The sequence below is a fragment of the Bos mutus genome, chromosome 10 (genome assembly GCF_027580195.1).
Source record: "Bos mutus isolate GX-2022 chromosome 10, NWIPB_WYAK_1.1, whole genome shotgun sequence".
In the NCBI taxonomy this organism is placed as follows: Eukaryota; Metazoa; Chordata; class Mammalia; order Artiodactyla; family Bovidae; genus Bos; species Bos mutus.
Genome location: NC_091626.1, coordinates 72,471,134 through 72,722,458, shown reverse-complemented (window position 1 = coordinate 72,722,458; position 251,325 = coordinate 72,471,134). Strand labels below are relative to the sequence as shown.

General features: G+C 40.9%; 3 protein-coding genes and 1 non-coding gene across 7 annotated transcripts; 1 reads left to right on the top strand and 3 right to left on the bottom strand.

Annotated features, from left to right (window-relative positions):
- Positions 1-8,587: 8,587 nt before the first annotated feature.
- On the bottom strand, positions 8,588-131,681 carry GPR176 (G protein-coupled receptor 176). 3 transcript variants are annotated; one of them, XM_070378247.1, is made up of 5 exons: positions 130,608-130,722; positions 128,818-128,852; positions 127,637-127,686; positions 16,179-16,431; positions 8,588-11,454 (listed from the first exon to the last, which is right to left on the bottom strand). In XM_070378247.1, the coding sequence occupies exons 4-5, from the start codon at positions 16,421-16,423 to the stop codon at positions 10,332-10,334; spliced, it is 1,368 nt and encodes a 455-aa protein (XP_070234348.1). In that variant the 5' UTR covers positions 16,424-16,431; positions 127,637-127,686; positions 128,818-128,852; positions 130,608-130,722; the 3' UTR covers positions 8,588-10,331. The 3 variants fall into 3 exon arrangements, with proteins under 3 accessions (XP_070234348.1, XP_005888993.1, XP_070234349.1); XM_005888931.2 differs by lacking the exons at positions 127,637-127,686; positions 128,818-128,852 and having other exon boundaries at positions 130,608-131,681; XM_070378248.1 differs by lacking the exons at positions 127,637-127,686; positions 128,818-128,852; positions 130,608-130,722 and adding an exon at positions 93,243-93,362.
- Positions 131,682-142,479: 10,798 nt separating this feature from the next.
- On the top strand, positions 142,480-240,382 carry EIF2AK4 (eukaryotic translation initiation factor 2 alpha kinase 4). 2 transcript variants are annotated; one of them, XM_005888933.2, is made up of 39 exons: positions 142,480-142,688; positions 155,954-156,066; positions 159,118-159,220; positions 163,133-163,285; positions 165,328-165,408; positions 166,877-167,025; positions 172,704-172,819; positions 176,058-176,215; positions 177,099-177,634; positions 182,790-182,896; positions 183,486-183,643; positions 188,046-188,473; positions 189,152-189,221; positions 191,324-191,407; positions 193,443-193,565; positions 195,089-195,193; positions 197,303-197,360; positions 198,102-198,181; positions 201,938-202,039; positions 203,393-203,446; positions 206,185-206,421; positions 208,264-208,339; positions 208,889-209,010; positions 212,731-212,780; positions 213,703-213,871; positions 215,163-215,279; positions 216,985-217,050; positions 220,104-220,274; positions 220,701-220,835; positions 223,913-224,020; positions 224,593-224,721; positions 226,250-226,336; positions 232,140-232,252; positions 235,172-235,230; positions 236,119-236,216; positions 237,440-237,508; positions 238,191-238,235; positions 239,544-239,662; positions 240,146-240,382. In XM_005888933.2, the coding sequence occupies exons 1-39, from the start codon at positions 142,545-142,547 to the stop codon at positions 240,201-240,203; spliced, it is 4,950 nt and encodes a 1,649-aa protein (XP_005888995.1). In that variant the 5' UTR covers positions 142,480-142,544; the 3' UTR covers positions 240,204-240,382. The 2 variants fall into 2 exon arrangements, with proteins under 2 accessions (XP_005888995.1, XP_070234347.1); XM_070378246.1 differs by having other exon boundaries at positions 226,217-226,336.
- LOC138989669 (U6 spliceosomal RNA) lies at positions 161,705-161,809 on the bottom strand. Its single transcript, XR_011465915.1, has one exon. It is a non-coding gene; the product is annotated as a U6 spliceosomal RNA (small nuclear RNA).
- Positions 240,383-240,674: 292 nt separating the features above from the next.
- Positions 240,675-243,966, bottom strand: SRP14 (signal recognition particle 14). The gene is made up of 5 exons (XM_005888932.3): positions 243,834-243,966; positions 243,613-243,685; positions 242,976-243,088; positions 241,720-241,752; positions 240,675-241,221 (listed from the first exon to the last, which is right to left on the bottom strand). Exons 1-5 carry the CDS (start codon positions 243,855-243,857, stop codon positions 241,132-241,134), a joined length of 333 nt encoding a protein of 110 aa, XP_005888994.1. The 5' UTR covers positions 243,858-243,966; the 3' UTR covers positions 240,675-241,131.
- Positions 243,967-251,325: the final 7,359 nt, after the last annotated feature.

Sequence of the window (251,325 nt, the reverse complement as noted above, 5' to 3'; positions counted from 1 at the left end):
GTGTGTTAAATGCAACAACAGTTACTGTTATGAATGAAAGAATCTTGTTAACATTTTATATGCCTGCATGGAAGAGTATGGTTGAGCATTGGGTGAGAGTGATGTGAAGGCAATGACTCTCAAATTAAACTAAGGGTAGAGACTAAAGGTAGAGTCAGAGCTTCCCTGATAGCTCAGTTGGTAAAGAATCCACCTGTAATGCAGAAGACCCCTGTTCAATCCCTGGGTTGGGAAGAGCCCCCTGAAGAAGGGAACAGCTACCCACTCCAGTATTCTGGCCTGGAGAATTCCGTGGACTGTAGAGCCCATGGAGCCTCAGAGTCAGACACAACTGAATGACTTTCACTTTCACTTCTTTCAGACTCAAAATTAACAAGGAGGACCTGAGGCAGAAGACGACAACTCTGAGTACTCTCAGCTGAGTGATCTCAGTTTTGGCATTCCAGTAAGTTTCTTAACATTTATTTGAACTGAATGACTCTATCACGAAACAGGAAATCATGAAGCGGAAGGAACTTTGGGAAATAACATTGAGAAAAACAGCTGTCAGGCATTAAGACTTTTAATACAGTCTCCAGCATAGTTTAATAATATGTGCCAAGTGGGTATTCAAAAAATAGTCATAATAATGAGAAATGATAACGATCATCCGTGCTTTGGAGGATGCAGTGGAAGAGCTGGTTCTTAATACCTTCTGTACTGTTTTTAGCTCTGTCTCTAATTTGCTTCATCTCTTAGGGCCATCTGTGCATCTAGTTTTCCCATCTGCAAAATAGAGATCATATCATTTCCTACAGAAGTCTGTGGACTGTGCTTTAATATCCTACAGTGAATCATATATAAATACAAACCAGGCAAAGAGAAGCCAAATGCTACCACAGGAATAAACTTTGAGGCAGAGAGAATTATAAATTAAAATTAATTAAGATCTTCTAATACTCTAATGATCTGAAGTAGTTATTGCAAAGAAATTTATATTACCTTCACTTTAGCTTCTTAAAGTATATGGTTAATGATAAATAAATACAATTCTAGAATAGTTTAATCTATTACATTTTATATTTTATACATATTTATCTATAATATGATGGGGGTTTTTAATTAATTTCTGAAGCAAACTAGATTATTCTGAAGCAAACTTACTCTTAAAAAGCAGTAATTCTTAAAAGTGCTTTAATAAATACACCTTCAACTATACTCCAATAAAAACTAAAAGCTAGGGAAAGTGAAAGTGTCACTTAGTCATGTCCAGCTCTTTGCAATCCTATGGACCGTAGTCCGCCAGGCTCCTCTGTCCATGGGATTTTCCCGACAAGAATATTGGAGTGGGTTGCCATTTCCTACTCCAGGGGATCTTCCCAACCCAGGGATCAAACCGGTGTCTCCTGCATTGCAGGCATATTCTTTACTGTCTGAGCCACCAGGGAAGCCCCTAAAAGCCAGGGAACTCTTCTCAGTACTTTGTAATGACCCATACAGGAAAAGAATCTTAGAAAGAGTGGATATATGTATAAGTAATTCTCTTCGATGTACAGCAGAACCTAACACAACATTGTAAATCAACTATACTCCAATAAAAATTGTTTTGAAAAAGAAATATTTCTTCTTTGTTATTGAGAAGATATGGGGGGGCAGGGAATGTAATTCAGAACAGCCTACAATTGCCTAGCTTTTACAGCCAAACCAAAGGAATTAACTGAGTAAATTGACATCATTTGACATATCAGCAAAAAGCCATGGGTCACTCTCACCCTGAAGGCCTAAATGTCCTTGTTTTCTCAATTCTCCTTAAGGATACATATGGTTTCTTGTTTCCTTGTTCAGTCTGATGGTGCATGGCAAAATTCAGAAGCTTTTTAAATAGACTTTTGTAGGTCTCACTTTGTAAAGTTAATTTGTATTTTTATATTTATACATGGATTAGTCTTAAATATAGCAAGAAGTCTCCTCTAATCATAATCTCCCCTGGAGATGGGATAGGGTAGACATTATGAAGAAGGAAGGAAAGTGGATGTTTAGGAAATGGATGAAGGCATCTGCTCCAACTTATGATGTGTTCACATAAATGCACTCTTATATGTTCAAACAGTCTTCACAAGGACAGAATGTATTAGTCTTTCTCAAAGTCAACTTCCAGTTAACCATTGAAAAACTTGAACAAAGTTTTAGGTACATTTTCTTTTTCAATGCAGTTCCAATTTTCTCATTTCTCTAGACCTGTAGTCATTATTTCATCTATATTTAAAATCAGGTAAAGTCCTAGAATTATCTTTCAAAAGCTGGGTTTGAGAAGAAAATTATCCCTTGTATCATTTGCCTTTTAAATGATCATGAACTTAGATTAACTGTTTCTCACAGAGAAACAGCCCAGAGGCAGGTTTGAGTCCAATTCTTCATGGACTTTAGGGTAGTAGTATATAAATAAAACCTGTTTACACCAAATTTCCTCCATAAAAACCACAACGAAGAAAATGCAAACAAGAATGAGAATTTTGATAGAGGGAAGTCAAAATAAACTAGAAAAGATTTTTATAATCATGTATTTCTGCCGGGAGCCATCTCCCGGCATATTGCATATTGAGTGCAGCACTTTCACAGCATCATCTTTCAGGATCTGGAATAGCTCAGTTGGAAGTCTATCACTGCCAGGAGCCAGCGTGAGGAACTCCGCCCGTGGCAAAGGTCATGAGGAAGGAGGCTCGGCATACGCAAACGCGGGATCGAGCCTCAGGAGTCCCCCTGGAAATTCTCGAGCATCTACCCCCAAAACCAGAGTCTGCCTACTTTCCGCTTTGTGCTCTCACCTACACCTCTGACTTTACAGGGGGCTGTCCCCCACTACCTCTCTCTGAAAAAAAGAGTTAACTTACAGCTCCAGTTAATGCAGTTCCTGGGTGTGATAGTGTTTCAACCTACAAACTCCTTTGGAAGTCCTCTAGCCTGCCTAAATAGGTTTTTCCGGCCACATGTGATTGCTCAGAGCCTCCCAACTGTGAGAGGCATGAGATGTTCTAAACTGTCTAAATACAGATTCCTTTGAGCAGTTAAAAGATTGATTAGAAATTGTATTGGTGAAGGGTTTTTCACTTGTTTGGCCAATGTTTGCTGCTAAGTCTCCATATCCCTTACCTGCTGTGTCCCTGGCAGTGTATTGATTAATATGATTGGTGTAAATAGTAGCTTTAATGTTTGTAACCTGGGACCCTTGAGTTAATTCTTTTTCTTGTTATAGCCCACTACATCTTTGCCCTATAGGAATGCAACTTTAATGCTTTTGGAGGGTGGCGCTTGACTAATCACCTTTAGAGAAAAATAAGTTTTCTGAAGAAAGGATCTTAAAATGTTAGCAGGCCTCTGGGCCAGAAGATGATGCAAATCACCTAAACTTTTGCATATGCTAAGTTTGCAGGAAGAAAGCCTGGCTTGCTGCATGACTCTACCCCTTCCCCCATTATCCTCTATGCATAATTTAAGGTATAAAAACTACTTTGGAAAATAAAGTGCGGGCCTTGTTCACGGAAACTTGGTCTCATGTCGTTCTTTCTCTCACCTTCTGGCTGAATTATTCAGCCTCTTTTCTCCCCTGAATTTCCTCACTGAGCTATCCTTATTTAACCACTCTTTATATCCTTAATTAATGTTTAATTAAGCAGTTGTTTCCTGATCCTCACCGAAGCCGTCCCCGCTTCGAATTCCCTGGATCCACCAGGGCTGGACCCCGGCATATTTCTATGTCAAATAATATACTCAGATCAGATCAGATCAGTCGCTCAGTCGTGTCGGACTCTTTGCGACCCCATGAATCGCAGCACACCAGGCCTCCCTGTCCATCACCAACCCCCAGAGTTCACTAAGACTCACGTCCATTGAGTCGGTGATGCCATCCAACCATCTCACCCTCTGTCATCCCCTTCTCCTCCTGCCTCCAATCCCTCCCAGCATCAGAGTCTTTTCCAATGAGTCAACTCTTCACATGAGGTGGCCAAAGTACTGGAGTTTCAGCTTTAGCATCAGTCCTTCCAAAGAAATCCCAGGGCTGATCTCCTTCAAAATGGACTGGTTGGATCTCCTTGCAGTCCAAGGGACTCTCAAGAGTCTTCTCCAACACCACAGTTCAAAAGTATCAATTCTTCGGCACTCAGCCTTCTTCACAGTCCAACTCTCACATCCATACATGACCACTCGAAAAACCATAGCCTTGACTAGACGAACTTTGTTGGCAAAGTAATGTCTCTGCTTTTGAGTATGCTATCTAGGTTGGTCATAACTTTCCTTCCAAGGAGTAAGCGTCTTTTAATTCCATGGCTGCAGTCACCATCTGCAGTGATTTTGGAGCCCAGAAAAATAAAGTCTGACACTGTTTCCACTGTTTCCCCATCTATTTCTCATGAAGTGGTGGGACCAGATGCCATGATCTTCGTTTTCTGAATGTTGAGCTTTAAGCCAACTTTTTCACTCTCCACTTTCACTTTCATCAAGAGGCTTTTGAGTTCCTCTTCACTTTTTGCCATAGGGTGGTGTCATCTGCATATCTGAGGTTATTGATATTTCTCCTGGCAATCTTGATTCCAGTTTGTGTTTCTTCCAGTCCAGCGTTTCTCATGATGTACTCTGCATATAAGTTAAATAAACAGGGTGACAATATACAGCCTTGACGAACTCCTTTTCCTATTTGGAACCAGTCTGTTGTTCCATGTCCAGTTCTAACTGTTGCTTCCTGACCTGCATACAAATTTCTCAAGAGGCAGGTCAGGTGGTCTGGTATTCCCATCTCTTTCAGAATTTTCCACAGTTTATTGTGATGCACACAGTCAAAGGCTTTGCCATAGTCAATAAAGCAGAAATAGATGTTTTTCTGGAACTCTCTTGCTTTTTCCATGATCCAGCGGATGTTGGCAATTTGATCTCTGGTTCCTCTGCCTTTTCTAAAACCAGCTTGAACCTCAGGAAGTTCACGGTTCACATATTGCTGAAGCCTGGCTTGGAGAATATTGAGCATTACTTTACTAGGGTGTGAGATGAGTGCAATTGTGCAGTAGTTTGAGCATTCTTTGGCATTGCCTTTCTTTGGGATTGGAATGAAAACTGACCTTTTCCAGTTCTGTGGCCACTGCTGAGTTTTCCAAATTTGCTGGCATATTGAGTGCAGCACTTTCACAGCATCATCTTTCAGGATTTGGAATAGCTCAACTGGAATTCCATCACCTCCACTAGCTTTGTTCGTAATGATGCTTTCTAAGGCCCACTTGATTTCACATTCCAGGATATCTGACTCTAGGTCAGTGATCACACCATCGTGATTATCTGGGTCGTGATCTTTTTTGTACCGTTCTGTGTATTCTTGCCATCTCTTCTTAATATCTTCTGCTTCTGTTAGGTCCATACCATTTCTGTCCTTTATCGAGCTCATCTTTGCATGAAATGTTCCTTTGGTATCTCTGATTTTCTTGAAGAGATCTCTAGTCTTTCCCATTCTGTTGTTTTCCTCTATTTCTTTGCATTGATCGCTGAAGAAGGCTTTCTTATCTCTTCTTGCTATTCTTTGGAACTCTGCATTCAGATGTTTATATCTTTCCTTTTCTCCTTTGCTTTTTGCTTCTCTTCTTTTCACAGCTATTTGTAATATACTACAGAAGCATAAAATCTCAGAGTTGAAAAGAAACTTAAAACCTCATTCTCTCTTCAGGATTTAAATACAAATTGTTTCAGTCCCCCACCCCAGCCCCCAAAGTGTGAGAAAATATATAATCTTATTATTTTGCTACAGCTTACTTTTCCTCTTGAGACCCTGGGATAATAGACTCCGACATGCAAGGTTTCCTTCCCTCTCACATGACACCGTGGGTGCCGTGGAGCATGCGAGTGGAGACAACCCCTGTCCTCTTTGCCATTGCCTGCGTGGTCATTCCTTGCCCCATTTGATGCAGCAGTCCATCGCTTCCATCCCTCTGCACCTTTGGGCTTCCAGCTTTCTCGTTCAGACTTGTATGTAAATACCTGAGTGAAGCCCTGGCTCCTGGACTCACTACCACTCTGCACAGGGATGCAGGACCTGGAGAGCAAGGCACACACAGGTCCCCTTGCAACTGCGCAAATCTTTCTTTGTTTTGCTATATTCTTGGGGTGTTGTCTGGGAGGCAGCAAAAGGACCCCTTTATCCAGAAGGAACAGATGTCTGTATCTTATCACTTACCACTGACTTCTCTTCTCTACTATCCTTAATTCCAGGGAAGCTTTTTTTTCTACTGAGGGGAGATGGTTTTCCCTCCTCAAACTGTCTCAAACCTTTGGCTAATCCAAGCTTTCCTGATGTTTGGCTCATTCAAGGCTTCTCAGTGTTTGGCTAACCGAAAGTTCCTCAATCACAGTGTTATTGATATTTTGGACGAGATAAGTCTTTGGAGTGGTGGGCTGTCCTGTGCATGACAGGGTGTTTAGCAGCATCCCTGGCCTTTACTCACTAAATGCCAGGAGCACCCACCAACTTTTGAAAATCATGACCAAATATCCATTAGGCTAATCCCAAGAGTTCCCTCTGCTTTTCTAAGACCTTGGCTTCGATACACAAAAACTGGAAAGGGGCTCACGGGCTATTTCCTTTACTTTGAGGTAATGAATGCCTTCACCCCACCTTCCCTGAGACAATACATGTGAAGGAGCTGAGCAAGGGAAGAAGGGAAGAGGAATTAGATGCACTCTGTGATATGGTTAATATCCCATCTGTGATCTTCTTTCTCACCTGTTGCCTTAAAAGGTACACCACTGGTCATTCTAGCACCTCCTTTGTGTGCATATTACCTTCCTTCTGTATGTGGGTTGAAGTGAATACATGTATAGAAAGAAATTTAAAAGGGAGCAAAAAGGGATTTAACCACTAAGTTCTGATCAATACAGAGGACAAAAGGATTACTGTTTATGCCCAACACACGTGCCTAGAGCTGTATTTCTCAATATTGAACTTCCTTCCAAATTTAGAATTTACACTCACTCTAGTGAATATACAGAGAGGCTTAGGTGTTGAAGAGACAAATAGATCAAAAACCTTGCATTCAACGCCTTTAACCCTTGTATGAGTCATTTCAAGGAAATCGATGAGAACCAGCAATAACTCTGACAGAAAATCTTACTTCAGCTCATTGCCCAGAGAAATTTAGCTACTTCTCCAAGTGCTGTATCTCTTATTTATCCATTTATTATATCATTCACTGATTTAAGTTTGGAATTAAGTGGCTCCTACAAACTCAGGAGATAATTAGCCATTACAGATTCACATAACACCATGCTGGAGATTACAGTTTGAGTTCTATGAAGGCCAGTAGGCCTTTATTCTGCCTATTAACTAACTTATTGCCTTGGCATAAATGGGGATAAACACTAGTTAAGCCAGAAGCTAACTGGGAAGATATTTTAGCTTCTAAAACCTCATGCAGGCTACAGTCCAGGGCGCTGCAAAGAGTTGGACATGACTGAGTGACTAAGCACAACCGCCTCAAAGTATCATCATTATGAATACAAATAATTGTTGGGGTAACTGGTGAAAACATGAGTTTAGTATTATTTTCTGAATAACACTGCATAAAAACCTCAACCACTGTTTTTAATGTAGCAGGTAAGCACTACTATTGATACAGTTTTACTCTGTTTCAGGCTCTGTGTTGAACAGACCATGCCGTTTAATCCTCAGGACTACCCCATGAGGTATACTATTGGATTCCCCTGAAAACAGAGCTTGAGATAAGGGATTTGGGTGGTTGGTTTTGGGGAGGTAATCCTTGAAGGCATGAATGAGGATAGAGAAAGCCACACAGAGAAAGAAGAGGAGTCAATAAAAGGCTGCATTAATCAGACACCATGGTGGACAATATGGACTCAAGCTGCTTGACCTCTTGAGAAGTAGAAAGATGCCTCCCACAGTTGTCCAGCAGAAAGACAGGAAGCAGGGGCATTTATCCACTGACGCCCATGACCCCCTGGTCAAGGGTTAAGCCCCAGAGCTAGGGAGCTCTCCCAGGGCAGAAAGGAGAGGAGCAAGGCCTTATTGGCTCTCAGGGAGGTAAACAGATGCAGCCAACAATGGCCCACTGCAGACATGGCTAAAATTAGAGGTGAAATATGTGAGTCAGGGCAACAGCAGCTTCTGACACAGTTATTACCTCCCCATTTTACAGAGGGGAAACCAAGATACACGGAGATTACCTTACCTGCTGAAGATCACAAGGTGGGTCAATGGTAGAGTCAGGATTCAAGTACTGACCATCAGACTTCAAGGCCATGGTCTCAACCATAGGGGGTAATGACAGCTGCACTATACTCTTCCCAGTGTAGCTCCACCTACAGGTTTAAGTAGTCCACCCACCAATTCTATTTGGAAACCAGGTTGGGGACATTATTCAAACACTGCACTTTCTTCTTTGGGAATTCATTTTTCAAGTTGCAACACCATACAAAAATGCTACTAGAATGCTGTATCTACATTTTGGGAAGAAAATAAATACCTTTCACTTGAGATCATGCAGAAAGAGAGAGGTTCAGATAGTACACCACTTGAAAGGGGGAAAAAATCACTCATACAACTTTTTTTGAGTTTAGAAACTGTTTTTTTATTTTTTTATTAAAACATAATTCTTCAAAGAGTATAGAAATACACCTGGCCACGATCTGTTAGATGTCAACCAACCACTTCAAACATATATAAGAAATATCTACCAAATTCTGGCTCACCAGAACTTATTAAGTTGTACATATACATTATCAGAACATCAATGTGGCTACATTTGACAGATTCTTCTCAAGTGGACACAATTTTCTGACAGATTATGTTCCTTCTTGATGAAAGCTGTTACAGTTGTGAATGTCTGAAAGATAAGCTTGAAGGGCCACAAGGTGAAGCATCAGGACGTGAGGAGTTACAGAGGGCATGCAGGGCCCTGAGAGAGCGGGTGGCAGGCAGGCCCCTGCTTCCACTGTGAGCACACGATGTACAGAAGAGACAAACACAAAGAGGAAGGCGCTCCCTCCTGGGGAGAAGGGGCTTTGGGCTCACAGTCAGGAATCACAAGACAGCACGCCCAGGAAAGGACAGGAAAAGAAATCCCTGCACACAGTCTGACCTTCCTCCAAGGGACAAGAGCCAGTGCGGTTCAGGGAGATCTGCGAGGACCACTGCCTTTGGGATGCGCTGCTTGCCACTGAGTATGCCCCCTCCCTTCAAGCTTGCTCAAGGCACTGGATTGGCCCCTTTAGGTACAATGAACAAGAACAAAACACCCATCAGAAAAGAGCAGAGCTGGTGCTTGATTTGCTCTCATTAAGAGTGAAATGTCACCTGTACTTTGAATTCAGTGGTCTCGAATCACTTGTGAGAGCCCCCAGGCCACTGGTCAGTTGAGGACATTGTCCCCCCTCTCCTATCCTGTCTGGTTCCTGCTATAACTTCGTTGGGAAACAGGAAGCCAAGAGCTTACCTGGGCTAGGTGTTGCCTTGGCATTTTACGATGATGAATTCCTTCTGTTTTGTTCCTTCTTTATGCCCAAAATGAAGGGAGTCATACAGACTGAAAATAAAACTGGCAACACCTGGGGTCTGGAGTCTTCCTTGAAAGAGAACCAAACTATTCCCACTCTTTTGGGCAGAATCACCTCTCCTAATCAAGTATTTTTAGCTTGACATTTCCAGAGGCCCCCATGTATACTAACTTTGCCTTTTGAAATGATTTTTAATTCCAGAAGTTGGCACAAGGCCATCATTTTCAATATCCTTTACCCCTGCTGATTGCTGCATAGGATCTTTCTCATGAGATCATCTGGGAAGATTAAAGACTAACAGAGTGTGGGTATTTCTCAGTCTTTCTTCTCCACTTCTTTCACATTTTAAAATCAATCTAATAGGCATTTTCTGTATGGTCACATGGCTCCATGATTATCTTGGGCTTCTCCTAGAGTCCTTGCTCCCTTTGGCACTCCATAGACACTCTCCTCTTTGTGTACTCTCTGCAGGGTCCCAAAACTGAGATATCCTCAGAAAATGCACACGAAGTTCCCACCTAAGACCCATTCCCCACTACCCAGCTTTCGTTTCCACAGTGAGGAACATGGACTTTACTAAGGACTTGGATCACTGAGATAAACATATATATATAGATAGATAAATATACACATCCTCAATAAAGAGGACATTCAATTTTATATATAGATTTCCCTCTCATTCATAAGCACTTGGCCCACAGTGGAGGAGTCAACCCATGCTGAGTTGCAATGAGATCATACAAATCACAGGCCCAGTGAAAGAAGATCAGGAAAGGCCTGTGGCTTCCAAGCATTCACAAGCCATGCTAGGAATCCACCTTTGGGAAGATGCTCACTTTATTGTTTCTGCTCATCTTCCGCTCTACCCTGCCTACCTTGGGCATCTTTGTCTGGATCAGCTCTTCTGGGGTGTTACCCAAGGGAGGAAGCAGCCTCTTCTTGCTGTTTCGGGTCTCTGAGAGCCACTGGGGAGGCAACTCAAAAGGCCCAAAGCCAAACTGCAGGGAATACTTGTCGGGAAATGTCTCAGATTCCACAGACACTGCTGGTGCTACCTGGGAGATAGAGTCCACGGTGCCTGGGGGTGGTGTGGGAGTTGCAAACTGTGGTCGCAGCTCTGCCTCCAGGCAGGTGGGAAGTAGCTCCTTGGCCTGGAGAGCCCCTGAGCCTGGGTACTTGGCTTCGCTCTCTTCCTCATCCTCCGTGGGCTTGAAGATCTGCTGCTGCCCAATGTGGAACATCTCCAGGAGTTGGCTGCCTGAGCGCATGCTGGGCTCCAGGCTGGCATCAGCCATCCCACTCCCTGTGCCCACCACGTTTCGGCGGCTGTAGCGGTGGTGCAGTTGGACCAAGGTCCCTACCAAGCACTTGCGGACAGATTTGTTCACAGTAAGAAAAAGCACAGGGTTCGCCAGCAGAGACACTTTGGGCAGCCAAATGGCCGTAAGCAGCAAGAAGATGGAAGTGTTGGGGACATTAAGCACTGTCTGGTAGATGACCAGTGTGGCATAGGGCACGCTGCATAAGATGAAGACCATCACCATGGACAGCAGCATGGCATGCAGCTCAGCCTCCCGCTGGGAGGCATAGGGGATAGAGATGGTGTTCTGTGGGGTCCGCAGTGCTGCTATGATGACCTTCTTCTTCTGGCTGGCACTCAGGGCCCGGCGTATCAGTATTAAAAAGAAGAACACCACAGCCACAGGCACGATGACTGTGGTGATGTTGTAGACCAGAACGTAAACCAGGTGGCCCAAAGAGTTGCTCCAGACTTCCGTGCAGGTTGACATGGCGTAGATGTCGGCCACATTGGTCACTGCAAACACAGGGACACTGGCCACCACTGCATGGGCCCAGATGTATATCACTAGTTCTCGGGACTTGGCGTCAGATATTTTTCTCTCCAGTGGATAGAGGACTGAGTAGTACCTGCCAAATGCACAAGCAAAATTCATTTCACAGAAGAAGATACACTTTAAATTAGGGGAGTTTATATTACTAAAAGTAGGAGAGAGGAAAGAAAGGGTCGAGTTCTTTCATTCTGCCTAAGACAGAGGAGATCACTAGGGGAATTTGGAAGCTAGACCCTAAGTTTTGAGGACTTTGCCATGCAATTCATTGTTAGCTTTATAATTATTGCCACCAGCACTAAATCCCAAAGAGTGCCCTCGATATAAAGGATATCTCCATCTGCTGTGAAGACACTCTTTTTCAATTTAAGGGTAAAGGGTTATTTGTAAATAATTTTACATGGGCTAGAGGAGCTTAAGGGCAATTTTCAAAGCCATGGAGAGAGAGAAATTTGCACACAAATCCAAAGCAAACTCATGCTGCAGTATATATGCATGGGTATCATTAGCATTTACAGCTGCTGGGGCAGAAAAACCCAGTGTGAGGGATAGACTTTGACAAAGTCCTTCAAAATCAATTCCACTGAAAAAATTTTGTGGGCTCAGTAGCCATTTTTTACATGATAATCGCTCAGGATCCCTAAGAGCAATCAGTAGGTTTAAAACACCTGCACAGTTATATCTTTGTTAAAATCAGAGATTTTTTTCCTTCAAGCTTGACTTGATTATTCTACAACCACCGAATCAGAATTCCCAAAGCACCTTATTTCAATATCACCTATGACTTGGGGAAACTGAGTAATTTGTTTGTTTGGTTGGTTTGTTTGTTTGTTTTTTTTTGAGTAATTTGTTAAACCCCTAGAATCACATCTGTCTTGAATGGGCAGTCAGTAGCCTCAGAGATACAGCAAGCTTCTTCACCCTTAGCTCACCCCACGTCTGCGCAGTGAGCTAATGCTGGAGTCGACCTTCCAACCCTGTTAACATGTATTCCCTCACGGGCCACCTGAGCACGTGTGCTTTCCCGTCACAAGGATTTCTGAGCACCATCCGTGTGCTACATATTGTGCCTGGCACTGGGCTGCAAAGATGAAAGGATACACGAGAATGTTTCTAAACTACATGGGGAAGAAATGGCATGTAAGCAAACAATTATAACTGAGGAGAAGATGGCTCTACTGGAGGCATGCATAGAGGAGGCAGGGGAAGGGGAGCACCTGGGAAAATGTCAAGAGAAAGTGGTGCTGTGGTGGAGTCTGTCAGGGGACAAGCTGGGGGAGAGACGATGCAAACACACATGACCATGGAAGACCAGAGGTGGGTGGAGCACGGTAAAAGGTATTCTAGATCGCTTTCTGGGAGGGGAAAAAAAGAGAAAGAAACGTGTAAGTTATGCACACTCTCAATTTTTTCTCTCTGAATATAGATAAACTTTTCTATTCATCATTTAACAAATCCAATATGATGGTCCCATACCCACATATGAATATATGTCCACTATCTCTGATTCCCATTTGCTAAAAGACATGTAACGAACCCCAGTTTCCCATCATTTCTGATTCCATTATATGTCGGGAAATAGATGCACCACGAGTGCACAGGTTCACTATACATCATTTTGTTGGAGTGTACATGTCTAGAGGATGATGCAGAAGTGCACGTGGCCTCCCAATTAACTTGCTGACTTGGTGCCATGAAACAAATATCTGAGAAAGAAGTGAGAGAAAGGACAGTTCTCCCTTTGTCTTCATGTACACCACACTTGTGCTTTTGAGTAATCACTAAACAATAAAATAGGGATCTACCAACCTTGCTTTTATACTAAAGGAACTTGCCTAACTTTTTTTAAAAATAGGAATTTGATATTAACAGATGTGCTAAGCCGTTTCAGTCATGTCTAATATTTTGCTACCCTATGGACTGTAGCCTGCCAGGCTCCTCTGTCCATGGGATTCTCCAGGCAAGAATATTAGAGTTGGTTGCCATTTCAGGGGATCTTCCTGACCCAGGGATCAAACCCAAGTCTCTTATGTCCCCTGCATTGGCAGGCAGGTTCTTTACTACTAGCACCACCCAGGGAACCCATCAATAGATGCACAATACTATATATAAAATAGATAAACAGTACAAATAAAGACCTACTATACAGCACAGGGAACTATATTCAATATCTTGTAATAACCTATAATGGAAAAGAATCTGGCAAGATTTTATATATATATATATATATATATAACTGAATCACTTTGTTATACACCTGAAACATTGTAAATCAACTATACTTCAATTAAAAAATAAAGTAAAAGATACACTGGAAAAAAACTTTAAAATGATGGCAAAAATATAGTAGATTTTCTGCTGGAAAGATAATACGGATTTCTTATTATTTATGTATTTTCTTGCCTAAAACCAGAGGCTCAAAAATAACCCACAGAGATTATTTCACTGTTCTAGGTGAAACAGCAATCTGTCCTGAATGTTTCCACTCTTGTTGCATCCTATTCTTAAAAAACCTTCAGGATTCATAGCAGCATTATTCAAAAGATCCAAAAATTGGCAACAACCCAAATGTCCCTTAACTAGTAAACAGATAAATAAACTGTGGTATATGCATCCAATGGAAAATTATTCAGCAATAAAAAGGAATGAAGTAAGTTGCTAAAAGAGTAGGTCAAGGGGCTTCCCTCGTTGCTCAGTGGTAAAAATCTGCCTGCCAGTGCAGAAGGCATGGGTTCAATCCCTGATCCGGAAAGATCCCACATGCCGTGGAGCAACCAAGCGTGTGTGCCACAACTATTGAGCCTATGCTCTGGAGACCAGGAACTGCAACAAGAGAAGCCACAGCCGTGAGAAGCCCACACACTGCACCTGGAGAGTAGTCTCTGCTCTCTGCAGCTGGAGAAAAGCCTGCACAGCAATGAAGACCCAACATAGCCAAAAATAAATAAAACTATTTTTAAAAGATAAAAGAGTAGATTGTAACAGTTCTCATCATAAGGTAAATGACATGTTTCTATATGAGATGATGGATGTTATCTCATTTTTTTAGAATTTTTTTTATGTGGACCATTTTTAAAGTCTTTATTGAATTTGTTACAGTATCACCTCTGTTTTATGTTTTGACTTTTCAACCATGAGGCATGTGGGATCTTAGCTCCCTGATTAGGGATCAGAACCCACACCCCCTGCATTGGAAGGTAAAGTCTTAACCACTTGACTGCCAGAGAAGTCTCTGGCTAAATTTCTAGTGAGCCATTTCACAATATGTGTAAGAAAATCCATTATGCCATATACCCTAAATTTATACAGTGCTGTAGTAAAGGGCCTATTGAGTGATGCTGCTGCTGCCGCTAAGTCGCTTCAGCCGTGTCCGACTCTATGCGACCCCAGAGACGGACCCCCATGTAAAAGAAGGCAGACACACAACTCCAAACTGGTCCGTGTCACTTGGTTTTGTCACCTGCCTCGTCTGCTCCTGTGGATGGTGAGTTTCTAAGGAGAAACTGTCAAAGAGCTGCAGCTCTCTAGTGGTAAAAGGACTGCAGACAATTTATCTGAGAAAGAATGTGCAAAACAGAAGAGAAAACTAGGGAAAAAAAAAATATATATATATATATCGGTGCAGCCTATCTAAACACGGGCCTCAAATAGTTCATTTAGTTCTTTTTACCCTTGAGGAAACTGAGGCTCAGAGAGGTTTGCCCAAAGCCACCAGCAAGGAAACAGCACAGGTAAGGCTTAAAATCAGACTTCTGGCTCCAAGATCCCTCTTTTAAGTACAAAGTCAATGATTTCTGCCAGTATGCAGAAGGCTTTGTATGACTTTGTGTCCTGTCATGCAGCTGACACTGGCCAGCTAATGAAATCTGGGTTCCAAGTCAGATAGGGTGAAGTCACTCCAGAGATGGATTTTGCAGTCTATACCCTCAATAGGTCATTAAGGTTTAAGCATGTTTTAAATAGACAAAGAGTATTAAAATTCTAAATTCACCTAAAACATAGTTAAATTTATCACAGGATATAAAGTCAGAAGAATCAGCACATTTTGCATCAGCAACTTCTCCTTTTTGTAAATCTTGAAATCAAAAATTCTTGTGGACACAAAATATTTTTTAATTATTGTGTGCTTATTTAATTCTGTTCTCTAAAATGTATTATTATCTCAACTGTATTCATGAAGTGCTAGCAACAACAAAAAAAAGGCAGGAAGTTGATTACTGAGATCTTTAAACTTCACTATGATAAATCTGATCAAATTATGTATGATAGCAAAACTAGGATGTAAGATTTATTTCAAATGACATCCATTAAAAAGTGATGGGAAGAGAAAGCAATCACCATCACAGTATAAAACCTTGGAAATAAATCCTCCAAAGGAATTTCTGGTGCTATCTGGCCAGGTCCAACTGGACTGTCTAATCACTTGTTAAATAACTACTGAATTGTTTGTTCTCTTGTTCTTCCAGAAATGTTTTCATCCATCATCAAAAGGCCCTAATTGCAGAGTTAGCAATCTGATGAGCAATCTACTGCAAATTGCAAAGCAAATATGGCCAATTCCAACCAGACTGAAACTATATCATGCCCCAGCTCTGCCCTGGCATCCTCATGATGTAGCCTCCTCAACACCACATCTTTTCTCAACAGCCCCGTTTTCCGGGGCTGCTGGCTTTGCTGAGGCATCTGTTTCAGCAATTGATTCTCCACAAGCAATATTTGGAACATCAGCTATTCACTATTTGCTTCACAATGCTAATTTTTCAGTACTTAAAAAAAGTTACGCCGCTGGCTACCTAATCTTACCTGTCCAAGGCAATGGCAGGGAAGCTGAGGATAGTCACAGAGCAGAAGACTTTGTGCAAAAACTTGACGACCCTGCAGAAGAGCATGGTGTAGATCCACCAGCAACAGTGAGGACTGGTGCTGAGGATGATGTCGAAGGGCACGCAGACCAGGCTGGCACAAATCCCCGAGCAGGCCAGGTTTTTAATGAACCTGTTGGTGACAGATTTGAACACGGTTGTGCGGCAAGTCGACCATAACACCATGAAGTTTCCTGGCCAGATAGGCAAAAATAAGAACAAAAGAATATTTAGATAAAAAGAAAGAAGACAGAAAGGAAAGAAGGAAAATGCAGGTTAAAAAAAAAAAGATTGAAAACCACATTTGAGAGTTCATTTCAAAGAACTTAAAGGCCATATTATATTATCAATTTATGTGAAATTATTAAATCACTTTCATACATATCAAAAAGTCTAGAAGAATTTTTAGTAGTGAGTTTTGTTATTTAATTTCAGGCATAATAAGTATTATCATGATGATCCTGTCTCACCTGAGTATAAACAATTGGCTAGGTATTACTAAATCTCAGCCAGTCTACTCTGTTAAAGCTTGCAAATGACCTCCAGTTACCAAACTCTGCCACAGAAACAGGACAAAAGACACACATGTGGCTTACAATTTTCTATTAGCCATATTTTTTAAAATTAAAAAGCAGGTGAAATTCTAGTAGCATATTTTATTGACCCCAATCTATGCTAAACAATATCATTTCAACATGTCATTACTACTTTAAAAAGTACTAATGAAATATTTCCATTCTTATTTTTGTACCAGATCTTTGAAATTTGGCATGCATTTTTAAATTGAAATATAATTAATACATAACATTATATTCATTTTAGGTGTGCATGGTGTACATTTTATTTTACACTTAAACATATTTCAGTTCACATTAGTCACATTGCAAGTGCTCCATAGCCACATGCAGCTGGTGGTCACTGAAGAGGCCTGCACTGTTCTAGATCTTTAGCATCTATAACACACTTGCCTCTCTCTAAGCGTTCTCCTCCTGTGGCTTCCACAGGCCCACAGTCTCCTGGTGTTTCTCCCACCTCCCATCTCTCCCACCTCTCCCAGGTCCTAGAGGCTCCTAGTCTTCACCAGGCCCTTTCCCATCTTCTTTCTGCAGCCTCTTACTAGGTTAAATTATCCATTGAGATGGCTTGCTTTTGAAACACTGACCCTCCCATTCACACCCCAGACTAGGCCTCTCCTCCTAATTCCAGCTCCTGTTTGCCACTAAATGTTGGATTCTCCATTCCCTCGCAGTCTGTTCTGCCTATCTACTGTCCTCCAGAGCCTACACAATCTGGGACCAACCTGCCTAATCTCACACCATGCTGCCCCTGGCTTGCTGGGCACAGTCACACTGCTCTTTTTTTCTGTCTTTGAAGCACATCGAGGCTGACTCGGTCTAAGTACCTGGGTACAAGCTTTTATACTGCCCAGAAAGGTTCTTGTATGTCTGACTGATTCCTTTTAATCCAGGTCTTAGTATAATTGCTGCCTCCTCAGAGAGGCCTTCTCTAACCATATTTTTATTTTAAACATTCACTGTTCCTTCCTCCACTATACTCTGTTATAATACTGTGGCCTTCTTAGCTTTCATAATTATTCATCTGTTTATTCATTTTCCCTTCATTTCATGAGGACAAAAAAAATGTCAATCTTGTTTACTATTATAATTCCACTGCCTAGTTCAGTACCTAGCACAGAATAGGTACTCAACAAGTATTTAGATGAATGAATTTGCAAAAGGACAAATAACAACTGAAAGTCCCTGCAATAAAATAACCCTTTTGTATTTGGAATATCACAAGAGGCTGTTCTAAGTCAGTAGTTCCCAGACCTTACTATGCATCAGGATTACTGTATCAGACATCCTGACTCACAGTTACAGGTATAGAATTGGAAACTTGCATTTGTAACAAGCTGGCCCCAGACTGAAGTTTCAGAACTAACTGCCATGTCTAGCCCTTATCCCCAGGGTCTCACAGGGCCCAAATGCTCAGGAATACCAGCAGCCTATTCTACTAGGGAGGCTTTCACCTGGTGAGAGACCCTGGTCCACATGGCCGATCAGTCATGACCCAAGAATACTGCTGCCTCTTGAGTACGGGCACAGAGAATGCCTTCTAATGAACTGAGCTGGCAGCTCAGCCTCACACAGATGGAGAGCCATGGTGCCAGGGGAGGGGGTAGCAGAGTTCAGGGCTGCAGCCAAAGTCACCCCAGGAGCTGCCTCAGTGCCTCAGATGTTGACATAACTTTCTGTCAAGAGTCTCTCTTCAAACACAATATTCTACAGCTACTTCTTATTTTCCAGGAAAAAAAAAAAAGGCACTGTCTCTAGGTAAGTAGGCCAGCTGCTTCCAGGAAATTCTCTAACAAACTTTGCTTACATAAGTTTGCTGCCTCAGTGAGATTAAATTTGCAGTGGGAATATATACACATGTGTTCAATACAAGAGCCGTTTATACTAATACCATTACCTCAGGCCCATCAAGCTCTCCTGTCACCAAGGTTATAAGCTGAGCAATAATGATGTATTTGAAGCTTCATCTACATGGGGAATTTTTTTTCCTGGCCTTTTCCCACTGAAACACAGAATAGGATCTTGCTGAAGCATCTTTCCTCACTTAAGTTTTACAGATAGGACTTAAAATCTGGTAACCATCTAATAACAAAACTGCCCACTTAAAGAAATCTGCCATGAAGAGAGTGTCACAATATCATCAGTTGTTAATACTGAGGCTGTCTCCAGTCCACTGGGGGACTTTCTATAAAGACATAAATGAAGACCCTTAGCATTCTCTTTTTCTCTATCACTATTAATCTTTGTCACTTTGTAGATTACGCTGGAAAGCCTTTTCATAGGAAAAGGTCAGTTTTCATTCCAATCCCAAAGAAAGGCAATGCCAAAGAATACTCAAACTACCGCACAATTGCACTCATCTCACACGCTAGTAAAGTAATGCTCAAAATTCTCCAAGCCAGGCTTCAGCAATATGTGAACCGTGAACTTCCAGATAGATGTTCAAGCTGGATTTAGAAAAGGCAAAGGAACCAGAGGTCAAATTGCCAACATCCATTGGACCATAGAAAAAGCCAGAGAGTTCCAGAAAAACATCTACTTCTGCTTTATTAACTACACCAAAGCCTTTGACTGTGTGGATCACAACAAACTATGGAAAATTCTGAAAGAGATGGGAATACCAGACCACCTTACCTGCCTCCTGAGAAATCTGTATGCAGGTCAAGAAGCAACTGTTAGAATGGGACATGGAACTATGGACTGGTCCCAAATTGGGAAAGGAGTACATCAAGGCTGTATATTGTCACCCTGCTTATTTAACTTATATGCAGAGTACATCATGAGAAACACTGGGCTGGCTGAAGCACAAGCTGAAATCAAGATTGCTGGGAGAAATATCAATAAGCTCAGATATGCAGATGACACCACCCTTATGGCAGAAAGCAAAGAAGAACTAAAGATCCTCTTGATGAAAGTGAAAGAGGAGATTGAAAAAGTTGGCTTAAAACTCAACATTCAGAAAACTAAGATCATGGCAGCTGGTCCCATCACTTCATGGCCAATAGATGGGGAAACAATGGAAACAGTGAGAGACTTCATTTTCTTGGGCTCCAAAATCACTGCAGATGGTGACTACAGCCATGAAATTATAAGACGCTTACTCCTTGGAAGAAAAGATATGACCAACCTAGACAACATATTTAAACTTAAAAGCTTCTGCACAACAAAGGAAACTATTAGCAAGGTGAAAAGACAGCCTTCAGAATGGGAGAAAATAATAGCCAATGAAGCAACTGACAAACAACTAATCTCAAAAATATACAAGCAACTACTACAGCTCAACTCCAGAAAAATAAATGACCCAATCAAAAAATGGGCCAAAGAACTAAATAGACATTTCTCCAAAGAAGACATACAGATGGCTAACAAACACAAGAAAAGATGCTCAACATCACTCATTATCAGAGAAATGCAAATCAAAACCACTATGAGGTACCATTTCACGCCAGTCAGAATGGCTGCGATCCAAAAGTCTACAAGCAATAAATGCTGGAGAGGGTGTGGAGAAAAGCGAACCCTCTTACACTGTTGGTGGGAATGCAAACTAGTACAGCCACTATGGAGAACAGTGTGGAGATTCCTTAAAAAACTGGAAATAGAACTGCCTTATGATCCAGCAATCCCACTGCTGGGCATACACACTGAGGAAACCAGAAGGGAAAGAGACACGTGTACCCCAATGTTCATCACAGCACTGTTTATAATAGCCAGGACATGGAAGCAACCTAGATGTCCATCAGCAGATGAATGGATAAGAAAGCAGTGGTACATATACACAGTGGAGTATTACTCAGCCATTAAAAAGAATACATTTGAATCAGTTCTACTGAGGTGGATGAAACTGGAACCTATTATACAGAGTGAAGTAAGCCAGAAAGAAAAACACCAATACAGTATACTAACGCATATATATGGAATTTAGAAAGATGGTAACACTAACCCTGTGTACGAGACAGCAAAAGAGACACTGATGTATGGAACAGTCTTATGGACTCTGTGGGAGAGGGAGAGGGTGGGGAGATTTGGGAGAATGGCATTGAAACATGTATAATATCATGTATGACACGAGTCGCCAGTCCAGGTTCGATGCATGATACTGGATGCTTGGGGCTGGTGCACTGGGACGACCCAGAGGGAGGGTATGGGGAGTGAGGAGGGAGGAGGGTTCAGGATGGGGAACACATGTATACCTGTGGTGGATTCATTTCGATATTTGGCAAAACTAATACAACATTGTAAAGTTTAAAAATAAAATAAAAATTTTTAAAAATAAATAAATAAATAAAAGCAGAAACATTACTTTGCTAGCAAACGTCTGTCTAGTCAAAGCTATGGTTTTTCCAGTAGTCATGTATGGATGTGAGAGTTGGACCATAAAGAAAGCTGAAAGCCAAAGAATTGATGCTTTTGAACTGTGGTGTTGGAGAAGACTCTTGAGAGTCCCTTGGACTGTAAGGAGATCCAACCAGTTCATCCTAAAGGAAATCAGTCCTGAATATTCACTGGAAGGACTGATGCTAAAGCTGAAATTCCAATACTTTGGCCACCTGATGCAAAGAATTGACTTTTTGAAAAAGCCCCTGATGCCGGGAAAGACTGAAGGCAGGAAGAGAAGGGGACAACAGATGATGAGATGGTTGGATGGCATCACTGACTCAATGGACATGAGTTTGAGCAAGCTCTGGGAATTGGTGATGGACAGGGAAGCCTAGCATACTGCAGTCTACGGGGTCGCAAAGAGTCGGACATGCCTGAGTGACTGAACTGAACTGAGGCTACGCTGAATAAAATATTTTATGTAACAAGAAAATTCATTGCAAAGGAGAGGAGAGGGTGTGTGTAAACGTCTCTCATGTACACAGTAAATTGTTTACTTAAAAATTGCAACTTAACTGAAACTAATCTCAGATATCATTTCCTTCATATTCTAACTCTCTTATCTTTCTCTCTCCCAATTATGAAGGGCACACTTTTTATTGTTTTTTTAATCACACATCTTAGTATGTCTACACTTATGAATGAGAAAACTTGTTTTCATCGAGTTACTATTGAAAAATCTGAGATGGCTGTAGTCACATTTTATCTTCACTTATTTACAAAACTCTAGGTGGCATCTGAAGCCTAACCCCTTTTCCTATTAAGAACTACAGCTAAGCCTCTATGTTTTGTTCCTTCTCTAAACTACTTCTCTCTCTCCTCACTTAAAAACTGATGCATTTGGCTCCAAGAACCTGAATTAGAAGAAAGTATCAGGTGAGGGGCACCCATATTCAAGTTTGATCGGCCACACATTTTATAAAAAAGTGTGTGTGTGTGCACATGAGTACACACACACACGTATATGCACACAAATACATACACACAACAAAGCAAGAAAATTACATATTTCATCATTTAATCTCATGAGCACTTCAGATTCTTCTTAGCTTTACAAGGTACACCAAGGGATAATTCAGTATATATTTTAAACAGAGTATTCAACCTTGAGATACTTTTTATTTTAGACATCTTGTGTTTTAAATCACCCAATCCCTTTTAGAGATGATTCAAGTTTCTGTATCCATTCTTTCTCCCTACACATTCACATTATATTTTCTAATGCTGGAGTCCATGACAACATTCAGTGTCAGGGTTGTGGGCACATTACCAGTTAGTACACACTCATAACACACACAACCAAAAGGGAAATGAGAGGTAGAACATGATGGCATTGGTTTAAATCTACTCTCCCTGGGACTGCTATTACTCTATGATTTCCCTTTACAAAGTGTAACTTGATATCAGACAATGCGTAAAATGACAAAAAAAGAAAGTAAAAATTATCAATGCAGTGATAACTATCTGTAAACTTTAAAGTATTTATCTTTCTAAACTCCTGTTTAGATATACAGATATTTTTATTATGCCAATTGGACCAACTATTCACATGGTTTTTTAGATCTTTTTCCATATCAACCATCTTTCTATGACAATAAATAAAAATAGATGGATATCATCATTTTAACAACTCCATAAAAGCAACAATGCTTCTGTGGTTATACACTAGTGTATTTTGTCTATTGCATATTGATGAGCTTTTTAAAGCTGCTTTCAATACATCTCTAGTATACAATGTTGAGTTCAACATCCTTATATATTTAAATTTGGAGGAATTCGACTGATTAATTACTGAAGATAAATTTCTAGAAACAGTTTCTGGGTCCAAGAATTTACACATTATATATATATATGTATACACATACATACATATATATACACACACACTGCAAAATGACCCTCCACAAAAGGCATATGAGAGCATTGTTTTTCCCACATGCTCATAAAAATTCTGTAGTCTCACTGAAATATTTGGAATTTTGCATGCTTCCTCAATCCTAGGATTCATGTTTTCCTTACTTCTAGAAAATTTTCATCCATGAAAATTTGAATTTTTGAATTTTTTGAATTCTCTCTTTGAATTTTTGCCCTACCCTTTTTCTCCCTATTATCTTCTTCTGAAATTCTTAACAGACTTACATTAAACTTCATTCTAGTCTCTTAACCTCTCTTTCATGTTCTCTACTTTCCATCCATTTATTGTGTTCTGCAAACTGAAAGCTATTTCTCAGGTTTTCCTTCCATTTTATTAATTCTCAATTCATCTAGAAGTAGTAATACTATCTTTCTTGTAGCTTATTGGGCATTAAACTTTTTGAAATTTATATTTGGGTCTACTGCAAACTGCCTACTCTTTATTTCTAGTGTCTAGTCATCTTCCTATGGCTCTGTTCCTTCTTTAATCTATAACCATGCTTTTAAAGTGCTTATAATTTTCTTTTAGATTATTCTATTGTTTTCAGTTCTCAACATGTTCACTTTGCCATTTGTTTGCTATCTTGGCTCTCTTTTTATGGTTTTCCTCACATGGTTTTTAATGTTCAGCTATGAGCTCATAGTACATGGGGGCTGCTTTTCTGGGGCAGGCTATAGACCTGGTCATGGAAACGTTTCAAGTGGCTAGCCAAGCACACGTTAGTACGTTGTCGCACTTTCATGTACAAATCAAAGAAAAGGCAGTTGAAGGACCATTCTGAGAAAAGTTTAATGTGTGGGGAAATTTTTCCCTAGGGAGATGCAGGATACTTTAAGAACACAAACCCTGAAGGCTTCCTCTCGTATTCACATCCCAGTTCTACCATTTACTATGTGATCACGGGTAAGTTAACTTCCCTGTGCCTCAATTTCACTGTCTGTAAAGTGGACATGATAACAATGCCTATGTCTCAGAGCCATTACAAGGATTAAATGAGCCCATACAAGTAACACACATATAGCACTTAGAACAGCTTCTTATGCCTAATAAGGTGCTATGTAAGGAGATATGTCACACATATCTCCTTAGTTGCACAGCGGTTCCCAAGAAAGGTCTGACAGAGAGAGAAAGAGAGGCTGGGCCAGAGGAAAAGAAACCTGGAGCGGTATACAGAGACAATACAAGAGGACAGCACCCTGGAGGGACTAATAAGCAATCAGAAATGGGAGACAAGATAGGACAGACTGGCCTGCAGATTTCAAACGGAACACTAGGGTCCACCAAGGAAAAAAAATCCTTGGATGGTGCTGGTAAAATCACAGCAGACATCTCGTGGGTTCACAATACTTCCTGGGACTACGTGTTTGGGTATTTGTGACAACTGCTGAGTTCTGTTCTCAGGTGTGTGGGACACACACAGCCTGTCTCTCCTCTTTACTGTCTTCTGGATTCAGTGACTTCACTAAGGCCTTGTTTCCCTGGCAGGGAGGGCAGGGGCCACTGCAAGACCTGCTCCCTCCTAGGCTGTCCAGCCTCCATTTGAATCACAAATGACAGGTCTCAGATCAAGGACATCTCTTCTCCAGATGCAGTCCTGCTCCTAGAATCCATCAAGTCTATTATAAGACATTTCAAACAGCCTACAGAAATCTTGCAGGAGCACACAGACATGATATATCTTAATAAAGCCCCACAATGAATTAAAAATCATAAGGAGTCAAGGAAACTGAAAACAGAATCAATGATCTTGACATGGTTTCATAAATGAAAAATCTCAACATAATGATGACTTCCTCATCATGCTTTCAATTCAACTATGTAAACAGTGGAAAACCATCAAGAGAGTATTTGTATCATTATGGGGAAAGTTTTTTAAATGCTATCTGGCCAATAATAATGGTGCAAGTAATAAAACAATGGTTATAACTATACTTCATTATTTGCTTAAAAACTTTTAAAAACAGTAATTACCTACCATCTTCCCAATTAAGTGGACACTACTCTTGTGCATTTAGACACACAGGTTGAGCAATTAAGAATTTTAATCAGAATTTAAATTTTGAAAAAATTTTATTCAAAATTATTTGGGAAAAAAAAAAACTACAGTTGATAAGGCAGAGGTTGACCTGCATGTTAACTTATAGTCAGCCCTCCACACCCACAGTTCCTCCACATCCGTGGATTCAACCAACTGCAGATTATGTAGCACTCTAATAATTACCATTGAAAAATACCCACAATATTGTAAAGTTTAAAAAAATGAATTAAAAAAAAAAAAAATACCCACATTTAAGTGGGCCCATGCAGTTCAAACCCATGTTGTTCAAGGGTCAATTGTATTCAGTTTCTTACCACTTTATTAGAAAGTAAGACGCTTACTCCTTGGAAGAAAAGTTATGACCAACCTAGATAGCATTTGAAAAGCAGAGACATTACTTTGCCAACAAAGGTCCATCTAGTCAAGGCCATGGTTTTTCCAGTGGTCATGTATGGATGTGAGAGTTGGACTGTGAAGAAGGCTGAGCGCCGAAGAATTGATACTTTTGAACTGTGGTGTTGGAGAAGACTCTTGAGAGTCCCTTAGACTGCAAGGAGATCCAACCAGTCCATTCTGAAGGAGATCAGCCCTGGGATTTCTTTGGAAGGAATGATGCTAAAGCTGAAACTCCAGTACTTTGGCCACCTCATGCAAAGAGTTGACTCATTGGAAAAGACTCTGATGCTGGGAGGGATTGGGGGCAGGAGGAGAAGGGGACGACAGAGGATGAGATGGCTGGATGGCATCACTGACTCGATGGACGTGAGTCTGAGTGAACTCTGGGAGTTGGCGATGGACAGGGAGGCCTGGCGTGCTGCAATTCATGGGGTTGCAAAGAGTCGGACACAACTGAGCGACTGAACTGAACTGAACTGAACTAAAGGTGTCTCTGAATATCTAAGGGCATTGCTACATTTTATTTAGGTATGATTCAGATGTAGTTTCATTATGAAACTGATTTTTGCAATGAGTTAGTTTTAAAAGAATGCAGGGTGTGATGAGGGGAGGGATGCAAACTTCTTAACATCATATAACCCTTTAAGACCCCTGGCTGCTCCCAGAATTACTATTCAAAGCTGCAGCATCATGATAGAATGAAATTAGCCTAGATATCTAAAGGGCAAATCCATGTTTTTCTCTGAACCCTTTAACCTGCTGCCCAAGCAAAACCCTCAAAGGGACCTCTTTTTCATTAGAAAGAGTGAGAGAGAGCGACGGTAAGACAAGATAGAAATAAAGAATTCCTCAGAATAAAGAAGGCAAATGGTACCTGGAAAGTTGAAAAAAAAAAAAAGACACTGTTCAGCTCTGTGGACCTGGAAACACAAACATTAAAACTGAGTTACAAAGTTCACACTTCCAAAGGAAAGCTTAAATAGTTCACAAAAAGGATTCTAATTTATTCTGATTTTTAAAATATTTCTCCATTTAACATACATGGGTAAATTTTCCCAGCACTGGCAAGCTGATAAGTAGCTACTGATATTTTTAAGAATTATGGCTGCAGCAAGAATGTGGTAGAAACAAGCTTGTAGCCAGAGCTCTGTACCTGATGGTTTTCAATACAATTTGTTCTTCTTCTGAGTCTAAAAGTTTGAGCCTCTCCCTCAGTAATGAAGTGTCAATTTGCTATAACTTGTGATTAAACTCTCTGATATCTGCCCAACTCTTTAAACTGCTCATTATTAGCATGAGAAAACTGTTACTTTAATTATCATTAATTTGATTTCAGAAGTTGTTCTAAAATTATACAGAAGGTTCAAATTAAGCAGAAATTGGATTAGCAGGAAGAAGCTATGAAATTAGTTTATTAAAATTCATGGTGAATTTTAAATAATTGCTTTGAATGAAAAGGCTCTTCAGTTCAGTTCAGTACAGTCCCTCAGTCATGTCTGACTCTTTGCGACCCCATGGACTGCAGCACGCCAGGCTTCCCTGTACATCACCAACTTCCAGAGTTTACACAAACTCATGTCCATTAGATGTCCATTAGAATTAGATGTTTTTCTGGAACTCTCTTGCTTTTTCTATGATCCAGGGGATGTTGGCAATTTGATCACTGGTTCCTCTGCCTTTTCTAAATCCAGCTTGAATATCTGGAAGTTCATGGTTCATGTACTGTTGAAGCCTGGCTTGGAGAATTTTGAGCATTACTTTGCTAGAGTGTGAGATGAGTGCAATTGTGCAATAGTTTGAATATTCTTTGGCATTGCCTTTGTTTGGGATTGGAATGAAAACTGACCTTTTCCAGTTCTGTGGCCACTGCTGAGTTTTCCAGATTTGCTGGCATATTGAGTGCAGCACTTTTACAGCATCATCGTTTAGGATTTGAAATAGCTCAACTGGAATTCCATCACCTCCAATAGCTTTGTTTGTAGTGATGCTTCCTAGAAGCTCTATACAGTCAGCAAAAACAAGACCAGGATCTGACTGTGGCCCAGATCATTAACTCCTTATTGCCAAATTCAGACTTAAATTGAAGAAAGTAGGGAAAACCACTAGATCATTCAGGTATGACCTAAATCAAATCCCTCGTGATTATACAGTGGAAGTGAGAAATAGATTCAAGGGATTAGATCTGATAGACAGAGTGCCTGAGGAACTATGGACAGAGGTTTGTGACATTGTATAGGAGATAGGGATCAAGACCGTCTCCAAGAAAAAGAAATGCAAAAAGGCAAAATGGTCCTGACGAGGCCTTACAAATAGTTGAGAAAAGAAGAGAAGCAAAAGGCAAAGGAAAAAAGGAAAGATATACCCATTTGAATGCAGAACTCCAAAGAATAGCAAGGAGAGATAAGAAATTCTTCCTCAGTGATCAATGGAAAGAAATAGAGGAAAACTATAGAATGGGAGAGACTAGAGATCTCTTCAAGAAAATTAGAGATACCAAGGGAACATTTCATGCAAAGATGGGCACAATAAAGGACAGAAATGGTATGGACCTAAAAGAAGCAAAGATATTAAGAAGAGATGGTAAGAATACACAGAAGAACTATACAAAAAGGATCTTCATGACTCGGATAACCACGATGTTGTGATCACTCACCTAGAGTCAGATGTCCTGGAATGAGAAGTCAAGTGGGCCTTAGGAAACATTAGCCTAGAGGGATTATTTCTCCAATAAAACGATGTAAGATTATGAAGCCTGAGAGGAACCTTATCTGGAAATTTTATTGACCCTCATGAGCACCAACAATGGTTTTATACCTAGATAAATACCCAGATAAATGAATGAATAAAAGCTTGAAGTTCTATATGTCTCTATCAGAATTTTTTTCTGTGTACTCAGCTTTGTAGGTACATCTATTGATGGCAACTGCCTTTAATCAACAAGCTGAATGCTTACTATCTCCCCAAAACCAGCACACAGTGTCAGAGCAGTTTGAGGGAGATGCATTCAAGGATACATCACGCAATACTGTAATTAGTCTAGCATATATACACAGAATATTCATGCATTCTATTCTCCTACTCCCTCTCTTCCAGTAACTACAATTGTGCGATCTGAAAGGGAAAATTATGTTGGAAATATTTCCAAAGGACACAAGAGTAAAATAATTAGAGGGCTAAGAAAGGAAAGTGAGCCCAATACTGCTTTAGTCCATGGGGACACAGCATGACTAATAAGAACTACAGGAGTGAGATTCTGGAAATGAGTCTCTTACTCCTCATGAACTGGCACAATCTGACTATGACACTAATGCAGAGTTGAAAATTCCATCCTTTTTTCTTTAGCTAAGTTTGGAAGGAGAAGCAGGAGAAGGGGAAAGCGTGGAAGATGAGGAGCAAGAAATGACATTCTAAAATTCTCATAACAGATTTCAGACCACTTCCTCACTGCTGAGGAGGTTCCATTTGTTCTAGAGTAGACTCTCCTTCATCACTTTCTCCAGTTCCTTCAGGAAATGAGGAGGCCAGCAGCAGAGCGGTGTTTGTAGAGTGAGGAGCTGGGACTGGGAGAGCCAGAGCAGCAGATGGTACAAAAGGTGGAGGCAGCCAGATCCAGTCCAGGGCCAGAGAAACATGGTCAAGGCAGGGAAGGTTCTGGAAGGAAGTGATGGATCTGAAAGTCAGAGGAAGGTGGAGAATAGAACATACACAAGAGATAATGAAAAGGTGAGTTACAGCACACAGCCCATCAAGGCCAACCAACGTGAGAAAATGGGATAAACTGTCAGATAAAATACCAGGAATCAAGAGCTCTGTAGGAAGCGGGGAAGTGGCATGTGGGTAACAAGGAAGGAACTTAATAGTTGAGACAGCCTCAATCTGGACTCTGAACTTGGATACCACTCCTTGTGAGACAAGAACTGAACGAACAAGATGTATTTAGGTGCAGTGCAGGTGTAATATGATTTTGGGAAATACTTCTAATGAATATGCAGGAATAAAACCTTTCAGAAAGCATATTCTTAACACTTCTCTTTGTCTTTTTTCCTCTTTTGTCTCCTTCAAGTAGTGTCAGGATGGAGAAAGAGAAGAGGACAAAAACTGAGAGCAAAATAATGAGAACAATTTCAATTCTATTTATCTCCATGCCAAGTCCTGTTTTTATATGTGCGTTTCCCAGTAACTATTTAAAGCAACCTAGGCCTTTTCTTCAGAGAAGGCGATGGCACCCCACTCCAGTACTCTTGCCTGGAAAATCCCATGGATGGAGGAGACTGGTAGGCTGCAGTCCATGGGGTCTCGAAGAGTTGGACACGACTGAGCGACTTCCCTTTCACTTTTCACTTTCATGCATTGGAGAAGGAAATGGTAACCTACTCCAGTGTTCTTGCCTGGAGAATCCCAGGGACGGGGGAGCCTGGTAGGCTGCCGTCTCTGGGGTCACACAGAGTCGGACACGACTGAAGCGACTTAGCAGCAGCAGCAGGCCTTCTCTTCCTGAATCTTCATTAGTCTCATTGCTGAAAACCGGCAAAAGGATTCTTTTCTTTGTATCATGTTCTAAGAATCCAGGATTCATGATTATGGTAATCACAGTGGTACAGATAAACAGAGAAGGAGAATTCTAACATTTTAGCATTTCATGAATAATCAGCTAGCTTCCAATTCCTGTTTTTTCCTCTAATATTAGTTGATTTGAATAATACTGAGTTATTTACCATGTAATTTTTGTGCTGGTTCAAAATAAAATCAGCGTGAAATACCACTACCTTGTTTAAAGTACTAAAATCAATGAAGAGATGTGACCTCTTATTTTCCCACTCTAAAACAAAAGGCAGGGGGAAGAATTTTTTATCTTGTGAGACATTGATTTTCCACTTTCTGGGTTAGTAAATTACTGGCTTTCAGAGTGCAGTCAGTGTCACCAATTCAATGTGATTGAAGAAAATAAGATAAAATATAAAATCTGTTCACTTTCAATAAGCCCCACTTTCTATTAGTCTTGCTCCTAACATTTTTCTTATAAACGTTTAAGCATGCAAACACCATGGATGAAGGCAGAACATTGGCTAATAAGTATTAGCCAACAAAATTTAATATTACCCCAAGTAAGGAAATAAAAGTGAGCATATATACAATGTTCAGGGAAACAGTGACATGCTACATTTATTTATTTAATTTTTTTTTACCTCACCGCATAGCATGCAGGATCTTAGTTCCTCTACTAGGGATCAAACCCATGCCGCCTGCACTGGGAGCGCAGACTCTTAACCACTGGACTGCCAGGGAAGTTTCTACACTTTTAAATTGTCATTTTTCCAATTAGAAACTCTATAATTCTTTAGCAGGAATAAGAAGGTAATCCACAACACTAAATTGACTTTATATACTCACATGAATGGAAGGAACCTGGAAAAGTCATCTATACCTCTTTGCTTCCACACAAGACTATTTAAGTCTTATGCAGAGAAAAGCTATTTTTGCTAACTGTTAAGACTGCTGGAAAAAGCAATACCTTCAGGCTCCCTATGGTAATCAGCTTCCAAGATGGCCAGAGATCCCTCTGGCCTACAGCCCTCTGTAGGCTTCTCCTACAACTGAATAGGTAAATAATGGGATACAGCAAAATGACAGTGAGACTCCCAAGGTTAGGTCATAAAAGACATCACCACTCCTGTCTTAAGCTCTTGAATCATGTGCCTTGGGAAAAACCAGAAGAGTCTGGCCACTCTTCACAAGTCTGGCATTTCTTTCCTCTGCTGCTGCTGCTGCTAAGTCGCTTCAGTTGTGTCCGACTCTGTGCGACCCCATAGACAGCAGCCCACTAGGCTCCTCTGTCCCTGGGATTCTCCAGGCAAGAATATTGGAGTGGGTTGCCATTTCCTTCCCCAATGAATGAAAGTGAAAAGTGAAAGGAAAGTCGCTCAGTCGTGTCCGACTCTTAGTGACCCCAAGGACTGCAGCCTACCAGGCTCCTCCGTCCATGGGATTTTCCAGGCAAGAGTACTGGAGTGGGGTTGCCATTGCCTTCTCCGTTCCTTCCTCTACCCCTCAGCTTTTTCACAATGAAAACAGCTTCAGTTTATTTCTGAGTGTTTTTTTTTTTAATTAATACATGTTCACTATTATAAATTCAAATAGTTCAGAAAAGTATAAGAAATAAAAATTACCTGGAATCCCACCACCTTATAAACATGATTAATATTCTGGTCATCATCTCTTAATATCTCTCTTTATGTGTATAAACATAGTTTTAAGTAAATGGTATATTACTTGTACATGCTGTCCTTCTTTGTGGATACCAGCATGATTTTCTCACTATATAATCATAAATAAATATATACACTGTATTTACAGACTTATATGACTATATCACAATTTATAATTCACCCTTTGTGCTCCAAATGGGAATTCACTTGATTTATAGGTCTTGGCCATTATAAATAATATTACAATAAATATTGAACATAAATGCTATTTTCTGGTGTTTTTTTTTTCTGTGACTTTGATTTCTCATTTCCACCAGCAATGTGTATAGAAACTTTTCCTCCAAAATTTTTGCCTGTGGCAGGTACCATCACTTTTCATTGATCCTTGCTAATCAGTGGCCGAGAAGTTATATAAAGACCCAGAAGGGGTAGTCCCTAAGAGCAGTGCCCTAGGCTTTGTGGACAAGACATCTTTGTAGGGCATATACTTTTCACAATGGATCACTGTAACATTTATGGAAACCCATCCAGCCAGTTTGGGACACTGCTGGAATCCACCATAAACTGTGCACCGTAACACTGCTCTGATGCTGCTAAGTCGCTTCAGTCGTGTCCGACTCTGTGCGACCCCATAGACGGAAGCCCACCAGGCTCCCCCGTTCCTGGGATTCTCCAGGCAAGAACACTGGAGTGGGTTGCCATTTCCTTCTCCAATGCATGAAAGTGAAAAGTGAAAGGGAAGTCGCTCAGTTGTGTCCGACTCTTCGAGACCCCATGGACTAAAGCCTACCAGGCTCCTCCATCCATGGGATTTCCCAGGCAAGAGTATTGGAGTGGGGTGCCATTGCTCTAATCCACTGTAAGCTCAGTAACAGATCTACTTGAGTCAAGCAGGCCCTCCTATATCATCCTCTGTCTCCCAGATCATATACACTGCTTCTGTGGGGGTTAGCACCCACAAGAATGTTAGCATGCATTACACTTGGGTGCCTATTCCACTGCATGCCAGATGAGGAAGACAGAGTGTCAGGAGAGGAAAAAAGAAAGAAATAGAGGAAAACTACAATCCACAACAAGCCAGTCCCCAGAACTGTAGTGTGACTCCAATCCAAGAAACATTCATTCTGAGAAAGTCAGAGTGGGATGAGAAATGAGGGAATTGGAGGTGCCAGCTAGAAGCAGAAATGAAAAATCACTCCTACAAAATTTTACTGGGAGGTGGGGGCGGGGACAGGTGCACCTGAAGAAGTCATGGAAATCCTGTTTCCATTCCCCGGGCCTTTTCCTCAGCTTCCCTTTCATCTGGCTGTGCCTGAGTTATATCATTTTATGATCAACTGAGGATCTTCGACTCCAGTAAGCATCCTCTGAGCTTGAAGACTGATCCAGAGGCAGAAGAGCCCATGACTGAGCCACCAGGAGCACCATTCCAGATGGACTTGGTGGGCAGACCAGGAAGCTAGCTCAGTTGCCATCATAAAGGCTTTCCTTCCAGCCAGTCAGTGTGTTCAAGAAGTCCTGGCACCTCGAACTAACCCTAGGGAGTATCAAATATTGAGAACTCACACAAAGGAATCACTTGAATATAAGACCCAGCATCACCAAACCACCAGTAAGCACCCTTAGATGAGTGCAAGACACCTCATCTAAACAACAAACAAAACAAAAATACAAACCCAGTCATTAGCAGGCAGGATTACCACCTCACTCAGCCCTGCCCATCAGAGGAAAAACAAACAAACAAAAACTCAGCACAAATCTCACCTTATATGAAGTTTACACAAACCACTGGACCAACCTTAGGAGGGCAGAAACCAAAAGGAAGAAAGAATTCAACCTTGAAGTCTGGGAAAAGGAGACCTCAAACACAATAAGCTAAAAAATAATAATAATAATGAAAAGGCAGAGAAATACTACACAAATGAAGAAACAAATTAGAAACACAGAAGTCCAAATAAATGAAGAGGAAATAGGCAAACTAACTGAAAATGAATTCAGAATAATGATAGTAAAGGTGATCAAAAACCTTGAAAAATTTACTATTCAGCAAAGGACATTGAGAGGGCATACACTTCTGAAAAGTACATACAGCTGGAGTAAAGACAGGACCCAGGGATGCTTGAGAGTTAAAAAAAATTTCCGGAAAGGGGGACCACACAGGAAGATGGTCCTAGATTCCATTCAGCAGGGAATGTGGGAGAAAGGCTCAGAAGCTGATGGGCTCTGGGAGTCCTTACCTCTTCATGTTCTCCTCTCTCTAAGCCCAACATGCTAGCCACTGGAAGGTCCTCCCATAGTGCTGGGGGCTCCTCCAGGTTCTGCAGAGAGCAGAGTAGAGCAAGGCATGAGCACTGCAGAGCTGGGGCAAAGCCAGAATACCCATAACATCTGTTATGGCCTGTTTCCTTCTTGTTCCTGTAACCTTTCCAAATGGCATTTACACGAAATTCATCTTGTCAATGGTTTTTAAATTATACAGAACACATCAGCATCTATGATCAAAATCCATCATTCTCATCAAAGCTGCTTCTTCAAAGCTCTTGCCTGGAGAAACTGAAGCCAATGAAGGCATTAAAGCAGCTGCAAATGTGCCAGAAAGGTCATCTCCAAGAAAGAACCTTGATTTACTGATACAGTGTATCCCCAGGGAATAGCAAAAGTGAGAATTCAAATAAAAAGGAGAAAACATTTCTCACCATTAATTAGCAAAAATATAAATTTATAAGAGCAAGTATAAAAGAGTATGGGGATATGAATATCTTTATATGTTTTTGGCGGATAAGTAGATTGCTATAGTGATGGAGAGTAACCTAGCAGTATCTACTAAGTGCGTGTATCTTCAGCAGTCCTACTTTTGTGAAACTATCCTACAAACAAAAGAATCAATATTTATTGATTCTTTCAGCTATATTTCATTCAGCTATATTTGTTGAAGGATTGTTAACCATGATCCCCAAATTTGAAAACAATCTGAATGCCCATCATTAGGATAAACTGTGGCATGTCCCTATAGGAAGATACAGAAATATATAGAAAGATACGTCTCAGGCTGTCAACAGTGATTACTTCAAGCAAAGTGGGATGGGGGGGATGACATAATAAAAAAAAAACTGGTAAAGAAACTGCCTGCCAACGCAGAGATGCAAGAGACACGAGTTTGATCCCTGTGTTGGGAAGACCCCCTGGAGAAGGGGATGGCAACCCACTCCAATATTTTTGCCTGGAGAATCGCATGAAAAGATGAGCCTGGCAGGCTGCAGTCCATAGGATTACAAAGAGTTGGACACAACTGAAGTGACTTAGCAAGCATGCACACATAATACATGTGTGTAACAATTTGTTTCTAAACTAAAAAACAAAAAGTGAAATACATTTAAAAACACACACACAACTTTTATTTCTAGCCAGCTTTAGTATGATGCTGAAAAATGTCAGCTTTAGAGGTTAATTTTTTTATTTCCAAAAGTCCACTGTTGAAATAGATATTTCTTAAGTTGTTTGTTGGCCCTTACCACCTGGAAAGATGATGTTTTGCTCACTTTTCAGCAGTGACAGCAGGCTGGGGGAACTTCCTTACCTAGGACAGGTAGGAGCCTGCATGGGGAATAAAGGGGCAAAGGTGCCCCCCAGCTCCTGGCTGACAGACCCACATCTTGCTGACCCTAAGGGAGAGACATTGAATGGAGAGGTTGATAAGTCTGGTGTTTCCCATTTTTGCTTGAGGCCAGTATGATGCTGCTCAGGCTCCCTTGGTTCACTGGGGGTGAGCATCAGCACGGAGTTGGCCCTCTGCCAGCTAAATGGGCAGCCCACAGGGACTTCAAGGGAGCCACAGACTTAGCACAGTCTGAGACAATAGCAGTGATCAAAGGTGCCAGACGTGGTTTCTTGCAATCAACTTGGGAAATAGGACAAGTAATCACAAAGGTGTGATTTTCCTCAGCTCCAATAAAATGAAAATGCCTGTCCTTGTTATAGAGAATCAGAAGAATCAATAAGGAGTTTGAGGAGACATCGACATGTCCTATGGGCATATTGTGAAACCACTGCTTTCACGCTGATGTGAACCTGAGGGCTGAGGCTCTTCAGCCTGGACAAGTACAGACAAAACTGCCCTCCTCCCACATCGCCTGTGGGCCTGTTGCTTCAGGCTGGAGTAACTAGAATGGAAGCAGAAGTGCAAACGTTGGAAAGAATGACTGCTCACCAACTTCAGCAAGCACTTACTGCCTAAGGCTTTACACACGTCATGTGCACTTTATAAGGACCCTTTGAGATAGGTTCTATTTAACCCACTCCAGTATTCTTGGGCTTGCTTGGTGGCTCAGAGGGTAAAGAATCCACCTGCAATGCAGGAGACCTGGGTTCGATTCCTGGGTTGGGAAGATCCCCTGAAGAAGGGAACAGCTACCCACTCCAGTATTCTGGCGCGGAAAATCCCATGGACAAAGGAGCCTGGCAGGCTACAGTCCATGGGGTCACAAAGATTCGGACACATCTGAGCGACCTTCACTTTCATTTTCACAGATGAAGAAACTAAGGCACTAGCAGTTTATAGAAAATGGTTCAAGTTTATAGAAATAGGAAGTAGGGGAGCTTGAATTCAGTCCCAAGCAGTCAGATTGCAAAGTCTAAGATAAAACCACTGCATCACATTGCCTCTGTAGGATGAGACAACACCTGAATGCAACCCTGGATACTGAGAACAAGGACCAAAGATGTGTTCTGGAAATGATCTTAACTCTGGTGGGATGGATCTTTGAAAAACCTTGGCTTAAATATGGAAGCCATGAGATGAGAAACAATGCCAAAGTTCCAGGTAAGGTGTGCATATAAGAAACAAGAAGTTTACAGGCATAACCAATACTCTGGGGCAGAATCTAGCAAAGCCCTGTAGAGTGAGGTTGCAGGTGCCTGCAGGGAAAGGTAACTCACCCTGGGATGGCAGGGCTTAGGACACACCCAGAGGACTTGAGAATATAACTGCTTGACAGACTCTGGTCAAAAATTAAAATAAGAATAGTTACTTAAGCCAAACCTATATAGTGGAATTTGTTAGACTACTCTCCCTGTTATATGTATTCACTTATTGCTTTGACTGTATCAGCACTGTTCCCACCTCACCTGAAAACTTGGAAAGTTGGCACAGAGAGAAGTCTCCCTCTCTTCTCTTTGAGCAGGAACCACTCTGCTGCCCACTATATTGAACTACTCTACTCCTAAGCATATATTTCATTTCAAGAGAAATGAAAACACAGGTCCACAGAAGAACCTGTAAACAAGTATTCATAGCAGCACCATTCATAATAGCCAAAAAGTTTAAACAACCCGAATATTAATCAACTGATAAAGATAATGTATTATATCCACACATGAGTATTATTCAGTCATAAATAGGAATGAAATTCTGATACATGCTATAACATGCATGAACTCAAAAACATATACTAAGTGAAAAAGCCAGTCACAAAATATGACATATTATATGAGTCCATTTGTATGATATACCCAGAATAGGCAAATTCTTAAGGACAGAGAGTAGATTAGCAGTTGCCTAGGGCTGGGGGGCCTGGAGGAGGACATGGGAACCCACTCCTGTATTCTTGCCCGGAGAATCCCATGGATAGAGGAGCCTGGCCGGCTACAGTTCATAGAGTCACACAGAGTCAGACACGACTGAAGCGACTTAGCACACACGCACACACAGGGCTGAGGGGTAAGGAGGGAATGGGGACTGACTGCTAATGGGTGTGGGGTTCATTTTTGGAGTGAAGAAAATGTTCAAAAACTGATTGTGGTGCTGGTCGTACAACTCTGTGAATATGCTAAAAAACCATTGACTTGTACACTCTAAAAAGGTGAATTATCCGGTTAAGTGAAGTTTATCTCAATAAGGCTGTTATTGAAAAAGAGGAAAAAAAAAAAAAGTTTCAGTGAGTGCCTGAAGGTTTGGGGCACAGAAAGAGAGAAGTCTTAATATGTATTTAATTACATTTCCTCTCTTAGACGTTGCTTTTAGTGACTATTGCAAGGAATGTGGTCTCCTGAATCAGACAGAATATAAAGACAGCTGATACAGAAGCATGTCTAGCATCTCACACAGGGTCCCCCATTTCATGCACCAGAGGAATTTGGCATTGCTCCCCCAATGGGGTGAGCCTCCTGCTCCCCAGGAAGCCACAGAACAGGGCAGCAAATAGATATACAACGTTTTGCTTTGAAGACATTCTCTCTCTTTTTCTCTGACCCACCCACTCACATGCACACACCAAAAACCCATTTTCTAATACTTCTCCCCAATGTTACAGTACCTCCTCTGTCTCTGTTTCCTCCTTTCATAGTTCAGCAAACAGCTTACTCATTTCATAAGAGCAAGTTTGTTGCAACCCACTAATAATAAATCACAGGCATAATTAGAACCACAAGCCTAGCATAGCTAATTCTCCTACTAAAAAAAGTCTGGTTATGAATATTTTTCATAAAATTAAAGAATAACTGCTTAAAAGTTCTAAATCCACTGATGGGCAAAAAGCTATACAATTAAGGTAAAAACAAAAATCTTACATTCCACAAAGATTTATTACAAGAAAGAAGTCAATCATTCTCCTTTTTTAGAGATTTGAACAAGAGAAAACAGGAATTGATTGTATCAAAGAAACTTTTTTAAAAATAAAAAAGGAATATTTTGTCCTTAAGGATAATTAAGCCCTTTAATAAACTTCCTGGAAAGGCTATGAAATCTCCTTCCCTTAAGGGTAGTATCATTGTTATCACTTGAGATCAGATTTGGCCTAACATGAAATAGTAGCTTAAGCAAGGCAAAAAAAAAAAAGTGTTTGTCTCATCTAAGAATCTGGCGACTGTTCAGGGCTGCTTACAGTGGCTCTGCCCAACAAAATTCTCAACATCTTTCCAGCTCACCATCCCATCATCCCAAATAGGGAACCCCCATCCTCATAGTACAAGGTGACAACTAAAGCTCCATGAAACACAGCAGTATTTCAGGCAGCAGGGTGAGAGAAGGGATGAGCTGGGGAAGGGCAGCATGTGTCAACTGTCCTTAAGGAAAATTCCCAGAATCTATCATGTGATGTTTTGCATTGGTTACAGGACCACACTGGTTGCCATGGAGCCTGTCTTTATCTAAGCAGCCATGTGTCCATGCTCACTGGCTTCAGTCATGTCCGACTCTTTGTGACCTGATAGGCTATAACCCACCAGACTCCTCTGTCCATGGGATTCTCTAGGCAAGAATACTGGAGTGGGTTGCCATTCCCTCCTCCAAGGGATCTTCCTGACCCCAGGATCGAACCTACTTCTCCTGTATTACAGGTGAATTCTTTACCCACTGAGCCACCTGGGAAGCCCCTAAGCAGCCATGTACCAATCTAAAAATCAGGGTTTCTATTGTGATGGAAAGAGCAGGAAAAGCTACTGGAGACCATCCCACAGTCTCTGCCACTGTCTTCAATATTCATTTCTTTTACTTGGACAGACACTTCAAAAGGCGTTTCTTTTTACAAAAAGTGCACAGAAGCTGAGAGAGAAAGAGAAAGGAATTTTTCACACTTTGGGTACTCAGAGATATTTGAGTACCTCCCTATTATCCACAATCTGGGACAAATTTTTACCTTTGTTCTGCTTTAGGTTTGAGAAAGGATGCAATTATCCTAACCCCCAAATAGCCAGAATATTATCAAGTACAGGGTAAATAATCAATAAATAAAACTATAAAATTAAATAAATAAGCAAAAAGATGAATAAGCCAAAAAAAAAAATCCTTATTGTCAAGCTCTTGCACTTAATGCATCACCTGAGACAGTCCACATGTGACATCAAACAATCACTTAAATGGGCTACACTGCTGAATCTGGTAGAGTCCGCCTAAACTCCTATAGCAGAACCAGCTCTTGGAGAGGATATTTTTACCTGCAGTAACTCAAATAGTCTTAACTATCAGACTCCAGTACAGTGGAGAACACTGGACAGTTCATGACCTCCATAGATTTCAGATGAATAAACTCTGGTTTAAATTATGCTGCTTTAAATAATGTATAAAGTGCTTTTTATATATAATAAATAATCATAAATACAGATATATAATTATTTTTCAGATTTTATTAATAAAATTATTAATAACAATAATAAGGATGTAATAAATACTTGACCCTAGAGACAAATACAGATTTTCTTTTTAGAAACTGAGAATTGGAATATTTCTTGCCGTATAAATAAACAAGGATGACATAGTCATCCAGGATTCCAGCCCTCCAATGTGAGTTCCTGAGCCAAAGGGCACTCAATGGGCTTCCCAGGTGGCTCAGTGGGTAAAGAATCTGCCTACAATGCAGGAAACAGGCAGAGGCTGCTTCGATCTGGGTCAGGAAGATCCCCTGTAGGAGGGCACGGCAACCCACTCCAATATTCTTGTCTGAAGACTCCCAGGGACAGAGAGGCCTGGAGGGCTACAGTCCAGAGGGTTACAAAGTGTCAGACACTACTGAAGTGGCTGAGCATGCACTCAAGGGCATTTAGGCCTTCCTAAGGTCAAAAACCTGTTATCTAACAGACATCAGGACTGCAGCTACTCCCTATCGTAAGCCCCAGGGGAGCTCAGGACGTGAAAAAATACAGTATGCTGACTTAGGATAGCTGAGATGCATATGCAAGGAATGATTTCAGTGAGCCCAGACTATTGCATCCTTCTGTATATAAAAAAGCACTAAATACCTTAGCTTGAGATATCTGGTTCTCTTTAATTAACAATCATCTTTTGATGTCCAGACTACCTGCCCTTATTGCAAAACTTCTTTATTACCTGGCTCCTCCCATTACCTACTTACAGCAGTTCTCTCGCGGTTACTTGACATGCTGTCTCCAGGGCTTGAAGTCCTAAAAATTCCCACTGAATAAACATAATTCTCAACTTTCAAGTTGTGACTATTTTATAAGAGAAAGACAGGTGAAGGACAGGGAAACCTGTGTGCTCCAGTTCACGGGGTTGCAGAGTGAGACACAACTGAGCACCTGAATAACAACATATTTTAAGTTGACAAAAGTACACAATTTTTTTCGTGTGTGTGTACAATTTTTTGTACACACACACAAAAAAAGTATATACATAAATGATTTATGTATACAAAAAATCATATACATAAAAAAAGTATACAATGACAAAAGTATACAATTAAGTTGGCAAAAGTAATTTAAAAATTACTTTAAACAATGATATACCATCTAGTCAAGGCTATGATTTTTCCAGTAGTCATGTATGGATGTGAGAGTTGGACTATAAAGAAAGCTGAGCGCCAAAGAATTGATGCTTTTGAACTGTGGTGTTGGAGAAGACTCTTGAGAGTCCCTTGGACTGCAAGGAGATCCAACCAGTCCATCCTGAAGGAGATCAGCCCTGGGTGTTCATTGGAAGGATTGATGCTGAAGCTGAATCTCTAATACTTTGGCCACCTCATGTGAAGAGCTAACTCATTTGAAAAGACCCTGATGCTGGGAAAGATTGAGGGCAGGAGGCGAAGGGGACGACAGAGGATGAGATGGTTGGATAGCCAACTCGATGGACATGGATTTGGGTGAACTCTGGGAGTTGGTGATGGACAAGGAGGCCTGGCGTGCTGCAGTTCATGGGGTTGCAAAGAGTCAGACACGACTGAGCGACTGAACTGAACTGAACATGATACCTAGACAGTCATTGTGGAATTATTTTTATATAAGAAGACTGTCATTTCATTTCCTACTAAAGTCAATTAAAACAAATATCTGTGAAGTTATCCTAATTGCCTAGGCTAACTATGACAATGTATGCATGTGTGCATACTCAGCCACTTTAGTCGTGTGTGACTCTTTGCGACCCTATAGACTGGGCCCACCAGGCTCCTCTGTCCATGGGATTCTCCAGGCAAGAATACTGGAGTGGGTTGCCATGCCCTCCTCCAGGGGATCTTCCTGACCCTAGGATCAATCCGGCAGGCATCTGCCTGCGTCTCCTCGGTCTCCTGAACTGCAGGTGGATCCTTTACCCACTGAGCCACCTGGGAAGCCCATGACAATGTATACATGTCTGTCACTCTGTGCTGAAAGGGTGTCCCCACAGATTACAATGCCTCCACAACATTTTAACCTCTCCATGGTTAAAATGTTAACTCTCCCTTTGCTATGTGTAAATCTGCACTGTCATCTGAATGAAATGTGGTATTCCGGACTCACCATGTAATATAGGATCTTGAACCACTCTGTTTCAGGAGACTCTAGTCCCATAGCCCTTTCCCAACCCTCTTTGTATAAGAAAGAGAAATTCAGAGACTTTATAAGAAACTTTAGCCAGTGCTTTGAACACAGGGAGATAAAAAGAGACAACTTTCTGGGAGTTTGGGAGAAGGAGATAATCTCAGCTTAGCACAAAGTATAGAGAAGATGCAATTTAAATGAAGAAGACACAAGAAGACAATGTAGAATCAGAACCTGATGGTTGAAATGGAAAAGGAAATAAGTGTGACTGATACCCTGATGTCACAGGGCATCCAGACTTTGAAGAACATGTGTGAAATGTACCATTTGAATCTGAAGAGGGTTGGTGCCCTGTAAGTAGCACAAACCAGCACAAAAAGGCCTCACTTTTATGTATGTATAAAGGAAATTATAAAAAAAAAAAATTATACTTCTAAATCGTTATTTTTATTATCCTTAGTTTAGTCCATCATTAGAATAACCTAGGCATTAAATGCAAATCAAAACTACAGTGAGATACTACTTCACACCAGCCAGAATGTCCATCTTCAAAAAATCTACAAACAATAAATGCTAGAGAGGGTGTAGAGAAAAGGGAACCCTCTTACTCTGTTGGTGGGAATGTAAATTGATACAGCCACAATGGAGAACAATAGGAGGTTGCTTAAAAAAAAACTAACAATAGAACTACCATGTGACCCAACAATCCCACTCCTGGGCATTTACCCAGTTCAGTTCAGTTCAGTCGCTCAGCCATGTCTGACTTTGCGACCCCATGGACTGCAGCACGCCAGGCTTCCCTGTCCTTCACCAACTCCCGGAGTTTACTCAAACTCATGTCCGTTTAGTCGGTGTGCTGCAGCCGCACGTTCCGGGAAACAAACTCACTCAGAAGGACAATGCAGATAATGGAGTGCAGTTTATTACACTAGCAGGGCCAAGGCAGAGTCTCCTCTTAGCCAAGGACCCCGACCAGTTTTTGTGGAAACCTTATATATCATAAGTGTACGTGCCCAAACCCACCTCCCCAAATTCCCTGAAACTAGTCTGAACAAAGGAAAAGAAAGATACAATCAAAGTTAATCCGTGATTCATATGCCTTAAGCCTAGGTAGTTAACAGTGGACAATTATTAATAGGCCTGTGGTCATACCCCAATAAGCATAATAGAATATATGATTCTATTTGGTTACACAGATAATTAGGGTATTCTTTTAGGCAATGGAGGGGCTCTTCCTTCCAGGGGCCTGGTTTTCCAATTGGTATGTCGTTTCCATAGATACTGGGCATATAGCTCAAAGTCCACAGTCCGGCCCAAGATGGAATCCTGCTTTCAAGATAAAGCCTGTTCTGTTTTCTCCTTCAGATGATGCCATCCAACCATCTCATCCTCTGTCGTCCCCTTCTCCTCCTGCCTTCAATCTTTCCCAGCATCAGGGACTTTTCCAATGAGTCAGCTTTTTGCATCAGGTGGCCAAACTATTGGAGTTTCAGCTTCAACATCAGTCCTTCCAATGAATATTCAGGACTGATTTCCTTTAGGATGGACTGGTTGGATCTCCTTGCAGTCCATGGACTCTCAAGGGTCTTCTCCAACACCACAGTTCAAAAGCATCAATTCTTTGGCACTCAGCTTTCTTTATAGTCCAGCTCTCAAATCCATACACGACTACTGTATGGATTTGACTATGGTCTAGTCAAACCATAGCCTTGACTAGACAGACCTTTGTTGGCAAAGTAATGTCTCTGCTTTTTAAAACGCTAAGTTGGTCATAACTTTCCTTTCAGGGAGTAAGCGTCTTTTAATTTCATGGCTACAGTTACAATCTGCAGTGATGCTGGAGCCCCAAAAAATAAAGTCTGCCACTGTTTCCACTGTTTTCCCATCTATTTGCCCAGAGAAAAACATAATTCCAAAAGATACATGCACTCCAATGTTCATTTCAGCATTATTTACAATATCCAAGACATGGAAACAACCTAAAGGTCCATCAACAGAGGAATGGATAAAGAAGATGTGGTACGTATATGCAACGGAATATTGTGTGTATTCAGTTGCTCAGTTGTGTCTGACTCTTTGCTACCCTATGGACTATAGCCCACCAGGCTCCTCTGCTCATGGTATTTACCAGGAAAGAACACTAGAGTGTATTGCCATTTCCTACTCCAGGGGACCTTCCCAACTCAGGAACTGAACCCATGTCTCTTGTGTCTCCTGCATTGGCAGGCAGATTCTTTACTACTAGTGCCACCTGGGAAGCCCAGGTGGAATATTACTCAACCATAAAAATGGACAAAATTGTGCCATCTGCAGAGATACACCTGGACCTGGAGACTTTCATACAGAGTGAAGTAAGTCAGAAAGAGAAAAATAAATTTCGTATATTAACACATATATGTAGAATCTAGAAAATGGTACAGATGAACCTATTTGCAAAGCATAAACGGAGACACAGACATAGAGAACACATGTATGGACACCAAGAGGGGAAGAGGGTTGGGATAAATTGGGAGATTGGGATTGACATTGTATGTGCATGCATGTAGGCCTAGGTCGCTTCAGCCGTATCTGACTCTTTAAACCCTCTGGACTATAGCCCGCCAGACTCCTCTGTTCATGGAATTCTCCGAGCAAGAATACTGGAGTGGGTTGTCATGCCCTCCTCCAGGGGATCTTCCCAACCCAAGGACTGAACTCACATCTCCTATGGCTCCTGCACTGCAGGCAGATTCTTTACGGCTGAGCCACCAGGTAAGCCCTGACACATATATACTACTTACATATAAGGTGGATAACTAACAAGAACCTACTATATAGCACAGGAGGAGAAAAAAGAAGATACAATCTGTTTGTAGGACATATATAAGTTAACCTTAAAAGCAGATTACAATATATATTAGGTGCAGACAAATACTGCTTGATTCCACTTATACGAGGTACCTAGAATAGTCAAATTCATATAGTCAGAAAGTACATTGGTAGATGTCAGGGGCCAAGGGGTGGTGGTGGAGGGGAATAAAGAGTTAGTGTTTAATGGGGACAGAGTTTCAGTTTAGGAAGGTAAAAAATTGGGGAGATGGATGATAGTGAGAGTCATACAACAATGTGAATGTATTTAGTGTCACTGAACTGTATAGTTAAATATGGTTAAAATAGTATGTTCTATATTATGTGACTTTTACCACAATAAAAAAAAATTTTTTTATACCTGTGGCAGATTCATTTTGATATATGGCAAAACCAATACAATATTGTAAAGTTAAAAATAAAATAAAATTTAAAAAAAAATAAATAAAGATAAAAAATAAAAGAGGTTTACTATCTAGCCACTCCCACCCCACATACCACCACCACCATGAAAGCTACCATCAACTGAAGCAGAACTCCAGATCAGCCCCAGTGACAGTGAATCAAACAGCCACTCTCAAAAATATATTTTGCAAGTTAGCTTACATCTGGTGTTTGAACTTACCAGTTGATTGACAAAGCAATAACACACTCTGCTTGTGCAAAAGATTATTATATAAGCATAGCTCTGCTGGAGGAGGGGAAAAAAGCCAAATTCCCAGCTAAGATGTCATCGGGATTTAAAATGCAATAAATCTCTTTCTAGAGTATGTATGATTTTTAAAATACCAGACATCCGATGGCAGCAGATGCAGTTAAAAAGGAAGAAAATGCTGACTTCAACAACAACAAAAAATAGTTTAAAGATCTGGGAATTTAGCCCAGTTTCAGAATATAGGGTAGCAAGTACTCTTTTCTATGTGATTTTGACTCACTTCTCTCATTTAATTTTCCCTTCAGTTCTAGGGGAGGCCTGTAAAGCTGAGAGAAAAAGCTATTAAACTGCTATGAAGATATTACTCTGTCACTTTCCACTCAAGTTCTCTTTCCACTGCTGAAAGTAGAAAGAATAGTTAATAAAGTGTCAGAGGGATTACTACCATTGCTCATCAAGTTTTACCCAAACCTTAATGCCACACAATTAACAGAATGATAATATATAATAAAGCCCTTCAAAATCCCCAGTATTTTTTTCATGGCCCTTCCAACAAGGAGTAAAATCAGGGGCAGATTTCCCCAATATCCTCTGGACATAATCTAAATAGTATAGAACAACAGAAAAGTGGTCCTCTAATGTCAGGACTTGTGAATACGACATGAGGTGCTTATAAAAATGTAGTTTTCTGCTCCTTTCCCCAAACCTGCTGATTCATAGTCTATGGCACTGGGTCAAGGAATCTGTATTTAATAAGCCCCTAGGTGATCTTGAAAAGGTAATTTCACATCACACTTTGGGAAACACTGCTATAGAAAGTGTATTTCACCTCAACCCACATTATATGCCTGGCAATTTAGCTTTTCACCTATCCCAGTATCCAAATCACAACCAGACAGTGTTAATGGCTCTACCAGAGACACAGGTCAGATGGAAGTGGGGGGAGGGGGAATGGTGAGCAATGAACAGAGATCAAGAAATCTTCTTTGAAACTGATCCTAGTCACCCAATGGGAGCCCCTCCACATCACCAACCTCTGACTGAAGAAAAATAAAAGATTAGGTGAGAATTTGGAGCAAGAACCAGTAGGACACATAGATCTTGGCCCAGGAAGTACCCATCTTTTCCCATGGTTTGCTGCCTTAAGGAGAACATACATTAGCTAGCCCTTAACTGTATACAAGGTTTTGAAAAATCGAACTGGACAGCACAGCAATGATCTCAAACCACTCCAGTGCCCTCTCAACCTCTTCCCTCCCCAGATCCAACCAGAAAACATGCTGAGATAACCCTCAGACTCTCCTAGGGTGACCGCCCATCCTAGTGTTCTCAGAACAAAGGGATTTTGTGAGATGCAGGACTTGCACTGATGAAACTAAGAGAATTCAGGGCAAACTGAGATGAGCTATCTGACTTCAGTAATAAACCGGGGTCACAACTTGTCACCAGTCATGGTGACTGGCTCCTACTAGACACAGATAACCTCTCCATCCTCACCTGGTTTGGAACTAGTTTAAACATTCCCCAAGGTCTAGTCCTCACACCACGTGAGTCACCAGCACCAGGGAGCAACTCCACCAGGATCTCAGACAGAGGGAGGCAGGGTCAGGTAGAATTCTACTTGAGAGGCCATTTCTAGACCAGGCCTATGATTTTTCCAGTAGTCATGTACAGATGTGAGAGTTGGACCATAAAGAAGGCTGAGCACCAAAGAACTGATACTTTCAAACTGTGGTGCTGGTGAAGACTGTTGAGAGTCCCTTGGATAACAAGGCAATCAAACCAGTCAATCCTAAAGAAAACCAACCCTGAATATTCACTGGAAGGACTGATGCTGAAGATGAAGCTCCAATAACTTGGCCACCTGATGCAAAGAGCCAACTCATTAGAAAAGGCCCTGATGCTGGGAAAAATTGAGGGCAGAAGAAGAGGGTATCAGAAGATGAGATGGCTGGATGGCATCACTGACTCAATGGATATGAGTTTCAGCAAGCTCCAGGAAATAGTGTAGGACAGGGAAGTCTGGCATGCTGCAGTTCATGGGGTCACAAAGAGTTCGATATGACTGAGGAACTAAACAACAACACCCAAAATTTCTGGTTCAAAGGTAGAAACTTCATAACTCTGAAGTCTAACCAGAGCACTCAGAGAGATCAAGTCACATCTAGTCCTTGCTCTCATATCCAGAATCTGCATGGAGTCTCAGCATCCAGAATCTTCAGCAGAAACCCAATAATTACAAGTAAGAAAGTTTCCCATTCACCAGACTTTAAATTTACTTTTCCTACTAGGTAAGACCTAAGTTAGAGAAAAACTAACAAATTAACAAAAGATAAATTTCTGACAGTACCTAGTAGTGATAAAGAAGTGAGGTACTTACTAGATAATCTTAAGTGACTTCAACCTTGGCTACAACCAGGACCCCCCTGAATGCTCTGGAAACTGATACCTGGGCCACTCTCAGAGGTCTGGATTTAGTCTGTGATGAATTCACCTGGGCTTAAAGATTTTATTTAACATTACCTTGCTGTTTCCAACATGCAGCCAAAATAGAAAACCCCTGCTTAAAGTAGAAATGGAGGGTCTCTCTGAGAAAGAGACCTGTGAATGGAGACCTTAATGAACAGGAGGGAGCTGAGGAAAGAACACTTGAGAAAGTGCAAGCCTTTTGAGCAGGAATGATAGAAACAATGTTAGCCCTAGGAGGCAGGAGCTTTGTGCCTAGACACTATGCCCACCCAGTGTCTGGAATATAAAAGAGGCTTCACGTATATTTGTTGAGAAAGTTAATTTTAAAAACGCCAAGATCCCTGGAGTGAAGTGACCAAAGAGGAGGGAGGCATATGGCGGACGAAGGAAAAGCAGGCACGGCAGGATTGTGTCCTTCTGAAGGTCATGCTGGAGCTGTTATTTTGTGTACAGTGGAAAACATTGGAGGATTTAAACAGGAAAGTGATGTGGATTACTTTTTTTTTAAAGATTATTCTGGACTTCTACTTCTGGGAAGATGAAACAGATGTACTTTTCCTTATTCTTCCCACCAAGTACAATTTAAAACCTTGAACATGATATGAAAAAAAAAAAGAAGAAAAAGACTATGGGAGAGAAGTCAGAAGCTTGGGACCCAGGAACCATTATGGTGATGAATTCTCTGAGTTTTCATTGGGCCTTCTGTTTCTCAGAGCTGAACATGTCAGTAAACTGGAAACACCAATGATCAAGATAAAAACAAAACAATCAAAAAGCCCGCTCCATTCTAGCAAAAGACTAGAAAAGGGGCAGCCTAACAAGATGGAAAACTTTTAGACAATTACTATCCTGGTGGCTCAGAAGGTAAACAATCTGCCTACAATGTGGGAGATCCAGGTTCAATCCCTGGGTTGGGAAGATCCTCTGGAGGAGGCCATGGCAACCCACTCCAGTATTCCTGCTTGGTGAATTCTATGGACCGAGGAGCCTAGTGGGCTCCAGTCCATGGGGTCACAGAGAGTCGGACACGATTGAGTGACTAACACTTTCACTTTCCAGCCAAATAGCACAGAAAACACTGTGACTCCAGCCACACGTGCCAAGAGAGGCCAAATGAGGAGCCCAGACTTCCAGCCTTGCCAGGTTGTAAGGGTACCCCATCACACCCACTAGAATGGTGTCAGAGAAGGCAGAGGAGAGAATGGGAACTTTCACCACTGACCAGTGGTGATGAGGCCAATAAGGTCTGTGAAGGCCATAAGGAGGACATGACATGATGCTTCTGCCCCTCACACCCAGGAAGGAGTTGGCGGGCACCCAGTAGGGAGCCAGAGCTACTGTTGTGCATCAGTGGGACCGAAGGGGGAACCTGGGCCTCTATCCTCATTTTACACTAACAAAGCAGTACTCTCACTTCCCCCATTATAGTGGAATCAGTGAAGTCGCTCAGTCGTGTCCGACTCTTTTCGACCCCATGGACTGTAGCCTATCAGGCTCCTCCGTCCATGGGATTTTCCAGGCAAGAGTGCTGGAGTGGATTGCCATTTCCTTCTCCAGGGGATCTTCCCAACCCAGGAATCGAATCCGGGTCTCCTGCATTGCAGGCAGACGCTTTACCATCTGAGCCACCAGGAAAGCCCCATAGTGGAATCAGAGAGCACCAACTAAAATAACAGGATAAATAAGATCCTCAGCCTCATAACATAATTCCCAAAATGCCCAGGTTTCAACTGAAAAATCAATCATCATATCAAGAACCATGAAAATCTCAAACTAAATGAAAAAAGATAATCAACATATGCTAATACCAAGATGACATATGTTACAATTATTTAACAAGTATTTTAAAGCAAACATCGTGAAAAATGCCAGTAAGCAACTGTGAACATTCTTGAAACAAACAGTAATGTAGAAAGTGTCAGAAAACAGGTAAAAACATAAAGAAGAACCAAACAGAAATTTTAGAACTGAAAAATACAATAACCAAAATTTTTAAAAATTTAATGAATTCAAGACTCAATAGCATAACAGGGCAGGGACAGAGGGGAGAAACAGTGAACTGGACTATAGAACAATAAAAATTACTTAATCTGAACATAAGACAGAAAGTAGATTGAAAAAAAAAAAAATGATCCAAGGCTCAGGGATCAGTGAAGCTATAACAAAAGATCTAACATTTATGTCACTGGGATTCTGGAAGCAAAAGAGAAAGATGGTGAGGCTGAGAAACATGGTGAGACTGATAAAGAACTCAAAAGAATAATGGCTAAATTAAATTTCCCAGATTTTTAAAAGACATAAATGTAAAGGTTCAAGTACAGTGAATCCCAAAAGAAGATAATCTCAAGGAAGTCCACACCAAGAAACAAAAAATAAGAGAAAAATGAAACTTCATTACCTATAGTGAAAAAACAATTTAAATGATGGTGGATTTTTTTCACCAGAAATCACAGAGGCCCGAAACAAGTGGTATGACACTTTCCAAGTGCTAAAAGCAAAGAATTGTCAAAACAGGATCATTTGTCTAGCAAAAATATCCTTCAAGAATGAAGGGCAGGGCTTCCCTGATGGCTCAGTGGTAAAGAATCTGCTTGCCAATGCAGGAGACATGGGTTGGATCTCTGATCTGGGGAAGATCCCACATGCCTTGGAGCAACTAAGTCTGCGGACCACAGCTACTGAGCCCATGCTCTAGAGCCCAGGAGCTGCAACTACTTAGCCCACAGGCCACAACTAGTGAAGCCCACAGGCCCTAGAGCCCATGGTCAGCAACAAGAGAAGCTACCACGATGAGAAGCCTGTGGACCCCATTTAGAGAGTAGCTCCCACCTGCCACAATGAGAGAAAAGCTCACATAGCAATGAAGACCCAGCACAGCCATAAGTAAATAAGTTAATTAATTTTTTTAAAAAGAATGAAGGGCAGGCAGACCTACCCCAAAAGAATAATTAAAGAAATTTCTCTTAAAAAAGAAAGAAAGAAAGAAAGAAATTTCTCTTAAATGTAAAAGAAACGATAAAGTGGAATCTTGGATTTTCAGGAAGAAAGAAAAAAAAGCAGCAAAAATATAGGAAAATACAACATATTTTTTTCTCCTCTTAAGATTTCTAAATTATGTTTGATGATTGAAATAAAAATTATAACACTGATGTGGTTTTAAATGTATATAGAGGAAATATTTATAAGGATTATACTATAAATGGGAAGGGCCAAAGGATATAAAATTTATATAGCATGAACAGGTAAAATGATGGCACCAGTAGACAGTAATAAGTTATATGTATATAATGTAACACCTAGAGCAACCACTAAAAAACTATCCAAAGAGATACAGTCAAAAATATTATAGATAAATATAAATGGAACTCTAAAAAGTGACCAAGAAATGCACAGAAAACCAGGAGAAATAAAGAAACAAAAAACTGAGAGAACAAAAAGAAAACAACAACAACAACAAAAAAGTCAGACTTAAGCTCTGACATATCAGTAATTACATTAAATGCAAACGGTCCACATAAACCAATTAAAGACAGAAACTGGCAAACGGGATTAAAAAATTATGATCCAGCTATATACTGTCTTCAAGAAATTAATTTCACATATAACGATATACATGGGTTAAAAGTAAAAGGATGGGAAAATATGTACCATGCAAACATCAAAGAAAACACAAATGGCTATATCAATATCATATAGACTTCAGAACTACAACAACAAAAATCACCAGAGACGAGAGGAATGTCAACCATATAAGGATGAAAATGTAAATCCAACAAGAAGACATAGTAACCTTAAATGAATGTGAATCAAAGAACAAAAGACATGAATCAAAAACTTCTAGATCTGAAAGCAGAAATAGACAAATCCACAGTTAGAGCTGGAGACTTCAATACCTCTCTTTCAAGCAACTGACAGAACAACTAGCAGAAAAATCTTGGATAATATAGAAAAACTTAATACTACCATCAATCAACAGGATCTAATCAACATTTATAGAATACTCTGTCCAACAATAGCAGAATACATATTCTTTTCAAGTGTACATGGAACATAAATACCATATATATGCCACAGCCATAGTCATTTAAAAAAAAAAACCTTCAAAAAGTTTTTAAAATTTCAAATTATAGAATATGTTCTCTGACCACAATGGAATCAAACTAGAAATTGATAAGAAAAATAAAATTAAAATCTCCAAATACTTGCGAACTAAATAATACATTTCTAAATAATCCCTGGGTCAAAGAGAGAGCCTCAAAGTAAATCAAAGGATATGTTGAACTAAGTGAAAACAAAAAACACAACATAGTTTAAAAATGAAAATACAACATAACAAAAGTTGTAGGACACAGCTAAAGTAGTGCTGAGAAAGAAACTTACAGCACTAAGTGCTTACATTAGAAAACAGGAAACATCTCAGGTTGGTAATCCTAGCTCTCAACTCAAGAATCTATAAAAAGAGAAGCAAAATAAACACAAAACAAGAAGAAGAAAGGACATAAAAATGAGTAGAAATCAATGACATTTAAAAGAGAAAAACAGCACAGAAAATCAATGAAATGAAGAGCTGGTTCTTTGAAAAAAAAAATCAATAAAATTGACAAATCTCTAACAAAAATAACAAAGGAAACAGAGAAGATACACATTACCAATATCAGGTATTATCAATACAGGCAATAACAATACATTCTAAGGGAGATCAGTCCTGGGTGTTCATTGGAAGGACTGATGCTAAAGCTGAAACTCCAGTATTCTGGCCACCTCATGTGAAGAGTTGACTCATTGGAAAAGACCCTGATTCTGGGAGGGATTGGGGGCAGGAGGAGAAGGGGATGACAGAGGATGAGATGGTTGGATGGCATCACCGACTCGATGGACATGAGTTTGGGTAAACTCCGAGAGTTGGTGATGGACAGGGAGGCCTGGCATGCTGCGATTCATGGGGTCGCAGAGAGTCGGACATGACTGAGTGACTGAACTGAACTGAACTGAATATCAATACAGACTGTGCAGACATCAAATACATAACAAGCATAATAAATAAGGAAATTACTCCATACACATAAAATTGACAACTTAAATGGAATGGGCTAACTCCTCAAGAAACAAAAACACAGTAGTTCAAACAGACCATTTGAACAGTCATATAACTAATAAGGGGCTTACCAGGTGGCACTAGTGGTAAAGAACCCGCCTGCCAATGTAGAAGATGTAAGAGACACAGGTTCAATTGCTGGGTTGGGAAGATCCCCTGGAAGAGGGCATGGCCCATTCCAGTATTCTTGCATGAAGAATCCCATGGACCTAGGAGCCTGGCGGGCTATGGGCCACAGGGCCGCTTAGCACGCTTGCACACAAGCACATAACTAATGAAGAAATTTAGTTTGTACTTTAAAAACTTCTCCAAAAATAAACTTTCAAGCTCAGTAAGTGTCACTGTAGAATTTTACCAAATGTTTAAAATTTAACATCAATTCTATATAATCTCTTACAGAATTTTCAATAGAAGAGGAAAGAACACTTCCCACTTCATTTCATGAAGCTAGTATTATCTTGATATCAAAAAACCAAAAAGGTACAAAAAGAAAGAAAGGAAGAGAGGGAGGAAAGGGGAGAGAGAGAATTATAAAACAATATCCCTTGTGAATATATATGCAAAAATCCTTAACAAATACTAGTAAACAGAATTTAGCAATACATAAAAATAAATATGCATCATTCCCAAGACCACTTGAACATTTGAAAATCAATCAATGTAATCTGCTATATTACCACACTAAAGAAGAAAGATGATTATATCAATCTAGGAAGAAAAGAACCCAATTAAAAATAATTTAGATGGAATGGGCTAACTCCTCCCTTAAGTTAGCCCATTCCATCTTTCAACACCCAATTAAAAATAATAAGTCTCAGAAAAATAAGAATAGAGAGGAACTTCCCCAACTTGATAAAGAACACATACCAAAAATCTACAGCTAACATTACAGATAATGGTGAAAGACTGAATGCTTTCCTCTTAAGACCAGAAGCAATTAAGGCACGTTCACTATCACCACTCTCCAAAATAATGCTGAAAGTTCTAGACATGCATACTAGTGTGATTCCACCTATACATCTCTGAAAAGATAAAAACTAAGGAAATGAAGATTAGATTAGTGGTTGCTAGGGGTTACGGTGAGGCTGGTGGTGAAAGGGAAGTAGTTGTCATTATAAAAGCCCTTGTGGTGATGAAAATGTTCTGTATCTTGATGGAGAGATGTCAATTTCTGAATTGTGATATTATACTATAATCATGCAAGATGTTACCATTTGGGAAAACTGGTACATGGAATCTCTGTATTATTTCTTACAGCTACATGCCAAACAACAACAATCTCAAAATAAGATGTTTAACTTCAAATATATATATATATGATAATATATAAGGATATATTAATATACATGTATTATTTTCTTGGGCTCCAAAATCACTGCAGATGGTGACTGCAGCCATGAAATTAAAAGATGCTTGTTCCTTGGGAGAAAAGCTATGACAAACCTAAACAGCATACTAAAAACCTGAGACGTTACCTTGCCAACAAAGGTCCGTCTAGTTAAAGCTATGGTTTTTCCAGCAGTCATGTATGGATATGAGAGTTGGACCATAAAGAAAGCTGAGCACCAAAGAACTGATGCTTTTGAATTGTGGTGCTAGAGAAGACTCTTGAGACTTGGACTTCAAGGAGATCCAACCAGTCCATCCTAAAGGAAATCAGTCCTGAATATTCATTGGAAGGACTTCTACTGAAGCTGAAACTCCAATACTTTGGCCACATGATGCGAAAAACTGACTCACTGGAAAAGACCCTGATGCTGGGAAAGACTGAAGGCAGGAGGAGAAGGGGACAACAGAGGACGAGATGGTTGGATGGCATCACCAACTCAATGGACATGAGTTTGAGCAAACTCTGGGAGCTTTTGATGGACAGGGAGGCCTGGCGTGCCTCTGGCGTCCATGAGGTCGCAAAGAGTCGAACACAACCGAGCGACTGAACTGAATTGATGATATATATGTATATAAAATCATCCTGTCAGCTGTGGGGAGGATGAACAGTAAAAAACAGGGATAGTGAGGGAGAAACCAGTTAGGAGAACATCAAGTCATCCAGGTAAGAGATGACTGTCCTACAACTACCACAGTGGGAAGTGAAGCAAAGAAGTGGGTAGATTGGGGATGCATTGTGCAGGTATAAGCAACAGTATTTGCTGATGGGTTATCTGCAGAGAGTGAAAGAAAGAGAAAAGTGAAAAGTGACTCTGAGGTTTCTTACCTGAACAACTAACTAGATAATGATGCCATTAACTGAAGTGAGGAACAGTCTGTTCTCCACAAATATTTGGGATTTGAGGTTATTGTTCAGTTAGCTTATCCTCTTCTTGAACAACATTCACAATTTGGATGTCAGTTGTTGCCCTGCACATTTAGAGCCGCCAAAGTTCTACACAGGTGACGTTACTTTCAAGAAAAGCAATAAAGAAAACATAAGCCTGAAACGACCAGAAGCAAGGAAGTACTGCTGAGTCAGAAACCCTTGCTTCCATCGTTTCTTCAAGAATTGGAATATCAAGAGTAAGAGAAAGCAGGACTTTGTTGCTTACTCTGAATTTGTAAATCAACTATTTCAGGTGAGTTGTCTACTGAAAAAAATTTTCCCACTCAAACTGATGTTCTAGTTGAGGGGTTTTCTTCCCAATGCTTCATACAATTAAAGATAATTGGAGGGCCTAACCCAAAAAAACAGATGACCATACAGCATCACAGAACTTATCTCCTCTGAGGTACAAGTTGAGGGCCCAGCACTTTAACAAATGCCAGGTTCACTCTTCCTCTAAGGCAGTGCTGGATTCTCAACCATAAACATCAACTCTTATTTTCCTTAGGAACACAAGTCAGTGGGCTGCAGCCTCTGGTTGTCATAGCAACTGAAATTTCACACATGAAATGTTTTGCTCAGAACATAGACTTAGCGTAGCACTTTTTTTTGAGCATATATTTTATTTTAGCACATGGAGGATTTTGTGCCATTTTCAGTCATTTCTTCCATCTCAAATATATTATTTTCTAAAATGCCACAGTGACTAAAGACTAAGACCAAAAAAGGATTGCCAGATTTCTCTCTTAATTAGACTTTTGATTGTAATTGCTCCCTTGGTTGCTATCTACCCTTGAACAATCTCCTTTGGTATTGTGGTTCCAAGGTAACGTAAGGCCACATAATCAGATTCAGCCCACCAGGCCACCATAATCTACCGATATATTCTGAAAGAAAGGACCTACTTATTCCTTTTATATCATGCTGTCCTTACTCTTTTGGTCTATTATTTCCTGCTAACCCAAAAAAGAAAAAAGAATGATGCACTGGCTCAACTTTAATATTACGGGAAACAGGGAAAAGAATCCTGAAGGCAACGGTTTCTTGTTCAAGAACAGTTTCCAATGGCCCCAGAGCACATATAAAGCACATGTATTAATACTACCACTCCCAACTAGAGAAGGAAATGGCAACCTACTCCAGTTTTCTTGCCTGGGGAATCCCATGGACAGAGGAGCCTTCGGGCTACAGTCCACAGGGTTGCAAAGAGTCACACAAGACTTAGCAACTAAACAACCCCAACTTTCAACATAGCAAACACTGAAAAACTGCCACAGTTCTCTTTGCCTCAGAGCCCAGTACAAGACCTCAGAATCTTTCTCAACACTGCACTACATGCAGCTGCTACCAATCAACTGGAGATGTAGGAACGCTGAAACCTATTTGCTATCTGGGATTAGAATCTTACCCAATGTTTCAAAAATCAAGTAGAGCACACTGTTTGACTATAGCAGTCAAAAAATAATCCTAAGATTTTGTAAAACAAGCTTAAAACTAGTCTGTTACTTGCTGGGTCACTCACTTGCAAAGTTAGCCAGTTATCAACTATCAAACATAGTCTTTGATTTACCTTGAGACTCCCATCTTTGCCCTATGGGTTATTTAGAAATGTGTTAGCTAATGCAAACAAGGTCATAGGGGAATCCCAGACAGCCTGTTAGCTTTTCCTGTTGCCCAGAGATTATGTCCTTAACTCTAAATAGCTATGCTACACGAACATAACAGGAGAGTTAGATGGCCTCTTTGAAACACACACACAGGGTCAAGTACTCCCAATGTGGTGTGTTTTCCTACAGATTTCATCCTCTTTGTGATCTGTAATTTTGGAATGTCTGTTAGGAAATGACTTAATCTGCCATCATTTTCTAGTCATTGGCTACACCTCCTGTAGCTGGTTAAAGCTGGGCAATAAAGAAGATCATAAAGATCTGAGGGCTCAGAATGCAGGCTGGCCCTAGCATGGATGAGAGAAGCTAATTTCAACCTGCTTGCTCACAGGGATTTTAGGATGATGGTCCACAGTATCAGGAGAACCCTCACTGACTCTGCTGTTTTGTATATATCTACATTGCATGCATGCATGCTAAGTTGCTTCAGTCGTAGCCAACTCTGCAATCCTATGGACTATAGCCTGCCAGGCTCCTCTGTCCATGGGATTCTCCAGGCAAGAACACCTGGAGTGGGTTGCCATGCCCTCCTCATGTATTTACATTACCCAATAAATCACTGCAGATGGTGACTGCAGCCATGAAATTAAAAGACGCTTACTCCTTGGAAGGAAAGTTATGACCAACCTAGATAGCATATTCAAAAGCAGAGACATTACTTTGCCAAAAAAGGTCCGTCTAATCAAGGCTATGGTTTTTCCAGTGGTCATGTATGGATGTGAGAGTTGGACTGTGAAGAAAGCTGAGCACCAAAGAATAGATGCTTTTAAACTGTGGTGTTGGAGAAGACTCTTGAGAGTCCCTTGGACTGCAAGGAGATCCAACCAGTCCATTCTAAAGGAGATCAGCCCTGGGTGTTCTTTGGAAGGAATGATGCTAAAGCTGAAACTCCAGTACTTTGGCCATCTCATGGGAAGAGTTGACTCATTGGAAAAGACTCGGATGCTGGGAGGGATTGGGGGCAGGAGGAAAAGGGGACGACAGAGGATGAGATGGCTGGATGGCATCACTGACTCAATGGACGTGGGTTTGGGTGAACTCCGAGAGTTGGTGATGGACAGGGAGGCTTGGCGTGCTGCAATTCATGGGGTCGCAAAGTGTCGAACAAGACTGAGCCACTGAACTGAACTGAAAGGCCCCAGAGAAGGCAATGGCAACCCACTCCAGTACTGTTGCCTGGAAAAATCCCATGGACAGAGGAGCCTGGTAGGCTGCAGTCCATGAGGTCGCTAAGAGTTGGACACGACTGAGTGACTTCACTTTCACTTTTCACTTTCATGCATTGGAGAAGGAAATGGCAACCCACTCCAGTGTTCTTGCCTGGAGAATCCCAGGGATGGGGGAGCCTGGTGGGCTGACGTCTATGGGGTCGCACAGAGTTGGACATGACTGAAGAGACTTAGCAGCAGCAGCAGCAATGCTAAAGGCCCACCTGAAAATGAAACATAAATTCTGTTCTTAATTATTACAATGCTTTGGAATATCCAGAAACTGGCTCCATTTAGAAAGCAGGAACCAGGTGGACCAACTAAGGAATTAGGACCAGTTAATTAACTAAAGAAGAGAACCTCTGAGATAGTCCTGATTGTGAACATTCTGTTCATCACGGCCTCAATAAATCTCTGAAATGTCCCAGAATTTCAATGTTTTAGTGAGCTATGACAGAATGAAGTCAATAATCTCTAGGTGGAAAGCCTCCAAACATTCTCCTTATGTAAGAAAAAAAATTCACACAATTGTAAGAGCTTGCAAAGCTTATCAACTATGATGTGATGTAGTTCACTTCAATTGCTCAGTCATGTCCAACTCATTTCAACCCCATGGACTGCAAGGCTTCCCTGTCCTTCACTGTCTCCTGGAGCTTGCTGAAACTCATGTCCATCGAGTCGGTGATGCCATCCAACCACCTCATCCTCTGTCGTCCCCTTCTCCTCCTGCCTTCAATCTTTCCCAGCATCAGGCTCTTTTCCAATGAGTCGGCTCTTCTCATCAGGTGGCCAAAGTATTGGAGTTTCAGCTTCAGAAGCAGTCCTTCCAATGAATAATCAGCGTTGATTTCCTTTAGGATTGATATATTACAGTCATGGCAGCAAATATTTTCAGGAATTATTAATATATAGTATAAGTTATTTTACCTATAGTATGAAAAGTGTTTGAATAATTATAAAACTATATTTCAGTATCAACATGACTAAGAAACTGTACCTTTATCATGGCTTTGAAAAGCAAATCATTTTTTAAAGATGTGACAATTCCCATTTAACATTCTACGCCCTTTATGAGTGGGATAAACCATGCCACAGCAGGAAACCTGACATCAGTTCACATCACAGAAACATCAGTTAGCAGTCAGCTGGAGAGCTTTTAGTATTTCAATTCAAATTATTTTCATAAAAAATGTTGAGTCGTGTTTCACAAAAGAAGCAGTGACTTGATGTCAAATCTTAACAAGATGACTGTTTCAGACCTTCATACTCAGTGTTGAACTATCAACCCAAACCCTGTGCATTTTACCGTGTTTACTCAAGTACCCTTGGGGGTTTGAGATGGGGCCCTTGGGCATGCTCCCTCTGTTCCAAGCAATTGTTTAGGATTCTTTTCTCCCTTGGGGCCCTTTATGAACTTCCATTCCAGTGGCAGTTCTATGGAATGAATGTTTGTGACCCCACCAAAATTCACATGTTGAAACCTAATCCCTACTGTGATGGTAACTGAAGGTGGGGCAGTTTGGAGGATGATTAGGTTAGTAGGATGAAGTGAAGTGAAAGTCACTCCATTGTGTCCGACTCTTGGCAACCTTGGACTGTAGCCTTCCAGGCTCCTCTGTCCATGGAATTCTCCAGGCAAGCATACTGGAGTGGGTAGCCGTTCCCTTCTCCAGGGGATCTTCCCAACCCAGGGATCAAACCCAGGTCTCCCGAATTGCAAGTGGATTTTTACCATCTGAGTCACCAGGGAGGCCCACATGAACGGGATTAGGGCCCTTATAGAAGAGACTAGGAGAGTTACCTGGGCCCTTCAACCCTGTGTGAACACAGGAAGAAGATGCCCATCTGTGAACCAGGAAGTGGGCTCTGAGCGGACACCACATCTGCCAGTCCATCCTAGCCTCCAGAACTGTAAGAAATACATTTCTGTCGTTTAGAAGTTCAGTGGTAAAGAATCTGCCTGCAATGCAGGAGACCTGGCTTTGATCCCTGGGTCAGGAAGATACCCTGGAGAAAGGAATGGCAACCCCCTCCAGTATCCTTGCCTGGAGAATTCCATGGACAGAGGAGCCTGGCAGGCTATAGTCCATGGGGTCACAGAGAATCGAACATGATTGAGCAACTAACACTTTTACTTTTTTCACATCTATGGTATTCTGTTATAGTGGCCTAAATAGACTAAAACAGGTTATTTGCTTGACTTCTGATCCTTTTGGTTAGTCTGCCCTTGGAGTGAGAATTTACTTCTCCTGGTTTAACTTTCAGTGTTTGCACTGTCCTTGTCCCTTGGCTCCAGCATGCGTTGTCCCTAGTTCTTTGGCTAACACATCTCCATTCTCAGAAGTAGAGTACCTAACCTACTCCAGACACACATACAATTTGAAACTAAACTGATTTCCAAATTTCCATACTGTTTTTTGTGTTTGGTTAGGAAGTTTTATTTCATATTGTTTGAACATAAATTTTCACTAGCACAATCTAAAACCAGAGCTCAAAATACTAAAAATAAAAAATTCAGAAATAGTCAAAATGTCATGTTTTATGAGTCATTTCACTAAAATGTAAAAAGCTGTCCTATAGAAACAAAAGGTAAGAACTTTTAAACACGATATTCTACCTGATGAAATAAGAAAAGCAAGCTCACTGATGAGTTTGCTGGCATGTGATCTGGTTCATATAAATTTTTAAAAAACAGAGCTGAAATTCATACACATTCTAAGATTCTTTCCAAAAGTCAGTGGCTCACTACAATTAGTTGCAAGTCACATATCTGCAACAATTCTATAAATAACATATCTGATCCTCAACTAGATGTAGCAGCTCATGTTAGAAAATCATTCACACTTGTTTATGTTTATTCAGTTCAAATGAAGGCTTTGAAATCATTTAGTGATCATCAAATGAGAAACGATGTCTTGCCATATTTTAATAAGATTTTTGATATCTACGTCTGCTCTTGAAATAATATGAATAAAGTCTCAACTGCCAAAATGTATTTTTAACCATTGAAAATGTTGCCACTATGTTTAAATTTCCAAAGATTCCTGAAAATTTTAAGCCAAAACTTGAGCAAATGAAGAGATACTACTTGATCTTACCTAAGCCTGTTCAAAAATTATAAAGATGTCAACTTTCTCAAGTTAACATATAATTTTAACATGAATCCAGTTACTCTGGAATTTGATACATCAATTTTAAATTTCATATAAAAAAATGATCAATCCAAAAAAATTAGGAAAACTGAAAAAGAAGATAAATGTGGAGGAAATAGTTCTATTGCTATTAAAAACAACCCAAGAAGCTTCTTTGATTAACGTAGAACAGATGGGGGAAAAAACAGAACAGTATAGAAAAAATACACAAATTACATTTGGAAATTTAGATTATGATAAAGATGGCATCACAACTCACTGAGCAAAAAAAGAGAGTTTATAATAATAGGCCTGTGTCAATTAGATAACATTTAGAAAAAATCATTTTAGTTCCACACTTCGTAACATATACTAGAATAATTCTAAACAGATCAGATTTAAATGGAAAAAGTGAAAGCATGCAAGTACTAGAAGAAAAGACAGTGAGTTCTTTCATAAAATAGAAGTAGGAAAAAAGGCAGCAGGCTCAAGCTGGGGTTCAGGCTCCAGATTTTGAGGATGAGAATGAGGCAGAGAAAGATGCCTCAAAGACAGCATGTGCCCAGACATGAAGGTCTAGAAATGCATGACTTTTCAGGAAACTGCTGATAATGAGGGTGGCAAGGGAGTGGGCCAGATGTGAAAGGAGCTGAGGAGTTTGAACCTCACTCTGAGGCTATGGAAGGCCATGGAAATATTTCATACAGCTAAGTGAAATAAGCAGATATAGATTTTAGAACAACCAGAGGAGAGTGAGACAGACAGAGGCACAGAAACATAGTTCTCAGCAGAGGGAGATAAGATTATAGAGAAGTAAGCATGAGTCAGACAGACAGAGGCTCAGGATAGAGAGTGGAAGCAGGGCTGAGGCGGAGGGAGGAGCCTGAAGTGTCCTGACCACCCTGACCTCCCATCTCATGAGTGATAAGAACTGTAGCATCTTTGCTCAAGTAGTTCTGGAATAAGAGACAACCTGGGTACCTGGGAAGCAAGATTTTATATAAGCTTTGAAGTCTCTTCCAGTCTTAACTGGATTCTAGCTATTTGCTCAGGCTGATCCAACCAAGACAGAGGTCACAATGCCACCCTCAGCGTCAATAAATGACATCCTACTAGAAAACTGGGTTGGGGCTGTAAGGACCTTTCACCATCACCTAGAAACTGCTAGGTGAGAAGGGAAGCAAAAATGAATTAATTAAGGTTTATGCTGGCCCAAGAAGAAAGCAGAAGACAGAAGATACAAACAGTAAATAAGTCTAGGAACATCAACAGCCATCCACCAACTGATTTCTTCAGACTCTTGGAGCCTTATTACTTTTTTGACAAACCTGGTAGTTGGTTCAGGTAAGTGATCAGTGAGGTGATCAGAACAAGTCTTCAGGAAAACACAGGCTTTACTCACCAAAACCAATCTGTAAATCTGGCTAAGAATAGGCCCCAGTGCCAACTGTGGGTTTAGAGGAGCTCCTAAATGAAAGCAATGCAGCAGGCAGAGTCAGAGGATTTTAGCAAAACATACAGTGAGACACAACATAGGAACTAACAACTTGAGCACTTCTTCACCAGGACATGCACATTTAAGTATCACCTAAATCAAATCCCTTACGATTATACAGTGGAAGTGACAAATAGATTCAAGGGATAGATCTGATAGAGTGCCTGACAGATGTTCGTGACATTGTACAGAAAGAGGGATCAAGACCATCCCCAAGAAAAAGAAATGCAAAAAGGCAAAATGGTTGTCTGAGGAGGGCTTACAAATAACCGAAAAGAAGAGAAGTGAAAGGCAAAGGAGAAAAGGAAAGATATACCCATTTGAATGCAGAGTTCCAAAGAATAGCAAGGAGAGATAAGAAAGCTTTCCTCAGTGATCAATGCAAAGAAATAGAGGAAAACAATAGAATGGGAAAGGCTAGAAATCTCTTCAAGAAAATCAGAGATACCAAGGGAACATTTCATGCAGACAGGCACAATAAAGGACAGAAATGGTATGGACCTAACAAGAAGAAGAAGATATTAAGAAGAGGTGGCAAGAATACACAGAAGAACTGTACAAAAAAGATCTTCATGACCCAGATAATCACAATGGTGTGATCACTGACCTAGAGCCAGATATCCTGGAATGCGAAGTCAAGTGGGCCTTAGGAAGCATCACTACGAACAAAGCTAGAGGAGGTGATAGAATTCCAGTTGAGCTATTTCAAATCCTAAAAGATGATGCTGTGAAAGTGCTGCACTCAATATGCCAGCAAATTTGGAAAACTCAGCAATAGTCACAGGACTGGAAAAGATCAGTTTTCATCATAGTACTGTTAATAATAGCCAGGACATGGAAGCAACCTAGATGTCCATCAGCAGTTGAATGGACAAGAAAGCTGTGGTACATATACACAATGGAGTATTACTCAGCCATTAAAAAGAATACATTTGAATCAGTTCTAATGAGGTGGATGAAACTGGAGCCTATTATACAGAGTGAAGTAAGCCAGAAAGAAAAACACCAATACAGTATACTAATGCATATATATGGAATTTAGAAAGATGGTAACAATAAGCCTGTAAGTGAGACAGCAAAAGAGACACAGATGTACAGAACAGTCTTTTGGACTCTGTGGGAGAGGGAGAGGGTGGGATGATTTGGGAGAATGGCATTGAAACATGTATAATATCATATATGAAACGAATAGCCAGTCCAGGTTCGATGCATGATACTGGATGCTTGGGGCTGGTGCACTGGGATGACCCAGAGGAATGGTACAGGGAGGGAGGAGGGAGGGGGGGTTCAGGCTGGGGAACACGTGTATACCTGTGGCAGATTGATGTTGATGTATGGCAAAACCAATACAATATTGTAAAGTAATTAGCCTCCAATTAAAATAAAAAATTTATATTAAAAAAAAACATCAGTTTTCATTCCAATCCCAAAGAAAGGCAACGCCAAAGAATGCTCAAACAACTATGCATTGCACTCATCTCCCACACTAGCTAAGTAATGCTCAAAATTCTTCAAGCCAGGCTTCAACAGTACATGAACCATGAACTTCCAGATGTTCAAGCTGGATTTAGAAAAGGCAGAGGAACCAGAGATCAAACTGCCAACATCCCCTGGATCATCAAAAAAGCAAGAGAGTTCGAGAAAAACATCTACTTCTGCTTTATTGACTATGCCAAAGCCTTTGACTATGTGGATCACAATAAACTGTGAAAAATTCTTAAAGAGATGGGAATACCAGACCACCTTACCTCCCTCCTGAGAAATCCGTATGCAGGTCAAGAAGCAATAGTTAGAATTGGACATGGAACAACAGATTGGTTCCAAACCAGGAAAGGATTACGTCAAGGCTGTATATTGTCACCCTGCTTATTTAACTTATATGCAGAGTTCACCATGAGAAATGCTGGACTGGATGAAGCACAAGCTGGAATAAAGACTGCCAGGAGAAATATCAATAACCTTAGATATGCAGATGACACCACACTTATGGCAGAAAGTGAAGAAGAACTAAAGAGCCTCGTGATGAAAGTGAAAGAGGAGAGTGAAAAAGTTGGCTTAAAACTCAACACTCAGAAAACTAAGATCATGGCATCTGGTCCCATCTCTTCATGGGAAATAGATGGAGAAACAATAGAAACATTGACAGACTTTATTTTGGGGTGCTCCAAAATCACTGCAGATGGTGATTGCAGCTATGAAATTAAAAGATGCTTGCTCCTTGGAAGAAAAGTTATGACTAATCCAGACAGCATATTAAAAAGCAGAAATGTTACTTTGCAGACAAAGGTCCATCTAGTCAAAGCTATGGTTTTTCCAGTAGTCACGTATGGATGTGAGAGTTGGACTATAAAAAAAGCTGAGCGCCAAAGAATTGATGCTTTTGAACTGTGGTGTTCGAGAAGACTCTTGGGAGTCCCTTGGACTGCAAGGAGATCCAACCAGTCCATCCTAAAGGAAATCAGTCCTGAATATTCATTGGAAGGACTGCTGCTGAAGCTGAAACTCCAATACTTTGGCTACCTGATGCAAAGAATTGACTCATTGGAAAAGCCCCTGATGCTGGGGAAATTTGAAGGCGTACGGAGAAGGGGATGACAGAGGATGAGATGGTTGGATAGCGTCACCGACTCAATGTACATGGGTTTGAGTAAGCTTCAGGAGTTGGTGATGGACAGGGAAGCCTGGCGTGCTGCAGTCCATGGGGTCACAGAGAGCTGGACATGCCTGAGTGACTGAACTGAACTGAAAGTGCCATGGACTGAATGTTTGTGTCCCCCCCAAATTCATGTGTTTAAGTTCTAACAGCTATGTGGTGCTATTAAGAGGTGGGGCCTTTGGGAGAAATTAGGTTTAGATCAGATCATGAGGGTGGCTTCCCAGGCGGTGCAGTGCTTAAGAATCCACCTGCCAATACAAGAGACACAGGAGACATGGGTTCGATCCCCGGGTTGAGAAAATCCCCTGAAGAAAGAAATGGCAACCCACTGCAGTATTGTTCATGGAAAATACCATGGACAGAGGAGCCTGGAGGGCTACAGTCCATAGGATCTCAAAAAGTTGAACACTACTCAGCACATACACACACGCACACACGTAAGGGTAGGACCCTCATGATGGGATTAGTGCCCTTATAAGAAGAAGAAGAGAAAGAGGTCTGTTTGCATGTGAACACACTGAGGAAAAGCCATGTGAGCACACAGCAGAAAAGTGGCCATCTGCAAGCCAGGAAGAAGGTCTTCACAGAGAGCTGCTGGCAGGCACCTTGATCTTGGAATTCTCAGTCTCCATAACTGTAAAGTATTTGTTGTTTAAGACACCCAGTATGTGGCATTTTGTTATTACAAATAAAAGCTGACAAAGTAAGCATCTTATGTAGAGCAGTCAAAGAGGTCACCCCAAGACAGAGTAATGCTTTATGTTTACAGCCAATTTTGAAAACTACTTTTCCAAAATGCTTGCTGTGCTTATATGGGCTCTCAAGACAGAGGCTTTATTAGGACACATATCTTTAATTAAGTGCTAGTATGAGTCCATTAATCATGTGATTACAATTAAATGTGGGACTAGACCAAAACTTGGGTAACAAGTTTGATCATTCACTGCCTGAACAATGTTTGTGCCTACAGGAAGGAGCAAAGGGGCCAGCCCAGAGTCTCTCCCTTTGGACACTTGACCTTCACCTGAGTGACCTGTCTTCAGCAAGGTAGCAGGTTCAGTTTCATAACAGGGTCTGACTATAGAGAAGAAGGAATGAGCTTGCTACTGAAACAAGTGTTCCTCAAGTCAGCACCTTAGCCCTATAGAATGTTCTCTGAGACATTTAAGGTTCCAAAAACACTGTTCATACACTCCCCTCTTCATTTCATTCAAGTAGCAGCACTCCCCTTCACCTCATACATCTGTTTGTTTTTGCAAGTTAAAGGGCAGAGAACCCTTTGGTGAGCTTTCTGTTATGCATTTTTAAGGCCTATAATTTTAATTTACTTAGGATTCTGTTATGGGTATTTCAAAAATTCTTAGGCTTGGTGAAATTAAATAAAAGTACTCAATACCTTTTCCTCCATAAATCTGTTTAAAGGGAAAGTAGAGATTCTTAGATCTGGAGCCCCAGACACTCAGCAGGAGAAGCCATGGGAGGCTGAAGCAAGCTGCTCCTGTGACATCCCCTCTAAGCTGTGGAGAAGCAAGGGCTCTGTTGTGCTCACCTCTGGCAGGTCTCTGGGCTCCCAGAGGTCCAACCTTGAGCCACCAACCCTCCAGATGGAGGCTACTTGTCACAAGCTATTTACAGAGCGAGTCTGTACAGCCAAACTGTACTTTTCAGTCGCTTCTTTCCTCTTTTCTCTCTTCCCCTATAAGCCCTTCTTGCTTTCATTTTCTTTTTAAAAAATATTTATTTGTTTGTTTATTTGGCTGTGCTAGGTCTTAGTTGCAGCATGCAGGATCTCTTAGTTGCAGATGTAAGATCTAGTTCCCTGACCTAGGGAAAAAATTAAATTTTTTAATTTATTTATTTTTAATTGAAGGATAATTGCTTTACAGTACTGTGTTGATTTCTGTCAAACATCAACATGAATCAGTCATAGGTATACATATGTCCCCTCCCTCCTGAACCTCCCTCTCACCTCCTACCCCACTCCACCCCTCTAGGTTGTTACAGAACCCAGGTTTGAGTTCCCTGAGTCATACAGCAAATTCCCATTGGCTATGGTAATGCACGTTTCCATGTTACTCTCTCGACGAGTTCTTATTCAAAGGCTATCTGCCTCCCTGCAATAGCACAATATTAATCCTTCACCCCAATCACATTTTATTCTTAGAGATATCCCCCATCAACTCTTCCAACTTTGTCTCCAAATAATCTCAGTACATTCAGTGAAAAAGAAATGTAGACATCATAGCTGTCTCATTAACAAATATGTGGGGTGTTGACATATCTAGAATTTTATGGAGTTAATAGGGGGTGTGTTAGTATCTTAGGACTGCTATAACAAATCACCACAAATTGAATGGCTTACAACAATATGAATTATTTTCTCACAGTTTGGAGGTCAGAGGTCCAAAATCAGTTTCTCTGGGCTAGAGTTAAGGGGATGGGTCCTTCAGAAACTTGAGGGGAGGATCTGGGGACCTGCCTTTCCAGCTTCTGGAGGCTGCCTGTGTTCTATGGCTCATGACCTGTACCTCTAATCCCTCCAACCTCCTGCTTGTCACATCTCCTACGTAGTTAAACCTCCCTCTGCCTTAGAACTGGACATGGAACAACAGACTGGTTCCAAATAGGAAAAGGAGTATGTCAAGGCTGTATATTGTCACCCAGCTTATTTAACATAAGCAGAGTACATCATGAGAAACACTGGGCTGGAAGAAGCACAAGCTGGAATCAAGATTGCCAGGAGAAATATCAATAACCTCAGATATGCAGATGACACCACCCTTATGGCAGAAAGTGAAGAGGAACTAAAAAGCCTCTTGATGAAAGTGAAAGAGGAGAGTCAAAAAGTTGGCTTAAAGCTCAATGTTCAGAAAACGAAGATCATGGCATCTGTTCCCATCACTTCATGGGAAATAGATGGGGAAACAGTGGAAACAGTGTCAGACTTTATTTTTGGGGGCTCCAAAATCACTGCAGATGGTGACTGCAGCCATGAAATTAAAAGACGCTTACTCCTTGGAAGGAAAGTTATGACCAACCTAGATAGCATATTCAAAAGCAGAGACATTACTTTGCCAAAAAAGGTCCGTCTAATCAAGGCTATGGTTTTTCCAGTGGTCATGTATGGATGTGAGAGTTGGACTGTGAAGAAAGCTGAGCACTGAAGAATTGATGCTTTTGAACTGTGGTGTTGGAGAAGACTCTTGGGAGTCCCTTGGATTGCAAGGAGATCCAACCAGTCCATTCTAAAGGAGATAAGTCCTGGGTGTTCTTTGGAAGAACTGATGCTGAGGCTGAAACTCCAATACTTTGGCCACCTCATGCAAGGAGTTGACTCACTGGAAAAGACCCTGATGCTGGGAGGGATTGGGGGCAGGAGGAGAAGGGGACGACAGAGGATGAGATGGCTGGATGGCATCACTGACTCAATGGACGTGAGTTTGAGTGAACTCCGGGAGTTGATGATGGACACGGAGGCCTGGCGTGCTGCAATCATGGGGTCGCAAAGAGTCGGACATGACTGAGCAACTGAACTGAACTGAACTGCCTTCCTACATTGTGATTACAAACTTAAATCCCACTCATGTGATCTCAAATAATCTCATCCTAAAATCCTAAACTTAATCACATCTGCCTAACACAACACTATAAAGCAACTATGTCTTCTCAGTTGCTCATTAATGTCTAACTCTTTTCAACCCCATGGACTATAGCCCACCAGGCTGCTCTTTCCACAGGATTTTCCAGGCAAGAGTACCAGAGTGGCTTGCCATTTCCTCCTCCAGGGGATCTTCAACTATACTCCCTCCAAAAAATAATTTAAAAAGAAAAAAATTCACATCTGGAAAATCCCTTCTATTATATTAGGCAGTAGTCATAGGCTCCAAGGATTAGGAGGTGGATATTTTGAGAGGTCATTATTCAGCCTAACACAGAGGACTTAAGAATCTCCATCCATTTTTGTTCCTTACAGGTGAGCCAGTGAAAGGGAGTGACCTCATTCAGGGATAACCATGAGTCTGCTCTCTTTAGGAGAAAATGGTAAATTCTAGTACTTTATTAATAGCGTACAATCTGTAACATCTTACAACTTATCATGTGTCCTAACACCATCATTAGAAAACTAATAAAATGGAGAATTGATGTGGTAGGCAGAATTCTAAAATGACCCCCACTCCCCACCTTGGTATATGCACCCTATATTATCTTCTGCCCTTGAGTACGGGTGGCACCTGTGAAAGATGAAATGTCAGTCCCTTGATTGCATTTTATGATACATGAGACTTCATCACAGCTAACTAGATTGAGATTCTCCTGACAACCTTGAAGAAGCAACTTGCCGTTTTGAAAGGGCCAAGTCATTATGACCTGAGAGTGACTCCCAGCAATACCAACAAGAAAATGGCTCTGAGCACTGTCCTAGAACTGCAAGAAAATAAAAATTTCCAACAACCTGAATGGGTTTGGATGAGGACTCCCACTTCAGAGGAGATCACAGCTGCAGTTGAACATCTTGATTTCAGCCTGGTGAGAGGACCCTAATAACCTGTGCCCAGACTCCTGACTCACAGAAAAACTGAGATTAAAAAAATGTGCTGTTTTAAAAAAATAAATAAATTTTAAAATGTGCTGTTTTAAGCCACTATTTGCCTGCCAATGCAGGAGATGCAGGTTCAATCTTTGGGTCAGGAAGATCCTCTGGAGGAGGAAACAGCAACTCACCCCAGTATTCTTGCCTAGAAAATCCCATGGACAGAGGTGCCTGGCAGGCTGCAGTCCATGGGGTCACAAAGAGTTGGACACGACTGAGTGATTGAACATATACACAAGCCACTAAGTTTGTGGCTATCTGTTATGTAGTAATGGAAAGTTAATACAGTTGGCAAATATGAAATTTGAACAGGGAGTTACATGGATAGACTTTGGGCAGGTCAGTGAACTATCTGAAATCACATTAAAATTTTAGAGGATTCAAACACATGTGTATTTAACTAAGGAATGGATCCACAACTTCCATCAGATTCTCAACAAACCAGTGACCCATACACATGGAGAACACTAAATTAGGGGTCTAGTGGAGCAGTCAAAAAATACTTTTTTGAGATATTTCTTTTGAGATCTCCATCTGGCATGTATCAGAGAGTAGAGATATTCTATAAAGAACCATTCTTTGTTAATATCCTTCCATCTCTTACCACACAAAATGAAAGTGGAGAGTGGAGACACTGGAGTATATTTCACTGCAAAGTATTTCTGTAGAAAGAAATGTATAACCTCCCTCCCTCAAGGCAGGTCTCATGGGCTTTAAAGTACCTAGCAGTACCCAGTAGAGTGAAAAAGTTGGCTTAAAACTCAACATTCAGAAAACTAAGATCATGGCATCTGGTCCCATCACTTCATGACAAATAGATGGGGAAACAGTGGAAATAGTGGCTGACTTTATTTTTCTGGGCTCAAAAATCAATGCAGATGGTGATTGCAGCCATGAAATTAAAAGATGCTTACTCCTTGGAAGGAAAGTTCTGACCAAACTAGACAGCATATTAAAAAGCAGAGACATAACTTTGTCCACAAAGGTCTGTCTAGTCAAGGCTATGGTTTTTCCAGTGGTCATGTATGGATGTGAGAGTTGGACTGTGAAGAAAGCTGAACATTGAAGAATTGATGCTTTTGAACTGTGGTGTTGGAGAAGACTCTTGAGAGTCCCTTGAACTGCAAGGAGATCCAACCAGTCCATCCTAAAGGAGATCAGTCCTGGGTGTTTTTTGGAAGGACTGATGCTAAAGCTGAAACTCCAATACTTTGGCCACTTTGTGCGAAGAGTTGACTCATTGGAAAAGACTCTGATGCTGGGAGGGATTGGGGGCAGGAGGAGAAGGGGACAACAGAGGATGAGATGGCTGGATGGCATCAGTGACTCAATGGACGTGAGTCTGAGTGAACTCCGGGAGTTGGTGATGGACAGGGAGGCCTGGCGTGCTGTGGTTCATGGGGTCGCAAAGAGTTGGACATGAATGACCGACTGAACTGAACTGAACCCAGTACACGCTGAAGTTGCTGTTGCTGTTGCTGTTCGGTTGCTCAGTTGTGTCTGACTCTTTCCAACCCCAGGGACTGCAGCACGCCAGGCTTCCCTGTCCTTCACTATCTCCCGGAGTTTGTTCAAACTCATGTCCATTAAGTCAGTGATGCCATCCAACCATGTCATCCACTGTCTAGGTTTGTCATAGCTTTTCTTCCAAGTCTATTCATTAAGCATATCTTTATCACCAAGCAGAAATGTGCAAAGCCAGATAGTGAAATTCCAAGTGATACAATTTACCCACGTTAATGGTTCTGATTAAAGATTTTCCAGGCTAGATGTTAAAATTTCTGGGTAAAAAGAAATTTGTGAAATCAACCAGCCATTTTTTTTTACTAAAACATAACATGAAAAACTCAAAATGTATTATATAAAAATTGGTGTCTATTTTTAATACTGACCAATCCCTTCTTAAATAACAAACATCAAAGTTTTTCCACATCAATTGCTTTTTTTCCATTCCTGTTGTGTATTGTTAATTGCATAGGGATGGTAGTTTGCATATAAGCCCCAAGATAGTACAGAGCGTTAGAAAGATCACTAGATTGATAGCCAAGAACCAGACACCCATCCAATCTGCCACTGTAAGAGCTTGGTCAAATCTATGAGATTGGTTTTAGGGGCTTGCTCAAATCCTCTTTTTCTTCACGTATAAAATGGGTATTATAATGCCAATCCTCTTTACCTAATGGGTCTGTCAAAAAAATGAAATAAAATATGTGAAAATGTTTTGAAAACTGCAAAATATGATAAACATTTAAAATAGCCTCATTATCATTTTGCTTAACTAAAAGAAGTTTCTCATATATACACATACGCTCATCAACTGTCATCAACTGATTTATCTGGTGTGTACTTTTTGCAGATTTATGAATATATTCTAAATTCATCCCCAAATTTACTGTTTTTAAAAGAAGAATAATATTGGGCAGTATTATTTTAAAAACTGCTTCAGCATTCATACACCTGTAACCCCTTTCAAGGTCCTAGTAACATGCATTTAAAATTGATGTTAAACAAATAAAATAAGTAACAGATGCAATACTCCATTAAGGGGAAATTTCAGGAATCTCTTTTCCTTTGCACTTGGGAAATCTCATTGCTAGCATCCAAGTGTACACAGGGAATTCAGGCCCAATAAGACTGGATTTCCCACACCTTCTCTCTCATCCTCTAGAATCCTAGATCTGTATGGGCTGCAGTTCTCAAACTGGTCTCCTACCAGTTGGCATATTCCAATACAAGACATATAATATTAACAGTTTTTGTTGTTGTTGTTGTTGTTTAGTTGCTAAGTTGTGTCAGACTCTTTTGCAACCCCACGCACTGTAGCCAGTCAGGCTCCTCTGTCCATGGGATTTCCCAGGCAAGAATACTGAGTGCATTGCCATTTCCTTCTCCAGGGGAGCTTCTCAACCCAGGGATTGAACCCATGTCTCCTGAATTGGGAGGATTCTTTATCACTGAGCCACCGGGGAAGCTTGTTAATAATTTTGTTTATATTAAAGATTTTTATACTTTAATTACTATTGCTGTTATTAGGGGATGCCCTATTCAATATCTCATGAAAACTAACATTTTTCTTAGCTTATATTCTGGTGGGAAATTTTCACAAAGGCGAAGTAGGTGATCCAAGAATGCATGGTCTACAATATCTTTTGTTCCTTCAAAGTGGTCTTGGAATCAAGGGGGAAAATATGGTTGCTTATTCAACTTACAAATAGTGTCACCTCTCCATTTCCAGAGCTTGGCTGCTTTATCTATTTTATTCTATTTTCCTTAATAATTCAATTTAAAGTCTCTCTCTCTCACACACACACACACACACAAAACCCAACCAATTATTGAGTCTAGCAGCTCTGAAAACACCTAACAGAAATCCATGTTGGTCCCCAGTGTTTTTTATATTCTCTCTTCTTTCAATCTTTGGTTTGTTGTCTCATTAGCCTTGGAGAGATCTCTTTTAACAAAGTTACTGTTGCCAGGAAACATAAGAACAAGACGGAGAACAAAAGCTAAGAGCAGAATAGGTTCATCTTTCCCCCTCAGAATCCACACAGATATGTTCAAGTAAACATCCCTGAACACATAACCATTTATAATCATATTCACTCAGACCCATCCACATCCAAAGGTAGGCTGTAAACACAGCAGATGCCTCATCAAATTCAAGCAAATGCTGTTCTAAATATCACTGCCCTTTATCCAACTAACATCCACCTCTAGGACTTCCCTGGCCGCTCAGGGGTTAAGACTTCAAGCTTCCACTGCAGGGGTCACAGGAACTAAGGTCGCACATGCTGTGTAGCCAAAAATAAACAGCATCCACCTCTGAACTAGGTAACAGGTATATTAAACCCAGGTCTCCTGGGTCCTGACTCCATGCTCTTTTTACTATACATGCAGTATTTCCTGATAGGAGTGTTCTAAAAACTGAGGCACATGCCTGTGACATTCAGGAAGGACTGGGCATTTTCCTTCACTACAAATATTTCTTGCCATTAGTTATGAAACTAATTTAAAGCTCTTTGGAAAATAAAGCTCATCGTTATACCAAAGAAGAAAAAGAGACCAAAAAAATGAACAGAATGACAGTGAGAGAGGGCTGGCTGGCTGAAGGTCTATCCTTTGCAGTCAGGTGAATGGAACACTCAAGAAACCCCTATGTGTTTAGGCTCTGAGGACACAGTCCTTCCTGAATGTCACAGGCGAAGTAAAATGAGAGTAGGCAGTACCTGACTTGCATGTGTGTGTCTATGTCTGGAAGGTGGCCCATCCTGGTGGAGATTACAATGAAAGGTCAATGAGTGCTATAATGGTATCACAATGGTATCAAAAGCACCACACCTAGTAGAAGAATACCAGAGGACAAATGGGATCAACATATCATTTCACAGACTATCTGGTTTACCCCTTCACTTTAAATATGAAGACACTAAAAGGGTAAGTAATTTGCCCAAGACCATAAATGAGGTCAGAGGAAGAGCTCGGACTAAATCCCAATTTTTATCTTTCTGTCCAGTGCTGAATGTTGAGCAAGTATGGGGTTGCTCCATGGAAAAGCCCAGCTAACCTCATTCTGTGATGTTGGAAGAATGTGGTAATGGGAGCTACACATTCCTGACTAGAACTAGACAGTGGTCATCAGTTGATTTTTAGATGCCTGTGGAACACCTAAAGCAACTTTATCCCAAAGATCTACTGAAATGTTAAGGCCAGTGAATTCTACCACACTTCACATCCTTGTCATATATCCAAAATTGTACTCTTTTGTACTCTCATCACCACATTGCTCAGGGATGCCTCTCTCTGCCCTAGCTCTCTTCTCCTTCTTCTCTTACCTCTCACTGTACCTTCTGGAACTTTTATTCCCAGATTAAGACCAACACTTGACACTATCAAGTGCCTGCTTCACAGACTATTTCTTCTAGCCTTGGGCCTTAACTGAAATCCAAGAACCCTGCTTCCCCACTGGGCACTACTATTGACTCTACTATGCACAGGGCTGGGCATTGGATCATCAGATTCCTCACTCCCCATTCCACATCTAGAGCACTGTCCTTCCATATGCTTGTAAACCATGGGTCCTTTATGGCTCATGTCCTCTGACTATATTTTCTTCTGCTTCCTCTTCATTTCTGTAATCTGCAAAATTCTAGGTTGTTCATTATTTGCTAAAGATTTTAGTGCCTAACTCATAGCCTCTGTCCTCTCCAGGCCTTACCATTATCTAGAATAATTTCAAAGTCCCATGTAAGTGACCAGACCCACAATTTCTGTACCTGTCAACTCAAGTGAACTTGACCTTCTCTTTCCTTCACTCACTCACATAGTGAATACCCTCAAAACCTTGTTATTGCTGAACTTCTCTGGCTAGGAAAACTAATATTGACCACAATGGGTTAAAGTGAAAGTGAAGTCGCTCAGTCGTGTCCGACTCTTTGCAACCCCATGGACTGTAGCCTACCAGGCTCCTCCATCCATGGAATTTTCCAGGCAAGAGTCCTGGAGTGGGTTGCCATTTCCTTCTCCAGTGGATCTTCCTGATCCAGGGATAGAACCCAGGTCCCCTCATTGCAGGCAGACATTTTACCATCTGAGCCCAGGTGGCTTAAGGGAGAAGCTTACTCTCCCTCCACTTTTCCTGCTTTCACTTATTCCTTAAACCACAGTAATCTTCGCCCACCACTCTTTTGAAACTATTCTCTCAAGGTCATCATGCATTCCTCCTTGTCAACCAAATGGACATCACCTAGTCTTTCTCAACTGGGTTTGATGCCATTTGTCATTCTCTTCTGGAAACTCTCTGCTCCCTTCGTTTCTGGGACACTTCACAACCATGGTCCTCCTCCCACCTCTGTGACCATCCCTTCACTGTCTCCTTCACAGGATTCCTTTTAACTTGCTTTTTAAAATGCCTCCTCAACATCCTCTCATTAGATGAACTCATCCACACTCTCGTGGTTTGATCATCTACTATGACGACTTCTACATTTTTACCCTCAAGCTTTAGATTCTTATAACTCACTAGGTATTCCACAGGGACCTCAAACTCAACTTGTACCAAACTTAAAACCTTGTCCCTTCACACACTACTTTATCCCACCTGCTTCTCCCCTTGAACTCAGTCTCTCTCTTTATTAATGACACCACCACAAATATCCTATCCAGAAAATTAATCAACACCTTCAACTCTGCCTTAACCCAACCTTCACCCCCACATCTGCTCAATCATCAAGCCCTGACAATCTTATCTCCTATATTTTTTTTATTGAAGGATAATTGCTTTACAGAATTTTGTTGTTTTCTGTCAACCTGAATCAGTCATAGGTATACATATATTCCCTCTTTTTTGAACTTCCCTCCCAGTTCCCTCCCCATCCCACCCCTTTAGGTTTATACAGAACCCCTGTTTGACTTTCTTAGCCACATAGCAAATTCCCATTGGCTATCTATTTTACATATGGTAATGTAAGTTTCCATGTCACTCTTTCCATACATTGCACCCTCTCCTCCCCTCTCCCCATGGCCACAAATCTATTCTCTATGTCTTTTTCTCCACTGCTGCCCTGGAAGTAAATTCTTCAGTATCATTTTTCTAGAGTCCATATACATGAGTTAGAATACGATATTTATCTTTCTCTTTCTGACTCACTTCAGTCTGTATAATAGATTATAGGTTCATCCACCTCATTAGAACTGACTCAAAGGCATTCCTTTTATGGCTGAGTAATATTCCATCATTTATATGTACCACAACTTCTTTATCCTTTCATCTGTCAATGGACATCTAGGTTGCTTCCATGTTCTAGCTATTGTAAATAGTGCTGCAATGAATAATGGGATACATGTGTCTTTTTCAATTTTCCTCAGGTTATATGCCTATGAGTGGGATTTCTGGGTCATATGCTAGTTTTATTACTAGTTTTTTAAGGAATCTCCATACCATCTTCCATAGTGGCTGTATCAATTTACATTCCCACCAACAGCGCAAGAGCGTTCCCTTTTTTCCACACCCTCTCCAGCATTTATTGTTTGTAGACTTTTTGATGATGGCCATTCTGACAGTGTGAGGTAGTATCTCATTGTCATTTTGATTTGCATTTCTCTAATAATAAGTGATGCTGAGCAGCTTTTCAAGTGTTTGTTAGCCATCTGTAGGTCTTCTTTGGAGAAATGTCTGTTTAGGTCTTTTTCCCACTTTTTGATTGGGTTACTTGTTTTTCTGGTATTGAGTTGTATGAACTGCTTGTATATTTTGGAAATTAATCCTTTGTCAGTTGTTTCATTTGCTATTATTTTCTCCCTTTCTGAAGGCTGCCTTTTCACCTTGCTTATAGTTTCCTTTGCTGTGCAGAAGCTTTTAAGTTTAATCAGGTCCCACTTGTTTACTTCTGTTTTTATTTCCATTACTCTAGGAGATGGGTCATAGAGGATCTTGCTTTGATTTATGTCACTGAGTGTTCTGCCTATGTTTTCCTCTAAGAGTTTTATAGTTTCTGGTCTTACAGTTAGGTCTTCAATCCATTTTGAGTTTATCTTTGTGTATGGTGTTAGGAAGTGTTCTAATTTCATTCTTTTATATGTAGCTGTCCAGCTTCCCCAGCACCATCTATTGAAAAGGCTGTGTTTGCCCCATTGTATATTCTCGCCTCCTTTGTCAAATATAAGGTACCCATGGGTGCATGGGTTTATTTCTGGTCTTTCTAACTTTTTCCATTGGTTTATGTTTCTGTTTTTGTGCCAGTACCATAGTGTCTTGAGGACTGTAGCTTTGTAGTATAATCTGAAGTCAGGAAGGTTGATTCCTCCAGCTCCATTCTTCTTTCTCAAGACTGCTTTGGCTATTTAGGGTCTTTTATATTTCCATATGAATTATGAAATTTTTTGTTCTAGTTCTGTGAAAAATGTCACTGGTAATTGGATAGGGATCACATTGAATCTGTAGATTACATTTGGTAGTATAGTTATTTTCACAATATTGATTCTTCCTACCCAGGAACGTGGAATATCTCTCCATCTGTTTATGTCATCTTTGATTTCTTTCATTAGTGTTTTATAATTTTCTCTGTACAGTTCTTTTGTCTCCTTAGGTAAGTTTATTCCTAGATATTTAATTGTTTTGTTGCAATGGTGAATGGGATTGATTCCTTAATTTCTCTTTCTGATTTTTCATTGTTACTATATAGAAATGCAAGTGATTTCTGTGTATTGTTTTGTATCCTGCTGCTAAGTCACTGCAGTCGTGTCCGACTCTGTGCAACCCCATAGACAGAAGCCCACCGGGCTCCCCCATCTCTGGGATTCTCCAGGCAAGAACACTGGAGTGGGTTGCCATTTCCTTCTCCAATGCATGAAAGTGAAAAGTGAAAATGAAGTTGCTCAGTGGTGTCCGACTCTTAGCGACCCCATGGACTGCAGCCTACCAGGCTGCTCCATCCATGGGATTCTCCAGGCAAGAGTACTGGAGTGGGGTGCCATTGCCTTCTCCTGAAACTTTGCTAAATTCACTGATTCAGTTCAGTTCAGTTCAGTCAGTCAGTCATGTCCAACTCTTTGTGACCCTATGAACCGCAGCACACCAGGCCACCCTGTCCATCACCAACTCCCAGAGTCCACCCAAACCCATGTCCATTGAGTCGGTGATGCCATCCAACCATTTCATCTTCTGTCGTCCCCTTCTCTTCCTGCCCTCAATCTTTCCCAGCATCAGGGTCTTTTCAAATGAGTCAGCTCTTCCCATTAGGTGGCCAAAGTATTGGAGTTTTAGCTTTGACATCAGTCCATCCAATGAATACCTAGGACTGATCTTCTTTAGGATGGACTGGTTGGATCTCCCTGCAGTCCAAGGGACTCTCAAGAGTCTTCTCCAACACCACAGTTCAAAAGCATCAATTCTTTGATGCTCAGCTTTCTTTTTAGTCGAACGCTCACATCCATACATGACCACTGGAAAAACCATAGCCTTGACTAGATGGACCTTTGTTGTCAAAGTAATGTCTCTGCTTTTTAATATGCTGTCTAAGTTGGTCATAACTTTCCTTCCAAGGAGTAAGCGTCTTTTAATTTCATGGCTGCAATCACTATCTGCAGTGATTTTGGGCCCAGAAAAATAAAGTCAGCCACTATTTCCACTGTTTCCCCATCTATTTTCCATGAAGTGATGGGACCGGATGCCATAATCTTAGTTTTCTGAATGTTGAGCTTTAAGCCAACTTTTTCACTCTCCTCTTTCACTTTCATCAATAAGTTCTTTAGTTCTTCTTTACTTATCAAGAGAAGACTCTACACATGGACATCACCAGATGGTCGACACCGAAATCAGACTGATTATATTCTTTACAGCCAAAGATGGAGAAGCTCTATACAGTCAGCAAAAACAAGACTGGGGCCTGACTGTGGCTCGGATCATGAATTCCTTATTGCCAAATTCAGACTGAAATTGAAGAAAATGGAGAAAACCACTAGACCATTCAGGTGTGATCTAAATCAAATCCCTTATGACTATACAGTGGAAGTGAGAAATAGATTTAAGGGACTAGATAGATCTGATAGACAGAGTGCCTGATGAATTATGGATGGAGGTTCATGACATTGTACAGGAGACAGGAACCAAGACCATCCCCAAGAAAAAGAAATGCAAAAAAGCAAAATGGCTGTCTCAGGAGGCCTTACAAATAGCTGTGAAAAGAAGGGAAGTGAAAAGCAAAGGAGAAAAGGAAAGATATACCCATTTGAATGCAGAGTTCCAAAGAATAGCAAGGAGAGATAAGAAAGCCTTCCTCAATGATCAATGCAAAGAAATAGAGGAAAACAATAGAATGGGAAAGACTAGAGATCTCTTCAAGAAAATTAGAAATACCAAGGGAACATTTCATGCAAAGATTCACTGATTAGCTCTAGCAATTTTCTGATACTATCTTTTGGGTTTTCTATGTACCGTATGATGTCATCTGCAAACAGTGAGAGCTTTACTTCTTCTTTTCTGATCTGGATTCCTTTTCTTTCTTTTTCTTCTCTGATTGCTGTAGCTAAGACTTCCAGAATTATGTTGAATAATAGTGGGGACTTTGGCCAGACTTATCAAGAAAAAAAGAGAGAAGAATCAAATCAACAAAATTAGAAATGAAAAAGGAGAGGTTACAACAGACAATGAAGAAATACAAAGACTATTATGAACAACTACATGGCAATAAAATGGATAACCTGGAAGAAATGGACAGATTCTTAGAAAAGTTCAATCTTCCAAGACTGAACCAGGAAGAAATAGAAATTATGAATAACCCAATTACAAGAACTGAAATTGAAGCTGTCATCAAAAATCTCCTAAAAAACAAAAATACAGGACCAGATGGCTTCACAGGAGACTTGTATCAAACATTTAGAGAAGAGCTAATGCCTCTCCTTCTAAAACTCTTTCAAAAAATTGCAGAGGAAGGAACACTTCCAAACTCATTCTATGAGGCCACCATCACCCGGATACCAAAACCAGACAAAGACAACACACAAAAAAGAAAACTACAGGCCAATATCACTGATGAGCATAGATGCAAAAATCCTCAACAAAATTTTAGCAAACAGAATTCAGCAACCCATCAAAGAGCTCAGACACCATGATCAAGTTGGGTTTATTCCAGGGATGCAAGGATTCTTCAATATATGCAAATCAATCAATGTGATATACCATATTAACAAATTGAAAGATAAAAACCATATTATAATCTCAACAGATGCAGAAAAAGCCTGACAAAATTCAGCACCCATTTATGATTAAAACTTTTCACATATAAGGAACCTGCCTCAACATAGTAAAGACCATATATGATAAGCCTACAATAAACATTATTCTCACTGGTGAAAAACTGAAAGCATTCCCCCTAAGATCAGAAATAAGACAAGGGTGTTCTGTGTTTCTTAATATGTCACCAGTTCTTCATCCCTATTGCCATGCCATGGTCTAAGTCCTCATCATATCTTACCTAGAATTCAACAACATCCTCCTAATTGGTTTACTGCTTCTAAACTTGTTTCCATCAAATCTATCCTTAACACAGCTAACAGAATAATCTGACTAAAATATAAACCTGACCTTGTCCTGCCCTATTTAAAACCACACTGTGGCTCCCTGGAAAATACCCTGATGCTGGGAAAGACTGAAGGCAGGAGGAGAAGGGGATGACAGAATATGAGATGGTTGGATGGCATCACTGACTCGATGGACATGAGTTTGAGCAAGCTCTGGGAGTTGGGGATGGACAAGGAAGTCTGGCGTGCTGCAGTCCATGGCGTCACAAAGAGTTGGACATGACTAAGCAACTGAACTCAGGTTTCCTGAGGCTCAAAGAATAATTTCTAAGCTTCCTCACAGTCAGGTTCAGCCTTGTGAGATCCAGTTGCTGCTCACTCATGAGTAGAACAGTAGAGACCTAGTAGACACTGAAGAAATCAAGAGGAAATGGAAATAATACATGGAAGAAATATACAAAAAAAGATCTTAATTAACTGGATTGCTGTGATGGTATAGTCAGTTACTCAGAGCCAGATATTCTGGAGTGTGAAGTCAAGTGGCCCTTAGGAAGCACTGCTGTTAACAAAGCTAGTGGGTGTGATGGAATTCCAGTAGAGCTTTTCAAAACCCTAAAGGATAATGCCATCAAGGTGTTCCATTCAACATATCAGCATATCTAGAAGACCCAGCAGTGGACACAGGACTGAAAAAGGTCAATCCTCATTCCAATTCCGAAGAAGGGTAGTACTAAAGAATGTTTTAAACATCAGACAATTGCACTCATCTCCCATGCTAGTAAGGTCATGCTTAAAATCTTGCATGGTAGGCTTCAACATTATGCAAACCAAGAACTTCCAGATGTCCAAGCTGGGTTTAGAAAAAGGAAGAGGAACCAGAGATAATTGCCAACATTCACTGGATCATAGAGAAATCAAGGTAATTCTAGAAAAACATGTACCTCTGTTTCATCAACTACGCTAAAGCCTTTGACTGTGTGAATCATAAAAAACTGTGGAAAGCTCTTAAAGAGATGGAAATACCAACCCATCTTACCTGTCTCCTGAGAAACCTATATGCAGGTCAAGAAGCAAAAGTTAGAACTCAGAATGGAAAAACTGATTGGTTCAAGATTGAGAAAGGAGTATAACCTGGCTGTCTGCTGTCATCCTGTTTGTTTAACCTATATGCTGAGCACATAATGAGAAATGACAGGCTGGATGAGTAACAAGCTGGAATCAAGATAGGCAAGAGAAACATCAACAACATCAGATATGCAGATGGTACTCTAATGGCAGAACGGGAAGAACTAAAGAACCTCTTGATGAGGGTGAAAGAGGAGAGTGAAGGAGCCAACTTAAAACTGAATATTAAAAAAATTAAGATCATGGCATCAAGCCCCATTCAGTTCAAGTCAGTTCAGTCACTCAGTCGTGTCTGACTCTTTGAGACCCCATGGACTGCAGCACGCCAGGCCTCACTGTCCATCACCAACTCCCAGAGTTTACTCAAACTCATGTCCATTGAGTCGGTGATACCATCTCATCCTCTGTCGTCCCCTTTTCCTCCTGCCTTCAATTGTTCCTAGCATCAGGGTCTTTTCAAATGAGTAAGTTCTTTACATCAGGTGGCCAAAGTATTAGAGTTTCAGTATCAGTCTTTCCAATGAATATTCAGGACTGATTTCCTTTAGGATGGACTGGTTGGATCTCCCTGCAGTCCAAGGGACTCTCAAGAGTCTTCTCCAGCACCACAGTTCAAAAGCATAATTCTTTGGTGCTCAACTTTCTTTATAGTCAAACTCTCACATCCATACATGACCACTGGAAAAACCATAGCTTTGACTAGACAGACCTTTGTTGACAAGGTTATATCTCTGCTTTTTAATATGCTGTCTAGGTTCATCATAACTTTTCTTCCAAGGAGCAAGCATCTTTTAATTTCATGGCTGCAGTCACCATCTGCAATGATTTTGGAGTCCCAAAAAATAAAGTTTGTCACTGTTTCCACTGTTTCCCCATCTATTTGCCATGATCTTAGTTTTCTGAATGTTGAGTTTTAAGCCAACTTTTTCACTCTCCTCTTTCACTTTCATCAAGAGGCTCTTTAGTTCTTCATTTTTGCCATAAGGGTGGTGTCATCTACATATCTGAGGTTATTGATATTTCTCCCAGCAATCTTGATATGGAGAACAGTGTGGAGATTCCTTTAAAAACTGGAAATAGAACTGCCATATGATCCAGCAATCCCACTGCTGGGCATACACACTGAGGAATTGAAAGAGACATGGGGTTGCTGGGTCATATGGCAGTTCTATTTCCAATTTTTTAAGGAATCTCCACACTGTTCTCCATAGTGGCTGTACTAGTTTTCATTCCCACCAACAGTGTAACAGGGTTCCCTTTTCTCCACATCCTCTCCAGCATTTGTTGTTTGTAGACTTTTTGATGGCAGCCATCAAAAATGTGAGATGGGATTTGCATCTCTCTGATAATGAGTGATGTTGAGCATCTTTTCATGTGTTTATTAGCCATCTGTATGTTTTCTTTGGAGAAACGTCTGTTTAGTTCTTTGGCCCACTTTTTTATTGTGTTGGTTATTTTTCTGGTATGGAACTGCATGAGCTGCTTTTATATTTTGGAGATTAATTGTCAGTTGTTTCATTTGCTATTATTTTCTCCCATTCTGAAGGCTGCCTTTTCACCTTGCTTATAGTGTCCTTTGTTGTGCAAAAGCTTTTAAGCTTAATTAGGTCCCATTTGTTTATTTTTGTTTTTATTTCCATTACTCTGGGAGGTGGGTCATAGAGGATCTTGCTGTGATTTATGTCAGAGAGTGTCCTGTTTATGTTTTCCTCTAAGAGTTTAATAGTATCTGGTCTTATATTTAGATCTTTAATCTATTTTGAGTTTATTTTTGTGTATGGTGTTAGAAAGCATTCTAGTTTCATTCTTTGACAGGTGGTTGACTAGTTTTCCCAGCACCACTTGTTAAAAATATTGTCTTTTCTCCATTGTATATTTTTGCCTCCTTTGTCAAAGAAAAGGTGTTCATAGGTATGTGGATTTACCTCTGGGCTTTCTATTTTGTTCTATTAATCTATATTTCTGTCTTTGTGCCAGTACCATACTGATGCTGGGAAAGATTGAGGGAAGAAGGAGAAGAGGGAGTCAGAAGATGAGATGGCTGGATGGCATCACCGATGCAATGGACATGAACTTGGGCAAACTTTGGGAGATGGTTAGGGACAGGGAGGCCTGGTGTGCTGCAGTCCATGGGGTCACAAAGAGTCTGACACAACTGGGCGACTGAACAACAACAGTACATATTTGAGGGAGAAGTACTTTAAAACTCTTGCTTCTGTCTCTCACCAAAAAACTCATCAATAAAAGACATTTTTCATTGGAAAAGGTCCCTTAGGATCAATAATGATAGAATAACCAGCTATGTTTCCAGGGAAGGAGAAGCTGCTAAGTCGCTTCAGTCGTATCCAACTCTGTGCGACCCCACAGACGGCAGCCCACTAGGCTCTCCGTCCCTGGGATTCTCCAGGCAAGAACACTGGAGTGGGTTGCCATTTCCTTCTCCAATGCATGAAAGTGAAAAGTGAAAGTGAAGTCACTCAGTCGTGTCCGACTCCTAGCGACCCCATGGACTGCAGCCTACCAGGCCCCTCCATCCATGGGATTTTCCAGGCAAGAGGACTGGAGTGGGTTGCCATTGCCTTCTCCAGGAGGGAGGAGACAGAGAAGAGTGCTACACAAATAAAAGAAGCTTTATTTTTATGCAAAACACCCACAGCTTTATTCACTACAATGGATAACACACAACAATATGCCTCCTGATCTTAAACTGGGGGTGTAGGAAATAGTTTAAAACTTGAGTATAATCAAATGACAGCCACTGTGCATTTGTCTTCTCAGCATGCTCTGCAACAAAACAGACAGAGTCCTAGACTGGTTGTTCCCACCAGAAGTGCTCTGTCAAGGGCACTGATGCCACCTTTTGAACCAAGGGATGAGGCTAAAGCATTCCTGTTCTACACAGATAGCATCAGGAAGAAGCAGCTCCATGGTTTCAGGTGGCAAATGTCAGCAGTCCAGTTGGTCATTTGATTTTCCTGATCCTCTTATTCAGGAATACAACATGTTTATTCTGAATATTGAGAATAAACTATAGAGGTTCTTTGAGAAGACTGAAGGGCAAGTTTGAGGAAGATGTTCTTGCAGACTTACAGATTTATCATCTGATGAAACACTGACTACTCTTCATGTGAAAAATCACACTATCATTTCTGGACACAAGTTCAATTTGAATCATCCAATTTCTTAAACTGACAGAGTTATCATACGCTTGCTGCCACTCCTGACAAAAATTATGAAGTATTTTCTATTTTAGTAAAATAAGGAGAAAGAAAAAATCACTGGGTATGAAATTGATCATCTTGCTAAACATTAGGTATTAAATTGCAAATAATAGCTTTCACTTGTATAAGGGAAGCATTTACTATTAATTTTTCAAGCATTTTTGCCAGCATTTATTACCAATCTGCTGATAAACATGGGATTTTTTAATTGTTGCTCTTTTTTCTTTTTTTTTATTTGAAAGGAATTTCTTTTTTTAATTGAAATATAGTTGATGTACAATATTATATGTTATAGGTGTATAAAATAGTGATTCAGAATTTTAAAAGATTATACTGTTTATAGTTATTATAAAATATTGTTTATATTCCCTATGTTGTACAATATACCCCCATGGCATATCTATTTTTTACATAACAGTTTGTACTTTTGAATCCCCTCCTCTGCCTTGCCCCTCCTACCTTTGCTCTCCCCACTGGCAACCTCTAGTTTGTTCTTTAAATCTGTGAGCCTGTTTATCTTTTGTTATGTACCTGTTGGTCATCTGAATGTCCTCTTTGGAAAATGTCTCTTCAGGTCTTCAGATCATTTTTTAATGGTCAAGGGGTGGCCATTATATGCTAGGCAGAAAACAGAAAAGGCCTAGGCTAAAACAAAGGCATGTCCCAGCTTGACCTGATCCTTATCATCAGAAAGAAAAAAAAAAAAGATATTTCCAGAGCCCCATCCAGTAAACTTCCACTTACTACTAACTGGCCAGATGCACCCCTATCTCCAAAGGAATCTGGAAGGTACTTCTATCTAGGCACTCTGTTACCCTAAACAAAATCAGAATCTTTTAAGAAAGGAATAAATAATAAGAGGATAGACACTGAATGGGGAACAAGCTGTGACAGCCACATGATAAAGAACACTGGGTTTTGCAAGTTTAACAGGTCAAAAGTCATTGACTCAGACCTTTACTAACTACAGGTTTTTTCCCCCCAAGAAATAGTTCTTGATCATTTTCTATCAAACTTACCATGCATGACTGATTTACCTTACCCTGCTCCCGCAAAAAGATTGACCAGACTCTAGAAAACATCATGTTAGTAACCAAGATTCACTGGCTCATCAGCACTATCTGAGGGAACTAAGCCAAACTCTCTAGCTTTGCTCTGCTTGTTGAATGTTTATTCTTGCTGATTCCACCTTCAGATGTGTCTGTGCCCCCCTGTAAAGCCAGAATGGTCTCCAAAGTAAGTCAGGTAAAGAAGGAGGAATGTGAAATGCAAAACAAAAGAAAGCTTCCCCCACCTTCTTGCTCCAAGCAGCCTCTCCTGCCCATTTTCCGAATCACCTATCAGTCTCCAAAGTAAATTAGAGACAAGGTTTCTGATTCATTAACTATGGCACAACTATCAGCGGACTTGGTAATCACAGCATACTTGCCCTGCTAGGCACTGAAGACAGTCCCCTGGCCCATATAATCAGCCAAGCACTGCTCCTCCCTTCCAGAAAGCCAGTGCTCAGTGATGCGGAGCAAGACGCAGAGAGAAAGACACAATTTCTCCAAATCTTAGACTAAATCTATAATTCAACACAGTGTCCCTGCTTTCACAGGGGAATGCTAAATAATATGTCTTTAGAAATGGGAATCTTGGATTTGTCTGCCAAGAACTGTGAGACTCAGCATAGAACTTGTCAGGAACACTTCCCTCTTGCTGGGAAGCAGCCCAGGGAAGGAAAGAACGCTCACCTAGAAGAGGCGAGACCTGGGGCCTGCTGCACCCCCGCACACCCAGATAAGTCGCCTCCTCTCCCCCAACTTTGATTTTAACATCTATAAAATGATGGCGTTGGACACAACTAAAGATATCTATGCTGTTTCGCCTCAGCAGCAGGCCATGGGGTCAGAAGCATCAAAGTGTGGGACTGAATGATTTTTAAGATTTGAAAGATTTTAAGATTTTTACTGATTTGAAAGAAGCAACACTTGGTACACAAATACTAGAATGTCAGACAACAAGTAAAGGGCACAAAATGTATTTACTTACACTGATTTCTTTTTTGTCAACCATCATGCAAATGTCTATAACATGATAATAGCAGAATTAAATTTTAGCAGCTAAAAACAAAATAATTGATTATGTTTACCTTCAGCTGTAATGGTTAATTGACCTGGGCCTGTTAGCATCAGTGTGTCACATAATAGTGATCTTTGGGAAGGGGACTTGACCCTACTGGCCTAACAAATCGTGTGGGTATCCTAATTTAAACAGAAAATAAGGCTCCAACCCTTTCCCAGGCTTACCTGCAGGGACAGGTAGGCAGCTTTTGTTCCTTTTGTTCAGGTTGGGCCCCAGGGAAACTCTGAGGCTATTTCCTAACAGTCTCTGAGTCTAAACCAGTGGTTATCAAACTTTAGTGCACCCATGAATCACCTGAGAAACTTATTAAAAATGCAAATTCCTAAACCCCACTCTAGAGACTCTGGTTCAATAGTTTGGGGGCACATCATCACAGGAATGGGTATTTTAGAGATGTGCCAGAAGGCAACTGTGATATAGGTAATCCAAAACCCATAGCTGAAGACACACACTCTACATGGGTACTCAGTCAAGTCCAACTTTGCGATCCCACGCACTGTATCCCACCAGGCTCCTCTGTCCATGGGATTTCCCAGGTAAGAATACTGGAGTGGGTTGCCATTTCCTCCTCCAGGGGATATTCCCAACCCAGGGATCGAACCCTCGTCTCCTGCATCTCCTGCTTTCCAGGCAGATTCTTTTACTGCTGAATCATCCAGGAAGACACATTGGTCATTCCAAAATAGTTGAAAGGGGCCCTTGTACTAGAAAAGGGACTGGGTTTCCTTCGTTTGGCTAAAAATCTCATAGTCAAGGATTAAATTCCAAGCCAGCATGAAGAACCTTGCTTCTAAGGAAGATGGAGATGGCCTGGGCATGAAAGAGCAATGCATATTCCAGATAAACAGACATGAATGGTCTACAATCTACATTCGCTGGAATGATGACACTGAGTAAGGCAGCAGTATCATTAGACACTATGTATGAATGAATCATTCATTTGACATTTGACAGGTGAAAAGCAGCATGGGCAGAGGTCCTAGAGAGCCCTGCAACCCAAGCAGGACTTACAAAGCATCAAACAGTTAATTTCCAACAAAGTTTGTTGTTGGAAATTAACTGTTTCTGCTTCTGCTTATCTAAAGCTTTTGAGTTTCCTAACGACCTACCTTCCTAGACAAAAATTTCACTTGATTTGATGTTCTTCACCAAGAATCCTAACTTCTCTTCCAAAGGAGCATGTATTGTTATCCTTCTCCCTGAGCTCTGACAGTAGCTTCTCCAATGCCTTTCTTACCCTTCTTGAAGATGTAGACCTTTGCAATTCTTTGATAAGATTTCAGTTGCCAGAATCTTGCCCACTTTATAAACTTCCAGCTCATTAACTTTTAATGAGGAAGACTAATGACTTGCAATTAAGTCACCTCCCCTGGATTAGTTAGAGAACTAAAACTCCAAGCAAGCAAGCAAGACCCTTATCTTCTCTGCCATTGTAATTCCCACCCCTTGTGGCAACTGCTAATGCTCCTGGTGTTGCAAGGTTTGGGGTCTCTGCCACTTCAAGGTAGGGACAATTCAGAGAGCAATGCTACCTTCTCCCTCACAATCCCTGCTTTAAGCCCAGGAAAAATTAAATGAGCCCATTGTATTTTCCTTACTGAATAAAGTGTTATGGGACCTTGGCTCAAATTGTCCTCAAATACGAGAATGTTAGCATCTCAAAAACTTGAAACTGCAAAATTTCTGAAACCTCTTGCTGGGATATAAATGCCACACAGGCAGTGACTTCAGTTTGCTCATTCTTACACCCCCAGTACCTAGAGCAGTGCACGACATACAGCAGGTGGACAAATAACACTAGGAAGAGCCACACTCAGCATCGCCACAGACCTTCCATGGCTGGACCAAAGGCACATCCCCTCAGTCCTGTATTTAAAGTGGCAAGCAGGAACCTGCTCCCAGCTCAGGAGAGCTGAACGTACATATCTCTTCCCAGCTCCACTTCAGTGAGGTCACATCGGTAGCTTTAAATTCATGGTGGGAATATCTATACCATCAAAATTGGCAAACACATCAAATTAAAGCTTTTTTCCAAGAGAGAGCTGGTCATTAAACATTTACCAACATACCATTTACCAACATACCACTGCCCTTAAGACCTACAACATCTCTTTTCGGTGAATACAAAGGCTGGAAAAATGAAGTTCAGTTTTTGGCAGCTCCAGTCTAGAAAACAAAGCAGTATTATTTAAAAGAATCTCTTATTTACTTTTTAAAAGAATCAATTCACCCCAGTCCCTGATTTGGGTTCCCTGCACAACTCTATACAAGAAACTGCAATGAAATCTGAATGGGCTCCACTGTGAGGATGTTTCCCATCTGCAGAAGGTTGCAGTTATTAAGAGGTAACTGAGCAAAGACAAAAACCTGATAACAAGGATGGAGAGCCTGAGGAGATGAGCCTCAGACCCAGGCCACTAAGAGCCTAGGGAGCCGCCAAATGTAAAGCTCTTCTGAGCTGCGCAGTATGGAATCATAGACAATGATTTTAACTATAAATCACACTTTCTATTGTATTTTCAAACATGTTTACAGTATTTACTATGTGACAAGCAATAGTCAATTTGCTTAGCAAATGTTTACTCGTTATTTTAGCTGCAAGTACCATGTAAGTGTCTAGTATTACCCAAACTAAAGAAACCTTTTTGAGTTTTACCCTTTGGCTCACGAAAAAGCAGAAACACAAATCTGCTCATCACCCACTTAATGACTCTAGACTTGGTGTGAAAACTGAAGCTGAGGTCCACCTGACCATGGATGAGCTGGACTTGACTAGATCTCCTTAGGAGCCACAGACTAAATTTAGCACCATGGTATATGTCTTCTGTGGAGTTTAATGGAAAAAGACAGAAGCCATGGAGAAGGAAGCAGTCAGTGTTGCAGAGGCCTTCTCCTTTTTGAAAAGGTAGAAGACTAGATTAGGAAGCCTCTTAAATCTTTTCCAGCTATGTAACAATGATGATAATAAAGACAAAACAGCTATAAAGCTGGTTCTATTTATCTGTTCACATATTATACCCCAATATGAAATCATCTCTCAGACCCAGAACAGTATTGACAATAAATAACAAAATCTCCTTAAAGAATAAATGATATGCCAGGAGAATCTGCTTATGCTATTTTTGAGCCTAAATAGACTAGAACCCCAGAATGAGATGAAAATACAATACTGATACTCTCAATATAAATTTTAAATCAAAGAGAAAACAATAGTCTACCTGAATAATTTAAGGTATCAAGATGGACCCATTCTCAAACAACTACAATTTTGGAAATCAGATATGAGGATTCATTATTTCCTGATTTATTTATTTTCAGTTCAGTTCAGTTGCTCAGTCACGTCCGACTCTTTGCAACCCCATGAACCTCAGCACGCCAGGCCTCCCTGTCCATCACCAACTCCCAGAGTCCACCCAAACCCATGTCCATCGAGTCGGTGATGCCATCCAACCATCTCATCCTCTGTCATCCCCTTCTCCTGCCCTCAATCTTTCCCAGCATCAGAGTCTTTTCAAATGAGTCAGCTCTTCACATCAGGTGGCCAAAGTATTGGAGTTTTAGTTTCAACATCAGTCCATCCAATGAACACCCAGGACTGATTTCCTTTAGGATGGACTTGTTGGATCTCCTTGCTGTCCAAGGGACTCTCGAGGGTCTTCTTCAACACCACAGTTCAAAAGCATCAATTCTTATGTGCTCAGCTTTCTTTATAATCCAACTCTCACATCGATACATGACCACTGGAAAAACCATAGCCCTGACTAGATAGACATTTTTTGGCAAAGTAATGTCTCTGCTTTTCAATATGCTGTCTAAGTTGGTCATAACTTTCCTTCCAAGGAGCAGGCGTCTTTTAATTTCATGGCTGCAATCACCATCTGCAGTGATTTTCAAGCCCCCCAAAATAAAGTCAGCCACCATTTCCACTGTTTCCCTATCTATTTGCCATGACATGATGGGACCAGATGCCATGATCTTCGTTTTCTGAATGTTGAGCTTTAAGCCAACTTTTTCACTCTCCACTTTCACTTTCATCAAGAGGCTTTTTAGTTCCTCTTCACTTTCTGCCATAAGGGTGGTGTCATCTGCTTATCTAAGGTTATTGATATTTCTCCCGGCAATCTTGATTCCAGCTTGTACTTCTTCCAGCCCAGCGTTTCTCATGCTGTACTCTGCATATAAGTTAAATAAGCTGGGTGACGATATACAGCCTTGACATACTCCTTTTCCTATTTGGAACCAGTCTGTTATGCCATGTCCAGTTCTAACTGTTGCTTCCTGACCTGCATACAGGTTTCTCAAGAGGCAGGTCAGGCGGTCTGGTATTCCCATCTCTTTCAGAATTTTCCACAGTTTATTGTGATCCACACAGTCAAAGGCTTTGGCATAGTCGATAAAGCAGAAATAGAGTTCCTGTTTTTCTGGAACTCTCTTGCTTTTTCGATGATCCAGGGGATGTTGGCAATTTGATCTCTGGTTCCTCTGCCTTTTCTAAAACCAGCTTGAACATCTGGAAGTTCACAGTTCACGTATTGCTGAAGCCTGGCTTGGAGAATTTTAAGCATTACTTTACTAGCATGTGAGATGAGTGCAATTGTATGGTTGTTTGAGCATTCTTTGACATTGCCTTTCTTTGGGATTGGGACTGATCTTTTCCAGTCCTGTGACCACTGCTGAGTTTTCCAAATTTGCTGGCTATTGAATGCAGCACTTTCAGAGCATCATCTTTCAGGATTTGAAATAGCTCAACTGGAATTCCATCACCTCCACTAACTTTGTTCATAGTGATGCTTCCTAAGGCCCATTTGACTTCACATTCCAGGATGTCTGGCTCTAGGTGAGTGATCAGACCATTGTGATTATCTTGGTCGTGAAGATCTTTTTTGTACAGTTCTTCTGTGTATTCTTGCCACCTCTTCTTAGTATCTTCTGCTTCTGTTGCTGCTGCTAAGTCGCTTCAGTCGTGTCCGACTCTATGCGACCCCATAGACAGCAGCCCACCAGGCTCCACCATCCCTGGGATTCTCTAGGCAAGAACACTGGAGTGGGTTGCCATTTCCTTCTCCAGTGCATAAAAGTGAGAAGTGAAAGTGAAGTCGATCAGTCGTGTCCGACTCCTAGTGACCCCATGGACTCAAGCCCACCAGGCTCCTCCGTCCACGGGATTTGCCAGGCAAGAGTACTAGAGTGGGTTGCCATTGCAGGTCCCTACCATTTCTGTCCTTTATTGAGCCCATCTTTGCATGAAATGTTCCCTTGGTATCTCTAATTTTCTTGACGAGATCTCTAGTCTTTCCCATTCTATTGTTTTCTTCTATTTCTTTGCATTGATTGCTGAGGAAGGCTTTCTTATCTCTCCTTGCTATTCTTTGGAACTCTGCATTCAAATGGGTATATCGTTCCTTTTCTCCTTTGCTTTTCACTTCCCTTCTTTTCACAGCTATTTGTAAGGCCTCCTCAGACAACCATTTTGCTTTTTTGCATTTCTTTTTCTTGGGGATGGTCTTGATTCCTGTCTCCTGTACAATGTCACGAACCTCCATCCATAGTTCATCAGGCACTCTATCAGATCTAGTCCCTTAAATCTATTTCTCACTTCCACTGTATAATCATAAGGTATTTGATTTAGGTCATACCTGAATGGTCTAGTGGTTTTCTCCACTTTCTTCAATTTCAGTCTGAATTTGGCAATAAGGAGTTCATGATCTGAGCCACAGTCAGGTCCCGGTCTTGTTTTTGCTGACTGTATAGAGCTTCTCCATCTTTGGCTGCAAAGAATATAATCAATCTGATTTTGGTGTTGACCATCATTTATTATAATTACCATTTTATAACATCTTTTGAAGTGACTCAAGGCTCTCAAATTATATTAATTTACACTGGCAACTTGGGGTCTCAAGAACATTGATTCCCCTCTCTTGCTTTTCCCACTAGCCAACACACAAAACTGAAATGCACATTAAATTCACACAGTTGTGAACTACCAGCCTTGACATTATATTAAAACCAAGATAGATATAGAAGCAAGTTGTGCCAATATTTCAATGGATTGCAACAATTTTCTGTTTGTTTTTTAACTCAAAAGAAATACTTTAAATAAACCCAACACTGTGTTTCCCCTCAACCTTCCACCTTCACACACATTTTTAAAGGCAGTTTCCAAAAAAGAGCACTGGGATAGATAGTCACACAGACAAATTCTATATCACAACAAGACATACAATTCAGTTAGAGTTTATTTTCTTTTTTAAACAACAGATAACTGTGGTGGTTGAGCACTTACTGATTTGGTAGGGTGGAATTAAAGAAATCTCAATTAAAACTGGAGTGAGGATAGGCCTGTAGGGGGAGCTCTCATACCTCACGGAGATAGTCAATTATTTGGAAAAGGAGATGTACACCTACATCTGTAACAGAAAGGTGATGCCTACTTTACTATCCAGGCTTCCCTACTACCCTATTTCCTTTCCCAGATGGCTCAGCGGCTAAAAAAAAAAAAAAAAAAAAACCTGCCAAATGCAGGAGACACAGGTTCAATCCCTGGGTCAGGAAGATCCCCTGGAGAAAGAAACTGGCAACCCACTCCAATATTCCTGCCTGGGAAATCCCATTGGCAGAGAAGCCAAGTGGGCTTCAGTATATGGGGTTGAAAAGAATCCAACTCAACTTAAGAGTCTAAACAACAATAACTTTACTATCCAGCAGGAAGAAGAAAATCCTCCCTCCCACCTCCCACACACATACATACACTCTGATCAGAGACGGTAGCAATCCAACCAATGAACTGGTTGATTCTTCTATGGGGAGACCCTCCATACTTTGGACTCACAGCTTCCTTCAATGGATTCTTTGGTTATTACAGCCCTGCCCTGTTCCCTCCTCTTCCCTATAATAGCAAGTTCCCCTGCCTTGTCTCTGGATTTGCCTATAGTCTTCCATAGTTCATGTACCCTAAGTTGCAATTCCTCCAGCTATTCTTAAATAAGCTTTCTTTTACTGGTAAAATATCTGGCTGTTATATTACAGAAACTGACAGTATGGACAATAATGATATTAAAGCAAAGACGAGAAACACTGACAATATTTGAGTATTTGCCAGTCATCTTGCTAGTGCTCTGCAGATATTAGCATATAGCCTCCCAGCATTATGATACAGATAAATAAGAAAACTGGTGCTCAGCATAATTGTTTATCCTTTACTCTGCTTTCAGTTATCAAGAACTTCAAAAGAAAATATTAAAAATGTACAAATAAAACTCCATAACACCCTTTCTAGGAAATCACCCCATTGAGAAAAAAACTTGGACAAATACCTTTTTTTAATTAAAAGATACTCATCACAGCACTACTTTTCATGGTTTAAAAAAAGAAACATCTTCCATGTCCAAAAATATAAGAATGGTTAAATGATTAAATACCTGAATACCACACAAATGTATGAAATGGTGCTTTTAACAAATGTTTACTGATATAAGAAAATGTTCATGAATATTTACTCTTCTCTTCTTCACAACTTTCTGTGTTTTCTAAATTCTCTACTATTTTACAAGGAGACAAACATTACCTTAAAAATAATAACAGTTAGCACAAGGACAAAATGCTAACAAGTGCCAGAACCAGAACACCCAGAACTATCTAATTCTAGAGCCCTCTGGCCCATTACCCAACACTGATCCCATCTAAAGTGTTAGTCACTCAGTCATGTCTGACTCTTTGCAGACCCATGGACTGTAACCTGCCAGGTTCCTCTGTCCATGGAATTCTCCAGGCAAAAGTACTGGAGTCGGTTGCCATTTCCTTCAGGGGATCTTCCCAACCCAGGAATTGAACCTTGGTCTCCTGCACTGCAGGCAGATTCTTTACCATATGAGCCACCAGAGAAGCAAAACACACTACCATGAACAGTTCCTTAATAAAAACCCTTCATTTAATTTCAAATAGTTCACACATTTTATATTCACTCCACAACATTTATACAATACCTATTGTGTACAAAGAATTAATATTTATCTCTGAAACACACACATTAAGACCATTTTGCAAATAAGGTTTTAAGTCTATTAGCCCTTCAACTTCCACCTTTTCCAATCCCTTCTCACATCTGCAAGTGCCATGGCAATAATGCATCTGATAGCAAACTGCATTTGTTGCCTGCGAGATCATGACCATAGCTGTGGAAAACATTTTAAAATTTTATTTAAAAATTTTATCTGGTCATAGCCTTGTTTGCTTTGGACTTAATTTATTTCAAGTTCAGAGCATCTAGAGCTTGAATAATCAGCTAGTGACATTCATGACATTGTACAGGAGACAGGGATCAAGACCATCCCCATGGAAAAGAAATGCAAAAAAGCAAAATGGCTGTCTGCGGAGGCCTTACAAATAGCTGTGAAAAGAAGAGAAGTGAAAAGCAAAGGAGAAAAGGAAAGATATAAACATCTGAATGCAGAGTTCCAAAGAATAGCAAGAAGAGATAAGAAAGCCTTCTTCAGCGATCCATGCAAAGAAATAGAGTAAAACAACAGAATGGGAAAGACTAGAGATCTCTTCAAGAAAATCAGAGATACCAAAGGAACATTTCATGCAAAGATGGGCTCGATAAAGATGGTATGGACCTAACAGAAGCAGAAGATATTAAGAAGAGGTGGCAAGAATACACACAACTGTACAAAAAAGATCTTCACGACCCAGATAATCACGATGGTGTGATCACTGACCTAGAGCCAGACATCCTGGAATGTGAAGTCAAGTGGGCCTTAGAAAGCATCACAAAGCTAGTGGAGGTGATAGAATTCCAGTTGAGCTATTCCAAATCCTGAAAGATGATGCTGTGAAAGTGCTGCACTCAATATGCCAGCAAATTTGGAAAACTCAGCAGTGGCCACAGGACTGGAAAAGGTCAGTTTTCATTCCAATCCCAAAGAAAGGCAATGCCAAAGAATGCTCAAACTACCACACAATTGCACTCATCTCACACCCTAGTAAAGTAATGCTCAAAATTCTCCAAGCCAGGCTTCAGCAATATGTGAACCGTGAACTTCCTGAGGTTCAAGCTGGTTTTAGAAAAGGCAAAGGAACCAGAGATCAAATTGCCAACATCCCCTGGATCATCAAAAAAGCAAGAGAGTTCCAGAAAAACATCTATTTCTGCTTTATTGACTATGCCAAAGCCTTTGACTGTGTGGATCACAATAAACTGTGGAAAATTCTGAAAGAGATGGGAATACCAGACCACCTGATCTGCCTCTTGAGAAATGTGTATGCAGGTCAGGAAGCAGCAGTTAGAACTGGACAGGGAACAACAGACTGGTTCCAAATAGGAAAAGGAATACATCAAGGCTGTATATTGTCACCCAGTTTATTTAACTTATATGCAGAGTACACCATGAGAAACGCTGGACTGGAAGAAACAAAAGCTGGAATCAAGATTGCCGGGAGAAACATCTATAACCTCAGATATGCAGATGACACCACCCTTATGGCAGAAAGTGAAGAGGAACTTAAAAGCCTCTTGATGAAAGTGAAAGTGGAGAGTGAAAAAGTTGGCTTAAAGCTCAACATTCAGAAAATGAAGATCATGGCATCCGGTCCCATCACTTCATGGGAAATAGATGGGGAAACAGTGGAAACAGGTCAGACTTTGTTTTTCTGGGCTCCAAAATCACTGCAGATGGTGACTGCAGCCTTGAAATTAAAAGATGCTTACTCCTTGGAAGGAAAGTTATTACCAACCTAGATAGCATATTCAAAAGCAGAGATATTACTTTGCCAACAAAGGTTCGTCTAGTCAAGGATATGGTTTTTCCTGTGGTCTTGTATGGATGTGAGAGTTGGACTGTGAAGAAGGCTGAGTGCCGAAGAATTGATGCTTTTGAACTGTGGTGTTGGAGAAGACTCTTGAGAGTCCCTTGGACTGCAAGGAGATCCAACCAGTCCATTCTGAAGGAGATCAGCCCTGGGATTTCTTTGGAAGGAATGATGTTAAAGCTGAAACTCCAGTACTTTGGCCCCCTCATGCGAAGAGTTGACTCATTGGAAAAGACTCTGATGCTGGGAGGGATTGGGGGCAGGAGGAGAAGGGGACGACAGAGGATGAGATGGCTGGATGGCATCACTGACTCGATGGACGTGAGTCTGAGTGAACTCCGGGAGTTGGTGATGGACAGGGAGGCCTGGCGTGCTGCAATTTATGGGGTCGCAAAGAGTCGGACATGACTGAGCGACTGATCTGATCTAAATCAGCTAATAATCCATCCTCAGTGTCTGCATCTTTTCAGGCAGCTTTCCATCTCTATTCCCTGTTACTGTCAAGAAACCCCAATTCATCCTGTGATTTGCATAAGGCCACTCTAAGCCAGCAAGAGACTCTGTTACTCTGCTCCCAAGGGTGGCCAATGTAAGATGTTGTCAAAGTTCTGAATTATCATCTGAAAACCTTACCATTCATCACTGTCTCTGTGGACCACATTAGTGACAATATTTTAATCTGATAAAATATTTTTATTTTATTGCTTCATTCCTATGAAGTTATAATGTCAATATGGTCTTAATGGTCTTAACGTCAATGGTCTTAATGTGTGTGTTTCAGAGATAAATCTTAATCCTTTGTACACAATAGGTATTCTGTAAATGTGTGTGGAGTGAATATAAAATATGTGAACTATTTGACATTATAACGTCAATAAATATTACATAGGTCAGGTAGACTAATTCACACAATGAAAACTAATTTAAAATATTCTTTTTCCTCTTCATTTATAGTTAAGTCTTCCCTTTTTAAAAAGATTATGGTGATTTTACCAAGTGACTTGCTATCCTTAAAATCTTTCAGTAAGAATGATCACCAACATGGCAATATAACACCTCCTTACACCAGTTCCACAGTTACAGGTCCAGGTCAGAATGGAAACGTACAAGTACCTCTCTTTTCAATCATTCTTGAATTATGTAAACAATAACTATAAGCAGAGATGAGAGCTTATGTTTCTAAGAGGAGACAGAGAGTGAAAGGAATATCTGAAGAATGAGAGCAGTTAGCCAAGGAAGAGCTTTTATAGATAAAGGAACAATAGAAGACAAGGCAAAGAGACTAGGAAGAAAATAAAGTGCCCTGGGAACCATGGGTGGTTTGGAATTCCTGGAGTGGAAGAGGTGAGCTGGAGAGGGAAACAGGGGCCAAGTTGCAGAATGTCACTATAAGGAAACAGAGAGAATAGGAGGTCAGGGAAAGGTTCCAGATAGGACAGTGACATGATCAGAGTCATTAACTGAAGGATAATCAGGACAGGTGAAAATGGAAGTGTAAAACATGTTCTCCCAAGAAGCCTAACTGTGAACAGAAGAAGAAAGACACTAAAGGGGGAGAAATGCAAAAGGGATTGGCAAAAGAGCCAGGTAAAGTAAGAGACATTAAAGGTAAAGGCATGAGATAGATGACTGTTGGAGGATATGGATACTAATGAGTTTGTAAGTATTGAAATAAGAACTTGAAAGCTTTACTCACCAGAGACCTCCTTCCTGTTCTAAGTGAAAGTGAAAATGAAGTCACTCAGTCCTGTCCGACTCCTAGCGACCCCATGGACTACAGCCCACCAGGCCCTCCGTCCATGGAATTTTCCAGGCAAGAGTACTGGAGTGGGGTGCCATTGCCTTCTCCCGTTAACAGTGGCTAGGCATATTATACTTACTTGGAATATTATATTTCCTGTTCTAAAGGAACATTCAAATCTAGATTTCTCATCCAGAATGCCAAGTCTTCTGGTTTCGAGCTACACAGAGTGTAGTCTGAGGACCAATAGCATCAACAGTATCTAGAAGCTTGTTAGAAATGCAGAATCTCAGGCTCCACCCCAGACCTCCAGAATCAGAACCTTTATTGTAACCAGATCTCTGGCACATTCACTTACACACTGAAGTTTGAGAAGCACAACTACAGACTAACTCTGGAGACCTTTAAGGAATTATGAAGAATAGGAAAGGAACCAGAAGACTAGAGACAGGAAAAAGAGGAGAAAAAAATACAGCAAAATTTATACTGGTCAACCTGACACTAGTATGAATTAGTGACAGGATGACCAGAAGTAATCACTAGGGGCCAGCATGGATGCACTAACTATGAATCATGCCCCAGAGAACAGATTTACGGTTGCCAAAAGGGAGTGGGTTGGGGGAGTGATAGAGTGGAAGGTTGGGATTAGCAGATGTAAGCTATTATATATGGAATGGTCAAACAACAAGGTCCTACTGTGTATCACAGGGAACTATACTCAATATCCTGTGATAAACTACCATGATGGAAAAAAAATACCAAAAAAGAATATATAAAACTGAGTCACTGCTATACAGCAGATATTAACACAGAATTGTAAATCAACTATTACTTCAATTTGAAAAAAGAATAAATCATGCCAGATTCTCTTTATTTTCTATCAGCAAGCCCAGGAAATACAATAGACATATCTGGTTTTCAACAAAGCATCTGATAAAATGTCTCAAAATACTTTGGTAAGTAAGATATGTATGGACTGGGTAATAGTTCTATTCAATCCATTCATAATTGGTTTAATAATTATTTCAAAAGGGTTTTAACTAGTAAATTAAAAGTAGCCTAGATTTTACCAGATCTCTAATGACAAGACTTCCAACTTTCTTTCCCTAGATCATTCAACACTTTTTTTAAAAATTTCGATAATTTAGGAGACACCAAAGATACACTTCCCTGGTAGCTCAGTGGTAAAGAATCCACCTGCAATGCAGGAGATGCAGGATTGATCCCTAGGTCAGGAAGATCCCCTGGAGAAGGAAATGGCAACCCATTGCAGCATTCTTTCCTGGGAAATCCCAAGGACAGAGGGGTTTGGCAGGCTACAGTCCATGGGCTCATGAAGAGTCAAACACAACTTAGCAACTCAACAACAACAACCAAAGATACACAGCTGGTTATCACTGAAAGCAAAATGTTACTTGGCATCATCAAGATCCACTCCCCTCCCCCACAAAATTAACAGGTTGATATAAAGAATTAAAACATCTTAGTTATATTTAAATGAATTTAAATGATGATGAAACTAACCTGGGCTCCTAAACAATAAAGACAGGATAATGAAAAAGAAGCATAACAGCAGTGAAATAAAGGCTTGGGAGTTTGAGAGATGCTAAATTCAATATGAGACATTAACATGAAGTGAACAGGATGTGAGTTCAGTTCAACACACCTGCCAAACTCCCTAATACAAGACTTATATAAGATTAAAAGAGGGCAGCAAAAAAATAAATAAATAAAAATAAAAGAGGGCAGCAGAATTAAATTAGCTTTTGCATTCTGTAACTTGAGATAGTACACAAAGATCTCATAATAAAAATTAAAGATGCCTGATATTAACAATAAGAAGTCCTAATAAGCAGACCAAATTGAAGTGTACTTTAGAGATACCCACATACTCCCTTGTTGTTCATATTGTAACAAGAGATTTGCATGCTAAATCAGTCATAATTCTCTCCAAACTCAAATAGCCCTTAATGGTCCTTCTGATCACCTACTTACCCTCTCTGTTCTCCTTTGTGCCAAACTTAACATGACCCTTGTGTGTTCCCATAACTACACTGCTTGTGGCTTTTTTTTATAAAGACTTACTTTCCCAGTCTGGGATCATTGCTGCATACATATTGGATATTTAGAGGGCACATTTAGGCTTAAAGCATCTTAGGGATACTGTTGGCCTGGGAAATCCAGACTGGTGACAGATGGGTGGAACTTCAGGGCTTTAGTTACTAAAGTATTAAGAAGCCCCAGAAGAAGGTGGAGCTCAGCATGAATGAAAGGAATGAAGGCAAAAGAAGCCCAAAATCCTAGGGATGGCATATGACATGTACCATAAGATGATGGGTATTGTCTAAAATTTTATTTCAATCTCAAAGTTTTGTGAGTAAAAAATAAATTCTGCATAGTACAAATGGAAGGATGATTTTGTGTTTTCCGATTTAAGTAACTTCAGACAGTTCTATCATGTTTCTGACTGCTAACTATTCCAGCTGAAATTCCATATGGAGATATGAGGTTGCGAGACAGAGAAGGAGCACCTGAAAATAAGATGAAGTACTCACATTACCCCACCACTACTTCTATAAAGGATATACCTCAAAAGGCAACCAACCTCCTGTCTTTTGAATAAATAATTTAGTTATAACTTATAGGATATGGGCTGAGATGGAGATGGTTAGCAGAAGCAGAATTAGGAAATTAATCTCACTCATAAAATTTTGAGGTAAATTTCATTATCTAAGTCAGATTTGAGGAGGGGTCCTGCTTATTGAAATACTGAGTATCTATCTTTTCCATATTACCTTCAGATATTAAGTAACACTGGCTATTAAAAGAGGGGTAGAACTGGTGCCAATAACCCCAAACTTAAATTCCTACTTCTTCCCCATTCCAATTACTCTTTGCAAGAATGAGTTGACTAAAAGCAATTTCCCAGGTGGCTCAGACAGTAAAGCATCTGCCTACAATGCGGGAGACCTGGGTTCAATCCCTGGGTTGGGAAGATCTCCGGGAGAAGGAAATGGCAACCCACTCCAGTATGCTTGCCTGGAAAATCCCATGGATAGAGGAGCCCGGTAGGACAGTCCATGGGGTCGCAAAGAGTCGGACATAACTGAGCAATTTCACTTTCTTTAACTTAATGCTACTACTCCCGTAGGAGGAAAAAAACACATCTTCTAATGACCCAGACACTTAAGTAATCAGTCTTTCCTTTCACTCACCTAACATCTACCCTCACTGCTTGGCTCCTGGGGCTATAACTTGGGAGTTAACCTGCATGATGCCCACCTAAGAAGACACTAAGAAGGTGGCTGGGCATCCCTAGATGAATGTTAAAGTGTGAAGCACCTGCATCAAAATCACATAGAGCATTCATTAAAGATATGGGCTGCAAGATCCTAGGCCAGGGGTCTTGGAGCCTATGGTAGCTCAGTAGTAAAGAACCTGCCTGCCAATGGTCTGCCTACCAATACAGGAGACAGGGGTTTGATCCCAGGTCCAGGAAGATCCCACATGCCATGTGGCAACTAAGCCCACGCACCACAACTACTGAGCCTATGCCACAACTACCGAAGCCCGCATGCTCTAGAGCCTGTGCTCTGCAACAAGAGAAGCCACCACAATGAGAAGCCCACCTACCCCAAGAGTATCCTCTGCTTGCCACTAGAGAAAGCTCATGTGAAGCAACAAAGACCCACCACAGTCAAAAATAAATAAATAAATAAAATTATATTTTAAAAAAGACCCCAGGCCAAACCCATGAAACAGAATTTCTGATGGTGTAACTCAGGAACCTGCACTTTTTAACGAGTGATTTTTATGCACACTACATTTAAGAATCTCTGCCTTTCAATGACAATTACAAAGAGAGACAAAGTGATTTACCACATCAACCCATCACTCAACAGTAGGGCCAGGCTAGAATCCACCATTCCTCAGCACCTGGTGTGAACTTCACCAACTAGAGCCCAAGGGCTCGGTACCAAATAGAAAAAATGATTTGGCGCTCTACAGAGAAAAGTCCCACCCAATCTTAACAATAATGGCATCCCACAGAGAAATAGCCGTCTAGTCCTTAATCCTGCCTTTCACGTGGCAGAGGCAGAAAGCTTCATTTTAGGGCTTCTGAAAATTTGTAGAATTGCCACTGCTAAAGATTCACAGCCTTGGGAGAAGGCCGTGGAAACAACAGGACAAACACAAAAGGTGCTATTTTCATCAATCAGTGAGAGGGTCTGGAAACCGCAATTTGATTATTTTGTCTCAGCTTGAGACTCGCTTGAACTTTATGTTCCTGGAAATTACATTCACACTCAGGTTGACTTCAGAGAGTTATTCTTTCTTTTCCATTTAGCAGCATTTGGAAGTGCTTTTTGTCCTAAGACACTGCACAGGAAGCCCCCACAAAAAGAAGCTGTAATTAAAGGTGTAAATGAGCACACACAGGGATGCTGAGGGAGCCAGGGAATAAACATCACAAACCCTCTAACATGAGGCAGAGGTATCCTCAAACATTCTTACTCAGAAAATACAAAGTCATTCTTAATACAAGACGCTCTCAACTACTTTATTCAGAACAAGTAATAAATTACTTAATTTGGAATTTTGTCTGTAGAAGGCATAATGACCTAAAATTATCACATTCAACAATATTTTAGCCTTCTTCTAAAGGTCATCTGATGAAATATCAGTAATTTTAATAGGAGGTAACAGTATCATTCATGTTTCATGGGCATGTGAACTCACAACTACAAGTTTTACCAGCTCTCATTAAAAGCCATACATGATAATGTCATAGTTTGTGAATGGCAACCAGACAAATATGGAGACCAAAAAATGTCCTAAAGGAATCAGAATACTTACTTGTGGCTCAGGTTGAAATTTCAGTGTAAGTTTTAAAAAAATAAAATAAAAGCAGTGTCTCTCTTACCCACCTTGGAAGTGATGATGGGCGCTAAAAACTGTATAAAATGTGAAAGTGTAGTCACGCGGTCTTGTCCAACTCTTTGAAACCCCATGAACTGTAGCCTGCCAGGCTCCTTTATCCACAGACTTCTCCAGGCAAGAATACTGGAGTGGATTTCCATTCCCTTCTCCAGAGGATCTTCCCAACCCAGGGACTGAATCCGGGTCTCCCACACTGCAGGCAGATTCTTTACTGTCTGAGCCACCAGGGAAACCAAAGAAAAACTCTATAAAAGTGGCTCTAAAATGCTTTCTCCAAAAGCAGTTGCTGATATGAAAGAGATATGTATAAAATTTGAACAAAATCGCTTCATCAATTTTAAATAGGAAAAAAAGGCTGGATGAAGCACAAGCAGGAATCAAGATTTCTGGGAGAAATATCAATAACCTCAGATATGCAGATGATACCACCCAAATGGCAGAAAGCAGGGAGGAACTAAAGAACCTCTTGATGAAAGTGAAAGGGGAGAGTGAAAAAGCTAGCTTAAAACTCAACATTCGAAAAATGAAGATCATGGCACCTGGTCCCATAGGTTCAGTTCAGTTCAGTTGCTGAGTCATGTCCGACACTTTGTGACCCCATGGAAAGCAGCACACCAGGCCTCACGGTCCATCACCAACTCCCGGAGTTTGCTCAAACTCATGTCCATTGAGTCGGTGATGCCACCCAACCATCTCATCCAATGCCATCCCCTTCTGCTCCCACCCTCAATAGTTTCCAGGATCAGGGTCTTTTCAAATGAGTCAGTACTTCACATCAAGTGGCCAAAGTATTGGAGCTTCAGCTTCAGCATCAGTCCTTCCAATGAATATTCAGGACTGATTTCCTTTAGGATGGACTGGTCTTCTCCAGCATCACAGCTCAAAAGCATTAATTCTTCAGCACTCATCTTTCTTTATAGGCCAGCTCTCACACCCATACATGACTACTGGAAAAACCATAGCTTTGACTAGATGGATTTTGTTGGCAAAGTAATGTATCTGCTTTTTAATATGCTGTCCAGGTTGGTCATAACTTTTCATCCAAGGAGTAAAAGTCTTTTAATTTCATGGCCACAGGCACCATCAGCAGTGATTTTGGAGCCCCCCCAAAAAAGGTCTGTCACTGTTTCCATTGTTTTCTCATCTATTCCCATGAAGTGATGGGACCAGATGCCATGATCTTAGTTTTCTGAATGTTGAACTTTAAGCCAATATTTTTACTCTCCTCTTTCACTTTCATCAAGAAGCTCTTTAGTTCTTCTTCACTTTCTGCCATAAGGGTGGTGTCATCTGCATATCTGAGGTTATTGATATTTCTCCCGGCAATCTTGATTCCAGCTTGTGCTTCATCCAGCCCAGTATTTCACATGATGTACTCTGCATATAAGTTAAATAAGCAGGATGACCATATACAGCCTTGACGTACTCCTGTCCCTATTTGGAACCAGTCTGTTTTTCCATGGCCAGTTCTAACTGCTGCTTCTTGACCTGCATACAGATTTCTCAGGAGGCAGGTCAGGTGGTCTGGTATGCCCATCTCTTTCAGAATTTTCCACAGTTTATTGTGATCCACACAGTCAAAGGCTTTGGCATAGTCAATAAAGCAGAAATAGATATTTTTCTGGAACTCTCTTGCTTTTTCAATGATCCAGCAGATGTTGGCAATTTGATCTCTGGTTCCTCTGCCTTTTCCTAATTCAGCTTGAACATCTGGAAGTTCATGGTTCATGTACTGCTGAAGGCTGGCTTAAAGAATTTTGAGCATTACTTTACTAGGGTGTGAGATGAGTGCAATTGTGCGGTAGTTTGAGCATTCTTTGGCATTGTCTTTCTTTGGGATCGGAATGAAAACTGACCTTTTCCAGTCCTGTGGCCACTGCTGAGTTTTCCAAATTTGCTGGCATATTGAGTGCAGCACTTTCACAGCATCATCTTGCAGGATTTCAAATAGCTCAACTGGAATTCCATCACCTCCACTAGCTTTGTTCATAGTGGTGCTTTCTAAGACCCACTTGACTTTGCATTCCAGGATGTCTGGCCCTAGGTGAGTGATCATACCATCGTGATTATTTGGGTCATGAAGATCTTTTTTTATAGTTCTTCTGTGTATTCTTGCCATCTCTTCTTAATATCTTCTGCTTTTGTTAGGTCCATACCATTTCTGTCCTTTATTGTGCCTATCTTTGCATGAAATGTTCCCTTGGGATCTCTAATTTTCTTGAAGAGATCTCTAGTCTACCCCACTCTGTTGTTTTCCTCTATTTCTTTGCACTGATCACTGAGGAAGGCCTTCTTATCTTTCCTTGCTATTCTTTGGAACTCTGCATTCAGATGCTTATATCTTTCCTTCTCTCCTTTGCTTTTTGCTTCTCTTCTTAGTTATTTGTAAGGCCTCCTCAGACAGCCATTTTTCTTTTTTGCATTTCTTTTTCTTTGGGATGGTCTTGATCCCTGTCTCCTATGCAATGTCACGAACCTCCATCCATAGTTCTTCAGGCACTCTATCAGATCTAATCCCTTGAATCTATTTCTCACTTCCACCGTATAATCATAAGGGATTTGATTTAGGTCATACCTGAATGGTCTAGTGGTTTTCCCTACTTTCTTCAATTTAAGTCTGAATTTGGCAATAAGGAGTTCATGATCTGAGCCACAGTCAGCTCCCGGTCTTGTTTTTACTGACTGTATAGAGCTTCTCCATCTTTGGCTGCAAAGAATATAATCAATCTGGCTTCCCTGGTGGCTCATAGGATAAAGCATCTGCCTGCAATGCAGGAGACCCGGATTCGATCCCTGGGTTGGGAAGATCCCCTGGAGAAGGAAATGGCAACCCACTCCAGTATTCTTGCCTGGAGAACCCCATGGACAGAGGAGCTTGGCAGGCTACAGTCCACGGGGTCACAAAGAGTCGGACACAACTAAGCGACTTCACTTTTCTTTCTATCTGGTGATGTCCATGTGTAGAGTCATCTCTTGTGTTGTTGGAAGACTGTGTTTGCTATGACCAGTGCATTCTCTTGGCAAAACTCTATTCGCCTTTGCCAACTGCTTCATTCTGTATTCCAAGGCCAAATTTGCCTGCCCCATCACTTCGTGGCAAATAGATGGGGAAACAATGGAAACAGTGACAGACTTTATTTTGGGGGCTCCAAAATCACTGCAGATGGTGACTGCAGCCATGATATTAAAAGACGCTTGCTCCTTGGAAGAAAAGCTATGACCAACCTAGTGAAAGTGAAAGCACTTGGTCGTGTCGGACTCTTAGTGACCCCATAGACTGTATCCCACCAGGCTCCTCCATCCATGGGATTTTTCAGGCAAGAGTACTGGAGTGGGTTGCCATTCCCTTCTCCAGGGGATCTTCCCAACCCAGGGATCAAACCCAGGTCTCCTACATTGCAGACAGACACTTTACCATCTGAGCCACCAGGAGAGCATATTAAAAACCTGAGACATTACCGACAAAGGTCCGTCTAGTGAATGCTATGGTTTTTCCAGTAGTCATGTATGGATGGGAGAGTTGGACCACAAAGAAAGATGAGTGCCAGAGAATTGATGCTTTTGAACTGTGGTATTGGACAAGACTCTTGAGAATCCCATGGACTGCAAGGAGATCAAACCAGTCAATCCTAAAGGAAATCAATCCTCGATATTCATTGGAAGGACTGATGCTGAAGCTGAAGCTCCAATACTTTGGCCACCTGATGCAAAAAACTGACTCATTTGAAAAGACCCTGATGCTGGGAAAGATTGAAGGCAGGAGGAGAAGGGAACTACAGAAGATGAGATGGTTGGATGGCATCACTGACTCAGTGCACATGAGTTTGAGCAAGTTCAGGAGTTGATGATGGGCAGGGAAGCCTAGCATGCTGCAGTCCATGGGGTCACAAAGAGTCAGACACAACTGAACTGACTGACTGACCAAGGCATCAAGACACATTAAAGTATATCAAAGTAAGGAAGTCAGATCAAGAAACACATTTTTCAAAGTCATGTCCAAATGGTCTTAACACTTGATTCCTCACCCACCTGGAAGAATGGATGGAGAGCTATGCCCACGAGTGAGTCCCACCCACCCAGTTGAAAAGGGAGGGGCTGCCCATCTCTCCCCTCAAGCCTAGAAAGAAGCTTCAACAAGCCCATGCAGACAGCTTGGTGTGTGAAACGTTACAACTGAAGTTCACAGTGAATAGTGACTGGTTCCCATCTAAGAAACCTACAGGGCAAGAGATGGGTTGACAGGCTGCTTAAAGAAGAGAATAAAGTGGGCAGGCTGCACCCCCAGAATTTTGGGGGCCAAGGATTCATGTGTGTTCCCTTGGATCAGATGTGGGCTATGGTTTAAAAGCAATTGCATGGGGTCAGGTCATGACTTCTCCAAGAGGGTCACCTGCAGGGATAACCAGTCCTCAGCAGAAAGAAGCTGGAGACCCAGTAGCATTCACAGAAGCTGAGGACACAGTGGGCTACCAAACGAGAATATGAGAAGACATCACCACCATCAAGGGATAGGTGATAGTCCAGAAAGCATGACGCCAATTACAACAGGATGAGTCTTTCTGGTCTTTTCTGTCCCTCCCACATTTCCCCCCTCCACCTCTATAATATCAGGCACAACTTCAGCTTCAGTCCAAAAAGTCAAGAAAGGTTGGCCAGAGCTCAAGATAGGGAAGGAAGCCAACCAGACACCTTTACCCAACTTCAAGCTTCTCCCAGGAAACAGACCTGGACTGGGGGTTGTGGGGAAGGGAGAAGTTTTCATTTTCAATTAAGTTTGGTGTTTTGCCTCTTTCATCAGACTTGCACACACTATGTACTAAATTGGGAGTGTTTTAAGACTTAAGAATAACCAGAAAAGTTGCAGAGTTGCTCATCCTTTCATTTAAGAAGTCATACAAATGGAATTGAAATTAAAAGTAACAAAACACTGAAACACACAATTAGGATGAATCTTCAGGGAATTATATTGAGTGAAGAAACCAATCCCAAAAGGTTCCACACAATGTTATCCTATTTCTATAATCATCTTGAAATGACAAAATTATAGGAACTGAGGTCAAATTAGTGGTTGCAGAGTAAGAAAGGATAGGAGCAAGAGGAAAGTGGATGTGGTTACAAAGGGGCAACAAGAGGCTTAAAACAACAGAAATTTATTGTCTCACAGTATGGAAGCTAGAAGTCTGATATCAAGGTGTTGGCAGGGCCATGTTCCCTCTGAAACCTGTAGGGGAATCCTTCCTTGTCTATTCCTAGCTTCTGGTGGCTTGCCAGAAATCTTTGGTGTTCCTTGGCTTACAGTTGCATAACTCAATCTCTGTCTTTACTTCTTTCTGTTTCCCTGGGTTCTGTCTTTACTTAGACTTCTTATAAGGACATGTCCTTATGAGGATGTGTACTTTAATGTTGGATTAAAGGCCCACCCTACTCCAGTATGACCTCACTGAAAGTAATTACATCTACAATAACCTTACTGCCACATAAGGCCACATCCTGAGGTACTAGGAGTCAGGACTTCTACATATCTTTGGGGGGAGTAGGGATACACAACCTATAATACTTGGCTAGGGTAAAAATATTGTTGTTGTTGTTTTTCATATCTTATTCATATCCCCATTCCCACCACAGAGCTTCCCAGATAAGACAGGTAGAAGGATGAACAGATAGTGGTTCCCTAACAAGTGACAGAAACTTCAGGGCACCACTCTGATCTCACATAGCTAGGAGCCACCTGTCTCAGTATAGACAGTCAAATGCCACCTGTAGCTCCATGATGACAACACTGCCTCTTAGCCACTCTCCCACAGGGAGCATCCTGTCCCTAGGCTGTTTCAGCAATCACTTTTATTTTGTCTAGGATCCAAAAGCCTGTAAAAGCTATAGTGACATCCTCATACACATTATGCTGCCAGGTTCAAAATGCTGCCTGTCTTATTTCTCAGGCTCCCTCTAAATTAAATCAGGCTATAACTTCTCTCCTTGTGGATCTCCTATCAAGGGACCTGTTGTCCCTCATGATATCTGGCTTTTATGAGCACCACTCCAGGCTACTGTATGACTGTATCTGAGTCTTGGCTGTGGGCAAAATTCACGGTCACAATGCTCCTACTGCTGCTGTTAAGTCGCTTCAGTCATGTCCAACTCTGTGCGACCCCACAGACGGCAGCCCACCAGGCTCCCCTGTCCCTGGGATTCTCCAGAAAAGAATACTGGAGTGGGTTGCCATTTCCTTCTCCAATGCATGAAGGTGAAAAGTGAAAGTGAAGTCACTCAGTCCCGTCTGACTTTGAGCGACTCCATGTACTGCAGCCTACCGGGCTCCTCCGTCCATGGGATTTTCCAGGCAAGAGTACTGGAGTGGGGTGCCATCGCCTTCTCCGAGAACGCTCCTAAGCCTCATGCAAATCAGAATAGTGGCTATTTAATTAATTGTTCTGTTTAGTTTCCCCCAAGCATCTCATTCAATAAATACATACTGAGCATCAACTATATACCAGACACTGTTCCAGATGCTGGGGACACAGTGGTACATTAAACAAACTTTCTGTCCGTGTGGTTCTGCATCCCAGTGGAGAGAGACAGAATGCTAAACAAACAAGACCATTTCGGGGATTGTAACTGCTATAGAGGAAATAAACAGGATGATGTGATAGAAGTGGAGAGGGGACATTTGAGCTGCAATTTAAAGGAGGAACACAAGTCAGCCACAGGATGTGTCTAGGGAAGAACATTCCAAAGCAAAGGAACAGCAAGGACAATGGCCTTTACAAGCATTAAACTTGACATGTTAAACTGAAAGGTGGTTCAGAAACTTACGTGGGACATCTCTGCTTTGCTCCTTTTGACTTTCTGCCACTTGCTGCATACCTTCTGCCTCTGTATGGCCTTTTTAAAATTTTTTATTTTATATTGAAGCAAAACAATCATGTGTTAGTTTCAGCAAAGTGATTCAGTTATACATATACATGTATATATTCTTTTTCAAATTCTTTTCCCATTTAGCTTATTAGAGAATATTGAGTGGAGTTCCTTGTAATATACAGTAGGTCCTTGTTAGTTATGTATTTTAAATATAGTAGTGTGTATATGTCAATCTCAAATTCCCAGTGTATATCTCCCACATCCTTCCCCTTCAACTATGAAAAGATACTCAACATCACTATTAGAAAAATGCAAACCAAAACTACAAAGTGATATCGCCTCACATATGTCAGAATGGCCATCATCAAAAAATCTGCAAACAATAAGTGCTGGAAAGAGTATGGACAAAAGAAAACCCTCCTACACTGTTGACAGGAATGTAAATTGGTACAGCTACTACAGAGAACAGGATGGAGTTCCTTAAAAAACTAAAAATAGAGCTACTATATGATCCTGTGATCCCAGTCCTGGGCATATATCTGGAGAAAAACATAGTTTGAAAGGATGCATGCACCCCAACGTTCACTGCAGCTCTATTTACAGCAGCTAAGACATAGAAGCAACCTAAATGTCCATCGACAGGTGAATGGATACAGAAGATGTGGTACATATAAGCAAAGGAGTATTCAGTTCAGTTCAGTCGCTCAGTCATGTCCAACTCTTTGCAGCCCCATGAACTGCAGCACGCCAGGCCTCCCTGTCCATCACCAACTCCCGGAGTTCACCCAAACCCATGTCCATTGAGTCAGTGATACCATCCAACCATCTCATCCTCTGTCTTCCCCTTCTCCTCCTGCCCTCAATCTTTCCCAGCATCAGAGTCTTTTCAAATGACTCAGCTCTTCCCATCAGGTGACCAAACTATTGGAGTTTCAGCTTCAACATCAGTCCTTCCAATAAACACCCAGGACTGATCTCCTTTAGGACAGACTGGTTGGATCTCCTTGCAGTCCAAGGGACTCTCAAGGGTCTTCTCCAACACCCAGTTCAAAAGCATCAATTCTTCAGCGCTCAGCTTTCTTCACAGTCCAACTCTCATATCCATACATGACCACTAGAAAAACCAAAGCCTTGACTAGATGGACCTTTGTTGGCAAAGTAATGTCTCTGCTTTTTAAAATGCTGTCTAAGTTGGTCATAACTTTCCTTTCAAGGAGTAAGCATCTTTTAATTTCATGGCTGCAATCACCATCTGCAGTGATTTTGGAGCCCCCCCAAAATAAAGTCTGATACTGTTTCCACTGTTTCCCCATCTGTTTCCCATGAAGTGATGGGACCAGATACCATGATCTTAGCTTTCTGAATGTTAAGCTTTAAGCCAACTTTTTCACTCTCCTCTTTCACTTTCATCAAGAGGCTCTTTAGTTCTTCTTCACTTTCTGCCATAAGGTGGTGTCATCTGCATATCTGAGGTTATTGATATTTCTCCCAGCAATCTTGATTCCAGCTTGTGCTTCATCCAGCCCAGCGTTTCTCATGGTGTATTCTGCATATAAGTTAAATAAACAGGGTGACAATATACAACCTTGACGTACTCCTTTTCCTATTTGGAACCAGTCTGTTGTTTCATATCCAGTTCTAACTGTTGCTTCCTGACCTGCATACAGGTATCTCAACAGGCAGGTCAGGTGTTCTGGTATTCCCATCTCTTTCAGAATTTTCCACAGTTTATTGTGATCCACACAGTCAAAGGCTTTGGCATAGTCAATAAAGCAGAAATGGATGTTTTTCTGGAACTCTCTTGCTTTTTTGATGATCCAGGGGATGTTGGCAATTTGATCTCTGGTTCCTCTGCCTTTTCTAAAACCAGCTTGAACATCTGGAAGTTCACAGTTCACGTATTGCTAAAGCCTGGCTTGGAGAATTTTAAGCATTACTTTACTAGCGTGTGAGATGAGTGCAATTGTGCAGTAGTTTGAGCATTCTTTGGCATTGCCTTTCCTTGGGATTGGAATGAAAACTGCTATTTTCCAGTCCTGTGGCCACTACTGAGTTTTCCAAATTTGCTGGCATATTGAGTGCAGCACTTTCAGAGCATCATCTTTTAGGATTTGAAACAGCTCAACTGGAATTCCATCACCTCCACTAGCTTTGTTCGTAGTGATGCTTCCTAAGGCCCATTTGACTTCACATTCCAGGATGTCTGGCTCTAGGTGAGTGTGAGTGATCACACCATCATGATTATCTGGGTCATGAAGATCTTTTTTGTACAGTTCTGTGTATTCTTGCCACCTCTTCTTAATATCTTCTGCTTCTGTTAGGTCCCTACCATTTCTGTCCTTTATTGAGCCCATCTTTGCATGAAATATTCCCTTGGTATCTCTAATTTTCTTGAAGAGATCTCTAGTCTTCCCCATTCTATTGTTTTCCTCTATTTCTTTGCATTGATTGCTGAGGAAGGCTTTCTTATCTCTCCTTGCTATTCTTTGGAACTCTGCATTCAAATGGGTACATCTTTCCTTTTCTCTTTTGCTTTTCGCTTCTGTTCTTTTCACAGCTATTTGTAAGGCCTCCTCAGACAGCCATTTTGCTTTTTTGGATTTCTTTTACTCAACCATTAAAAAGAATGAAATAATGCCATTTGTGGAAACATGGGTGGACCTGGCAATTATCATACTAAGTGAAGTAAGTCAGACAGAGAAAGGCAAATATATGATATAGTTTATATACAGTCTTAAAAATGATACAAATGAGTTTATTCACAAAACAGAAACAGACTCACAGACTCAGAAAATGAACTTATGTATTATCTGTTTAGCTTGACAATGCCCACATGGATCTGGCCCAGGTTCTTCCCTGCACTTGAATGCCTGGACTTTGTGCTGACAAACCTCCCACTGTCCCACCCATGTCCTGGGCTTGGATCAATGGAGGACATTCATTTCACCCCTTACAGAAGTGATCTGCTGCAACAGTCATGAGAGCAGGACACTGGCCATGTGAAATTTAAAGCAGAAAACATGGAGCAGCTCATTTCCCCAACCATATACCTGTCAAGTGTCCAGGACCCCAACTACACGCCACAGCTAACTGTGGTGAGGGTGTTGTTTCCTGGGACTCAGCCATAGCCTTGCCCTCTGACCTCCCCAGAAGCTCTGTAAACACTCAGGAAGCAGAAGCCAGTTTATGACCCAGAACCTGGTGAGCTCATCATCTCCTGGGAGGCTCCATCTACCAATGGTAATTTTTCCTTCTTCTAACACAGATTTTTTTTTTCCTAGCTTCTAAATTTTTATATTAGGAATTAAATTTTTATGTTAACTAACTACTAACAGTTATTTATGTATAAGCAACTTGATTTTTAAAGCAATGTTTAACTGAGAGAGAAAAAGCAACAGAAGCTCTGTGCTGATTCAGAACCAATGTCACTGTATTTCCTGGTCCAATAGAATCTCCTCTGGGCTTCTGCCCCTGTACACGCACAGGCAGCTTTCAGCCTCTTTTACATTCCTGGGCTTATTTTCCACTCCTGACCTCTGGCACTGCTAGACTTAGAGTCACTCTCAATGTACGTGAGCATCTCTCCAGCTGCCAGCCTGTCTCTGGCTCTTATGCAACTCAGGGCTCTGGGTCTCAGCTGCTCTTCTTTCCTGGACTTCAGACATTCATGGCGTTAGGCCCTACCTGGTTGTGAGAACATGCTCACACGCATGTCACTCCCCTCCGAACTTGTTTACACAAATGCAGGATATGAATGGTGATGGCAATACTACATGAATCAAGCAGGATGTTTCTGTCGTGCATGACAAGAAGCCAACTCACAGACGTTGATGCAAAATGGGAGATGCTGGGTGTTTTGGGTTCATGTAGTTGGAGAACACAATTTCTGAACCTCCAGAGACTCACACAGTATCACCAGGATAGCTTTTATGTCACCCTCCTCCTTCCTTTCACCCTTACCTCTACCCTCATTCTCTACAGATAAGTTTGCTTTATCTCTGCTCAGCAGTCCCTTTGGAAAAGAGGGGTTCTCTACACCAATGACATTGACCAAGCTTAGATCCCATGACCCATTCCTGGACTAATCACTGAAGACAGGGAAATAGGATCCCGGGACCAGCAAGGCCTGGGTCATGTGCCCTTCACTGTCTCCCAGATTGCATGGAGTCAAGCAGAGTACTGTTAGGGGCTATCATATAAGGAACCGCACAAAGTAGAAAGTGGTAGATACTACAGTTTGGTTCACTAAATATTCATTTCATAATCTTCCAACCATCTGCTACCCTCTGCAACAAAGGCTGGAAAGCTAAAAATACTTTTTCAGACAGGCTTGCAGTTAGAGCACAGGCTTATATCCAAGTTCTGGCCAGCAGATGTTCCCAAGAAAAGCAGACATGATTAAAGTGAGGTGGTGGCTGGTGCAGTCATCAGATTTTCTCATAAGTACAGGAGAATGACAGATGCCTTTGGTCCTTCACGGCCAGCTATGTCGTAGGGTTCTAGAGTCTAATCTCTACATCACTAATGGTATACAACAACAGCTTCATTTCTGCTAGAATTAGTGGTATGCTTTGCATATTTCCTGATAAGGTCCCAGCCCTGTAGCATTCAGGCTTGGTTCCCTGAATCCCATAAATTTTGTAAGCAGCTTAATATCCTGAAGGAAATTTCTTTCCTCATCATCAATAATAGGCTAGTTTCATGTAGAAGAAAAACTAACACCTTGCACTGTTGCATTATGCAAGAATGTGCATATTATATCACCTGGTCAGGAGTAAACAAACATACGTCTGCTCTCTGAGTCCCACCACTCCCCCAAAATAAAGACAATAAAAAGATCCAGGATCACACTGTCTAGCTCTGGTCCCCAAAATAACTGAAACTGTGAATCTTTCCTGTAAATTACCAACTCAGCAACAATAACTTTATTGTTTTGCAATTTTATTGACTTTTACAGTCACCTCTTTTACTTTCACCCTCACCTCTACCCTCATTCTCTACGGATCAGCTTCCTCTATCTCTGCTCAGCAGTCCCTTTGGAAAAGAGGGGTTCTCTACACCAGTGGCATTGACCAAGCTTAGATCCCATGACCCATTCTTTGACTAATCACTGAAGACAGGGAAATAGGATCCCAGGAAGATATGACACACATATGACATATCTGAAGATATGACATAATCTTTGAGGTTACAACACTCACGTGAGTTAACTGTGAGCAGAGTAACTGTAAACATGGTAATCTTGTGGTGGTTGTTTAGTCGCTAAGTCGTGTCTGACTGACTCTCCTGCGACCCCATGGACTGTACCTCACCAGGCTCCTCTCTCCATGGGATTTCCCAGGCAAGAATACTGGAGTGGGTTGCCATTTCCTTCTCCGGGGGATCTCCCCACCCAGGGAGAACCTGCATCTCCTGCATTGGCAGGTAGATTCTTTACCACTGAGTCGCCAGGGAAGCCCAATCTTGTGGTTGCTTTTTTAAAAATAACTGTTTGCTGTGTATTTCATTTGGGAAGCCAGTCCTTCAAAAACCTGAACTCCCTTGCAATCCACCTTTGTAAACAAAATGTTTTTCTTTCTAGAATACCTTTATGGCTGTGTCTTCTTTTGACAATAAACTCTGTTATTTGCAGTTAAGAGCCCCTCATAAATACTAGAAGGAAAGTTCACCAGTGGGTGCGCATGCATTGTTAAGGGAGAGCAGTACTGTTAGAGGGAGAGGATGAGTTGAGAAAGTGAAAACAGAAAATTGTCCCTACACTGTTTCATAATTCATATTATGATTGGAATAATGTGGTATTGTTGTAAACTACAAAATCCAGTGTACATATAAGGCTAAAGCAGTATTCTTGATTGGCAGTTACGATTTGGCAGGTAAGTCAAGGGCACCTATATTGTATGGGTAGCATCCATCTCCCATTAGCTAAACCCTGCTTGTCTTTTGAAGACCCTTTAAGAATTTTCTAAACTGCCCATGTATATTGTCTTCCTAGATAATGTGACCATCCTATGGCAATTAACATTGCACACGGAGTCATCTATCCATGTAATAGCTATCGACTAAGCGTCAACTGACAAAAACATGATCACAGGCCAGCATCAAGCAGTACCACCAGGACATAGAGAGGAAGATTATTCTGGACACCTGATTCAATGTAGCCGTCAGCGCTAAAAAGATGGGGAAGCAGGGGTAGTGGGCTAAGAAGAGGCACAAGGGGAGATTCATGTTATCTGTGACATTTTAATCAACAAAAAACAAGTATGACAAAATGTTACCATTTATTATTTCTGAATAGTGGGCTTATAATTTGTTAATATTTTTCTGTATTTTTAAAACTTCTCAAAGGAGAAAAAAGTGAGGCAGCCAGAAAGAGAAAGTGTATATACGTTTCATGCTTTGCCTCTATCTCTGTAATTTTGCTCCTCAAGAGAAACTTTCATCAGAAAAAATATTAATTAAAAAAAAAACTGAATTCTACAATTGAAGTTAAACCATTGTTAGAAATTTATTTTAAGTGGGAAGGTGCCTAGACATCAGTGGTTAAGATTAAACTGAAAGTTTTTCAGAGTGTCTCAGATTTGGTGAAGCAAATATACAGTGCAGGCCAAAAAAAAAGTTTCCCAACATTCTTCAGAATCAAGTGTGGCCACCAACTGAAATATTGCTTAAGACCATTTGAAGGCATTTCCCTGGGAATTGCTTATAAATGCAAAAGCAAAAGAAAACAACAAAATTCCTGAGTGTTTTTGTTTCTAGAAGCCTCCTGAAAGAAATCCTTTGTGTTGTGTGTGTGTGTGTGTGTGTGTGTGTGTGTGTGCGTGTGTGTGAGTGTGTGTACATACTGTGGGGAAGGAGATGTTAATTGACAGGGTTCAGGGCTACACTTTTGGCTTACTGAATCTTGGTCATGCCTTACAGTGTGTTAAAGGAAGCTTTATTTACACTTATTTTCCTTTTGTCAGTAATGCTTTATAATACCCTAGCTTTGTGGTAGAATTTGAGGAGAATTAAACGTGTTAACACAAATCAAGACCACATAATTAATTCCTGTAATATATTAATTGACCTAAGTCTAGGAAAAGGAGTTGGCTAGGAGATAGTCAGTTATACAATACGTATAGCACTGGTGGTGGTGGTTTAGTCACTAAGCCGTGTCCAACTTTTGTGACCCCATGGACTATAACCCACCAGGCTCCTCTGTCCAAGGGGTTTTCCAGGCAAGAATACTGGAATGAGTTGCCATTTCCTTCTCCAGAGGATCTTCCTGACCCAGGGATTGAACCCTGGTCTCCTGCACTGCAAGCAGTTTCTTTACCAACTGAGCAACCAGAGAAGCTATACTAGGTATAGCACTAGTTACAGTATAATAGCTAAAGTTGGGTTTAAAGCTATTTTGGCTAAAAATCCCAAGTGTGCCCCCAACCTCCATCCTATCAACCCCCAAAGTTGTAGGTTCTGCATCTGACCTAGGAGCTACATTCTCAGATACCCAGGAACTATGGGATTAGAAGGAAAAAGAAATTTTTATGTTTTATGAGTGTAAAGTAACTAGCATACAACTTTTACTCATTCATCTATTCAATAAAAACTTACTTGAAGTCCCAATGGCTCAGTGGCAAATAATCTGCTTGCAATGCAAGAGACACAAGTTCCATCCCCAGGTCTAGAAGATCCCCTGTAGAAGGAAATGGTAATCCACTCCAGTACTCTTGCCTGGGAAATCCCATGGACAGAGGAACCTGGTGACTACAGTCCATGGGGTCACAGAGGAGTCAGACATGACTTAGCAACTAAACACACAACATATATACTCTTAATGTTCTTTAGACTAGATTCCTAAACCTTCTTAAGCTCTATTTCCTCATCCACTTTTTTATTTTCCCTATTCTGAGCTAATGCCATTTTATGGTAGCATGGGAAATAGATGGGGAAACAGTGGAAACAGTGTCAGACTTTATTTTTCTGGGCTCCAAAATCACTGCAGATGGTGACTGCAGCCAGGAAATTAAAAGACACTTACTCCTTGGAAGGAAAGTTATGACCAACCTAGATAGCATATTCAAAAGCAGAGACATTATTTTGCCAACAAAGGTCCGTCTAATCAAGGCTATGGTTTTTCCTGTGGTCATGTATGGATGTGAGAGTTGGACTATGAAGAAGGCTGAGCACTAAAGAATTGATGCTTTTGAACTGTGGTGTTGGAGAAGACTCTTGAGAGTCCCTTGGACTGCAAGGAGATTCAACCAGTCCATTCTGAAGGAGATCAGCCCTGGGATTTCTTTGGAAGGAATGATACTAAAGCTGAAACTCCACTACTTTGGCCACCTCATGCAAAGAGTTGACTCATTGGAAAAGACTCTGATGCTGGGAGGGATTGGGGGCAGGAGGAGAAGAGGACGACAGAAGATGATATGGCTGGATGGCATCGCTGACTCGACGGACGTGAGTCTGAGTGAACTCCGGGAGTTGGTGATGGACAGGGAGGCCTGGCATGCTGCAATTCATGGGGTCGCAAAGAGTCGGACACGACTGAGCGACCGATCTGATCTGATCTCCTAAAATCAAATCTAGCAATCATTCCACCTTCTATTTTAATATGTTTTGCTTATTCTCCAACTAAGACACTTTCTTCTTGGAAGAAAAGCTATGACAAACGTATACAGCATATTAAAAAGCAGAGACATTACTTTGCCAACAAAGATCTCTACGGATTTTTCAGCAGTCATGTATGGATGTGAGAGGTAGACCATAAAGAACACTGAGTGCTGAAGAATTGATGCTTTTGAACTATGGTGTTAGAGAAGACTCTTGAGAGTCCCTTGGACTGCAAGATCAAACCAGTCAATCCTAAAGGAAATCAATCCTGAACATTCATTGCAGGGACTGATGCTGAGGCTGAAGCTCCAATATTTTGGCCACCTAATCCGAAGAGCTGACTCATTGGAAAAGACCCTGAGACTGCGAAAGATTGGAGGGAGGAAGAAAAGGGGACAACAGAGGATGAGATGGTTGGATAGCATCACTGACTCAATGGATATGAGTTTGAGCAAGCTCTGGAGATGGTGAAGGACAGGGAAGCCTGGCGTGCTGCAGTCCATGGGTTCACAAAGAGTCAGACATGACTTGAGTTACTGAACAATACAACAATTCTCCAACTTCCAATTCTGGCTCCATGACAGAACTTAGAACACTGCTACAAACACCTAGAAGTATTGGATAAAACAAAAGAGATCTTTAAATTCATTGCAAACCTTATAAGAAATAAAGGGGAAATCTCCAGTTGCCTAAAAGAAAGACAGAAGAGCTTGCACTGAGGGGCGATTTTCAGATCAGGAAATAGGCTCTAACAGTTAACTTTGGGTTTCTACAGCTACACACAAACTGAATGAGGCTGGACACTCCTTGAAGCAGGTAGTTGGAATGAAATCCTTGCATGAAGCCAGAATCCTTCAAGAGTGGCCACCTCAGTGAAAGAGAGGGTGAAAAACTGCATCCTCTACCTCAAAGAGATGACAAAGAAATGAACCTTTTCCTGCAGTTGAGGTCTTGGGCTAGTGATGGCCCTATGATATCTGGCAGAAACAAATGTGAAACTGAAGGTCACTTGTACAGCCAAGACCTCACAGAATCCTTCAGAAAAAGGAGATGGACTCACAATTAAAAACTTACAAGCATTCAAGGAAATGATCCACCACAAGAAAGAATCAGCAGACACAATAAGACATCCCAAGATAACAATCTGAAACAATACGTCTGAAATTATACAAGAGGGAAGTAAAACCATGAAAAAGAGAGCAAGACACTAGTATAAACTGATACCCTCCTGCCCCTTTACATGCCAGGTGTGTGCTTATACCCTCAACTTTTCTAAATGCCCTACATGCAGTCACAGTCTTGCCTATATGATGATGTCCCTAGAAGTTCCAAAAAGATCCACTCCATCCATTTCTTCTCAACACATGTCAATACATGAAATGCTCAATGTAGTCACACTTTTTGCTTAAGATAGTGATTTTTTTTAATAGTACTCTTAAGGTCAATATATTAATGCAATAATATCTGTAAACATCGATGTCTGAAGTGGTTTATTTATTTAGCACACCACCATGAGGGAATGGAATTCAGTTCCCTTTAAGTTTGAAAGAGGGAAGACAAGTAAGCAATTCAGACCAAGGTCACTGGGCATCCAAAAGGACAAGAAGAAAACAAGAGGTGTCTGAAAGAGATGGAGTGAATATGAGAACAGAAAAACTCTGAAAACAGGTGTTGATTTTTCAAAGACAGTTTTCTTACTCTTCAGTTTTGCCTAGGGTAAATCCTTACTTTTTAGGTTTCACCTAGAGTTACTCATGCCTTTCAGCCTAGTCAAAAACTCCTCTCAGATTTTATACTTTATTGCTAACAAAGATTTTCCATCCAGCCAATCTGGAAGTTCCTTGACAATAAAACGGTTTTCACAACAGCTTCCAGTCACAACCAATCTAAATGACTTATTCAGAATAATGACATGTAGAGAAACTCTTGAGCAAACTCGATGGAAGAGATAATTTCAGAGACTTGGACACCCCAGAGAAAAACAAAGCCATATCTGTTTGTTCTCATTTTGAGACAAATTTCCTCCCTTTCTACAAAATTCCAATAAAGTAAAAGGATATTTCTTGCAGAACCATGACTATTTGGAGTTGAGACTCTGGGATCAAAAATAATAATAATTAAAGGTGAAATTTTCAGACAATAAATTAGTTAGTTGCTTTGTCTACCAGCATTAAAACGTTCTGTGCTGGGCTGTGCTAAGTCACTTAAGTCATGTCCCACTCTGTGCAACCCTATGAACTGTGGCCCGCCAGTCTTCTCTGTCCATGGGATTTTTCCAGGCAAGAATACTGGTGTGGGTTGTCATGCCCTTCTCCAGGGGATCTTCCAAACCCAGGGATCAAACCCTCTTATGTCTCCTGCATTGACAGGCAGGTTCTTTTACAACTAGCACCACCTAAGAAGCCCTACTATACCTTAACTCTCAACATATGCAGGCATACCCCCAAAATACTGTGGGTTCAGTTCTAGACCAATGCAAACAAGGGAATACTGCAGTAAAGCGAGTCACATGAATTTTTAGTTTCCTAGTGGATATGAAAGTTATGTTTATACTATATTGTAAGTCTATTAAATGTGCAATAGCATGTCTAAAAGCACAATGTACATACCTCAATTAAAAAATACTTTATTGCCATATTTCAAACTTTTTAATCTATATAATTTACTCCAAACTTTTTTTTAATGTCTACAAACTTCATAGGTCACACTACTTTAATACTACTACTTATACCTATTGTTATTTATAAAATAAAGTGTCTACAAGAGAAAACCTATTTAATAATGTTCAAATACACCAAAAAAAAAAACTTTATTGCTAAAAAATGCTAACCATCATCTGAATCTTCAACAAGCCATAATATTTTTGCCGATGAGGGATCTTGCCTCCATGTAGATGGCTGCCGACTGATCAGGGTGGTGGCTGCTGAAGGTTGAGGTGGCTTTGGCAATTTCTAAAAATAAGACAATGAAGTTTGCCTCATTGATTGACTTTTCATTTCACAAATGACTTCTCTGTAGCATGCAATACTGTTTGATAGGATTTTACCCACAGTAGAACTTCTTTCGAAGTTGTAGTCAATCCTCTCAAACCCTGCCACTGCTTTATCAACTATATTTATGTCATATTCTAAATCCTTTACTATCATTTCAGCAGTCTTCACAGCATCTTTAACAGGAATAGATTTCATCTCAAGAAAACTACTTTCCCTGCTCATTCATAAGATGTAAGTTCTCATCTGTTCAAGTTTTATCATAAGATAGCCGCAATTTAGTCACATCTTCAGGCTCCATTTCTAATTCTTAGCTCTCTAGCTGTTTCTACCACATCTGCAATTACTTCCTCCACTGAAGTCTTGAACCCTTCAAAGTCATCCATGAGGCTTGCAATCAACTCCTTCTAAACCTCTGTTGTTGATATTTTGACCTCTTCTCATGAATCACAAGTGTTCTTAATGGCGTCTAGAATGGTGTATCCTTTCCAGAAGGTTTTCAATTTATTTCACCCAGATCTATCAAAGGAATCATTATCCTGGCAGCTATAGCCTTACAAAATATATTTCTTAAAGAATAAGACCTGAAAGTCTAAAGTACATCTTGATATACGGGCTGCAGAATGGGTATTGTGTTAGCAAGCATGAAACCAACATGAATCTCATTGCACATCTTCATCAGAGCTCTTGGGTGACTAGGTGCCCAAGAGCTCATTGTTAATGACCAGTAATATTTTAAAAGGAATCTTTTCCTCTGAGCAGTAGGTCTCAACAGTAAGCTTAAAGTATTCAGTAAACCATGTAAATAGATGTGCAGTGATTTCGGCTTTGGGTTCCATTTACAGAGCACAGGCAGAGTACATCTGGAATAATTCTTAAGGGCTCTAGGATTTTCAGAATGGTGAGTATCAGCTTCAACTTCAAGTCACCAGCTACATTAAACCCTAATAAGTGTCAGCCTATTTGAAGCTTGAAGCCCAGCTCTGACTTCTCCTTTCTAGTTATGAAAGTCCTAGATGGCATCTTCTTCCAATACAAAGTTGTTTTGTCTACACTGAAAGTCTATAGGTTAGTGGCCACTTTTATTCATTATCTTAGCCAGATCTTCTGGATAACTTACTGCAGTTTCTATATTAGCACTTGTTGGTACACCTTGCACTTTTAATGTTATGAAGATGGCTTCTTTCCTTAAACCTTATCAATCAACCTCTGCTAACTTCAAACTTTTCTTCTGAAGCTACCTTACCTCTCTCAGCCTTTACAAAATTGAATAAAGTTAGGGCTTTGCTCTGGATTAGGCTTTGGCTTAAGAGAATGTAGTGGCTGGTTTGATCTTCTACCCAAACCACTAAACTTTCTCCATATCAGCAATAAGGCTGTTTTACTTTCTATTTATGTATTCACTGGAGTAGCATTTTTAATTTCCTTGAAAAATTTTTCTTGCATTTACAACTTGGCTAACTGTTTAGCACAAGAAGCCTTACTTTCACCCTATTTTAGTTTTCAGCATGCCTTTCTCACTAACCTTAATCATTCTAGCTTTTGATGTAAAGTGAGATACATGCAATTCTTCCTTTCACTTGAACACTTAGAGGCCAGTGCAGGATTATTAACTGGCTTAATTTCAATACTGTTGTGTCTCAGAGAATACAGAGATGCAAGGAGAAGGAAACAGATAGGAATGGCTGTGCAGTACAGTGCATAGCTAGGGCTCAGGATATTTGGAGGAAATGAGAAGCAACTACTACGGATATGTGATTTCTTTGGGGGGCAGGTATTAAAAAGTTTCCTGAAATTAAATAGTGGTGATGGCTGCATAATTCCATGAATATACTAAAAACCATTGAACCGTATACTATAATTGGGTGAAATGTGTAATACATAAATTTTAATTTTAATAGTTTTTTTTTATATTTTCACAGTAGAATTTCCAGAAGAATTGGTAAATTCAAGGCCTAGAAAGGAAAAACAAAGGATTATCAAAAGCATTTCATTCAGATGGAAGTCAGACTGCTTTCCTGCATATTACAGATAACATTATAAAAGAATGGGGTGGTGAAATGCATATAGCACATGGAAATCAAAGGCAACATGAGGCAGCTTGAGTCAGTATATTAGGAGTTCATCTACCCAGACTGATAACTATTGACCTCACCACTTTAAACTCCTTAGGTCAATTCAGGACACCATATTCTTGAAGTAGTCTACTAGGCTTCTAGACATACCAAAAACAGAAAAAAACAGGTATAATAAGGCTGATGATATCACATTATTACTGGCTATAATTATGGTAAAGATATTTATCATGATATATATATTTATATCATGCAAAGAACATTTTATGCAAAGATGAGCAGAATAAAGGACAGAAACAGTATAGACCTAACAGAAGCAGAAGATATTAAGAAGAGGTGGCAAGAATAGGCAGAACTATACAGAAAAGATCTTAATGAGTCAGATAACCACGACGGTGTGGTCACTTACCTAGAGTAAGACATCTTGGAGTGCGAAGTCAAATGGGCCTTAGGGAGCATCACTACAAACAAAGCTAGTAGAAGTGATGGAATTCCAGCTGAGCTATTTCAAATACTAAAAAATGATGCTGTCAAAGTGCTGCACTCAATATGCTATCAAATCTGGAAATCTCAGCAGTAGCCACAGGACTGGAAAAGGTCAGTTTTCATTCCAATCCCAAAGAAAGGCAATGGCAAAGAATGTTCAAACTACCACGCAATTGGCACTCATTTCACGCACTAGCAAAGTAATGCTCAAAATTCTCCAAACAAGGCTTCAACAGTATGTGAATCAAGAACTTCCAGATGTTCAAGATGGATTCAGAAAAAGCAGAACCAGAGATCAAACTGCTAACATCCACTGGATCATAGAAAAAGCAAGAGAGTTTCAGAAAAACATCTACTTCTGCTTTATTGACTATGCCAAAGACTTTGACAGCGTGGATCACAACAAACTGCGGAAAATTCTTCAAGAGATGGGAATTCCAGACCACTTTACCTGCCTCCTGAGAAATCTGTATGCAGGTCAAGAAGCAACAGTTAGAACCAGACATAAAATAATGGACTGGTTCCAAATCGCGAGAGGAGTACATCAAGGATGTATACTGTCACCCTGCTTATTTAACTTACATGCTGTACATGTAAGTATATCATGAGAAATGCTGGGCTGGATGAAGCTCAGAATGGAATCAAGACTGCTGGGAGAAATATCAATAACCTCAGATATACAGATGATACCACCTTAAAAGCAGAAAATGAAGAGTAACTAAAGAGCCTCTTGATGAAAGTGAAAGAGGAGAGTGGAAAAGTTGGCTTAAAACTCAATATTCAAGTAACTATAAATCATGGCACCCAATCCCATCACTCCATGGAAAATAGATGGGGAAACAATGAAAACACTGACAAACTTTATTTTTCTGGGCTCCGAAACCACTTCAGACAGTGACTACAGCCATGAAATTAAAAAATGTTTGCTCTTTGGAAAAAAAGATATGACCAACCTAGACAGCATATTTAAAAGCAGAGACATTACTTTGCCAACAAAGGTCCATCTAGTCAAAGCTATGGCTTTTTCAGCAGTCATGTATGGATGTGAGAGTTGGACCATAAAGAAAGCTAAGTGCTTAAGGACTGATGCTTTTGAACTGTGGGGTTGGAGAAGACTTTTGAGAGTCCCTTGGACTGCAAGGAAATCAAACCAGTCAATCCTAAAGGAAATCAGTCCTGAATATTCATTGGAAGGACTGATGCTGAAGCTGAAGCTCCAATACTTTGGCCACCTGATGCAAAAAACTGACTCATTAGAAAATACCCTGATGCTGGCAAAGATTGAAGGCAGGAAGAGAAGGGGATGACAGAAAACAAGATGATTGGATGGCACACCAACTCAATGGAAATGAGTTTGAGCAAGCTCTGGAGATGGTGAAGGACAGGGAAGTTTGGCATGCTGCAGTTCATGGAGTTGCCAAGAGTTGGACACTACTGAGCAACTGAACAACAACAACAATATATTTATTATATTATAGTATCATATATATTATCATATTTACTATCATATATAGTGTGTGTGTGTGTGTGTGTGTGTGTGTGTGTGTGTGTGTATGCATGCTCAGTTGTGTCTGACTCTTGGTGGCCTCATGGACTGTGGATTGCCAGGCTTCTCCATCCAGGGAACTTTCCAGGCAAGGATACTGAAGTAGGTTGCCATTTCCTACTCCAAGAGATCTTCCTGACCTAGGGATTAAACCCATGTCTCTTGCATCTCCTGCACTGGCAAGCGAATTCTTTACCACTGAGTCACCAGGGAAGCCACATATATATATACATATATATGTATGTATGTATGTATACAGACTTAATATTACATTGTTATTGGCTATAATTATGGCCAACATACTATATTGTATATAATTATGAAAAATCATCCTTGTATGAATGAACACATCCTTGCCTTATGAACACAAACCAGCAGTAACATTGTTTCTCTCAAAAATTTAACTAAGGAGCTCCAAGAACTATCCAGCTATTAACTGGTTAATTTCAACTAGTATCAAAAGCACAAATATATTTCTCTGTCAAATAAGTGCCATGAACACTGCTGGTACTCCATATAATTTTGCTGAATGATTACAGACAATCATGAATAAAAATAGTGTTCTCCATATCATTGGTCAAATCAATTCAACATATAATTTCCCTCCCTCTTTCCTTTGAAATTATTACTTCCATGACCATCTCAAGAAATCACACAACAGACAACTTGAACCTTTATTTGAGGTCATCAACTTCACATAGGTATAGTCTGTTTACAGTAGACTATTGCTAAAGAAAAGGGAGATAGGTTAAAATTAAGAACAGCACATATGGTGGTTTGGCAAGAGGACGGCAGGCTGATTTTTCTATTTTAAAATAAATTTCAGGGTAGGATACACACTTGTTGGCTATTGTCTACAGTGCTAATTTTCTTTAAATAAGAGCAAATTCATTTATAAAAATCTAAATGCCTCCAATGATGATAATAACAGGTAAGAGGCAATCTGTCCAGAAGCAGCTGAGAGGCAATACACTAGGTCACAGCCACTGACCTTTTTCAAGTCAAAGCACCAGAATGGGTCCAGCTCTCCAGGTCCTTGGACTGTGAATCCAAAGAGAATAAGGGAAAAGAAAAAGATCAACTCTGAGGAGTTAGATCCAAGACATTTATTGGAAATGATGGTTCCAATTCTTTTTTTGTCTTTGATTTCACATTGCTCACTACTAATGCTATATATTTATCAAAGGGCAAACTAAACTATTTGATTCTCTTTCAACATCTACAGTATATCTGAAGACATCCCAAGATGTTGCACAAAAAGGCTGAGAGACACTCACATAAACCTTCAAAAGGCATTATTTGAATAATATTATATACAATTCTCGAGTTCATTTTCAACACAGCAAATAATGTTCTCTAGAGTTGAAATATTATAGCTATTCCTTGACGTTATTTTTTCTCATACAAGGCACTAAAACAGTTTTCAAAAGAAGCTGTAAGATGTCAACAGTACAAAGAAATTTTCACATATAGCAGGTTTCTGGAAATCCCAACAAAAAAATCTATGTTGACAATATGGGAAGTATATTTGAATTTACTTAAAGGGAAAAATTCATTCTCCCATGTTTAGAGGCAAGGGAAACAAGCAGATTAAATCAGTGTCATATGCTATTCCAAATACTGTTCACTCTTCTGTTTACTTTTTATCCTAGATTCTTCTGGGATAATTTTTCTCTGTTTTGGGGCTTCATGAAACTAGGCTTCCCAAGTTTACTTGCCATGCAACTGACTACACGTGGCTCTGGAACTTAAGCTCTGAGAGCCTCAACTGGCATTTACCAGGATTTAATGACATAGACATGTCTGTATGGGTCAAATCCTCAGAGAACAATGAACCAATAATACCAGTAACAAGTGCACAGGGCAATGCTACGTAGCTAAGCTTTTATGAAAACCAGAAATGCCTTTCACGTTTGCACAAGTTCTCTGACTTTCAATTTCTACAAATTTAACCATATTTATACTTCTTATAAAAAATAAAAAGGAGCAAATGGAATTCTCTCTCAGAAGGGCTTAAGTCATGTGTAAGGGAGAATCCTGACTAGGTCAAGTCAAGTATAAACCAAAGATCAGGAGCAAAATCAGTCTTCTCTTTGAAGATATCCATAAAAGCAGTTTTTGCATGTCAATTAAAGTGCTATGTGGAAAAAGTTCAATTAAGGGCATATTTACCTAGGAATTCTTGAATCCAATGCAAGTTACCAGAACTGAAAGTACATGGGAAGCAAAGCATTAGTTAACTGTGCATTGTTGGTTCTGTCCTTTATATACATGCTGTTTTCTATTTCAACAGTACTAAAGTTTTTAGATTCAACCTCTGAGAAAATTTCTCTAGGCACCATCTTTCTTCAGGGTTAAAGCTACCAATGAAAAAAACAAAACATTCTCTATATATATTCTCTGCATATATATATATATGCAGAATAAATGCAGAAATAAAAATGCAGCCACTTCTACTGCCTCCCCAATAATAATCTACTCTTTAAGTAAATGTGGCAATACTAGAATTTAACTCTCAAAAATCTGTAGTGCATTGTGCCTGATACCCAGTTGGCGTTCAGTGTTTACTGTTTGTTAAGTGAATATTGAAAATATTTGGGACACAAGCTTTTGCTTTGTTATTGTGCATATGTATTCCACTCATAAAAACACACAACATACACACATAAATCTATATATAGCCCATTAGTGTCACCTCCTGAAAACGTCCTCATGACAAAAAGTGAAAGATAAATGGGACAGGATGATGACAATTACAGAAGTTACATAAGGAAATTAAAAACAATTCTTTCATAGTCTGTTTTTTTATTTACTACGGTGTGTTATTCTTTCTTTTTCTTTTAAATTGGGGTATAGTTGATGTTTCATGGTCTTTTTGATGTCAATGATCTTGGTTTCCATGGAAATTCACAGGTGTCTACAAAAAAGTAATCCATTCCTACTTTGAAACTTTAAGACTGCTCTTGGCCATAATATCACACATAATTACAATCTTTTCACAACCTTTAAATGCCATTATCAGAGAATTTATATTTGAAAGGAAGCCACATATTTACAAGTAATATGCAACATGAACAACAAAATGGAAGAAAAGCTTTGACAAACGTAGACAGCATATTAAAAAGCAGAGACAAAAATGAATATTCATTTATCATTTATCATTGAAAGAGTAGCTACCATAAGTTCAGGTAATTCTCACATTAGTGCACTAATATTTTTACTAACCACTCATTTCATTTCGTTGGTCTTTTCCTCCCCCAACAAGTATTCCTAAATTTGTTGTGTGTAGTGTTTTGTGTTTTTTCTCCTGCCTTTATCCTGTACTTTAAAAAAAAAAAAAACCTAGGGAGAAAAGTATATTGGGATTTTTTTCGTTTCGGGGTTTAAAAATATCTGAAGGCAACACAGAGCTTAACTCCACAAGGTTGTTTACCAGGAGGTTGGTGTTCCGAAGAAGTAAGCCATTTTTTTTTAAAGCGTGCAAAATAAGGTTCGGGGGGGACAAAAATGTATACAAAGAATAGATAGGAGCGCAAAACACATCAGTCATCAGCAACAAAACTGAAGCTTTGTGGCTCTGTATTTGTAAACAAGAGGTCGGGGCCAGCGCCCCGCCATGGTACCCAGGATGTTAAGTATGATGGGCACAACCCCGTGCCCATCCCAAAGCGGTCCTCAAAAAGCCGCCTGGAGAGGTTGACCTCGGCCGGGACCAGGCAACTGGTCCTCCACTCTGGACCAAACCCTACCGGAACTCTTGTTTCCAGCTTGGGCGCTGCAGTCGACCATCCCTGCTTAACTTCCCTTCAGTTACCCTGGCATTCTTAAACTGCCTTCAACTATTTGCACTTTTTCCAGGCATCCCGAAACCCAAGGAGGCTCCAGCGACCCCCCGATCCCGGCTCTCCCAGCCTGAGCTCTCGGGGAAGCCCACCCGGGAGGCGCCCCGGCGGGCGGCTTACCGAGCAGCGAGCCTATGAAGATGACGACTTGCACGGTGGTGGTGAACTGGCGGTACAGCTGCGCCTCGCCCAACTCCCCGAGCGCGCTGCGGTTGGCGCCCGCCACCTCGGCGCTGGACGCGTTGCGTGGCTCGCTGGCATTTCTGGAAATCCAGCTACCGTTATGGCCCATGGCGAGGCTGGGGCTCCCGCTCAGTCGTCGCCCGCCCGTGCGCTCGCCTGGGACCCCGGCGCCACCTTCTCCAGCCCCGGGCGTGGAGGAACGCTCGGGTGCCTGGTGGAGTCCTGGAGAACCCCGGGCAGCCGCGGGTCCCCTCAGGTCTCCACATCGCCAGCCCCGACTCCTGGGAGGCGGGGAGCTGAGAGGGCGAGGCTTCGCCCCATGCCCGCTCCCTCCCGGGTCCCCGTCAGCAGCCACATGAAGGCGGCACGGTCAGAGCCCGCCAAGCGTCGTCCGTCCCTCCTGGGTGGTCAGCTCCGCCAAGACCACTTAGCAGAGAGGGAAACACAGGTTTCTGATAGTCAAGGAGGGCGCTCTTTGCTCCCGCCGCCCTCTTCAACCTCAGCTCCTACCACCGAAGGTCCTCTCGAGTCTCAGACTGACATACTCAGGCCCTCTCCTCAGAGGGAAGAAAACATTTGGCTGAAGCCCTTTTTCAGTTCTGCTGGCTTCGAGGCTAGATGGCCATGGGAAACCCGGAAAATGGCCAAGTCAAACGCTTGGAGTCCCGAGAGGACCCTGGAGCCCCTCACAGCGCTCATGGTCAGGGTGAAAAGCTCTGAACCTCTCCAACAGCCTCGCCCTCAACGCCCGGCCCAGTTGTCCCTCAGAATGCCCGCGAGGTCTCCTGCCCAGCCCCTCGCTGAGTGCTCAGACCTCCTGCCTCAGAGCGAGCTGCAGGGATCTTGTTCTGCAGCCCTTTTGCTTCTGCACGGCCCAGTGCCCCGTTTCCTGGACCCGCTCCGGCTCTCAGCTGCAGCGAGAGAGACTCCAGACTTTGCGGGGACACGAGAAGACACCCCTAGAAGTGCAGAGCCACCGTTTGCGAAGGCACCGGACTCCTGCCGTGCGCCTGGGGCAATGGGGAGCGCGCCGCTCGCGAGCGCGGTCACGTGACGCGCGCGGCCCCGCCCTCACGCTCAGCCTAGGAGAGGGGAAGGACGGCGCCATCTTGCCCCCCCTCCCACCAACCATCCTGATAGCCTAGGCGGGGAATGGCAGGCACTGAGGAGCCGGGTCTGGCTTCGGTGGACAAGCCCGGTTCTCCTCCGGGGCTTCGCATGTTTTAATGCTGTCGTTAACTACTCTTTATCTCTTCAGCTGGGGCTGCCTGAGGCTGATAATTCCATGTCGTCGTTGCCACCTGGGCACGGAGCCCAGTCTCGTCCATCAGGCCTTGGGTGTAGCTGAAGTTATTTAAGAAAGATGGGATTTAGAAATCCAGTGCACTAGTTTCCTGGGCCTTTTAATTTAGTCCCATTTCGTGGTGCAGTGGTAAAGAATCCGTTTGCCAATGCAAGAGGCATAAGAGACTAGAGTTCCATCTCTGGGTGGGGAAGATTCTGTGTAGTTGGAAATGGCAACCCGCTCCAGTATTCTTGCCTGGAAAATTACATGGGCAGAGGAGCCTGGAGGTCTACAGTCCACGGGTCACACACGTATAGGGTACAACCCATAGGGACACACACACACACACACACACACATAGGATGCAGTCCCTAGGGACACACACACACACACACACACACACACACACACACACACACGATGCAGTCCCTAGGGACACACACACACACACACACACACACACACACACACACACCCATAGGGACTCACACACACACTCACACATAGGATGCAGTCCATAGGGACACACACACACACACATTCACACATAGGATGCAGTCCGTAGGGACACACACACACACACCCCCAACCCCAACAGGGTGGATTCTGGGATTGAGGAGTGAGCAAGGTGGGATGACCAAGTAAACGAGAAAAAAATGGCACAGAGAAGCCTAATGGGAAAAGGAACAGGTATGGCATCCAAGCAGATGATGGGAGAAAAGAGAAAAGGAGAAATGAGATGAAAAGACAACTAAAAATTTGCCTGTTTGACCTTATTTTTTTTGTTTTTAATAAGTGAAGGACACAGTAGAGGGCTTTGACATAGTGCTGGGTAGGACTAGGTCCCAGGACAATAACTTACGAATTGATTAAAATTACAGTTATTTCTTGGTTGTCTCAAGACTAATCATGCCACCATAGGGCTACTTCTCTTTCCCTGGTAACCCTAATTACTTTTCTTTTTTTTCTTATTTAAATCAGAGGATAATTACTTTACAATATTGTGATGGGTTTTGCCATACATCAACATGAATCAGCCTCAGGCATACATGTGTCTGCTCCCTCTTGAACCCCCCTCCCACCTCCCTCTGCACCTAATTACTTTTCTTGAAAGGGCTCTCAGAAGACCTACCTTCTTCAGTCTTCCCAGTGTTAGCATATGGGTGCTGATAAGTATTTCCATACCTATAGAAAGATATAGGATCCATTTATGTTCAAAAGAATTCCTGGATTCCAACTTTCTTGGCTATGTATCAAAGAGCAGGAAGAGACTTGGGTAAGGGAAAGAAGAGATGGAATAGGACTGGAGATAACTGCAAAGACCAAGGGGAAGGTTGGGGGGAAGTAAGGAGGAGCCTATGAGTTTTATTGCCCCCTTCCTTCTTCCCTTTCATCATTGATTGTCTCTTCCTCCTCCCTCGTGTCCCCAACACTGCACTGTCACATGTCCCTGCATGGCCTTGCACTAAAGGTGGAAAGAAGAAAAAAGCTGGGAGTGTTTTGCATTAGTAAACCCAAGCAGCAGTGTGCTAAGAAAAGAGGTATCCTTATGGCTGCTGGCTACTCATCTGGACTAAGTAGTTCTATTTCCAAATGGCTATTACTATACTTATACAACAGACATAGACAATTCAGGTTATTATGCAAACATCACTAGTGTTCAGTGGTATCTCATTCTCCTTCTTTTCGGCATTTGTAGTTATTGTTTAGTCACTAAGTCATGTCCAACTCTTTTGTGACCCCGTGGACTGCAGCCCACCAGGTTCCTCTGTACATGGAATTTCCCAGGCAAGAATACTGGAGCAGGTTGCCATTTCCTTCTCCAGGGGATCTTCCTGACTCAGGCATAGAACCCAGGTCTCCTGCATTGCAAGCAGATTCTAGACTGTCTAAGCCTTATCGGCATACAGAAAACTGTTTTTATCTGCCCCTGCAGATGGGCAAGGTCATGTGACAACAATAACTAATGATATGTAAGCAGAAGTGACAAATCATTTCTGGGCAGTGGTAGTGAAAAGCTGGTTGTGATTCTCAAGTCTCTCTGCTGCCTTCCATTGTGATTGTGGAAGGGGACTTGTGTTGAACTGGAAGAGCTGAAATACTGAAGCAGCCTGTGCTTCTGAGTCACCATATTGGGAGGGTGGGTATTGCAGATGCCCTCAAGATCCACCCAGACATAACAAAAATTTTATATAAGCAAGAAATAAATATTTATTATACTAAACAACCAAGATTTTTGGAGCTGCTCATTATCAGGGCATAAACCAGGCTATCCTGGCAGATAGAATCCTGAAAACTGGGGCCTGCATATTTAAGAGAGCATAGACTTTATTTCTGGAGAATAGAAGGTGAGTCAGGACTTTAAAAAAAAAATCTGTGTATATTGGTAGCAATAAGGATATCCTAGGTGCTTGTAAAATGAAAGTGGTAGCTCATAATAAAGCCCCTGGGCATCTCTGAATTAAATTATTGGATTTTTCATGTCCAAAAACCTACCGGTCTCCAATAAATTTGTCATTTAAATAGCTTCTTTGGGGAGTATTTAAGCTTAGCATACTCAGATTGTCTCTTTACACAGACAAACCTACCAACTCCCTCAAGGGAAAGAGTATAATATGGGGGAGGGGGCAAGGAGGAGAGACATGATGGTGTCAGTTGGACCTGGGTTTTAATGACTATCGCCCCATTTCTACTTGTGACACTGGGCAGTTACATGACCTCTCTAAGCACAGTTTCCTCCTCCATCAAATAGGGATAAAGAATGCCTATTTTGCAAGGCTGTTTAGAGGACAATAAAATACTAGTTCAGTTCAGTTCAGTTCAGTCGCTCAGTCATGTGCGACTCTTTGCGACCCCATGAATTGCAGCACGCCAGGCCTCCCTGTCCATCACCAACTCCTGGAGTTCACCCAAACTCTTGTCCATCGAGTCGGTGATGCCATCCAGCCATCTCATCCTCTGTCATCCCCTTCTCCTCCTGCCCCCAGTCCCTCCCAGCATCAGAGTCTTTTCCAATGAGTCAACTCTTCGCATGAGGTGGCCAAAGTACTGGAGTTTCAGCTTTAGCATCATTCCTTCCAAAGAACAATAAAATACTAAATTAATGAAAATCTCTAACAGTACCTGGCACATCATAGGAAATCAATAAAGCATAACTATGTAAGATTGAATCCTGTTTACTGATGTTTAAAGATGACAAATATTAAAAAAAAGCATTATCTGTCAACATTTTAAACAATTCTATCTTTGTAGACATGAATAAAATACTGCTGAACAAGTCCTGTATTTTTAAAAAATGGAAGAACCACTTATTTTGCTACTAACAAAGGACACAATTGGCTTTCAGAGAAACTTTGTTTGAAGATTTAGAAGTTCAGGATTTAGCTTTTACACTATTGGGTTAAATACATTTACTTTATAGTTTTTAGTCTGGTGTAAGTTAAATTATCATTAAAGCAATTATTTGTTTAAAAGATCCTAAGACAGTCCTTTTCATATTCCAAATTATCTCAATATGTGGACTAGGAAATGGTTTTCTACTGATACGCATCTATAATTCTTAATGCAGTTTCTCAATCTGTAATAGTCATTGTACCTATAGATTGCCATTAAATTCATCCAGAATACCTAGAAAGTGAAAGACTGAATACCTCTTCCCCCAGAAAGCCTCAGTAATTTCACACACACATATACACTTAGTGATTATAAAGCAACCTGATTAATTTTTAATAGCAAGTATGCCAAAAATAAAATATCCATAACAAGGAGATCCAACCAGTCCATTCTGAAGGAGATCAGCCCTGGGATTTCTTTGGAAGGAATGATGCTAAAGCTGAAACTCCAATATTTTGGCCACCTCATGCGAAGAGTTGACTCATTAGAAAAGACTCTGATGCTGGGAGGGATTGGAGGCAGGAGGAGAAGGGGACGACAGAGGATGAGTTGGCTGGATGGCATCACTGACTCGATGGACGTGAGTCTCAGTGAACTCCGGGAGTTGGTGACGGACAGGGAGGCCTGGCGTGCTGCAGTTCATGGGGTCACAAAGAGTCAGACACGACTGAGCGACTGATCTGATCTGATCTGATTATCACCTTTAAAAAAGTCACCTTGGGAAATTGTTTAACTGTTGAAGAACAGTATGATTTCTCAATACTTTGAGGGGGACTCTCTTTTATACTTTATTTTTATAATTACCATCACTTCATGGCAAGTAGATGGGGAAACAGTGGAAACAGTGGCTGACTTTATTTTTCTGGGCTCCAAAATCACTGCAGATGGTGATTGCAGCCATGAAATTAAAAGACACTTGCTCCTTGGAAGGAAAGTCATGACCAACCTAGACAGCATATTAAAAAGCAGAGACATTACTTTGCCAACAAAGGTCCATCTGGTCAAGGCTATGGTTTTTCCAGTGGTCATGTATAGATGTGAGAGTTGGACTATAAAGAAAGCTGAACACAGAAGAATTGATGTTTTTGAACTGTGGTGTTGGAGAAGACCCTTGAGAGTCCCTTGGACTGCAAGGAGATCCAACCAGTCCATCCTAAAGGAGATCAGTCCTGGGTGTTCATTGAAAGGACTGATGTTGAAGCTGAAACTCCAATAGTTTGGCCACCTGATGCAAAGAGCCGACTCATTTGAAAAGACCCTGATGCTGGGAAAGATTGAAAGCAGGAGGAGAAGGGGACGACAGAGGATGAGATGGTTGGATGGTATCACTGATTCAATGGACATGGGTTTGGGTGGACTCCGGGAGTTGGTGATGGACAGGGAGGCCCAGCATGCTGCAGTTCATGGGGTGGCAAAGAGTCGGACACGACTGAGTGACTGAACTGAACTGAATTGTACTGACTGAACTTATATAATTAACTTCAGAAGCTGGACTATTCTTTTCTGTATCATAAAAGGAAACATTGTTTCACTGATGGTGACAAATATGTTCTTTAAGAATAAATTTGAAATTTTTTGAAAGAGCCAAAAGTTATCAAAGATCAATTCTGGTGAATTAAGAGAGCAAGACAGTATCTTCTTTGCTAAAAGAGAAGATACAGTATGACTGGGAAGTAGTGGCACAGTTTTGGATTAAAAATACATACTTATTCCATAATTTAAAGGACAAGATTCATTTGGGTATATAAATATGTAGCTACATACAAATACCCACAAAGTGATGCCAAAAAAGGGCAGTTTTTATTTCACACTTTCTTGAGCAGCAGGAGCCACATTGCCTTTCCTACTCCTGCCAGGCCAGAGAGAGCTATAACAACAAGTAAATGCTTTTACTTCCTATAAGGAGAACCTAAACAGAGCAGGGCAGAAAAAGTATTCAAAGAGGTGATTTGAATATGAAGATTTCCCATATTTGGAAAAAATCATATGCCTACAGATTCAAGAAGCTAAGTGAGCTCTAAGCAGGATAAACTCAAAGAAATCTATACCAAGACACATTATAATCAAACTTCTGGACATTAAAACAAAGAAAAAAATCTTTAAAAGTAGCCATAGTGAAATGCCACTTTATCTATAGAGAAAAACAATGTGAATGATGGTAGAGATGCTGACTTTATTTTTCTGGGCTCCAAAATCACTGCAGATGGTGACTGCAGCCATGAAATTAAAAGATGCTCACTCTTTGGAAGAAAGGTTATGACCAACCTAGACAGCATACTAAAAAGCAGAGACATTACTTTGTCAACAAAGGTCCATCTGGTCAAGGCTATGGTTTTTCCAGTGGTCATCTACGGATGTGAGAGTTGGACTATAAAGAAAGCTGAACACAGAAGAATTGATGTTTTTGAACTGTGGTGTTGGAGAAGACTCTTGAGAGTCCCTTGGACTGCAAGGAGCTCCAACCAGTCTATCCTAAAGGAAATCAGTCCTGAATATTCATTGAAAGGACTGATGTTGAAGCTAAAACTCCAATACTTTGGCCACCTGATGCGAAGAGCTGACTCATTTGAAAAGACCCTGATGCTGGGAAAGATTGAAAGCAGGAGAAGAAGGGGATGACAGAGGATGAGATGGTTGGATGGCATTACCGACTCAATGGACATTGGTTTGGGTGGATTCAGGGAGTTGGTACTGAGCGACGGAACTGAACTGAATTCAAACTACATAGGCCAGAAAGAAGTGGCATAACATTTTCAAGGGCTGAAACAAAAGAACCACTGACCCCAAATTCTATATATTTCCAGTGAAAATATCCTTTAGGAATGAATGAGATTATAATTTTAAAATTTGGGGACAATGACCAACAATCTGGGAGTTTTCCCTTGGAAAATTGAGGGTAAACAGCAAGTCCAGGAGATGTACTGATACTTTGGAAAAACAAGGAGGGCACAGGTAAATAGAGACTCTTCCTTGGAGAACTGATTTAAGGATTTAAGGAAGGGTTAGAGAATAAGGAAATCTTGGGTATCCCGAAAATTGTACGTGAAGCCCATTTATAAACACACTTAGCAGTCTCAGTGCTCCAAGAGTTTAGAGGTTATTTGCTGGAAGCCAGGCAAAGGGGCAGTCTTTACTTTCGAATGATCCGAAGCCTACTGTTATTTCACGCAAGGCAAGCAAATACAACGTGTGGACCTTGTTTGGATCCTAATACAAAGCACTATAAAACAAAACAAAACAAATCTCTTCCTTTTAACAGACTATTAGGGTATAACTGACATACAATAGTATTAGTTGCTCAGTTGTGTCTGACTCTTTGTGACCCCATGGACTGTACCCCATCAGGTTCCTCTGTCCATGGGAATCTCCAGGCATGAATACTGGAGTGGTTTGCCATTTCTTTCTTCAGGGGATCTTCCCAACCCAGGGATTGAACCCAAGTCTCTTGCATCTCCTGAACTGGCAGGTGGGTTCTTTACCACTAACACTCCTGGGAAGGGTATAACTGACATAACAATAAATTGCATATATTGTACAGTTTGATCGGTTTTGATATATGCAAACACCTGTGAAGCTATCATCATAATTAAGATAATGAATACATCCATCACTCCATTCTTCTGGAATCCCTTCTTATGGCTCACTTCTGTCATCTAACCCCGGGCAATCACTTACCTTCTTTCTATCACTAAGTTTGTTTGTTCTTAGAGTTTTTTATAAGTGGAATCATACAGTATGTACTCTTTTGTCTGGATTCTCTCAGAAAAATTATTTTGAGATTCATCCATGTTATTACTATACATAGCATATTTCTTTTTATTGCTGAATAGTGTTCTGTTGATTTTATTGATACATCTCAGTTTGTTTTTACCTCAATTTGTCCATCACTTTTTGTTTTCAGTTTGGTGATTAAGGGTTATGAACATTCAATTGCAAGTCTTTATATGGACATATGCTCTCATTTCTCTTTGATAAATAAATACCTAGTCATATGGTTGGTATATGTTTAACACTTTAACTAAAACTCATGATAGGCCTAAATGTAAAACCAAAAACAACAAAAGTTCTAGATGAATACATGGAGGAAAATCTTTGTGACTTTGAGTTAGGCAAAAATGTCTTGGATAGGACAATAAAACATTATTCATAAACAATAAAAACTGATAAACTGAACTCCCTTAAAAGTAAGAACTATTCTCTTTGTAAAACATTGTTCATATAATAAAAAGGCAAGCCACAGACTAAGAGAAAATCTTCGCAAGTTACATATCTGATAATGGACTTACTTCAGAATATATAAAGGATTCTCAAAACTGAGTAATAAGAAAACAAAAAACCTCATTCGTAAAATGAGCAAAAGGTGTCAACAAACAAGATATATGAATGACAAATAAGCACATGAAAAGCTGACAAACATCATCAGGAAAATGTAAATTAAGGCACAATGAGATACTACTACACACCAATTACAATTTTTTTAATTTAACAATTATTGGCAAAGATGTTGACTAACAAGAATTCTCATAAACTGGTGGGAATGCCCACTTTGGAAAACAGCTTGCCAAGTTTTTTTTTGTTACTGTTGTTGTGAAATTTTGACTTTGAAATAATTTCAAACTTACATAAAAGATAAGGCTTATTCAAAGAATTCTCATATATCCTCCACCTAAATCCCCCAGTGGTCGACATCTACGCTTGATTTATCATGCCTCTATTTTCTATCACTTGGGAGATAATAACCTATTACCCCTTAAGGTTTGAGTGTAAATTTCCTAAAAACAAGGACATCTTATATTTGATCACAGGACAACCATTCAAGTCAGGAAATTAACACTGATATAACACTGCTGTCTAATCCGCAAGACCCTCTTCAAATTTTGCTGATTGTTCTGATAATATCTTTATAGGTCCAGCATCCAGTACAGATTCTAATTTTAGACAGATGGAGAATTTTAAACATAAATTGGATATTAAATTATGCTAAACAATTTTTATTTTTTAGGGTATAAGGATAGTATTATGTTATTTTTATAAAATATCCTTATCTGTTAGCAATATGTACCTAAAGTGTTTATAGAAAGAATGATATGATATCTGAAATTTTCTTTGAGATTCATTCCTAGGGAGGTGTGTGTGTGTGTGTGTATTGGGGGCTGAGGCGAGGGGAGAAATTAAATAAGATTGGCAAGATATCTAAATTTGTTGAAACTGGGTGATGAGTATGGGCAGGTGATAATATTTCCTCTGCTTTTAATGTATGTGTGAAAATTTCCATAATTAGAGTATTGTAATTTTTTTAAGTGGAGAAAATGGAAGGATTTTAGGGATTGGAGTGATATGACCATATTTTTTACTTAGAAACAGTACTTTGGCTGCAATAGGAAGAATGGCTTAAAGTGGGGCAAGAATGAAAGCACTGACTAGTTTCCCAACTGCTGAAGTCATCCAGGGAAGAGATTATGGTGACTGAACCAAGTTAGTGTCATTGGGATAGAGTGAAGTGGATGAATGAAAAAAATGGTAACTCTCTCGATGTGCAGGATTACTCTTACTCGGGTTGGGTTGAGGAGGCGATGGTGCTATTTACCTAGACAGGCATCAATGGAAGAAAAACAAACAGGTCCCCCAGGGAGGGAAGATTTGAAGGGGCCTTTGGTCAGACTAGTGAGTACATAGATGACAACAAGAAAATTAAATAATGATTATTTAGCAAACAGTATATGGAGAAAGAAATGGCAACCCACTCCAGTATCCTTGCTTGGAAAATCCATCGACAGAGGAGCCTGGTGGGCTTCAGTCCATGGGGTCGCAAAGGGTCAGCACAACTGAGTGACTTAACAACAACAGCAACATAGGGGTAAGCCCAGATAGTGCTATCGTTAAAAAACCTGCCTGCCAATGCAAGAGACATAAAAGACATGGGTTCAATCCCTGGGTAGGGAAGATTCCCTGGAGGAGTAAATGGCCACCCACTTCAATATTCTTGCCTGGAGATTCCCATGGACAGAGGAGTCTGGTGGGCTATAGGGTCACAAAGACTCGGACACTACCGAAGCGACTTAACACAACACACATATGGGTAAGCAAGGTAGACAGAAGGAAATGTCACTTAAATCTAACTTGAGGTAATATGATATGATTATTCTAAATCAGCATGCAGCATCAGTAGCCAACTGAAGATGAAATGCAATGACAAGGTCCAGGTTGACAGGTTATTTTATAAACTTGAAAAAATATGATTGGAGACAGGACACAACAGAGAGACCTCTTAAATTTACATCAAGCAAACTGGGCAAGCAATATAATTCTCTTCCTGGGAACGTTGCTCATAAGATGTCTGGGTAGAACAGTATTTTTCAGTTGAAACTGCATGGTGGTACAGGGTGGGCAGATAGGGACTAATAACATGCACTACGATGTTGAATCTATGATTAAGGGGACGAGTGTGAGGGTATAAAACAGGGGCGAAGGAGTATTGGTCACAATTTTTACTCCTGGTCGTATTCTGGGAAGGCTTAAGGTGAGTCAAAGCGGCTGGAAAATCCATCAAAGTCTGACTCTTGTTTCGTCTCTTACCCTTGCAAGGGTAAAGGAGTTCCAACAGCCACTTCTGTTAGAGACTTATTTCGTGAAAACCATACCCTTTGGCATTATCATTCCATTCTGATTAATCTGATCTCTTGTTCCTGCAAGTTCCTCCGCTCAGGTTCTCCCGGGAAAATGTAGGCCAAACTCCCGCAGGTTCGCTCACACACCACAGCTGTTAGCACGCTAACAGTACTAGCTTGGAGAAGGAAATGGCAACCCACTCCAGTATTTTTGTCTGGAGAATCCCACGGACAGAGGAGCCTGGTGGGCTACTACAGTCCATGGGGTCGCAAAGAGTCGGACACGACTGTGAGCACACAGCACACAGCAGTACTAGATTAGTCTTCCTGCCAGAGGGACTCACCCCAACTCTGACCGAGCCCCCGACTCAGCGCCCGGCCCACATGCCCACTCCGGGCGTGGAGCTCCTGCTCCGATCTTTCTCGCTAGCGTAGAGCCCCTAACCTCATCCCTGACCCCGCCTCCGGTTCGGAGCCTCGCCCCAGGCCCGCCCCGGCTAGAAGCCCCGCCCACGATCCCGCCCCCGGAGTGGAGCCTGGGGCCCACCCGCTACCGCAAGGCCGTTCTTCCTGGCTCACCGCACTGCTATGGCCGGGGGCCGCGGGGCCCCCGGACGTGGCCGGGACGAGCCACCGGAGAGCTACCCGCAACGACAAGACCACGAGCTGCAGGCCCTGGAGGCCATCTATGGCGCCGACTTCCAGGACCTGCGGCCGGACGCGCGCGGACGGGTAGGAACTTGGCATGTCTGGTCGGGGCTGGCGTGCTGCGGCCCAGCCTCCCTTGGCGCGGCCTTGCCGGAAGCGAACACCAGACCCCAACTTCGGGTTCTGGAGTCCTTTCATCCCTCACAGTCCACCCGCGCTCACTTTTTGTCCTTGCACCCGCAGCCGCAAGGCGGGTCTTCAGAACCCCTGCCTGGGACAAGTTCTCTTACAGCCTTTCCCCTAAATCGGCTCTGGTCTTACCTGGCCTTGCTTCTTATTCCCCCTGACGTTCCATAACATACCTGCCTCCTTACTGTCTTGTCTCCTTGGGTTTGATACAACAGCGCATTCATGCGGACCCATTGCAACTTTGGGAACGCTTTGAGGGCTCTTGCACAGATCTTATTGCTGTCCTTACTCAGAAGTCTCACCCTCCGGTATGTCTTCAGAACTGTTAGCCGTGTAATTACCCTGTACTCCTCTGGCATCCTCACTGTGTTGTGCGGTGTGGAGGAACTTTCCTCTGTGCCTTTCCTTCAAGAGTATGGAATATATTCTTCTTAGCTGTAATGAAGAGGGAGTGTGCTGAGTCCAAACCTTTTAAAATGGCATTCGGCTAAAATGCCAAAGGCATTTGGCTTCTTTTCTTTCTTTCTTTTTCTTTTGTCTGGAAATAAGTTAAGGAACATTTCAAGCTGCTGATACAGTTTTTTCCCTCATCCTTGAAGCATTATCTACCAAACTATTGTTATCTATAGTATTTTTTAAAAAGTAGTACCTTTCTTCATCTGCCTTTGAGTCTTGGCATTTTACAACATGCACTTTATCAGCACATGCAGGATTTGCTCAAGATCTAGGATCTTCGGGAGCTGTCAGGGCAAAACATTCCCCCTCTCACCCAATGTGTTCCTTCCAGGTGTTCAGAGTACAGTCCAGCACAAACCAAACCAAACCCTCATCCTTCAGGGAGCTTACTTTCCTAGTACTTAATTTCAAGAATTAAGACTGAAAGAGTAGAAATGTTAATATTCCCCTTATATATACTTAAAATAATAAGGTAACTTTCTGGTGATCTGGTAACTTCTCAGTTCCCTTGAGAACCAGGAAGTGTAACTAAAATATATATCACAAAGTATACATTGGGACTCAATACAAAGCTCCTAAGACTTCATTCAGAGACAGTGTATTTAGTTTACACAGCTTAATTATATGGTCCTAAGACTGCAAGAAAACAGAAAAGGACAAGGAACTGCTTGTGGGGATACCGATAATCTCAATTTATGGCTGGTGGCCTTTGTAACAGGATAGTGTAGTAAATAAAACCAAGACTGTAATAGGCAGGTAGAAGAATTCAGATAGCTGTACCCTGAGGTACATGGGCAAATATGCTTAACACTTTGCTAGGCCCCACAAGCAGCTAATTGGTAGTCATAAGGATGAATCAGAAGGTAGTCATTCAACATGAAGAACAGACTTGTGGTTGCCAAAAGGGAGGGGATGGGGAAGGGGTAAACTAGGAGTTTGGGGTTAGTAGATGCAAACTATTACATACAGAATGGATAAACAACAAACTCCTCCTGTATAGCACCTCCTGTATATTCAGTAGCCTGGGATAAAACATAATGAAAAAGAATATAAAGAGTATATATATGTGTATAACTGAGGTCACTCGGCTGTACAGCAGAAATTAACACAACATTGTAAATCAACTATACTTCAGTTAAAAAAAGTTTAAAAAAGTTAAAAGAAAAGAATGTAATCATTCAACAGTTACTTTTTACTTGCCAGTCTTTAGGGGAAGATTATTCAAGTCCACAATCCTTTATCCAAACCCTGAGGCTTGATAGGTTTCAGAATTCAGAAGTGTTTGTGTTCATGTCCATGTGTGCACATTCCGTACTTATCTGGTACCTCCCTCAATGGCTTCCCTGGTGGCTCAGATGGTAAAGCGTCTGCCTGCAGTGTGGAAGACCGGGTTCGATCCTTGGGTCGGGAAGATCCCCTGGAGAAGGAAATGGCAACCCACTCCAGTACTCTTGCCTGGAAAATTCCATGGATGGAGGAGCGGGCTAGGCTACAGTCCATGGGGTTGCAAAAAGTGGGACACGACTGAGCAGCTTCACTTCCTTTCCCTCAATGTCTGGAGCAGCATCCAGAATTAAGCACAGTGAAACGTGTGAATATTCAAGTGTTCACCCTCAATGGGATGTATAAAGACTATTAATAGCCTCATGTCAGTTCAGGCCAAATTTGCTGCCAGTAAATTCAGCTCAAGATTATTTACCTGTGTAAACTTTAATTTCTTAAACATCTGAAGTTTTTTAAACTTCTTTTTGGGAGATGTATTATAAGGTAGAGTTTGGTTTAGTAGCATATATATATTATTAATAAAGAAACATTTTGGGAATACATGCTAAAAATTGTTTTACATACTAAAGTTTGGACACTCACTGCTAGTTTAAAATAGAATTTCCTCTGAAGTTATAAAAGTATTGTTAACTTAATTATCTTGGCTACTTTTCTGTCAGCCAAAGGCCTGCTCATTTATAATTTGATAGCTAATACCCCCCTCCTAAAACCGTTTTTCTGTTTCTGGGCCCACCAGTAGTGTATAAGTACTTCTTTACCTACATATTCACCAACATTGTAGACGTCCGACTTTTTCATCTTTGCCAATAAATAGATGAAACATGTTTACTTCTTTAGTTATACGTTATTAGGACCGCCTTTGTCTGTAAGCCATGGTTTTTTTTCTGTGAACTTTTTGATGTTGTTTATTTTTATACTCTGTTGTCTATTTTCTCATTCATTTGTCAGAGCTATTTATATCTTGAGGCATACCATTTATATGTTAATTTATGTGTTAAGAAAATTAGCATTTTAGGTTATTATATTGAAAATATTTTTCCCTAACAATTATGCATTTTGATATTTAGGTAATTTATGCAATTTTTAAAAACTTACAGTCAGTATAGTCAAAATGATCTTTTTCTTTATTGTTGTTACATGGTCCCCGTGGTTTGTTTTTTCCCTGCTCCAGTGTTACCAAAAATGAATTCTTCAAGGCTTTCTTTTAAATCTTTCATGACATTTTTAAAAGCTTCCTTCAACTTTTTTAAGTTCTTACCTCTGAGTATGAATCTTTTCCACTAATGTGAAATGCCACCTTTGCATTGCATAAGAGTAGACTGGCTTCATAAGGATCAGTTTAGTTCAGTTCAGTCACTCAGTCGTGTCCGACTCTTTGTGACCCTGCGGACTGCAACACGCCAGGCTTCCCTGTCCATCACCAACTCCTGGAGCCTACTCAAATTCATGTCCATCACATCAGTGATGCCATCCAACCATCTCATCCTCTGTCGTCCCCTTCTCCTCCTGCTTTCAATCTTTCCCAGCATCAGGGTCTTTTCCAATGAGTTGGTTCTTTGCATCAGTTGGCCACAGATTTGGAGTTTCAGCTTCAGCATTAGTCCTTCCAATGAATATTCAGGACTGATTTCCTTTAGGATGGACTGGCTGGATCTCCTTGCAGTTCAAGGGACTCTCAAGAGTCTTCTCCAACACCACAGTTCAAAAGCAGCAATTCCTCGGCACTCAGCTTTCTTTATAGTCCAGCTCTCACATCCATATATGACTACTGGAAATACCATAGCTTTGACTAGACGGACCTGTGTTGGCAAAGTAATGTCTCTGATTTTTAATATGCTATCTAGTTTGGTCATAGTTTTTCTTTCAAGGAGCAAGCATCTTTTAATTTCATGGCTGCAGTCACCATCTGCAGTGATTTTTTGGAGCCCAAAAAAATAAAGTCTCACTGTTGTTCACACCTACATGCCTACTGCCTGGTAAACAGCTCTCAATTTTTGTTTGGTTGTTTGCTTAATATACGCTTCCCTAGTTGCTCAGCTGGTAAAGAATCTGCCTGCAATGCAGAAGACCCCGCTTCCATTCCCAACTGTATTTGGGTGTATTTCTTGACACTGTATCCCAGAAATCTATTTAGGTTCTGTCACCATATTGCTTTCATTACTGTAGATTTATAATCAGCTTTAGTATTTAATGTAGTCATGATTTACAGAATATTCCTGACTAATTTTACTTTGGTTTTTCATTATGAACTTTAGAGTCAACTTGCCTGGTTAAAAAAATTACACTGGCATTTTTACTGTAATAATGTTGTTATTGTTGTGCAGTCACTAAGTCCTGTCTGACTCTTTGTGACTCCGTGAACTGCAGCATGCCAGGCTTCTCTGTCCTTCACTGTTACCCTGAGTTTGCTCAAACTCGTGTCCATTGAGTCAGTGATGTCATCCAACGATCTCATCCTCTGTTACCCCCTTCTCCTCCCACCTTCATTCTTTCCCAGCATCAGGGTCTTTTCCGGTTAGTCAGTTCTTCGCATCAGGTGGGCAAAGTATTAGAGCTTCAGCTTCAGCATCAGTCTTTTCAATGAATATTCAGGATTGATTTCCTTAAGGATTGACTGGTTTAATCTTGCAGTTCAAGGGACTCTCAAGAGTCTTCTCCAGCACCACAGTTAGAAAGCAACAATTCTTAGGTGATCAGCCTTTTTTATTATGTAGCACTCACATCCATACGTGACCGCTGGAAAAACCATAGTTTTGACTAGACGGAACTTTGTTGGCAAAATGATGTCTCTGCTTTTTAATACACTGTCTAGGTTTGTCATAGCTATTCTTCCAAGGAGCAAGCGTCTTTTAATTTCATGGCTTCAGTCACCATCAGCAGTGATTTTGGAGCCCAAAAAAATGAAATCTGACACTGTTTTCACAGTTTCCTCATCTATTTGACCTGAAGACATTGGGCCAAATGGCATGATCTTGGTTTTGTGGATGTTGAGTTTTAAGCCAGATTTTTCAGTCTCCTTTTTCACCTTCATCAAGAGGCTCTGTAGTTCCTTTTCACTTTCTGCCATTAAAGTGGTGTCATCTGCATATCTGAGGTTGTTGGTATTTCTGCCTCTGCCGGCAGTCTTGATTCCAGCTTGTGCTTCATCCAGCCTGGCATTTTGCATGATGTACTCTGCATATAAGTTAAATAAGCAGGGTAACAATATAGAAGCCTTGACATTCTTCTTTCCCAATTTTGAACCAGTCCTTTGTTCCATGTCCAGTTCTAACTATTGCTTTTTGTCCTACAGACAGGTTTCTCAGGGATATTCCCATCTCATTAAGAATATTCCACAGTTTGTTGTGATCCACACAGTCAAAGGCTTTAGCATAGTCAATGAAGCAGAAGTAGATGTTTATTTGGAATTCTCTTGCTTCTTCTGTGTCCAGCATATGTTGACAATTTGATCTCTGGTTCTTCTGTTTCCAAATCCACTTGTACATCTAGAAGTTCCCGGTTCATGTACTACTGAAGCCTAGCTTGAAGGATTTTGAGCATGATCTTGCTGGGATGTGAAATGAGTGCAGTTGTATGGTAATTTGAACATTCTTCAGCAGTCCCTTTCTTTGGAATTGGAATGAAAACTGACCTTTTCCTGTCCTGTGGCCACTGCTGAATTTCCCAAGTTTCCTGGTGTAATGAGTGCAGCACTTTAACAGCATCATCTTTTAGGATTTGAAATAGCTCAGCTGGAATTCTGTCACTTCCACTAGCTTTGTTTAGTAATGTTTCCTAAGGCCCACTTAACTTCACACTCCAGGATGTCTGGCTCTAGGTGAGAGAACACACCATCATGGTTATCTGGGTCATTAAGACCTTTTTTTGTACAGTTCTTCTGTGTATTCTTGCCACCTTTTCTTAATCTCTTCTGCTTCTGTTACGTTCTTGCCGTTTTTGTCCTTTCTTGTGCCTATCTTTGCGTGAAATGTTCCCTTGGTATCTCCAATTTTCTCATAGATCTCTAGTCTTTCCCATTCTATTGTTTTCCTCTATTTCTTTGCATTAGTCAGTTAAGAAGGCTTTCTTATCTCTCTCTCCTTGCTGTTCTCTGGAACTCTGCTTCAGTTGGGCGTATCTTTCCCTTTCTCCTTTGCCTTTCATTTCTCTTCTTTTCTCAGCAACTTGTAAGGCCTTCTCAGACAACCACTTTGGCTTCTTGCATTTCTTTATCTTGGAGATGGTTTTGGTCATCATCTCCTAAACAACTTTACAAACCTCTGTCCGTAGTTCTTCAGGCATTCTGTCTACCAGATCTAGTCCCTTGAATCTATTCATCACCTCCACTTATATTACCTGTATTTAATTTGGGGAGAACTCAGATTTGAATATTTTAGTGTTTGTTTAAAATGGAGTCAGAGTTATTGAACTTTAAGGAATCTAGCAGTTTGTTGTTTTTTTGTGCTTGGCCATTTGACAAATAGGCAAATGCTTGAGAACAGAAGATGAATGAATGAGCTTGGTGATTTTTATAAGGTCGGTTACAGAAAGTGACTGAGAGCTTTTACTATCATTATTATTTTGTTTTTGGCATCTTTACAGACTTAAAACTAAAGACTTGCCCAGCTTATCTAGCTTTCACATGTTACTTTATTTCTAGATTTGTTGGTTTTTTTACGCAGACTAATTTCTTTCCTACATTACAGGATATGAGAACAGAAGCAAGTAATAAACATGGGGCCATGCTGAACCAAGTCTTGTCATCAAAATTTAAGGGGGATTTGACTAGCAGGGTCTAGATAACAATTCTAGACCAAACACCTGAAAGTGGTTTGAATTGTGTAGCTTGTTTTATATGCTTGTGGAATAAAATACATAAGATAAATGTACTAACTTAATTTTTAAGTGTATGGTTCAGTGTATTTACGTGGTTAATTGAAAATTGTGTTAGTTTTTCTTTTTTTTAAGTATAGTTGATTTATAATGTTGTGCCAGTCTCTGCTGTGCACCAGAGTGACTCAGTTTTACACATAGATACAGTCTTTTTTCAATATTCTTTTCCATTATGGTTTATCCTAGGAAGTTGGATATAGTTCATTGTTCTAAGTAGGACCTTGTTGTTTATGTAATAGTTTGTATCTACTAACCCCAAATTCCCAGTCCATCCGTCTCCCTCTTGTGTTAGTATTTTTAATTAATTTCCCAAACCTTGTCCTCACTCTGCTGCTCATCTTGTAAACCAGTGAATTTTAATCACAGGCTGTCACTAACCCTCATGCCTTGGAACCAAAAGTTGTGCTCCTATGTGGAATGGCCAATAAAATTCTTTTTAATAGTCTTGTGGCTCAGGAGGTAAAGAATCTACCAGCAATGCAGGAGACCCAGAAAATGAGGGTTTGATCCCTGGGTCTGGAAGATCCCCTACAGGAAGAAATGGCAACCCACTCCAGTATTCTTGCTTTAAAAATCCCATGGACAGAGGAGCCTGGTGGGCTATAGTCCATGGGGTTGCCAAGACTCAGACACGACTGAGTACATGCACATCCTTCATTACGGTACTTTTAGCAGAAATAGACACACGCTTATACCAGTTTATTTTGGGGTGAGTGTGAGGAGGTACCCAAGAAAAGCATATTGAGACTGAGAAACTGGGGTTTCTGCTGGCTGGGCACTTCTCCAGGTGGTGTGCACTGTGCTGAAAAGAGGGTCCCCCAGGTCAGTGTTGCTAGTCCTGTGGATGTAGTAATATACTTGGGGTTTATTTCTTGAAGAGCTAATGTCTTTTTTTTAACTCTGGTGGTAATTAGTCTAGAGTATTACCTTTCATATTTTAGGACTGAGTTTGTATTACTCATTCACATTTTATACCTTGAGGATTTTTTTGACTGTTTTGTAGTATTAAAGGGCTTCCCATGTGGCCCAGTGGTAAAGAATCTGCCTGCCAGTGCAGGAGATATGTGTTCGATCCCTGGGTCAAGAAGAACCCCTGGAGAAGGAAATGGCAACCCACTCAAGTATTCTTGCCTGGAAAACTCCATCAACAGAAGAGCCTGGTGGACTATAGTACCAGGAGTTGCAAAGAGTCAGACACAGCTGAGCAACTGAGTACATGTATAGTGTTATACTTCAGATGAGTATCCAACTTCTTATTCTCATTGAAAAGTGTTTTACTCATGTTTTATTATAATGTGGCCTTCTTTCCATGACTGCTTCCTGTCACTTGTATTTTCAATCTTCAAAACAAATCTTTTTCCTCATGTAGAATTTTGTATATTTTGTAGCAATACATTCTGCATTGCTTTCCTCTCATTCCATGCTCTCAAAACAATTTATTTACCCTTTACTATGTATTTTTTTGTCTACAGATTTTTTTTCCAGGAATTCATTATTTCTTTGTGCAGGTTAAGTCAAAGATTTTATCAACATTAAATTCTAATGACAGTTTGTCTTCTAAAGGCATGGAAGATGCCCTACCCAGTCTTAATCTTTAATATATCTTGGTTGTTGAACTTTTTAATGAAATCCTGTTCAGTTTCAGGAATCCTTGAATATCCTAATATGAGCTAATGCTTGGTATCCTAAACATGTTTTGCATAAGAGCCTCTTTACAAGTAGGGGAGCCTCTCAGTTTGCTTGAGAAAAGCCTGGTGAATTTTCTGTTCTTACCTCTGAAAGCGCTGTTCCCTGACTGTCATTTTTTTTTCCCAGTGAGCCTATGCTGGTTAAAATTAAGTTTAGCTACATATGACAGAAAACTTTAAATAACAAAGTCTGTTTTTATATGTAAAAGTCTGGAGCTGTGGGCTTTTTCTGAATTACTGTTCTACCAACCTTACTGCCCCCTGCATGGTCTGAAATGGCTGTCTGGCCTCCAGTCATCACGTCTGCATTCCAGCCAGCTGGAAGGAGAAAGGGATGAAAAAGCTTCATCCCTTTCTTTTAATAAAGGTCACTTCCTGGAAATTGCATCTTACAGTTCTTTCATATTCAGTTCAGTTCAGTTCAGTCTCTCAGTCGTATCTGACTCTTTATGACCCCGTGGACTGCAGCACGCCATGCCTCCCTGTCCATCACCAACTCTTGGAATTTACTCAAACTCATGTCCATTGAGTCGGCGATGCCATCCAACCATCGCATCCTCTGTCATCCCCTTCTCCTCCCGCTTTCAATCTTTCCCAGCATCAGGGTCTTTTCAAATGAGTCTTTCATATTATTGGCTTTCAATTAATCCAGTAGCTACACTGAGCTGCATATGAGTTGGGGAAATGTATTCAGCTAAAAAAAATTGAGGATTCTTTTACAAAGAAATAAAAGGAGAGTGGATATTGGGGAAACGGTACTCCAGAGTCTATGCTTCGTGAAGAGAAATATCATTCTGGTCCAGTCAAGCTGTCAGCCAAAGACAAAAGCTTTAGAAGTAGCTAGTCACCTGGTAGCTTCAATGTCCTGCTCTTTGGGTTGGTCTCACTTGGTACTCAGAACCAGACAAGTTGTCAGATTTTTGTCCCGCATACGTCGTTCATCAGCATCCACAGGTCTGTTCCTTCATCCAAACCACCATAACTGGACTCATGCATTTCCTAAAACTGAAACCTTTATGCGTCCAGGAGTGTCTTCACTTTGTATCTGAACTCTTTCCTCAGAGTTTGCTTTGGCATTAAGATTGCTTTGGCATTATCTGGGCTCACCACTGTTATCACCGTTGTCCTGCTAGTGTTGCTGTGTGATGGAAGTAACTAGAACACTAGACCTGCATTTGTTCTAAGGCTGGGTCAGCCCAGGAATGTTTGCAGGATCCTAACCACTTTTTTAGGCCATTGTTTTATATACTGATGTTCTGCCTGGTGGTCCCCTTGTGACTGAGAGAGACCTCCTTCCCTGATTACTGCCAGGTGTCTTTACCTTGATTCATTGTTCCTTCTTAAGCATCACCTTAAGCATCCCCTTTAGTAAAGAATGGTATGGGCTTCCCTGATAGCTCAGTTGGTAAAGAATCCGCCTGCAATGCAGGATGACCCTGGTTCGATTCCTGGGTCGGGAAGATCCACTGGAAAGGGATAGGCTACCCACCCCAGTGTTCTTGGGCTTCCCTTGTGGCTCAGCTGGTTAAGAATCGACCCGCAATGTGGGAGACCTGGGTTGGGAATGATCCCCTGGAGAAGGGAAAGGCTACCCACTCTAGTATTCTGGCCTGGAGAATTCTGTAGACTGTATAGTCCATGGGATCACAAAGAGTCAGACACAACTGAGCGACTTTTACTTTCACTTCTTAAAGAATATCTTCAAAATGTGTAGTCTCCCAATGGCCTCTCTTTTCTGAAGCTGGCTTCTGTTCTAGTGACTCCAGACATGAACTGTGGGCTTTCCTGTACCGTTTCCTGAGAAGGTCAGTTACATTTAGATACATGCTGCACTTCCTACAGAAAGAGAAAAGGGAATGCTAAACCAAATTTGTTATCATATGTGTGCAGAGATAACCCCCTTCATGTGGCATATGTTGTCTATTTGTTACAAGTTTATCTCTATACCGAGCCCAGGAAAGTTCACCCCTTGGTTTGCATTCGTAGTTTCCACTTACACAACTTGCTTATACATTAGTAGTTAGGTGACTCTTGCTCCTTTCATTTATAGATGACTACTGCAATGTCGTTGCTGCAAAACAGAAAATCTGCTATTGCTCCTAGATAATCTGCTTCTGTTTTAACACCTTGGCTTCCACCTCTTTACCTTGGGCCTGCAGGGTCTTGGATATTTTACTTTAAGAAGATTATCTGTATGGCATTTTCCATTTTTTTTAAATTTATTAAAGTGTAGTTGATTAGCAATGTTGTGTTAATTTCTGCCTTACAACAAAGTGACTCAGTTATAGATATGTATATATGTGTATAAATATATATTCTTATTTTCATATTTATTTTGACTCTTTAAGCTATGTGAGTCAGTATGGATTTACAGCAGTTTCCCCATCTGCATTCTAAAATATAGTTTTCGTTGGTCTTCAGCCAAATTAGAAAATGAAAGGCAGAATAATGTATATGTAAAGATATAGTAATATAAGCTAAATTGACTACACTTTATTCTGTTTTTGTACTTTTCTCCTACTTTTGGTACTAAAATATTCTCTATTTTCTAAAGTGGTATCTACAGTAGAGAGGGAGCAAAAAAGTATTTTCTTGGGCGACATAGTATCTCTCTAAAATTTGTGGCCTATGAGATGAAAAATTTCTTAAGATTCGACCTGGTGGAGGAAGCATTGGTAAAATTTTGAGTCTGTCTAATTAGCCTTTCTCTTTAGTTTTTACATCTCTAAAATGGAGATATATACCTTTTTCTACTTCATTGGATTGATGTTGGGAAGAGAATAATAATAACACAGGCAAAGACTGGTTGATAGGATTTACTTCAAAACGATCCAGTGTGGCACTTGGGGATAGGGCACATATAGATACACAAGATTGGCCGTAAATGGGTCATTATTGAAACTGGCTGGTAAGTACATGGAGTTCATTCTATCATTATCAGCTTTGTGTGAAAATTTCCGTACTGAAAAGCTTTTCCAGAAGTGAGGCTATTTAGGAGACTGGTCAAGGTAATAGTTTGTCCTTTCCTTCTTAGCAAGTGAGAATTGGTGTTTTTGCTGCTTTTAGCAAATAAATGCTTGCCCTGTTAAATTCTGTCTGATATGATCTGTATCTGCTTTACAGCAGATAACAGCCAGCGTGTCTTGATTGAAGAGGAAACAGGAAACTGGGAATCTAACAGGTTCAGTTTCATTCTCGCTCCTGTGAGGATCCTCAGAGGAAAGCCTCCTCTACTTGCTTTTTTTTTCCCCCCTCACATCTTCCTGTCATTCTAGAAGGAAAGCCCCTCCTCCAATCAGTCTAGCCTGTTTCTGTTCTGCCCAGGATCCATCAACTTCAGATCCTAATTTGGTCTCCTTCCTGCTCTTCCATAATATTTCCATCAACATCCTCACACTCTGTAGTATCTCCCATCTTTAAACAGAACAAAATAAAATTATCCCTTGGTTTCACCCCCCACCCCGTCTGTGGCCCCACTCTCTGTCCCTTTAATTTAACCCGAACCCACACCTCCTTGAAAGAGTTGTCATAGACCTGCTGTGGCCTCATCCTCACCCAGCACCACTCCTCTCATGCCAGGGTCTGCTCCTGGCAAGGCCACCTGCAGTCCTCGTGTCTCCTCTCAGTGGAGGTCCTCTTTCCTCATCCTGCTCTGCATCAAGGAGCTAGAGATCTACCGGACACTAGCCTTCTGGTTTCCTCTCTCAGGGCCCAGTCTCTCTGTCAGCTTTATCTCAAATCCACCTTCTTCTCTGTCCTTTGCCACCAACACAGACTGAATTTTTACAGTAGCTTTTTTAAAAAAATCAAGGATTATTATAAATGAAAACCGAGCTTATGTATTTTATATACACAGCTGATTGTATACTTCAGAGTGCCACATGTAAAGTTCATGTTCTGTCAGAATTTAATGTTCCTCAATACTTTGTCACCCTTGGAAGACTTTTTATGCTTTCTCTTTTCTGATAATGCCACATTTCTCTTTTTGCCCTGGCTGCCTTGACATTCCAAGGCAAAGGCAAGCTTCAACTCCTTGCAACTCCTTACTCTAGCAATCCGACAACTGAGGATTGGCGTTAACAAGGGAGGGCTGATGGGGAGACACAGGTTTGGGTGTCTTAGTTGGATTTGAAGTCCAGCCTTGCCACTGTCTGTTTGTGGGGAAGAAACTTGGAGCCTGAACCGCCTTGTCTGTACAGTGGAGATGACACCTACCTCACAGAGTTGGTAGGTTTATGTTTATAAATTATATAAACTGCCTCAAATCCTTTTTGGGAAGAGCATATATAAATAAAGGATAATGGAATATTTAGTTATTTGGGGGAAAACAGTTGGTTGAAAGCATACACAGTTTTAGAAGAGCTGTCAGATTTCTCCTTGTCAAGAATTTCACGCGTTGTCTCAGTATTTGAAGTGTCAGTAGGCCTTCTCTGACCCATCTGTCTGAATACCTTCTCCTCCTCCACCACTCTGTTCCATGGCTCAGCTTTGCTTTCTTTACAGCACTGGTCACTATTTGGAAATACTTACACGTCCTCTGTTTTGTGTCAGCTAGTTGGCTTCCTGTCTGTCCAGATTTGCCCCTGCACTCTCAGTCTCTAGGGCAGCAGCCGCTTACTTGAGTAAATGAAGGCTGCGTGGGACATTTCAGGTCACTCCTTAGAAAACTGAAAAGGAAAATGTACTCTCCCTGGCACAAGTTTTGTTTTTAAACCATGCTTTAGGAAAATGTGACCAAAGCACAGTTTAAACTGTGTGTAATATTTAAAAAGTAGAACTTTTGAGCTGAAATAATTATCTTAATCGTTAATGACTGGCTCTCTAGAGAAAAAAAAAAAAGATTTTCTTTTTCTCTTTTAGGTCAAAGAGCCTCCTGAAATCAATTTAGTTCTGTACCCTCAAGGCCTGACTGGTGAAGAAGTGTACGTGAAAGTGGATTTGAGAGTGAAATGCCCACCCACCTATCCAGATGTGTGAGTTCATTTATAAATGTGTGTGTTAGTCTCTCAGTCAAGCCCACCAGGCTCTTCTGTTCATGGAATTACCGAGTCAAGAATACTGGAGTGGGTTGCCATTCCCTTCTCTAGGGGATCTTCCCAACCCAGGGATCAAACCCAGGACTCCTGCATTGTTGGCAGATTCTTTACCGTCTGAGTCACCAGGGAAGTCTGTTTTTAAATAGCTTTGATGTGATTTCAGTTCTCTGTTTTGAAAACAAAGGAACAGGTTGAAGTCAATGGTATTTTTTCCTTCTGGCCCCCATTCCATTTAAAATTTTATTTCCTATCACTTGCAGTTCATCAGAACTACATCAGCAATGGATGTTTTCATGAAGCCTGTCTCCTGTTAGGTTGGCTTCTAGTTAATAGTCTCTATGGGTGGTAGTGTTTGCTCCATGACTAATGTTTGCTTCTTCTGTTAGGTTAACTTTTGTTTGTTTAATTTTTCACAGACTAGGAAGAGGAACAATTTAGGGGAAAAAAGATAAAGGTGCAGTGACTATAAAAGCTTTGTGTACTTAGTTTTAAAGTACAGTTTACATTAGGACTTAGAGTAGCCTTCCGAGCCTAGTGGGACCTGGACTTCCAAGCAGAAAATGATTTAGTCGCCCTCTTTCAGGTTCGGGAAGATGGCAGGGCGTGTAACATCACTGGCCTCTACCCGTTAAATGCCTAAAGAGTTTTCCAGTCAGTGAGACAGCCAAAAGCCTCATGTATTTCTAAACTCCCCCTGAAGGTAATACCCCCTTGGGTTCAGATCCAGTAGTAAAACAAAAGCATTACCTGTCAAGGCTCAAGTATTCTTCATTTCAAGTACCATGCATATTCCATGTAATCTTTTCCCAGACATTCCATGCAGAAAAGCAGATTTGGCCTGGATGATGTTTTTTTAATTGAGCTTGTTGTGCAGGAAGCCAGTGAAGGAAAGTGACAAGTAAAAGGATGTACTGCCTTACCCAGTGGGTGGTAAATGTATGGAATTTGTTACCTTAAGAGGTGATGGAGTTTATGAAAATACAGGTAGGTCAAGATGAGCTCCCTGAAGTTAGTAACCCAATTTTAGCCCAGCCTCTGTGCCTCGAGTAGAATAGTAGATATTCAGAAAGTTAATTTATGCATTAATTGAAAGGTAATTAATTTTACAAAAGAAAAATAAGACAGTGCCTCTCTAGGTCTTATCTTTCCTGACACCAAATAGGTGGTATGTTTTCTGACACCAACTGGGTATCTGAACAATTCAGTTCACTAACTGTCCATAGTTCTTGATAGCTGAGGTGGGGGCTTACTCCCATGATGAGACGTGGATGCCAGTTGCAAGTCCCAGTACTTCTGATCAACTGGCTATAAATTTGCACGTTCCTGTGACACCCTCCCCCCACCCCGCCCCAGGTTTGATAATTTGCTAGAACAGTTTACAGAACTCAGGAGGGCACTTCACTTACTGTTACTGGTTTGTTATCAAAGATACAACTCAGGACTGGCCAGATGGAAGAGATGCTTAGGCAAGAAATATGTAGAGGGGCACAGAGCTTCTTTGCCTACTTGACATTGACTGATATCACATTGGAGGGAGAACATAATTACCCCTGGTTGAGAGCCACTATGTTAGAGAACTCATCAGGTAAATCTTGATGTGTCCATTTGGTAAGAATATCATTTGAGAAACAGCATGCAAGTGTTTACAAAAGTTAAAAAGTAAACATTGTAATATCAGCTACATAAACTTATGAATTATGTCCCAAGGGCATGAAGAGAACACTGGAAATTTTACAGTGTTTAATTAGTGTTGCAGATGAATTTTTCGCTATTCTGTTAATATTGCTATATAGTGACTGCTTGATTTTTTTTTTAATTATCTAAGTCTTGACTTGGGGAAACATTCCTATCTTTTGAAATAATATCATGCAGGAGAACTTACCTTTTCTGCAAAATAGTCCTTTATACCACTGTGAGAAAGAGAATCCTGGATTAAATGGACCTGACGTAGACTTTCGCTAAGATTTCCATCTATCCAGGTAGATGATGGCTGTAGTAATCTGTCATAATGAAGCACTGAGAGAATGCATAGATAAGTGAATAGTAAAGGCTTCACCAAGGTAAAATGCCATGAATTACTCAGAAATGCTTGGTGGGAAGGGATGAATCGTTTTCTCATCTGTAAAATTAAATAAAGCCTACTTAATCTCAGGAGTTGTTATTGGATGTGTTGTGGTTGGAAATAAGAGGAACCCCAAGGGAGGGCTGATTGTATTTTCCTTGGGTAGAAGGTGTTGACTGTTAGTTGTGCCCTATAGAGATCAAGAAGAGCATGTGGTAGGCATCCTTGGAATAGCAGAGTTTGCAGAGTGTGCATGACATGAGTGAGTGAGCTCATTTATAGCAGAATGAGTTCCTGGGACACAGCCTGTTGTAGGAGTACTAGATAGAACACTGTGCCTCCACCTCACACATAGTTATTCTTATCCTGCTTTATGCTAGGAGCAGACAGATGATCACAGAGTGCTTAGACCCTTGTGGGTGAGCTGTCAGAGTTCACTGATGTTAGGGGGCAAGCCAGGATCGAGCATTATCATGAAAGGGAGTGCATGGTGAAGTTAGTAGGCTAGAATCACACACAGAGCTGGAGTGATTTTTTAAAGGGTAGTAAATAGTAGTTGATGTTAGAAATTTGAATCGGATTGTAAAGCTGAAATCAGAGACAGAGGAGTTGGAGAGACACCTGATTGAGCCCCAGTAAGTCTGGTCCTCTTGGGGAGCAGGGCACTCGAAAGCCCACGCTGACACCTGGCCAGCCCATTTCTGCCCTACAGGCTGCAGGTGACTTCATGTTGAGTGCTGTGTCAACAGAGTTGCTGGGGTAAAGTTGAAATCCTTTTAAGATGAAAGGAAATGTTCCTAGCGGTACAAAGAAGTTCACAAGTGAGGCCCTTACAGAAACCCCAGGCTCCAAGCTTGAAAATTAGCAAATATTAATGCAAACAATCTGTACTTTTTAGAGTAATTCTTTTTTTTTTTCTTTTCCAGAGTCCCTGAAATAGAATTAAAGAATGCCAAAGGTCTGTCAAATGAAAGTGTTAATTTGTTAAAGTCCCGCCTAGAAGAAGTGGCCAAAAAACACTGTGGTGAGGTATGATTTGTAAAACTAGAATTATGACAGAATGATAAAAATCTCATCATGTTCACTAGTGTTTGCCTTCCAGCCTTTTCTTTGGCTTAAAGGCTTTCCCATTGCACCTCAGATCTAACTTTCACTAGAATGTTCTGTTTTTTATTGGTATCTACAAAGGGGAATATTGCTGTTTGGATTGCTTTAATTAACAGTACTTATGAATTACGAATTGTAGAGCTTGTATAGACAGTACTGTTGATGCTTAATTCTTCTGGAAACACTCCATATGAAACTGACCAGAATTTTTGCACACTTTGAGCCTGACATCATGACCTCATCTTGACTTGAACATTTACGTTGGAAAATGTTGACAAACAAGTGATTTCTGACCAAACTTTGCCACATCTCCCCTTTTCATATCAGAAGAACTAATTGTTTACTTCTCAATAATTAGGGACTCACTGTCCTCCATCAATGTCCCTTTTATACCTGAGCATTTATACCTAGTTCAGTACTGATGCTTTTTTAATCCTCTGACATCAGGGTCTGCATGAGCTCCCCCTTAGGTGAGAACTCTCTCTGGAGGGCCAGGCTGGGTGACCTCTTAGGGCGAGTATTACGGTCTGTTCCTTAAGCCCACTGAGTATCCTAGGTATAATCCATCTTCTCCTCACTTTTGTGTAAGATTATGCAGTGTTTTTGCCTGTGCACATCACTTTTAACTTATCCTATCCTACAAAGACTAAGAAGAGTTAAATAAGGACTAGCCCTAGGCCTCTATGTCACTAGGAAAGTGACTGGACCGTTTTTCACTTGCATTCCATAACACAGTGAGTTACCGTGTGCTCTCTGGGGTGCTTTTTGCCCCTATAATCTTTGCCCACCTAAGTTGTGTTTCCAAGAACTTCAGTGATTGTTGTGGTACATAAAGTGATTGTAGAACAGCTTGGACAAAAAAATTGGCCTTGGGAATTACTACAGAGTTCTTTCTAGTTTAAGTTCTTTCTAATGTAGTGTAATGTCTTAACTGAAAAATAATATGGAGTTACATTGAAAATTCAGCTACAGAATCCTCTGGTTTCTTGGATTCATGATTTGTCATTTTTTTGTAAAATTCTTTGTTGTGTTTGATTTTTATAGTGCAGTATTATATAATATAACTGTTACATAATCATCATGCAAACTCCAGGAGATAGTGAAGGACAGGGAACCCTGGTGTGCTACAGTCCATGGGGTTGTAAAGAGTTGGACATGACTTAGTGACTGAACAACAGCAATATAATCATCATGCTATACATTAGATCCCCAGAACTTACTTATTTTATAACTGAAAGTATGTATACTCGGACCTACATATCTCCCCTTTACTCTCACCACCAATCCCTAGGTAACCACCATTCTAGTCCCTGTTTCAGTTTTTTTAGATTCTACATGTAAATGATATGCAGCATTTGTCTTTGATTTATTTCACTTAATATAATGCCTCAAGTTCCATTTGTGTTTCTGCAAGCAGGAGGATGTTCTTTTTCATGGTTGAATATTTCACTGTGTATGTATATTTATATCACATCTTTATTCACTTTTTCATTGACACTTACCTTGGCTATTGTGAATAATGCTGCAATAACATGGGAGTATAGATATCTCTTCAAGATCCTTTTTTTTCATTCCCTTTGAATATATACTCAGATGTAGGATTGCTAGATCATATGTAGTTCTGTTTTTAATTTTTTGAGGAACCTCCATACTGTTTCTCAGACTGGCTGCAACAATTTACATTCTCACCAAAAGTGTATCAGGGTTCCCTTTTCTCCACACCCTGACCAATACTTGTTGTTCACTGTCTTTTTGATGTGTGAGGTGATAGCTCATTGTGGTTTTGATCTGTATTTCTCTGATGATCAGCGATGTTATATATCTTTTCATGTGCCTGTTGGCCATTTGTATGTCTTCTTTTGAAAAATGTCTATTGTGTTCCTCTGTCCATTTTTTAATTGGATTGTTTGGGTTTTCTTTTTTATTTTTGCTGCTGAGTTATATTAGTTCTTTATATATTTAAATATTGACCCCTTATCAGATATATGATTTGTAGGTATCTTCTCCCATTCTGTAGTTTGCCTTTTCATTTTCTTGATGGCTTCCTTTGCTGTGCAGAAATATTTGATTTAGTCCCACTTGTTTATTTCTGCTTTTGTTGTCCCACTCACCCCAGCCCCACCTTTTTTTGACTTTATTTTATTTATTTATTCAAATTTGTATTACAGTATAGTTGATTTATTTACAATGTTGTACTGATTTCCACTATATAGCTACGTACACAGTATCCACTATTTTTTGGATTCGTTTTCCCTACAGGTCATTACTGACTTTTGAGAAGAGTTTCCTGTGCTATACAGTTAGTCCTTATTAGTTATCTATGTTATATGGAATAGTGTGTACATGTCAATCTCAGTCTCTCCATTTATCCCTCCTTCCCCCATCCCTTTCTCCCTTGGTAACCAAAAAAACATGGAATGCTTCACAGATTTACATGTCATCCTTGCACAGGGACCATACTAATCTTCTCTGTATCTCTCCAGTTTTAGCATATGTTCTGCTGAAGAGAGCACATTGTCTTTATTTTAGATTATACTTTTTAATGGCCAACAAACACACGGAAAGATGCTCAACATCACTAATTATTAGTGAAGTGCAAATCAAAACTACAATGAGGTATCACCTCATACAGGTCAGAAGGGCCATCATCAAAAAATCTATGAACAATAAATGCTGGAGGAGGGTGTGGAGAAAAGGGAACCTTCCTATACTATTGGTGGGAATGTAAATTGGTACAGCCACTATGGAGACCAGTGTGGAAGTTCCTTAAAAAACTAAAAATAGAACTACCATATGACACAACAGTCCCACTCCTGGGCATATACCTGGAGAAAACCAAAATTTCAAAAGGTACATGCATCCCAGTGTTCATTGTAGAACTACTTACAATAGCCTTCACATGGAAGCAACCTAAATGTCCATCAACTGAGGAATGGATAAAGATATGGTACGTATATAGAATGGACTATTACTCATCCATAAAAGGAATAAATTGTGCCATTTGCAGAGATGTGGATGGACCTAGGGACTGGCATACAGAGTTAAGTCAGAAAGAGAAAAACAAATATAGTAGATGAATGAATATATATGAAATCTAGAAAAATGTTACAGATGAACTCAGTTGCAAAGCAAAAATAGAGACACAGATGCAGAGAATAAACATGGATACCAGGAGGGGAAGGGGAGTGGTGGGATGAACTGTGAGATTGAAGTTGGCATATACACTACTGTGGATAAATGGATAACTAATGAGAACCTGTTGCTGCTAAGTCACTTCAGTCGTGTCCGACTCTGTGCAACCCCGTAGACGTCAGCCCACGAGGCTCCCCCGTCCCTGGGATTCTCCAGGCAAGAACACTAGAGTGGGTTGCCATTTCCTTCTCCAATGCATGAAAGTGAAGTGAAAGTGAAGTCGCTCAGTCGTGTCCAACTCTTAGCGACCTCATGTACTGCAGCCTACCAGGCTCCTCCACCCATGGGATTTTCCAGGCAAGAGTACTGGAGTGGGGTGCCATTGCCTTCTCCATATAGAAAAATATTTTAGAAGATTTATTATATAGAAAATGCCAATAAATTGAATAGGACTACAAAAGTGATGCTTTTTACTTATTTAGATAGTGATTTGTCTTGATAGCAACACAATGAGATGAGTGCTGAAAAGCTTTTTCCTGCTGTGGTTACCTCCTATAACTAATTTAGAATGTGTCGCATCAAAATGAATATCATCATTGTGAATGGTCTCGGATGGTCTGCATGTTCTTCTGTAGTCTCGCCGTTGGACCCTGTCTTCCCATCACTTGACCATTTGTGGTTGATTTCCATCCGTGTGTTTAGGTGATGATATTTGAACTGGCTTACTATGTGCAGTCATTTCTCTGCGAGCACAACAAGCCCCCTCCCAAGTCTTTTCATGAAGAAATGCTGGAAAGGCGAGCTCAGGAGGAGCAACGGAGGCAGTTAGAGGCCAAGCGGAAAGAGGAAGAGGAGGTGAGACCCATGTCACCACAGTGGCCAGCCAGAGGACTGAGAGCCCTATAGGTTTTTAATCTCTGTCTCTGCCTACATACTTATCCATATTTATTAAGTTTTGCTCTGGATTTGATCCAAGAACCATGAATTCATGTGAAAGGAGGCCCTAGGAGTAACCAAGAAATAAATACTATGAGTGATTCCCTCCCAACAGGTATCAGTGCTGCCCCTAGAACCCTTCCTTAGTCCTAGTCTTTAAATGAAAGAAAAAGTCAATTTAAGCAAACTTCTTTGTGTGCCTGTAAAGCTGTGCAGGAGTTCAGAGGCTATTACCTTCTTCCCTCTGTGGGACAAGTATCTCATGCCCAACGAGTAGCCAAAGCCAGAGACTGAACGTATTTTTTAGTTCACTCACCATTTGTATTTTTTCTTTAGTCTTAGTCTGCATAAGAATATACACTCCTGTGTTATTTTAAAAATCCTTTAATCAAACATAATACCTATATCTAAATTTCCTTCTTGATTTTTGTTCTTTTTCTTCTATTTAGTCTTTTAATACACTTACTTATCTAGAACTTATTTTGGTGTAGGTTGTTAAAATAAGGGTCTGAGTCCCCCCACCCCATTTTCCTAACACATTTATTAAATAATCATTCATTCTTAGGTGATTTGTAATACTTCCTTTAAAGGGTATTTTACCTACTTATTTGTACTAAGTTCTATTTGTGAATTATCTCTTTTGTTCAATTCCTCTGTTTTTTTCTTAGGTCTATACCACAATCTTTGAATTACTGTCTTTGTAACATTTGACTATCTGAGGAGTCAGGACCCCTGTCCCTTCCTCTTTCATTGTTCTTTTTTTTTCTCTCAGCTATCCTCACACATTTATTCTTACAGAGAAATTATAGGATTGCTTTCTCAAGATCAAAACAAAGCCTCTGGAATTTTGAGTAAAATTGTACTTATATATCCATTTGGGCAGAATTTACGTCATGACGAAGTTCAGACTTCCTATCCAGAAATAGTTTTTCCAGTATATTTTTATCTCTTAGTGAGGCTTTTTAGTTTTCTCCCCTTAGATGTTACAGTTACTTCTAGGATTTTGTTATTCCTACTTTTCTTAGGTTCTTATTCCTTGCTCTTTTTTTCCTACTTCATTTTGTTCATCCTTTGCTTATGTTAGCATTGTCTTTGTGAGTTCCATTCATTTTGTTACTGTTTATCTCCTATTCAATTGCATAGCCTAGTTATCATTTAAAGTTCCTTAGCTCTTAGGCAGACACATTTTAATTAGAAGATAAAGATATTTAATTAACAGTCTTGTTTCAATGTACTGCTGTAACTACCTGTAAGTTTTGGATATGTTTTTACATTTTCTATTATTGCTGCAATTATTTTTGGTTAGTCTCTCAATGGTTTTGATAGTTATAACCTGGAATTTTAGGAGGCTTATAAAAACGCTACTGATAGTTATAACCTGGAATTTTAGGAGGCTTATAAAAACGCTACTTTATGTAAACTCAGAATCATTTGAGTAATAGGTACATGGGCCAAATGAATAGATCAAAATGCCCCTTTTAACAACGAGAAAGCTGGTTGGGGAGTGCAGCTGAAGGTCTGTATTATGGGTGTGGTGCTGGCTCAGTCCACCTCAACCTGGGCAAAGAGTAGGTGCAAATGCACGTTCTCTGCAGACAGGCAGATACCAAAAAGGAGGGGCTCGGTCAAGAGTGGGGAGAAGTGAGAGGCCAGTGGTGTTGCCACAGTGAAAGTCCCTCCACTTTGGGGATCTCCTGGTGGTCCAATAGTTAGGACTCTGAGCTTCCACAATAAGTCCCTCCACGTAAAAGTGGGGAGGAAGTGTCCCTCCCCCACAGTCTACTGCATTTAAGTGGGAGGTCTACTGCATAAGAACTCTGATAAACTGATGAAACTGTAGTATGTACTAAGGTTCTACATACTCTTAGGACTGAAATTCAGAAGGTTTTTTGTGATTTCAGAATTTGTGTGTTGTATGGGTTTCAGAGATCAGCATTTGATGGCTGTATGATTTATTTCAGCAACGTGAAATCCTTCATGAGATTCAGAAAAGGAAAGAAGAGATAAAAGAAGAGAAAAAAAGGAAAGAAATGGCTAAGCAGGTACTCTAGAATTTCTGCCATAGTCAAATAGTTTACATTTTCTAAATATACAATCTTTTTCTTTCCATTGATGGTATTTGAATTACTGTATCTTCATAATGTTTGAATATCTCAGAAGTCAGGACCTCTGTCCTTCATTCTTCATTATTCCTTTTTCCCTCGTTTGTTGCTATCAGTAGTAAAGTTTAAAATGAGGCACTTAAAAGTCTCCCAGATATCATTCATTGTATATTTTATATTCTCCAGATAGTTACCAAACTTTGAGTTGTATATTATCTGTAGAAGACTTAGGCTTATGTAACTAGAGTAGTTTATCAACAGAGTTGAAGGAGAGGGGAGATTGAAGCTTTGATAATCAACTCAGACTGGAATTCTTAATACTTGGAAAACAAAACTATTTGTTCATACTGAAGAGTGAACAGAAACCAGATGGATCTGCCTGAGATTTCATTCAGTGATGGAAAACAGATTTAAAAAGCAGTGGTGGAAAAAGGATATACTCCTTTGTCCTGTATTTTTCCTGAGTCCAACTCAATCAGAAAACCAGTTACACATGTTTGGAGAAATCCAGAGAGAATTTTGCTCCTTCTCCTTTAAAGAAATGGCATATCACCTAAGGGAAACAGTGAGGTGCAGTGGGAGGAGGTACTGATTTACGAGTAAACAGAACCTGGCTGAAAGCTTTGGCTTTTTTACTGCCTTGGCTTGGTGACCTTGACAGGTGACACTCTACGCTTATTTTCTTCACCCCTTAATGTGGCACAGATAATGCTTTCCTGTCTGTCTTATGTAACCATTCCTACAGAAAAATGTACTGCCCTTTGTGAATGTACAAAGCTGTATACAAATTTAAGGTGATACAACTGTTCACCTGTTTTCCATCTAATGTGCCTTCCTGACAGCCACTCTGCTCTCTGTTTTTTCTTTTTTAAACAGTGTTCAAAATAGTTTAATATTGGAGTCAAGATAGATAATAAAATAATACTAGTTCTGTCAATAGAAGAGATAATCTAAATATAGACCCCCCGCACCCCATATATGTATATATAACTGATTTTTTTGAGCAAGATACAAAGATAATTCTAGAGAAAGGATAGCCCTTTTTGCAAATGGTACTAGAACATTTTTTTTCTTTTCCATTATGGTTTATTACAGGATATTGAGTATGCTCTGTTTGAATGCCTTCTTCTGTTTATCTCTTGCTCTTGTCCCTAACTTTTCATGCATATTCCACATTTCTAAGTATTTATAAAGTTCACATTCTCTTAAAACTGTAACCTTGACCTTCAGTTCTTGAAACAGTACATATTTGGACACTAAATTTTAAAAAGTTGAGTTCAACTTTATTACACTTGAAAATCTTCAGCTTAAATGAAATGTGCATGCTCTACATATTTATGATTATTTACCATGATTGTCTTCCATTATGACTTAGGTCTAAAGTAGGTTTTACTTTTCTTTTTTTAAGGAACGTTTAGAAATAGCTAGTTTGTCAAATCAAGATCATACCTCTAGAAAAGACCCAGGAGGACACAGAACAGCTGCCATTCTACATGGAGGCTCTCCTGACTTCGTAGGAAATGGTAAACATCGGACCAACTCCTCTGGAAGGTCTAAGTAAGTCCCTGAGATTTCCAGTCCCTTAAAACAACTTGTAGTGAAATTTGGTTGAGTTGTCACATGAGAGTTTTAATAACTTTTTCAAAGCCTGTGTATCTTAGTATATTAGTAATATAAAATTTTCCATTTGTTTTAATACTTTCCAAGTATCTTTCACAAAGCCAGTTTTATTTCCCTTTACATAACAGTTGTTAACCTTAACATTGCCTCCAGTGCAGTTTGATCTGCCTTTTGATGATCTAACTTTTCAATGTTAGTTGGTCAGTTGTGTCCAACCCTTTGTGACCCTGTGAACTGTAGCCCACCAGGCTTCTTTGTCCATGGAATCCTGCAGGCAAGAATACTAGAGTGGGTTGCCATTTCCTTCTCCAGGGGATCTTCCCAACCCAGGGATTGAACCTAGGTCTCCAGCACAGCAGGCAGATCTTTTACTGTCTGAGCCATCAGGGAAGCCCAATTATTCAGTAAGTGATTTAAAAACTTTTCTTCCATCAGAATCATCATCCAGTCAGATTCACACTGTTTTCAGTCTGTAACGCCTTAGGTCTCACCACAGATGTGGGGAGAGTCCCACAATGGGCACAGGTGTAGGAGATCCTTTACGTGAGGACAGGAGCCCCAGTTTGCTGCCAGGGCTCCCCTCCCCTTGCTACTGAGGACACTGGGCTTCCCTGTCACGGCAGGTGGGCTCCTCGGTCACATGTCACCAAAGGTCACATGAAAGATACTATCTCTTCCTCCATATCCTTTTCCACTAAAGAATTGAGACTTCCCCGTGAAGTAGGTCCCCTACATACAAACCTACAAGTTTCGAACTTTGAAAGATGCAGACGTGCACTCCATCACTGTCAGGTGTGAGCGAAACTGCAGCTTGCCCTCCCTCTCCTAGTGCTGACGGTCCTTCAGCTCTCCCACCTCCCGTCTCTACTCCTTCCTCCAGTCAGTGACGGCTCTTGACTGTTCATTCAGTGCCAGCCCCTGTATGCCAGCTGTTGTACTTGCTTTTCAAGGTACTGTACTATAAGATTAAAAATGGGTTTTTTTTGTATTTGTTTTTTATATATTACTTGTGGGAAAGGTATTATAAACCTATTATAGTACAGCACTGTATAGCCAGTTTTGTTAGTTGGATACCCAGGCTAATTTTATAGGACTTATGAACAAACTGGACTTATGAACACTATCAGAATGGAACTTGTTTGTATGAAGGGGACTTTGTATGTTTGCTGTGACTGCCACTGTTGACCAGAAAGGAATTTTAGTACAGAATTCCTTTCTGTGATTAGGTGGGTGATTAAATAGCACAGGTATTATCATTCAGGTTCTATATGTATTTAAGCTATCTTTTGTGATAATCTAAGCACCACTTAAAACCAGCATTTTAGTTACCAAACTAAAAGCTTATATAATCTTTTGGATTACAGTTTGTTTATAAGGAGGAGTCATTTCACTTCTTTCCCTAATTATCTGCTTTGAAAAAAATCAGCTCAGAAATCATTTTGATATTAACATTTAACCACCTACTGTTAAGGTGAACTAAATGTTTTCTTGAATGCAGTTTCTGGTAATGATTTCTTTTTAAGATTATAATTCCTTAAAGCAATTGAGATTATTTTTGCAACTGGGCTTCCATTAGGCAACATAGTTTGAAGCTGTCAGAGTATTCCACTAGGAAATATCTAACAAATTCCTACTGTGTTAGAAATGGTGGAAATAAATCAATGCCCTGAATAAGGCTGTATAAAAAGCAATCTTTTTTAGTTTAATTATTTCCATTTTTTTGGCTAACTGTAAACAGTGGGTCCAAGATTAGACTTGCTTTTGAGATCAGTAATTATTAGCAAGTCTATTCAAGGAAGGGTGGGAAATTCTCTGTTTCCTTGACACAGGTAGAACAGATTTTTATGTATCACTTATAAAGGGACATTAGTATGTCTTGGATAGAATGACATTTCCACAAGCATCCAAGAAGTCATTTTCATGAATTGTTTGCCAAGATTGTTGTACAAACCTGTATAGAACTCTGGCACTCTGTCACCTACAGACTAGAAAAGAATGAATCTTTCTTATAGTTTACATGCTTCTTTGGTTAAGAAATAAAAAGTCCTTGATATACTGAAGTATCTTATACATACTCTTTATTCTTTTTCTTCCTTGCTATTCACTAGTCTTTAAGTTGGAAAGCCAAAGGAAATGACCAGAGTGTTCCATTTTATTCTTTCAACTAGAAGATACATTCAGTAGAGGTAGTAGACATGACCTTGTTGTGAACATTGTCAGCACTCAGTATTCGAATTGGCTGTGACTAAAATCAATACAATCTAGAATGAGATACTTGATGAGGACTTACTTGCTAAAGTCCAGACACTATTCTCAGTCCTAGGGATTCAGTAAATAAGATCAAGATGGACTCTGGTTTCATGGAGCTTGTATTCTAGTTGAAAGAGACTGTCCACCAGCAAACCAGAAGTTGTCAGATAATGACTAGTGCTCTGCAGAGAATTTAATTGGCTGTCTTGAAGAAAGACTGAATTGTTACTTTAGATTGGGTGTTTGGAGGAAAGAGTCCAAGGATTGGATCCTGAGTGACTAAGGGACAGTGGCTTTAAACTGAGGGGCACATATCCTGGATCTGGGTGAAGGGAATGAGCCAGCTGCTCAGCTGAAAAGAAGAGCCGGTATAGAAGACCCCAGGCTGGCCTAGGCTGGTCCTGCCCAGAGCTCATCAACCAGGGCAGCATGGCTAGAATGACCAGTTGTGGAGACAGTGGTTCAAGGGGGCAGCAGGGGCAGATCACAAATGAGGTCTTTGTTGGTTGAATCAGGAGTTCAGGTGTACTGAGAAGCCGTTTGAGGTTTTAAAAAGGAACATGGTATCATCTGACCCATGCTGAGTGAAATTCTTCCTGGCTGCTAATGGAGAACAGAGAGCGGGGGCGAACAGAGAGCGGGGGCGAACAGAGAGCGGGGGCAAACAGTGGAGGAACAGCTCATGCATGTCGTGTCATACCACTCTCCCTCGCCCTCACCCTCTGCACGGTGGCCGCACTCACCATCCAGTCCTCCACGCACACCGAGCTCCTTCCTGTCTCATGGCCTCTGCCAGTTACTCTACCTGCCAGTTTACTTTGCGTGGCCGACTCCTCATCACTCAGTTCTCCCCTCACACGTGATCTCCGATGCCTTCCCTGAGCACCCCACACCTTAGCTACTTGTTCTCCGATTTCCTGCTTTATTAAATTTCTCCATGGCAGTTACTGCTAGCTAAACTTCATATTCATTTGTTTGCTTTTGAATTGTCTTCTCCTTTTGTGAAAGTATGAGGTTCTTGCCTCTGTGTTTTCTTCAGGGCCTGGCACAGTGCCTGGCAGGGGCAGGGTGGGTGCTCAGTAAACATCTGATGAAGGGAGGGAGGGAGGCAGGAAGGATGATAGAAAGGGACAGACTGTCTTTTTGGCCCTGGTAGGGTCTGCAGTCTGTTTAACCAGGGCAGCTCAGCTTTTCTTTTTTGTGTGGGATACATCAAAAACCAGTACGGCTTTATGTAATGAAAGGTTTCCACTGTGTAAAACAAGAGAAAGAAAACAGAAAACCCCTGACTGTTCTAGTGGAAGGAGCTTAAAGGCTTGATTCTCAAGTACCTGGCCCCTTGGCCCAGCTTTTCACGGATGCACTTTTGCCTTTGTTGAGCAGCTTCACTTTCTATGTCCTTAATCGTTCCATGGCCTTAAGAATTTGTGGACGCACATGTAGTACAAGAGACTCAAATCATAATAGGTTTTCTCAGGAGTGTGGGAGGGTGTTAGGGGAGGGAATTGAAAATGGCAAGACCAGTTAATAATGGGGTATCTTTTGTGTCCAGGAGAAATTTGGTGATGACCTGAACAAGGCAGGGAAATTGGAGAAGAGAGGCTCATACTTAGGAATCAGTTAGTTGCAGGAGATCTAGGAGCTCAGGGAGACGTGCACATTTTGACTAGTGAGACAGAATGGATGACTATGCCACCAACCAAAAAAAGAGCCCAGGAGAAGAATCCAGTTGAGAATGATAGGGGTAGGTGGCAGTTTCACTGACTTTGCAGTAGCATGAAGAGTGAATGGAAGGGACAGTCATGGAGATAGCAAGTGTAGAAGTTTGAAAATGAAAAACAAGATGGTGCAAGAGATTGAGGGAGAGGAGAATGGACATGGGAGAGATTTATGGGCTGAAGGTAAGAAGCCAATGGAGAGGGATAGATTGAACATAAAGAAGAGGGGGACTAACTGATGGACCAGGGTCCCAGAGGAGACTTCAGGGGTGGAACTGAGGCCAGGGTAGCTGTCCTTCCTCTGAGTCTGAGAAAAAGAAAAAATGGCTCAGGTGCCAAGTAACTTTCTAGGTGGGCCCACAGAAAGTGTGGGCTTCACTGCTCATTGCTTCATGTTCTCAGTGAAAGTGGAGGTCAGGATCACACTCACAGTGAGAGGACTGCTTCCTAGAGATCTGTGCCTGATCATAGCATTTCTAACAAGTGTCCAATCCTGACCATCAAGGGCACTCTTCCTGGCCTCGTCCCTGCAGAACTCTCCCAAGTTAGTTGTAATTTTTGCATTGTAATCTGGCTTTCCACTCAGAAAAAAAGAGAAAGAAAGAAGGGTTAGGCTTTGAGTGTGGGGGTTGGGCATTCTGTAGTGTGGGGCCCAGTTAGTGACTAGGAATTTGTAGTGCTCTTAAGCCCCGATTTTGCAGCTTTCTCCAGATGTGCATGTACACAGGATGTGGGGTCAACATGGACTTGAGCTAAATCACTTCCATAGAACTTCTGTGAGGATGGAAATGTTCTCTATCAGTGCTGTCCACTGTGGTAGCCACTGGTCACTTGGGGCTGTTGAGTACGACATACCTCAGAGATGTTCCAGGAGCAGACCACCGCAATGAAATGAGTATCCCTGTATAGTGAGTCACTTGCACGTTTGGATTCCCAGTGCATGTAAAAGTCATGCTTACACTATGCTGGAGTGTGTTAAGTATGTGATAGCATTGTATCTTAAAAAAAAAAAAAAAACAGTTTGCATATCTTAATTTAAAAATTACTAAAAAAAACACTAAACATCTGAGCCTTCAGTGAGTCATAGTAGTAACTGAGCACAGATCACCACAACAAATACATAATAATAATGAAAAAGTTTTAACTGTTGCAAAAATTACAAAAGTGTGACAGAGACACATAAAGTGAGCAAATGCTATTGGAAAAATAGTGCTGATAGACTTGCTTATTAACACAAGGTTGACACAAACCTTCAATTTGTTTTAAAAAAAAAAAAAAAGCAGCCGTGGTATCTGTGAAGTTCAGTAAAGTAGAGCACAATATGATGAGGAATCCCTGTACTTGTGCCTACTCAAGTTGAAGAACGGAATTTTTAATTTAATTTAGTTGTGATTGAATTTAAGTAGCCACATGTGGCCACCATACAAGGCAGCACCCATCTGGAACAGGGTTTGTAGAGTTCACGTGGGGAAGACTCTGTGGCGAGTCGGGGGTTGGACAGCTTTCCCATTAGCACCTTCAGCTCAGTTCCCAGCAGAGACTGCTATTGGACAGTGAATTGACTGGTAAGCAGGAGAAAATGGAGGGGCACAAATTTCCTGTGTTAATCTTAAAGAAAAAAAATCATTGTCCAAATTTATTTTTAAGGCGAGAACGTCAGTATTCTATGTGTAATAGCGAAGATTCTCCTGGCTCTTGTGAAATCCTGTATTTCTCTGTGGGTAGTCCTGATCAGCTCATGGTGCACAAAGGGAAATGTATTGGTGAGTAAACTAGCTAAACTCGTTTAAATTATTCTAATTACCCAAGTTAATCATGAAGGAACAGGGGAGAATAGACACTACATCGTCTAGACCAGCATGGTTGCAGGAAAACTCTGTAAGCTGACAATCATTCTAGCTCCTGTTCCTGATAATCAAAAGAAGTCACTCAGCTTTCCACTTCTGTAAGATGCAAATAAAGCCCCAGGCTGTTGGAAATATTGTTAGCAGAAAGACAAAATTTGTCATCATTAGAATTAGCCAAAATTTTCAAAACCAAATTGGTTGAAATATTATGAATATGGAATTTTGCATCATGTACATTTGTAACCGAGGAAATATGTATAGCAAAATGAGTTTTGATGCCTGTGATCTTTGAGGATTAAGTCTCATTTTCTTAATTTGCTGTCCACCTGCTTAGCATTTTCTTGCTTGGCGTCCTGTACCAGACCAGGAAATTCACTTTATTTTCAATGTGTTTTATTTAGCAGTTTAGCCATCTTATTTAGCAGATGGCTATTTGTAGTGAATATTGTTCAAAATTTTATTTGAATTGTTTATATTAAAATCAAGTTTTCCGTGTCTACTTCCTTTGCTCTAAATGTACATCATCTTTTATCAGTCATACAGATACAGCCACTAATTGGTGTAGGGATCACTTGCATATGGTGAATTTGACAATTAAGTTTCATTTCCAATCCCATGAGTATTCTTAGCAGAGCTAATAGGCAGCTAAATTACCTAAATCAAGTTTGCTTTCTTTTAAAGGGATCTTTTTTCCCTTCCTCTTTGAGGAGATGTACACAGAAAGGGAAGTTGCCAGGGAGAGGACAATAGGTAGAGGGAAAGAAACCAAGCATCTGAAGAGTCATGATCTGAACACGTAACCTTGGGTGATGGAGGCGGTGTGGACCATGCGGGATTCTGTACATACACAGAGCCTGCCCTCTTCAGACACAGCCACCATTTGGGAAGGTTTAAGACCTTGGTAGAGATGATTTGCTTTGGTCTTGAGGCTGTCCTTGACTCTAAGGCATTTCTGACTCATGAATTGGCAACATAAAACTCACTACTTTTAATGATCTGAGGAAATCAGGAAGGCAAATCAATCCAACTGTGTATTACCTTACCCTGGACTCCTAGTCTCCTTGGTACTCATTAGACAAATTCACCTGTGTTAATACCCTCATTAGGAGACATATTTGCAATCTGAACTTTTTTTAATGTAAAACCACCAAGTAAATTATTTATTTTGTTTTCTCACAATGGGTTTAATTTTTTAAATGGGTCCTAATTTTTTAAGGACCCATTTTTTTTTTTTTGATCTTTTGTGAAAGATCAACTAATTAACATTTGCTTTTCAGTGTGAAGCTGTTGGAACTAGAGGGAATCAAGAGTTTCCCCAGATATTATTCCCTATATATTAATATTAAAGCACTGGAGAGGCTTCTATATAAATGATCACACAGTGGAGTATCAGTCTGAGCTCTTATGGTAACATTTTCCTTCAGCCTTGTTTCAGTGTGTTCTTTTGTTCTTTTTATTATCCCCACAACGCAGAAGTGACAAAAGGTGGGTGGCAATAATGGAATTATAATGCCAAAAAAAAAAGAATTATAATACAAAAAAAAATGCAGCAGCAATTACGAAATACTCACTTAGTCCCAGCTGGGGGTATATATATTGTAAGACATTGTGCCATATAATTCACAAATTTAATTAGGCTTTATGTACATCACCTCACATTCCATCCCATTAATATTTACTGTCCTGTATCTCCAACATGTGCTGCATAGATCCTACATTCCACAGGTTGCTTACTTTGGTTGACAGATTTTCAAACACTAGGGGCTTTTATTTTTATTTTCCCTTAGCTAAGAATGTCCAGAGTTATTTATAACTAGTATAACAGATCATTTCAATTTTTTGGCTGACAGATTTTCAAACACTAGGGGTTTTTATTTTTATTTTCCCTTAGCTAAGAATGTCCAGAATTATTTATAACTAGTATAACAGATCATTTCAATTAAAATTAAAAATCTCTTAAATTGTCAGCATATCTGTGAAGGAACACTGCCTCTCTCAGTGAGTTAGTTCAGCCACATTTCCCTAGACTGTTTTTGCAAAAACTACTTTGCCTTATGTATACAGGTTACTTTACTTTTCATTATGAAGATAATGTCGCATCATGGAAAACTATTATTATTTATATAGTAAGAGAAAAAGAATAGATCAATTGTTTTCATTTGGGGTAATTTTGTTCCCTAGGGGACATTGGTTGACATTTGGATATTTTGATGATTAACTCTAGGGTGAGGGTGCTGCTGGCATCTCATGGATAGAGGGGAGGGCTGCTGCTAAACATCTTACAGTACACAAGACAACCCCCTTCAACGAGGGATTTTCCAGTCCCAAACATCAGTAGTGTTGAGAGTGAGAAACCTTGTTACATATGCTACAATTCGGTAAATTAGGGGAAAAAAGGGTAGAAGGTTCTAGAAGAGAAAGACAAATTGGTGATATTGTGGGTGATATTTTTCTCCACTTCCAATTTTTTGGTGATTTTCTATTACAGTCTTTAATAAAAATTTAGATTTTCATAAAAAAATTTTGGGGCATTACAAAAATTTAGCTCCCCCAGGCATAGGTGGACACCATATGCCTATCACTAAATAAATGTGTCTTCTCTCAAGCACTTCAGATTTAAACTGTCATGACTTGTTCCTTCCTTCAAAGCCATTGGCCACTTTGTATTTACTGAGCATATTCAGATTTTGTGTTTAAAAGATCATTGATGTTTTCAAATTTCTGAGGTACTAAAACCTGTTTTCACTATGCACACTAATCTTCATTGATGGAGCGTTCCTGGTTCCAAACTCCTTCTATCAATGTTAGTTGGTATTTAGCTATATGAAGGTTACACTACCACACCAGTAGGCACAGTTGTCAGAGGTCGTTATGAAAATAGCATTATAAATACCAGCTAGTGGAAGAAAACATTGATCTGATACTAAGATCTCACTGTTGAGTATTGTCCCTTTGTAAAATTTAATATTTTAAAGTTCAGAGTATATTGTTAAAACACCAAAAATTGGTTACAAAAGAGCATGTATTACATGAAATTACATTTTTCATAGTACATGGTATCCATTGTTGAACAAATGACTGCTCCCTGTGTTTTTTTTTATGCCCACAGAAAATGTACCAGTGATACTTAATTATATTTCCTTTCAATATGCAGGCAGTGATGAGCAGCTTGGAAAATTAGTTTACAATGCTTTGGAAACAGCTACTGGCAGCTTTGTCTTGTTGCATGAGTGGGTCCTTCAATGGCACAAAAAAATGGGTCCATTCCTTACCAGTCAAGAAAAAGAGAAGATTGATAAGTGCAAAAAGCAGGTAGGTATCCAAGATGGCTCACTGAGCAAAAGGACTAACCTGGAGTTTAAGGCGATGACAAAACAAAGTAACTCAGCATTTGACTGGCCAGCAAAAAAGACCCAGAACGCAATGAGATCTGTTCAACCAGAGGGGATGGTGGAGGATCATAAGTGTTCCCAGACCCTGCTGCCTCTTTCAGAACTTTCAGAGCGTGGTCCAAACTCTTGCAGCTGCTTCTCAACCTCCTGTCTTAGCTCTTATTATTCCATTAATAGCTCTCTCTCCAACAGGAACTAAAGAGTACTTCATAACTGTGCTATTTGCAATCATTTGCATTTTCTCAGTCTCTTGAAATATTCACAACTGCATTTTAGGGGACTGGAGAATTGTATAATTGATTCATAATACTTAGCTTAAGGAGAACATTTAATATTGCAGTGGTACATAATAAATAAAGAGGTTATAAAACAGTAGGTGAAGCATCGTGTTTGGAAATGTACGTGTATTTATTACAAAAGAAAAACTGAACGTAAATACACTAAAGTCATAACAGTTGTCTTTGAGTGGTGACCATAAAGATAAATTGTGGGATTTTTCTTTTGTATTAGTACCTATTAAAATTTTGAGAGTGAATCTTTATAATCAGAAAAACTTATTTTAAAATTGTTTCTTTTTTCTGGTGGCCATATTGCAAAAGAAGCTGCTTTTGAAACGTGTCCATCTTTAAGAACTAGTAAGTTGACCATGTGGTTTGGGGAGGACTCAGTTCAGGGCATGTTCCTTCTCCTTGCTGTCGAAAGTACATTTTCTATTCAAATATTTCACTTTTGTGGTGAAACACTAGTAAATGCTGACCAACTCAGCTATCATCATATTATTGGTTTTTTTTTTCCCATTCCAGATTCAAGGGGCAGAAACAGAATTCAGCTCACTGGTGAAACTGAGCCATCCAAACATAGTACGCTACTTTGCGATGAACCTCAAAGAGCAAGACGACTCCATCGTGGTGGATATTTTAGTGGAGCACACTAATGGGATCTCCCTCGCAGCCCACCTGGGCCACTCAGGCCCCATCCCGGTACATCAGCTTCGCAAGTATGCAGCTCAGCTCTTGTCAGGCCTTGATTACTTGCACAGCAATTCCGTGGTGCACAAGGTTCTGAGCGCATTGAATGTCCTGGTGGATGCAGAGGGCACCGTCAAGATTACGGACTACAGCATTTCTAAGCGCCTGGCAGACATTTGCAAGGAGGACGTGTTTGAGCAGACCCGGGTTCGTTTCAGTGACAGCGCCCTACCTTATAAAACCGGGAAGAAAGGGGATATTTGGCGCCTCGGCCTTCTGCTGCTCTCCCTCAGCCAAGGACAAGAGTGTGAAGAGTATCCCGTGACCATCCCTAGTGACTTACCAGCTGATTTTCAAGATTTTCTAAAGAAGTGAGTGTCATGGAGATTTTTCTCTATCTGCATTTTACTCCTTTACTTTTGATTGTGCTTGAATGTGCTTAACATCTCAGTCATGTGTATAATCTGAAAAGTGAAGAACAGGTTTCGACTTACTTCTTTGTTCTCCCAGTCCTTTCCCAGCCACATATGTTCTATTTTCTTACTTAGGTTTATTGTTCTCATAACTCCTACATTCTTCTAAATTCACTTGGGCTTAATAATAGACTTTCAAACTACTTTTTGGGGACTGCCTGGTATACGCTAAGAAATCAGTAGGGACTGCTGCTAGGGGGAAAAATGCCCCAGGTATTCCAAATGGTAAAGGCCACTTTCACTGCTGGTTCCTAAGGGGTCAAAGATGAGACCTCCCATTTAGAAAACAGCTTTAGGAGTACGATTCTGCCCCTGGTTTTTCTTAACCATTCTTCTTCATTAGCAGTGTCCCATTCAGCCAAGTTATAGAAAGCAATTGACTTCCTTGCCCTAGTCAGAGGAGTCTCAACATCTGTAAATTACAGTTACAGATTTAATTACAGAGCCAAGTGTTTTTGTTTTTTTTAATTAAGATATAGTTGATTTACAATGTTGTGTTAATTTCAGGTATGGTGTGTGAAAATCACTCAGTTGTGTCTGACTCTTTGTGACCCCACGGACTATACAGTCCATGGAATTCTCCAGGCCAGAATACTGGAGTGGGTAGCCTTTCCCTTTTCCAGGGGATCTTCCCAACCCAGGGATCGAGCCCAGGTCTCCTGTATTGTAGGCAGATTCTTTACCAGCTGAGCCACCAGGGAAGCTCAAGAATACTGGAGTGGGTAGCCTATCCCTTCTCCAGCAGATCTTCCCGACCCAGGAATCAAACCCAGATTTCCAACACTGCAAGGTGGATTCTTTACCAACTGAGCCACAAGGGAAGCCCAGTTTCAGGTCTACAGCAGAGTAATTCAGGATGTTTGCAGATTATACTCCATGGTAGGTTATTCCAAGATAATGGCTATAATTCCCTGTGGTATACAGTATGTCCTTGTTCATTATCTGTTTTGTTTATCTGTTGCAAATCTGTTGCCTATCTGTTTTATGTATAGTAGTTTGTATCTTTTAAAACCATACCTCTAATTTGTCTGTTTTATCTTACTTTGAGATAGTCCTTACTGAGGTTTTCCTCTGGCCAAAAGTCTTTGCCCAGGTCCTTCAATTCAGTGATTCCTTATTTTGCCCTGCCTCTGTCTAAGCTACACCTTGGTTCTCTCAGTTTCTCTACAAAATAAGATCCCTTAGTCCGCGTTTTTCTAGACATCCCCCTGGTCCTGCAGAAGTGAACCTGGACTGGTTTCTTCCCTTTCTGACACTGTCGTATTTCCCACCTTTTTTTTTCCCCCAACCATCACTTTTACTCACTTCATCACTCCCTACATTTCTTTTACGCTTTACGTTTCTTCTGTTCCCATCTATTCCAGCTGCCATTTGGCCTGATCCATAATATTACTACTTCCTGTCACTCAGTTGTTCTTACCCATTACAGAAGTGAAAGTCGCTGCACTTATGTTTAAATAGATAGATTGTGTATACCATTAAATAGAAGTAGATGTGCCTCACAGACACAGAGATCAGACTGTGATAGCCAGGGTCAGGGATGGAGTGGGAGTTTGGGGTTGGCAGATGCAAACTATTATGTATAGAATGGATAAAACCAAGGTCCTACTGTGTAGCACAGGGAACAAGATCTAATCTCCTAGGGTAAACCATAGTGGAAAAGAATATTTTTTAAAAAGATGTATGTGTGTGTGAAACTGAATTACTTTGCTATATAGCAGAGATTGGCACAACATTGTAAATCACTTATAATTTAATTAAGAAATAAATAAATAGAAGAGATGCAATATGCAAAGTTGTAGAAAGGGGCTAACGATTCTTGATGCTATGTCCTCTCAAAGTATATAAACATCTAAAATTTCTAAAGAAACCTTTTATGATTTCCCCTTAAAGCAGCAGAACTTTTTTAAACTATTTATAAAAGCACCCTGATGATGAAGTTGACTAAAATGACATCAGAGGGAAAATGGGGATAGAACCACTGATGGAAAGATTCATTTCCTCCTTCAGAATGTCACCTTTAGCTTTCTGCCCTTCCTCCTTGGTCAAGAATAATTTAGTAAAGGTTAGTAATATAAACTGGAGAAGGCAATGGCACCCCACTCCAGTACTCTTGCCTGGAAAATCCCATGGACAGAGGAGCCTGGAAGGCTGCAGTCCATGGGGTCACTGAGGGTCGGACATGACTGAGCGACTTCACTTTCACTTTCATGCATTGGAGAAGGAAATGGCAACCCACTCCAGTGTTCTTGCCTGGAGAATCCCAGGGACGGGGGAGCCTGGTGGGCTGCCGTCTCTGGGGTCGCACAGAGTCGGATACGACTGTAGTGACTTAGCAGTAATATAAACAAACAACACTGGGAAGTTTAAGTAGAACATATCTTTCATATTTAATAGTAAAATGAAGGACTCAGTAGCCAAAACCTTCATAGTTCTCCTCTTAGAGAACAGTTCTATGCTGTCAGTTTTGAACTTGAGATCAGCACCATTTCTTATTCTGTTAATAATATGGTTGTCCTTTAGATTGAGTCATATATTTCTCTGTCTGCCTAGAGTGGTTTGATAGACCTCTTATTTAAGAAGCAGACGTACAGTATTGTTTTACTACGTTTGCTGTCTAACCCCAGTTAACAACAACAAAAAATCATTCCCAGACAAGCGTAGAAGCATTTCATTTGTAGTTACATTTTTACTTATTGGTGAACACCCTTTGAAGAAAGGTTTTGTTTCACATCAATCTCTGTGATAGGATAGAGCCCAGAGTCAAAGCCAGACAGCTCAGTTCATATTCTACTTTTATCCCTCACTGGTTGAGTGACTTGAACTCCCTACTCTGAGTCTTTTCCTCCAAAAGACAGGGATAATAGCAAATAACATAACAAGACACCTAAGGATGGAAAGCACCTAAGGATGGGGACTGGTTGCCAGGAGAACCAACCACTTGATTTAGGGTTTGAAAGTTTCAGTCCTACCCCCAACCTCTGTGGAGAGGGGAGGGGCTAGAGGTTGAATGGATCACCAATGGCCAGTGATTTAATTGTTCATGGCTACGTAGTGATGCCTTCGTTAAAAACCAAAAAGACAGGATTCAGAGAGCTTCCAGGCTGGTGAACACATGGAAGTGATGGGTGGATGGTGGCCCGGGGAGGGCAAGAAGTTCCAAGCCCCTTGCCCTCTGCGTCCTTCCAGCTGACTGTTCCTGAGTTATATAGCCTTTTACATTAAGCTGATAAACTAGTAACTAAAATGTTTCTGAGTTCTGTGAGCTGCTCTAGCAAGTTAGTTGAACCCAAGGAGGAGGTCATTGGAATCTCCATTCCATCGGTAGCCCATTGGTCGGAAGCACAGGTGACAACATGGACTTGTTACCGGTGTCTCAAGTCAGGGTAGGGAGGGAAGTCTCATTAGACTGAGCCCCTAACCCCTGGGATCTGATGCTCTCTCCAGGTAGATAGTGTCAGAATTGAGTTGAGCTGTGTGACACCCAACTGGTATTGGGAAATTGCTTCTTGGTGTGGGGATACACCCTCGCCTCAGTAAAATCAGGTGCAAAATCTTTTATGTAATCAAATGAAGAAAGCAGTTGATGAAAAATATGTACAGGATGATGTCATTTTTTTAAACTCTGTTCACAAATTAAAACTATATCTTTTGTTTGAATGGTTGTCCAAGACTTTATCCTTATCAGTAATTTTTAATATTTGCAAGGAGAAAGTATTCACATGTTAATGATGTAATTAAAAGTTAATTTTTAATTTAGGGGACAATACAGTATCTTTTACATGCTTTTATTGCAATCTTTTCTTCCCTCTCAAGAATGAAATTAGGAGTGCTGTACTTTTCAGTACTGTGCCATGAGAAAATTAAATATTACCTTTTATAGTAGTTGCTGTCACCACTTCACATGTGTAGATTTAAGTCCATAATTCACAATGATGATTGTTTTAAATACCTTTTTATAATCAGGGCCACCTGCTACCAAGCAGTGCTACTTGGGTCATTGTTATGAAAGCCAAGCAGCTTATTGGATTAGTTAGAACAGTGATTCTCAGACTTTCTCTTGCATTGAATCCACCTGGAGAGCTTGTTAAAGCACAGATTACAGCCCAACCCCCTGTAGTTGCTGGTTTACTAGGACTGGGATAGAAAATGTGTAGTTCTAACAAATTTCCCAGGTGATACTGACACTGCTGTTCGAGGGGCCCCACTTTGAAAAACACTAGCTTAAAGGTATGGTTTGTTTTCATTATTAAACAAATTGTTTTTTAGAACATTAAACATTAAACAGAAAGGCTCAAGGAATGATAATTAAAAGAAACCAGGTGGTAATATGGGCTTCCCAGGCGGCTCAGTAGGTAAAGAATCTGCCTGCAATGTGAGACATAGGAGACACAGCGTAGGGAAGATCCCCTGGAGGAGGGCCACTCACTCCAGCATTCTTGCCTGGAGAATCATGGACAGGGGAGCCTGGCGGGCTAGAGTCAATAGGATCGAAAAGAGTCAGCCACAACTGAAGTGACTGGGCACATACACAGGTGATAGAGTGTGGGACTTTTGAAAAGTTGTTCTTAATTGTTACCAGCATACTTCAAACTGTGATGAACGGGCCGCATCTGAAGTTTGTCATATTGGGCTCCAAGCCTGCATCAGCTAGCGTCTGATTTGCTTTTCCTTTGGGAACTCTTATGATTGGTCCCCAGAAAGGCTTAGTGTAGCATGGCAGGTCATTAAGCTATTAGTGGGAGTGAAAGTTCATAACCTACTTGTGCTATCTTATCCTAGACTTTTAAAAATATTAAAAAATGAGTCAGTCTCCTGGCCTCTAGAGACTACTTTTTTTATTCTCCCACTTATGCAGCCTGGTGCTTAGCATATAAATCCTGCAAGAATGTTTATTAAATTAAATTCACTTAGGGACACATTTTGGTCTGCAAGTAATGTGATTTCTCTAATGTGTATCTTTGAAAGATAAACCCATAATTAAAAGCCTTGGATTACTTTATTTAGCATTTATTTTGTGCATTGCTGAGATTCTTTTTTCCCTCTCATTGAGGTGTGTCTGCTTAGATGACAAGGAAAGATGGAGTCCTCAGCAGTTGTTAAAACACAGCTTTATAAATCCTCAGTCTAAAATACCTTTACTGGAACAAAGTCCCGAAGGTGAGTCTGTTACCATTCTTTTCTGATAGCCTATTTAACATAAATTATTTTGAAAGGCTACATAAACCTAAGACTGGAAAGGACTGCATGGATCATTTATTTTATCTATTTTATGCTGAGTTATACGTAGATCCATTCATTGGTTGTGTCTTGTGTACATGGAGGTGTTTGGCCATCCTGGTTTATCACATCCCCTCTGATGGAATGTCTGGCAGCACAGCCTCTTCATGTGGATTCTCCTTTATCATGTCAGCCTCACTGCCGTGGAACTAGATTTCCCTGCTGTTACTCGAGTAGCAGATGAAAGAGCCTCAGTGGAGACTGGGATGATCAAGACACCTGGGTTTGACTCCTGGCTCTGTTGCTCGGTCATTTCTTTACCCTCAGTTACCCCTCCCTGTAGACTTGGGCTAATTAAATATTTCTACCTACTTTAAGGAATACGAGGTGAGGAAAGTACTAAGGGGTCAGCCAGGTAAGAGGTACTTTTAAAAGCTCCTCGGCCGGGGCCCCTTCCCCCCATGCTTGCATCGTGGTTGGATATTGCAGCTCTTCCTCTATTTTCGTTGCCTCTCTTGTTTTATCTCAGATTCTGGAGGACAAGATTATGTGGAGACTGTCATTCCTAGCAACCAGCTACCCAGTGCTGCATTCTTCAGTGAGACCCAGAGACAGTTTTCCCGCTATTTCATTGAGTTTGAAGAATTACAGCTTCTCGGCAAAGGAGCTTTTGGAGCCGTCATCAAGGTGTGATATAGAGTTGTCCCCAGCCCCTTTTAGAGCCCTTTCCCTGATCCATCTCTGTAGAGGTAAGGATTTCTATTTTGAGGGTAGGGAGGAAAGTGAATACAACTATTTGAAACAATGATCATCTTCCCCTTAATGTAGTTAAAGGCTTTATTTAAAGTTACACTAGACACATTAAGAATGCATCGTTCCTCTTCCCTTGCTCGATGCAGTGCATTAACATGATAAATACATAATTGTAACAGCCCCTCAAGTGGAATCAAGACATCTGCGTGAAGAATGTTGTTGTGTGCTTTGCTTCAGAAAGAAGATTGTTCTCTTTTTCTCCCATTTGCTTTTAGAGTCGCTGTAGCTAAGAGAGTTACAAGGTTAGAACTGAGATGGAATTCAAACTGGGAAATGGCCCAGATGGTCTTGATGGCTTTTCTTTTCCAGCTCTTACCGAGATGGAAAACTAGTGATAGGTTATTAAGGTCTGCTGCTCTTAGGCCTTGCCTTCCTCATTCCAGGCTACTTGGGCAACTTTTATTATCAGCTTCCCCTTTAGAGAGAGACTTCGATTCTTTTTTGTGTAATTTAGCTATTTTGTTAGAATTTAACAGACCCAGATTACTGTTATCAAATCCATATGAGAAATACGTCATCTTACCCATAAGAAGGTAGCCCACCATCAGTAGAGCAGATGTCTGTTTAGGATTCTGAGAGTATTATTAAGAAGCTTTGCTTGTCTCACTGTGGAAGGCCTTTTACACTGAAAAAAGAAGCAAACGAGTTTTTCTATAGTAATCAGGGACAGAAAGACAAACTTCAGCAAGTTTTCCAAAAAACAAAGTCATAATATCATGGAAAATTTTCAACTTTTTTCTTGAAAGTATAGATATTAGATGACTAAATAAATCTGCTTTGGGCAGATTTATTCTGATCAGGTAATCACAGTTATTTTTAAGAGGAGTGGATGATTGAAATATATATTACCCTTTTAACTCACATCATAATTTTGATCTGCTTCTTTAACTTCTTAATATTTAGATACTTCAATGCAAAACATGATCAAACTTCATTTCCTTATAAGTACTTAAAAATGATTATTGTTGTTGTTGTTCAGTTGGTAAATTGTGTCCGACTCTTTGCAGCCCCGTGGACTGTAGCACGCCAGGCTTTCCTATCCTTCACTACCTTCTGGAGTGATTAGTAAACTCATATAACAAAAACATTTTAGTAATTTAAGCCCTGTGTTTTTCCTATGGTTTCTCACTATGAGAACCTCACAGCCCTCACACCCCATCCCTATTTTCAGGTTAAGGTAGGGCTTTCTGCTCGGAAGTCTAGAATTTCATTAGCAATTGGAGCCATTACTGTTCATGCACCTCTGCATTTTAATAAATGAATTCCTAAGAGTTCCAGTGTACCGGGCCCCACACCACAGCCAGTGACTCACAGTGTTACCAGACCAAACTTGGGTCAACTCACCCACTCTCAGTAGAGCCAATCTACTAACACCAGGATTTAGTGAGGAAAAGTGCAGGCGCCGAGCAAAGAGTAAGGGTAGCTAATGCCCAAGAGACCCAAACTTCTCGATGGATTCCAGGGAAGCAGCTTTCTATTGGCAAGGTGAAAGAACAGTAGGGTGAGTGATCAGTTCATGGACAGGTCTCTGATTGACATGGTAACAGGGTGGTGTCATAGGACTTAATATCTGAAGTCCTTGGACTCCACCTGCTCTGGGGGGCGACATGCTCATGCTTATCATGCATTTAGTTTCTTCCATCTGGTGGGGGTTTTATTATCTGTAAAACAATTCAAGAATGTGCTTCAGACACTGTTATCTATGTCCTTCAGGAAAGAACTAAAGATTCTGTGACTGCTCTATGGTTGATTCACTTTTTAAATCGTTCCAGTTCCCCTGGCCCAACTACTATTTTTTGGTCACTCTGCGTTCACATTCTTTCAGTCATTATTGAGCAGCCTTTTGTGACTCAGGAGAGACCTGGGAGACTAAAGCTTTTCTACAAACAGGAGGCAGGCTGGGCACATCGTGGCTGATTTATCCCGGGAAGGTCCTATGGAGCCCTGCTTGGTTACATAGGTGGTATGTGTGATATATACTGAGACATAAGGTTGAAAGTGCCAAAACTTCCCACCATCCTCCTCTCTATTAACGTGGCAGTAAAAGGGCTGTCATTTTTGGAGTGCACATTCCCTCCGTGAGGCTTGTGGTAGGTGGCTCACAAACCTTGTCTTTTAATCTTGTGATGTTCTTATAGAATAGATATTATCCCATTTCCCAGATGAGGGAACTGAGGCTCAGAGAAGTTATTTCATTTGCCTGAGGTTACATGCATCACTAAGAGATATCAACCAGCATTCAGACTGACCTATTTTACTAAAAAACATCTTTTGTACCACTGTTTTCATACCCCAAAAGATCATCTGAAACTCATTTTTACAGTGTTCCTTTCTCATTCCTAAAAGTAGTTTTGGAATAGAAAATTGAAGCCCATGAGCCAAGCCAGAGAATGATGCTCTCTTTTGTAACCAACTAGTTTTTCCTTCTGCTATGGGCAAGTGGTTAGTTTTTATCACTTTAGTTGACCTGCAGGGTTGGGATTGGAATGTTCAGAAACAAAATTTTGAATAAAATTCTTCAGTCAATTCAATTGCATAGTGAAACTGCGCAGAATAAGGATGCCTGTATGTAATATATGGAGATTTGCCTTTGAAATGTTTTCTTGTATTTTTCTTTTATTCTTAATTGTATTGTTCTAGTCCCTACATAACATCAATTGTAAATCTTCAATCTAGTAATAAAAATCAATGGGCAGTAAATGTGTTATTGCCAGTTACTTTTATTAATATTTACTGAACACTTTTTTTTTTTTTTTTTGACTTAGCAGCAACAGCAGCAGGACCAGAGGTTAACTTGTAAATTTCAGTCCAGTGAAGATGCAAATAATTTAACTCTGGTAGAAGAGTTAGTTCCAAGGGTTAGGGTTTATGGCCCTGTTGGACATTAACCAGCTTTCTATCTAATTCAGTAATTTTCCATGTTAATTCCCTACTATCGCTGGAGCAATGATCACATCTTAGAGAGTAAGACAATGTAAGTTTAGCTTATAGTTCTAGAAGTCAGAAGTCCAAAATCAGTTTCACTGGGCTAAAGTTGGGTGTCAGCAGGTCTGGTTCCTTTGGGAGGTTCTAGAAGATCTGCTTCCTTTATTTTTACAGCTTCTAGGGTCACCTATATTCTGTAGCCTGTAGCCATTTCATCCATCTTCAAAGCACTCCAACATCTGCTTCCCTCTGCATCTCTCTCACTCGAAACGTTTCTGCCCCCCTCTCATAAAAATGCTTGTGATTACATTGGGCCTATCCAGATAATCCAGAATAATCTCTCCATCTCAAAATCCTTAACTTAATCACACCCTTGAAGTCCTACTCACTCATAAGGTCACATATTGACAAGTCCCAGGGATCCAGACATGGATGTATTTGGGGAGACTATTTATTACTCAGGCTACCACACTTTCCTTTTTTTTTTTTTTTTTTATTTAAATTGTTTTCTTCCTCCCTCCCCCCTCCCCATACCATCCCCCTGAACACTTTTCTCTGTGAGGCCTTGATACAGGCACTTCACTCACATCACTTCATTTAATCTTCAGTCACCTTTGAGGTAAGGACAGTGGTATAAGTTCCATTTTATAGTTTAAAAAAATGAGTTTCAAGGCAATTGTCATTTGCCCAAATTCTTTATAAGCTGATGTTTAGAATTTGCATGCAGGTCTGTTAAAACTATTGGAGTTTACTTTGTTTTTAGTGACTTTAAGTGTAAAAAAAAAATATTGGAAAGAAACTAAAATCAACTTCTAAAACTTTATACTGAGTTTATAAAATAGTTTTTAAAAACAAAGTTGGAAAAGCAACAAGGCTTATTTGGAAATGTAGATAGCAGATGTGATATTGGCAAGGCAGGGATGTAATTGTGAATAAATTAAAATGAAGATTATGAATTCCCGAGTAGTCCAGTGGTTAGGACTCCATGCTTCTACTGCAGGGAGTATGTATTCCATCCCCTGTGCCATGAATCCTGCCTGCCATGGTGTGCGCCAGCCCCTTCCCCCGCCAAAAAAAGGCTAATACGGTAAAATGGATATTATGTTTTTCTTCAGAGTCTCCTAGCAAGCTAAATATATCTAGCTTGGGGTGAGATGTTTTCTAAGTTTTTGGCAGTCACTACTTTGTTCAGCCTAAGAGCTTCAGATGTGTGGTCCTCGACTGTAGCTGTGGATTCTGGCTAAGGGGTTCCCCTTGGGAGGGGCGGGCTGGTGCAGTAGGAATGCCAATCCATGTGCGGTTCCGAGTGGCTGACCTGCTTTACCCCTCTTCCTTCCGTTCCGCGCGGCAGGTGCAGAACAAGCTGGACGGCTGCTGCTATGCGGTGAAGCGCATCCCCATCAACCCGGCCAGCAGGCACTTCCGCAGGATCAAGGGCGAGGTGACGCTGCTGTCGCGCCTCCACCATGAGAACATCGTGCGTTACTACAATGCCTGGATCGAGAGACATGAGCGGCCGGCGTGCCCGGCGACTCCACCCCCGAACTCGGGGCCCCAGGCCCAGGACGGGCAAGCCTTAGCCCAGCCAGCGGGCGACAGCGACCCGGACGGCCCGGGCAGTGTGGAGGCGGCCGCGCCGCCGCCCATCCTCAGCAGCTCGGTGGAATGGAGCACGTCCGGCGAGCGCTCGGCCAGCACCCGCTTCCCCACCGCCGGCCCAGACTCCAGCAGCGACGAGGACGACGACGAGGAGCAGGGCGTCTTCTCACAGTCCTTCCTGTAAGAGCTCCCTGCGCATCCTGCCTCCCTGCCAGGCCCAGGCAGGGGAAGGGGGACTAGGTGGGAAATACAGTCCTGTAGACCATGTGGGAATACATGTACATGGAACTTATTTTAGAGAGGAACCAAATTCAGTCCTAAGATTTTTTTTATACCACCTGCTATCCTCAAGAGATCTCCAGAACTCAAGTCCTGAAAGAAGGAAAAGTAGAAACGTCTTCCAATTCTTCTTGTTAATACATTTAATAGGATTTTTAAGAGTATTCTTTTTAGCTTCTAACTCTGGAAATAAAGGAACTAATTTGGAGTCTTGATATGGGGCCTACTGCAGTTCTAAAAACGGTTGCTGCTGCTGCAGCTGCTGCTGCTGCTAAGTCTCTCCAGTCGTGTCTGACTCTGTGTGACCCCGTAGACGGCAGCCCACTAGGTTCCTCTGTCCCTGGGATTCTCCAGGCAAGAATACTGGAGTAGGTTGCCATTTCCTTCTCCAATTCAGAACCAATAATTAATGGTCCTAAAATAAAGTTTAATTCATCTCAGAATCCATCCTAGTTACTTACATTCCTGGTTTTATTTCATTGTATCTGATTGGATGCAGTTTATTATGACCTCTAGCTATTGAATTATATATAACAGGGAATTTGGTTTCTTTAGTCTTTCTCTAATTCTCTTTTTAAGACCTGCCTCAGATTCTGACAGTGATATCATCTTTGACAATGAAGATGAGAACAGTAAAAGCCAGAATCAGGTAAATATATAAATGGAAGTGATACTATTTTATTCTTCATGGGATGGGGACATAGCAAATGTTTGATGTTATACACCTCAAGTAAAATAGTAAAGCCTTAATCTGACATGCAAATATAGAAACTGTCAATTTAAAAAGCACGATTATTTAAAATATGCTACCCATGTGATTACTTATATGTCTTAATTTATCCACAAAATAAAACATGCCTGCTTTTAGAAGAAGGGAATAAATTGACATGCTGAGTTTTTTGTTTTGCTTTGCTTTTAGTGAAAACCATTTCCTAGAGGACTTGGGGAAACATTATGTGGTTGGGAATGAGGGTTGAATGCAAATTATTTGGGGAAATAAACAGCCTAATTGTGGAGTTATGTGGGTCTCTCTCACATCAGTTAATCTTGATGATTTACTCTCATAAACCATCCTCTAGAACAGTGTTTTAACACTGTAGGTCATGATCCTGTAACAGGTTATAAAATCAGTTTCAAGGATTACAACCAGGTTCATTTTATTTTCAGTGCTATAGAGAGGAGTATAGAATGCAAAATGCATAACACTACTAAAAGTAAACTGTTCACAGAACTTGTCTCTTATGGTATCGTAAAATACAACATGGTCTGAAAGATTTGAAAACACTGCTTTAAGCCTTGGACCCCACTCAGTTCTGTGTCTTCCTCCACCCAGGCCAGCAGAGCCCCTCAGTGCTGATGACTTGGAGTTCAGGGTGAGGCTTTGTGATCTCTAGAGCTGTCAGTAGTTGCTAGAGAAAGCTTCTGTAGCTGGGGACTGGATACAGTGACTTTATTACCAAAAATAAAAATTGTTACAAGCAGGGTGCATTCACAGATAAAGGGAAGTCTACACATAGACTCTCTTAGATAAGCAGTTAAATTGGTCTGAATGAAGTTTGAATGCATTAGCCAGCATTTTTTGTAAGTACTTCTGTTTTCTATTAAAATCCCCCTTAAACCCCTGAGGAAGTTTAAGGAATAACAGCATAAGTAGTCTAAGCTAACTGCTTTGGTTTTAGTATTAGTTATGCATTTAATTATTACGGGGGCACCAAATTTACAATTCTGGCTTTGCTCAAGTAAGTGAGATATCCCATGGGGCACTCTAATTGATGGGTAGAGGCCTCTAAGAGATTAACAATTTTCTACAGATAATCCCTAGAATAAATAAATAATTCAAGAGTAGAATTTGGAGAATTCCCTGGTGATTCAGTGGTTAGGACTCTGAGCTTTCACTGCTGAGGGGCGTATTCAATCCCTGGTCAAGAAACTAAGATCCACCTCCACCCACTCCCCCCCACACAAAAAAAGAGTAGAACTTCATTGTTTCCATAACAGGTTATTTTTCCTTTAATAAATAAAACATTGAAAAATGTTTCCACACAAAAAAATGCAAATCAGAACCAGTCAAATCCTACCTAATATTTTTTCATACTTGGGGGTAGGAAAGAGTACTGTGTCTTTTAGAAGAAGAAAGACTTTTTTTTTGAAGGGACATGAGTTAGAAAAATAGCTGTAGGGGACAACCGTGTGAAAAAGTGGTATGGGGGATTGGTCACCCTAAGTGGCAGCTGGGTGGTGGTTCTTTAGTGCTATAGCCAAGGGCAGTGTCCCATTTGGTAACATGATCATATTTAAATTGTTTTAGCTAAAGATGGATTTCTCATCTTCTGTTTCCAAAGTAAGCCTACCATCAAAAGTGACATTCCAGTAAAACTGCAGCCTTAAAATATAAACCTGTATACATTCTACCCCTTCTTACCCGTAGGAAGATATCAGTGGTAAGAAGAAATTGACTTCGAATCTTTCTTTGGATTGTGCACCTTTAATACCTATTTCCTGTTGTCCCTTTCATTGTCCTGTACAGTAGCAGACCTATAAACTATGCGTTAGATTCTGGTATTGGCAAAGTTGCCTGTTAAGTGCAGTGAGCATCAAAAAGGACAGTGGTTGTTCTGCTCACTGACCTACCCTCCAAGGCAGCATGATGGCCAGGTATGTGGTAGGGTGAGCATAGACGACTTGGTGACAGTAATGACCTTGTTTCATTTCAGCCTCGTTTTGAGCTCTCTCGTGTTCCTCTTGTGTTAGGATGAAGATTGCAATGGAAAGAACAGTTGTCATGAAAGTGAGCCACCAGCAACCACCGAGGCTGTGCACTACCTCTACATCCAGGTGAGGCCCTGGCACACAGCTCAGTGACTCAGCAACTCCCAGCAGTTGCTGGTGAGTAGGTTTTGGGAGATGAGAGTAAGAGAGCGAGCAGAAGAGGGCTCAGCAGCACTGCCAGGGATGAACTGGCCAGAGAGGATTGCAGAATGGAGGCCCTTTCCATCAGCCTTGAACCCGAGCTCTCTGGTACCAGAGCAACAGACAGCATAAGGCAGTGGTTTCCAATTCTAAGCTCACCTGGATTGTGGAAGTTCACATCCTGGATCCACCAGTCACAGCTATGTGAGCTCAGGCAAAGTTCTTCAGCATCCCGTGTCCCAGGACGCTGGGACATTTAATCACCTGTAATTTAATTTAATCACTTATAAATTAAATAATAGCAGGTACCTTAATGATTTGGCTTCCCTGGTAGCTCAGAGGTTAAAGCGTCCGCCTGCAGTGCGGGAGACCTGGGTTCAATCCCTGGGTTGGGAAGATTCCCCTGGAGAAGGAAATGGCAACCCACTCCAGTATTCTTGCCTGGAGAATCCCATGGACGGAGGAGCCTGGCGGGCTACAGTCCATGGGGTCACAAAGAGTCAGACACGACTGAGCGACTGAACTGAACTGAACTAATGACTTGTGAGGAATAAACATAGTAATGTGTGTAAAGTAATTAGAACCATACCCGAGGCCACAGGCGCTTGACTGCACACGTACAGAAATTCTGTTTTGTCTAACAAGTTAAATCTGGGCAAGTAAGTTACGAGGCATGTAACATCCTCGTGTGCACAGAAGACACACCAGCCTGGCTTTAGGAAAGTGGCTTGTCCTGGAACCCCTGAGGGATAGGAGAACCAGCTCCAGTGAGGCATTGCTAAAGGTAAGCCTATAGGCTTTGTCCTGCTCCCTCTCCCAAGGGCCACATTCTGGACAGTGGGAGCCTGCCAGCAGAGGGACAGCCACAAACCAAAGAGGAAAACGTGCCTCTGGCCCAAGAGAACAGGACTGTGGGTCATTATTAGTGTTTTCAATCACATCTGCAAGAGGCAGATCTTTAAATGTGAGATTCAGTACTATGCCAAAGAAGGAACCCTCAGGCAGTGTAATGTTTCAAAAGAGGTTAGTTAGGTGGCTACTTTACAGAAGTTGCAGCTGGTTTTAGGTTTTTCCTAACATAAATCACTCACACTCATGGTAAAATGTTTGTTTCCCAAACTGCTAACTATTGAGTAGCTTCTCCATTCCAGGTACTCTCTAAAGAGTTACAGTGAGGCGAAAGTGTGTAAGGGAGGTGTGTGAAGTGCAGGTACCAGCATGGTGTGGGAGGCAGAGGCCCTCTGGAAGACAAGTCAGAATTTGTAGATATCATTCTGAGCCTGGGAGGGTATTTCTCTCTTTTAAAATGACATGTTCCTCTCTTTAAAAGCAACAACAAAAAAATCCTTCATGAGAAATCTCAACTTTGATGCTAGTTTGAAACATACAGTCTAGTTTCATAAATCAAATGCTATATGTTGATCTAGGACTTAAATGACATTGCCTTGTTTTCTGACAGATTAATACAGTCAAGCAGGATGAGATAGAGCCCTTTCTTGAATATTTGGATATTTACAGAGTTTTACTCTAGACTTGAAGGCCATTGTCATTAATTTAATGTACAGATGAGAGAAGCTAGTGACATCATTGAATTACTAATTAGCCCTTCTTGAAAATGTGGGCTTGGAAATGATCTTGTAAAACTAAATAAAATTTTATATAATTCTAACTGTTTTCGTATTACTTGTGACAAGGCTTTTAAAGTCTTTATTTTTTAATAAACAATAATATGAAAAATAAGAATGATTTTGTTGGAGTGCTAAGAGTATGCTTCTTCCCCCAGTTTTTTTTTTTTTTTAACACTGTTGGTTTCTTTTTTAATTAAAAAAAGATAAGCCTTTCCTATAAGTACTTAAAATCTGTGGTACATGTTTTAAAATACAGGATTACACTAATTGCCATTGTTCTCCTTGACTAAAACTCTGTCATCAAATCCTGCCTGGTTCGTTCTTATCTATAGATGGAGTACTGTGAGAAGAGCACTTTACGAGACACCATTGACCAGGGACTGTATCGAGACACCGTCAGGCTCTGGAGGCTTTTCCGAGAGATTCTGGATGGATTGGCTTATATCCATGAGAAAGTAAGCTTGGCATCATTTCACATCTGAAATACTTCACATAAAATTTATAACAAATTTATAACAAATATGAAACTTGAGAAAAACTGAAATAGAGGGAAAATTATGGGTATTTTGAAATAAATCTATTTTTACAGGAAATAGAACATACCAAAAGGTAAGAAAATAGCATAAAACCTCTCAGTTCAGAGAAAACACTGAAGGATAGGACAGGGGTCAGCAAATTATGGCGCAGGAGCCCTCGCCACTTGTGTTCATCCTGTGAGCTAAGGACGGCTTTTACAGTTTTAAGTGGTTGTAAAAAAGATCGAAAGAAGGGTAATATCTCATGACACCTGAAAATCCTGTGAAGTTCAAGCGTGTGTCCCTTAGTCACTTTATGCTGCATCCTGGCCGCGACAGCTTATGTGATGCCTGTGGCTGTGCTTGTGCTGCTGCTGTACAGTAAGTAGTTGCAGCAGAGCCTGTGTGGCCCATAAAACCTGAAAGATTTATTATCTGACCCTTTACAGAAAAAGTCTGCCAGCCTCTGGGTTAGGTGGAAATATTCAAACAAATATGGAAGGTGAGGAGGCTTCCCTGAGTGGTTTAGAGAAAGTGAGAGTATGATTGATTCATGCCAAGGTGTGTGATTCTGACTCAGTGCTGCCCTTCCAGAAAGTCATCTAGCAAGAGCAGAGAGGAGACTGAGAACATAGCTTGCCAGGTGTATAAAATGTCACTTTAAAACTAGAAATTGTCATCATGTGCTAATGGACCTAGCTTCAGGATGAAACGCAGCTTACATTTTAAACATGAGATTCTCTAATGCATTAGCATAAATATGTTTTTTTTTCCCTGTGCCTCAAGTTTCTTTAACCCTAAAATGTTTATACTGTACTATATTTATACTAAAAGACCAGGACTCTAATTTACAGACCCACTCCAGTACTCTTGCCTGGAAACTCCCATGGATGGAGGAGCCTGGTAGGCTGCAGTCCATGGGGTCGCTAAGAGTCGGACACGAGTGAGCGACTTCCCTTTCACTTTCCACTTTCATGCATTGGAGAAGGAAATGGCAACCCACTCCAGTGTTCTTGCCTGGAGAATCCCAGGGACGGAGGAGCCTAGTGGGCTGCGGTCTATGGGGTCGCACAGAGTCGGACACGACTGAAGTGACTTAGCAGCAGCAGCAGCAGCAGCAGTTTATAAATAGAGGAAGAAATGAACATGGTGTTTTTCTCCCTGACCAGAACAGGGAGACATGATGCAGCAGAGAGAAAGATCATTGAAAGTCTGACAGAGGGATGCCGAAGGGAACCGTTTGGATCAGACCTGATCAGGACCACCAGCAGGTTGACTGGGAGAGGGTGGCAAAGGCATTTGGGAGACATTACAGAGGCCAGACAGCCTAGACTAGCATGATCTGCAGAAGACGGCCTCATCCGATTTTTATCACTAGGTTGTCCTTTAAAACAAGGAAACAGGAATGATATAAGCTGTTCTTAGGAAAAAATATTGTTGGTTTCTTTACTCTCTTCCATCAGGGAATGATTCACCGAGATTTGAAGCCTGTCAACATTTTTTTGGATTCTGATGACCATGTCAAAATAGGTGATTTTGGTTTGGCCACCGACCATCTAGCCTTTGCTGTGAGTATTTTTTTATTCAAGTGTGCCTAAAAACGAATGCATGTGCCTTGATTATCCTGTCTTCTAACATTCTCATGAGTTCCCTGAACTCTGCTGTGTGATGCCCAGGACGTATACAAGCCTGAAGGGGTGGCTGCAAATTATCTTGCAGACTTTGAGATTGTGAATATGTTTTACTGAGTGCATTCCTCTTGAGAGACATACAATTATGAGTTTGTGGGTGATGTTTAGGGCAAAGGCATATAATACTTTATGAAATGATTTGGTATTTTGGTCTACCATGCCAGACACTGGGCAAGATGTTTTACACTCCAGGGACTTTTAACTTAAGGAAATAAGATTCAAAACCCATGAAACATCAGGAGAATGAGTTCTAGACAGCATAAGTCAGAAAGTATTAATGTTATTCACAACATTGTAGTTTAACAAACAAAGCTAAAACAATGTGAGCGAAATAGTCATATAAGATTAAAAGACTGAAAATTTACATATGTTTTTGAGAATAAAGAAACACTGTATAGAGAAAAGAGCATTTCAGATGGGCCTGAAAGGACAGGTGGGAGTCCAGTAGGCTGGGATCGAGGGCAGGGCCTGGTGACACCAGAGTCAGGGGTTCCAGAGAAAAAGAACGGCATAAGCAAAGGCCCTAGGGTGAGCAGACATGACTGTCGAAGGCCAGCCTGTTGTCTGGTTTGTTGAAACTATGAGGGTGTAGGGGAGCCATGAAAGAAGATGGCTTAAGGTTGGGGATTCTTGGAGGTGATTGAATACTAGGGGAAGAATTTTACTTAACATCATGAGCCAGAGCTTAAGGCACCAAAGTCTGTGGTAAACACAGTTAATTCTAAGGGTGGTCAGAGGAAGAAATTAATGGTGAGAAGGACCAAAGGGGCCAAATTAGAAGGTGATGTTAGAAGGTACAGAGAGGGAGGGGGTGGAAGGGGGACAGTAAGGACTGGGTCCTGACCAGAATGGCAGCGAATTCAGAGTGCTAAGACCAAACGAACGAATTTAATTTGAGGTCTCAGCTTTCGTCTACAGACGGTCTATGTCTGTCGGCTTTAGTCTATAGACAGACATTTAGTCTATGTGTGTCGGCCTTTAGTATATAAGGGCCTCCCCTATAAGGGGGCCTTCCCAGGTGGCACAGTGGTAAAGAATCTGCCTGCCAATGCAGAAAACGAGGGAGATGCAAGTTTGATCCCTGGGTGGGGAAGATCCCCTGGAGAAGGAAATGGCAATTCACTCCAGTATCTTGCCTGGGAAATTCCATGGACAAAGGAGCCTGGCAGGCTACAGTCCATGGGGTCGCAAAGAGTCCAACACAACTGAGCGACTGAGCACATGCTCGTGAAGTAGATAAGAGCTCAAGCTCTGGATGCCCGCTGCCCTGGGCTAGAAACCTTGGATAAGTTATTTAATTTCCTAGTATCTTTTCTAAAACATGTGCCTAATGTAAGTACCGAATTCACATTTGTCACCACAATTAAAATAAGAATTTAGGTGAGCCCTGGAACAGTCCCCAGCTCTGAGAATGTTACAGCTGTTGTTATCCGTGGCAGTGCTTATACCAGGAATCCATGGAGTGATGACAGAAAACTAGTGATTCGGGTTAATGCAAGACAGCACTGTCACAGATGTAGTGGAGGAGGTGAGGCTCCCTAAGAGGTATTAGCAGCTCTGGAGGGATACATTTGGTGACCAGCCTCTGGGACAGAAGAGTGAAAATTGATCCAGATAAAGTAATAGCAGTGGGAAAGTTAGAAAGTGAGTTTATTGTTATTAGTCTCCTTTTACTCTTTCCAGTAAATAGATTCTGTTTTGAAATATGAAAATAAATTAGTTTTGGTAAACTTTAAGGGGTTCTGCCATGAAGGAGGTCTTCATGGCAAGGTGGTGAATTGCCCCTCTCCTTGACCTCGTTGGGTTTCCAGTGAGCCCTACATTAGTAGGCTAACTGAACTAAAAAAATTTATAGCTCAGAAAAGCATTATTACAGTTGTCCTGGATTCTTTGTAGTATCTTTTATTCAGTCTTCATTTAGAAGTGATAATCCATTCCTGTGGAATAAACATTTTAATTTGATATTTGGCTTACTTATATTTTTAGGCTGACGGCAAACAAGATGACACATCAGGAGATCACTTGATTAAATCAGACCCTTCAGGTAAATCCAGAAACTTGTATTTAATTCATGTGTTAATAAGCAGTCCACAAAATTTCCTTTTTTCCCTTTTTTTTTTAACATACAAAAAGCTGTACATATGTAATGTATACAACTTTGAGGCCTTTTGAGGTACATGCACACTTAGAAAACATCACCATAATCATATCCATCACCTCCAAGTTTTTCCCTGCCCTCTTACTTATTATTACTATCATTACCAATTTTGTGATAAGAATACTTAACAGGACAGTTTTAAATATGCAATACAATATAAAATTTCTCAATGTGAAGCCTGTTTTTCACTTGTTAAGATTTTATTCTAAAGCAAATTATAATTATTCATTAAGTTAACAAAATTATGAACATTCTTTTTTTCCCCTCTTCACTTTATTGATTGTTTTTAAGGACTCTTAAGAAATTAGAGCTTCAATTAGAATAATTTGGTTCTGTGGGCAAGCAGTTATACTGTGACCCCAGGTGGTAATGGGAGATTACCTCATGACCTGGCCTGTCTGAGATCCTCCTGCCTGACACTGCCCCTTTACCACAGCAGAGCCAAGGTATGTGGCCGGCCATCCACGATTTAGGGTTAACAGCTTGGTGAAATGTATGCTGCTGCTTCCTGTGAATAGTGTCAACAGACTGTGTCTCACTCTTAAGAAACTTTTTTTTTTTAATAAAAATTTGCCTTATCTCTAAGTGCTGTTATTAGACACCTTTTCCCTGCCTTCTTCCATGCAGGTCATTTGACTGGGATGGTTGGCACTGCTTTATATGTAAGCCCTGAGGTCCAAGGAAGCACCAAATCTGCATACAACCAGGTAAAAAAAGAAGCTTTGGGGGGAAAAGGAAAGATCGAGAGAGAGAGAGAGAGAAAGAGGAAAGAAAGAGTATGAAGATCACAGCACTGGGGGTTCAGTTACCAGCTGAGATAGCAGGAAACATTCATTCACTCAGTCAGTTCAGTTCAGTCACTCAGTCATGTCCGACTATTTGCAACCCCATGGACTGCAGCATGCCAGGCTTCCCTGTCTATCACCAGCTCCTGGAGCTTGCTCAAACTCATGTCTATCGAGTCGGTGATGCAGTCCAGCCATCTCATCCTCTGTTGTCCCCTTCTTCTCCTGCCTTCAATCTTTCCCAGCATCAGGGTCTTTTCCAGTGAGTCAGTTCTTCGCATCAGGTGGCCAAAGTATTGGAGTTTCAGCTTCAGCTTCAGTCTTTCCAATGAACACCCAGGACTGGTTTCCTTTAGGATGGACTGGTTGGATCTCCTTGCTGTCCAAGTCTGTATCATGTATCTGTTGAGTGCCTGTTCCAGGTAGGACACGTGATGCCCAAAGACAGCGACTGAAGCTGGCACTCTTGCTGCCAAGGAGCTTACAGTCCTTCTGTCCATCTAAAGAAGATTTGAACTAACTGGCTTTGGGCCAGGCCCTGGGAACACAGGGAACAAGGCCATCAACTAATAAGACATCTTATTCCAGCCTTGAGGGGACTTGTCCACTGATGGATGAACCAAACAAGTAAAAATTCTTAAATCACAAACTACGTAAGAACTAAGAAGAAAAGAAATGGGATCCAGTGACCAGAAGACAATAAGGAGCATCGTCTTTAGGTTGACTGATTACAGAAAGCCTCCCCAAGAGGATGGCTATCCTGACAAAAGAGGAAAAGAGGGAGAAATCACAAGAATTGGGGCCTGGAGCTTGGCTCGGAGGGGAGAGGGATAAGCAGAGGAAACAGCACCTCAGAGAGAAGTGTGTTAGCGTGGGTGAGAGCTGGCATGGCGTGGTGCACTTAGGAAGATCACAAAGAAGGTCAGACTGGCTACAGCAAGGTGAGCCACGGGGGCAAGAGGTGCGAAGCAAAGCTGAGGGGAACGCCAGGGTCAGGTGATGCAGGCCCGCGTGGCCATGATAAGGAGTGAGCAGAGGCAGCCCTGAAGGATCTTGAGCGAGAGAGTTCATTCCACCTGCTGCCGGACACCTTACAGAAATCCAAATGGGGCGGCTGAGCTAGGACTGGAGTGGTGGCAGTAGAGACCAGGTTTGCTGTTTAGTCGCTCAGTCGTGTCTGACTTTTGCAACGCCATGGACTGCAGCACGCCAGGCTTCCCTGTCCTTCACTATCTCCAGAGTTTGCTCAAACTCATGTCGATCGAGTCAGTGATGCCATCCAATGCTCTCATCCTCTCTCACCCCCTTTTCCTCCTGCCCTCAGTCTTTCTCAGCATCATTATCTTTTCCAATGAATCAACTCTTCACATCAGGTGGCCAAAGTATTAGAACTTCAGCTTCAGCATCCAATGAATATTCAGGGTTGATTTCCTTTAGGATTGACTGGTTTGATCTCCTTGCTGTCCACGGGACTCTCAAGAGTCTATTCGAGCACCACAGTTTGAAAGCATCAACTCTTTGGCACTCAGCCGTCTTTCTGGTCCAACTCTCACATCCGTACATGACTACGGGAAGAACCATAGCTTTGACTAGATGGGCCTTTGTCGCCAAAGTGATGTCTCTGAAGTGTGCAGATATGAGATACATGTTGGAGGGAACGTGACAGGTTTTCCTAATGGAGTGGGTGTTGGGTGAGGAAAAGGAAGGGAAACAGGACAATACTCCGCTTTCTACCTGGAGCGGCTAGGGGAAGGGTAGTTGACTGAGCTTAGGAACCCTGAAGAAAGACGTGGGAGGTAGAGGAGAGGATGGCAAAGAAAACTGCCTGGGGCACGTTAAGAAGGAAATGCCAGATGAGAAATCCGATTGGAGAGGTCCAGTCTGCTGCTGAAGACTCAAGACTCAAGTTCAGAAGAAAGGTCAAAGTCAGAGGTATAAATTTGAGAGTCACCAGCACACAGATGGGATTTAAAAGCTTGAGCCCAGCTGAGATCACTTAGGGCAAGACCCATAGAGGTAAATTTTTAAAATACATGAGGCAGGCAGTCTGCATCAAAGCGTATTTTCAAGCTTGTGGTGGCAACTCTAGTGTGGGTTTTGATTCTGACAGGGGAGCACCAGGCAGTGACAGAGTGGAGGCGAGGATGAGGGCGTGTAGAGATGGACATGCCCACCCTGAGGAGGGGAGGCACCTTCAGTGTCACCATTCCAGTTTAGCTTGCAAGAGGATAATGGAATCCTTGAAAGGATTTTGGCCTAGCACTTTTCCACCTTTTGAAATGTATCCTAAGGAAACAACCAGGGACAGCCAAAATGATTGGTGTGAAAGAGGCTTGTCACAGCATTGTTTATAACAGGGCGGAATTGTAAGTGTTTAAAAGTAGAGAACTGGTTAAATTATGGGGCTTCCATGTAATTGAATATGTCATTAAAATCACGTTTTAGAAAAATGATAGTATTAAAATATTCTTTTGTGTTAGAATAAAAGTTACAGATGACACTATGTTTCTAGTTTTAGTGCGTGCGTGCGTGTGTGTGTAGATATTTTTTTAAAAGGCACAAAATGGGTATATCTTAGCCATCAACTGTAAATTTCTTTAGGCAGTGGGGTTATGGATGGTTTCTATTTTATTCTTGGTGCTTTTGTGTATATTCCACGTTTTTCTACAGCTAACGTGTAGGAAATGACAGGATGAATGTTTGTTTTTAAGACTTTGGAGGTCACTGGTTGGAGAGGCTGTCCTACTAATCCTTGAGTCCAACTGCATTCAAGTTTTCCTTGGAAACGGCTTCTGTGCCTGCGTGCAGTGTACCATGAGCAGTCTCACCCTTGGCCTCTTTGTGCTCGGCTGTCACAGGCACAGGACCTTCTGAACATCCTCTTCCCCTTGGCAGCTGCCTACCTGAGACTCTGCACTGACTTGCCTTACCTTCTTTCCTTGTATTTCCATATTTTGTGGGGATTTGTCACACGATCTTTCTGTTGTGCTATGCTTCTGCCCTCATCAGTATGGCTTTGCAATCAGTGGCTGATATTTGCTATCAGATGCAGATTGTGCTGTGTTTTCCTTTTGAGATGATCAGTAAAAATGCAGTTTTGTTGTCGTGTTGTTTAGTTGCTCAGTCGTAACTCTTTGTGTCCCCATAGATTGCAGCCCACCAGGCTTCTCTGTCCATGGGATTTTACAGGCAAGAATACTGCAATGGGTTGCCATTTCCTACTCCAGGGAATCTTCCCAACCCAGGGAACGCATCTGTGTCTCCATATCTGCAGCATTGCAGGTGGATTCTTTATCACTGAACCACCGCAGAAGCCCTGTAAAGATACAAAGCTAACTCTTTTCAAGATGTCGGTTCTCCTTGCTCTGTAATAATTATTCTCAGTGTGTGGCCAGGGGTTATCTATGTCTGTGGGTAGGGCTGAACCAGTTACAATCAACTTTTAAGAAAAATGTTGAAGTCATGCCAAATATTTTATCATCTAAATATAAAAATATCATCTATATTTTATACTTACAGGTTTGTTTGTTTTTTTATAGGACAGAGTGAATTTTTTCTCATATGGTTTATTTTTCACTTAGGTGAACATTATCCCATCTAACAGTGCTCATCCTCTAATTCCCTATTGGATTATGCTTTCATATCTAGGCTCTAAATGTAATTCTTTTTCCTCCTCAGAAAGTGGATCTCTTCAGCCTGGGGATTATCTTCTTTGAGATGTCCTATCATCCCATGGTCACAGCCTCAGAAAGAATCTTTGTTCTCAACCAGCTCAGAGATGTATGTATCAGATGTTTTATTTAGTGCCTCTGTTTCCAGTAACCTGAATCTTAGCATGGACATTAGAATTCAGTGCCGGGTATTTATCTGTTATTTATAATATAGAAAGAGGTTGTCCTGCTATAATTTTCTGTGTTTTCTAATAAATGGAAATTCATCTCAGCTTATGCACTTACAATGATAAGAAACTTACCCCAAATTGATTTATTTGGGGAGATATTGCTAGGTAATCCTTTTTAAAAATATTTTGAGATTTCCTCTTGATTTTAAAACAAAGGAATTTTAAAATTTTGCATAATATCAATGTAGTTACAGCAGTGGGAAGGGGTTATAAGGATAGCAAATATTTAGATCTAGAAATTAAAAAGTTCCAGCTGAATGTACCAGATATAATAATGCCTAAAGAATACCACTATGACCAGAAGGTAAGTGGGGTCTGGGGTGAAAATCAGCCACTTGAATTTTTTTCTCAATGAGATCTCCCTCAGTCTTCTTGGGTTTGATCCCTGCCTCTTCCCAAACTAAAAGGGACTAATGTTGGAGTGTGTGAAGTCAAGGGTGCCCATGGGCATCAGCATTAAGATGAGGGGAGAATAGAGTGAGGAAGATTTAGATTCACATATTCCTGTGTAAGAGAGATGAAGACTCTTCCTCTTCCTTCCTAGAGCAGAACCAAGTATGCATGTCTGTTGGTATTAATCACATACAGTGTGACTAAGAATACCCTGTGAGGTATCTCAGGAAGGAGTTTGATAGTTTAACTGCCAGGACAGCGTGGGCAGCTGTGTTCATCATGTATCAGAGGAAACAAAGAGATTACTGTGTCCTTGCCTTGACTTGGAATGCTCTTTATTGGTGAAGTGCCTTTCTTTAGTCTAAAATTCATGTTTGTTGCCTCATTTCAAGAATATCTCAACTGCCAGGTTAATGTTACGATTGAGGTCTTATTTACCAGAAAGGTGAGAAGTTTGAGGGGGTGGGTAGAGATTTTCACGTTGGTTTTTTCTTACTCTGTGTTGACCATTTTGTATTTTTACCTTTGTTTGTTTAATAAGGTTACTCTTGTCTTTCTCTGAAGCCATTAGATGGTAAAATACTTTGTTCTCAAACGAGGTGCTTTCTGTCACCTAGGCTGTCATTTGGGTGAAGTTAGTGTTAAAATAATACGTATGTCCTTGGAAGGATGGACATTGGATTTCAAGATGAGTGTCTTGTCCATCTCCCCTTGTTAGCAAACTTTCATTTCTCTCTTTGATTTTCTTACCTCTGGTGAATAAAATGCTTTCACGTTTTATTGTGAAAATGTGGCAGCCTGCCAAGCACTTGCTGATTTGAATACAATATTTTTTTTAGCCCACTTCACCTAAGTTTCCAGAAGACTTTGATGATGGAGAGCATACAAAGCAGGTAATTTTCTGATACTTTAATTACTGTGTTCTCACTCTGGAGTTTTAATTACTATTTTTCTTCTTCAATTAGTAATCTTCTGCCACTCATTCTCTTGTGTCGTGGGAACAACGTGGGGGAAAATATCAAAAGATGGAGTACTTAAAATGTATTTAGACTTGAAAAACACTGTAAAAATGCCAAGGGCTGGCATAAAAAAATTAACAAACTACAGGGTTCTTTTTTGTGATTCCTCATGCTTTTGAAGTACTGTTTGGACCTTTGGCTTAGCTATTGAAGAAAGAGAACACTCTTACAGCTCATTGTTTGAGATAAAGCTTGAAACTTTAAGAAAAAGAAAATACATTTTGAAACTGTAATTTTGTCCTGTCTTATATTGGTTAAAGTAGCTTATATTGTAAAGGGGAAGACTAGACAGTTAGATGGTACAGTAATTTAAACAAAATAATTTTCCCCATATACTGTAAATATATGTGTGTGTGTGTACACGCGCGTGCCTGCTGAGTTGGCTTTAGTTGTGTCTGACTCTTTGCTACCCTATAGACTGTAGCCCGCCAGGCTTCTCTGTGGGTTTTCCAGGCAAGAGCACTGGAGTGGATTGCCATGCCCTCCTCCAAGGAATCTTCCCTACCCAGGGATCGAACCCATATCTCTTAAATCTCTTGCATTGGCAGGCAGGTTATTTACCACTAGCGCAACCTGGGAAGCCCCTATAGTATATGTATGTCAGAGTAAATTATTAGCATCTGGCTAATATGAAGGAATAATCATTAGTGAATTTATTATAGTGCTTCTGGTGTGCCTTTCTTCTTAGTGCTGGCTGTTTGTCTTAGAGGAACCTTCCATGGTTAATACTCTTGTCATGTAGAAGTTTACTCCTTAAACTGATTTCTTAACAATTATAATCAAGGCAGAATCCCTTATTTAAATTTTAATGTTGAGAACAGAAACCTAGCTAGAATATTGCATTAATTTGCTACTTTTTGATTATTGGTTTTGTATCTGGATGGACTTAACTTTTTTAGACTAATTTTCCTCCCCTGTAAAATAGAGATATTAAATATCCTTTATTTTATATTGGTACAAACATCCTATAATTTGATAGCATTTAACATATGACATTTGTTTATGGTTCGAGGGACCCATTCTGCCTCAAATGTTGAATTAGTGAAGAACCATTAGAAAGTGGCTTCCCAGGTGTCTCAGTGGTAAAGAAACTGCCTGCCAGTGTAGAAGACACAAGTTTTGATTCCTGCATCAGGAAGATCCCCTAGAGGAGGAAGCAGCCACTCACTCCAGTTTTCTTGCCTGGGAAGTCCAATGGACAGAGGAGCCTGGTAGGCTATAGTCCATGGGGTTGCAAAGAATCGGACATGACTGAGTGACTGAGCATACATTAAAAAATACATTGAGTCGTGTTTCTCCTTTTACTAGCTATTATCATTGATCTGAACTGAGTTGTTCCCTGTATTTTTTAGGGTGTCATAAATAAATACTCAAATCATAGCATTTCCCTGTAATGAGGTCAGTCTTATTCAGTATTCCCACATGGTGGCTCCTGTGGTGTTGTAGTTAAACTGCAGACATAAGCACAACTATACATACCATTTCTCAAGACAGTGATTGTCCTCCTAGCACAAGGACTTACTGGGCACCCTGGAGCATTTGCACTTGGGCTGTAGAAACTTAACCAGATAAAACCATATATAAACTTAACCTTATATAAACTGTGTAAACTTAACCACCACAGCCACTGCCGCTGCTGCCTTCCATATCACATTGTTGCTTTTTATCTGCAAGAAGGCAGCATAGAAAATGCTTATTGACTGAGTATAACAGTTACTGCCACATACAGAAATTAAGTATTACTATCGATTTTGCTGAATAGGATATTATTTTTACCAGTTTAATTTAACATATATATTCATAAAGTTATATCACATCAGTTCCATTCTTTATATGAAAAATAATTATCTGTGTTTTTAATTCTAGCCTCAACCAGGGTTAAGGATTATGGGGGAGGATATTTTAAAGATATGTAATTAAAGATGCTTAATGAGATTCATCTATATTGAGGTTTTCTGATCTCAAGTATTCCTCTAACTCCTTATAAACAAGAGAATTACAGAATCATTCTGGGGCCTTTCAAAGGTTTAAACAGGGAACTATAGTTTATTCAAATAGTTCCCTGCTTAATTAGGTAGTAGCTATGAAGGTATAATAAATGAGTAACAGAAGAGAATTCAAGGGAATGGTATGAATACAGATAACATAAAAACAAGATGTTTTCTACTGATTTAGGGATTCCAGCAGCTCTTAAGCATTATATTTTCTACTAAAATTGGGCACCTAAAATAACTTGTTTTATGTTCTTGTATCTTGTGTGGTTCAAGAACTGTACCAAAAAAGCTGTATTTTAGATACAGTGTGTTTAGAAGGCCTAACTTTTGCTTCTATGTCTTTGTTGAAGGTTTTTTGGTCCTTTATAACAGTGAAGTACAAAAAGGGCCTCTACCTTTTAGGAAAGATATTATATTAATATTACCTAGTTGCACAATCCTGTGACCATAATGAACTATTGGGGGGAAATGACAAATTCAGAAATTTAAGAAATACCAACTAAAATGGACCATCTAAGGGGAAGAAGTGTGTCCTTTGGGACCTGAACCAAACACCAGCTTGCTGGGAGAATTCCCGAGCACCATCCATCGCATCCCATCCCCAGTATTGCATTGTAGAAATCTGTCATCTCCTGGCTGTTGAACCACGATCCGGCAAAGCGGCCCACGGCCACAGAACTGCTCAAGAGCGAGCTGCTGCCCCCGCCCCAGATGGAGGAATCGGAGCTGCACGAGGTGCTGCACCACACCCTGGCCAACGTGGACGGGAAGGCCTACCGCACCATGATGGGCCAGATCTTCGCCCAGCGCATCTCCCCTGCCATCGACTACACCTACGACAGTGACATACTGAAGGTGGGGTAAGCCATGGCTTGAAAGAGCTTTACCCGCTCTACAAAAGGATCAAGTCCATTCCTGAATTTTCCTGGGTTTCTTTAATGCCTCCAACATAAATTCTCTCTTTTTTTTTAATTGAAGCATCGTTGATTTATAGTATTGTAATAGTTTCAGGTATACAACAAAGTGATTCAGTTATATATATATATTCTTTTTCAGATTCTTTTTTATTATAGGTTATTATAGGTTTTATTATAGGTTGTTTCCTAAAGGAAATCAACCCTGAATATTCACTGGAAGGACTGTTGCTGAAGCTGAAGCTCCAGTTCTTTGGCCACCTGATATGCAGAGCCGACTCATTGGAAAAGACCCTGATGCTGGGAAAAGATTGAAAGTAAAAGGAGAAGGTTATGGCAGAGGATGAGATGGTTAAATAGCATCACCAACTTAATGAACATGAATTTGAGTAAACTCCAGGAGATGGCACAGGACAAAGGAGCCTGGTGTGCTAGTCCGTGGGGTCACAAAGAGTCACACAGAACTTAGCCACTGACAACAATTATAAGATATTGACTGTAGTTCCCTGTGCTATACCGTAGGTCCTGGTCCAACATAAGCTCTTAGTTTGAGGTCTATATATGCAAAATGTGTGTGTGTGCATTATTCTAGGAAGAGCCACACTTTTAATCACTTACTTGTAGGAGTTCCTGATCCACCCCCTAACCAAAGAGGGTAAGAAGTGGTGCTTTTAGAGACCAAGCCCTGGCCCAGATGGCCAGGTCAAATAGCCAGCTCCCAATACTGGCTACACATTAAAGTCACCTGTGAGGCCCTTGGACAACACAGAGGCTCAGGCCCTACATCCAGTACAGTGACTTGGAGTATAAGTGTGAAGCACTTCAAGAATCTCTGTTCAGGGACTTCCCTGGTGGTCAGTGTTTAAGACTCCATGGTCCCAATGCAGGGGGTCTAGGTTCAGTCCCTGGTCAGGGAACTAAGATCCTGAGTGCTGCAACTAAGACCCACTGCAGCCAAATAAATAAATAAACAAAAAGAATCTCAGTTTAAAAGCTCGTCAGGTGGCTTCTGAAGCACAAGCAGGTTTGGGAGACTTCAACATTTTCTTTCTTAAAAGCAAAAACAGTCTGAAACGGTATAGCAAAATGTTAAAATTTTATAAAGTTGGGTGAGTTAATAATAGATATTTGTTGTATTCTGTATACATTTCCATATGCTTAAAGTAGAATTTGAAGAGTAGCAGAGAAAGTCCTGGTAAGGTTTGTGGAAGATCAGTATAGATTTCAGGGGCTAAGTGGTTTTTCTTCACTGGTATATTAGATATCTACAGGATTATGGTTGACTTTTTAATTGTTGGTTTTTTGCTTCTCTATTGTCTTTAATAAATTTTCTGTAGTGAAATAATGCTACTTTTATTATAAGAAAAAATGAAAAAGAAAGTTATTTACAAAATATATAAATGCCATGTAGCTTTCAAGAGGCCCACTATGAAATATTGTAGTCTGTGGGAGGGGGTTTGATGCTGTTAGATGTTTGACTGCCACAGTATCTCTGAAAGTTCTTTCGGAGAGTTGTGTGTAGGACTAGCTGTCTCTGAAAGGCACACATGACCGTTGCTGAGAGCTTGGACTTTGAACTGAGGAAGCCTTCCCAAAATAGGACATGTTGCAAGACATGTGGTTTGCTCCTTTCCTGAATATGTTCAAAAGAGGAGTGACTCATTGAGATCTGTTTTGTGATCTTGGGAATAAGTAATATAATGCATATGACAAGCCACAGAAAGATATTTTGGGCGATCCCTTTGATCAGGCTTCAATGACACTTGAATTGGTCATATTCTAGGGCAGCTTCTCCATCCGCACAGCCAAGATACAGCAGCACGTGTGTGAAACCATCATCCGCATCTTCAAAAGACACGGTATGTCCTCTTTTAAAAACATGGGCCTTCTCAAAAGACATTTTGTTTCCTCTTCAGAAAGTCATGTTAATGGACTTGGGTGCAGCCATGCTTTACTTTCAAATTCAGTTACACTCACTTGACACCCATGACGTTTAAGCTTATTTTTATAATTCAACTTGTGGAGGGGAAACAGATTTGAGTATTATAACCTCGCTGGTAAAATACAGTTGGTTTGTGGAGTCAGAAATGTGACTAGGGAATTTCCTGGCAGTCCAGTGATTAGGACTGAGTGCCTTCACTGCCATGGGCCTGGGTTCGATCCCTGGTCAGGGAACTAAGATTCCGCAAGCTGTGTGGTGCAGCCAAAAAAAAAAAAAAAGGAAATGTGACTAAATTAACAAACCTAACCTTAGATGAGCTTTCCATTAGTAAACTTAGAGAATTGAAGATAAAGTGATTTCAGTAGTCCCGGTGGCAGATTCTTAACTGTCACGTTTGTGTTTGTTTTAATTTGTGTCTGGAAAGCATGAGAAACAGTGACCAGTTATTCTTTCTCATTTGGTGTAGGAGCTGTCCAGTTGTGTACCCCACTGCTGCTTCCCCGAAACAGACAAATATATGAGCACAACGAAGCTGCCTTATTCATGGACCACAGCGGGATGCTGGTGATGCTGCCTTTCGACCTGCGGGTGAGGCTGGGAGGCTTTGCTGACAGTGTGGGTGCCATGCCTGGTCCCAGGGCTGGTATCATATTAAAGGAACACCCCCACCAATCATTCTTGCCCCCAGGCTTATTTTCTTAATGTCACCTCTAGGAAACATAATCTTAAGAGAGTTATCAGGGTGACAGCATCATGGTAAACCTTTGACCGTGTGTGCATCCACCTTAGTGCTTACGTAGAAGCAGGTGCCACGTGTGCACGTCAGTGTTGAGCTCCTCCAGGTGATCATAGCAGGCTAACTTGGCCAACCCAGACATTTCCCATACGCTAATGTCCAGAACAGTTGAATTCTTATAACAGCAAGTGTCCCTGCTAAGTGTGTGTGCTGAAGTCTGCTCATGCTTGCTTTCTTATCCCCAGGGTTCCCTTTGACAGCAGCACGCTTACTGGTTGATCACTCACATGGTGCTGGCTGCTAACAAGCCCATCTGTACTGTAAATGCATGTGACAGACAAGAGGTTAATATTCCTCTTGTACAGAAAGCACTTAGAAGTAGAGAGATGAGTAAAGGCTATAACCAGGCAGTTCTCTGAAGAGAAGATACATGGGGATAATAATCTTCTCACAGATATTCAACCTCACTAATAAGGAAACACAAAGCAAAGGTATCTGAACTTCACCTCTCAGACTGGCAAAAATCTTTAATGCCCACAGATGACTAGAGTTTAGGAAAATAGGTACTTTAATATATTGCTGATGAGAATGTAAGTTGCTGAACCTTTAGAAAAGTAATCTGAACATATTTAATGAAGTAAATGCATATACTACACCCTTTGAGCTAGCAATCCCACTTTGAGGGATTTATTTAAAGAAATAACACATTGGTATACAAATATTAAAAAGACATCCATTTCCAATTTATCATGGTGGTCAAAAACTGAAAACTGCTACTGCATCAGTAGCAAAATGGCTGAATAATTTATTATGGAATATTAAAGAGGTAAAATATCAAAATGCATATATATTTAGATAGATCCATATCTATATTTGATCTGTAGGAATATCCATGGTATCCTATTAGCTGGAAAAAAAAGTATGTTTCAAAAGAACTGTAATATGATTCTTTCAGGGGAGGTTGTGATTTCCTCAGTTCTGTCTCTCCGCAGCAAAAATTTGAAGTGATGGATGGACCAGTGTTACAGCTCCATGTTACAGCTCAGTTTATGTCGGGAGAGTGTGTAATTTCCTTGGTTCTGTCTCACCACAGCAAAAATTTGAAGTGATGGACAGATCAGTGTTACAGCTTGGTGTTACAGCTCAGTTTTATTTGGCAAGGAAAGGAAAATACACCCTCAAGGCATGAGGGCGGGTGGACCCAAAAGACACAAAGAGAAGAGAAGCCAGAGGCTCAATTTTGGCTCCTCTCTTTATATGTTTTTTCTCCTCCCCCTGAGCCTGCCCTATGTAAACTGGGCTAGCCAGGAGGGCTGTTTGTTTCACCTGAGGTTCTCACTCCAGTCCTCAGACCTTCCTTTGTTCTATTTTCACGGGCTTTTCCCTTCTTTGTGTTTTAGCCACTTCATTCTGGACTCCTTTTTCCTAATCTAACTACCTAACAATTCCTTATGGCAGAAAGTGAAGAACTAAAGAGCCTCTTGATGAAAGTGAAAGAGCAGAGTGAAAAAGTTGTCTTAAAGCTCTACATGCAGAAAACTAAGATCATGGCATCCAGTCCCATCACTTCATGGCAAATAGATGGGGAAACAGTGGCTGAGTTTATTTTTCTGGGCTCCAGAATCACTGCAGATGGTGATTGCAGCCATGAAATTAAAAGATGCTTACTCCTTGGAAGGAAAGTTATGACCAACCTAGACAGCATATTAAAAAGCAGAGACATTACTTTGCCAGTACAGGTCCGTCTAGTCAAGGCTATGGTTTTTCCAGTGGTCATGTATGGATGTGAGAGTTGGACTATAAAGAAAGCTGAACGCCGAAGAATTGATGCTTTTGAACTGTGGTGTTGGAGAAGACTCTTGAGAGTCCCTTGGACTGCAAGGAGATCCAACCAGTCCATCCTAAAGGAGATCAGTCCTGGGTGTTCATTGGAAGGACTGATGTTGAAGCTGAAACTCCAATACTTTGGCCACCTGTGAAGAGCTGAGTAATTTGAAAAGACCCTGATGCTGGGAAAGATTGAGGGCAGGAGGAGAAGGGGATGACAGAGTAGATGGTTGGGTGGCATCACCGACTCAATGGACATGGGTTTGAGTGGACTCCAGGAGTCGGTGATGGACAGGGAGGCCTGGCATGCTGCGGTTCATGGGGTCACAGAGTCAGACACAACTGAGCAACTGAACTGAACTGAATTGAACAATTCCATTTTTATTATACAGAGAAAGAAAAAGTTTAAAAAAAAAAAAAAAAACAGCTGAGCATGTGCACAAAGATGGGTATTTGAATGCACCTGGTATGTTTGAGATATATATAGTGCTCCCACATTCGTGTGAATAATGACACATATCAGCTTGTTTGTATCCCCAGACTGAAGTGTCAAAAACTTGAACTTTTGACTGTATTTTTCTGGAGGGAGGTCTGGAATCAGGACATTGTCTTTCTTTCATATCTGTGTTTTGCAGCATATTGCAAGAACATGTTTTGCTTTTATGGTTCAAGAGGAAATTCCTTCTATGCCCTTGGATTTAGTTTTTCTTTTGCAGTAAGTTAGGTGGTTTGGGATTATTTTGAGTGAGAGGTGAGTAGGTAGCATATCAGATTTGGGCTCTGCAATGGCAACCCACTCCAGTACTCTTGCCTGGAAAATCCCATGGACAGAGGAGCCTGGTAGACTGCAGTCCATGGGGTCGCTAAGAGTCGGGCACGACTGAGCAACTTCACTTTCACTTTTCACTTTGATGCATTAGAGAAGGAAATGGCAACCCACTCCAGTATTCTTGCCTGAAGAATCCCAGGGGCAGAGGAGCCTAGTGGGCTGCCATCTATGAGGTCGCACAGAGTCAGACAGGACATGACTGAAGAGACTTAGCAGCAGCAGCAGAGAAAGTACAGAGGGCAAACATTTACATAACTATACTTAAAACTGGCTCCTTATTGTCTAGACATTAGGGCACTAAAATGCAGATTGTTAAACATAAGCTTTCTTTCTGTGAGCAAATATATTAAATCCCTCCAAATAAAAAATAATTGCCCTTTCAGAATTTGACCTATTAGTTAATGATACCACGTCAGATCTCTTGAAGCAATCTGGTAATGGTTTTATAAGCTGTGGTGATTATTACTGGGTGGTTACTAAGAATTTCCTCTGTAAGATCTATGAGAAAGTCAGGAAATTTGTAAGAGGTAATACCCATTTTGACTGCAGTATTATGTGACACTTAAAAAAAAATTCACAGGTCATCATATAACTTGCACAGAATAAAATTTGGCAGAGTATATTTTACTAAAAGTGATTTTTTTCTCAAACTTAAGAACCTAAGAAATGCCACAGCGAATAAGGTTGGTGTTACATCCAGCAGTGAGATAAGCTGCTGACTGACCAACTCAGAAACATTCCAAGGAGTGTGAGTGACGAGCATTGCACAGCTTTGTGAACATTCTCAAAACCACTGAATTGTAAACTTTAAAAGGGTGAACTCTATGGTATGTGACTTAAAACTCAAAGGTTAAAAAAACAAAAGGAGTAGTGGTTGGCACCTCTTGATACTGACCTTTGAAACTTTATTTTTCAGGTTCCTTTTGCAAGATATGTGGCGAGAAATAATATATTGAATTTAAAGCGGTAAGAAAAAATGGGGGTTCATTTGGTGCACGTGGGGAAGAAACCCAAAAAGAGTATTTCATCTACAGTGATCGTTACACAGTCAAGTATTTGGAGTTTAAAGTACTGAGCTTGGAAAATGGTCACAAAGCCCAGCGCCAGTACCCCTTTCTATGATCAAGACTGGCATCCTCCTGTTTGTAGGAATGTTGCATTTGGGTGGCAGCCTGAGACTCCCAGTCTTTTCTCTGCCTTCTAAATGTCCCCAAGCCACTTGACCAAGTACTTTCACAAATGGTTGCTTGGAAAAACATCTGGCTGTTCTTGATCACAGATGGCCCCTTTTAAAATTTAATCAAAAGGACAAGTGGCCAGTGGTCTCTGTGTGAAAACTGCCTGCACAGGTAACTGAATAAAAACAGCTTGTGGAGAAGTGGAGGAAACCCAGCAGGAGTGCTGAACCTCCAGGCACTTACCACTGGGGAAAGGTTTTCGTTCACATACCACAGGGGCAAACACCAAGATCTGCATAAATTGGAGCGATGTTGTTGTCAGCAAGGCACCTGACTTTGCAGCTCCTTTCCTGAACAAAGTCAAAGCTCTTTACATGCCTTTATTCTCAATTCCAAGTAAACAGTTACTAATCATAAAGTGTGGGCATCACTGTGTAGAAAGCAAACACTCATGATAAAATTATTTTTCTGTGTTATTTCATGTCTATTTCAGACTTAAAAAAATAAATAAACCCCATTGCTTAATAGTGGCAACACTGGGAATTGGAACCTAGATACAAAGCATGACTATTCTGGGCAAATCTATCTTTACGTTCTCTTAATCATACCACTAATTGATTTTTCCATATTATTTCTTTTATTCAACAATCTCTTATACATATGTAATTCCAGCAAGCAATGACCTTAGAAATGCGGGCTTCTCTCTGCAGATATTGCATAGAACGTGTGTTCAGACCTCGAAAATTAGACCGATTTCATCCCAAAGAACTTCTGGAGTGTGCATTTGATATTGTTACCTCTACTACCAACAGCTCGCTGCCCACCGCTGAAATCATCTACACCATCTACGAAATCATCCAGGAGTTTCCAGCACTTCAGGTTCCTTCCCATACCCTAACATCCCAAGGTTATCCCACTAGACAGAGTCCTTCACCAGATTCCATGGGACCACAGAACTGCTCCTCAGATAGTGCTGGCCATGAATCACATTGTTACTCAAGCCCCTGGGAAAGTTTGATGTAGCTTTTGAGACAGTCTCATGCTCTTACCTCCGCCTAGAAAGAAATGAATTTGTTTTTGTTTCTTTGGTTGGGGGGAAGCTGTAGTTTCTCCATGCATTCCAAAATTTGAGGAATTCAGCTAAGAATCCTAGGATACTTTGAGCATGTTGGGAACCCTCAGCTCCCTCCTACGCCCAGGCTCTTTTTCAAAAAATATGTACTAATTATCTTATTGCTTTAGATTACATGGAATGCATTCTCTCTCTTTTTTTTAATCAAAGTGTAGTTGATTTGCAACAGTTTTTAATTTTTAAAATTTTTAGCCACACTGCATGGCATATGGGACCTTAGTTCCCCAACCAGGGATCAAACCCATGCCCCCACCATTAGAAGCCCAGAGTCTTAACCACTGGACTACCAGGGACGTCCCCGCCCAGACTCTTAACAACTGGCCTCACTTTGTGTGGTCTCTGTGGACTCCCAGCCAGTGGAGTGCACTGTGCGCTCAGTGGTTGCTCTCCTTGGCCTTCCCTCCCCATCCCCGCTACACGCCCCTCTTACCCTCTCCACAGTGACCTCCCATCAGTCACTGTGCACCCCTGTCCAGATAGACCTCTCTACCCAGCTGCAGTGGGGGCCCGGGAGCCTGCCTGCAACCTCCCTGATTGGCCAGCCACCTTTTCTTCTCAGCTCTCACAGCACGTGAGACGAGAACCCACGTGCTAGTTGCCAGCTGTTTCCTCCAGGCAGAGATGCTCCTTCAGGGCCACTGTCTGTGCAGCCCACTGCACCTGGCTCAGTGCACAGCTCACCGCCCTGTGAATGCTCCTGACTGTGTGCTTATACTCCACCAGCTGGGCGTATAGGTCAGTTAGTACTGACCCAGGTCTTCTCCCACTTTGAAATCTGTGTCACCTTGCTCAGGGTTTTGAACGTAGCTGGAGATGAAAGTATTTCTGATGTGTACGATAAAGATTAAATTATTAATATATTATACTCTGACCACAACAGTGTAAGAAGAATATATATATGAAAAAGTAAACTAAAAGGCAATATGCTAGAATTCATTCCTTCCATTGTGTCAGTTTGGTAAATTGGGGATAAGATTCTAGATTTCGTCAGGTGCCTGTGTTGCTTTTATAATGAAAATAATAATTTCTCTGTCCTAGGAAAGAAATTACAGTATTTACTTGAACCATACCATGTTACTGAAAGCAATACTCTTACACTGTGGGATCCCAGAAGATAAACTCAGCCAAGTCTATGTTATTCTGTATGATGCTGTGGTAAGCACTTAATTCCTTTGAGTTGATATTGAAGGATAATAATAATAGCTTGAGAATTTTCTTAGTCATGTAACCATAAAACTGAATTGGGAATTTTATCTCCTTCCCCTCTTTGCTCTAAGGTAAAAGAAGCAATGGCTCTGATTCTACCAGCAGTTTTGTTTTTGTTTTTCCATCAGTAGTTAACAAGTATTGGTTGAGCTTTTGTTCTGTTCTAAGCCTTGTGCTACTAGTCACTAGTAGCACACCTCCATGGTGTGTTTGCAAGGGTAACTTCTGAAGATTGAATTATCATATTTAATTTATAAGATAATAAACTTCTTCACTCACTTGCTTCTTAAGGCAAAAGCCTCACTAAGTAATTGGTCCTGATACTTGCCTGTAATAAGTTTAAAAATAGTCAGCCTTTACTAAGCATGCACTGTGCTCAGAATATATGTGCCAAGCATTGTTCTAAACCCTTTATGAAGATTAACTTGCCTAAGTTAATCTCACAAGCACTGTTATTGTCCTTTAGAGAGACCAAGAAAGGGAGTATTAGTTTTGATAGTAAAAGACTTATGTCCTGCCCTTAATTCTTCCAGCCTGTCTGAGCTTATCAGTGAAGTCATTTATAGACTGGGGGAGACTGGTTTAGACTTCTCTTGGGGCCTCGTTTATCACCTCATTTATGTGAGACTGGGGCAGCATCACCTCCCATTGCCCTTCCGAATTCAGCCACATCGTTGTATTTATTACCTTCCGGTATTTGTGCAAAGCCTGAAGGGAGGACAGTGAAGATCTTAATTATTACGGTGCTGGGGTGAAGGTGAATCCTTCCTTATCTTTTCTAATTTCTTTTCATTTTAAATATTATTTTTATAATAAATAAGAACATCAAGAAGATACAGTCACTAGCAGTGCCAGACAGCCTATGATTAAGACAGGATAAGCTGGGGAAGTTCGTAATGGTTGACTGGTTTTTGTACACTAAAAAGCTCAACCAGCTTTTATTTCATCTGCCTGGGACACATCAAGGGTCCTAACTGTAGTGTTTGCTTCTTTACGTTTCTTTTCTCCTCCCAAAGTGCTGCTGCTGTTTGACAGGGACAGATAGAACAGAGTGTCAGTGAGAGGCTGGCAGAAAGCCCAGGGATGGTGCAGAGGCTTCCCATCACTCTTGTTCATATTCTGTAGGCTGCCTGGCAGCATGGGGTGGCACTCGGAGCCTGTCCACACGTGACTTTCATTAGGGGATATGGATCAGTTGACTCTAGCATAAGCACCCCTGGGTAAGCCTCTCTTCCTCTGGGTCACCTCACCATTCAGCAAGTACAGCTCTCCCCTTGTTAATTCTTTTATGTCAGGAATTGTTGTTCAGTCGCTCAGTCGTGTCCAACTCTTTGCGACCCCATGGACTACAATACACCAGGCTTCCCTGTCCTTCACTATCTCCCAAAGTTTGCTCAGACTCATGTCCATTGAGTCAGTGATGCCGTCCAACCATCTCATCCTCTTTGCCCCCTCTTCTCTTGCCGTCAATCTTTCCCACATTTTAAAGCAATGTTAGTTATATAGCTCATATGAATTGTGGAGGGAAAAAGTCTTTTAATCAGTTAATCCATTTTTCATGATGAGGAGCAGTTTGTCCAAAATGAAGGCTACACCTGTCAGAATTACCCTGGAAACTGTATCTTGTTCTCATTGTTACCTTCTTCTCCATTAGACAGAAAAGCTGACGAGGAGAGAAGTGGAAGCTAAATTTTGTAATCTATCCTTGTCGTCAAGTAGTGTAAGTATCTTTCAATGGTGTGATTACAGCTCTCTCTGTAACGCTGTGATTCCAGAAAACGCCAAATTCTCACTGCAGTCAGGCAGCGGCGCTTCCCGCCACCTCAGACAGTTTTTCCCTCAAGTAGGTGCCATGGCAACATCTGGAATTAGGGGAAGAGAAATCAGGGCCATGATCAAAGAATGCGTCTCCATGCTGTTTTCCTGACACCATATCCTTCTCTTCACACTCCTCGCCAAGGCTGTGCTCAGTGGAGCCTCCTGCCAAGCATACCTCAGGCTGCTCGGCCTCTGTGGAAGTAGATTCTTCAGGATCGTTTGCGACCCAGAGCTCCACCTCACAGGCCTCCCCCACCTCCTGGTCTTCCAGCACCTCAGAGCTGCATTATAGCTCTGGCTTTTCTGGGGAATTACCTACTCCTAAAATCTCACTGGCAGTGAGGAAAATCTCACCGGGTAAATAGGTTCGTCCTTTCTCTCTTCAAGCATGAGATTGGACCCAGATCTTTGCCAGTCACCCTGACCTAACTGAGTCCCTGAAAAGAAAAAGACAACAGGGATTTCTGGTACGCTGGCCAGGCGGAGTTACTCAGATTCTAGGACACCTACCACGTGTCAGGCACAGTGCTAGGGATGCAAAGAGATGTCAGTGGAAGAGTCCACAGACTGCTTTCAACTTCTTCTTTCATACTGGCCTTTAAAAGCCATGAGGGGATTCATCCAGTATGTGTCTACCCTCAGCTCACAACTTTCACGGGGTGTCACAGTTTAAAGAACTCACTCATATATTAATAGTTTGCAGGTTGGGAAAGTAAACCAGATACATAGCGCTAGGAACTCTGGAAATTAGACCAGATTACATTTTAAATGTTAACTATTATAGGAGGTATTAATAATTACAGAGTGACTCAATGGCATAATAAATATTCTAGTACAAAGGACAGTACTTATGCAATACCCTAGATATGTACACAGCACATAGCCATGTGCAGAAATAGTCCCGTATGTAAATGACACAAAGAATCTGTCCAAGAAACTGCCCAGTTCAGTGACTCCTTAAAAGGGTTCAAGCCTAAAAGGTTCTCTGAACTAATATCACATTTCAAAATACTTCACGCTTGCACAAGATAGCCATATTGGTTGCTAAAATGTCAGCTTCTTTGCTTTTTGCTGAATTTCTATCCATTAGTCATGTGATGTGCATGTATGCTCAGTCGCTTCAGTCGTGTCCGACTCTGCAAGCCCATGGACCCTAGCCCACCAGGCTCCTCTGTCCATGGGATTTTCCAGGCAAGAGTACTGGAGTGTCTTGCTGTGCCCTCCTCCAGGGGATCTTCCAACCCAGGGATTGAACCTGTGCCTCTTACGTGCCTTCATTAGCAGGTGGATTCTTTACTGCTAGTGCCACCTGAGAAACCCAGTCATTTGATATTAAGCATTAATTCAAAGTTGTGTGTTTGATTAGTGCAAAATGGAAAAATTAGTATCTAATATAGGCATTGGTGGGCTTTCTAGGTGGCTCAGTGGTAAAGAACCCATGTGCCAACACAGGAAACATAAGAGATACGGGTTCAGTCCCTAAGTCAGGAAGATCCCCTGGAGGAGGGCATGGTCACCCACTCCAGTATTGCCTAAAGAATTCCCATGGACAGAGGAGCCTGATGGGCTATAGGGTTGCAAAAAGTCGGACATAACTGAAGTGACTTAACATGCATAGGCATTTGGTACTCTCTTATTTTAAAAGGAAACCCTAAGAGTATTAGAAGAGGGAGTAGAAATACTGCAGGTAAGTTTCAAATATCTGGCCCAGTCTTCATAGTTTACAGATGAGGCACCTAAAGCCCAAAGAGATGCGTGACTTATCCCAGGTTACATGGAGTTAGTTGGTGATAGGTTGAGTACCAGAATCTGGGGGTGTAAATTCTGATGCTTCTGGTAGTTAATTAATGGGGTGGTGGTGGTGGTTTAGTCACTAAGTCGTGTCTGCCTCCTGTGACCCCATGGACTGGGGCCTGCCAGGCTCCTCTGTCCATGGGATTCTCCAGGCAAGAACACTGAAGAGGGTTGCCATTTCCTTCTCCAATTAATGGGATAATGTTTAAAAAAAATTTATTAAGAAAAAAATAAAATCAAAGACATAAAATTTTTTAATGTTATCTTTAAGATACTAAAGAAATTATTAACACTTTGGGATTTTTTAAAAATACAAGTGATTTATGATTATGGAACTACCTTAAGTTTCATTCATAAGTCTTCATTCAGCTCTTCAATTCCATGTACCTGTTTATAGATGAACCAGGTTCTATCTGCCTATAGTCTCAAAGTAGCTATAGTTTTGCCTCTTAGTTTCCACGTTAGCCCCTGGAGTCTTTTTTTCTGGTTTTATGATCATAGTTACTTCCTCTTTAACTGCACTGGGCCAGGGCCTGTGCCTGGTCCACAGATAGATCACTGCTTGCTGCCCCCTCCTGGCGAAGACGACGAGTACAACTGCGGAGAGCTGGGATCTGGGCTAAGGTCTGAGCCGGAAGAGAAGGCAGCAGGGGCTGCCTGTAGGAGGTGGTATCCAAACTGCATCTCAAGTCTACAAGTAGGAATTATTCAAGGGAGGACAGGGAATTCCCATCCTAACTCAGTGTAGTGTTAGAACGAGTCAGACTTTGCCTTCCTGACCCTCGTTGACGTGCCTGTAGCCATGGAATTTCACGAGCATGAGGTAGGCAAAGAGGAACAATACTGGCCTGAAAATATATATAATGGAGGCTCTGCTAGTGTCAGGGTCTGCTCTGCTGGGGTGAGCATTCACTGTGTGTAGGACTAAAAATGAACTGTGAGTAGGGACCTAGAGCACTTCTTCGAGGTGCCTTAGAGTTGTTGGAAAACAATAATCCTTAGTGGGGACTGTGGAAAAGACTAAAATTAGCCTTGACCACAAAATCTACCCTTTTGGAGGTGCAAAAGCTCTGCCACTCCCCCCTGTGTTTAGGAAACATGCAGCAAAGTGAGTCTTTCTTGCCATGGATTTTGGAAGCTAACTGCCTCCTTGCTTTCCAGCTGTGTCGACTCTACAAATTTATTGAGCAGAAGGGAGAGCTGCAAGATCTAACCCCAACCATAAATTCATTAATAAAACAGAAAACAGGTGTTGCCCAGTTGGTGAAGTACGGCTTAAAAGATCTGGAGGAGGTCGTTGGACTGTTGAAGAAATTTGGCATAAAGTTACAGGTTTGGCAATTGTTTGATTCTGGCAGCGCCAATTTGTAGCATTAATAATAGCACAAGGAGGAAATGGGTTTTATTTTATTAATGCTAGTTTAGTGTTTTATTTTTCCAGTAGAACGCTGCTTTCCACATTTTGGAACATTTGACACCTAGTAATAATTTTGGCTTATATCAGAATTTCTTTGCGAGCATCACAATTCCTGTTGTGTGGAAATTCTTACTATGTCAGCCTCAAGAGAGGTGGTTATTCTTGAAGAGAACAGAGCTCCTCTTACTTGGTAGGCTATAGTCCAACAGATTGTGTACCAAATATTTTGTTTATACTAAATAGATTGTTCTGATGTTCATGATGGAAAATGGGGTCTTCAGCATTGCACACTCTTTAAATCTCGAGCCCTTGACACATCCGTGTGGCATTTCCCTTGGCAGGTCCTGATCAATCTGGGCTTGGTTTACAAGGTGCAGCAGCACAGCGGAATCATCTTCCAGTTTGTGGCATTCATCAGACGGAGGCAAAGGGCTATATCTGAAATCCTCGCAGCTGGTGGTAGATACGACCTGCTGGTGAGGGCATTTCTTCCTCAGCTTGTTATTGTAATATTTACTTATTTGGCTGCACCGGGTCTTAGCTGCCACACGTGGGAGCTTTGATCTTCGTTGTGGCATGCAAACTTAGTTGTGGTGTATGGAATCTAGTTCCCAAACCAGGGATCGAACTCAGACCCTGTGCCTTGGCAGCACTGAATCTTAGCCACTGGACCACCAGGGAAGAAATTTTTTGAAACTACAGAAAAATTGAATCACTGGTATTATTGAACACCTATATGTATTTCAACTAGGAATAGAAATGTCTTATGAAATGCCTTTGTACTATTTTTAACTTTTGTGTAAATAGCTAATAGGTTTACAGGATATTGCAAAGATAGTACAGAGAGGTCTTGTGTACTTTTTATCCAGTTTCTTCCAATGGTTAAAGCTGGTATAACCATAATAAAATACCAAACCCAGGACACGGACCTCCACATACTGTATGTGTCTAATTCTGGGCTATTTTTATCACATGTGTAGATTCCTGTAATTACCACCACAGTTGAGATACAGTGGAATATATTAATAGAACTGTAACTCCTTTATGTCCTTTACCCCATGCCCTATATATGATTGTCTTAAATATTTCCTCAGTAGACACTGAGGTCCACATTAGACAGTGTTGTGCTTTTTGCTTCCAGTGTCAAACTCTGAAAAACTCAAGAAAAGAAGCAAGTTTACTGTATTTACCCATCTGATGAGAAATCTGGGTTATTTGAATTATTTTTCGCCTATATGAAAGATGACTCTCGATGCTTTTAAGATTTTTTTTGTTTTTTGGTTTTAGTTTGAAGTTCAGTTACGTGTCTTGGAAGGACTTTCTTTGGATTTGTCCTGTTATTTGATTTTTCCCAGCTTCTTGAATCTATAGGTTTGTCTTTTGCTAATGAGCCTCCTCCCAAGCGCCAGCAGGCCTCAGAGAAGGTTCAGTGGGGAGCCAGGACTTCCATATCTGCCTCAGGGTAGTACGCCCCCCATCAGCAGAGTCAGTGGAGGCCAGGGTCCCTGACTTCCACCCTCACCCAAGCAGTAACAAGGCCCTCCTCCCCTCTGGGGTGTGCCAGAGGAAGCTGAATGGGAAGCTGGAACTTTGACCACTATCCAGCATAGTATGAGGCATTATTTTTTCCACAATTTTTTCAGCTTTACTTTCTTTTTTCTCTCTTTCTAGAACTCTGGTAACACAAATTTACATCTTTTGTTATGCTCCTATGGTTCTGGGACATCTTTCTTTACAGTCTCTTTTCTCTGTTGTTTAGTGATTTTATCTTCAGTTTCTCTGATTGTTTTTCCTGTTATCTCCATTTATGCTGTTGGGCCCATCCAGTGAGTTTTTTGTCTCCCACTTCTTTGCTGAGACTTTACCTTCTTTTATTTGTTTCAAGCCCATTTATGATTCCTATTGTAGCATTTTTATGCTAGTTGCCTTAAAATCTTTGTCTGATAATTCTCACATCTGTTTCATTTTGTTGGTGTCTGTCGATTTGCCTTTCCTCATTCACTTTGAGATCCTGGCTCTTGTTACGATGCCTGATTTTCAGTTGTATCCTGGACATTTTGAGTCTTACGTGACTAGACTCTAGAACTTACCTAGACCTTCCAGTTTAGGCCTCCTCTGACACTGCATAGTGGAGGCAGGGTGGAGGAGGCAGGGCCCCTTCCTGCTGTCAGTGGGAGTGAAGATCAGGTTCCTCGCTCGGCCTCCTTCTACACCCCCAGGGTGGGAGGGGTGCTGTGTTACTGCTTCCCACAGGCCTCCACTGATATGTAGTGGAGGGTTGGGGGGTGGGGGAGTTGGCAGGTGGCCTTGTTACTGCTGGAAAGTGGTGAAAGTTCCAGCTTCCATTCAGCGTCCTCTGGCACCACCCAAGAGGGGAGAGGTACCTTGTTACCACTTGGGTGGGGTGGAAGCTGGGGATCCTGGTCTCCACTGACACCACTAGGGGAAGCGTTACTCCCAGACAGGAAAGTCCCGGCTCCCCTCAGTGTTCTCAGCTACCACCCTCCTGGGACTTGGTGGGGCCTCTCTGGGTAAGGGGGAATGTCTTGACCCCACTCGGCCATCATGAGTGGGAGTGTCTGTGCTGCTTCTGTGACACTTGGCCAACCAGAGCCAGTATTGTCTACAGATTTTTTATCTTGCTGGGTTGCCCCTTTCTTGATTTTTTTGACCAGAGAGATCAGATTTTCTTTGGGGCTTTTTTGTTTGTTCTTCTTGGCATTTCTGGGATGACAGTTTCTCCAGCACTCAGACCTGGGTACAAGAGGCAAAAACCAAACCCAGGGAACTCACCACATGTGGTTCCTCGGACCCCATGGTCCCTGGTCAGCCTGCCATCTTCTCTCCACTCTCAGAGTCGTCTTATGTTTGCTTTATCTGTAGTGTTCAGGGGTTTTAGCTGTACTTAGAGGAACAGGGAGAAGTATATCTACCCATCTTGGTCCAGAACCTATGTATCCAACTTTAAATTATCTAGTAACATAAAGTAAGTAAAAAGAAAAAGGTGGCATTAATTTTAATAATGTATTTTATTTAATACAATATATCTAAAATAATATGTAAGCATGTAATCAAAATTTTTTTAATTATTAAGGAGCTATTTACATTTTTTCTAAGTCTTCACAGTTAGCATTTGTTTAACCCAGTATACCCAAATACTATTTCAACATGTAATCAAGTATCTAAAAATTATTAAGAAGCTATTTCACATTCTTTTCCATTCTGAGTCTTTGCAACCAGCGTGTTTTACATATACAGCAAACGTCAGTTCGGATTAGACATTTCACATGCTCAAGCCCCATGTGGCTAGTGGCTGCCAAATTGAACAGTGCAGAGCTCGGTGCAGCATTCATTAACATTTCCTGAATCTGCAGGTATGCTTGCTTCTCTCTCTTGCTACACACACACACACGCACACACACACTCTTACACACTTTATTTTGTTGAACCCTTTGATAAGTTGCTATTAGAGTGCATGCCCCCAAATCATCGCTTTTCCTATCATCACACTTTCTTCTCCATTTCATAACCAGAGCTGCCTGTCTCTCCCCAGATTCCCCAGTTTAGAGGACCACAGGCTCTGGGGCCAGTTCCTACTGCCATCGGGGTCAGCATAGCCATAGACAAGATAACCACTGCTGTCCTCAACATGGAAGAGCCTGTAAGTACCAGCTCTGCTTTCTAGCATGCTCTGAGATGGCTCTCCTTTTGCAGTCATTCACATGGAGCCCCAGATGTAGTAGCTATAGACTGAGGTTTAGGGAGACTGTCTTTGCTGTGAGGGGCAAGCCTAAATCTTGGTGTCGATACTTAGCCTCTGCTTTCTACCTGGGGGACCTTAGTCCAGTAGCCAGACTCTCCTTACTGGAATATGCTATGTAAATGTGAGAGATTACACTTGTTAACAGACTCATATCAAAGCCTTCTGATCATAATTCTACAAAGAAATGGTTTTTTCCTCTGTGTTTCAGGCAAGATTAGTTTTTCCAGAGAAAAAGAATATCTTCCTAATGACTTAGAAATAATTTCAAGTCCTTTATTTTAAAAGACTAATATAAAAATTTTCTGACTGTGTCATTTTTTTTACCATGTCATTTTGAAGCAAAGACTTGTGCATTTATGTTGCTGTACGTGATTTTAAGGTGCCTGTTTCCATATGAGTGCTGCCTGCATGGTCCCACCTACATGCCCGGAATCTCCCTCCTCTAAATGTAATCAATGTTTCTGATCCAGGTTACAGTAAGCTCTTGTGACCTCCTGGTTGTAAGTGTTGGTCAGATGTCCATGTCCAGGGCCATCAACCTAACCCAGAAACTCTGGTCAGCTGGAATCACAGCAGAAATCATGTATGACTGGTCACAGGTAAGGAGACAAAAAGCGCCTGTAAGTGGAGGGCGCCTAGTCATGGCTTCAACAGCAAATCAGCATCTATGGCTTTAGTTTCTGCCAAACTATCTCTATGATTTCATTTGCTTCCTGTAGGAGTTTCTGATTGTTGGAGTAACAAATTACCAAACTAAATGGTTTAAAACAACACTTATTTATTATCTTACACTTCTGGAATTCAGAAGCCTGAAATCAGTTTCACTGGGCTAAAATCATGGTATCTGGTGAGGCTGGTTCCTTCTGAAGGCTTTAGGAGGAGAATCCACTTCCTTGCCTTTTCTAGCGCCTAGAAGCCTCCTGCATGCCTGCTTGTGGTCCTTTCCTCCCCGTCTTCAGACTCAGTAGGGTAGCATCTTCTTTCCTCTGCACTACATTTCTGTCCTTCCATCTCGAATTAACCCTCCTGTCCCTTTTTACCAGGACTGTTGTGATTATGCTGGGCCCATCCTGATAACCCAGGATAATCTCCCCATCTCAAGAATCAATCTGCAAAATCCCTTTTACCATATAAGATACCATAGTCACAGGTTCCCAGGGGTGAGGATGTGGACATCTTTGCAGGGCCATCATCCAGCCTAGCACACTTCCCAGAGGCATTCTGTGTCTAGTTTTTAGCTTTGTCTCCTTAGGCCTCTCACTGCTGGCCTAACTCCTGCTCTGGGGGTGGAGATGAGAAGAATGGCGCCACCGAGCACCTGGCCTACCCGTTAGAGTGGGGGGCCTTCAGATGGCTGACTTCTCTGCAAGCAGATCACAGAAGGGGCTGCATTACCAGGTGGTCCTCCAAGCTGTACACACATTCACCCTCACTCATGGTGCCCCAGAGCATGAAGAGACGCCTAGGGAACAGAACCCTACCCTTCCACATGTTTATTCCACATTACCTGCCAGCAGCTGCTGCTGGCCATTTTTGTGTGTATTATATAAAAATTCACGTCAGAAGTATGCTGAGCAATAAATTATAATCCTTTAACAGAGCAATATCCTATTCCATTTACTTGTTTCATAAATTGTTCGAGAAGTGTTCTGTCTTAAAGTAAAATTATAAGCTCAGTAATGGTGATTTCAGCCCAGCACAGGGGTGTCCCCTGCAGGCTTCTCTGTTCTGATGCTTCTTTGCTTTACGCTTCAGTTCTGCTTTTCACCTTCTACTGTTTCTTTTGTTGCCTTTGTTTTCCCCAAAGGCCTTTTCCATGTGTGTGTGTGTGTGTGTGTGTGTGTATTAATATTTAGCAACAATCAAGATGTGAAGCTTTGAAAACCTCTCAGTATGTCCTGACCACACTGAGTGATATGGCCCCTTAGAACAATAGTGAAAGCACAGAAAACAAAAGAAATCTTATTCCTCCTTTGAATTCTATACTCTTCTTGCTTAGTATTTATTTATATAAACCATAAGAGCAACATGTTTAGTTATTCACTTTGAGAACACACTGACCATAGTGTTTTCGTTCTCCTTAACTACGTGAAGCTGTTCCAAGTGCTTTGTGTCTATTTGTTCCAGTCCCAAGAGGAATTACAAGAGTACTGCAGACATCATGAAATCACCTACGTGGCCCTTGTCTCGGATAAAGAAGGAAGCCACGTCAAGGTAAAGACCAGAGGAAATCTTTCACAATTCAACAATCAGATTTCCCAAACTGTATTAACCATGGAACGCCCAACCTTCCCACTGAGGTCCTGGCCTTGGCCATGGGTGGAAACCCATTATTTCATTCTCCTTTTGAATTGCTAGGCCTGTGTTTTGGAGAAAGTGTATGAAATAAGGAAGAGAGAATCTGAATTTGAACACTTTTCTTTGAACTTAAAATTACAAAGCTATGACTAGGTTTTTTCTCTACTATTTTCCTCCTTGTTCCCTTTCTCCATCTAAGGAGATAAAAATAATAACTATTGCTAATACTCCTGGCAGACATATCTCTACTTAACTTCCTAACCAATTTTACTATGTTGTATTTAACCAAAAAGGTTCATAAATAGATTACCTCATAACCTTTATTTCTATTTTTAAAGGGAGAAAAATCAATATATTTTCCCTGTTTTTTCCTTTTAATGTCTTTGTCTGGTTTTGATAGCAGAGGGATTTCGGCTTCATAAATGAGTTGGATCCTCTGTTCTCTGGATAATGTTGTTGTAGAATTGGTATTATTTCATTCTTAAATATTTGCTAAAATTCACCAGTAAAAATACTGGGACCTAGATACAGGGCTATCAGATTGCCTCATTCTCCTTGAGTTTTGGTAGTTTATATTCCATTTCACCTAAGTATTCAAATATTCCTCTTACTATCTGCAGGATCTATAGTAATATTCCCTTTCATTCCTGATATGGTAATTTATATCTCCCCCCACCCCCGCTCTTTTTTCCTGATCACCCTAGCTAGAGGTTTATCAATTTTGTCTTCAGAAAGCCAGCTTTTTATGTCATTGATTTTTCTATTTTTTGTTCATTTGTGTTCTATTTTATTGATTTCTTTCTTCATTCTGCTAAATTTGGATTTAGAGACAGTCATTAGTTGAGGTTTGCTTTTCTTATCCACTCTTTGACATTCCCTGCCTTTTATTGAAATGGTTAAATAATTTATATGTTATGCAGTTATTGAAATGGGCTTAAATCTACCATTTTACTATTTGTTTTGTTTGTTCCATCTGTTCCTTTTTCTCCCATTTTTTATTCTCTTTTCATGCTTTGTTTTTAGATCAAATAGTTTTTGTTCCATTTTATCTCTATCACTGGTTTACTGACTATAACTCTTATTTTTAGTGGTATTTTTTAATGACTTCTCTAGGGTTTGTAGTATACAACTTGCACATTCTGCCTTCAGAAACTACTGTATGCCTTCACATGTAGTATAAGAACCTTACAACCAAATACTTGCATGCTATTGCTGCCAGTCTGTTTTCTAAATATGTTACTAACTTCATAATACATTGTATTTTGGTTTTAATTAATCAATTACCTTTTACAGAGGTTTTTGAAATAAAGAGGGAATGTCCTTTATAGGGCTTCCTCTATAGCTAAGCAGTAAAAAAATTCACCTGCAATGCAGGAGATGTGGGTTCAGTCTCTAGGTCAGGAAGATTCCCTGGAGGAGGAAATAGCAGCCCACTCCAGTACTCTTGCCTGGAAAACCCATGGACCAAGGAGCCTGGGAGGCTATAGTTCATAGGTCACAAAGAGTCAGACATGACTGAGCACGCGTGCGCGTCCTTTATATTTACCCATATATTTACCATTCCTGGAACTGTTTATTCCTTTGTGTTCAGCCAGACAGTATTCTGATTTATTTTCCTTCTGCCTGAAGAATTTCTTATTTCTGATTAGTGCAGGTCTGCAAGTGATGAATTCTCTCAACTGTTCCTAGTCTGAGAAAGTCTTCACTTCACCTTCATTTTTGAGGGATATTTTTGCTGGATATATGATTCATGGTTTATGTTTTCCTTTTGCTCTTGGAACATTGTCTTGTCTTCTGACCTGATAGTTTCTGTTTAAAAGTCTGCTTTGATCCTGTCTGTAATTTATCTTTTTATCTTCTGGCACCTTTTTAAGATTTTCCTCTGTCACTAGTTTTCTGCAATTTGAATATGATGTGCTTTGGTGTCATGCTTTATGTTCTAATGGTTGGTATTCACAGAGCTTCTTTGAACTGTAGACTTACAGTTTCATAAAGTTTGGAAATTATTTAGACATTATTTCCTCAAATGTTTTTCTGTCCCTTTTCCTTCTGGGACTCTGATTACAGAAGGTTAATCATTTGATACTGTCCCACAGCTCATTGGGAGAAGGCAATGGCAACCCACTCCAGTCCTCTTGCCTGGAAAATCCCATGGACGGAGGAGTCTGGAGGGGCTGCAGTCCGTGGGGTCGCTAAGAGTCGGACACGACTGAGCATCTTCACTTTCACTTTTCACTTTCATGCATTGGAGAAGAAAATGGCAACCCACTCCAGTGTTCTTGCCTGGAGAATCCCAGGGATGGGGGAGCTTGGTGGGCTGCCATCTATGGGGTCGCACAGAGTCAGACACAACTGAAGTGATTTAGCAGCAGCAGCAGCCACGACTGAAGCGACTTAGCAGCAGCAGCAGCACAGCTCATTGAGGCTGTTCTTTTGTGGGTTTTGATTGCTTTTTCTCTCTGTATGTGCTTTATTCTGGATCATTCACTGATCTTTTCTGCAATATCTTATCTGCTATTAATCCCATCCAGTGCATTTCCTATTTCAGGTATTGAAGTTTTTTCATCTGTGTAAGTTATATTTGTGTCATTTTTTAAAAATGTCTTCCATTTCTTCCCTCATCATAGTTCTTATTTCCTTTATATTCTTTATAATAGTCATTTTTAATTCCATCATCTTGACATTTTGGTCTGAATTTCTCCTGGTTATGAATCATATTTTCCTTCCTCTTTTTATGCCTATTAACTTGTGAGTAGTTATTAGACATTATGAAGTTTACATTTTTTTGAACTGTGTTTTATTATGTCCCCCCGCCACCACCCCCCCACCCCTGCTTTTTTTGTTGTTGTTCTGCACAGCTTTCAGGATCTTAGTTCCTGAATGGGGATTGAACCCCGGGCTACAGCAGTGAAAGCTCCCAATCCTAACCTCTAGACAGCCAGGGAATTACCCTTATGTTCCTTTACACACCGCTGGACTTTGTTCAGGGATGTAAATATCCTTGACTTTTGCTTCATCCTTTCCAGCCTTTAAGTTTTGTTAGGACAGCCTTTAGTCTAGATCTAATTTAGCCCTACTCCTAAGGCAATGTCCTTTGGAGAATTCTGCCTTAGGTTCCATGTATTATGAGGACTGTCCACTCTGTAAGAACAAGAACTATTCCCATCCCTGTGGATTTCAGGAATTATTATGCCTACTCATTTCTGCTGGTTGTTTCCCCAGCCTTGGATAGTTCCCTCTCTCCCATGCACAGATCAGTTCTCTGCCAAAGATGAGTGCACTTCTATGCAGAGCTTCAGAAATCTTTCTTTCTCTGGGTGTAACTCTCTCCTCTTCAGTCCTCTGCCCCACAGTTTCTAGGCATCCTGGCCTACCTAAGCTCTAGTCTGTCTCCCCAGCTCAGCAAGACTCCTGGCCTCTGGTTTGGCTCCTTCTCCCTGCACTGCAGTCTCAGACTTCCTCAGCACAGTTATCTGGGGCACTCAAAGACTCACTTCATTCCCCTCCTCTCAGGATAACAGTCCTCCACTGCTTGTTGTCCAGTCTCTGAAAAACAGTATTTATATATTTTGTCTGGTTTTCTAGTCATTTAAAGCAGGAAGGTAGTTCTTAACAATAGTTAATTCTTCATGGGAATGTTTGTAGTCTCCACTGCCTGCCTGCTTGATAAGTCACAAAATCATAAATGACCCTAGTCCTACTGATCACACCTCTTCCAGAGCAGTGACTGCTCCTGTAATATTACCAAGACATGACTGACTAGCCTCTGCTGGATAATTACAGCATCATAACCCACTGCTATAATGATGAGCAAATTTTAAAATCTTGAATCAAAATCTGCTTCCCCAAATTTACATTCATTGGTCCTAGTTCTGCCTCTAGAATGGTCAAAATAACAAGTCTAATTCTTCCTCTTTTTCTTAACTACCTTCACATGAATTTTAGGAGACCACTGCCATGCAGTGGACCACTTTAAGTGTCCTCTTTCCTGGTTTAAACATTCCAGTTACTTAAGCCATTCCTCATAAAGTGATTTTCCAAATCCTTCACCTCCTAGTTAACCTCCTCTAGACACATTTAACTTTGTCAGTGTCTGTCCTTAAATGTGATACTAGAATTCTACAAGTGCTCTAAGCATATTCTGACTAAACAAGAAGGGTCTGTAAACTCCTTCAATCCAGATAACATATTTCTCCTAATACAGCCTATAAGTAAACTAACTTTATCTACCATGTAGTTCTTTTGGTCGTCTTGAATTCATCATCAGCTGAAACCCATTGGCCTTCCCACAGTTGTCACCATATCTGACCAGTCTTCTGCAGTGAGGGCTTGATGATAGGACCTCATATTTGTCTCTGTTAAATGTGATCTTGTTCACTTCAGTACATTGTTCCAGCTCATCCAGCTCTTTTGACTCTTCTGCCTCTGTTAGTGGCAGCATATATATAAATACATGTATATTTATAAATATAAAACAGCAACATCTTTATATTTGAAGGGCAAAACGTCACTATGTTCACCCATTCAGCAAGTGCATGTTAAGCATTCACAGTGTGGAAGGGATTGAATTTAGGGCCATGAGGGATCCAGGGACATATAAGCCACAGGTCCTGCTGTCAAGGATCCTATAATCTGGTGGAGAACAGAAGACATTCATGCATGATTATGAGCTAGAAAATGCTCAATGCCATGAGAGTCCTACAAGAAAATTCTTTGAGGATTCCTCAACCTGAGAGATTACTACAGAGGTAGAAGGGAAGTCTTCAGAGTGGAGGTGCAGTTAATGCTGGACCCCAATGGATGGGCAGGATACTAAAAAGGCTTTTTAAGCAAAGGAATAACAACGGTAATGGCAGTTCTTTCAGTAGGTGGTCCCAAAGATGGAGGCAGCCCAGCTGAGAACTATTCCGATATTACCCCAAATAGTCCATTTGGAGTGAAGCAGAATTGTGCAGAGGGGCACTTGAGCAGGAGAATATGGTTCTAGCTGGATCATAGAGAGCCAAAATGCCCAACCAGGGAATTCAGACTTGATTTAGCAGCTAGTGGGAAGCCGGTGGATGTTTTTGGACAGTAGGGAACATCAGAGTATATAAGAAAAATTAACCTGCAGGGAGATGTAACATGGAAGGGAGTGAGGGATAACTGAAGCTGGGGACGGCTGAGGGCAGCGTATCAGACTACCCCAAGCCAATGCAGGGCACTGGCCATGGGAGTGAAGATGAACAGACGGGCACCATAAAAGTGGGATGACAGGACTGGGGTTTGGAAAGGCGGGGGAGGAGTTGTAGAAATCTTGGTGACTGACCCAAGGATGTTTAAGGGGGAAAACATGTAAAGAATCAAATGAAATGGGAGCTGGTTTGTCTTGGCCTTTTTTTTTTTTTAATTCTGTCTATAATAAGCTGTTTGAATCTGGACAGGGTTTCTCAGCAGCCACATTTTGACATTTTTGGCCAGATGCTTCTTTGTGGGGCTGTTGTCCTGTCCGTTGTAGGATGTTGAGCTGCATCCCTAGCATCTACCCACCAGATGCCAGCAGCACCCCCCATAACTGTCACAACCACAGATGTCTCTAATTATTGCCAGATGCTCTGTGGGGAGCAAAATCACCCCTGGTTAAGAGCCACCAACCTAAACTGTTGACTGAAGAGTCTTACTATGGTACTCTTCAGCCTGTTGGCTTCAGAAATAATGGGTCTGTTTCATTCTTTTTAAGGTAAAGTCTTTTGAGAAGGACAGGCAAACAGAGAAACGTGTGCCGGAGTCTGATCTCGTGGACCACGTTGTACAGAAACTGAGGACCAAAGTCAGTGATGAGAGGACTACCAGGTAACGTAGTAAACAGAAGACCAGAAAACCAGCTGCAGCTGCCTACATAGAATTTTCATTCATTTACTTTAAGTGTCAGTTTGATCCTTTGGGGAGATAAAGACAGGTCAGGATAACTTTTTTTTTCCCCGAGGTAACTTTTAATGAACCATAGTACAGCTTCTGAATAACTCAATTATATAACTCCGTGTAAAACTAGTCATAACTTACTCTCAGCATTTGTCCTTCATAACACGTCAAAGATTATTTTATCATTTTGAAAAGCCTGAGGAACCACAGTCTAGCTGCCATTTATCTCATTTGGTCCGTTAATCAGTGAACTGCAGTAGTGTTTTGTCACTGGTTTCGAAAGATCTAATATTCTGGAAAATAATAATGTTCTGGGAAAAGTTCTCACTCATCATAGCAATGCAAATTGGTTCAACTGTCTGCATAGGAATTTAACAAAGTTAAAAGCCTTAAATCTAAAAAAAAAAAAAAAAAAAATCACCCAGCAATTCCACTCCAGGAATTTACAGTAAAATTATTCCAAAGGGATAGTACCAAGATGTCTATCAACACACATTGTTTATAACAGCAGTTCTCAAATATTTTGGTTTCAGAACCACTTCATACCCTTAAAAATATTTGAGGACCCCCTAAGAGCTTCGTTTATGTGGTTTATATCGATCAATATTTCTGTGTTGGAAACTAAAATGTAAACATTTTAAAAATACTTATTCTAAAATAACAATAATAAACTCATTACATGCAAACCTAAATAACAGTTTTAATGGAAATAACTATTTTCCAAAACAAAATAAATTTAGTAAGAAAGGTAGCATTGTTTTACATATTTGCAGATATTGTTGTTTTAATTTTTGTAATCTCTAATGCATAAGTAGAAAAACTACATTGTTTTATTCTTATTATTACTATTAGTCTTATATTGTCTATTTCTGCATTCAGTCTCTTATGATATACACCATGTAGTCTATGGAAAATTCCATTACACATTAATGAAAGGATACAAATAAAAGGATAATTAACATTAGGATTATTGTGAAAATACTTTTGACCTTGCAAATACCCTGTGAAAGGATCTCAGGGACCTCCAGGGTCTCTGGGAACCACACTTTGGGAACCTCACTTATATCACAGTAATTCAATGATAGAAGATTGCTCAAATTACAGTAAATACAGTGAAATACTGTGCAGCCTTTAAAAATTATTTTTCTAATAAAGCTGTTTATTATAAGGAAGGATGTCCACAAATAAGATATGATCCCATTTTTGTTGCAACCAAAATATATAGTTCATACACAGAAAAATGTCTGGAATGATGAACCAAATTTTTCATTTTTATAGTTATTTCTGATTAGTGGGATTACAAAGGATCATTTCCCTTGCTTTCTAAATTTTGTAAGTCTTTTATTTATGCTTAGGAAAAAAGTACTCTACTGAGGGACTTCCCTGGTGGTCCAGTGGTTGAGAATCCTCCTTGCAGTGCAGGGGACACTGGTTCAATCCCTGGTCAGGGAACTAAGAGCCTTCATGCCACAGGGCAACTAAGTCCATGTGCCACAACTACAGAGCCCACGTGCTCTGGAGCCTGCATGCTGCAACTAAGATCTAACACAGCCATAAATAAATAAAAATGTTTTAATACTTTTTTTGACTTACAGCAGTAATTCTTAATCCGGAGTTTTGCCCTTCAGGGGACATTTGGCAGTATTTGCAGACATTTTTGGTTGTGGTCTACTACTGTTATCTAGTAAACACCAGGATGGTGGTGGTTTAGTCACTAAGTCATGTTTGACTTGTGTGACCCCATGGACTGTAGCCAGGCTCCTGTATCCATGGGATTTGCCAGGCAAGATATATTGGAGTGAGTTGCCATTTTCTTCTCCAGGCGATCTCTTCCCAACCCAGGGATTGAACCTGGTCTCCTGCATTGCAGGTGGATACTTTACCAACTGAGCCACCAGGGAAGCCCAATAAACACCAGGGCTGCTGTTAAACATCCTATAGTGAAGAGGACTGACTCCCCACCTCCGCCCCAGCAAAGAATTATCTGACCCAAATGTCAGGCTGAGAAATCCTGGCTTATATAAAATAATGTTCTTGCTTGGATGCCTTCCCTGAACCTGGCCCCGCCCCCGCCCATCTCCACCTGGCTTGAATAAATTCACTGTCAGGCTTTTTCTAAGGGTATATATGTGTGTATTATATATATATAATGTTCTTGAAGCCTCTAGATATTAGGATTAAAAATCCAAATCAAAGGCAGAGCTTTAGAAAACAAAAAATAGTCAACAAATTAATAGCGACTATTAGTAATAGTACAGGCAGACATTATTAAGACACTTAACTGGCCAGATGGGATTTAGTTTTAGCAGGGAAGGGCTTAAAATCTTTCTTCCATGTGAATGATTATTTCCCTGTTTTCCCAAGATAGAGTGCTATTATGTCTCTCAAAGGCTATAAATTAATTCAGTCTTTGAAAGAACATCCATTCACAGCTTCTGAAAGAATCTCATTTACTAAGTGTTCTCTTGTGGGTGATCACCAAGGTTGCATCCATAATGAAGCTGGGGCATTGCTAATGTTTCCTTGTATTGTGAGGAGAGCAGAAAGAACACCCATTGTATTTCATTGAAATTAGTTTCTTATGTTGAGCCAGTATTCCAAACCCAGCTGAATAAATCAGAATGCTGTCTCTAAGAATGTTAATTTGAAGTGACATCCTTTATAATTTTTATTTGCTCTTAATCAAAAGCATAATTAAGTGAAAATTTTGTTTTCCTCCACTAATAACCAATATTTATTAAATATCAGTATATTTAATAGAAAGCCTCTAAGTGTAGCTCACTATAAATTATGTGTTGCTTTTGTCTTAGTGACTGTTTATTCTAATTGTTTTTGTTTGCTTGTTTTTAGAGAAGCTTCCGATAATCTTACAGTACAAAATCTGAAGGGATCATTTTCTAATGCTTCAGGTATAATTACTAATTGTAACTTAAACATAATAATGCTTGTGTGTGTGTACATGTTTGCTGTAAATACTTAGAACTGTGGCTAACTCACTGCATCAGTAATATCCTCTTAAAGTAACATATGTACAATTAGTTATACCAAAAAGAATTAATCCCTATGAAACTTACATTCTAGAAAATGATAAAAACCACTGGGAGTTTGGTGACCCTTCTGGTCCTGATATGTCTCTTATTTTTACAAGTGGTTTAATCTTTCTTTGATTCAGTTTATTATGTAGATCAAATGTGGATAAATTTTCCCCATATAGAAGATTGAAGAAAAGTATTTTGAAATGCCCTGGAGACACGCTGTACATTTGTTTTCATGAAAGCCAAGAGGAAACAGTGGTGATAGTTACACCTTTAGTTTTACTACATTTGTCAACCCAAGTGAAAAGGAAATGTCCCAGTGAAGTCCACGAGAAGACATTACTTGACTTTTAAGAGAATTAAATCTTTTGGGTTCATTTCTGTTAGCAGGCTTTCTGCCACCATCAGATTTCAAATACTTAGAGGAATTTAAAGAATTATAGTTTGGGAAATGTTAAGCTTGCCTTTTTTTTCCTTAGGTTCATGAGGGTTGACTCATATTGCCTCCCTATGCCTTTGTCACCTCCCACTGAAGGAGGGAAGGCTGGTGATCCAGACAGAAGTGTCAGAACTACTAGGGGATAATTGGGGTTCTGGGTTTATGGGCCAGTGCAGACAGTTGCAGAGACAAAAAACAAGGCTTAGACATAATCCAGTCCATAGACTCACCCCGAAGTGGATTCTAATCATCTCTGCCAGCTCTGTGGTGTGTAATAGAAAGTGGGACCAGATAAGGCCATAACTGCTAAAACTCTGTTTCAGGTTTGTTTGAAATCCATGGAGCAACGGTTGTTCCCATTGTGAGTGTGGTCGCCCCAGAAAAGCTGTCAGCCAGCACCCGAAGGCGGTATGAGACTCAGGTACATGGTCAGTGTCCTCGGCTTTCTAACATGAGCCGCAAAGGAGGAAGAAAACAAGAAAGGGAATGAAGGAACAGTTTCCTGGAAATGTTTTTCTTCCAATTCCTGAACTTGGTGACTTCTGAAAATTTCACCAACACAAAGCATCTCAGGTGCCAAGATTCTGCCCCGTTTGTCCTCCAAAGAGCCCTCAGTATACACTGTGGGCACCCGGAAGCAGCTGTTGTCAGAATTACTGAGTCCAAACAAAAAGTTCCTTATCCCATTTGGTTTTGTTGTACATAACAAAGCAGAAGAGATCCTCCACAAGACGTGTGGCAGGTTTCTCTCTGCATACATGTTTTTGGTATCTGTTATTTGCCTGATTCTGTGCTAAGTGCCAGGTAAAATGGAAAACATGTGACATGGCCACAGTCCTCAAAGACTTTATAACCTTAGAAGCATATATATGGTTGGAGAATAGAAAAAAATCAGTACTAGGATGCTGAATTAAGTATACTGAATGAGTGTTAGAGTATGCTACAGACATGGGGGAGAGAGAAAGATCAGTGTCTGTATGGATGATCAAGAAAGGCTTCGTGGAGGTGATCCCTGAAGGATTTCAGCAGGCAGAGAGGGAAGATGAGGGTGTTCCAAATAGAAGGGACAGAGGGAAGGACAGCGTAGAAAAGCTACTGAGCAGAGTTGGGACACTGGCCTCACTTGGGAGTAGGGTATGAGAGGGTAGCCATTACTTAGGAATGTAATTAGACTGAGACACAAAAGATCAAGTTACCTCATTTTGTTAGCTTTCCTGGCTGTTTCTCAGTGTTGGGTGGAAACTCACTTTTCATATCTACCATATTTCAGTTCCATGTTCTCAATGCTGTCACTGTCCCCTTCTTAAATTTAGCTTAATACTAAAATCTCCCTGCTTCCGCATGCGCTGTTTTACAGTACTGAGCTTTTATTACATGTCAGTTCAAAAGTATATAGAAATAAGTGGATTAGCAAACAAATGATCAAGGTAGGCTATAAAATCTCATTTTCCCTGAGGTCATAATACACTAGACACTCATCTTACTGAGGTGGATGAAGAGCAAGTCCTTATATAATATTTGGGATCCCTTTTAAAGGCTTTGGTTTGTCATCTGTGATTGTTTCCTAGAATAAGAACTGAAATGGCAAGAAAGATGGGTTGATTGGACAGGTTCTGAATTCTAACACACTTTCCTTCTTGTTAGGTACAAACCCGACTTCAGACCTCCCTTGCCAACTTACATCAGAAAAGCAGTGAAATTGAAATTTTGGCTGTAAGTCACTTTCTTTAACTTTCTGAGGATGGCTTTTGTCCACACTGTCAAATTTTTGCTCATTGTCAACAGAATTGGGATACAGGCCTGTTTCTCCTAGTTTCTTCCTCTGAAAGATTGGGAGGAGGGGGACTGAAAATGAAAATCATTTTTCTACATGTTTCAGGCTTCCCGGATAGTTCAGTTGGTAAAGACTTTGCCTGCAATGAAGACCCTGGTTTGATTCCTGGGTCTGGAAGATGCACTGGAGAAGGGATAGGCTACACACTCCAGTATTCTTGGGGTTCCCTTGTGGCTCAGCTGATAAAGAATCCGCCCGCAATGTAGGAGACCTGGGTTTGATCCTTGGGTTGGGAAGATCCCCTGGAGAAGGGGATGGCTACCCACTCCAATATCCTGGTCTGGAGAATTCCATGGACTGTACAGTCCCATGGGGTCGCAGAGTCGGACACGACTGAGCGACTTTCACTCTTTCACTTTGCAGGCCTTTGCAGGTAGTGCTGCCAAAGCTTTGCGGTGTGATGTGTTAGTTCTAAGTGCTGAGATCACATCACTGCCAAATTCAATAAGCAGCATAGAAGCATCCCATTCATGCTGCTCCATCCAAAGTGACTCCACAGTCACAAGTCAGTATGTGCTGCTTAGGATCCCTCACATGATGTACATTTTTGTGTATCAACAGGTGGATCTACCCAAAGAAACAATCTTACAGTTCCTGTCATTAGAGGTAAGCAAGATGAACTCTTCTGCACTAGTCTTTAAAATCCCAAAGTTTGCTGTTGATTTGCCAAAAGAAAGTTGAAAGTGGCATTATTTTCTTTATGATATGAGGTATTTTTCTAGCAGTCCCAGGAATTTAGGAGCATTGTTTCTTTTATGTGATATGTATTACTAAATCATACTTTGAGGGAATCACACTTTTTTTTTTTTTTTTTTACATTTCAGAGATGTTTTTAACAAACACGTAGGGTTTTTACTGTGTGTCGAGCTCTAGCAGGCCTTGTTCTAAGCACTTTAGGAATATTAACTCGTTTAATCATAACAACCCCAAGGGATACATACCGTTACCTTTTTACAGATCCTTATTTTACATTTTATGGAGAATAGAAGCAGAGAGGTTAAACATCTTACTCAAAGTCACCCAACTAGGGAGTTGCAGAGCCAGGATTTGAACCTAGGCAGAGCAGTGGAATCTACATTCTCGCCCACTATACTATGCTGCTTCAAACAAACCTTCATTCCAAATAGGGAAGCTCATTTGCAGAACTAAAACTATATGGAAGATCTTTCTGTAAAAATTGAATGTAGGTCCTTTTTTATATGCTTTTTTTCAAAATAGGTACATACCTTTATTATCAAATAGCCTAACTGAACTTTTTTAAAAATTTAATATATACCTTTGCTATAAGAATATTTAACTGTAAGAATAACTACATGTGATTTTTGCAGCATATCTAACCAAAGAATACTGTTGTCTATCCAGAGTATTTAGTCAGATTAAGTTAGATGAAAAATGAACTTTGCCCCAGAACTGACATTTCATGCTATATTTTAAGGTTATTCTCCATTTATATAAAATATTGATTATATTCCTTGTGCTGTACAATATATCCTGTAGCTTCTCTTATAAGCTAACTCCCCCCTTCCCTGTCCTCCATCCCCACTGGTATTCTCCTGTCTGGTAAATAAGCATATAGCACAATACTGGTGATTTACTGCTTCATGCGCCACTCAAACGGGTGCACATCATCTCACCTAAAGTCAACAGTTGGCAGAAATAACTGGGGTAGTCACGTTAACACACTGGGGCTGCAGCATTCTTAGGCAGGATCTAGTAAGCTAGTTTTATAAAGAAATTCAGTTCTTCAGAGGAAGAACCCTCACAGTCTCCCCACTAGTTCTTTCCCCCTGTAACTGATCTCTTCAGTGTTACTTAGAGAGGGGATGGCATTGACACCTCATTAGTGACCCAGGAAAAGCCAATTAATAAACCCTAGTACCTGTTGTGTTAAGTCTTATCTATATTTTTTCCTAGTGGGATGCTGATGAACAGGCATTTAACACAACTGTGAAGCAGCTGCTGTCACGCCTGCCAAAGCAAAGATACCTCAAATTAGTCTGTGATGAGATTTATAACATCAAAGTAGAAAAAAAGTAAGTTATCACTAAGGCATTGCAGGTTTCAGTATAGGTTAAAAGTCAAGCTGGGGGGGATTGGGGGCGGGCATTGTTTGTTTTTAGGAGTTTTTCCCCCAAGAAGGGGTTTTAGAGTGACAAATATGTTATTGTCTTGTTGAGGTTAGATGACTAATAAATTGCTATGTTAGAACTGCAGTTAGTGACCAGTAAATACATGTCAGGACTGTGAATCACAGTCATGCTCTTATCAATAACACGGTGATCTCAGTAGCAGCTATCCCAGTTATCATTTTAATCACCCAGGTAACTCCTATGTTTTATGTCCCCTTGTCAGAATGCCAGTTGTTCATGTTTTCAAACACTAAAATGTTTTTAGTGACTAGCCTTCCATCTTGTTTTTGATTACACAGAACTCCTACAGTTAAGTGTTCTAAAAATAAAGTATCAGCCGCGTTCTTTACCCATTATACTGATCCTGTCTTCTCCCTCCTCTTGCAGGGTGTCTGTGCTCTTCCTGTACAGCTACAGAGATGACTACTACAGAATCTTATTTTAATCCTAAAGAGCTATCATTGCATTGTTCAAACAGACAGGAGCTTATACTACAAAACATTGTACATTCATTGTAATTTTAAATTAGCTTTACATTCTAAGCTGTCCTACAAAGCTGAGCTTTGTAGGTTTTTCCTGTGTAATATATTATAAATTTATCTTTTGAATAAATGTTTTCATATATCTGTTGCTTTTTAATTGCAAATCTATTAACACTACAGGGTTTATGGAGCTAGAACACAAGAAAACAGCTTTGTTCTTCTCTTAGCCCTGTATACTAAGCACATGAAAATGTCCCAAGTAAAGGGCATAAAGAAATCAAATATCATCATTAACTTGGAATCTTTATTCTTGATGATTCTCTAATAAGCTTATCCTTAGTCTGGTTAAGCAAACTCTTATTTGGTTATGAAACTCATTCAGATTTGCTAAAGGAGCTAAGATGATAAAATTATACAGCCAGCTGGGAAACCCATGAAATAACACAACTTTTAATAAAATTGTCAGGTTTCAGTTCCAGTAAACCAAAAGACAGGGCCTCAAGCCTATTCATAATCACATCATTCCAGAACGAGAAGCTGTGGCCAGAAACTTTTTATGGGGTAGGAAAAAGAATAAAAGTTGGTCAGTGCTGATAAATACAGGTTAAATAATACACTGCTCTTTACAGATGGCTACAGAGTCTGTAAACTATTATCCAGGAATATACAACCGTCCAACACAAACCACTTAGCCAGATCTAAGATAAACTGGCTCCTTGGAACTACCCTGTAAACACTGCAGCCCTTCTTCCATCCAAAAATGACCCTAAACTCACATGAAAACAGTCATTATAAGGGAATCAGAAACTCAGCTTTGTGGCCAAAAATAAAAACCAAAGGAAAAACAGCAATTCAGTGGTTAGTTGGTGAAAGCGGGAGAGCTGGTGCCCTTCACTGCGCTGCTTTGCTCTTCTTACTCTTGCTCTTTTTGTCCCTCTTCTTCAGCCCATCCATGTTAGCTCGCAATAGGTTTGAATAAGCCTAAAAGACACAGAGCGTGACCTTAGTGCGAAGAGTTGCAAATTGGTGGAGCATCTGCCCTACTTCGTAATGGATTTAGGGTTGTCAAAATCAGAAAGCCTAACTGATAAAGTATAGAATACTATGGGACACCTGTATCCTAAGGAATCTGGTGTAAGGCAAACACCCTCACATGATAGCAGCTTCTGCAACACCCACTAGTGAGTTGCACGTGTTTTACTTTTTTTTAAGCAAAAATGGAAGACTGCAGGTGACTTACATAAGTGTACTGTAAGTACAGCATATATGAAGCCTAAGACGACAAAATTTAGCTAAAAAGACAATGTCAGTGTTGAAGTAAAATTCGTAGCTTGGCAGCTTTTACTTGTAAACTATTGGTAAAACACAGCATCACAGGACAGCAGTGAACTTAAATCACAATCTTAACCCAACCCAGTGTTAAACATTAGGCTGACTCTTGCCTCAAGAAATGGGACACAAAGAACACCAGAAACTCACCATCTGAAACTTATTCACTTCTTTGGAGCTCACCTGGAAAATAAGGGGGAAAAGATCACCCCTGTTACCACAAAAAAAATCATCTGCCTCACCCAGTAAAACTCAAAAGCCTCACGAAGACATCCTAATCTTTAAAAATATTTCCTCCCTACTGCATGAATGAGAAACCTATTTTTCTACTAAAAGCTATTTTTCTACTCCACTTTCCTCTGCCTGAGGAACAAGTAAAGTAGCTCTGCACTTTGAGAATTGTACCAAGATGGGAAACATGGGCTGCTTAAGAAGCTATGCTTCTCGCCTCTGTTGAAATCTCTTAAAACACATTGTACTGACTTTTTCTAAGGAGTCTAAGAGATGTCAAAGAACTTAATCTTTTGTGCAAGATACATTTAAATTACACCCTCCCCATCTTATTTTAAACCTACCTTCCATTAATTCAGGCCCATGTAAGCAAACTGCAAGCTACCACAAGAGAAATTTTATGTCTAAAGATTCCTTAGTTTTCCAACTTTATTTCTTTTAAGCCACATAAATGCTTTACTGTAAAAATCTCAAGATAACTGGTAATAGAAGATTAATCAACTAATTATCGCCCACATTTTCGTGAATATCCTATACTGATAGGATAGGATAGAGGGCACCCTGGTTCTGCCCCAGTAGAATAAATAAGTATTCATTTGATCCAAGGAGCCTTCTTGCTTTGCCATATTCAACTTCCACTTTGAAAGGGAAAGCTAGAACTCTTACTCAATGAGCCATATGCTCAGTAGTGTCTGACTCTTTGCAAACCCCATGGACTGTAGCATGCCAGGCGACATACTCAAATTCAAAGCCTGATATAATACATGCTTCCTACCTGAACCACAACGATAAAGGAATAATCAGCTTAAAAGTAAAAAGCATCTGGTACCGAGAAACTGTTCACTGAAGCCCAAGCACAGTAAGGGAATAAGGAATCAAATATGCCAGCTGCTCCTTACAGTACTACTCTGAGTAAGGACCGATAAGCTAATATTTTTTTCTAACAAGTGTTTGACTTCTACCGCCTTCATTTTAATTTTGCTCTTGGGCTTTCTACTACCAAGGTAATAAAAGAAGATCTTGATTTCAAAACAGCTGGGGAACTACACACTAGGCTTTATTTAGTAACTTACAAAGAAAAAAAAAACCCACAAAACCTGGTACAGATATAACCCATCCTCAGTTAAGTTCAAGTCTTTAAACTCCAAAACAGGAGTATTAGGAATCCAACTTACCACAGTGCTGATCTTCTTTTTCCCATCAGTAGCTCTTAACAGACATTTGTTGTCTGAGGGCTCAAAGCCCTCCACAGAACCCTTCCTTGGAATGGGTTTAGTTCGGCCATCATCTGCATGAAAAATATATCCTGGTGAACACAGTCACAGACTTAACAGGTTGACAAAAAGTTAATAAATCGGGAAGGGATACAAAGAGGATACCTAATCCACCTCCACTGATCTAGTTCTGTTAGCCACATTATCTGCTATCATAGATGGCTTGGCCACATCTTGGGAACCTACCTCCTACTCCCAAGATGGTAACACTGTAATATCAAAGCACATTAAATCTCACTAATCATGGCGCGGCTTGGAATCCTTGACAACAAGGACAGCCCTGACATGACTGGGGCCCACTAGAACCGGAACTGACTTAGGTGGCTAAGTGCTGGGGGCCGCACCAGCCCCAATCCCTAATACTCTGGCCCCTCAGCTCTGAATGGGCCCAGTATAAAGTGGAGGAAGGTAGGGGAAGCAGAGGATGCCCAGCAGTAAGATTTTGCCTGAGGCTCCCAGTCTCTGGGCACCCGGGCCGGGGTCTCGCTCGGCCTCCCAGCCCCCTTCCGAAGGCCTTGCCGCGTCCACAGCTGCTTACACTTCTTCAGGGTGATGAACACGCTGCCCGACAACCGGCACTTCTGGAAGAGCCTAGTCAGCTCCGTCAGGAACTGGAACACAACAAGCCCGGCCCCGTTAGGCAACCACAAACCCCCTTCCCGCCTCGTCAAGTCCCTGTCCCTCCCGAAGAACGAGACAGAGGTCCCGAGCTAAGCCCCAAACAGCATCGGTCCCTCAGCCGGCCAGCTCTGGCTATACCTGTTCACTCTCCAGCAGCACCATCCTGGCGCTGCTGGCTCCGCTCCGTCAGCACAAGCCCCAAGCCGCTGGAGCCGGAAGTTTCTCCCAGCCTGGGCGGGACTTCCGCTGTTAGGTTTCTTGTCTCTTTCACCCAATCCCTGCTTCTACCGTTTCTCCGCCCCACCCACCTCTCGCCCGCGCTCAGGGACGCCCCCTTCTGTTCCGGGAGAGCGACGACCCGGAGGGCCTTTGGAGTGTGCCAGATTTCACAGACAAGCAATACCCTCATCCAGGCAGCGGATGGGAGTAACAGCGCGGAAGGATTTGATGGAAACCTATAGTTGTAGCTTAGCTGGTAGAGAATCCGCCTGCATTGCGTGAGACCTGGATTCGATCCCTGGGTTGGGAAGATCCCATGGCGAAGGGAAAAGCTACCCACTCCAGTATTCTAGCCTGGAGAATTCCATGGGCAAGTCCATGGGGTCGCAAAGGGTCGGACACCACAGAGCGACTTTCACTTTATAGCTGTGTACATTCAGCTGTGTGTTGGGCAAGTTACCTAACAGTTCGGTGCTTAAGTTTCCTCAACCTATAATAATAGCATCCACTTCACAGTGTGGCTTTGAAGAGTAAATGAGCTAATATTAAACACAACAGTGCGCGGCTCATAGAGCCTGCTCAATAAACGTTAGCTCTTGTCGTTTTTATCATTGCCATTGTATTACGTTCCCAAGGGGGTCCTCTGAACTTTTCCTCTTCTCTGACCAGGCTCGGTGGCCCCAGCTCTAGCAGGAAGGCCCGGAGCCAGGTCTTAGTTTCGCCTCAGTTCAGTCAGGAGACCTGGGGTCTATGTCCAGCCCTGCTGTTGCCAACTTGAACCTTCAGTTCAGTTCAGTCGCTCAGTCGTGTCCAACTCTTTGCGACCCTATGAATCGCAGCACGCCAGGCCTCCCTGTCCATCACCAACTCCTGGAGTTCACTCAGACTCAGGTCCATCGAGTCAGTGATGCCATCCAGTCATCTCATCCTCTGTCGTCCCCTTCTCCTCCTGCCCCCAATCCCTCCCAGCATCAGAGTCTTTTCCAATGAGTCAACTCTTTGCATTAGGTGGCCAAAGTATTGAAGTTTCAGCTTTAGCATCATTCCTTCCAAAGAAATCCCAGAGCTGATCTCCCTCAGAATGGACTGGTTGGATCTCCTTGCAGTCCAAGGCACTCTCAACAGTCTTCTCCAACACCACAGTTCAAAAGCATCAGTTCTTCGGCGCTGAGCCTTCTTCACAGTCCAACTCTCACATCCATACATGACCACAGGAAAAACCATAGCCTTGACTAGACGGAGCTTTGTTGGCAAAGTAATGTCTCTGCTTTTGAATATGCTATCTAGGTTGGACATCTTTCCTTCCAAGGAGTAAGCGTCTTTTAATTTCATGGCTGCAGTCACCATCTGCAGTGATTTTGGAGCCCCCAAAAATAGTCTGACACTGTTTCCACTGTTTCCCCATCTATTTCCCATGAAGTGATGGGACCAGATGCCATGATCTTCGTTTCCTGAATGTTGAGCTTTAAGCCAACTTTTTCACTCTCCACTTTCACTTTCATCAAGAGGCTTTTGAGTTCCTCTTCACTTTCTGCCATAAGGGTGGTGTCATCTGCATATGAGATAATTGATATTTCTCCCAGCAATCTTGATTCCAGCTTGTGTTTCTTCCAGTCCAGCGTTTCTCATGATGTACTCTGCATAGAAGTTAAATAAGCAGGGTGACAATATACAGTCTTAACGTACTCCTTTTCCTATTTGGAACCAGTCTGTTGTTCCATGTCCAGTTCTAACTGTTGCTTCCTGACCTGGATATAGATTTCTGAAGAGGCAGGTCAGGTGGTCTGGTATTCCCATCTCTTTCAGAATTTCCCACAGTTTATTGTGATCCACACAGTCAAAGGCTTTGGCATAGTCAAGAAAGCAGAAATACATGTTTTTCTGGAACTCTCTTGCTTACTTGAACCTTAAGCCCTTGATAAAGTCAAGTATGAAATCATGCAGTGGGTTTTCACTGAGGGTATCTTAGCCTGTGCCAAGCACTGTGGTTGGAGTTGGAGCTACTGCAGGATAAAAGACAAATTCCTGGTTTCCTGAAACTTGGGTTAAAGGAGAAGGAAGGAAATAAACAATAAAAAAGAAGTATAGCTTCAGATAATGACGGCTATGAAGACAACTAAACAGGATGATTCAATACTGATAAAGGTTGGAGTCAGGGAAATCTCTCTGAGGAGAATTTTGAGCTTAAAACTAAAGGGACCAGCCATTCAAAAATCTACAAAGACCCCAAAGGGGAAACAAGTTGCCATGTGTTCATAAGGCTTGGAGTGTGGGGGTGGAGTGGATGTGGAAGGAGGGGTGAAGGAATATGGAGAACTGGGAGAGGTAGCCACTGACCAACTCATATAGGGCCTGTGGTTACGACAAATTTGGATTTTGTTCCAAATACAAAGAAAAGTTTCTTGTTAAGGTAGTTTTAAACAGAACAGTGATAGTCTGTTTTACATTTTTTAAAGATCTTTCGTCTGTGGTGTAGAGAAGCTACTGTGGAGACAAAGCAGGAAATAGGAAGACCAATTAGACAGTTGCATTAGCTTCCTGTTGCTGCATAACAAATCTGCGCAAACAGTGTTTTACAGGTCTGGAGGTCAGAAGTTTAAAATCAATGTGTCTGCAGGACTACCATTCCATCTGGAAGCTTCAGGGGGAAAATCTCTTTCCTTGCCCTTCTAGAAGCCACTTGCATTCCTTGGCCCATGGCATCCCTTCATCATTTCATTATAACCCCTTATTTCCATTGTCACATCTCCTACTACTAACTTTGATCCTTTGCCTCCCTTTTATAAAGACCCTGTGGTTATATTAGGCCGTCCTAGATAACCCAGGATAATCTCCCCATGTCAAGAGATCTTTAATTTAATCACAAAGTCCTTTAAACATGTAAGATAACATATTCACAAGTTCCAGGTATTGGGACATAAATAACTTGGGGGAGCGATGGGGGTGACCCCAGAGGTTATTACAAAACTCTAGGTGCTTGCAACATTTGCAATCAGATTAGTGTATACTTCAAAAGTAGAGTCAATAGGACTCATACACAATTGGCTGTGAACATTAAGAAGAAAAGAGGAATCAAGGATGACATAGGCTTTTGATTTGAGCAACTGGGTGATGGTGATGCCATTTACTAAGACAGGAAAAACTTGAGAGGTAAAAAGTTTTGTGAGAAGAAGAAAGGGGTTATTTTGGTCTCGTAATATCTGAGATTCCTATTACATATCCAAGTGGAACTATTAAGTAAGCAGCTACATACACAAGTTTCAAGTTCAGTGAAAAGGTAAAAGTTATAACTGAAAACTGGGAAGGCATCTTCATAGGCCCATGTTACTAGAACAGTTTGGTGAAAACCCCTCCTATAAAGCTGCCAGCACAAGACCAGTCTGCAATGACCACCACTATAAATAGCCTCTAAAGATCCCCGGGCCTTGCTGTCACTAGCTCAGAAATCAGAGTCCTGATTATAAGCACCAGATTGGCCAATTATAGATTATATGCTTGAGCCCAGGCTTCCCTGCTGGCTCAGTGGTAAAGAACCCACCTGCCAATGCAGGGGACTTGGGTTCAACCCCTGTGTCTGGAAGATCCCCAAGAGAAGGAGATGGCAACTTACTCAAAGTATTTTTGCCTGGGAAATCCCATGGACACAAGAGCTTGGCACCCTACAGTCCTTGGGGTCACAAAAGAGCTGGACATGACCTAGCAACTAAACAACAACCATGCTTGAGCCCTAGTTCTGGGGTGGATGAGGGAGTGACTCTCTGACCCTTTTATCTTCCTTGTCTTTCACCAAGACCCACACAATGGAGGATTACAAATAGGTTCAGATCCTGCAGAACTGAAAGCCAGCATATATCTGCTACACAAGGTCTTCACGGTGCTGGACATTTGGAAGAAACTGTGAAATCATCAGAGACTGAACGTATTTAAGATGTGTTGTAGACTGCCAGGGAATGTGAGGGCTGACTTGATATTTATGGTCATGAATTTAAGTGAAACTAGTTACAGACTTGTGTGATCCAAAGGTTGGCCTAAGTGCTGACCCTTGTGCTCTGACCCTCTATTATTTATTGAACACTGAGAAATGTTTTTAGAGGTACGGGCTTTGTGTTGGTGACACCAGGGTGAAGGAAAGAGCCTAGAGGCCATGATTCATCTGGGGTCTTGTCGGGATTAGCCATCAAGGTGGAACATCTCACTGCTTCCCAACTCTTTGTGACCCCATGGACCACAGCATGCCAGGCCTCCCTGTCCATCACCAACTCCCAGAGTTTACTCAAACTCATGTCCATTGACCCTTCAGCTTGCTCTAAAATAGTAAACATGGATACTTACATTTAAATTAATATCAGGCATTGGCAGTCCAATGGTTAGGACTGAGTGCTTTCACTGCTGTGGGCCCAGGTTCAATCCCTGGTCAGGGATCCAAGATCCCACAAGCTCATGTGGTTCAGCCAAAAAAAAATATCTTAATGAAAGAAAAAATTCAGTTCTTTAGTTTCACTAGCCACATTTCAAGGACTCAATATCCCCATGTAGCTTGGATAGTGCAGGTATAAATTAGCATTTCCATTAGCACAGATTCTATCAGACAGCACTGCTGTGGATAACACTGAGGCTGGCATGCAATGAATGCTCAGTGAAGAGTAATAAGCAGTGCTATGATTTATAGCCCAGCCACCTTCCTATCCAGGCTTCCTAGGTGGCACAGTGGTAAAGGATCTGCCTGCCAATGCAGGAGATACAGGAGACTAGGGTTCAATCCCTGGGTTGGGAAGATTCCCTGGAGGAGGAAATGGCAACCCACTCCAGGATTGTTGCCTGGAAAATTCCATGGACAGGGAAGTTGGCAGGCTGTAGTCCATGGGGTCACAAAGAGTCAGACATGACTGAGCACACACACACAGGCACCTTCCATCATTTGGATACCACCATCTTGATTTCTGCCATTATCCAATTACCACCTGCATTATTAGTTAACACTTTTAAGTTGACTCATTTTATGCATATTGTTTAATATCACTATCATAAAACTACCATGCGGTCCAACAGTCCTTCTACTGGGCAAATACTCTGAGAGAACCATAATGTATGACTCAGGAATATACACATACCACAGTGTACACTGCAGCACTATTTACAATAGCTAGGACACTATTTACAACAGCTAGATGTCCATCAACAGATGAACAGATTAAAAAATCAGTGGTACATACATATGATGGAATACTACTCAGTCATTAAAAGGGATGCATTTGAGTCCGTTCTAAAGAGGTGGATGAACCTAGAGCCTATTATACAGAGTGAAGTAAGTCAGAAAGAGAAAAACAAAATTGAATATTAATGAATATATATGGAATCTAGAAACATGATACTGATGAACCTATTTTCAGGGGAGCAATAGAGACGCAGACATAGAGAACAGACTTGCGGACACAGTCGGGGAAGGAGAGGGTGGTGTGAATTGAGAGAGCAGCGTGGAAACATATATATTACCATATGTAAACTAAATAGCCAGTGGGAATCTGATGTATGACTCAGGAAGCTCAACTCGGTGCTGTGTTGAGGGGTGGGATGGGGTGGGAGGTGGGAGGGGGTACAAGAGGGAGGGGACATATGTATACCTATGGCTGATCCATGTTGATGCATGGCAGAAACCAACACAATATTGTAAAGCAATTGTCCTCCAATTAAAAATAAATAAAAAAGAAAAGCAAAAAAAAATCATTATCGTAAACGGAAAACCCGTATTTTTGCCATAAATAAAAGATGATAAAAACAAGTACTATGAAACAAGATAATGTGGCTAAATTTTAAAACTTTAGATTTAAAAAGTAAAAATAATGGATAAAAACAAGACGGAAATTAATCAATTTATAAAAACAAACACCTGAAAATAAATTCTGCAATGAGAAAAAATGGAATCGTTTACGATCCAGTTAGGAGTAAAGATTGCTCAGTGAACAAAAATACTGAAAGTCTCTGTCAATAAGACATGGTTAAATTCTAATGTCAAGCACCTGAAATCCTACCTTACAATCAGGTCTATGGCTTTTGGCTTTTGGAGCATATGTGGCAGGAAGCTGGGTCACTGTCTCCCAGCTGTACAACCCAGACAGCTTCTGGCCCCTTCTCCCTCACCCAAGGAGACCTGGGGAATGAAAACTTGTTCCTAAATCCCCTCCCACATCCTGGTCTTCAAAAAAGGCCTGCACAGCACCAAGGGCAACATAGATCAGCCTGGAACTCCACCATCTACTTGAGGTCAAGTGCAAGGCCACTACCAGAAAACCTGGGAAGAAAGACCCAGTGCTCCTCAGCCGTAGGACCTGGAAGAGTGTCCTGATTATACCACCTAAGGTCATCTCTCACGAATGCTGGGGTCACATGTGTCCACCATTTATTTTATTAGCTTTTAATCAGAGCTAGGGTTTGAATTAGGATCAAGGGTCTTATTTAGGCAAGGGTTGATTAATTTACAACTGCAGCCACTCTAATGCAATCAAGGTACCTGGAACATAGAGTGACAGTTATAAACACAGATGCTGCATCCTAGCTGTCTGGTTTTGAACCCCAGGTCTTCCTCTCCTTGTCTACATGACCAGAGACAAATTACATTTTATCCCTATCAAAAGACAATTTAAAAAATTAAAAGGTAAAATCATGACTCTCATACACATATTTAAGAGCTATTTACCTTAGCATTATAATGAGGAAACCAGGTAGGTGTCACAATCCATTCAAAGGAGACTCCAAGGGAACAAACACACATATAGAACAGGAATATTGAAATCAATGTACACGGAAGCAAATTGACTTTTCCACAAGAGGAGAGTACCGTCCCTCAAACAAACAGAATTTGAGTAACCAAGGATAGGAATCATTGCGTTGCCATCATTTCTCTGCCATTTAGAATAGCAAACAAGCTCAGAAGCAATGAAAGGCTCTAATCAGCCCAGAGGATGAGCTCTAAACACTGCAAAGTTTTCCAGTGGACACCCACTAATCTTTTTTGCTTATTCCAAATTTACTTAAATCCTCTATGCCTCAGTTTCCTCACTGGTAAAATGGAAATGAAGTTCAAGGTTCAAGTGCCGTGGGAGGGAGGAAATGAGCTAAAGTGGGCACTCTCACATCCTACTCACCTGGATGGGAGTTGGCTGTTCCTGTTTGTCGAGGTAGGTTCATTCTACAGAAACAGATCATGACAGCAAGCATAAATCAGCATCCATCTTGACAGATACTGTGCCAGTTTGACTATTTCCAGTTTATGAGGGAGACCACACCTCGGGTTTTGACCTGCCTCACTCTAACCCCAATGTGCTGACGTTAAGATCAGCTTAAGAGAAGAAAGGAGGGAAGGTAGCAGCAAAACACAACAGGAAGTGATTTTGGGTAGGCTTGGGTTCAGGGT

What these genes read in the sequence shown, in the direction of transcription:
- SRP14 (XM_005888932.3), bottom strand. Translation starts at nt 243,857, where the DNA reads ATGGTGCTGCTGGAGAGTGAACAG. An exon ending in GTTCATCACCCTGAAGAAGT is followed by an intron (nt 243,089 to 243,612) that starts GTAAGCAGCTGT and finishes TTTTTCATGCAG; the next exon opens with ATGATGGCCGAACTAAACCC. An exon ending in AAAAGAAGATCAGCACTGTG is followed by an intron (nt 241,753 to 242,975) that starts GTAAGTTGGATT and finishes CTTATTTTCCAG; the next exon opens with GTGAGCTCCAAAGAAGTGAA.
- EIF2AK4 (XM_070378246.1), top strand. Translation starts at nt 142,545, where the DNA reads ATGGCCGGGGGCCGCGGGGCCCCCGGACGTGGCCGGGACGAGCCACCG. An exon ending in ACGACAGTGACATACTGAAG is followed by an intron (nt 206,422 to 208,263) that starts GTGGGGTAAGCC and finishes GTCATATTCTAG; the next exon opens with GGCAGCTTCTCCATCCGCAC. An exon ending in GAAGGCGGTATGAGACTCAG is followed by an intron (nt 236,217 to 237,439) that starts GTACATGGTCAG and finishes CCTTCTTGTTAG; the next exon opens with GTACAAACCCGACTTCAGAC.
- GPR176 (XM_005888931.2), bottom strand. Translation starts at nt 130,779, where the DNA reads ATGGGCCATAACGGTAGCTGGATTTCCAGAAATGCCAGCGAGCCACGC. An exon ending in CTTCATAGGCTCGCTGCTCG is followed by an intron (nt 16,432 to 130,607) that starts GTAAGCCGCCCG and finishes CTATCTGGCCAG; the next exon opens with GAAACTTCATGGTGTTATGG. An exon ending in CCTGCCATTGCCTTGGACAG is followed by an intron (nt 11,455 to 16,178) that starts GTAAGATTAGGT and finishes TGCATTTGGCAG; the next exon opens with GTACTACTCAGTCCTCTATC.